Consider the following 288358-nt stretch of genomic DNA (forward strand, 5'->3'; position numbering starts at 1 on the left):
GGGTAATCTTCTGTGCTAAAGAATATTGTTTAATTGTCCTTGCTTTTTTGTCTTAGAGGTTATGTATCAAATACATTTCTGATGCAAAAAATATTTTGCATTCAAAAAATAAAATAAAATCATTGTCATAAAGTGACTGCAAACAGTTGAGGCGTGTCAGTGCACACAACTGTAATTGTTTACTTCTCATGCTTTGCAGATTCAGTTGATCGATGGTGGGCCCACTGGAGTGTTTAAAAATTTTTCCATATCCTCTTCCTGGGCTGGACAAGCAGATCCAAGCAGATCCTTCTCAGGACCTTGACAGGACAAAGGGACCACGTCAGTACCTGCAAGCTCTATTGAGTCCAGGCGTGCCATTGCTTCTGCCCAATGCCGGCCAAAGAGAGTCGCATGAATGTCCCCAGCATCAGAGGGAGAAAGCCCAGTGAGTCACATGGCAGAGGGCACAGCACAAGGAGGGGTGAAGATTGGACATATTCTTGCAATCTTCCACATATTTAATCATTAAATATTCTTTGAAAACTTCCTATCTTCACAGAATAAAAGACTTCCTTTTTCTCTTAGGAATGTGCAGCCTAAGAGAAAGCTGTTTGAGCAAGTTCAAAGGCTTCTGAAACAATTATTTACAGTATGTATTAAAGAATACAGAGTGGAAATGTACAACAAGCAGCCCTGGGAACATCACAGACAGACATATGGAAGTTAGAAAATGCAGAGCAGAAAGGCTTGATTTGAATGGGAAATTGAGTACAAGAAACGGGAATAATTTGAAGTGTTGTTGAAAAAAACATTGACTCAGTATCCCTTACTAAAACATCATCTTTATCCCACTCTTTAAACAAAGAATCTTCACTTCCTCTCTTCCCTACTAGACGGATCTGATTTCAACATCCCAATTTAAACAAATGACTCAAGAAGCTGAACCTCCAGGCATAACCATTCTTCTTATAGTCAGTACCACTTGTTCCAACGTGTTTCTAAATATCTCTAACTGAATATTCTGGAAATTTTTTAAAATGATATTTCTAAATCAGTTTCTGGAGTGTTGAAGTAAGGGAAACTCATTTGAAAGCATAATGTTTAAAATAGTTTAGATCCCCTGAGCTAAAAATCTAGGACATCTCCTAACTTTATCCCTCTCCCTAACTTGGCTACATCTAACCCTCCATGAAGTCGCATCAATTCTGCCTTATAAACAGTCGCATATAAACAGTCTGCCTTATAAACAGGCGCATAAACCTGCGCCCTCCACTCCATTTCCACTTCATTGCCTCAGCTGAGACCATCACATACCTTTCCCGCAATGCTGTGGTGTTCTCCAAACTTACTCTCATCTCCACTCCTTTCATTATCAGAACAACCTGGCCAGACTGAGTTATTTGATCACGTCATCCCTCTGAGGGGAAACGTTTTTTAAGGCTTTCTTTTAATGTCAGAAGTTTCTCATGTGGTTGTTTATTCATTCCAAAAGTACATCTTATTAATTTTTTAATTTAGTTATTATGGATGCATACTAATCGTACATGGTAATGGAGTAAATGTGATATTTTCATACAAACATACAACGTCTAACGATCAAATCAGGGTAACTGGAGGACCCATCACCTCAAACATTTATCATTTCTTTATGTCAGGAACATTCCAATTCCACTCTTTCATTAGTTGTTTTAAAATGTCCAACAAATTACTGTTAATTATAGTTGCTCTGTTGTGTTATAAAACACTAAATCTTATGACCCCTGACCATATTTTTGTACCCACCAACCAGCCCATCTTTATTGCCTGCTACCCTTCCCTCATCTTTAGTAATCATCCTTCTATTCTCCATTTCCATGAGTTCATTTTCTTTTTACTCCCACACATCCATCTTGAGTTTCTACCATGTGTCTGGCCCTGTTCTTAGCGACCAGGAAACAGCCGTGAACACCACCAGCAAAGCCTCTCCTCTCATGGGGCTGATTGACATTCTACTGAGACAAAAATAATAAAACAAGTAGAGAAAAATATATGTAATGTGATATACTTAAAGAGAATGAAAAGCGCTATAAAGAATGTAGTGAAAATTAGAGGGTAAGGAGATAAAGAATAATCAATTATGAAGTGTGTGTTTTAGAATCCAGTTACAAAAACAATACCTCTAGGAGTTGATACTTAGATTTCTGCTGGTAGCATGGAAGAAGCGTGGGTGGATGGCGGCATTGTCAGCTTGTGAGAGGAAATCAGGAAATAGTGGGGGAGAATTTTAGGCGCCTCCAGAAATTACACACAGTAAAATACACATATATATATTTTTTACATATATACATGTACACACATTTTATATATAAATATTGCATATATTTTATATGTACCTCATATATATAAATCAGGACAAAGAAAAATACAAATTAGTGTATTCATTAGTTATTATTACTTTACTATATAAAATATATGTGTTATATAAATATATATATATATGTATAACCGGGACAAAGAAAAATAAAATAGAAAAACAAAACAAAATTATTTTACGTAAACTTTTTATATATATATATCATAAGGATCCACATAGTTTCAAAATTAGGGCTTGAGATTTCATTCTGGATTTTCTGATCATTAAAGAAAAAAAAGAAAGTGAATATGTACGGTCTATGGTTTTCATGTTTTAAATAGAGAAAATGCTCTAATTTTCATAGAGAAACTAAAGCAACCCTGAGGAAGAATTTCTAAAAAATTTTTTTCATGATGATGCCCACACAAGGAACAGGAACCCCCACAAATGACATCACATAGTCGACAACATTCTAGAATATGGTTTTATTTTTCCAGAGATCGTCAATTAAAACTAAGTCCACAAGTGTCAAATGAACTTCAGCAAATTTCAAGTTTTAAACATTACAATCGTTCAGATTAAATATATTGAAGAATACACTCTATAAAATCCATTAGTCTGTTCTATGGAACCACCAGGATACATATCCAATTAGTAATATCCTTTCTGATGCTAAATGGATATCAATATCAATTTTTACTTCTCATCTATCAAAACAAACTTTTATCGTAAGCATTTTTCTGCCTTTTCTCTGTATACTAAATGTATCCAAACCATCAAAAGATGTAAAGCACGGCCAGGACTTGACTTCTGCCAGTCAATATAGTGATAGAATTGTCAGAACACCCCTGTCCACTCTGCCTTTCACAGCCATGCCAAAATGCAAACCTTAGTAACCGAAAGTGGATTTTTAGTTCATGCAGGTTCACTCCCATTACGCCTGTCAACTGTTTGAAAGCTGAAAAAAACACAGCAAAATTTACATACAGTTATATTATTCTTAACAGGTAACAACACATTAATAAAGTGACCAGTAATAGAACAGCCACACCTAAAACCCATTATAGCTTTATTTGAAGTATTTGCTGGAAAAGTAGACCCAAAGACAGTTAAGGAGAAAACAGTGATGGAATTAGCCAGATTGTTTTACAAACAGACTGATCTCAGATATGAGGGGGGGAAGTGTCTCTCCTCTGGAAAAATGAGCACATAATTTTGAGTCCCTCCAGGTAGGAATCTACCTGCAGAGTCAATGAAAGGAAAGACCTGGTGGGAACTGGAACCCGCCCGTCAGACCAGCCCTGATCAAAGTTCTGGATGCAAAACGTCCTCCCTCCTAATTTGATGGTGTGAATATAAGTAAAATCTCCAACAGCTATATTATTTAATGCCTGTTAACAGTACCATATTTGGGTCATAAACTCATTTGAGGAAATTTTATTGCTGTTTAAATTAATACAGCTCTCCCATCTAAGAGACACAAGCGCACATGGTCTCTCCAACTTAGACTCAAGTCTCAAGAGACGCTTCGCTGTGTATTGGGAGAGAGAAGTGCAGAACCCCACACCCACCAGTAGGTGGCACCAATAACGCCTTACCTCACTGAGCGTGGGTTGTTTTACGTTTATAGACAAAGGATATTTCCTAAATAGGTGAAGATATAAAACACAAGGAGTCATGTCATATCTGCAAATGCCTAAACTCCCACCCAATCCCTCGGGCTTATTGCATTTCAGACACAAAGTGTTATGAGATATAAAATCTATGAGAAAAGTTAACATACTGGAGCCAACATATGGGTCTATCATATCCTAAGTAGGATCTTAGTAAAGGATAAGAATAATAAAAAGAATGTGACAGATACTGGTTAAGTGATTACCTTTATTAAGTTTAGAGTTAAGTACCTTTTTATGACTTCTGACCCAGATCTAGATTAGGGGTTTTTATATATCTTAGACTAAACCTTCTTCCTAGCAAAGTATTTGATACAGAGCTTAATATACCACATATATATGTATATGTGTGTTAGGTTCTTAGAGCCACCACAACAAAATACCACAGACTAGGGGGCTTCCAAAACAGAAATTTATTTTCTGCAGTTCTGGAAGCCGGAACTCCAAGATCAAGGTGTCAGCAGGGTGGATTTCTCCTGAGGCCTCCCCTGGGTTTGCAGATGGCCATCTTACACTGTGTCCTCCCATGATCATTCCCTTGTCTACACACTTTCCTTCTGTCTCTTCCTATCCTTACAAGAACACGGGTTCTATTTGCTTAGGGCCCCACCCTTAACATTAACCATCTCTTTAAAAGTCATATTTCCAAATACAGTCACATTCTAAGGTACTAGGTGTTAAGGCTGCAACATATTGATTTGGGGGTAGGAGGCAAAATTCTCCCCATAAAAATGTGCATGCATATATTATATGACTGAAATAAAGATTCACAAAGCAACACATACCCTTACTATATACTGTGTGATGTGATATTATTTTCTTTCCATTCTAGTACATTATATTCTTAAAACACCAGTCTTGATTATGATCCAACAAATAGATTTCATGACCCACTAATAAGTTGTAAACTGCAGTTTGAAAACACTAGCCATTTATAAGTACATGTGGACATGTACGTGCTCCACCAAGTTCTTGGAGTAGGAGAAATTATAAATATGGATCAGTAATCACTACAGAGTCAGGCAATAAAAAAAAATGTTAAAAAAAGCATGATAAACATTATTTCAAAATATACTGAGATTTAAAGAAGAAAACAAACCTGGAGCTCTGAATCATTGACTGAGTGAAGGATAAGATAACATTTGTACTGGGGTAACTTTTAGCCTCCTCTCTGCCGACTTAGATGTGAGCCACCAATGTAACTCAACAAGGACATTGTGGAGACATAGACATATGTCATTCTGGGTAAAGGACGTGTCTCAGCAGGAGTTGAGATGTAGAGGAAGAGGTTTGTGGGACACAACTGTATTTCAAGAGATGTTTCACCATAATCTATGCCATAAAGTCTTATTAAATCTCCTTTCAGAGGAACTAGCCTTTCATCTGTGGAAAGGCTACATTCTTGTAGGCAGAGTGAAGACTGCAGAGGCCGTTTCCCATGGACAAGTATCCCATCTGGGCTGCCTCGTGGTCCCTGGGGAGTAGTACAACCTGCTAGCAACAGCTTCTGACATCCCCAATGTGCCCTTTCCCCCTGAGGTCGCTTAAGTTCATTGCTGTCTCTACAAACCATTGCCAAGCAAGCATCCTCATCCCTCAGCCTCTGCTCCTCCACTGTCCCCTGCTCCCTTTGTGAATAAACACTGCTTCAAATACCCTTATAGCCATCTAATTTAGGCCTTGAGCTCTTTATGAGAAAAAGTCCTTAAAGAAAAGAAAAAAAAAGTGTTCTGAACCTGGAAGAAAGAAATATAATGTGTCACACTTTAGGACGTCCATGTCTGGGTGGGAGAGTCACAGCAGAGATTTCCAAATTCCAGTTTGACTGACATTTCATTCCACCAGCTCCTGGTAGAGGTAATTTAAAAGTTGTCAAAAATCCTAGCCTCTTCTTCATATATCCCAAAAGTGGTTCTGGAAGCTGGTTTCCCTTTAGATGAACACACAAACACACGTGTGTGTGTGTGTGTGTATGCTTGTGTATTATACAGGTTTATGTGCAAACACACATGCATATTTCCCTGCAGGTATGTGTGCATTTATACACATGTTCGTGTGCATGCACACATACATACAGACTCAGTGCAAACACACATGCATATTTCCCTGCAGGTACATGCATTTATACACATGTTCGTGTGCACACACATGTACATACAGACTCAGTGCATACACATGTGTGTATACATGTTTATTCTGTAAAGACTTATATATAAATACTGAAATTCTGTTCCAACATTAGTTGGCTTAAATTCGGTCTCTAGAGAGGTAGGAGGAAACAGTTCTTTCAGTTCTGTAGGTAGACAACATAAATAATGGAATTTCAACATCTTCTAAATTATCTTAGAAAGTTAAAAATAAATAAGAAAAATACATAAAAAGAAAAAAAGAAAAATACAGTCCCCTTTATTCTCTTCACTATGTTAATAGTTCCATTACTTTGTTAATTCAGAATATCTACTAGACTTTTATTACTAAATTCCATTCCGTAATGCTACAAAAGTAATCCAAGAAAAACACTTTGGGAGAATTACTAGTTTCTTGTGATCAAAATCATTCAGTTTGTGCTCTCAAGTTTATCCCTGTGGTTTCCTAAGAAGCTAAAATGTTTATTGTAACATAAGAGCCACATTCTATAATGTCTTCCTTCACAACAGAGTTGACTAAAAGCTTTCATTTTCCACTTGGAGGTTCGAGGCAGTAACTTTGCATAGTGAAGAAAGTTGCCATAATGTCATTTTCAGAAAAGTCAAGCACACATACTGAGGAAGCTGTTGACAGAAGTATAAGTGAATTATGGCTTGGCAAAGCAAGGCGCCATTAAAGAAGAAATGTCCTCCAAGTCATCCCTGAGGATCTGCAGATTTTAAACTTGACAGCTTTTCTTTGCCTAATGGAGTTTCAATAGGAATTATAGTAGCACAGTTTGCGTGAGATGATTCGTTATTTAACAAGTTGAAATATAGCTGCCAGTCGGAGAAAGCTCTAGAGAGAGGCAGGGAATAAGGACCATGGAGGCTTGCTTAGAAATGAGGAAGAAAACTCCATTTAAAACCCCGTGGTCACACTTGGTGTAAATGATATAGTAGGGAGAAATACTCCCTTAATTGAATGACAGATTGCATGGCTCAATGGTTTTGTTCCAGCTCTACATTCCCTGAGAGTTTTACAATTCTGCAATAGACAGTGTTCAATCTCCAAGCTGAGGTCTAGAGATCCCGAAATCTAACATTGATTTGACTCAATTGACTTGACTCAATATTGGTACACATCTTCATCTGCTTCCTATCCAAGACATTTATTTGCAGAATCTAGATAATACCAGGCTAGCTTAAAAATTAACAAAGTAACAATATTTATCATGTACCTTATTCTCACCATATGCTGTATTAAATGTTTTGTCATAATTAATCTTTTCAATAGCCCTAAAAGGCAGCTGGTCCTCTTTGTATCTTAGTACCAGAAACAAACGATCTTGGAAATACTTTTCACAAAGAATGCTAAAGCTGTTATTTTGTGTTGTTTCAGAATGAATAGGATAGGTGTTTACCATATTCTTCCACTTTTATCCAGACTTATATCATTCAAACTATTCCAAACATCTTTCCTTCTATTAAAGCAGTTGGGAAAAGTTGCTGTGGTCCTGGCTGCATTTACTTAATCAAACAGAGAGGGTGTCAAAAAATATATACACATTTTAAGAAAGCAAAAAATTGTATTAACATTGTGATACTCGAATCACATTTGACATCTGCCAGTATAAGAGGCGCGAAAGCATGACTTGTATTCATCATTTGTTACTGCAGATATTGAGAAGTACATTTTTATATAGTTTTTTCCTTTCTTTAAATGTGTACACTGTTCTTTGGCACTGTGTGTGTGTGTGTGTGTGTGTTGAGTAAATTTCAGGTGTGATATGGTTTAATAAAGCACAGTTTCATTTGAGAATGTGTTAATGTACTTATTTTGTGGTATTTTCTGACCTCTTATTCAGGTCACCTGGGTGGTTGCTCTGCCACGAGCTTCAATTCTATTGAGAAGTTGTAGGTGTCCAGGATTATATGCAATCACAAGCATGTACTATCACATACAGACTTTTCGTTTTTTTAATTTCAGATTGATAGGTACAAATATTTAGGTTACATTATTTTTATTTATAAGATAAAGTTCAAGTTGTAATTGAGCCCATCACCCCAGGAGTCATGCTGAATACCCTCACGTTGGGTGAGATCCCAGCAATCGCCCTCCCTTCTTCCCCCCTTTTCTCCCCCTTCCCTCCCCTCCTCTTGCTAGACTAATGTTTTTCTTGCATGTGGACATATAGTTATTTATATACTAGTTCCATATTAGTATTGCGTATTGGTTACTTTTTTCCCCATTCTTGTGATACTTTACTAAGCATGTGTTTCCATTCCATCCATGTAAACACAAAAGATATAAAGTCTCCATCTTTTCTTATGGCTAAATAGTATTCAATGTTATACAGATCCCTCATTTTTTAATGCATTCATGGGTTGATGGGCACTTGGGCTGATTCTGCATCTTGGCCATTGCACATGTAGACTTGTTGAATCAAGCACTATTGTCTTTCCTTAGCTACAAGCTGTCAAAGAGCACCCGTAGATTCCTATGTAGAGGTCGTCAAACCAGTCTGCCTGAATAGACATGAAAGAAGCCCCTTTTTGAGATAAAGGAATATATACATATCTTGGAAATTAAAATGTAATGTTTGGAGAGATTCAATAATGGCATAGAAATTAAATGAAAATGAAAATGAGAGGTTTTGTTTGGTAGGGGAATCAGATCCCCATCACGGCTCTCTCACTGTGTGGCTTTGTGTCATGGGGCACTTACTTGGTCTGTTTTGCCTCTAAAATAAATTGTTGCATTAGAAATATTTTATCTTCGATTATCTTTTTTCCTCCAATTTTAAATCTCTTTGAAAGCTTCAAAAAAGTTGTCCTAAATTGAACACATGTCTAAGTGGACATTTCTGCAATTATTTTACTTCTCCCAGTTCTTTAACTAAAGCTGATCACGGCGTAATTGATTCCAATTGCAAAGATCACTGGGCAGGTAAAAAACACAACTGGAGTGAGTTTAACTTATTGGCATAACTTAATGCATGGGCCTCACAGGCCATTTGTAAGTTGTCTTCTTCCTTCTGTTGAGCATCTGTCACAGTTAGTATATGTACCAGTAACAGGAATTTAGAAAAAGTGAATTCTATTGTTCTGTTTTATGTCCAAAGAACCTACAATTCTCACTGCCTGGATAAACTAGATAAGCCCTTACTGTCTTGAATCCTAACTGGCTATGCCTCTTTATTTGTAAATTTGCTGACTGTAGGTCCTGAAATACAGTTTTCCTACGGTATTATGAGCAGTAGGTGCTGGGAGAAAGTTAAGTATTGCCTTGTTCTTTGCTGATGAATGTGTTTAAATATACCTATCGGTCAAGTAAACACATTTCATTGAAACTAAATATCTATAAAATAGTGAAATCCAGAGTTGGTAAGATCAGAAAAATAATTGTAACTCTTTCTACATGCCAGACATTATTTTAAGTGTTTTACAGACATAATTTCATAATTTCTGCAACAATCCTATCAGGTCCGTGTCAACCTGAACCCCATTTTTCTGAAAGATGAAGTAACTTTCCCAAATCCACACAGCTGGCAAATGGTAGAACTAAGGTTTGAACCAAACCAGTCTGAAACCAGAGTCTCCACTATGGGAAACTGAACATGAGAGGTATTTGTCTGGTCTCTAAGTTAACCAGTAAAAATTTAAAGAAATTGTAGGATAGAATGGCAGGTCTATTTTTAGATCTCTAAGTGTTCTTCAAACATCTTTCCAAAAGGAACATACTAGTTTGCATTCCCACAAGCACTGTGGAAGTGTTCCCTTTTCTCCACATCCACGCCAACATCACTGGTTTGGGGATTTTGTGATGTGGGCTAATCTTACTGGAGTTAAATGATATCTCAAAGTAGTTTTGATTTGCATTTCTCTGATGATTAAAGATGATGAGCATTTTTTCATATGTCTGTAGGCCGTGTGCCTATCTTCTTCAGAGAAGTTTCTCTTCAAGTCCCTTGCCCAGGCTGAGATGGGATCACTTATTCTTTTCTTGCTTATACGTTTGAGTTCTCTGTGGATTCTGGTTATTAAACCTTTGTCAGAGACATAACCTGCAAATATCTTCTCCCATTCTGAGGGCTGTCTGCTTGCTTTACTTACTGTGTTCTTGGCTATGCAGAAGCTTTTGATCCTACAATTCCTCTAATAGGTATATATCCAGAAGACCAAAAATCACATTATTACAAAAATATTTGTACCAGAATGTTTATTGCAGCCCAATTCATAATTGCTAAATCATGGAAGAAGCCCAAGTGTCCATCAACCCATAAATGGATTAATAAATTGTGGTATATGTACACCATGGAATATTATGCAGCCTTAAAGAAAGATGGAGACTTTACCTCTTCCATGTTTACATGGATGGAGCTGGAACATATTCTTCTTAGCAATGTATCTCAAGAATGGAAGAAAAAGTACCTAATGTACTCAGCCCTATTATGAAACTAATTTATAGCTTCCATATGAAAGCTATAACCCAATTATAGCCTAAGAATATGGGGAAAGGGGAAAGGGAGGGGACAGGAAGGGGGAGGATGGGTAGAGGGAGGATAATTGGTGAAACCACACCTACAGTGTATCTTACAAGGGTACATGTGAAACTTACTAAATGTAGAATATAAATGTCTTAACACAATAACTAAGAAAATGCCAGGAAGGCCATGTTAACTAGTGTGATGAAAATATTTCAAATTGTATATAAAACAGCGCATGGTACCCCATGATTGCATTAAAGTACACAGCTATGATTTAATTTAAAATACATATATATATATATATATATATGAGGTAACACCAATCTGAGGCAAACTATAAAACTCCCAAGTATTTGAACAAATTCAGTTATAAAAAAATAATTAAAAGAAAGTTTTTGATAACAGAAATTTCTTTAGAGCAGGTTTGGCAAACTAATTCATGCACCAATTCTAACCTTCTACTTGTTTTTAAAGTAAAATTTTATTGGAATGCAGCCATATGCATTAAAGCTGATTCCAACTACAATGGCTTAGATTAGCAATTTTTGGATTTCTAATCTGGGTAGTTGCCACAGAGACCACGTAGTTCACAAAACCTAAAATATTTTCTACGTTCCCCTTTACAGGAAAAGTTTGTAAAGGCCATGTCCAAAAGACTCCTAGTCAAGTTTCATGTCTTTGAATTACCAATTTTCTTCCATCTTTCCCCCTTACAATTCCATAATGAGAAGACATCACAAATAGCGTATATCCACATCCAGTCAATTCAATCTAGAGTTCAAAACATGCCGTTCTTCTTGCCTTTTTCCCACCAACCCCAATTTCCTTGCTTATTCCATTTTCTTTCAATCTTTTTTTTAAACTTTAGACCTTCATTATATTTTTCATATGTGTAGGTAATACAGTTTACGCTTTGCCTCTCATTAAACCATCTTTCCCATCTTATGTCTGCTGGCATACACTAACAAGTAAGTGATGTTCCTTTTCCTCTTGTGCCGATTGTGGATCAGTCTGCTCTCAGATCCATTCCTTCTCCTTTCATTGCTTTGCTCTCCATCACTGGGAACACAATCCCTGCAGCCTGCCTTTCACAGACTCCTTGGACAACTGGCAGCCGGATGGGTTCAAAACTGGGAGACTTGTGAAAGATGGGGAGGTAGGGAGAAGACAAGGCGTTTCCCTGCACCCTTCAGAGGTCGTTGCAGTTCGGTTTGCTAGTTGCCCTTCTGTCTCTTGTATAATGTTTAATTCTTCTGCATTTAATTCATTGGATGCTTGAAGTTTTTCTATATTTGGTTTGACGTTGACCGATACACATTCAGTTCTATTTTTTTATTTTCTTTAAAGACAGACTATCACTATACTCTTTTATTAGTAGTATTCTTTGGGATTCATTGAGGTTCCAAAGACTTAGGTTACACTGATTGTATTTGTTAGGTAGAGTGCCTCTTGTAATTGTGTCCTGCCCCCAAGAGGTGTGCCAGACACTGTGACCCTCATCCCCTTCCCTCCTCTCCTCTCCCTACTCCCCCATTCCCCTAACCCCCACCTGTCTTAGATCACCTACAGCCTTCATATTAGTATTGAGCACATTGGAGTCTTGCTTCTCCATTCTTGTGATGCTTTACTAAGAGAAGAATGAGTTCCAACTCAATCCAGGTTAATACAAAAGATGTAAAGTCTCCATCTTTTAATGGCTGAATAGTATTCCATAGTATACATATACCACAACTTGTGAATCCATTCCTGGGTTGGTGGGCATTTAGGTTGTTTCCACATTTTGGTGATTGTAAGTTGAGCTTCAATAAATAGTCTACTGCAAATGCCCTTATAATAAAAGGATCCTCCCCACCCCGCCCCCCAGGTAGATGCTAGGAATGGGATTGCAGGATCAAATGGGAGGCCTCATTTGAGTTCTTTGAGGATTCTCCAAAAAGGTTGCATTAGTTTGTAGTGTTCCCTTCTCTCCCCATCCACGCCAGCATCTGCAGCTTTGCGATTTTGTGATGTGGGCCATTCTCGCTGGGGTTAGGAGATATCTCAGAGTGATTTTGATTTGCATTTTTCTGATGATTAGGGACAATGAGCATTTCTCCAAATGTTTGTTAGCCATTCATCTGTCTTCCTCAAGAAGTTTTTGCTCATATCTCTTGCCCAGAGGTAGATGGGATTGTTTGCTCTTTTTGATGATTTATTTGAGTTCTCTGTAGATTCTAGTCATCAACCCTTTGTCAGATTGATGCCTGCAAATATCTTTTCCAATTCTGAAGGTTGTCTATTTGCTTTCACTGTTGTGTCCTTAGCTGTGCAGAAACTTTTCAGCTTAATTAAGTCTCATTTGTTAATTTTTGTTGTTGTTGCAATGGCCACTGAAGTCTTTGTCATAAAATCTTTCCCCAGTCCAACATCATCAGGAGTTTTCCCCCTACTTTCTTCTAAGATTTTTATTGTTTCGTGTTTCAGATTTAAGTTTCTTATCCATCTCGAGTCAATTTTTGTAAGGGATGAAAGGTGTGGGTCGAGTTTCAGTCTTTTACATGCGGTTATCCGGTTCTCCCAGCACCATTTGTTGAACAGGGATTCTTTTCCCCCGTGTGCTTTTGTTTGGTTTATGAAAGATCAAATGGCAATTAGAGACTGGTTTCATTAGATACCTACTAGAAAAGGTATCACTATCCTTTTAACATGTTGTCAATTGTCAAACATGACTTTACCAAAAAAAAGCCTGCAAAAGTTAATTATCTAAGTCCTTTACATGTGACATATGTTTCCAAAGTGAAGTAATCCTGTAAATTGATTTGTGAGGTACACACACACACAAAGACTTTTATGTTGAACTCTGCTCAAACACAACAGGTTGCCAGATTTCATAGAAATTTTAGGCATGATACATTTTAATGTAAAATAAAATATTTTGAAGTTTTAGTGTTGAGATACAAAGAATTACTGAAAATTTCAAAATAAAATGTGATCTATGGAAAATTAAAACAATAGCCACTCTCTGGCATTTCCTCATGCTTAAGCTAAATACTCAGTAAGAACAAGACAATGTGAAGACCTCCCTGAGGATTTCTCCCTTTCCCTAGATAGAGACCAAACACAGCCTATAATGGGATGCCAAAGTGAAAAAGAATCAAGGTCAATTGTCACTTTCAGGGGTAGAATCTAGAATGTCTTGTTCTATAAAAAAAATTTTTTTTTCATATTTATATCACATTTTACCCATGGCACAGTTTTGTACATTCTGTATAAAATGTGATGTTCTTCATTTAAAAACCCTCCAAAAATTTGAAATAATATACATTATAAGAAATGAAAATTTTCTTAAAGTATAATTATATGAATACATAGCACTTTTTATTATTAGAAACAGCAAGCAGTGTTAAAAAATACTTTTTAATTTCTCTTCATCCTGAAAGTAGGATGACCTTCAGGATGTTTTTAGTTGGATGAAGATTCGCTGAATTTTTTCTTCTTTCCTTCCAACTCATTTTTCTAACTTTTTAAAATCCTCATTCCAAGTATACTTTGTAATGATATGGCAAGAGTATGAATTTTAGAGCCAGAGATATCCTGATATAAATTCCAGATTCCCCACTTCTGATCTAGGTTAATTACTTCTATGAGGGTCTATTTCCTCCTTGCAAAAATGTGTGTCATATTATCCCTTCCATAGGGTTTTGTTAGGAACAAATATGTCAAGTTCCTTCAAATTATGAGCGCTCAGTATATCTTTCTTTGCTTTTACCCTTTCCTTCCTGGTAATTTTAATACTTAACACAAGAGCCAAGAAATACCATATACATCATTATTTGTATTAATTTTCCCTCTTTTAATCTCACCTTGTCTCTTTATAAATACATCCATTTGAAGAATTAGAGGAAAATACAAAGCAAAATTCAAATTTGCATTTCTATTTGACTTGCATTTATTCTACAAACTATGTCTATGTCAAGCTAATTTTAAGTTAAACAACTGTTCAGAAGGGCTACAAAATTCTCCTTTTGCTTTTCATTTCTCTACTTCAATGCATGCTTGGTAAGCCTCTTTTATCCTGTCCACCATCCGCACAGCCAGTCATGGGGAGAGAAAGAAAGAGATACAGAGAAGGGAATTTCTAAGCATGATTCAAGTCATGACTTTTGCTCCAAAAAGTCATGTATTATTTGATTGATTGATCTCTGGTGAGGAAGACTATATCCCTACGGCAACTGACCAAGTTGTCATAGGTGACACCCTGTGGTTCTATTAGAATAAGATGCATGTTGTCAAATTTACAAAGCTAACATCCTGGAGATACTGAACCTTAAAAATAAAAGGCAAATTGTACATTTTAGGTTACAACTATTCCTCAAAAGATGAAAGCTAGTATTTGAAAGACATATTCTCATTTTATTGACTTTTTTTCAATTGTGGGAGAAAAATTCTACTCTAGACTGAATACTCATGAAAGTTCCCTAAGTCAGTGAAGCACGGCTGGGATCCTTGGACTCCCCAGATGCTGTGAGGGCATAAGTCAGCTCACAGAGGATGGTTTAGCCTGTCCCTCCTGGTATGGTTGTCACCTATGGCTTATCTTTGTTGTACAGGTGTGATTTAGAATCTCACGTTCACATCATTTAGATGCAGTAGGGTGCCTAATAAAGTAAAAATAAATAATATAAAATTAAAATAGACATTATAACTCTTCTATTGCAGTATTTAATTTATTATCAAGCTAGGCACTTTTAAATTTATGTATTTTTACTAAATAGGAAAGAAAAGGCAGGGAGAGAGAGAGAGAATGGGCAAGAAGTCAAAGAGTTGGGGAAGATACTTTGTGCTATTTCTACCAGGAAGGGTAGCGGCCTTGGTATTTTCACATAAAGGCTGTCCCTGTGAGCCATTCTAATTTGTTGTTTGAAAAGAAAAAAGGTGCTGGCAGGAGAAAGGATAGAATAAACTCTTCTTGTTTCAAGAAATCAAAAACAAATTATTTAAACCCTTGGTATAAAACTGACCCCTTTCTTAACCACGGGATTGGGAAGGTCTCGGTCACTGCGGGTTTCACCAGGTGAACCATTTAAACAACTCCCAGCCAGCACCTTTGAGGGGCAAGGATTGGAAGAGAAAAGGCTGTGCTGTACCTGCCAGGAGAGACTCTAATAGCTACAGTGGTTGAGGTCATACCAAGAAAAGCCAGAGGAAATGTAGTAATTTGTGGCATCTCTTTGCACGGATGAAGAATCCAAGAGGAGACTTTACTCCCTTTTGGAGCATCAGAGCTGGACAGACTAGCGAGAATTGATCTGCTGGCTTGGGGCAGCCAGCATCAAAGATACCAGTGACAGTAAAGGACTGAGGAATGCCAGGGATTTTTTATACAGGAAAGGGAAATCACAAGGATCTCTCTTTTAGATTATATAGGACCCTTGAGATTTTAATCATTCTAGGAACAGGAACTATGACAATGTGATATGCTCTGCCAAACAGGTGAGGACACAGACTTGATTCTAGCTTAATATTACTCCAGGAGTTTAAGGTTGAAAGATAAAATCAAGAAAAAGAAGAAATGTCTGGAGTATTTCTAGAATTGAATAACTCAGAAATAGGGGACCCAGTGATGACTATTTTGTCATAGTTTATCTTAAGCTCTGCTTACCAAGAAGACATTGAATTTCAGGGACATTGCATTTTAGGGTCCATCTTAGTTTGTGATTGACAGTTAAAAGCTTGTTCTTTGCATATCATAGCCTACTAAAGGTTCTTGTAGGTGGATGGGAGTGAAGGAGATTAAGAAGAAACAGAGAGAAGATGAGTGAGAAAAGTCACAATGATGAAAAAATATCGATGCTTACCATATATGTGCTAATAATTTACATGTATTATCTTACTTAATTTAATCAAAAGTTGTAGTGAGGAATTATGAATTAGAAACAAGGAGACTATAAAATTACACTTTTTGTTTATAGGTGGCAATAAATGATTAATACTAAATCAACCTTATTATTTTTTACATATTTACATGGTAAATTATAAATATTTCCATAATACTCCACATCAATGATATTAGTATGAATTTTATTGCCTGTTCAGCTATTAAAGCCTGAATTTCCCTAGATTTTATTTGAATATTTAGAAATACTAAATAACGTGAAAAGACGCATTTATAGATAATTCTCAAGATCCAAAAGTATAAGACCTATTTTTTTTTTCTTTTTTATTCTGGTACAAAATATTTAAATCCAACACCCCTTTCTTTTCTGGTTAATTATTCTCAGTGACATTTTGAGATCAGAATCAAGCCTATAATTATTCTTTCTCTAAAACCCCTAAAATTAAAGTTGAGCTCACAAAAGAGTATTGAAATTTAAGAACTTTTGAATAATTACCTCGAAATGAGTCAGCTAGAACTAATTTTATTTTATTAAGATTTTAATTCTTTGAGAAAAGTTTTGATTCCTCAAGGTGAATCAGAGGTCTCTGCTATTGGGGTTGGGTGAACTATGGGATGGTGATGAAAAAGTCTGTTGCTCAATCAGTGCAAGTGAGGTTTTCTGGAATGTTTGGAATGAAAAGATACTACAAATCAGCTTCTTTCCAAATCCTTAAAAGCAAAATAATTTTTACCACCTCCTGGCCTTTCCGTAAGCCACTTCCTCTCCTTCATGCCCACCTATTTCAGAACAGTCCACCGCCTAGTTTCTAACTGCCTAACTTCTACTTACTCGTATCCAGTCTCAGCTCAAAGACATTTCCTCAAGCAAACCTTCCAGGTCTCTCTCTGGTAGATGCTCTGATAAAAACATTTACTTTCACAGTTTACAATTATATCTTTAACTATGGACATCTTTGTTTGGCTCCCTTAGCAAAATCATAAGCTCTACCTTATTTCTCAACAACTCAGAAAGAAGGGACCCAATGATGACTATTTTGTCATAGTTTATCTTGAGCGCTGCTTACCAAGGAGACATTGTATTTTACAGTCAATGCTAGTTGAGAGCTGTGTTTTTCTTGTTCTTTGCTATTAATATATTTCCAACAACCCAAATGTCTGAGATGTATCATGAGGGCCATAAATATTTGACGAACAAGGCAGGACATTGTGGGTCACGCCTGTAATCCTAGTACTTGAAGAGGCTGAGGCAGGTGGATTCCTTGAGCCCAGGAGTTGGAGACCAGGCTGAGCAAGAGCAAAACCCCTGTCTCTACTAAAAATAGAAGAAAAAAAAAAATTAACCGCTGTTGCAAGGTGGGCCTGAAGTCCCAGCTGCTTGGGAGGCTGAGGCAGGAGGATACTTTAAGCCCAGGAGTTTGAGGTTGTTGTGAGCTAGGTTGAGGTCTCCTCGATCTAGCCTGGGTAACAGTGAGAACCTGTCTCCAAAATTAATTAATTAATTAAAGAAAATAGCTTAAAAAATATTTGATGAACAGAATGAGGACGCTAACAGGAATCTTGTGAGAAAAAAAAAGAACAGTTGAATGATTGTCATTAATAAAGTAGTAATGCACAGAATGTTTTATTTTCCATATCCCTGTGTTCTTTAACAAATAATATAAAACTTATTCATTCAACAAATACGTATTGAACACCTACTCTATGCTGTGCAAAATGTTGAATCCAAGCTGCCGGGGCCTGTCCAGGGGGCCCCAGCACTCGGGGCCCTATTCCATCTGCGCAGTGCAAGTCCTGATCCGTGGAGGGGCAGGGAGCTCTGTCCCCCTGAGGGGAGCATGCTGGAAAGCGGTGACCTATAACTGCTCTCCGGTTTGCTCTAGCCTGGAGGAACGGAACTCTTTTGTGTCCCCTTGGGCCAGCTGAGAGTCACGTTCTTCCAGCCTGCAGTTTCCCTTGCTGTCTGGAGGGTGGCTTTGGCGGCCAACCCAAGCTCGGTTACAGTTCACAAAGCCTGCAGTGCGGGCTGCGCTACTGCGGCCGCAACAGACCTTAATTCTTTCCTTTTCCCGAGGGCGGAGGGGGGTGCCGCGGCTTCCAGAACCGATGGCAACCCCGCAGGAGTTTTCGGGGCGTCCCTGTACTCACACAGAGGTCCCCCCAGAGTGTGCAGCCACATCGGACCGTGTGGATCCGACTTACCAGCCTGGGATTTCTCCCCACGGCTGGGGCACTGCCCATCCTGTCAGTTAGACCAGAGGTCAGCTTAAGGGAGGGGGGTGCGCTTCGGGCTCCTGCCAAATGTGCCAATTGTGCCTCAGATTAGTGCCTTTAAAGCCTCTTCATGATTTGACCCTATATCCAGGAGTGAAACCAAGGACCAGAGAAAGAAGAGTTTACTGGGGCACGCGCCAGGCACAGAGGGGAAAGGCCGGGCAGTGCACCCGGAAAGAGCAAGCGACTGTGCGCGCGGGTGTCAAGGAAGAAACGTGAACTTGGGGGTGTGGGTGGGGAGCATCTGAGGACCGCAGGCGGTCTCCGGCGGGAAGGTCAGCGCGTTCTCGGCCAGGCCCCTGCGGCTTTCTTGGTTTTTACCCCTTTTGGCCTCCTTAGGCAGGACTCACCCCAGGGTGTCCAGATACCCCGCAGAGTCCTCAAAGATTGAGAGAACATTAGGTTTTTCAGGTGAGAAGCACCATGCCCGCGCCAGCTGCAGCTGTCAAAGACCTGCCTGTGAGGGACAGGGCGCTGCTATTGTTTCCTCACACCTGAGAAGTTGTGAAGGACGAGAGAGATTTTCTTACCAGAAACGATCATAATCCCAAAGAACACTTAGATCAAGCAAGGAGAAGCATAAAGAATTTAAATAATAAAAAAGAAAAAAAAACATTTTGAGACAGAGTCTCAAATGGGTAGAGTGCGGTGGTGTCGTAGCTCACAACCACCTCAAACTCTTGGGCTCAGAGGATGCTCCTGCCTCAGCCTCTGGAGGAGCTGAGACTACAGGTGGTGTCCAGCACAAGGCCGGGCTATTTTTTTCTTTTCTTTTTTTTTTTCAGTAAAGTCCAGGTCTCGCTCTTGCTCAGGCTGGTTTCAAATTCCTGCCTTTAATCCACCTGCCTTGAGAAAGAAAACATTCTCAGCACTGAAATCTTTTTCAAATCTTCCCGATTTTCTCGGGAGAAATTACTGAAGGGGAAATGAGTTTGTGTTGTTTGGAAATAGGTAAGTTGTGGTACTTTCTGGTAGCATACAATTTATTGTTCAGCCATAGCTATTAGTGAAGAAGACTTAAATAAGAAGAAGAGTTTAAAATAAGAGGTGAAGCAGGTCAGTGTACATGGAAAGTCATGCTAATAAAAAGCAAATTACTAAATAGTCCCTTGCGATTTGTTTTTTGGCTTTGGGGAAATTTTTCACAGGTGTTTGGCTTCAGTGACTTAATCTCTAACATTATGAGCGTTTCCACCTCCTACTTTGCAAAGACATCATAATTGCTTCAATTTACACTCATTGATGGGAAAAAATATTTATTGAACTCTTGGTAGGCACAAGGCCTGTAGCTTAATTCTAAGAATTTGATGTTGAAAAAGAAGGACCTACACTCAATGAGTTATGTAATTAAGCAATTAATTACAAGCAAATAAATCATTCCCGTATAGTGCAGTTAGAACTACAATGTGAGGCATGCAGATTACAGCTTATGACATTTTACTGATTTTGGAGGTTATATAAACTGTATTTTAAAAAGAGCATTCACGTTACTATACTTCAAAGTTGTAAATGGCCGATTTACTTTGGCCCCAGCTAGCAGGCTTTGTGAGAGATTTGTAAATAATTCTTCAAACATGGGTCGTATCTTTAGTTTGCCATGCTCTCATCCTCCTTCAGCTGTCTTGTAATCTCTATTTCAGAATGTAAGGCTTAAGCAATTAATGCTAAAATGTTCCTCTTCTTTTTAACTAACTAGCAGAACCCAATATTATGGATCCTAAAAAGTCCCAGTATATGAAGTTTTGGGTTGTTAATAGCAAGTTGAAAGGACTCATGGTATTTTGACAATGAAGTCAAACATAATAGGAGCTGAGTGCTACTGGCTGCTAGAGACAATATATTCACTCTTTAGTAATCCAGGTCATGATGTAAGTGAGAAAATCAATTAAATGATAAAAATACGTGTTGTAATGTACTCTGTCTCAGTGTAACTTAATTACCTGTTGTTTATATGACAGAAAAGTATGATACTTCTGAGAAGGTATCAGGAAATTCTAGACCTATGAGTCTGCATTTTACAAATTAGGTAAAAGAAATTTTGGCTAAGATTCAGACAGTCCAAACATTGGTGGCCAGACCCGTGGTAGATTCCTAATTCCTTAAAGACCCATAAAGACCCATTGTATGTCTGAGATCTAAAAATCAATCAATGTCTGATCCTTATACAGTCATGGGGCATTGCCAGAAGGGAGATAGCCTGAGAATTATATTCCTGGATGATTTTGTCATTGTCCAAATATTATAAACGTTTCCTACTCAAACCTAAATGGTAACATCTACTACACCTGGGCTACATGATGTGGTCAATGACTTGTCTGCAAACCTGTATAGCAAGCTACTGTACTGAATCTTGGAGAAAATTGTAACACAATGGTATTTATGTATCTAAACATATGTAAATATAGAAAAAGTACCGTAAAATATATGATATAAAAGACCAAAAAAAAAATGGTAGCCCTATATGGTATTGCAATGGAAGTTGCCCGGGGTGAATTAGTGAGTGAGTGTGGACTGAACATGAAAGTCTAGGACATTACCATTCACTACTGTAGAGTTATTAACACTGTACCCTTAGGCTACACTAAATTTATAAAATAACATTTTTAATTCTTTAATAACAAATTAACTTTAGTTTCCTATAACTTGCTTACTTTATAAATTTTTTACTTTTTTTAACTTTTTGGCTCTTATAATAGCATTTTTAGCTTATAAACAAATATACCATATAATGATACAAAAGTATGTTCTCTCTTTATATCCTTATTCTGTAATATTTTTCTATTTTTAAAATGTATTATTTTTTTTTAAGTTTTTAAACTTTCACATTGAAAACTCAGGCATGCTTATTAGCCTGGGCTTACACATGAGTCACCATGAGTAATACTCTGTGCTACTACTCCAGTTATCACTGGGTGACGGGAATTTTTAAGCTTCCTTATAGCCTTCCTTTTTGTATGTGTGGCTCATCATTGATCAAAAAGGCATTTTGCAGCATGTGACTATATCTGGTATAATTTAATAAGTAAATTTCTTTTTTTTTTTTAATTTTTTTTTTATTAAATCATAACTGTATACAATGATATGATTATGGGGCATCATACGCTCACTTCATAAACCATTTGACACATTTTTATCACAGTGGTTAACATAGCCTTTCCGGCGTTATCTCAGTTACTGTGCCAAAATATTTACATTCTACATTTACCAAGTTTCGCAAATACCCCTATAATATGCACCACAGGTGTGATCCCACCGATTCCCCTCCCTCTACCCACCCCCCCCCTTTCCCACTTCCCCCTATTGTTAAGTTGTAGCTGGGTTATAGCTTTCATGTGAGAGTCCCAAATTAGTTTCATAGTAGGGCTGTGTACATTGGGTATTTTTTCTTCCATTCTTGGGATACTTTACTAAGAAGAATATGTTCCAGCTCCATCCATGTAAACATGAAAGAGGTAAAGTCTCCATCTTTCTTTAAGGCTGCATAGTATTCCATGGTATACATATACCACAATTTATTAATCCATTCGTGGATCGATGGACACTTGGGCTTTTTCCATGACTTAGCTATTATGAATTGGGCTGCAATAAACATTCTGGTACAAATATCTTTGTTATGTTGTGATTTTTGGTCTTCTGGGTATATGCCCAGCAGAGGAATTACAGGATTGAATGGCAGATCTATTTTTAGATCTCTGAGTGTTCTCCATATATCTTTCCAAAAGGAATGTATTAATTTGCATTCCCACCAGCAGTGCAGAAGTGTTCCCTTTTCTCCGCATCCACGCCAGCATCTCTGGTCTTGAGATTTTGTGATATAGGCTAGTCTCATTGGAGTTAGATGATATCTCAAAGTAGTTTTGATTTGCATTTCTCTGATGATTAAAGATGATGAGCATTTTTTCATATGTCTGAAGGCCTTGCGCCTGTCTTCTTCAGAGAAGTTTCTCTTCAAATCCCTTGCCCAACCTGCGATGGGATCCCTTGTTTTTTTCTTGCTGATGCGTTTGAGTTCTCTGTGGATTCTGGTTATTAAACCTTTGTCAGAGTTATACCCTGCAAATATCTTCTCCCATTCTGAGGGCTGTCTGCTTGCTCTGCTTACTGTGTTCTTAGCTGTGCAGAAGCTTTTTAGTTTGATCAAGTCCCAGTAGTGTATTTTTGAAGCTGCTTCAATTGCCCAGGGGGTTCTCCTCATGAAATGCTCACCCAGACCAATTTCTTCAAGGGTTTTCCCTGCATTCTCCTCTAGTATTTTTATAGTTTCATGTCTTAAGTTTAAATCTTTAATCCAATGAGAGTCTATCTTAGTTAATGGTGAAAGGTGTGGGTCCAATTTCAGTCTTCTGCAGGTTGCCAGCCAGTTCACCCAGCACCATTTGTTAAATAGGGTATCTTTTCCCCACTGAATGTTTTTAATTGGCTTGTCAAAAATCAAATAGCGGTAAGTAGCTGGATTCATCTCTTGGTTCTCTATTCTGTTCCAGATATCTACTTCTCTGTTTTTGTGCCAATACCATGCTGTTTTGATCACTATCGATTTGTAGTAAAGTCTGAGGTCTGGTAGTGTGATTCCTCCTGTTTTGTTTTTATTTCTGAGTAATGTCTTGGCTATTCGAGGTTTTTTCTGATTCCATATAAAACAAAGTAATGTTTTTTCAAGATCTTTAAAATATGACAGTGGAGCTTTAATAGGGAGTGCGTTGAAATTATATATTGCTTTGGGTAGTATGGACATTTTGATAATGTTGATTCTTCCTAGCCATGAGCATGGTATGTTTTTCCATTTGTTAACATTTTCAGCTATTTCTTTTCTTAGAGTTTCATAGTTCTCTTTATAGAGATCTTTCACGTCTTTTGTTAGGTAAATTCCCAAATATTTCATCTTCTTTGGCACTACTGTGAATGGGATAGAGTCCTTAACTGCTTTTTCAATTTGACTGTTGTTGGTGTATATAAAGGCTACCGATTTATGAATGTTGATTTTGTAACCTGAGACGCTGCTGTATTCCTTGATCACTTCTAGGAGTTTTGTAGTAGAGTCCCTAGTGTTTTCCAGATACACAATCATATCATCTGCGAAGAGCGAGAGTTTGATCTCTTCTGACCCTATATGGATACCCTTGATCGCCTTTTCTTCCCTAATTGCGGTGGCTAAAACTTCCATTACAATGTTGAAAAGCAATGGAGACAATGGGCAGCCTTGTCTGGTTCCTGATCTGAGTGGAAATGATTCCAATTTAACTCCATTCAATATGATATTGGCTGTGGGTTTGCTGTAGATAGCCTCTATCAGTTTAAGAAAAGTCCCTTCTAGACCAATTTTCTTGAGTGTTCTGATCATGAAGGGATGCTGGATATTATCAAAAGCTTTTTCTGCATCAATTGAGAGAATCATATGGTCTTTGTTTTTTAATTTGTTTATGTGCTGAATTACATTTATAGATTTACGTATATTGAACCAGCCTTGAGACCCTGGGATAAAACCAACTTGGTCATGATGTATAATTTGTTTGATGTGTTGCTGGATTCTGTTTGTTAGGATCTTGTTGAATATTTTTGCATCTATATTCATTAGTGATATTGGTCTATAATTTTCTTTTCTTGTTGGGTCGTTTCCTGGTTTGGGGATCAGGGTGATGTTTGCTTCATAGAACGTGTTGGGTAGTCTTCCTTCTTTTTCTACATTTTGGAACAGGTTGAGTAATATAGGTACTAATTCCTCTTTAAAGGTTTGGTAGAATTCTGACGTGAAAACATCTGGTCCCGGGCTTTTCTTTTTAGGGAGGTTTTGTATAGTTGATGCTATTACTGAACTTGATATGGGTCTGTTCAACATTTCCACTTGATTCTGGTTAAGTCTTGGAAGGTGGCGTGCTTCCAAGTATTGGTCAATTTCCTTCAGATTTTCATATTTCTGAGAATAAAGTTTCTTGTAATATTCATTAAGGATTTTTTGGATTTCTGATGAGTCTGTGGTTATTTCGTCTTTGTTGTTTCTGATTGATGATATTAGAGATTTTACTCTTTTTTTCCTGATTAGGTTGGCCAGAGTTTTATCTATTTTATTGACCTTTTCAAAAAAACAGCTTTTTGATTTATTGATCTGTTGTATTATTCTTTTGTTTTCAATTTCATTTAATTCTGCTCTAATTTTGGTTATTTCTTTTCTTCTACTGGGTTTGGGGTTGGAATGTTCTTCCTTTTCCAGTTGCGTGAGATGTCCCATTAAGTTGTTAACTTCCTCTCTTTCCGTTCTCTTGAGGAAGGTTTGCAGTGCTATAAATTTCCCTCTTAGAACTGCCTTTGCAGTGTCCCAGAGGTTCTGATAGTTTGTGTCTTCATTGTCATTTTGTTCCAAAAAATTGGTGATTTCTTTCTTAATCTCATCTCTGACCCAGCTATCATTCAGCATAAGGTTATTTAACTTCCATGTTTTTGTATGGGTATGCAGATTCCTGTTGTTACTCAATTCAAGTTTTATTCCATGATGGTCCGAGAAGATGCATGGAATAATTTCTATTCCTTTAAATTTACTGAGGTTAGACTTGTGACCTAAAATGTGATCAATTTTGGAGTAAGTTCCGTGGGCTGATGAGAAGAATGTGTATTCAGTTTTGTTGGGATGAAATGTTCTGTAGATGTCTGCTAAATCTAAATATTGGATGGTTAGGTTTAAATCTAAGATTTCTTTGCTCAGCTTCTTTCTGGAGGATCGATCCAACACTGCCAAGGGAGTGTTGAAATCTCCAACGATTATGGAGCTGGAGGAAATCAAGTTACTCATGTCTGTTAGAGTTTCTCTTATAAATTGAGGTGCATTCTGGTTGGGTGCATAGATATTAATAATTGAGATCTCGTCATATTGAGTATTACCCTTAACAAATATGAAGTGACCATTCTTGTCCTTCCTTACTTTTGATGGTTTAAAGCCTATTGTATCTGCAAATAAAATTGCAACACCTGCTTTTTTCTGATTACCATTTGCCTGAAATATGGATGACCATCCTTTCACCCTGAGTCTGTATTTGTCTTTTAAGTTGAGATGTGACTCTTGTATGCAACAAATATCTGGCTTGAGTTTTTGTATCCAGTCAGCTAACCTATGCCTCTTTAGAGGACAGTTTAAGCCATTCACATTGATGGAGAGTATTGACAAGTCTGGTGGAATTTCGGGTATCGAGTTTTTCAAAGGTCCAGTGGACATTTTTAATCCTTTCGCCAGTGTGGAAGTTGGAGTTTGATCCGAAGTTTCTGAGTGAGTTTACTTTTGTGGTATAGGATTGGGTTGGTCATTGTGGAGGATAGGTCTGAGAACATCCTGAAGAGCTGGTTTACTTATGGCAAATTTTTTCAACATATGAATGTCATTGAAGTATTTAATTTCTCCATCATAGATGAAACTCAGTTTAGCTGGATACAAGATCCTGGGTTGAAAGTTTTTTTGCTTTTGGAGATTAAAAGTTGATGACCAGCCTCTTCTTGCTCGAAAAGTTTCAGCAGAGAGATCTGCAGTTATTCTAATATTCTTACCTTTGTACGTTATAGTTTTCTTTCGCCGGGCTGCTTTGAGAATCTTCTCTTTCATGTTAACTTTAGTGAAGCTAATTATGATATGTCTGGGAGATGGCTTATTGGGGTTGAATCGTGCTGGGGTTCTGAAGCTGTCTGCTATCTGAATTTCAGATTCTCTAGGCATGTCTGGAAAATTTTCTTTCATAATTTCATGTAGAAGGGCCTCTGTGTCCTTGGCAGCTACTTCATCAGTCTCCGAAATTCCTATAACCCTTATGTTGTTTTTTTTCGAATTATCTGAGAGCTCTCTGAGTGAGTGATCCGTTTTTGCTCTCCATTTCTCTTCCTCTTTGAGAGATTGGGAGCGTTCGAAGACTTTATCTTCAATGTCAGAAATCCTTTCTTCTGCTTGCTCCATTCTGTTACTGAGGGATTCTACTGTATTTTTCATATCTTTGAGGGCTGTAAGTTCTTGTTTCAGTGTGTCTAAGTCTTTGGTGGTTTTGTCTTTAAATTCGTTAAATTCTTGAGACAATTTTTGAATTTCTCCTCGAATTCCTAATTCCATTTTATTAATCTTGTCTGCAAACCAAATTCTGAATTCGACTTCTGACATCTCAGCCAGTTGTTTATGAATGGGATCTTCAATCACATCTGCCGTATCTTTTCTTGGGGGGGTTGATCTATTCTGGTTATTCATGTTACCAGAGTTTTTCCGCTGATTCCGTCCCATGGTTTACTCCCTTTGGTTTTTCCCCTGGGGTTTTATCGAGGGCCCGTACAGTGTTGTGGTCTGAGAAACTGGGGCCCTGTCTGGTGTGGTGGAGCAAAGTGGTTCTGTCTTGTTTTCAGCTGGTTTCTGTTCGATCCTATTGCAACTTCTACTCTGGCTTGAAGTCTCAGCTGTGTGGAAAAATCAGCAATTAAGACACCCCACCTGCCCACCTCTGGCCCCAGTTGGAAAAGGAGAATCAAACCTTCCTACAATCGCACACCCAGGGCACCGCCTGAAGATTCCTCAGTCTATTAGCCCAGTTCAAAAGGTCCGAATCAACTGTCTCAATCGGCACTTGTCTCGGGTGGAAGGGTTCAAGAGGTCTTGGGAACTGGAACACAGGGGCGTGGTGACTCCTCTGACACGGCTCACCCCAGTGCAGCGTGGAGTCAGGAGGAGCCACCCAGCAAACAGAGCAGTCTGGGAAGGTTGACGTCTCCTTCCCCACTTTGCCCCTCCGTCGGACCCAGTCACTGGTATCTCTGCAGATGGCTAACCCAGTTGCCTGCAGTGAACAGACACTCCAGGGGTTTGCACCTGCCTGAATCGCGAGGAAGTCTGCCAGGCCCCCGCAGACTGCCGCTATCTAGCAGGAGGAGATGGGGCCTGACATCTTTGAGTATTTGATGCAGGTGATGGGAAGGAGGTGTTCACTCAGGCTTAGCCCCATCCCTGATGCATGCTGCTAACAGAACAGAACAGAACAGACAACTTTGTGAGGTTCTGTCTCTGTTCTTGTCGTCGCCTACAGGAGACAGGCTGTTTTGAGTTCAAACGTCTTTGCTGCTGGAGAATTGCGTCTGAACACCTCTCTGGGTCGGCCCCGCCCTGGAGGCTTCCGGGTTTGTGAGCCGTGTCACCGGTGGCCTCCTCTGGTTGCCCAGGGAGACAGGGGGTGTGGCCTCAGAATATCCAGAAGTGAGCGTTCTGCCGTTAAAGAAAAAACGGCTGTTGATCTACCTCCAGGGAACTGCTGCTCTGGTGTGGGCACTCAGGCGACCCTTTTCTCCTCTGTCCCACGCCCCAGAGTCAGCACTGAGCGGCCGCAGTTTGTGCTGGGTCCACACCCCTTAAGAGATCCCCCAAGAATCAGAACTCTTGGGGGATGGGCCCCCAGACCCCGATTGGGAGTGGGGCGGGGGGAAGCTAGAGTTTCATTCAGTTTCACGCAATACTACGGTCCGGGGAGGGCTCCTGCACTGCACCGCAGGGAAGTGCCGCCAAGGCTTGATTTCCCCTCAGCAGAGTGCCCTCTCCTCGCTCACGTATCCCAGAGTCAGCGCTGACCTGACGCAGCTCAGGCACTGTGCTCTCCCCTCGAGAAATCACCCAAGGAGCCGAACTCCTGGGGGACAGGCCCTCAGACCCCGAGTGAGAGTAGGGGTTCTCAGCTCTCAGCGGGGAGGCCAGAGTCTGATTCAGTCTTGGGCCCCGTATGCCTGGGGAGGGTTGCTGCACTGCACCGCAGGGAAGTGCCGCGAGGCGTGACTCAGCCCGGTGCCCTCTCCTCACTCGCGCGCCTCAGAGTCAATGCTGACCAGTCGCAACTCGGGGACTGTCCACTCCCCTTGAGAAATCACCCAAGGATCCGAACTCCTGGGGGATAGGCCCTCAGACCCCGAGTGAGAGTAGGGGCTCTCAGCTCTCAGCGGGGAGGCCAGAGTCTGATTCAGTCTTGGGCCCCGTATGCCCGGGGAGGGTTGCTGCACTGCACCGCAGGGAAGTGCCGCGAGGCGTGACTCCCCCTCAGCCCGGTGCCCTCTCCTCACTCGGCGCGCCTCAGAGTCAATGCTGACCAGTCGCACTCAAGGGGACTGTCCACTCCCCTTGAGAAATCACCCAAGGATCCGAAGTCCTGGGGGACAGGCCTCCAGACCTCAGTGGGCGGGAGGGGAGCGCCGGAGATTCAGGGTTGCCGGCAGAGGATTCCCAAAGTTTTATTCAGCCCTATGTCCGGCAGGAGAACGCCACGGCACCCCAGTAGGGGAGGTAGGTCCAGTTTTTAGAAGGTCTCTCCCGTGGAGAGACCGTGGAAATTAAAGGGCTCTAATTTCTGCCCGCTTGTTCAATTATGGGGCTTTAGAGCCGGTCTCATGGGGGAGGGGGACTCCCGTCCGCTTGATGGTGGATTTTGTACCTTTTGTTTGCGTCCTTGTGATCACAACTTGCCTCAGCGGTGTTGATGTGCGTTCTTCAGCCTTCTCTCTTGGTGAGGCTCAAGTCCACCAGGATACTTACTAAATTCCTGTCCCTTAACTCTCCTTCTGGACGGGAGCCTTTGTTGAAAGCTGGCTTCAGTCCGCCATCTTGTCTCCCCCCAGTAAATTTCAATAATTAGAGATATAATAATTGAAGAAAAAATGTTTTGATCAAAGGAAAGAAGTCCTAACATGGAATTAGACCCAGGTAAGAAGTTATTTAATCAATAACAACATGTTGTAACACTGCCTCCAATATCTGTCAGGAGGTGAATTTATGGACAAATAATACCACTTACTCTTCTTTAATTTATCCTTGATATAATTCTTTTCCTTGACATTAAAATTTTAAAAACAACTAATTTTTTTTATTTTTTTTATTGTTGGGGATTCATTGAGGGTATAATAAGCCAGGTTACAGTGATTGCATTTTTTAGGTAAAGTCCCTTTTGCAATGGTGTCTTGCCCCAGAAGGTGTGGCACACGCCAAGGCCCCACCCTCCTCCCTCCATCCCTCTCTCTTCTCTTCTTTTCCCCACCTCTCCCTCCTTCTTTATTTCTCTGCTCTCCCCTTCCCCCACCCCCACCATGACCTTAATTGTCATTAATTGTCCTCATATCAAAATTGAGTACATAGGATTCATGCTTCTCCATTCTTGTGATGCTTTACTAAGAATAATGTCTTCCACTTCCATCCAGGTTAATACGAAGGATGTAAAGTCTCCTTTTTTTTTTAACAGCTTAATAGTATTCCATGGTATACATATACCACAGCTTGTTAATCAATTCCTGTGTTGGTGGTGGGCATTTAGGCTGTTTCCACATTTTGGTGATTGTAAATTCAGCTGCAGTAAACAGTCTAGTACAAGTGTCCTTATGATAAAAGGATTTTTTCCCTTCTGGGTAGATGCCCAGTAATGGGATTGCAGGATCAAATGGGAGGTCCAGCTTGAGTGCTTTGAGGTTTCTCCATACTTCCTTCCAGAAAGATTGTACTAGTTTGCAGTCCCACCAGCAGTGTAAAAGTGTTCTCTTCTCTCCACATCCATGCCAGCATCTGCAGTTTTGAGATTTTGTGATGTGGGCCATTCTCACTGGCGTTAGATGGTATCTCAGGGTGGTTTTGATTTGCATTTCTCTAATAAATTGGGATTATGAACATTTTTTCATGTGTTTATTAGCCATTCATCTGTCTTCTTTACAGAAGGTTCTATTCATGTCTCTTGCCCATTGATATATGGGATTGTTGGCTTTTTCATGTGGATTAATTTGAGTTCTCTATAGATCCTAGTTATCAAGCTTTTGTCTGATACAAAATATGCAAATATCCTTTCCCATTTTGTAGGTATTCTATTTGCTTTGGTCGTTGTCTCCTTAGCTGTACAGAAAAGCTTTTCAGTTTAACGAAGTCCCATTTGTTTATTTTTGTTGTTGTTGCAATTGCCATGGCAGTCTTCTTCATGAAGTCTTTCCCCAGGTCAATATCTTCCAGTGTTTTTCCTATGCTTTCTTTGAGGATTTTTATTGTTTCATTCCTTAAATTTAAATCATTTATCCATCTTGAATCAATTTTTGTGAGTGGGGAAAGAGGTGGGTCCAGTTTCAGTCTTTTACATGTGGATATCCAGTTCTCCCTACACCACTTATTGAATAGGGAGTCTTTCCCCCAAGGTATATTCTTGTTTGGTTTATCAAAGATTAGGTGGTTGTAAGATGTTAGTTTCATTTCCTGGTTTTCTATTGTATTCCAAGTGTCTATGTCTCTATTTTTGTGCCAGTACCATGCTGTCTTGACCACTATGGCTTTGTAGTACAGCCTAAAATCTGGTATGGTGATGCCCCCAGCTTTATTTTTATTACTAAGAACTGCCTTAGTTGGTTCCATACAAAATGCAGAATCATTTTTTCCAAATCTTGAAAGTACAATGTTGGTATTTTAATTGGAATGGCATTGAATAGGTAGATTGCTTTGGGAAGTATAGACATTTTAAAAATGTTGATTCTTCCCATCCATGAGCATGGTATGTTCTTCCATTTGTTAATATCCTCTGCTATTTCCTTTCTGAGGATTTCATAATTTTCTTTATAGAGGTCCTTCACTTCCTTCATTAGGTATATTCCTAGGTATTTCATTTTCTTTGAAACTATGGTGAAGGGAGTTGTGTCCTTAATTACCTTCTCATCTTGACTGTTATTGGCATATACAAAGGCTACTGACTTGTGGACATTGATTTTATATCCTGAAACATTACTGTATTTTTTGATGACTCCCAGGAGTCTTGTGGTTGAATTTTTGGGATTCTGTAAGTATAAGATCATGTCATCAGCAAAGAGGGAGAGTTTGACCTCCCCTGCTCCCATTTGGATTCCCTTTATTTCCTTGTCTTGCCTAATTGTATTGACTAGAACTTCCAGCACTACGTTGAATAGTAAAGGTGACAGAGGACAAACTTGTCTGGTTCCAGTTCTAAGAGGAAAAGTTTTCAGTTTTACTCCATTCAGTAAAATATTAGCTGTGGGTTTATCATAGATAGCTTCAATCAGTTTTAGAAATGTGCCACCTATGCCTATACTCTTCAGTGTTCTAATTAGAAAAGGACACTAGGGGTGGAGACAAAATGGCTGACTAAAGCCAGCTTTCCACAAAGGCTCCCGTCCAGAAGGAGAGTTAAAGGACAGAAATTTAGCAAGTAACCTGGTGGATTAGAGCTTCACCAAGAGAGAAGGTTGAAGAATGTACATCAACCCCGCTGAGGTAAACTACGACCCCAAGGATACAAACAAAAGGTACAAAATCACCAAGCGGACTGGAGTCCCCTCCCCGATAAGAACGGCTCGAAGTGCCCCACAAACAAATGAGCAGGGTTCAAAGGTCCTCCCACTATACTCCACAGGAGAGACCCTCTAAAAACTGGACCTACCTCCCCTACTAGGGTGCCACAGCATTCTCCTGCCAGGAATAAAACCATATAAAACTGTATATATTCTCTACCTGAAACTCTGAGCTCCCAGCACTCCCCTCCACTCTCACTCTGAGGTCTGGAGGCCTGTCCCCAAGGAGTCCAGATTCTTGGGTGATATCTTGAGGGGTGTGGACAGGGCCTGAACTGCAGCTGGTCAGTGCTGACTCTGTGGCATGGGAGTGAGGAGAGGATGGTCGACTGAGAGGGAACCACACCAGAGTGGTTGTGCCCCAAGGCACAGAGCAGCAGCCATCCTTCAACAACAATAGGGCTCACTCCTGGATATTTGGAAGCCACACCCACCGTCTCCCTGGGCAACCAGAGGAGGCCAGGCATCTACTCAGGTGGCAAGCACCACGGAACAGATCTGGGATGGAAACGCAGGCCCTGTGACTAAAGGATTTGGCTGAGGCGGTAGAGGTCTGGGTGCAGCGCAGGGACTAGAAACGCATGTGCAGAGCCGGGAAGTTCCTAGGGCAGGGCTGACCAAGAGGATCACTTTACTGAGCCTAAGACACACCTGGCCCTCAGGAGATCATCAGCCTATAGACAAAGGAAGACAGGAAGCTAGAACTGACAGGTAACCGAATACAAACCTGCAGGAGCAAAGACAGGGCCTGAGGCACAGGCTCTGGGAACTCAAAACAGCTTCTCTTCTGCAGGGGAATTTAGCAGGGACAGAAACAAATTCCTGCAAAGTTGTTCTGTACTATTCAGTCAGTAACATCACTCAGGGGCGGGGCTGAAACTGAGTGAACTCCCCCCAGCTTCCATCAAGCGCCCAAAGTTGTCAGGCCTCACCTCCCCCTGCTAGATAGAGGCAGATTGCAGTGGCCTGGCTGAGCATAAATAGATTTCCTTGTGATTCAGGCAGGTGCAAACCCCTGGAATATCTGTTCACTACAGGCAACTGGGTCACAAACCTGCAGGGCTATCAGTGACTGTGTGTGAGAGAGGCGCAAGGTTGGGAAGGAGGCAACAACCTTCCCAGACTGACCTATTTGCTGGGTGGGTCCTCCTGACTCCACGGAGCACAACAGCAAGCCATATCTGAGTAGTCACCAGACCCCTGCAATCCAGTTGCCAGAGACCTTTTAAACTCTCCCACCAGAGACTGAGACAATTAATTTGGACGTTTTGAACTGAACCAATCACCCAAGGACTATTCAGGTGGTGCTCTGGGTGTGTGGTTATAGGAAGGTTTGATTTCCGTTTTCCAATTGTTGCCTGTGGGGGGCAGGATGACATAATTGCTCATATTTTTCCACAAAAGAGACTTAAACCCAGAGTAACTGTTTCACTATGATCGAACACAGACCAGCTGAAAACAAGACAGAACCACTTAGCCCCACCACACCAAACAAGTCCCCAGTTTCTCAGGCCATAGCACTGTACGGGTTTTCAACAAAGCTCCAGAAGAAAAATCAAACCCTGTAAAACAATCATGGGGCGGAATCAGCGGAAAAACTCTGGTAACATGAATAACCAGAATAGATCAACCCCCCCCCCCAAAGAAAGATATGGCAGATGTAACTGAAGATCCCATTCATAAACAGCTGGCCGAGATGTCAGAAATCGAATTCAGAATTTAGATTGCAAACTAGATTAATAAAATGGAGGAAAATTTGGAATTAGAAGTTCAAGGACCAATTCAAAAGTTGGAATTAGAAATTTGAGGAGAAATTCAAAATTTGTCTCAAGAATTTAACAAATTTAAAGACAAAACCACAAAAGATTTTGATGCACTGAAGCAAGAATTTGCAGCCCTCAAAGATCAGAAAAATACAGTAGAATCCCTCAGTAACAGAGTGCAGCAAGTAGAAGAAAGGATATCTGACATTGAAGACAAAGCTTTTGAACGCTCCCAAACTCTCAAAGAGGAAGAGAAATGGAGAGCAAAAATAGATCATTCTCTAAGAGAGTTCTAGGATAATTTGGAAAAAGGCTAATATCCACCTCATTGGAATCCCTGAAAGTGATGAAGAGGCCTCGCAAGGTACTAAGGCCCATCTCCATGAAATTACAAAAGAGAATTTTCAAGACATGGCAAGAGATTCTGAAATTCAGATAGCAGACAGTTTTAGAACCCCAGAACGAATCAATCCTAATAAGAAATTCCCCAGGTATATCTTAATTAACGTCACTAAAGTTAATGTGAAGGAGAAAATTCTCAAAGTAGCCAGACATAAGAAATCCACTACCTACAAAGGGAAGAATATAAGAATAACTGCAGATCTTTCTGCTGAAAATTTTCAACCCAGAAGAGGATGGTCATTGACTTTTAATCTCCTAAAACAAAATAACTTTGAACCAGGGATAATGTATCCAGCTAAATTGAGTTTCATTTATGATGGAGAAATTAAATACTTTAATGACATTCATATGTTGAAGAAATTTGCCATGACCAAATAAGCTCTTCAGGATATTCTCAGAACTATACTCCATAACGACTAGCCCAATCCTCTATCACAAAATTAAACTCACTTAGAAACTTTTGATCAAATTCCAGCTTCCACATTGGTGAAAGAACTAAAAATGTCCACTGGACTTTCAAAAAACTCAATAACCAAAATTTTACCAGACTTATCAATATTCTCCATTAATGTGAATGGCTTAAAATGTCCTTTAAAGAGGCACGGGTTAGCTGACTGGATACAAAAACTCAGCCCAGATATATGCTGCATACATTAGTCACAACTTACCTTAAAAGATAAATATAAACTCAGGGTGAAAGGATGGTCCTCCATATTTCAGGCAAATGGTAATCAGAAAAAAGCAGGTGTTGCAATTCAATTTGCAGACACAATAGGTTTTAAACCAACAAAAGGAAGGAAGGATAAGAATGGTCACTTCATATTTGTTAAGGGTAATACTCAATATGATGAGATTTCAATTATTAATATCTATGCACCCAACCAGAATGGACCTCAATTTATAAGAGAAACTCTAACAGACATGAGCAACTTGATTTCCTCCAGCTCCATAATAGTTGGAGAAATCAACACTCCTTTAGCAGTGTTGGATCAATTCTCCAATAAGAAGCTGAGCAAAGAAATTCTAGATTTAAACCTAACCATCCAACATTTGGATCTAGCAGACATCTACAGAACATTTCATCCCAACAACACTGAATACACATACTTCTCATCAGCCCACAGAAGATACACCAACATCAATCACATCTTAGGGCACAAGTCTAACCTCAGTAAATTTAAAGGAATAGAAATTATTCCCTGCATGCTCTCAGACCACCATGAAATAAAAGTTGAACTCCGTAACAACAGGAATCTGCATACTCATACAAAACCATGAAAGTTAAATAACCATATGCTGAATGATAGCTGGGTCAGAGATGAGATCAACAAGGAAATTGCTAAATTTTTGGAACAAATCAGAACCTCTGGGATACTGCCAAGGCAGTCCTGAGAGGGAAATCTATAACACTGCAAGCCTTCTTCAAGAGAACAGAAAGAGAAGAAGTTAACAACTTAATGGGACATCTCAAGCAACTGGAAAAGGAAGAACATTCCAACCACAAACACAATAGAAAATAAAGAAATAACCAAAATTAGAACAGAATTAAATGAAATTGAAAACAAAAGAATAATACAACAGATCAATAAATCATAAAGCTGGTTTTTCGAAAAGGTCAACAAAATAGATAAACCTTTGGCCAACCTAATCAGGAAAAAAAGAGTAAAATCTCTAATCTCATCAATCAGAAATGACAAAGACAAAATTACAACAGACTCCTCAGAAACCCAAAAAATCCTTAATGAATATTACAAGAAACTTTATTCTCAGAAATATGAAAATCTGAAAGAAATGGACAGATACTTGGAAGCTCGTCACCTTCCAATACTTAACCAGAATCAAGTGGAAATGTTGAACAGACCCATATCAAGTTCAGAAATAACATCAACCGTACAAAACATCCCAAAAAAGAAAAGCCCGGGACCAGATGGTTTCACATCAGAATTCTACCAAAACTTTAAAGAGGAATTAGTACCTATACTACTCAACCTGCTCCAAAAGGTAGAAAACGAAGGAAGACTACCCAACACGTTCTATGAAGCAAACATGACCCTGATCCCCAAACCAGGAAAAGACCCTACAAGAAAAGAAAATTATAGACCAATATCACTAATGAATATAGATGCAAAAATATTTGACAAGATCCTAACAAACAGAATCCAGCAACACATTTAACAAATTATACATAATGACCAAGTCGATTTTTACACCAGGGTCTCAAGGGTGGTTTAACATATGTAAATCCATAAGTATATTTAAGCACATAAACAAATTAAAAAACAAAGACCATATGATTCTCTCAATTGACACAGAAAAAGCTTTTAATAATATCCAGCATCGCTTCATGATCAGAACACTTAAGAAAACTGATATAGGAGGGAGATTTCTTAAACTGATAGAGGCCATCTACAACAAACCCAGAGCCAATATCATATTGAATGGAGTTAAATTGGAATCATTTCTACTCAGATCAGGAACCAGACGAGGCTGCCCATTGTCTCCACTGCTCTTTAACATTGTAATGGAAGTTTTAGCCACTGCAATTAGGGAAGAAAAGGTGATCAAGAGTATCCATATAGGGTCAGAAGAGATCAAACTTTCGTTCTTTGCAGATGATATGATTGTATGTTTGGAAAACACCAGAGATTCTACTACAAAACTCTTAGAAGTGATCAAGGAATACAGTAGCATGTCAAGTTACAAAATCAACATTCATAAATCGGTTGCCTTTATATGTACCAACAATAGTCAAGCTGAAAAAACAGTTAAGGACTCAATTCCATTCACAGTAGTGCCAAAGAAAATGAAATACTTGGGAGTTTATCTAACAAAGGACATGAAAGATCTCTATAAAGTGAACTATGAAACTCTAAGGAAAGAAAGAGCTGAAAATGTTAACAAATGGAAAAACATACCATGCTCAAAGCTGAGAAGAATCAACATTGTTAAAATGTCCATACTACTCAAAGCAATATACAATTTTAATGCAATCCCTATTAAAGCTCCACTGTCATACTTTGAAGATCTTGAAAAAACAATGCTTCGTTTTATATGAAATCAGAAAAAAACTCAAATAGCCAAGACATTACTCAGAAGCAAAAACAAAGCAGGAGGAATCATGCTACCAGACTTCAGACTATACTATAAATTGATGGTGATCAAAACAGCATGGTACTGGCACAAAAACAGAGAGGTAGATGTATGGAACAGAATAGAGAACCAAGTGATGAATCCAGCTAATTACTGTTATTTAATTTTTGACAAGCCAATTAAAAACATTCAATGGGGAAAAGATTCTCTATTTAACAAATGGTGCTGGGTGAACTGGCTGGCAACCTGTAGAAGACTGAAACTGGACCCACAACTTTCACCATTAACTAAGATAGTCTCTCACTGGATTAAAGATTTAAACTTAAAACATGAAACTATAAAAATACTAGAAGAGAGTGCAGGGAAAACCCTTGAAGAAATTGGGTTGGGCGAGTTTTTTATGAGAAGGACCCCCCGGGCAACTGAAGCAGCTTCAAAAATACACTATTGGGACTTGATCAAACTAAAAAGCTTCTGCACAGCCAAGAACACAGTAAGTAAAGCAAGCAAACAGCCCACAGAATGGGATAAGATATCTGCAGGTTATGTCTCTGACAAAGGTTTAATAACCAGAATCCACAGAGAACACAAACACATTAGCAAGAAAAAAACAAGTGATACCATCGCAGGCTGGGCAAGGGACTTGAAGAGAAACTTCTCTGAAGAAGACAGGCGCGCGGCCTTCAGACATATGAAAAAATGCTCATCATCTTTAATCATCAGAGAAATGCAAATCAAAACTACTTTGAGATATCATCTAACTCCAGTGAGACTAGCCTATGTCACAAAATCCCAACCAGAGATGTTGGTGTGGATGTAGAAAAAAGGGAACACTTTTGCACTGCTGGTGGGAATGCAAATTAATACATTCCTTTTGGAAAGATATATGGAGAACACTTAGAGATCTAAAAATAGATCTGCCATTCAATCCTGTAATTCCTCTGCTGGGCATATACCCAGAAGACCAAAAATCACATCATAACAAAGATATTTGTACCAGAATGTTTATTGCAGCCCTATTCATAATTGCTAAGTTATGGAAAAAACCCAAATGCCCATCGATCCATGAATGGATTAATAAATTGTGGTATATGTACACCATGGAATACTATGCAGCCTTGAAGAAAGATGGAGACTTTACCTCTTTCATTTTTACATGGATGGAGCTGTAACATATTCTTCTCAGTAAAGTATCTCAAGAATGGAAGAAAAAGTATCCAATGTACTAACCCCTACTATGAAACTAATTTAGGACCTTCACATGAAAGCTATAACCCAGTTACAACCTAAGAATAGGGGAAAGGGTGGGGAAGGAGGGGGGAGGTGGGTAAAGGGAGGGGCATTTAAAGGATCACACCTGTGGTGCATCTTACAAGGGTATAGTGAGGCTTGGTAAATGTGAATGTAAATGTCTTAGCAAAGTAACTAAGAAAATGCCAGGAGGGCTATGTCAACTAATGTGATGAAAATGTGTCAAATGGTCTATGAACCAAGTGTATGGTGCCCCATTATCATATTGATGTACACAGCTATGATTTAATAAAAAAAAATCAACTTACAAGCAACATTTTCAATCATAACCCATTGTAAATTGAAGACTACACAAATAAAAACTAGTTCTCTCAAAAAAAAAATACTAGAAGAGAGTGCAGGGAAAACCCTTGAAGAAATTGGTCTGAGTGAGTATTTTATGAGGAGGACCCCCTGGGCAATTGAAGCAGCTACAAAAATACACTGCTGGAACCTGATCAAACTAAAAAGCTTCTGCACAGCCAAGAGCACAGTAAGTAAATCAAACAGACAGCCCTCAGAATGGGAGAAGATATTTGCAGTTTATGTCTCTGACAAAGGTTTAATAACTGGAATCCACAGAGAACTCAAATGTATAAGCAAGAAAAGAACAAGTGATCCCATCGCAGGCTGGGCAAGGGACTTGAAGTGAAACTTCTCTAAAGAAGACAGGTGCATGGCCTACAGACATATGAAAAAATGCTCATCATCTTTAATCATCAGAGAAATGCAAATCAAAACTAATTTGAGATTATCATCTAACTCCAGTAAGATTAACCCATATCACAAACTCCCAAGACAAGAGATGTTGGCGCAGATGTGGAGAAAAGGGAGCACTTCTACACTGCTGGTGGGAATGCAAATTAATACATTCCTTTTGGAAAGATATATGGAGAACACTTAGAGATCTAAAAATAGATCTGCCATTCAATCCTATAACTCCTCTTCTAGGTATATACCCAGAAGACCAAAAATCACATTATAACAAAAATATTTGTACCAGAATGTTTATTGCAGCCCAATTCACAATTTTCTAAGGCAAAAGCCCAAGTGCCCATTGATCCACGAATGGATTAGTAAACTGTGGTATATGTACACTATGGAATATTATGCAGCCTTAAAGAAAAATGGAGACTTTACCTCTTTCATGTTTACATGGATGGAACTTGAACATATTCTTCTTAGTAAAGTATCTCAAGAATGGAAGAAAAAGTATCCAATGTACTCAGCCCTACTATGAAACTAATTTATGGCTTTCATATGAAAGTTATAACCCAGTTATAACCTAAGAATAGGGGAAAGGGGAGATGGAGGGGAGGGAGGGGTGAAGATCAGTAGAGGGAGGATGATTGGTGGGATTACACCTGTGGTGCATCTTACAAGGGTACATGTGAAACTTAGTAAATGTAGAATGTAATTGTCTCAACACAATAACTAAGAAAATGCCAGGAAGGCTATGTTAACCAGTGTGATGAAAATGTGTCAAACTGTTTATAAAACCAGTGTATGGTGCCCCATGATTGCATTAAGGTACACAGCTATGATTTAGTATTAATAAAAAAATAATAATAGGGGTAGAAACACTAGCAAAAATGAAGTTGCAATTATTGAAAAAGGCAGCAATGGGAAATTATATTTAAACTAGAAAAATAGAGAAAGAAAAGAAAAAGATCTGTACAGAAAAGGTTGGAATTAAAAAACAACAACAACAAAATAAACAAAAAACAAACAAACAACAACAAAAAAACAATTAAAAACAAAGCAGTATATATATCTTGTTGAATATTCTGGGCAACAGGTGGTCTTCTGGGGTATGAGATGCTAATCACAATGCTGAAATGACTAGAGGCCTCCACTGATTTCTCAAACCCCACAGGGTTGACACCCTAAATCTCTCTTCAGCCCTCTTAAAAGGCACTTTAAACTTCTAAACTTGGCTAAGCAGAAGCTTTCCCAGGAAAGTGCTTGTTGCTGGGATCATTGCTGAAGTGGCTATCCACTTACCCAGTATGCCAAACCCTCACTCTGCCCCTGAGGGTTAAGGCTGTAAAGCGGCTCAGTCCCCACCTTTAGGCCAGGTTACTAGGTTACTGGGTTACCAGCTCCTGCTGGATCCTTGCTTTGCAACCCTGAGGGCGGAGCTTGCTGGGGACGTTCTCTCACAATGGCTCCCTGTGGCCCACAGCCAAACACTGTTAGCTTCATCCATCTCAGCGGCTCTGTCTGGGGCCCTAGACAATGCCCAAAGTTCTCTGCACTCCTACTCAAGCTCTCCCCAACGCAGTGCAACTGAGTGTCAAGTCCAAAAACACCAAAACAGTTCATAGGTGAGGCCTTTCGGTTTGCAATCTCACTGCTGCTGTATTTACAGCTGCCAGCAGGATTAGACTGCTCGAACACACGTGACCACTTGCCAGTTTTCCACTGTTTTTGTCCTCCTCTTGGGGTTCAGAAGTCTCTCACTGACTCCCTACATCCTCAAAGGGATGATTATAGGCAGATCCCACCAGCCAGAGATGCCTAGAGTCTTATCTCCCCAGACTCATGGTGCCCAGTTGCAGGGAAGCTGTTACTCGGCCGCCATCTTTCTCTCACCTGAACAACAAATTTTATACTTAAGTATTTTCTGTCTTTTGTGCTCTTGATTAGGACATATTCACCTACCTTAAGAACTATTCAAGGGTTCACAGAACAAAGAACCTGTCTTTAGAGAATGTGTCAGATTTAAATTTGTCAAAACCAGCTGTTATAGAATGCATCAACTTCAGGATCCCCATGTTCTAGCTATGACATAACCATAAAGCCTTAGACACAATTAAGACAATACTGAGTGAAGTATATTAAACTTTCATTGTTGATGAACGTTAACTATCATAAAATCAGAAGCTCTTCTTGATAAAAATTCTTCACGATGAGATGTAGTAAATATCTGTTGTTTTGCTACCTCACATTTCTTCAATGTTATAAATTAGTACTACTCCTAAACTCCAGGGAGAGCTACTTTGTACCTACTTTACTGCTCAGCTGTAGCACCAGGGGGGATTCAGTTCCAGCAGAGTTACTTGACTGCATTAATTAGTGGAGGGACAGACACAAGACTTACTCAGAGCCATTGAATCTCTGGGGCTTGTGCTAGCAATACTAGAAGAAAAGACTCCATCTCTTTTTCCTGGCCTTAAGTGTGGTTGAATGTAGACTACATCTCCTACAACTGACTTGCCCCTCATAGAGCTTGAGATTGAAGACAATATTCTCAGAGCAGAGCTGAGCTGTGTAATAAAAAAATGTAACATGGAACAAGGCATTGAGGTCGTGGCTTCATTAAGCTGCAGCTGAAACTAGACTCATCAAATCTGCATATATGAACCCAAATTCTCAGTTTTATTAAGCTAATTTGATTAATACTAACTGATGCATGGACCTCTACCCAGAATATAAAAAGCCTTTCTAGCATAACAGAGGGTATTTAGAATCTTTGTATTTGAGCCCTGAAGATATGACTCTGGTTAAGTGACTTAACCTCTATGCAATTAGTTTTCTTATTGTAATATAAAAAGCAATAAAATGTTAATGATCAATAACAAATCTATAAGAAGATTTTAATACAGTATATGCCACATAGTAAGTTGTTTTTATTGTCCATACAACAGAAATAAGGAACCATTCTTAAAGGTACCGACTGGTATTTATAAAAAACTAAATACAAATTGCAAAAAAAAAAAAAAAAAAAACAAAGACATGGAAACAATTTTTCTGCTTTTATTAATTAAACCCAAATATTCTAATGCCTACCAAATTGTTAATTTTGCAAAAGTCATGGCACCTCTTATTACCTCAATTCTACAATAACTCCTTTGGATAATGAATATCAATATCTCTTCTAGTTCTAAAGTTCTAAACTTCTGATTCTTTAATACATATAATTCAAATAATTGAATTTGTATCAAAGCTCATTTTATAAAAAATGAAAAAGCCATGATTTATTCCTTCTACCTAGACAGCTATTGTGAATTTTAGAAAACAGATTTTACAGAAAGCATCCTCTTCAAGATGATAAATTTTTTAATTACGGTACCTGCTGCTTGCCTTCCTCCTTTCCTTTCTTTTTTTCTCTCTGAACAATTTGCCCATTGGGGGAACCAAGCAAGATAGGTTTCAATAAGGGTTGGGGGCAATGGCAGCCATTTGAAATGAGGTGTTGGTGCCAGAACAAATAAGGGGTTGGGGGCAATGGCAGCCATTTGAAATGAGGTGTTGGTGCCAGAACAAAATAAGGACCATGTCTGTGCACTGATGGGACATATTGGGGCTGTTAACAGCTTAGCCTGATGAGGTTAACACTCTCATCAGGTTCAATGGTGTGGTGACCATAGCAAAGGATATTGGTAAAATACTAGAAGAATAAATTCACTAGGAAACATATTTACTAAAAATTATGTGATGTATGTTTCTCCAGAGAAAGAAGCACAAATATAGAACAGGCAAATATTAGAATAAATATTTTGTTTCTGAACTGAAATTAAAAGTACCAGATAAACTAATGATAATATGTATATTACATATAAAATATATATTGTATATAAGATACATGTATTTTGTGTTATATATATTTATAAATATATATTTATATATATGGATTTTCTTAAATGTATCTATTAGAGTCATTTTATATAAATATATATATTTAAATGTGATGCATATATACATGTTTATTCTCCCTAATTCTGTCCACTGAAAAATAGTCTGAGGCAGCGACACTCCAAGAACAATAAACATACTCAGTGTCCAGATCTTAGTTTCTAAATACCTCTATCCACTAAAAGAAATCATAAATTATTGGTAAAATGTCTTATTTATGATTTTAGAGCTGGGCAGGGAAAATTAAAAATGAACCTGGCAAATCTTTTATTAAAAAGAGGAACGCACTCAAAAAATGATGTAGATGTGTTAAAAGAACAAAAAAGCTGGCTTAATAGGTACATTTAAGATAATCCATAGATTAAAACTCATTTAAAAATAACAATCCATGAATCCCTACTGATAAGTAGGTTTAGAAAAGAGAAACATTTTCTTTTGGCATAATGTCAACTAATAAATGTAGAATGAATGATAGAATTAGAAAATCCCATTTCAGCACAGTATTACCACATATTAATTTAGCTGAGATATACCAAGAGGCGCTAAAATGAGTAAAGTTTTATGAACAATGGGAACTTACACAAAGTCTCAAAATATCTACAAAATATGTAGTAGTCACAAAAGGGTATGTGAGCAATTTCACAGTGGAAAAGCATGGCACATAACCAAAATAACGTTGCCAGTAATGAGACGAATTCAAATTGTACATTATCTAATGAGATACAATGAAAAGAACACAGAGTCATTTCTCCGATAGTCTTGCCAAAAATGAGTAACATTAATCTAATCCCAGGGAACTATCAAGTAAATCCCAAGTGAGGAATACTGTACAAGGTAAGATTGTGAAAGGTCAGGCGTGACTGAAGAAATATTTCTGATTGAAGGACATTAAAAAGATTGCAACACACAATCATGGTTTGAAACCTTGGGGCAACTGGTGAAATCTAAATGGACTCTGTAGATGTGATGGTGGTAATGTGTGATTGTTAATTTTGATGGCTGTTGTGGTTTTTAGAGAAATTTCCCTCTTCATAGAAGTCATAGACCAAAGTATTTAGAGTCGTTAAATGTTATATTGTCAACTAATACTTTAATGATTCAGGGAAAACTAGATTTTTGGTATTATTCTTTTAACTTTTATCTAAGTTTGAAATTATTTCAGAATTAAAATTATCTTCAAATAAAATAATGTATCACTAAAGTCTAAAGCTTGAAACAACTAAAATGTCCATCAAATGTTAATGAACAAGCAAATTATACTGTATTCATATAATTTAATACTACTTGGTAAGTAAATGCGACAAACTTGATGTATGCAATGGTATTAATGAATCTCATGGGCATTATGCATAATGAAATAAAGCAGATACAAAAAATAATTACTGTGCCACTTCATGTATAATTAATTCAGGAACAAACAAAACTAACCCATAATTTTAAAAAGTCAAATGTATAGTTGCCTGGCTGTGGAGGGTGAAGACAAGGATCACAGGAGACAGCAGGTAAGGAGAAAAACAGGTAAGGGAACTTTCTGGAGTAATGAAATGTGCTCTGTCTTCATAGTGATGGTCATTAAGCAGGTGTCTACTGTTATCAAAATCATCAATCTATACTTTTAAAGCATGTCAACTTTATTTTATGTAAGCTAAAACTCATTAAAACTGATTTTAACATGAAATATTGCTTGCAGCAATTTAAAAAAGCAACAAAGGGAGTGAAATGACAAGTAAAATGTCAATAAACACAATAAATTTTAAAAACCAGTTGTAACTGTTCTCTGTGAAAGAATTTTTGATACACAGTCATGAAATGGTAAATTACCTGTTTATTTACTGAAACTTAGGCAGTAAATGTAATAGGCTTATAAGTATTTAATTCTCTTATCTCTCTTAACTTTAATGTTCTGTGTTTAACAAAATTGTATTATAAAAATAAAATTTCTAAACCAAACCACTTCATGATGTAAATTTGTTTATTTAATGTGCTCCTTATTCTCAAAGCTTAAATTTATTTTAATTATGCTTCATTAAAACAGTGCTGTGTGTTTTGAAGCCAAACAATTATTAGCACAAATATGTAAGCAAAAGCCTTTATTGGCTTGGTCAAGAAGAGTATCTGAGGTTGTTATAGGTTACTATAACAGAATGCCACAGAATATGTAAATTATAATGAAGAGAAATGTATTTGGCTCATGATTCTGGAGCCCGGGAAGTCCAAGTAAAGGTACTGCGTCTAGTATGGGCCATCTTGTTGCGTCAGAACACAGCAGAGGGCCTTGCATGGCAAGAGAGAAAAGAAGAGGGCAGAACTCACTTTTATGATAAACCCTCCCACAATAATGGCATTCATCCATTTATTAGGGAAGATCTCTCATCTCTTAAAGGTCCTAGTTCTCAACACTTTTGTACAGGGAATTTAATTTCCAACACACAAACCTTGGGGGACACGTTCAGTCCATAAGTATTTCATCCCTGGTGCCCACATTCCATGGTCTTCTTGCATGCAAAAGGCATTCATTCCATCTCAATTTTTTTGCCAAAAGTCTTAACTCATCTGGCATCCTGAATATGAGATTCAAGGCATTATTTATCCTGAGACATATTTTCTTCTAGTTGTGAGCCTATGAAATTAAACAAATTATCTACCTCCAAAATACAATGGTGGGATAGGTACAGGAGAGACATTTCCATTCCAAAAAAAAATACAAATATGCAAGAAAAAAAGGTGTAACTGATCCCAGGGAAGCTCAGAACAAAAGAGGGAAAATAATATCAAATCTTAAGATGCCAGAATAATCTCTTTTGACTCAATATCCGACTCTCTGGGGACATTGGGACAAGGTTGGGTCCTTAAGTCCTCAGGCAAACTCACCTTATGGCTTTGCTGAGCCCATCCAGCAGCTCTCCTGAATTGGTGTCTCACACATACAGCTCTTCCAGATTTAAGCTGCACATTGATATCCCTACATTCCTGTGGTCTCAGGGGCTCCCTCACTCCCGAGAAGGTTTTTTGCTAGTGGGGACTCTCTGCAGTGGCTCTGTTCTGTAGCAAGTCTCTTCCTGGACCCACATCCTATTTGCAACATTCATTTTTTATTTTTTAGAGACAGAGTCTCACTTTATTGCTCTCAGTAGAGTGCTGTGGCATCACAGCTCACTGCAACCTCCAGCTCCTGGGCTTAGGTGATTCTCTTGCTTCAGCCTCCCGAGAAGCTGGGGGGCCCACCACAACACCAGGCTATTTTGTTATTGTTGCAGTTTGGCCAGGGCTGGGTTTGAACCCACCAGCTTCAGTATATGAAGCCAGCACCCTACTCGACTGAGCCACAGGCACCAATCTGCAGCCACGAGGAATGCAAGAACTTTGGGACCTTGATAGCATCCACTTGGGTGCAACATCTGCAGCCATGGGGAATTGCAAGAACTTTGGGACCGTGATAGCATCCACTTGGGTGCAACATCTTTTTAAACCTAAGTGGATGCTATCATGGTCCCAAAGTTCTTGCATTCCCCATGGCCGCAGATATAGCACCATTTGGATGCCACCAAGAGTTAGGACTTGTACCTGCCAGAGTGGCTGGTCAAGCTGCACCTGACCCCACTTGATCCATGGCTGGCGCAGCCAAGGGGTGTTGTGCCAGAACTCTAGGAACAGAGTCCTAAATCAGCACAAAGCAAAGAATGCTGAGATCCTACTGGCACCTCCCTGGAAACCTTGACCTCAAGGTCCCAGCTTGCCTCAAAGATCTCTGAAATGCCTTTGGTGTCTTTCTATCATTGTATAATGAATTAGAACCTGGCTCCCTTTTCTCTATTTTAATCTCTCTGGGAAATATTCTCTTGGCCACCTCCTTAGTTTATTCTCTTAAACAAGCTTCTTTATTTTTCACATACCAGACTAAAATTTTTCAAAACTTTTAACATTTTGTTTCCTTTTAATTAAATTTCCATCTTTAAATGGTTTATCTTTTCATATTTTCCTGTAAGAGGACAAACAAAGCCAGATAGCCTTTTTAACACTTTGTTGCATCGATATTTCTTCTTCCAGATAACCTAGTTTTTTGTTCCTAAATTCTGCCTTGCACAAAGTCCTAGTATACAAACACAATTTCATTAAGTTATTTGCAACTCTCTACAATGATGCCTTTACTTTAGCTTCTGATACCCCTATCTCAGTTCCCTCTGAGACCTGATAGAATGACCTTTACTGTCCATACAGCAACTTAAGTTATCTCTAGGAAGTTTTAGAATTTTTCTCTAGTTCTGTTCTTCTTCTGAGCCTGTAACTGGCCCCATGAACAAATTTCAATGACCATATTTTTTTTTATGAAGTTGTTTCCCAAAAACAGTGGATTTTCTGCAAGCAAAGGAAGCTGAAATTCTGATGGCCTCTGGGCAGACTTCTGACACCAGATTCATCATCCTTCACCATCCACCAGTGCAGCCCCTCCTGGTTCACACCACAACCTACCTTCAGGCATGTGGCCACTCCTTTGAAAGCCAGTGATGTCTGTTAGCCCAGAGACAAATTTGAGGCAGCTCCCCCCATTCTCTGAACAAGATGCCTGTCATATTAAAAAATTCCTTGCTTGGCAGTCTTCCTTGTCTCAATAACTGGATCTTTGTTCGATGTGTAATTGTACCTGGGCCAAAACCCCTTTGTGGTTTGAGCAATATTTTTGAATGAATAAATTCACCAGAGTTGCCCTTAATGCTCCATAGATAGCAATATGTGCTTTTGCTAGCCTGACCCCCAAACTCTTTCAGGCTCTACTCATTACCCAATCCCAAAGCTGCTTCCACATTTTCAGATGCTTTTCAGCTTAGGATGGGTTAGGTCTCAATGACCCCATCATAAATTTAGAAGGTCATAAATTAAAAAATACACGTAATCCAGGCATTGGGTCTCACGCTGGTAATTCAGTGACTCTGGAGGTTGAGGCAGGAGTTTGAGATCAGCCCGGGCAACAGAGTAAGACCCTGTCTCTAAAAGAAATTATTTTTTACATTGGCCAGGTTTGATGGTGCACTCTTGTAGTCCCAGCTACTTGGGAGGCTGAGTAGGGGGATCACTTGAGCCCAGGATCCCCATGTTCCTGCACCAATTTCCAATCTTAGTTGGTTTTGTGCTGCTATAAAAGTCTACTGCAGACTAGGCAAGTTATAATGAACAAAAAGGTATGTAGATCATGGTTCTTGAGGCTGGGAAGTTGAGGACTGAGGGGCGGCATCTGGTGAGGACCTTCTTGCTGTATCATAACATAGAGGAAGGCATCATGTGGCAAGAGAGAGCAAGAAAGAGGCTGAGCTGATTTCCCTTTTATTAAAAAAAACTAGCGTTAATGAAACCATTCCCAAGATAATGACATTAATCCATTCCTGAGGACTCTGTATTCATGACCAAAGCACCTCTTAAAGGGACCACCTTTCAACATTGTTGCATTTGGAATCAAGTTTTCCACATATCAGTGTTGGGGAACATATCAAACCACGGCAGAGATAAACCACATATCTGAAAAAAGTACTTGAAACAGTTACTATCAAAAGCTTTATTATGACTCTAGTTCACCTGAACACAAGTTTTTCTATTCTCCTAACGGAAAATATTTTTAATTGCTATATAACTAATGTCTTTTAATAGTAACACACCACACATTGTAGAGAAGACTGATAATTCTTTACAAACTAAACATATAGTATCTAAAAAAGGAAAATGATTTATGCGATCTGAGCCCTGCAGGAAAAGCACAAAAAGGCTTCACCCCAGCTGGGCCTTATATTGATCAATAATCATTTAGTTCTTTGCAGAACACGTATTCTAAGGAGCACTGATAAGCTGCTAGCTGATATTTTAAGATTCTACTCATAATCTATTCCTTTCAAAACAAATATTTTTCAGATTCATTGTTCTGAAATAAAATGATTTCTAAGATTTAAATATCAAAAATCACACACCATAATTTTGTTCCCCAATTCATGCATGGATTATTCAGTGCCCTTAAATGCCACTCCTAAATTATTTAAAGCAATCTAAATTCTTCTACTGCTTGAATTATTTAGGTCATAAATGTTTCCTATGGAATACTTTTGTGGTCACGTTTTGTGTGTTGGCCTCAGTGAATAAAATTAGCTTTAATGAATAAAACAAAAGCAATAGCTAGAAATAATATATGAAGTGACAGTCATTGTTTTTGATCTTATGGAATCAATGAGGCAAACATCAATGGTAACATGCATTTTGAAATTTTTAGTAAAGCCTTGCAACAAGAAATCCTTCCTCTGTGTGTGTGTGTGCATGCGTGCATGTGGGTGTTTTTTCTTTATATGAAAGCCAATTGTAATAAATATTCTCTCCCAGATTTTTAACTTACTTGCTAAATCTGCTGTGCTACCTCAGGTTTCCATACCTCTTATAATCTTTTATGTTGGCAACAATACACTTGCCGGTATGACCAATTACCTTGCTGAAGAAAAGTTGGTGATCTGCCAACTGTGAATTCCAGCATGTTCTCTCTGGAGTATTGCTTTGATTTATTGCTAAAGGATAATATTGTGCCTCGTTTGGCCCCAAGATTTAGGAGCAGACTACCCTGAAGACTTAGTAGAACCTCATTTTTGTCATTAAATTTAATTGCCTCTCATTTTCTGGCATTTTTAGCAAGTTCTAACCACATGATTTGAATTTCAGATTTCATTTCTCTTCTCATCTTCTTGTCAGTTAAGGAGGTAGAAATTAGGAGAAAGAAGGTCAGTTAAAAGTTCTAAACTCACAAATAGTAAGAAAAACAAGATTGAAACAAGATGAAAATGATTAAATGAATCAGAAAGAGAATAAGCAACAAAATTATTTTGTTCAAGAGATAGTCTCTTAAACTAAATTGAGATATTCTCTGAATTGAATAATATTATAAATGTAATGAAATCCTTTGTTAGAAGTTTATGGTTGTAAGTAACAGATGTCAACTCAAGATATTTTAAAGAAAAAGAAAAAATTCATTAGATGGGCCAGGACAATAGAATTTACTATATGAACAAAGGGATGTTGCATAGAATCCAAGGGTAACAATCCCAGGTCTTCAAAATTGAAACTGTAAGTGCAACAGGAAGTAGGAAAGTTGTAGAGTTCTCCCTACATCCCCTACGTCTGATCCTCTCTGTACTTGCTCTCTATTCTCTTCTCAGTAGATTGGATTTACAGTTAACAGAGCATGAGAACTTGGTTAGCCCAGAGTTTCCACTGTTAGGTCTGTAAGGCACAAGAGATCCTCAGCCTCACCTAAAACCTCCTGGAGGAAGAACTTTATCAACCTGGCTTTCATCAAATGCTTTTCCATGGTCATATCAAATGAAAACAAGAGTTTCATAAAGACTATGTGGCTTGGAGGGCTGGGGTTGTCATAAGTTTTTAGAGGAAAGGAGAGTTTATTGGATTTACAAGGTTGGTAGATACTCAAAATATGCCTACCACAGAAACCTGTCACTAATCCATTTTAAAGTAAATTGTCCTTTTAGCTCAATTTCTTTAGTGTTTCACCTTCTTTAAGTAATTTGCCAAATACCAAAAAGTTAGTCTTCCAGAATTGTGCATTTTTGTCTACATAAGGGTAAACAAAATTTTCATTTTATAAAGTATCACGAGTAAATTATAAATTGAGTCCCCCTCCCCTCCCAGTATCTATTTTGCTAATAGTTTCCATGTTTTTATATCTGAAACACAATTTCCCAGGCTTCCATGAAGTTGCCTTCAAAAACTGAGCTGGAGAATTGACTATCAGTTGTCGTGACCTACACTCCCCACTAAGGTCTAAACCGGGAGTACAAACAAGGCCAGTAAAGGTAAGGACTACACTTCCCACAACCCTCTTCCTTGTAAGGTTCTGGGTGAGAGTTTGCCAAAAGACAGATTCAGATGAGATTTGTAAGACAATAGAGAAGTTCTTATGTTACCTAGGCAGTTGCAGTTAGTAATGTGAACAGACCTGAGACCCAGTAATTTCCTAGTCAGCCCTAGAACCAGCAACTTCACATGTAAACTTGCTGGAGATGGCTAAGAACTGCATCAACCTCCTGGTGAAGTCTTGGGAGCCATCAGACATTTGGTATTTCAGGTTAAGATCTTCCACATCCGCTCCATTGATCGCAGCATTACCAACAATCGTGTACCTTCTAAATTCATGTAAAATTAAACCCTCTGTTCCTAGACTACATGGATAGCCACTGTGTTCTTGACTGGACCATGTTAGACAAAGACATTATTGAAATCTGTCATCGGACTTGATTGTTGTTCAGATGCTATAAAATGTACCTGACCTCTGGAGTCCACTCTTCATCACCCTAAAATTAAATTCAAGGCACTCTATTATTTTATTTTCAGCTCAAATAGTACCTCTACTTATATGATGTGGAGTCTGACCACTTCACCTAGGGTGACCAAACTTTGTAAAAGTATTCAAACTCAGAATTCCCACAATCCATTTCTTGTATTTCCTTACAGAAGGGTATGACATCATTAGTTTTTCATATATTTCCATTAAAATATCCAGAATCCTTTGTCAGTGAAACTTGGCCATTGTTATAAGTTAGTCCTAAAGATTGGTAGTCTAGTTATCATCAAACAACTGCCTTCAAAACTGCTACCTTTCTGTCTTAGTACAAGCGTGGATGTGACTGCCAACCTGATTATGTTCTCTAGAAGTTTCAGAGGCAAAAGTATTTTTACTTCTGGGACACCTTTGGGACTTCTTGGAAATCCTCATTGCCCCTTGCTGATAAGGTCTTGAGAGTACACAATATGACTCATCTTTTCATTCTTTCCTTGTAAATATTTGCTTTCATTAAAGCCAGTTTTGGCTGCTGGATTTGCCTTAGATATTGAATATGTACTAAGTTCACATTGGAGCACTGGGAGAAATAAGCACAGTATAAATAAATCAAATCAGATGAATAAAGCATTAGGTGGGCTGTGCAGTGGGGCAGAAGTGTCTCTACATTTGCAGGAAATTCAATAAGAGATGAATGGCTTTGGAGAGCACAGCTAGGAAAGGCTCCAAAGGAGCAAGCCACAGGCAGTAAGTCTTTCATTCACATTTCAAGGGCCCCTCAGCTTGAATTTGCACAGTCTTTGAAACGCAGCTGTTGAAACTTACTTTTTCACTTTAAAACCAAAGGCAGGATTCTATCATAAATTTTACATATTAAAATAAACATGCCCATTGACAGTTTATTTTATTCTCTTGGCCAGAATTTGTGAAAGTGATGAGATAAAGTTCATTGTTAATTGGAAGATATTGATGAAGGCAGATTCATAATTATCATAAAAATCTTCCTCTACGAACCTCTTTCAGCAGAATTGCACACACAGCTCTGTTGTGTTATTTTGTTACAGTTTCAAGTAAAAAATTGGTTTTCAAATGGCAGTAATTTTCCAAACTTGTCTTCTTATTATAGAAAAATGTCTACATTAAAACAAAACACACTTCCCAAATGTTGTATGTCAAGCAGTAAAAAAGAATAGCACATATTTCACCAACATCCACAGTCCTCTTTTAGATCATGAAAAATGTCAGTACGGGGCGGCGCCTGTGGCTCAAGGAATAGGGCACCAGTCCCATATGCCGGAGGTGGCGGGTTCAAACCCAGCCCCGGCCAAAAATCACAAAAAAAAATAAAATAAAATAAAAAAGAAATATTAGAAAAATGTCAGTACGTTTCACCCAGATGTGTGATGTTGGCAAGATCTTATTGAAAAGTGTCAATAAGACAAAAAAACAAAAACTGACTGCATTATTTCAGTTAAATTTAATTTGGAATGTGCTGTTTAATCTTAGTCTTCATTACTTGGAAAAAAATCATGAACCCAATTACATGTTTTGATTTTAATAACTTTTTTCCAGTAACTCCATGTAAATATGATCCAAAAAATTATAAGGCATTCTCACTTGTTAAAAGTACGGATTACGTCCACCAATCCAGGAACGTATTAACAAGTTGTGGTATATGAATACCATGGAAAACTGTTCAGCCAATATAAAAGATAGAGACTTTACATCTTTTGTATTAACCTGGATCGAGTTGAAACACATTCTTCATGATGAAGTATGAAAAGAATGGAGAAGCAAGAACCCAGCGTATTCAGTTCTCACATGAAGCTAGTAGATGATCTAATACATACCCTCATAAGAGAAAAACTCAAAGCAAGTCAAAGTGGGGGACAGGGAAATGAGAGAACCGGAAGAAGGAAAGAGGGAGAAGGATGGGAATCACGGTGGATGGCACACATCTTGGGGGCGGGACACAATTATATAAAGAGACTTTCCCTGACAAGTGCAAACAGTGTAAACTAATTCTTTGTACCCTCAAATGAGCCTGAAACAATAGAAAATAAAAAATAAAAGTTTTAGGAACATTTACGAGGAAACTGTCTAGTACATTTTCTAAATATTATTAAACAGCACATTTTTAGCAGTCACTCTAATTCAGCACCTGGCTTTCCCTAAGACAACACGCTGAGGAGGGAGAAAACATAAAGGGAAATACAACGTTTCTGTTCCCATGCTCTGAACTAAGCTTCAAAGGAAAAGAAACAACAAAAAAACAAGACAATTGAAGGTTAATCGCAGAAGGTTGTGATCTGCTCAGAAAAAGTAAAATAAAACTGAGAGCTCTTTAAAGACGAGTTAGAGCATCATCCCCCTTGAGCTGTGGAGAAGAAGCAACAAGAATTTTAAAAGAAAGTCTATGTCTACATTAGATATTAGAGAAAGACATCTTATATTAAAAGCTTACCATCAGGAGCAAGATGGCAGGCGAGTAACAGCTTCCTTGCATCTGGGCACCGTGAGTCTGGGGATATAGGACTCCAGGCGTCTCTGGCTGCTGGGATCTGCCTATCATCACCCCTGAGAGGATACAGGGAGTCAGCAAGAGACTTCTGGACCCGAAGAGGGGGACTAAAACAGTGGAAAACCGGCAAGTGGTCGCGTGTGTTCAATCCGTCTAAACCCGCCCGCAACTGTAAGTTCAGTAGCAGTGAGACTGCAAACCAGAAAGGCCTTACCTGTGAACTGTTTTGGTGTCTTTGGACTTGGCACTCAGCTGAACTGCCTTGGGGAGAGCCTGAGGGGGAGTGCGGAGAACTTTGGCCTTTGTCTAGGGCCCCAGTCTGAGCCGCTGAGCCAGACAGAGCTAATAGTGTTGGGCTCTGGGTCACAGGCAGACATTGTGAGGCATCTGCCCCGGCAAGCTCCGGCCTCAGGGTCGCAGAGCTGGAATTGGGTGGGAGCTGGTAACTTGGTAACCCAGCAACCAAGTAGCCTAAGGGCGGGGTCTGAGCAGCCTTGCAGCCCTAACCCTCAGGGGCAGAGGGAGACCAGTTTTGACACACAGGGTAAGTGGATAGCCACTTCAGCAGTGATTCCAGCGACAAGCACTTCCCAGAGAAAGCTTCTGCTCTGTAACTGAACAAGTTCAAAGTGCCTTTTAAGTGGGCTGAAGAGAGATTTAGGGTGTCTACCTGCTGGAGTTTGAGAAACTAGCAGCCTCCAGTCGTATCAGAACTGTGATTAACATCTCATACCCTAGAAGACCACGTGTTGCCCAGACAATATTCAATAACACATACATACTGCTTTGTTTTTGGTTGTTTGGTTTTTTTTTGGGGGGGGGGGGGTTTGGTTGTTTTTTTGGTTTATTTTGATGTTGTGGATTGTTGTTTTGTTTTTTAAGTTCAACCTTTTCCATACAGATCCTTTTTCTTTCTCAATTTTTCTAGTTTAATTATAATTTCCCATTGCTGCCTATTTCAATAATTAGAACTTCATTTTTATTAGTGTTTCTACTGCTATTATTTTTTTTTCCAGCCAATTTTATCCCGTAAAGTTTTCTGTTTGCTTCTTTTGGTTTGATTTACAGCATTTTTGTCTTTCCTCTCTACTTGGTGGAGGTAGAGTACTGTGTCTGATCAGGTTAGCAAAGAGCTGCTGACCTCAAGGGAACCACCCGACTGGGCACCCCCAGAAGGTGTTTCTTTTTTTTAAGGTTGTATCAAAGTACCCTACTGTACACCTATATTGCTCTGTCTCCCTCTTTCTGTGCCTCTCTTCTTTTTGTCAATATTCCTTTTACCTACCCCCCCCTTTCTCTTTTTTTCTTTTTTTTTGTCTTATCACTCAGGCCTCCTTTCTTTCATCCCTTTTTTGCTCTTAAACCTTCTCACCCTTCTGGTCCTGTAATCCTTAGTCCACAGGCACGAGAACTTAAAGAGCAAGAGGAAGAGAAAGGAAAATTAGGGCAAGGAAACAGATAAAAGAAATAACCCATGAGGAAGAATCAGCAGAAAACTCCAGGCAACATGAAGAACCAGTCCAGAACAACCCCGCCAAGGGACCATGAGGTAGCTACTGCAGAGGATTCCACCTATACAGAAATGTTAGGAATGACAGAAAGGGAATTTAGAATACACATGTTGAAAACAATGAAAGAAATGATGGAAACAATGAAGGAAACTGCTAATAAAGTGGAAAATAACCAAAAGGAAATCCAAAAAAACAATCAAATCAGAGATGAACGATATGAAGAATATAAAAAGGATATAGCAGAGCTGAAGGAAATGAAACAGTCAATCAGGGAACTTAAAGATGCAATGGAAAGTATCAGCAACAGGTTAGACCATGCAGAAGAAAGAATTTCAGAGGTAGAAGACAAAGTTTTTGAGATAACTCAGATAGTAAAAGAGGCAGAAAAGAAGAGAGAGAAAGCAGAACGTTCACTGTCAGAATTATGGGACTTTATGAAGCATTCCAACATACAAGTTATAGGAATTCCAGAAGGGGAAGAAGAATGCCCCAGAGGAATGGAAGCCATACTAGAGAATATTATAAAAGAAAATTTCCCAAATATCACCAAAGATTCTGACACACTGCTTTCAGAGGGCTATCGGACCCCAGGTCACCTCAACTCTAACCGAGCTTCTCCAAGACACATTGTGATGAACCTGTCCAAAGTCAAGACAAAAGAAAAGATTCTGCAAGCTGCCAGGAGTAAGCCCCAGTTGACCTACAGGGGCACATCCATCAGAGTGACCGCAGACTTCTCTAATGAAACTTTCCAAGCAAGAGGACAATGGTCATCTACCTTTAATCTACTTAAACAGAACAATTTTCAGCCCAGAATTCTGTACCCTGCTAAGCTAAGCTTAAAAATTGATGGAGAAATCAAATCATTTACGGATATACAAACATTGAGGAAATTCGCCACAACAAGACCAGCTCTCCAGGAAATACTTCAACCTGTTCTGCACACTGACCATAACAATGGATCAGCAGCAAAGTAAGAACTCAGAAATTAAAGGACAGAACCAAACCTCCACACTGATGCAAAAGATAAAACTAAGCAATGGACTCTCACAAAATAAGACGAATAGAATACTACCACACTTATCAATTATAAGGGTTCGAAGACAATTTTTCAGGCAAATGGAATTCAGAAGAAAAGAGGAGTTGCAATCTTATTTTCAGATACATGTGGATTTAAAGCAACTAAAGTCAAAAAAGACAAAGATGGTCACTTTATATTGGTCAAGGGAAAAATACAGCAAGAAGACATTTCAATTCTAAATATCTATGCACCCAATTTAAATGCTCCCAGATTCTTGAAACAGACCTTACTCAGTCTGAGCAATATGATACCTGATAATACCATAATAACAGGGGACCTTAACACTCCTCTTACAGAGCTGGACAGATCCTCTAAACAGAAATTAAACAAGGATATAAGAGACTTAAATGAGACCCTAGAACAACTGTGCTTCATAGACGCATGTAGAACACTCCATCCCAAAGATAAAGAATATACATTCTTCTCATCACCCCATGGAACATTCTCCAAAATTGATCATATCCTGGGACACAAAACAAATATCAACAGAATCAAAAGAATTGAAATTTTACCTTGTGTCTTCTCAGACCATAAGGCACTAAAGGTGGAACTCAATTCTAACAAAAATGCTCGACCCCACGCAAAGGCATGGAAACTAAACAATCTTCTGTTGAATAACAGATGGGTACAGGAAGAAATAAAACAGGAAATCATTAACTTCCTTGAGCATAACAACAATGAAGACACAAGCCACCAAATCCTGTGGGATACTGCAAAAGCAGTTTTGAGAGGAAAATTAGATGGCTTTAGATGCCTACATTCGAAAAACAGAAAGGGAGCACATCAACAATCTCACAAGAGATCTTATGGAATTAGAAAAAGAAGAACAATCTAAGCCTAAACTCAGTAGAAGAAAAGAAATATCCAAAATCAAATCAGAGATCAACGAAATTGAAAACAAAAGAATCATTCAGAAAATTAATGAAACAAGGAGTTGGTTTTTTGAAAAAATAAATAAAATAGGTAAACCATTGGCCAGACTAACGAGGAATAGAAAAGTAAAATCTCTAGTAACCTCAATCAGAAATGATAAAGGGGAAATAACAATTGATCCCACAGAGATACAAGAGATCATCTCTGAATACTACCAGAAACTCTATGCCCAGAAATTTAACAATGTGAAAGAAATGGATCAATATTTGGAATCACACCCTCTACCTAGACTCAGCCAGGAAGAAATAGAGCTCCTGAACAGACCAATTTCAAGCACTGAGATCAAAGAAACAATAAAAAATCTTCCAACGAAAAAATGCCCTGGTCCAGATGGCTTCACTTCAGAATTCTATCAAACTTTCAAGGAAGAGCTTATTCCTGTACTGCAGAAATTATTCCAAAAAATTGAGGAAGAAGGAATCTTCCCCAACACATTCTATAAAGCAAACATCACCCTGATCCCAAAACCAGGAAAAGACCCAAACAAAAAGGAGAATTTCAGACCAATCTCACTCATGAACATAGACGCAAAAATTCTCAACAAAATCCTAGCCAATAGATTACAGCTTATCATCAAAAAAGTCATTCATCATGATCAAGTAGGCTTCATCCCAGGGATGCAAGGCTGGTTTAACATACGCAACTCTATAAACGTTATCCACCATATTAACAGAGGCAAAAATAAAGATCACATGATTCTCTCAATAGATGTAGAAAAAGCATTTGATAAAATCCAGCATCCTTTTCTAATTAGAACACTGAAGACTATAGGCAAAGGTGGCACATTTCTAAAACTGATTGACGCTATCTATGACAAACCCACAGCCAATATTTTACTGAATGGAGTAAAACTGAAAGCTTTTCCTCTTAGAACTTGAAACAGACAAGGTTGTCCTCTGTCACCTTTACTATTCAACATAGTGCTGGAAGTTCTGGCCAATACAATTAGGCAAGACAAGGAAATAAAGGGAATTCAAATGGGAGCAGAGGAGGTTAAACTCTCCCTCTTTGCTGATGACATGATCTTATACTTAGAGAACCCCAAAGACTCAACCACAAGACTCCTAGAAGTCATCAAAAAATACAGTAATGTTTCAGGATATAAAATCAATGTCCACAAGTCAGTAGCCTTTGTATACACCAATAACAGTCAAGATGAGAAGCTAATTAAGGACACAACTCCCTTCACTATAGTCTCAAAGAAAATGAAATACCTAGGAATATACCAAACGAAGGAGGTGAAGGACCTCTATAAAGAAAACTATGAAATCCTCAGAAAGGAAATAGCAGAGGATATTAACAAATGGAAGAACATATCATGCTCATGGATGGGAAGAATCAACATTGTTAAAATGTCTATACTTCCCAAAGCAATCTACCTATTCAATGCCATTCCTATCAAAATACCAACATCGTACTTTCAAGATTTGCAAAAAATGATTCTGCGTTTCGTATGGAACCGGAAAAAACCCCTTATAGCTAAGGCAGTTCTCTGTAACAAAAATAAAGCTGGGGGCATCAGCATACCAGATTTTAGTCTTTACTACAAAGCCATAGTGCTCAAGACAGCATGGTACTGGCACAAAAACAGAGACATAGACACTTGGAATCGAATTGAAAACCAAGAACTGAAACTGACATTTTACAACCACCTAATCTTTGATAAACCAAACAAGAACATACCTTGGGGGAAAGACTCCCTATTCAATAAATGGTGTTGGGAGAACTGGATGTCTACATGTAAAAGACTGAAACTGGACCCACACCTTTCCCCACTCACAAAAATTGATTCAAGATGCAAAGGACTTAAACTTAAGGCATGAAACACTAAAAATCCTCCAAGAAAGCATAGGAAAAACACTGGAAGATATTGGCCTGGGGAAAGACTTCATGAAGAAGACTGCCATGGCAATTGCAACAACAAAAATAAACAAATGGGACTTCATTAAACTGAAAAGCTTCTGTACAACTAAGGAGACAATAACCAAAGCAAAGAGACAACCTACACAATGGGAAAGGATATTTGCATATTTTCAATCAGACAAAAGCTTGATAACTAGGATCTATAGAGTACTCAAATTAATCCACATGAAAAAAGCCAACAATCCCTTATATCAATGGGCAAGAGACATGAATAGAACTTTCTCTAAAGACGACAGACGAATGGCTAACAAACACATGAAAAAATGTTCATCATCTCTATATATTAGAGAAATGCAAATCAAAACAACCCTGAGATATCATCTAACCCCAGTGAGAATGGCCCACATCACAAAATCTCAAAACTGCAGATGCTGGCGTGGCTGTGGAGAGAAGGGAACACTTTTACACTGCTGGTGGGACTGCAAACTAGGACAACCTTTCTGGAAGGAAGTATGGAGAAACCTCAAAGCACTCAACCTAGACCTCCCATTTGATCCTGCAATCCCATTACTGGGCATCTACCCAGAAGGAAAGAAATCCTTTTATCATAAGGACACTTGTACTAGACTGTTTATTGCAGCTCAATTTACAATCGCCAAAATGTGGAAACAGCCTAAATGCCCACCAACCCAGGAATGGATTAACAAGCTGTGGTATATGTATACCATGGAATACTATTCAGCCATTAAAAAAATGAAGACTTTACATCCTTCGTATTAACCTGGATGGACGTGGAAGACATTATTCTTAGTAAAGCATCACAAGAATGGAGAAGCATGAATCCTATGTACTCAATTTTGATATGAGGACAATTAATGACAATTATGGTTATGGGGCGGGGACAGAAAGATGGAAGGAGGGAGGTGGGTGGGGCCTTGGTGTGTGTCACACTTTATGGGGGCAAGACATGATTGCAAGAGGGACTTTACCTAACAATTGCAATCAGTGTCACCTGGCTTATCGTACCCTCAATGAATCCCCAACAATAAAAAAATAAAAAAATAAAAAATAAATAAAAAAAAAAGCTTACCGTCAATTTCCCTGGCAAAATCACCTAGTCCTGTGAGTGTTGTTCAGACCTCAGACTGTCAGGTCTATCATTCCATGTTTGAGCTCATCATCTATATGGGAGCCCTTCACTCACACACACACACACACACACACACACACACACACACACACACACCTAGAAATACTGGCAACCCCTGCAAATTGGGATAATTATAGCGGCAATATTATACAAATGCAATTAGGAAAATTATATGGTGGGGAGTATGATTTATGGGTGTGATTTCTCGCCTCCATATTTGTTTATTGGATCTTTATACGTACAATACTTTAGTTCATAAAAAAGTCCCAGAATAATTTAAAATCTCTTATAAAGTTCTCTAGTTTTCCCAGACCAGACATTAGCACTATATAACCTTCCAAGTAATAGCTAAGTCTTATGTCACTTTTCTCTGCATCAATAGCCCAGCATCATGGGGATGTGCAAAAGAAATAATCTGAGCCAAAATGTTACAAACAGTATTTAAAGGACACATTTTTATTTCTACCTTTTGGTTCCCAGACCCCTGTATTCTAACTATGCCATGCATTATCATTGGTCAAGAGCATATATTGTTCCCCAAATCTCAAGTTATTATTTCCCAGTTCCTTCACTACTTTTAATATATAATTACTTTCTTTTTCCAAACCAGTATTTTGTGGAATAAATAAATAACTGAAAATTTCTTCATTGCCTGTAGGATGAATAAAAATTCCTGAGCCTTCAAAGCTTTTCACCATCTGGACTCCAACTTTCCTTAACTCTACATGGCAAGTACTAAAATAAATACATTATGTCTATTAATTTAATCATTCAAGCAACCCTGTTAATTAGGTGTTAATATTATTTCCATGTAACAAATAAGAAGATTGAAAGTATAAATAACTCACCTGAAGTCACACATCTAGAAAATGACAGAAATGAGATTCAAAACCAGACAGTCACAATCCATCACCTAACCATAGTAATAAACCATCTGTCACCATCATCTCTGGGATCATTTGTAGTGTACAATGATCCTTGCCATCTACCAATCTAAGTACTTTACGCTCCATCTTCCAGATTCCATAGCTGGGCTATGACTTTTTTCCTGAATCTTTGCTATAGAAATTGTAGCTATTGTTAAATATATTGCTTCAAGATAGTTCTACCAAGAAAAGAAACCCACTTATGTTCATCTATTCTGTTTCTTTGAGCATCCTTTAAAATTGAGGGTCCCTAGCAGACAACTCATCAGTAATCTTCATGACGTAGTTTGTGTTCTAGTTACCTGTAACATGTCCTATCTCCCCAGAGCAAATAGGGAAAAACCATGTGATGTATTTGTGTCCCTTGCAAAGCAAGGCTGACTTTCACATGGCTAGTCTTGATTCCAGATACTCAAGAAGTTCTCTATAATTATTTATCACCATAACATTACTAATAAATTCAAAGTGAGAAAAAAGACTACAGCCACTGGTAGCTGTTTCCATATTTATAACAGCACTACAATTTGTAGTAAGTCCTGAAAAAATACAAAGAGCACAGACACTTTTACCTTAGGGAAGAATGTTTTGAAAAACAGTTGCATTTCTCTTTCCCAGAGAAAGAGAAGCACGCTATGAAATTTCCTAGTTGGAAAACAAAACAGGAAAAGAAACTATATTGACAATTCTATCTCCAGGTAAAAATCTGCAGCAGTCAGGTCACTCATAACAGACCTCTAAAGGTCAAAGCATTTATATAAAGTTCAGGGCAGTGAAGCAGCACCTCATCATCCAGGAAACAACACCTTAGACTTTATACTAATGGTCTTTCCAGGGTCTTCAGCCTTCACAACGTTCATTCATCAAACACAAAGAAATATACAAAACAGAGATCAAAGGAACCAGTAATTCATAAGGAAAAAGGAGGTAAAAGGGAACTAGTACATATCAATATCATTAATAACTTTCATTTATTACACTAAAACAGCACTACCCTATAACATCATTTTCTAGATTACACAGGCATTTGCTTTCTAACTCCTCTATGTTGTGTACTCAGATAACATTTACATTGATATTTATGTAGCAAGGAGAAAAGGATAAAGACCACAGAAAAATGTAAAGAGGAAATAGAACTTCATAGAACTTCAGAGCACAGGTGCACTGCAGAGAATCAATATGGATTTTCCAGATATTGATTAATATTAAGATTAAGCTCCAGTTTTATTACATAGAAGTGACATCTTACATTCTTCCTCCAAAGCTATATTCCATTTCAAAGTCACCTTGCCACCAAATCACACATTTTAAATTTTCCAATATGTTCTGTGTCAGGTTTAATGAAAGAATTCAAAAAGTGCAGAAGAGGGCCAAGCAAAGTTTTTATCAGAATGAGTGCTCATTCTCCTCTCAGAGAAGTTGTGCTTTGAAACATAGATATTTCCATATAGTTGAAAAAAAAAAAAATGTCTCTTGATTAACTAGAATCACCATAACCTGCGAAAGGTTTCCTAAAGAGGCTGGTGATCTGCAAGAGACTGTATCTTAGTCAGAATCCACCACAATCCCTCCCAGTAAGGCAGAGGTCTGGGTAACAGCAAGCTCGGTGAGGCTGTCACTTTCTCAGTGAAGAAGCTGGAACAAAACGTCTTCCAAAGTAATGGAGTCTCTGGTCAAGTACAGTTTGCATTACAGATACTGATTGATACCTTAGTGATGCCAGCAGTTCAGGAGTATGAAGGGAGGTCACAAAGCAAAGGTAGATAACCCTTAGCACATCATCACCACTGCCCCTGGGTACTGCCATGGCCATATAAGTTAGCTAACACTTGCTTAACTAGCTTCCTCTTTACATGCTTTCAGGGTTGGCAGACTCCCCATTCCCTCTGGGATACGTTCTTCAGGCTGCCACCTGCTCCCTGAAGGCACACAGCCAGGAGAACCACTCTTGTCTGCCTGCACACTTCTGCTGTCAGCAGACAAATATATATTCCAAGAGTCAGTTTTATTTCTTTCCAAATCTGGTAGCTTTATAATTGTGTTTATAATTATACATATAGTTGTTTAACTAAATAGTACATTAACTTTAATTAAATACAATCTATTATTATAAAAGTTATAATTGAATGTACATTTTGCATAGACTGGCTAAAGATGAGACCAGAAAAAAGAGAGCTATTTATTCCGTGTAAGATGAGTTTAATGCCTTGAAAATATCTTCCCAAAGTCAAGTGCTAAGAATAAAAGTACTGTTAAATTAATTGTGGATAAGGAAACTATAAAAGTTCAAGAGAAACAGTTACAAAAATGTAAAATGGTTTTACAGTCAGATGGTTTTCTAAAAGAATCTAAATTTTCACTCCAGCAAAAGGATTAGTAAATAAACAAACATGCATTTATGTAAATTAGGTATATGTCATTTTCTAAAATCCAACCTTTAATGCTTTTTTTTTTAATTAATGAACTTATTCCAGTCCTGGTCACATTACTGTATATCCTTTGCCAACAGCCGGCATTATTTGGTTTTTGAAACCAGTGAATACAAGATGCCTGACTAAAGCCAGCTTTCCACAGAGGCTCCCATCCAGAAGGAGCGTTAAAGGACAGAAATTTAGCAAGCAACCTGGTGCATTACAGCTGCATCAAGAGAGAAGGTTGAAGAAAGCACATCAACCCCACTCAGGCAAGCTGCGACCCCAAGGATACAAACAAAAGGTACAAAATCCATCACCAAGCAGACGGGAGTCCCCTCCCCCATAAGAATGGCTCAGAGTGCCCCACAAACAAATGAGCAGAGTTCAAAGGTCCTCCCACTACACTCCATGGAAAAGACCCTCTAAAAACAGGACCTACCTCCCCTGCTAGGGTGCCATAGCGTTCTCCTGCCAGGCATAAAACTGTATAGAACTGTACATATTCTCTACCTGCAATTCTGAATCCCAACACTCCCCTCCACTCCCTAAGGTCTGGAGGCCTGTCCCCCAGGAGTCCAGATCCTTGGGTGATTTCTCGAGGGATGTGGACAGGGCCTAGACTACAGCTGGTCAGTGCTGATTCTGTGGCATGGGACTGAGGAGAGGATGGTCTGCAGAGAGGGAACCACACCAGAGCAATGGTGCACCGATGCACAGAGCAGCAGCCGCTTTTGGCAACAATAGGGCTCACTCCCGGATATTCCGAAGCCACAACCCCTGTCTCCCTGGGCAACCAGAGGAGGCCAAGTACCTTCTCAGGTGGCAACCACCGCGGAACAGATCTGGGATGAAAATGTGTGTGTCACACTTTATGGGGGCAAGACATGATTGCAAGAGGGACTTTACCTAACAATTGCAATCAGTGTAACCTGGCTTATTGTACCCTCAATGAATCCCCAACAATAAAAAAAAAAAAAGAAAAAGAAAATGCAGACCTCGTGAGTAAAGGGTTTGCCTGAGGCAGTATCGGCCTGGGTGGAGCGTGGGGACTAGAAATGCATGCTCAGAGCCAGGAAGTTCCCAGGGTAGGGCTGACCCAGAGAACTGCTTTACTGAGCCTAAGATGCACCCAGCCTTCAGGGGATCGTCAGCCTATAGACAAAGGAAGGCAGGAGGCTAGAATTGACAGCTAACCGAATACAAACCTGCAGGACCAAAGACAGGGCCTGAGGCACAGGCTCTGGAAACTCAAAACACCTTCTCTTCTGCAGGGGAATTAGCAGAGTCAGAAACAAATTCCCGCAAAGTTGTTCTGTTCTATTCTGTCAGTAACATCAATCAGGGGTGGGGCTAGAACTGAGTGAACACCCCCCCAGCCTCCATCAAGCACCCAAGGTTGTCAGGCCTCACCTCCCCCTGCTAGATAGAGGCAGAGCACAGCGGCCTGGCTCAGCAGAAATAAATTTCCTTGTGATTCAGACAGGTGCAAACCCCTGAAGTATCTGTTCACTAGAGGCAACTGGGTCACAGCCCTGCAGGGCTATCAGTGACTGGGTGTGACAAAGGTGCAAGGTGGAGAAGGAGGCATCAATCTTCCCAGACTAATCTATTTGCTGGGTGGGTCCTCCTGACTCCACGGAGCACCGAAGCAAGCCATATCTGAGTTGTCACCAGACCCCTGTGATCCAGTTGCCAGGGACCTTTTAAACTCTCCCATCTGAGACATGTGCTGACTGAGACAATTGATTTGGACCTTATGAACTGAGCCAATTGCCCGAGGACTATTCAAGTGGTGCCCTGGGTGCATGGTTGTAGGAAGATTTGATTTTCCTTTTCCAATTGTTGCCTGTGGGGGGTGGGGTGACTTAATTGCTGGTATTACTACACAGCTGAGACTTCAATCCAGCGTAACTACTTCACTAGAGTTGAAAAGAGACCAGCTGAAAACAAGACAGAACCACTTAGCCCCACCACACCAAACAGGTCTCCAGTTTCTCAGGCCATAGCACTGTACAGGTCCCCAACAAAGCTCCAGGGGAAAAATCAAATGGTGTAAAACAATCAAGGGGCAGAATCAGCGGAAAAACTCTGATAACATGAATAACCAGAAAAGATCAACCCCCCCCCCGCCCCAAGGAAAGATATGGCAGATGTAACTGAAGTTCCCATTCATAAACAGCTGGCCAAGATGTCAGAAATCAAATTCAGAATTTGGATTGCAAACAAGATTAATAGGATGGAGAAAAATTTGGAATTAGAAATTCAAGGATAAATTCAAAAATTGTTTCAAGAATTTAACGAATTTAAAGATAAAAGCACCAAAGATTTTGATGCACTGAAGCAAGAATTTGCAGCCCTCAAAGATCTGAAAAATACAGTATAATCCCTCAGTAACAGAGTGGAGCAAGCAGAAGAAAGGATTTCTAACATTGAAGACAAAGCTTTTGAACGCTCCCAAACTGTCAAAGAGGAAGAGAAATGGAGAGCAAAAATGGATCATTCTCTCAGAGAGCTCTGGGATAATTTGAAGAAAGCTAATATCCACCTCATGGGAATCCCTGAAAGTGATGAAGTGGCCTCGTAAGGCACAGAGGCCCTTCTCCATGAAATTATGAAAGAGAATTTTCCAGACATGCCAAGAGATTCTGAAATTCAGGTAGCAGACAGTTTCAGAACCCCAGCATGATTCAATCCAAATAAGACCTCCCCCAGGCATATCATAATTAACTTCACTAAAGTTGATATGAAGGAGATAATTCTGAAAGCAGCCAGACATAAGAAATTCATTACCTACAAAGGGAAGAATATTAGAATGACTGCAGACCTCTCTGCTGAAACTTTTCAAGCCATAAAATGGTGGTCATCGACTTTTAATCTCCTAAAGCAAAACAACTTTCAACCCTAGATCCTGTATCCAGCTAAACTGAGTTTCATTTATGATGGAGAAATTAAATACTTTAATGACATTCATATGTTGAAGAAATTTGCCATAACCAAACCAGCTCTTCAGGATATTCTCAGACCTATATCCTCCATAATGACGAGCCCAATCCTCTATAACGAAAGTAAACGCCCTCAGAAACTTTTGATCAAACTCCAATTTTCACACTGGTGAAAAATTTAAAAATGTCCACTGGACTTTCAAAAAACTCAATAACCAAATTTTACCAGACTTATCAATATTCTCCATTAATGTGAACAGCTTAAACTGTCCTCTAAAGAGGCACAGGTTAGCTGACTGGATACAAAAAACTCAGGCCACATATTTGCTGCATATAAGAGTCCTATCTTACCTTAAAAGATAAATATAGACTCAGGGTGAAAGGATGGTCATCCTTATTTCAGGCAAATGATAATCAGAAAAACACAGGTGTTGCAATTTTATTTGCAGACACGATAGGCTTTAAACCAACAAAAGTAAGGAAGGACAAGAATGGTCACTTCATATTTGTTAAGGGTAATACTCAATATGATAAGATTTCAATTATTAATACCTATGCACCCAACCAGAATGCACCTCAATTTATAAGACAAACTCTAACAGACATGAGCAACTTGATTTCCTCCAGCTCCATTATAGTAGGACATTTCAACACTCCTTTGGCAGTGTTGCGTAGATCCTCCAATAAGAAGCTGAGAAAAGAAATTTTAGATTTAAACCTAACAATCCAACATTTGGATTTAGCAGGCATCTGCAGAATATTTCATCCCAACAAAACTGAATACACATACCTCTCATCACCCCACGGAACATACTCCAAAATCGATCGCATCTTAGGTCACAAGTCTAACCTCAGTAAATTTAAAGGAATAGAAATTATTCCTTGCATCTTCTCAGACCACCATGGAATAAAAGTTGAACTCAGTAACAATAGGAATCTGCATAGTCATACAAAAACATGTAAGTTAAATGACCTTATGCTGAATGATAGCTGGGTCAGAGATGAGATCAAGAAGGAAATTGCCAAATTTTTGGAACGAAACGACAATGAAGACACAAATTATCAGAGCCTCTGGGATACCACAAAGGCAGTCCTAAGAGGGAAATTTATAGCACTGCAAGCCTTCCTCAAGGGAACGGAAAGAAAGGAAGTTAACAACTTAATGGGACATCTCAAGCAACTGGAAAAGGAAGAACATTCCAACACCAAACCTAGTAGAAGAAAAGAAATAACCAAAATTAGAGCAGAATTAAATGAAATTGAAATCAAAAAAAATTATACAACAGATCAATAAATCAAAACATTGGTTTTATGAAAAGGTCAATAAAATAGATGAACGAGGAAAAAAAGAGTAAAATCTCTAATCTCATCACTCAGAAACAACAAAGACGAAATAACAACAGACTCCTCAGAAATTCAAAAAATCCTTAATGAATATTACAAGAAACTTTATTCTCAGAAATATGAAAATCTGAAAGAAATTGACCAATACTTGGAAGCACATCACCTTCCAAGACTTAGCCAGAATCAAGTGGAAATGTTGAACAGGCCAATATCAAGTACTGAAATAGCATCAACCATACAAAATCTCCCTAAAAAGAAAAGCCCCAGACCAGATGGTTTCACATCAGAATTCTACCAAACCTTTAAAGAGGAACTTGTACCTATATTACTCAACCTGTTCCAAAATGTAGAAAAAGAAGGAAGACTATACAACACGTTCTATGAAGCAAACATGACCCTGATCCCCAAACCAGGAAAAGACCCAACAAGAAAAGAAAATTATAGACCAATATCACTAATGAATATAAATACAAAAATATTCAACAAGATCCTAACAAACAGAATCCAGCAACACATCAAACAAACTATACATCATGACCAAGTCGGTTTTATCCCAGGGTCTCAAGGCTGGTTCACTATACGTAAATCTAAGTATAATTCAGAACATAAACAAATTAAAAACCAAAGACCATATGATTCTCTCAATTGATGCAGAAAAGCTTTTGATAATATCCAGCATCCCTTCATGATCAGAACACTTAACAAAATTGGTATAGAGGGACATTTCTGAAACTGATAGAGACCATCTACAGCAAACCCACAGCCAATATCATATTGAATGGAGTTAAATTGAAATCATTTCCTCTCAGATCAGGAACCAGACAAGGCTGCCCATTGTCTCCACTGCTCTTTAACATTGTAATGGAAGTTTTATCCACTTCAAATAGGGAAGAAAAAGCTATCAAGGGTATCCATATAGGGTCAGAAGAGATCAAACTTTCGCTCTTCGCAGGAATTCTACTACAAAACTCTTAGAAGTGATCAAGGAATACAACAGTTTCTCAGGTTACAAAATCAACATTCATAAATTGGTAGCCTTTGTATATACCAACAATAGTCAAGCTGAAAAAACAGTTAAGGACTCTATTCCATTCACAGTAGTGCCAAAGAAGATGAAATATTTGGGAGTTTATCTAACGAAGGATGTGAAAGACCTCTATAAAGAGAACTATGAAACTCTAAGAAAAGAAATAGCTGAAAATGTTAACAAATGGAAAAACATACCATGCTCATGGCTGGGAAGAATCAACATTGTTAAAATATCCATACTACCCAAAGCAATATACAATTTTAATGCAATCCCTATTAAAGCTCCACAGTCATACTTTAAAGATCTTGAAAAAATAATACTTAGTTTTATATGGAATCAGAAAAAACCTTGAATAGCCAATACATTACTTAGAAATAAAAACAAAGCAGGAGGAATCATGCTACCAGACCTCAGACTACACTGTAAATCGATAGTGATCATAACAGCATGGTAATGGCACAAAAACAGAGAAATAGATGTCTGGAACAGAATAGAGAACCAAGAGATGAATCCAGCTACTTACTGTTAATTGATCTTTGACAAGCCAATTAAAAATATTCAGTGGGGAAAAGATTCCCTATTTAACAAATGGTACTGGGTGAACTGGCTGGCAACCTGTAGAAGACTGAAAGTGGAACCACACCTTTCACCATTAACTTCCAGACTCTCACTGGATTAACGATTTAAACTTAAGACATGAAACTATAAAAATACTAGAAGAGAGTGCAGGGAAAACCCTTGAAGAAATTGGTTTGGGCGACTTTTTTATGAGGAGCATCCCCTGGCCAATTGAAGCAGCTTCAAAAATACACTACTGTGACCTGATCAAACTAAAAAGCTTCTGCACAGCCAAGAACACTGTAAGTAAAGCAAGCAGACAGCCCTCAGAATGAAGAAGATATTTGCATGTTATGTCTCTGACAAAGGTTTAATAACCAGAATCCACAGAGAACTCAAATGTATAAGCAAGAAAAGAATAAGTGATCCCATCGCAGGCTGGGCAAGGGACTTGAAGAGAAACTTCTCTGAAGAAGACAGGCACACAGCCTACAGACATATGAAAAAATTCTCATCATCTTTAATCATCAGAGAAATGCAAATCAAAACTACTTTGAGATATCATCTAACTCCAGTAAGATTAGCCCATATTACAAAATCTCAAGACCAGAGATGTTGGCATAGATGTGGAGAAAAAGGAACACTTCTACACTGCTGGTGGGAATGCAAATTAATACATTCTTTTTGGAAAGATGTTTGGAGAACACTTAGAGATCTAAAAATAGATCTGCCATTCAATCCTATAATTCCTCTACTAGGTATATACTCAGAAGACCAAAAATCACATTATCACAAAGATTTTTGTACCAGAATGTTTTGCAGCCCAATTCATAATTGCTAAGTCATGGAAAAAGCCCAAGCGCCCATCGATCCACAAATGGATTAATAAACAGTGGTATATGTATACCATGGAATATTATGCAGCCTTAAAGAAAGGTGGAGACTTTACCTCTTTCATGTTTACATGGATGGAGCTGGAACATATTCTTCTTAGTAAAGTATCTCAAGAAGGGAAGAAAATGTATCCAATGTACTCAGCCCTACTATGAAACTAATTTATGGCTTTTACATGAAAGCTGTAAACCAGTTATAACCTAAGAATAGGAAGGAGGGGATGAGGGAGGGGAAGGATGGCGGAGGATGGGCAGAGGGAGGGTGATTGGTGGGACTACACCTGCGGTGTATCTTACAAGGGTACATGTGAAACTCAGTAAATGTAGAATATAAATGTCTTAACACAATAACTAAGAAAATGCCAGGAAGGCTATGTTAACCAGTGTGATGGAAATGTGTCAAATGGTCTGTAAAACCAGTGTATGGTGCCCCCATGATCGCATTAATGTACACAGCTATGATTTAACAATAAAAAAAAGAAAAAATTGTCAATTAAAATAAATGATAAAAAGACAACTAAAAAAAAAAAAAGGAGAAGAAAGAAAAAGAAACCAGTGAAGATTTACAGGGAGGAAGGCATGAGGTTGCAAAGGCAGAGGAGCATGGGACAACCGTTTCATCCCAATTCCATCATTTAAACAAGGTTAATCTTTGAGCAAGTTTATTGCCTGCTTGCCTCATTTCCCAGTTTATATCAGAAATAAAGGTGGCTCACGTGGCCAGTGGGAGATACGATAAATTAACATAAATCTCAAGACTTTCAGAAAATTAATTAACACTCTTGAGTTTCAGCTTCTTCATCTGATATCAGTTAGATGATATCTCAGGGTATCATGAAGGATATATGAGATACTTTCTAAAAAAGCAAGCACGCGGAAGATGTTCAACAAATGTGAGATCATTTTCTTATCTGGTCGATAAAAAGATTTATTGCTAATGCATAATTTTAGAGTTTATTATAAAATTATTCCATGCCTCTGTATTGAGTTTTATTTTTCTTTCCATTACTCCCCTATATATTCTAATTAATCCCACACAATGACAACGTGAGGAAAATATAGAAGCTAATATTATCTCCCATTTACATATTATAAAACTGAAATGGAGATGTGAAGTGTCTACAGCAAATTCTTTCTGAAAGTTAACATAAATTTATGATTATATAAGCTTATTCTAAGTGTATTCTGAGCCTATTACTCTCATTAACTTTTGCAATTTTACAAGGTGTCTGAGTTTATTTTTTTAAGTTTTATTACTCTTTCACAATATTCTTCCTTAGAGACCTACAAATAATTGGCAGAAAACACAACACTTTATTTCCATACCAACACAGAAAGAAGAATAAAAGACAGAAAGAGAAATAAATCCCTTAGAAATGTAATTGAGAGTCAAGGAGTTTTTGTCTTCAGAGCCCATAATTGAAGACAGGGCCTGAAAATTAGATTCCCTTGTACTGTTCTAATTCCCCATCCTGATTATTATTACCTCAAACCAAGAAGACAGTTAATATTATGGCTGGATTTGCAGAAACAGGGCCAGGGCCCGAGTAGTGAGGAAATTTCTGGATAAGCCCTAGTACTCAACAGAATCTCAATAGAATGTTGGGACAAAGATTTCTGCTTCCACTCTACTAGTTGTAAGAAAGTCTTCCCTTCTTTCTTAATAGAGTAGAAATCAGCTCTCAACTAGCTATATCTTGTACATATCTCAGTTCTGATCATACTTAATTTCTTCTCTCTGTCCCTCTCCCCAAACTATTCTATAAATAAGTTAATTTTTCCTATTCTATAGCTTCATATAAATAGAATCACATAACACACAGTCTTTATGCCTGGTTTAGTGTATTCAGCATAATGTTTTTGATATTATTCCATGTTACTGCTAGAATTAACAGCGTATTTCTTTTTATTTCTAGTTAGTGTGTCCCTGTACAAGGTTGGAAACATAATCCTGAAAGACACAATCCCAACCATTATAATCTCAAATTCTGAAATCCTGAAAGATCAAAATCCTGAAAATGTATTTCTGGATTTGTTTTTTAATTTTTTAAATATATTTATTTACATTTTTAAAGGGAGGTTTTTTTTATTTGAGAAACATAAAAACATGCCAGAACATTTCATAGGCTACTTTTCACAAAAATATAGACAACAGCAGCATCCATATTTTTGCAAATGTAAATCTTCTGGTACACTAATGACAGCTGCATAGATATAGCAGTGATGAGCAGACAATCTGCATTCATAAAGAAATAACGGATACAACCACAATCACCCAAAGTACCCAGATGGACAAGTTAAGTCTCTTGATGAGATCAAACATATGCTGTCACCCAGAGAGCAGCAAGAAATTTTACCTTTCACAAGAACAGGGTAAAAGATGGACATCTATTGAAGAAGTTTCAACATTTCTATGTATGCACACAATGCACCACAAGGTCAATGTGGTGATTGAACCTTTGTGGAGTCAAATTTGCAAAAAACATACATAACACAAATTAAAATTCACTCAAAATGTTTACGCTGCTTATACCTCCAATATTGGAAATGAGGCGAAGCTATAATACATGTGTGCTGAATTGTAAAACTTAATTCTGATCATTTAAAATAGTGGAGAAAAATTTATAAAAAGAAAGAAAGAAAAGAAAAAAGAAAATTTGAATACTCCAAAAAATGTATTACAAGGACAGATTATGAGTAATTTCATGGAGGTAATCGACATAGTTGGCCAACTTTTGCAACCATTTACTATAGTTTGAAGTCATACGCGATAATGAATCACTGCTCTTTTCCCCCTTTATATCATGGCTATCCTCAGAGAATGTGTTCACACTAGTTTTATATGTGGCACTATTTTTGTTTTGTTTTGAAATTTTTTGATTTGTCATACACAGACATGAGTATTCCCTACTAAATTTCCTTTACTTGATGTCATGTTTCTGCACTGTTCTGGGTACATGGAAACCCATTTCACACACACTCATGTACAGACCACAAGTTGAAACAGATAATACCAGTGATTGAAGAGCAACAACGTTGTATGTCTTCTTATCTCATTGTACGCATCATTATTTTTGAACCATCCAGTAACTTCACTGGCTTCATTAGGTAGATTTACTTTTATTTATTAAAAGCTCCTATTAGCTTTATTTTATTAAAAGCTCTTATGATTTGGCAGCACTTGTGGCTCAGTGAGTAGGGCGCTAGCCCCACATACCTAGGGTGGCGGGTTCAAAACTGGCCCAGCCAAACTGCAACAAAAAATAGCCCGGCATTGTGGTGGGCGCCTATAGTCCCAGCTACTTGGGAGGCTGAGGCAAGAGAATTGCCTAAGCCCAAGAGCTGGAGGTTGCTGTGAGCTGCAATGCCACAGCACTCTACTGAGGGCAACAAAGTGAGACTCTGTCTCTAAAAAAAAAGCTTTCATGATTTCATCAGCTGGGAGGAATGTCAATGCAGATGAATGACACATTTTTAAATTGAAGTTTTTTTCACTGCCATGTAAATGCTTTGGGCTGAATGGAAAAAAAAAATTCTTATGGGTAACAACTTGAAATGCACTTTTGTAACCAATTCCTTGATTGCACCTAACTCGGCAATTGTTATAATTTGGGGATTCAATTAGATGTTGGTGATTAGAGACTTTAGGGATATAGACTTTAGGAATTTTGGCTTTTCAAAAGTTTAACATTCAGGATTATTGCATTCAGAATTGTGTCTTTCAAGATTATGCTTGTTACCTCTCTTTATTAATATACTAATCTTGCTTATCAAATCTCCTGTCAAAGGACACTGGAAGCAGTTCTACTTTCTGGCTAACATGAATATAGTTTACATGAAACTACTGTACAATTTGGACATGTGTTCTTATTTCTGTTGAGGAGAAGAGAGTAAAATTGCATGTTTGGTTTGTGTTTACCTTTATTAGACACTGTCAATTGTTTTCATAAGTGTTTGACCATTTAAAATTTCCATTAGCAAGCTACAGAAGTTTCAGTTACTCCACATCTACACCAACACTTGACATTTTCAGTCTTTTTTAATTTTAGCCATTCTAAATATAAAGTAGTGACAAGCCTATCAAAAATAAGTACATGTAGTTTTTAAAGAGATGGAATCAACAAAACATCAAAAAATGGGGAGAGGGATGGAGTTAAAGTATAAAGTTTCCTTTAGGTTTCTCTTTGCATTTTTTTGTATGTAAAGTTGTCACCTTTACTTTGATAAGCTATTATAAGAGTTTAAAATGATAAGCTATTATAAGAGTTTTTCCAAGCCTCATGATAACCTCAAATCAAAAAATGTATGACAGATTCACAAAAAAATTAAAATCAAGAAATTAAAAAACCCTAGTAGAGAAAATTACTGTTACATGAAGGAAGGGAGGGAGAGAGGGAAGGAGGGAGGGAGGGAGGACCACAAATAATTGGAAATCGAATAATAATATGGTGGTAGTTAAGTCCTTACCTGTCAACAATAACATTGAATGTAAATGGACTCTACTCTTCAATCAAAAGACATAGAGTAGCTGAATGGATTTGAAAAATAAACAAACAAACAGAAAAATAAAATAAAATAAACCAAGACCCAAGTACATATTATTGACAAGAAGCACATTTTGCCCATAAAGACACAATAGACCCAAAATAAAGGGATAGAAAAATATATTCCATGTGAATGGAAACCAGAAAAGAACAGGAATAGCTATACTTCTCATAGATAAAATAGATTCCAGGACAAAATCTGTAAAAAGAGATAAAGGTTATTATATAATGACAAAGGAGACAACTCAGCAAGAGGGTATAATAATTATAAATGGTAAATGTATCCAATACTGCAGAACCCAGATATATAAAGAATATATAATAAGAGCTAGAGAGAAAGATAGACCCCATACAATAATATCTGGAGCCATCAATGCCCCACTTTCAACACTGGACAGAACATCCAGACAGAAAATGGATCAATAAATATTAGACTTGACCTGTATAATAAAGCAAATAAACCTAACATATTTATAGAATATTTTTTGCAATAGCTTCAGAATATACATTCTTCCCTTCAGCACATGGATCATTCTCAAGGACAGACCATATGTTAGGCCACAAAACAAGTTTAAATTTTCAAAAAAATTAATATCATATAAAAGATTTTCTGACCCCAATGGAATAAAACTAGAAATCAATAACAAGAGGAACATTGGAAACTTTATGAACATCTGGCAATTAAATAGTATGCTGTCAAGGAAGGCATTAAAATAAAATGTAAAATTCTCTTGACATCAATGAAAATAAAAATAAAACTTACCAAAACCTATAAAAGCAATGCTATGAAGAAAGTTTACACCAAGTACCTACATCAAAAAAAGAAGGAAAATGTCAAATAAACAACCTAAGTAGGCATATTGAAGAACTAGATAAATAAGAGCAAACCAAATCCAAAATTACAAGAAGAAAAGAAAGAAGAATAAAAAAAAATGAACTTGGAACCAAAAGAACAATATAAAGACCAACAAAATGAAAATCTGGACTTTTAAAACAATAAACAAAACTTACAGATCTTTAGTTAGACTAAGAAAAATAGAGAAAGATGCAAATAAAACCAGACATGAAAAAGGAAACATTACAACTGATACTGCAGAAAAGCAAAGGATTGTTAAAGATCCAAGCAACAACATAACAAAAATACCAGAAAACTGGGCATGTACAACCTACCTGGATTTAACCTGAAAGAAATGCAAACCCGAATAAACCAATAAGAAGTAATGAAAGAAAAGCCACAAGAAAGCTCTCCCATCAAAGAAAAGCGCAATACACAGTGGCTTACCTACTGAATTCTACTAAACATATAAAGTACTAATGAAAATTTTAGTCAAAACTTTCCCAAAAAATCAGGGCAAACTCTCAAATTCATTCTACAAGGCCAGAAAAATCCTGATACCCAAGCCAAAGATACAACAAAAACAGAATATGATAGATTAATACCTCTGATGAACATAGATGCAAAAATCCTAAACAAACAACCTGAATTCAACAACACATTCAATAGATTATTCCCCAGGACTAAGTAGGATTCATCCCAATGATTATAAGGCTGGTTCTACATAGACAAACAATAATATGACATATATCAAGAGAACAAAAGACAAAAACTTTATGACCATTTCAATAAATGTTGAAGAAGCATTCAACACCCTTCATGATAAAAATGGGTATAGAAAAAACATACCTCACAAAAAAAAGTCATATATGAAGACCCATAGCTAGTAACATACTCGATAAGGAGAAAACAAAAGCTTTTCACCTAAGATCTGTAACAAGACAAGCCTGCCCACTTTCACCACTGTTATTTAACATAGTACTGTAAGTTCAAACTAGAGCAATCAGACAAGAGGAAGAAATAAAAGGCACCAGAATTGGAAGGGAAGAAGTCAAATCATTCTGTTTGCAGGCAATATGATCTTGTATCCAGTGAAACATAAATCCTTCACTAAAAAACTATTAGAATTGATGAACAAATTTTTAAAGTTGCAGGATACAAAAATCAATATACAAATATCAGTAGCATTTCTATATGCCAACAGTGAATGATCTGAAAAATAAACCAAGAAAGTAATCTCATTTATAATAGCCACAATTAAAATAAAGTAACTAGGAATAAACTTAAGCAAAGGAGTGAAAACTATAAAACATTGGTGAAAGAATAAAGAGGGCACAGAAAAAATGGAAAGATATTCCATACTCATTGATTGGAAGAATTAATATTGTTAAAATGTCCCTACTAGTCAAAGCAACCTATTCAATGCAATCCCCAACAAAATACCAATGACATTCTTCAAAGAAATATAAATCATAATACCAAAATTTATATGAGACCTCAAAATACTCAGTATAGCCAAAATCGCCTTGAGCATACAGAAAGGACTGTCTTTTCAATAAAGGGTCCTGGGAAAACTGGATATCTGTGTTCAGAAGAATACAACTAGACCATAAAATTACTGATATTATAAAATTACTAAAAGAAAATTTTGAGTATATTCCCCAAGACATTGATCTGGGCAGTAATTTCCAAAGCACAGGCAACTGAAGCACATTTGAACAAATGGGATCACATCAAGCTAAAAAGCTTCTGTACAGCAAAGGAAGCAATCCACAAAGGGAAGACGCAACCCACAGAATGGGGACAAATGCATGCAAACTATCCACCTAACAAGGCATTAAGGACTAGAGTATATAAAGAGCTCAAACAACTCAATAAGAAGAAATCAAATAATCCAATTGTAAAATGGGCAAAAGATCTGAATAGACAATTCTCAAAAGAAGACTACAAATGGCCTACAAGTAAATGAAAAATTTTTCAACATGATTAAACATCAGAGAAATACAAATCAAAACTAAAGCAAAATATCATCTTATGGCTTTTATCCAAAAACAGATAATGATGAATTCTAGCAAGGATGTGGAGAAAGGGGTACCCATATACATTGTTGGTGGGAATGTAATTTAGTGCAAGCACTATGGATAACAGTACAGAGACTCCTAAAATTCTAAAAGAGAACTACTGTATGACCAGCAATCCCACTGCTAGGTATATATCCAAAAGAAAAGAAATCAGAGTATTGAAAAGATATCTGCATCCCCATGTTTAGTGTATCAGTATTCAAAATAGCCAAGATTTGGAATCAACATAAATGTCCATCAATGAATGAAAGGATAAAGAAAATGTGGCTGCATATAGACAATGGAATATTATTCAACAATGAAAAAGGATGAAGTCCTATCATTTGTAACAATGTGGATATAAATTAGAGAACATTATGTTAAGTGAAATAAACCAGGCACAAAAGACAAATATTGTACGTTCTTGCTCATATGTGGAAGCTAAAAAAATTGATTTTGTGGATACAGAGTATGTAGTAGAAGGTTGGTTGCTAAAGGCTGGGAAGGTCAGCAGAGAAGGAAGATAAAGTTGGGATGGTCAATTGGTGCAAAAAATACTGTTACATAGTTAGATAGGATGAGCAATATTTAATAGCACAAGCAAAGTGACTGTAGTCAACAAAAAGTTGGGTATACTTTAAAATAAGAGTGTAGAATACGAATGTTCTGAAACACAAAAAAAAAATGATAAACACTTGAAGTGCTGTATACCTCAAACCCAGATTTTACCATTAACACATTGTCTGCCTGTATCAAAATATGTAGAACTATTGTGTATCCAGGATATTTTTTTTTAAAGTAAAAAAAGTAAAGTATGTGAAGTCTTTCAATCCATAAACATGGATATTTCTTCATGTATTTGACTATTCTATAATTTTTCAGCAAAATCTCCATTTCAAGGTTCAATGCTGAAGCCTTACACATCATTTTTATGATGTATTTTATGGCTTTGGTAGTTTGTATATTTGAATTGTGTTATTTTAATCTTATTTTCTAACATTGGTTGCTTGCTTATTGCATTTTAAATTTTATGATGACCTTGAATCCAACAATTTCACTAACTGCACTTCTTAGTTCAGCGGCTTGTAGATTCCATGGATTTTCTACATCCCAACCATGTTGCTTACAAATAATGAGCTTTATTTTTTTCCTATCTTTATAAAAAATTTTTTTGCCTTATTTGCCTAGCTAGGACATCTATCACAGTACTGAATGGAAGTGAGGAAAATGCACATTCTTGGGTGGTGCCTGTGGCTCAAGGAGTAGGGCATCGGCCCCATATACCTGCGGGTTCAAGCCTGGCCCCGGGCAAAACTGCAAAAAAGAAAGAAAGAAAGAGAGAGAAGGAAGGAAGGAAGGAAGGAAGGTGGGGGGAGGGAGGAAGGAGGAGGGGAGGGGAGGGAAGGAAGAGCATATTCTTTCACTGTTCCTGATCATGGGAGGAAAGCATCCAATATTTTACCATTAAGTATGATGTCAGCTTTAGATTTTCATAGTCAAGGAATTTCTTTCTATTCCTAATCTGAATGTTGAGTTTTGTTCTAGCAGGCAAACGTTAAAAGATACTGTGAAACCATGGTGATTTGGTTTTAAGTTTTCTAAGGGTAAATCAGGTTTGCTTTTTCTCTTAGCTCTGCAACATAGCCCTTACTTTCAGCCTTACTCTGAAGATGGAATCCTCCTGAGATTTCAAGGAAATATTTATTAAATTGACCACTTTAGCCCCAAACTCTGCCTTTGCAACACAGGTAGCAGCTGAAATCCCTGTTCAACATCTCGGCCTCTTCGTTATATCTGTCCTGTGAATAAATAGATTGGGAATCAGAATTGGAGTGACAGTAATGTAGATTTTATGGCTCCCTTTTCTTTGATCCCTTCATTTCTTAGAACTTCCCCTCCATTCCTCCCTCTCTGGCCACTCCACACTCATGTCCCTGCCTCTTCCACCCACCGAGACCACACCTTCCCTGTGAGCCATACTCTGTGCAAAGTGGGAGGCACTCCCACAGGGAAAGCTGGATACATGTGAGGTTCATTGTATTTTTCTTTCTTCAGTGATTGAATCCCTTCCTGCTTCTTACTATTTTTAGTTGTTTTCCTATGCTTTCAATAGTTGTGTTTAATTTTCATTACTTTGTTGAGAGTGGATATGTGTCACTAGCACGAGGCTTAATCTACTATAAACTGCTCCACTATTATGAGACTGTCGTTCCCCTGTTAGATTTCTCATACTTCTTCAAACACACACCTTTTCATTGGCCTTGGGCCTCCACGTATGGTAATCCTTTACCTAAAGCATTTATCCCTCTGCAGTTTGATTACCTGATTCCTAATTACCCTTCATGCCTCAGTTTAAATCTTAGTTGCTCTACAGAGTCTTTTCGGACCATTGGCTAACCCCAAGGTAGGGGGTTGACCTTCCTTGGGGCTGCAGGTTGGTTTTCCTGCTGCACTTCTTCAGAGCACACTATACTGCTGTTGTAGTATTCTAAAACTTATGCATTCATATTTATTTGATTAATACTCCTTTCTTAAAATGTAAGCTGCACAAAATAAAAAACCATGTCTCACATCATCCCTGGCTAATTTGAAAGTACTCTGTAAATATTCATTGCTTTTTAGAAAACCAAAGAGCAACATACTTTAATGAGCTTATCACAGGTAATTCAAAGGTGACTTCTTAAAATCACTGACAAGGGAATCCATCAGACTGCAGACAGGTGGTCATCAGCAAATTTTCTTTTTGTCCATTTTGCTAATCTTATCTACTTTGTGTTCAAACTATGTGTAGTTCTTGTGTCCAGCTCAAAAGGACAGTAGAGAGCCACTTTCTTGAAGGGCTTTCAAGTAACAAAGCAGACATTTAAAAAATAAACTCAGGTCAGTCTTCCGAAAGCTTTTGTATAATCACTAAGAAGTCCTTCTGATAACATTAATGATTGATCATTAAGGTCATCAACTCCAAGACTATCCTAAAGCTTTAAAAAATTCTACTGCCCAAGTATCTTCATATATGATCCCATTCTTTCCACTATCAGAGCTTTCTTCCTCCCTGCAGCAGAGGCATGGTTAGAAATATTTTGCATTAACTTATCTTAGGCGTTAGGGTGACATTGCAATAGGTACTTTCTTTTATTTAGAAAATCCAAAAACATTTAGGAATCAGAATTTGAATATCTTAAAATGGTATTGAGTACTCTATTAATTCCAGCTAGAAACCAGGGTCTAGCACGAGGCTTGGCAGACAGTACATGGATTTAATAGTTCAGTGAAAATGGTCACAGAAGAAAATTCAAAACAAAGGCAATTATAATAAACAAAATTTATTGATTAATCCATAAACATGGCAATTTTTAAAAAAAAGTATAAAGCAAATTATTGCCTTTGGTTAACAGAATAAGGTTTTCCCTGGGTGGAAGTTCCATCTAACCAGTACAGTTCTTACAACGCTGAAGACCGTTCTCGTTGCAAGCTGTGCACTTCAGGGCTTTGAAAGAGTCTGTAAAGCAGTTTCGAAACACTGACATCTTACTCCCGTGGCACACGGAGCAGGGGAGAAAGCCAAAGCCCCCACAGGACGGGCACTCGTGCGGATGCTGCACTCTCTGTGGGGCGGCAGGGGGACAAAAGAGGGTAGAGGGTGTGTTAGTGTGAACAGTTCCATCAACCTCATCATGCTGTACTGTCAGTGGTTATAAAACAACAATGGCGTAATATGGCTATGCACTTAAAAATCACCGACCATTAACACACATTAGGCACAGGGAAAAAAATTAGCTGAAGTTCTCCTTCATTGCCCTGTTGGTAGCCGTCCACAGCACGGGCTTCATTTGTAAAGGATGATAAATTTTAGGTTAAAGGGCACAAAACGTCAGGAAATCCAACATATGTAAACATCTATTTACAGACCAAATGATTAAGGAGATGATGATTGGAATTCAAGTTATGACTTCCTTTTTAGGATCTCTTAATAGTTTTAGGTCTTTGTTATAGACTAGTAACAAGAATAATGAGTCTGGAAATTCAGAAAACAAAAAGCTGAAGTGTAAAGGACCCATTGTCAACTGAAGGTCCACTGTTATACTTCACTTTTGTTATTTTATTAATTTTTATCTAAACTTATAACTGTATACATTTATGGGGTACAACCTTTGAATACTGGTTCACTTTTTCAAAGCACTTTCAAATACATTATTATGAAGACTCTTTCCCCATCTTAACCTCGACACATACAGACAACTTCTTAAAGATATAATTCAAGCATCATTATGTTCATTTTATATTTAAAGGAATAGCATAGAAATCTTAAGATATTTATGCAAGTCCCACCATTTACCCTCCCTCTATCAAACCTTCCTCCTCCCACCCCTCCCATCCCTCTGCATTTCTCTCCTTCATCTTGGGCTATAGTTGTGATCTATCGTTCATAAGAAAGTGTGAGTAGTTATAAATTGGTTTTATAAAAGTACTGAGTACATTGGATACTTTAGATATCCAATGTGGTACAAGTCAAATCTATCAAGTATAGAACATAAATGTCTTAACACAATAATTAAGTAAATGAGGTGAAAGCTTTATTAATTAGTTTGATGAAAGCATTCCAAATTGTATAAAAAATCAACACATTGTACCCCACAAATGCATAAATGTGTTCATGATTTATGTGTATATCACTTAATAAAAGGAAAATAAAAGATATTTATGCAAGTTCATAAAACTTCCCACAAAAGCTATCAGCCGTTGTACCTCAAGCAAAGATGTCATATCTCTAACAGTAGAATAAAATAACTAGGGTAGTGTGTTGAGAATAATATTTTGAAAATAATTCTGATGCATTTCTCTTTGCTTTTCTGAGCATGTAACCTATGCAGGAGCCCACTAGTGGCACCCATCAGACTGAGGGAGATGAGGTGCTATTACAGAGTGAATATAAAGAGAAAAGAAGCAAATTGAGACTAAGCTTCTGTCTTGCAAAAGAGGGTTTTTCAGCAGTTTTTGAAAGCCTGACTTTGTGAAAAGAAGAATTGCTAAAATATGTTTGGAGAAGGTGAATCCATATACAGACACACACACACACTGAATCACATACTTAATATACTTCACATACACATTCATAGTGCTTTTCCCCAAATCTCTAAAACATCCAACTGAAAAGGAACCTAATTAAGTCAGTTTAATCCACCCTTTCCCCAACACATATGAACACCTTTTCTTCAGCAAATTAATTCTCTCAAAATTGATAACATGTGGAATATACTTTGGGAACAAACATGAAAACCATGATTGCCTTGAAATATACAGATAGATAGATACACAGATATATATATATATATATAGTATATGTATATATGTATATATTCCTGGATTATTTTCCTAGATATCCATATATATTGCATAGGTATATATTCCTGATATATCTGTGTACATATTTTATATATGTACAGATATCTATATATATTATATATGTATATATGTATATATTCCTGAATTACTTTTTCAAATAAATGTTTTCTATATACAGCAAGATTTACTTGCCATTGCAGTTTTGCTCAGCTATTATATCAAAGTGTATACATTCATCTCATATGTAGTGGCCTCCAATCTGAATGATACAAACAAGGAAACTAAACAAGCCTATAGAGCTTTAACAATCTTTGTAAAAAGATACACTGAATGTGTGTAAGAATTTGGTTACTTAGTAGGTAGATTTTTGTCATTTCTTTGTGCAAGAATTGACCTAAAAGAAAGTGTTCACTGGACTTAATTTTTGCTGATATTAAAAGGTCTTTAGAAGAGAAATAAAGACTTGGGAAAACAAACCCAGTGATTAAAAAAAGAATGGACTTTAAAAGTTAAATATAAAAAAATTAGTAAGTAATGGTGATTTTATCAAAGTTTAGAAAGAACGTGGCAATGTAGCTTGATCTTTGACATTCACCATAGTCATGACAGGACATTCTGTTAAGATATTTAATCATTTGTCTAAGTGACTGGCCCAAGTCCTGGAGCAGGAGCCTGCAGTGGCCCCGAGTCCAGAACTTTGCTCATTACTGCCGGGTTTTGAACAGGTCTGGGTTCTTAGGAGAGCAAAATTGTCAAATGTTGCAAATGAAAATACAGGATACTCAGTTTAATCTGAATTTCAGACTGACTACAAATAGTTTTTGTATAAGCATGTACCCAATATTGCATGGGAAAAACTAAACAATCATGCCTAATTTATCTAAGGTTAGAATGTTAGGTAGGCATCCTGTGTCTTATCTGGCATTCCTTATAAAGTAGAAATTGATAGAGAAGAAGAGAAACACTTTTTCCTCTTCTCTTACTGAAAAAAGAGCATTTGGGGTAATAGCTATTTACCAACCAGTACACATTATTTTGATATCTTAATGCATACAAACATGTCTCAATATTTTCAATAATCACTACAGCTGTACCAGCCACACTAGCTGGTATGCTATAACCCAAGACACTTGAAAATGAGCAAACTTTTGGGTAGCATATGGTTTTTCCATAAAATGCATCTGTGATTATAAAGGCTGAAATAAAATGTGAGTGCCAGGCAGCTTCCTAAGCTCATTTGCTACCTACGTAACTCACTCCAGACATTAATCCCTTAGCATATAGAATTTAAAATGGTAACTCAACAAAAGTAAAAATTATTTTATATTTTGAACTTGCAACATGACTTACAAAAATTACTTCCAAAAGGCCCAAATACCAAATGTTAAATCCACTAAGAGTTTACTGTTTCTTCATAACATATCTTCTACTCGGAACAAATGAATTTTCTAAAATAAAATTAATATATAAATACTAAAAGCTACAATTTCATTTTTAAAGGGAATAACAAATTGACCAAGACCATTCTAGAATAGTGTCCTCAGAATCCATTCAATTCTAGAATGAGATCTGTCTTTTATTCAAAGGATTATTGAGAAGATTCGATGAATCTATTCATGTAAAATGAATAGAACACTGCCTGGCACACAGTAGGCAGTCAATAAGGTTAGTCACGATTAGCCATCATTTTATTTAATAAATCTTACCTGAAGGGATTTTCATTAAAAGCTATCTCAAGCAAAATTGATTGTTACATGACACAATGATTTTCTATAATTCTGAGTCTTTTTTTTTTTTTTTTTTCAAAAATCTTAAGCTTTCAGGCATAAGGTTCTGCCACTGTGAAAGGGAGAGTAAATGCATTTCACATCACAAGCTCATTCTGACATTCTGGAGCACAGTGCTACAAAGATTCTGAGACCATTTCCATTCTCAAGAAAAATTAGCTATTTTGGCCATAAACATAAAAAAAGGAAAGGGGTGGCTTACACAGCATATAAAGTCTATGCCCATTCTCATCCCAACACTGTGTGATAGACATTGCCGGGGCATCAATGAAGAAACAAAGCCTCTTAATGGTTAAAAAACTCAGGTCAGGATGAGAACTTGTCAATAACAGAGCTCACTTCACGAGCAAAATCCATGGTCTTTCTTCTGCAGTCACAGTTTTCAATTTGTATTTGCATCAATTTTTCCCAAATGGTATAACTTGGGCTCTCTAAATGTAAAATTTTGAAAGAATACATCTTGTGACTGAAACAAATGTAAAATAGTGAAAGGATCAAGTGCTGTGATGACACAGGAGTGGGCAGGGTCGGGAAGCCACCCTCTCACCTGCCCCAGAGCTCGTCAACTCCCAGGAACCCCGTTCCTGCTGCATCAGCCAACACATTCTAGCCATTTGTTCTACTAATAAAAATAAATAATTTAGCCATTTCTAGGCGTCTCTTTCCAAGAGCTCTTTTATTATATTGTAACTCTGGTCCCAACAATGAGCCCTAAGGAGCCCAACACTTCAGTAGACAATTTTGTCTTTAGGTTGGGATGGAAAAATTGCTAGGAAATTTCCCAAAGAACTTAGGTTCCAAGTCAGAGAAAGTACTTGGATCATCATTACTATTAGTGACCAAACATAATTCTACTTTCAATAAAGAGGTGATTACTGAAACTTTGACCTGTAAGCAACTAAGAAACTGTGCAGACCCAGTTAAAAACTACATGTAGTTACAGCACTAATTCTACAGACTGTTCCTCATCTGAATCAGTGGCTGGGGTTGAGGCAAATCATTTTGAGCTGAAATTGAAGAAAAAAGGAATGAGAAATCATCTCATCCCTTCTACCCCTTCCTGTTCATATACTCTTGGTGAGAAACTTCGAAAAACTAGATAGTGAATAGGTGAGACATTCATTCCATAAATATATAAGGTGTCCCAAAAGTCTCCATAGATATGGAAAAAGGGGAAATTGTAGCTAAATACACCTTTCTTTATAAAATAGTCATTACAAAATTTCACAAAACATTTACAGAATACACTCTACATGTTGGCCACCTCTTCAAACACATGAAGTCTTCTCTCCCATTCATGCCAAATACATTCCAAGGTATCTGTTGTTATGATTTTTTCCATGTATGGGGACTTTGGAAATCCCTGTACATGGAGGGTCTGTCCACTAGTCTACACTGTGCAGGGCATTGGGATATAGTATTGAACCAAATGCTTCCTTGTTCTCCTTGAGTCTGGAATAGATCCACTCCTGCAGTCATCTCAACTAAAGCACAGAAATCCCATGTTTCTAACAAAGGACCAAACAGACAAGAATATAAAGAAAGAGTTTGTGAACGATTGTCCGATATACTTCCTCTGTAGCACAAACTCCAATGGCAGGAATATAAAGAGTTTATCCCCAGTTATCTTTTATAGGCAAAAAAGATGCTGAGATCAAGAATTTTCATGTCTTCTTTAAGATCAGGGAAGAAGAATGTTATTTTTAAACCTCAGATCATCTAACCCCACTCTCATAGAGCTGAAAAGTCCCTTACATATGCTACCAAAGAGGAAGAACTTACTTGAGTCTCTGTGACCATATACCTCATCATCCATATTGTCTATGAAGCAGTCTTACCCATAAAACAAATTGTCAAGGAGTATACACTTGGCATGTTATCATCTCTGTCTGTGTATTTTGTTTTAAACTAGATTCAACAATTTAATCCAGCAAATGCTTGCTAAGTGCCTACTAAACACCCTTTTGCCCAGCCAAGCTGTTAAGAAAATAAATAGAATCATCCCTAATCATCAGTGTTTCTGGTGTCCTCAGTTTGCAGGGTTGGGAAAGAAGCCACTAAGACAAATGTAGACGCTGAGAAAACTTGTTCATAATCCCAAATGTATAAGCCTGATTGGAGGCACCAGATACTTGACCCATTAGGGATAGAGTGCCATAAACCAACTTAAATGCATGTTTAAGATTCAGAGAGAAGGAGCGGACATCGCCTGATTCCCCGGGTGAGTAGGTGATGCTCTGCTGCCATAGTCTCCAGCATCCCACGTCTGCCCCCAGGCCCCCAGGGAGGGGCCATCATGCTTAGCTGTACTTCACAGAGGGGTAGGGCAGTGCCTGACAGCTCCAATGCCTCATGCAGACAGCCTGTGCCATTTCTGACATCCTCAGTGTGTAGCTGGAAATCTTTCCTCTGTTCTTCACAAACAACAAATAAGCAGTTATCAGCCCTCAGGGGAGAATCAGAATGAATAATTGTTATGAGCTTTACAAGAACAAAGGAAAGAAAATGGACACTATGTTGGCAATCTCAATAGAAATGACAACAAAACTGTTTGCTCATATCTTCAAAAAAATAAATTAGCAAAGTGAAAGCTTACTTAGAGCTTCTTTGCCAGCTAAGATCTTTAATCCAGTGACTGCCAGAACCAGTGGTATGCTAATAAATCTCAGAGCTCCCCCACCTCTCTCTGTGTGGGTGCCAAAAGAATCAGCCATCCATCTTACTGTCTGGTGCGGGGGGCTCTTCATGCACCTTTCTGCTTATAATATCTACCCTGTTTATTAATATACATGAATACATGCATATAAATTTAGTGTTTTCATTCATTCTCCTACATAAAATAATGATTTTTCTCTTTCTTTTTAGCTCTTAAGTGCTTTGTCTCTTGCAAAACACTTTGGATAAATGAGTCATTCCTCTATTTCCTCAACAAGTATTTATTGTGCCGGTTATGTGCCGATCTCTGGTCTTGGAATTTGAAGTAAAAAATAAAAAAAATACAGGATTCTGTCTCCACACAGAGCACATATCTTATTGGGAATCAGTCTTGTAAATCATCATTTAAGGAACAGAGTCCAAGCTGGTGCAGCCAGCCCTGCTCAGGCAGGTCTCCTCACCAACTGCCACACATCTCACTGGCTTCTGCCATCTTAACCGCTTCTCAAGTGTACGGTCACTGATAATCAACATCAACAAGTCAGATCTACCAAGCTCAAAACAACTTTCACTTGGGTACAATACATGCTAATATTCTTGGGCCAGAAAAATTGAAATTATTTGCTGATCCATTTCTGATGTCTCAACTGCAACTGCAAAGCCTTTTTCTGGACCATCCCCTGAGATGACTGCTGAAAACTGAGACCCAAATTAGGAAGACCAGAGGTGGTCACAGACTACTGTGAAGCAACCCAAGTAACAGCAAACTAGAACTTGGTAGGAGTTGTCAGCTTCTCTTCAAAGCCAGCACCAGTTCCTCATATTCCAGGATGCACCACTGAGCATCAGAGGCCCACAGCAAAACCCAGGCTGTTCCCTGGGCTTAATCCTCTGTTTATTTCCCATTGCATCCTGGCACAATGGTCAGATTTCCCAGACACTCACATACCACTTAATTTGAGAGTCAGGGCAACATAAGTTCATGATTCAGATCACGGACTTGCAGTCACACTGATTAGAATCATCAATCAAACATTGACTATCTATAAGGTCTGAGCAAGACCGAGAAGACCTGATAGCAGCATGTAACTATTGGGTGACCATATGACCTTTTAGTTCACCTGAGAAAGTCTTGCTCTATGTTTACATTTGTGGCTGCAGAATAATTACTAATGCGTACTTTTTACTCTCAAAGTTTTTCGGTCTAGACCATGACATATATGAGCTTCCTACTTTTAGGGAGAAATGGACTGATAAAATAATTCAGCAAAGAAGTAACAAGAGCTTCCTGGTTGCATATTAATTTAAGGCATGATATATTTGAATAACTATTTCTCTGACGCTATAATTATAAATATAGGGAACAAAATTAAATTGTGATTTTTTTGAAGAAATAACTTTTTCTTTAATCTTTAGAAATGATGTTGGAAGATCTTCCCATATTTAAGAAGATAGATGGGGAAAATACATTTATTTAAATGAAAAATTTTAAATGTGCTTCGAAACAATCGCCTGACTTGAAACACCTTATCAATGTTTGTGTTGTAGAGAGTTAGGCCCAAATAACACTGATAATCACACTCACGTAATAGTAAGAGGTAAGAAGTTAACATTAACGTCATTCTAACTGTGAGGAACCTAACAGCAGATGATATTGAATTAAAACTGCCACATGTATCCCATTACCTATTTGTTAGAACACGGAAAGGGGGATTCAATAAAACCCAGTTACGATCAGAATGTGTTTTACATTTTGCTTACTACAAATAAGTTTCTGAAAGCATAATTACCTCAATTTTGGTTAAGAGGTCCTGCAGTTCTCCTGATTCATTCATTGACAAAATTTTCTCAGCACCCTATTAACAAGAGAGAGCAGGGAGAAAATCCATTTTGTTAGTATTTGAGAAAAATAAGTTCTAGCCAGGAAAGCTTACCCCACAAAATACTGCACATGATTCTTCCCCTCAGGGCTGGGTAAACTTACAATCAGGAGGCCAAAGAGGAGAAGAAATTTCTCCAGAAATTCTCCCACATGGTAAAGCTTGCTATAGTTAAGGGGAAGACCAGCTCCAGGAGGCCCACAGCTGTCAGGGTTATGTCCAGATATGGAAGTGGCCAGCACATCCTTCAGTGTGATTAAGGAGACCTGGAGCCAGTCTACTACAGGAGCCTTAGAGCAAACTCCCCAGCCCAGACTGTCTCTGCCCTACTCCAGGAAGTCTTGGACACGGCCTTCCTTAAAGTCACACACACAAGATAACAGCAGCCAACAAAAACAATAGCAGCAATTAACACTCATTAAGGGCATATGTGAGCTAGGCACCAAATACCATGTCATTTAATACAGTAAACTGTTATTATTAGAAATTGGGCCTCAGTGAGATTGAACAATAATTCCGAGGCCACCCAGAGAGGATACAGGGACTTTGCACACAGACAAGGGCCTGAGTCCAGAGTGGATGTTTTTAACTTGTAAAACATTTCTGTGAAAGCAGAGGGAGGAGAGAAAGTGTGCACCTTCCAACACACACGTCGGGTTTCTTCCAACTACCCCATTCTTCTCTCCTTTAACCTCTTCTTACATTCTCCCACTCCGCTTCCTGATATATAGATATATATAAGAGAGAAGAAGGGGAAATTGGAGTATTATTTCTAATCAAAGGCAGAGACCACATCTGTACTGTTCTCATCATGTCCCCGGCGCTTAGCACAACTGCCTGGCTCAAAGTGGGCGTTGAATCAATATTTGATTAACGAATCAGACAGGGAGAAATAGCGTCATGCAATAAGTATTTTTGGATTTCTATTAGTGCTAGACAGAGGGCCAAGCAGGAATCATTTTAAAAATAAAAAGTTTCTAGTTCTTATGGAGTTTACAATTTTTTTTTTTTCAGTTTTTGGTCGGGGCTGGGTTTGAACCTGCCACCTCCAGCATATGGGGCTGGCGTCCTACTCCTTTGAGCCACAGGCACTGCCCTAGTTTACAATATATTTTTATGTAAAAAAATTTTTTTCTGTAAACTCACAAAAAAGTAATCCACAGTGTAGAAAGGAAAATAAGTGTCAAATAAATGATGCCAAAAATAAATATATTGTGAGTTAGACATCACAAGGGGAGGTGGAATGGAGGTTTCCTAATGAGGAAAGTTGGTGGCATTTAATTAGGATCTCAAAGACTGGGTGAGATTTCTGGCATGGGTTGGACAATCCTGTAGTCTTTAGTTATTGGTTTCATTTTCTTTTAGTCTGTCTTGCATAACTCATGTCATCTTACTCAACATCAGAAGTGTCAAGTTGATGCATTAAAAAGCACTGTGAATAAATATACAGGGATACAGAGAATACATATTAGCTCTATGAGGCAAGCTGTATTCCCTTATTTCTTGGTAGTTTTGCTCGGAATACAGACGTGGTATACCTGAAGTAAGAACAAGGGTAATGAAACACCCTGGCCAAACATTAAAGTCTAAAACTTAGTAAGAACTGGTAATATTTTAGTTTTGCTACATCCTATTTCCTATTTCTTTTAAGAGTTAGCTAAGCTAAAAATGGGAAAAGCCTCTGGGGAATTGGGTACATGAACCAACGCAGTAAGAATATTTGCCTCATTTTTCTTGAATGAAAGAAAATGTACAGGCCATAAGTCCAAACAAAGTGAATGGGCCAGAACAGCTGCCATGTCATCCCAGCTCTTAACTGTGGCATTGTGCCTTCATCAGGTGTTCAGAATACAAAGCATTTGCCAAGAAAGGACCTGTCCTATTACCTCAAATGCCGAAAACTGGCTCTGCCTCAGCTGAATAATTCCAGCAGCATTCCTACTGTGTAAGCAGACTCCACATTACAGGAGAAATATAAGATTTGCTTACATAAAGGAAAGTACCTAAAGGCATAAGGGTCACAGATCTTCCCAACACCTGGGTGTCTGGTGGTGTAATAAGGCTTAAGTTGGGGAAAAGTTAGCTTAGTAACTGAGAACAATTGTCTGATGCCCATTTGCTTTGTTCTACTGCTCTTAGTCGCCATGGTCTCCACAATCTCACTTGGGTTATCTTCAGATCTTTTCTTTGGAACCAGCCTCTGGGTCCCTGTGCAGCCATGCTGAGTAATAACAGCAGCGAAACCTCCTGTTCCCTACTGGGTCTCATGTCTCTGCCTCTGCCTGACCCTATCATTCCCAAGCCTAAGTGCAAGATGCAGGGAACATGGAAAGCAAATGATCCTCCTCCCTGATCCTAAGCATAGCAACAGCAACAGTGGAGTAGAGATATCACCCTAGGTTGGCAAAATTCATGGAAAAGTTACCAATCCTTGCCAATACTGATCCATCCCTGAGGTTGGAGCATTTATTAGGGTAAATCTTGATCTGACCTGCTTTCCTCCTCATTTCCCTATTCCAAAGGTCTCATTCTCTTTGCCTATTTCAAAGGTCTCGTTCCCTCACTTTTCTCCATCACAGACATTCCAATTATTATTTGACCTGTAAAGAAAATGTTGTGTTCACAGAAGAGGGTGTTACTTTCTTAAGCATTGACATTCTTAGGAAATCATCTTTTCCTGACTGGTATTTGCTAAGAAAACCAAACACAAGTTTTGTTACTTTTTTTGTGTAACTCCACTGTTCAGCTCCAGTGTTAGTGGAAATTAATGAATCATTCTATTATCTGGCATAGTTTACCAAGAGTTCTGGGATACTTAAGGAAGTATTTCTGGTATATTTTTTAATTGATCCAGAATTGTTTTTTCTTAAAATTAATATAATGTTAAAAAAATAAGGATAATAGGAATATGTTATATGCTTCACTATTAACTCTTAAAGGAACTAAAATTTGAATTGTACAAGGAACATACTCACGCCTTTCACTTCATCAATACAAGGCTTGCTAAGTCTTGAATTCAGGTTATGCTGACTCTGAAACCTTCACTCTATTTTGCCATGCATGCTCCCTGTTTCCTGATACAGAACAATTATAGTAGTGAAAAATAATAACTCCTAGCTTGGGGAATATGAAGGTCTATATGTTAAAACTTAATGTTGACTAGGTGGCTTCACACAAGAAGTTCAAGTGAATGAAAGCTTTCACTGTGATTACTCTACATCCAGAAAGAAAGAGCCAGATCAGCTATGAAATGTCCCAGTTCTTTCTCTCAGCATTGCATTTTATTCAGTTATTTAGAACACAGTACACATGCCAAGAAAAGACCTAACTCATTACCTTTTAACCCAAGGGAAAAATCTACCTTGATTAAATACTATCTACCTTAAAATTCAGGCCAGCATATACATATACCATAAGTTATTTATTCATTCATGTATTGACTGGCACTTGAGTTTTTTCCACATCTTAGCAACTATGAATTTTGCTGCTATAAACATTTGAATTCAAACATCTTTTTTATAAAATACTACTCACCCATAAAAAATATGGTGATCTCGTATCTTTTATAACAACCCAGATGGAATTGGAGACCATTCTCCTAAGTATCACAAGAATAGAAAAACAAACATCACATATACCAAAGCAAAAAATATTTTAAAAACATTCGTGCTATTATAAATAAGTTTACATTTATTTATTTGCATGATCTTTTGCTTAATATCTGTCTCCCCTGAAAGACTTTACAATTCCCTTAGTAACAGGAAGCCTCTTTTTATTCCTATTGTTGTATCTCTAAAAGCACAGCATCTAACCCATAATCCATAATGGAGGCTCAAAATAGTGTTAAATGTGGAAATAGATGAATAGATGCATGTATGAATGAGTATGGTGGCATATTTTTGCACTTCCATGGATCAAATGCTAAATATTCTGGCAATCTTAATTGGTAGAAGACTTATTTCTTTTCTTAAAGGTACAAGGTTCCTTCTTAATGACCCATATATAAAGAAAAATGTATATGGACTATCTTAAAATAAGTCCCTTGTTCACATGTTAGAGTTCCTGGCATGAATTTTTTTTAAATATTTTTAGTTTCAGAATATTATGAGGGAACACATGTTTTGGCTACATAGTTTTCTCTTGTATATTTTAAGTCAAAGTTATAAATATGCCCTTCACATAGAAAGTGTGTGCTGTACCCATTAGCTATGAATTTACCCAACCTCACCACCACCACCTACTTGAAATTCAGTTGAGTTTTGCTTTCCAACATAAGTGTTGACCAACCAAGTCTAACTTTCCATTAGTATATGTGATGGTTGTTTTTTATTCTTGTGATAGAATCTACAATGGTGAAAGAATTAAAAATATCCACTGGACATTTGAAAAACATGACAACCAAAACACTACCATGTTTATAAATTCTCTCAATTAATGTGAATGGTTTAAATTGTCCTCTAAAGAGGCACAGGTTGTCTGGATACAGAAACTCAGGCCAGATATATGTTGCACGCAAGATTCTCATCTTACCTGAAAGAACAAAAAAAGACTCAGGATGAAGGGATGGACATCTATACTATAGGCAAATGGAAACCAGAAAAAAGCAGGGATTGCAATTTTATTTACAGATAAAATTTGTTTCAAACCAACAAAGATAAGAAAAGATATCAATAGACACTACATATTTGTCAAAGGAAACACTCAACCTGAAGAGATTTCGATAATTAACATTTATGTGCCCTACCAGAATACTCCTCAATTTATGAAGCAAACACTAACAAAGAAAAAAAAAAACCCTAACAGATACGAACAATTTGATATCTTCCTGCACTATAATAATGGGAGATGTTAACACCCCTCTGGCAATTTTGAATTCATCCTCCAAGAAGAAACTAAATAAAGAAATAATAGACTTAAACTCGACCCTAGAACAAATGGACTTAACAGACATCTACAGAACATTTCATCCTAATAAAACTGAATACAGATTCTTCTCATCAGCCCATGGAACATCCTCCAAAATTGAACATATCTTAGGACACAAGTCTAACCTCAGCAAATTTTTAAAAATAGAAATTATTCCTTATATTTTCTTGGACCATCATGGAATAAAAGTTAAACTCACCAGCAACAGGAATCTTTATATTCAAACAAAGTCAAGGAAACTAAATAATCTTATGCTGAATGATAGCTGGGTCAAAGATGAGATTAAGAAAGAAATCACCAAATTTTTGGAACAAAATGATAATGAAGACACAAATTATCGAAACCTATGGTATACTGCAAAGGCAGTTCTAAGAGGGAAATTTATAGTGTTGTAAGCCTTCATCAAGAGAACAGAAAGAGAGGAAGCCAACAATGTAATGGGTAATCTCAAGCAACTGGAAAAGGAAGAACACTCCAACCCCAACCCAGAAGAAGAAAAGAAATAACTAAAATGAGAGCAGAATTAAATGAAATTGAAAACAAAAGAATCATGCAGAAGATCAATGGATCAAAATGCTGGTTTTTTAAAAGATTCATAAAATTGATAAGCCTTTGGCTAACCTAACCAGAAACAGAAAAGTAAAATACCAAATATCATCAATCAGAGATGATAAAGGAGGAATAACAAGAGACACCTCAGAAATTTAAAAAAAAACCTTAATGATTACTACAAACAACTCTATTCTCAGAATTATGAAAATCTGGAGGAAATGGACCAATACCTGAAAGCATGCCACCTTCCCAGACTTAGCCAGAAAGCATTAGAAACTCAGAATAGACCTACATCAAGCACTGAAATGGCATCAATTATACGAAATCTCCCAAAATGAAAAGTCCAGGACCAGATGGCTTCACATCAGAATTCTACCAAACCTTTAAAGACAAACTATTACCTATATTCCATAATCTTTTCCAATGTATAAAAAAAGAAGGAATACTTCCCAACACATTCTGTGAAGCAAATATCACCCTGATCCCCAAACTAGGAAAGGACCCAGCCAAGAAAGAAAATATCATTAATATCATTAATGAATGTTGATGCAAAAATATTCAATAAGATACTAGCAAACAGAATTCAACAACACATCAAAAAAAAACTATACACCATGACCAAGTTGGCTTTACCTCAGGGTTACAAGGTTGGTTCAACATATGTAAATCTATAAATATAATGCATCACATAAATAAAATAAACACCAAAGACCATATGATCTCTCAATTTATGCAGAAAAAGCTTTTGATAATATCCATCATCTTTGCATGATCAGAACACTTAAGAAAATAGGCTTAGATGGGTCATTTTTAAAACTGATAGAGGTCATCTACATCAAATCCACGGCCAATATCATATTGACTGGAATAAAATTGAAAACATTTTCACTCAGTTCTGGAATTAGACAAGGATGCCCAATGTCTCCACTGCTATTCAACATAGTAATGGAAGTCTTAGCCCTCATAATCAGTCAAGAGAAGGTGATCAAGCATATCCAAATGGGGGCAGAAGAGATCAATCTCTCACTCTTCATGGACAATATGATCTTTTACCTGGGAAATCCCAGGGACTCAACTACAAAACTGTTAGAAATGATCAAGGAATACAGCAGCATCTCAGGATACAAAATCAATACTTACAAGTCAGTAGCTTTTATATATACCAAAAGTAGTAAAGCTGAAAAAATAATCAAGGACTCTTTTCCTTTACAGTAATGCCAAAAAAGATGAAATAGCTGGGAATTTACCTAACAAAGGACGGAAAAGATCTCTATAAAGAGAACTATGAAATTCTGAGAAAAGAAATAGCTGAAGATGTTAACAAATGGAAAAACATACCATGCTCATGGCTGGGAAGAATCAACATTGTTAAAATGTCCATACTACCCAATGCAATATACAAATTTAATGTAATCCCTATTAAAGCACCACAGTTGTACTTTAAAGATCTGGAAAAAATAGTACTTAATTTTATACGGAATCAGAAAAAAACTCAAATAGCCAAGATGTTACTCAGAAATAAAAACAAATCAGGAGGAATGACACTACCAGACTTCAGGCTATACTATAAATCTATAGTGATCAAAACAGCATGGTACTGGTACCATGTAACAAATGGTACTGGGTTAATTGGCGAGCAACCTGTAGAAGAATGAAACTGGATCCTCACCTTTCATCACTAGCAAAAATTGATTCTCACTGGATAAAAGATTTAAACTTAAGAGATGAAACTATAAAGATACTTGGAGAGAGTGAAGAAGGCCCACTTGAAGAAATGGGCCTGGGAGAATATTTTATGAAGAGGACCACCCACCCACCCCCACCAGGCAATTAAAGCAACACCAAAAATATATTACTGGGATCTGATCACACCTAAAAGCTTCTACACAACCAAGAGCACAGTGAGTAAAGCAAGCAGACATTCCTCAGAATGGAAAAGGTTATTCACAGATTATGTTTCTGGATAACTAGAATCCACAGAGAACTCGAGGAACTAAAAGTAGACCTACCATTCAATCCGGCAATTCCTCTACTAGGTATATATCCAGATGACCCAAAATCATTTGACAACAAAGATTTTTGCACCAGAATGTTTATTGCAGCCCAATTCATAATTGCCAAGTCATGAAAGCAGCCTAAGTACCCATCAACCCCTGAATGGATTGACAAATTGTGGTATATGTATACCATGGAATATTATGCAGCCATAAAAAATATGAAGACTTCACATCATTAATGTTTACATATATGGAGCTGTAACCTATTCTTTTTAGTAAAGTATCTCAAGAACAGAAGAAAAAGTATCCAATGTACTCAGTACTAGTATGAAACCAATATATAATCACCCACACTTTCATACGAATGATAAAACACAACTATAGTCCAGAATGAAGGAGGGAGGGGGAGAAAACGAGGGTGGCCAGGAGGAGGGAGGATAACTGGTGGGACCTTACTTACAGTACACAATGCAAGGTACATGTCAAAACTATTAAGAGTAGAGTATAAATGTCTTAACACAACAAATAAGCGAGTGAGGTGAAAGCTATGTTAACTAGTTTGATGAAAGCATTTCAAATTGTACATAATCAGCACACTGTACCCCATAAATGCATTAATGTACACAGTTATGATTTAATAAAAAAAAAAATAAACAGATTGAGGTCCTAAAGCAAATATAGGTAAACTACCAGGACTCAGCATAAGCAATCTATTTCATACAATAAACTAAAGAAAATAAACTGATACAAACCAGTCTTTGAGACAAGTTGTTAAGTCAAGCATTTCTAAACACCATTATCAAAAACAAAATAAACAGGGCAGCGCCTGTGGCTCAAAGGAATAGGGCACTGGCCCCATATACGGGAGTTGGTAGGTTCAAACCCAGCCCCAGCCAAAAATAAATAAATAATAAACAAATACAAACACTTAAGTACTTTTTTCTCATTTTTTTAATCATGTAAATTTTAGCTTTCTCTGTGCTGATATCCAGGCTTTAGAACTTAGTACATCAATATTTGAAACTAATAAACTAGGCATTTCTGAAAGGCTCAGAAGGGCTAAAAGTAAAGTTCACATTAACAAAAAACGAACAGAAATTTAAATGTATATAAAGATATATATACACATGTGTATATACACATGTGTACATATATTGATATAACTTGATTCTACTTTATAATTATTCACACAACACCTCATCTTATAAGCTAGCAGCCTGCAATAAAAGATCCATTACATGGTATAATAACGTAAAAATTGAAGCTAGTCATTGTGGCTCATACCTGTATTCCCAGCACTTTGGGAGGCTGATATACTAAGCTCGTTTGAGGCCAGGAGTTTGAGACCAGTATAGACAACATGTGAGATGAGATCTCCATCTCCACAAAATAATTTGTTAAAAATTAGCTGAGTGTAGTGCCACACGCCTGTAAGTCCCAGGTACTCAGGAGGCTGAGCCAGGAAGATCAGTTGAGCCTGGGAGTTTGAGGTTGCTGTGACCTGTGATTATACCACTGTACACCAGGGTGAGTGACAGAGCAAGACCCTCTCTCTAAATAAAGAAATAAGTAGGAATTCAAAACATAGGATATATTCTAAATAATTCTGAAAATGATAGCTATGATTAAGCTGTAAATTTGATTCTGAGCCAGCTCCTCTGATGAAAGCAAGCTTTTTTCAACACAGTAGACTAAACAATGCTTTACATAAGATTTTGAATGGACTGGTTGATATAATAAATAATAATAGCCTTGCTTAAACATGAAAATATCATTTCCAAACAAATGCTCTTACAGAAATGGCTTTTGAATTTAACCACAACACGTGTTTACCCTTCCTGCTAACTTAAAACAGGTGGCCTTTCCCTCTCATTTACCAGCCTGCTGTTTGCTGTTAATCTCTATTTTACTTTATAACCTACCCTGCTTGTTAAAGTATCTTCCAGCTCAGTGATTTTTCCACTGCTGTGCCTTGGCACACTGGTGTGCTATGAGAAGATCTTAGGTGTGCCACAAAAATTTTTAAAGATAATTATTTAAATTATTTTCAAAAGAAGTTTAAAGCACAGTAAGTGTGCCATTGAGAGAGGATGCCCAGGAAAAGTATGTTCTGCTCTGGAAGGAGAAAAGGCTTCTTGCAGAAACTCAAGGACCTCCCCATGGTGGCCCAGCTCTTAAGAATTTATAAAAACTTAGCTTTCTGAAACCTTGAAAGTAATGTTTGCTTCTGCATCTGTAAATCTTGACCACACTTTGAAACCTCCAGTGAGGGACAATCTGATAATTCCTTTGTCTGCCTTTCTGTAAACCCTATAAAAGGGCAGGGCTGAAGCAGGCCGGGGAGCTCAGCCATTTTAGTTTTGTTTTTTGTTTGTTTGTTTGTTTTTTCTTTTTTAGACAGTCTTACTTTTTCGCCCTTAGTAGAGTGCTGTGACATCGTAGCTCACAGTAACCTCAAACTCTTGGGCCCAAGTGATCCCCTTGCCTCAGCCTCCCGAGTAGTAAGGATTACAGGTGCCCACAACAATGCCTGGCTACTTTTAGAGATGGGGTCTCACTCTAGCTCAGGCAGGTCTTGAACTCCTGAACTCAGGCAATCCACCTGCCTCGGCCTCCCGGAGTGCTGGGATTACAGGTGTGAGCCACTGTGCCTGGCCTAGCTCAGCCATTTTGGACTCCAGTCTGCTGCATTTGCTTAGGCTGAAATAAAGTCCTTCCTCTTTCAAACACAAATGTTCAGGTGAGTCCTTCTCTCCATCAGGGCTCATTTTCCTGTAACACTGAGATAAAAGAGGTTGAAAAACACTGTCCTAGCTATTAAGGTAAAACCCAAACTCTTCAACTTGCCTTCACCGTATCGTTGCACCAGTCTTTCCAACTCTCCAACTCTGCCTGCGGATACCATCATTTCCTGATAGCCTGAATTTCTCTCCTTGTCCTGGACATCATAGGTCCTGACATGAGATTTTATGCCATTGAACAAGCTCCATCCTTTGCCTGAAATTTCTTCTATCCTTCTCCCCACCAACTCTTAGAAAACTCCTATACATCCTTCCAAACCCCGTTGAAATGTTACCTTCATAATAAAGCTTTCTGAATTTTCCCAAAGTAAGTTGTTCCCTCCTTTGTGATCTTAGACCACATTTTGATCCATTGCACAGCAAGCGCAGTGGTGAACACAGGGCCATGACCTCTTCAAGTACATAACACTTTGTGTGATGTACCAGAGACTATTAATAAGTATTTGCTATACTGATTTCATCAGAATTTTTGTAATTAATGAGTTGTTTAAATTCCAAACAGGTCTTCCTTATAAATGATTGATGATTTACAAAAGACAAACAAGCCAGGGCATATATCCAAATGCACCTTTGCAAGAGACCAAGGTGCAAGAGACCAAGGTGATGTGATTTGACAGTAAAATGCCTGATGCCTAGAGGGTAAGAGAGATGAACTATATCAATGATTTCCTTTGTCACTTCTGTTGGCTGGCAGCTTGATGGGCACTGAAGAACAAACCACTGGAGGCTGCACTCTCTTATGAGGACCAGGAGGCTGGGACCTGGCAGTACTGGCTGATAAAGGATCCTTCTGCTGGGTAATCGGGAGAGCAGATGGCAGGCTTGGCACTGAGGGAAGTCCACCCACACCTAGCATGATGTCTGCCAAAGCATGTGCTCAATAAAGGTTTATTGCTGTGACTACCCTGCCCCCTGAAAATGGGAAGTTACATCAACTCTGCCTGGAGATGGGCCACTTGAGCCCTGCTGACAAAGTCAGAATTTACTTTGGAAATCAGCTCTGGATCTTTTCCAGTGCAGGAACAAACTCTATTGAGTCCCTGGAGTTCTACAACAAACACTTAGGCCTGGAAAATGTTCAAAGCAGGTGTGACAATATCCCACCACTGTCTTTGAAAATGTAGTAAAGTCTCCCATGGATAATTTAATCCCAAAGAGGGTGATTTTCCTGTGTCCCTGGCAGGAAGAATCAAATGCAAAATTAACTAAACCAGTTGACTTGTTTTTTCCAATTATGTAATACAGACCTTTGGGCGTCAGGAAACGCCTACAAAAGATGATGATTTTACTTTTATATAATTAGGGCCGAGCCACTCTTTTAGTGTTATTATAAAGAACAATTTCCCATAGAGGCCAATCTTGACTTTTCATAATAAAGCCGTATCATCAAAGTAGATATCAGGAGGATATATTAGTTGCTTCTCTTTGGCAGAAGGCCATCTCTTCCATTCCTTTAAAATTAATATCAAATTATACAAAAGTCATATCAAGTCCTTAGTTTCGGAAAAAGGTATTGGTAGTTGGGCTAGAAGAAGCCAGAAGAGTGTTCTGTTTAACAGATTCAAGGTTGTAGAGTCATGATTTCTCGGGTTTTAGACAATGCACCTGTTACCCAATGTACATTGCAACCACTATTTATCTTTTCTTCCCTCACTGCCCTCCCAGCCTCCTCTTTTAATGTCTGTTATACCACTTGTACGCCCCTGTGGACCCATGGCTTAGCTCCCACCTGTGGGTGAGAACATGTGATATTCAGTTTTCCACTCCTGCATCACTTCACTTAGAGCAATGACCTTCAGAAAAGCATCGATTTGAAATCTTGTCATAAATGTTTTGCCTTACAGAATCTTTCAGCTTTTGTTTATTCCACCAATGAAGGCAAACTTATGCTTTAAGAAAGTTCCTAATTATGTATCCTTTAATTTCCTTCCTGTGAAGCAAAGAGGCAAATTGATGGGAATGCAAGTTGTTTGTTAAGGGAAGTAGCCAGGGCCATGAAGAAAGTGAACAGTCCTTTTGTTTAGAAGATGGGCTAACAAAAAAGGTGCTTATGTAACGACATTTATGTTACCAGCCATTTAATGAGGCAAAACACAGTCATAGCTTAAAGATAATATATTAAATACTAAAAATGCTAATGTTAAAAGAAACAAAAACATACTTGAACCAGTAAAACGCAAATTTTATAAAGTAGATTCAAAGAATAAAAAGGAATTTAACATAACCAATGAAAACCATGTAAGCAAATATCCAGGAAAAAATATTAGTGAAACAAAGCATTATAAACAAAGCCATAGCAGATTAAGAAAATTAAGAGAAAGAGAGCCCCAGAAACTTTTAAAAAATACTATAAAACAAAATAGGCAAAGTATTTGAAAATATAAAATTAGCCAGTTAAGATAATATGAGATGTGAGAGTAAAAGTCAAAGAAATTTATTAGAATGAGGCTGCCTCTAGGACCCCAGGCAAAAACCCGCATATGGAAATGATTTCAGCTCTTAAACCTAAAGCATTTAGCTACTGAACTATAAATGCCACCACCACATATCCACTTAATCAAGTCAAAAGTCTAGCAGTTGACCTTGACTCTTCATTTTTCATCCCCCCACCCTCATCAATTCATCAGTAAGTGCTATTGATTCATCTGCAACCTTTTTTCTAAATGCATTGATTTCTTGTGACCCTTACTGCTAACGTCCTGCTTCAAGGGCCTGTCTCCCGAGTTGTATTCTTGCTTGCCACCAATCTTTTCTCCATGCAGAGGCCAGAATGATCTTTTAGATCATAAAATCACTTACTTGCCATTCTTATGACTAAAAGCATTTCACACCTTTGCTTTCCACTTATATCAGAAGTCACACTACCACGCCCTACAAAATCCCCTGCAGCCTCTTCTGCCCACCAAGCTGTTCCTATCTCCTCTTGGTCTCGTGCTTATGAACTATTTTCTTTTGGCTAAAATATGCCCAGCTCCTTCCTTAGAGCATTAGCACATGCTTTCTAATGAGAACACCCAATTCGCAGGATCTTATGGGGGCCTCATCATAATGCTGCAAGTCTCAGACCCTCAAATAAATCTTCTCTGATCACCGGATTAACTTCTCTTCCTAAATCCTGTCAACTCCTGATCCCGTTAGTTGACTTCGTTGCAGTTTGGGCAGGTAACTGAGTACATGTTTATTTACCTGTTCCTGCCCTCTTCCTCCATCCCCCCACACACATGCACAGTAGCACGTAAGCTCCACAACAGCAGAAACAACAGCCCCTTAATTCAACACTATATACCTGGTGCCTAGTAGGGGACCAGACTCCTGTTCATTTCTCATAAATATTTGTTGAATGAGAGACCACGTTGCAGGTCTCTTTCCAAATTCAGCCCCAAGAACAGATGCTGGACGCTTGGTCTCCCTCACCTTCACCCCTGAAGTGTCATTTCCCCAGGCTCACTGACTACCTTAGATGTCAGTGCTAGGAGAACTCAGCCAGCAAGGTGGAATTCTGTGGCATGGCTACTTGATGCATTTATTTTTTTCTTTTTTTTGGAGAAAGTGTCTTACTCTGTCACCTAGCTGAGAGAAGCGGCATGATCGTAGCTCAATGCAGGCTCAAACTCCTGAGTTCAAGTGATCTTTCCACCTCATCTTCCTAAGTAGCTGGGACTACACACATATGCCTCCACACCTGGCTATTTTGTTGTTGTTGTTTGTTTGTTTGTTTGTTTGTATAGACATGTCTCACTATGCTTCCCAGGCTGGTCTTGAACTCTTGGCCTCAGGCCATCAAAGTGCTGGGGTTACAGGATAGCCCTGGCTCCTTGGTACTCACAGTTTGCCACCTGGCCACAGCTTCCCATCCTGCTTTGAAAATTTGTTCTTCAGCAGCATAAGTTTAAAAACAGGGCATTCCCATCATTGCCAAGAATAATCAAACAATGGAAAATGTATTACCATTTAACCTAATAAATACGCATTAGTCCACAAAAAAGGGATTATAGATTTAAAGCTACAAATAATAAAATGCATCCAACCAGTCTCTCAAAGATGGCTGCAACAAAACAGCAGGTAAACTCTTGTCCAATGCAAGTCTTATCTACATCATATATAAGTTTAATACCTCCTTTTTCTAGCAGACCAAAATAAATGATCATCTTTTTGCCCCCTGAAAGTTAGAAGCTGAATGAAAGGGGGCAGGAAGTAAGAAAAAACATAGTATTGGTACATCTAACCCAATATTCCGGGATAAATCAACTAAAATACAAGGAGGTATCACACACGCACACACACAAATACAACCAATTACAAGCAAGCCATTTGGAGTACATACACCATGAGGACATTAAGGTTTTAAGAGCCCAAACAAAAATATTTCTCCTCCAGGAAAATACAGCATAAATTTAGATACCTTTCCTCATAGTGCAGAATCAATAACTGTCACTGCTTCCTGAATTCAGCATTTTAAATCGGACACTTTCCAATAGTCAAAAAAACTTAATTTAGAGGGTAATCTTGACCCTTTGCAAAGTGTAGTACTAAGCTCTATGCCAAGTTATCGTCTATGTGGCATAATAAACTTTAGCTACTGTTCAAGGGAAGTTACAAAAAATAATAAGACAATCATATTGAATACAAGCAGAAGAAACAAAGTAGAGATTCACTAAAGTGTGTTTTACTGAAAGATCAGATAATTGAACACCAAGGAAGGCAAAACCACCTGTAGTACAAAGCCATCCAATCATCTCTAAGATATAGTAATTCAGTTGAGGAAAATATCTATAGCTATACAAAAAATCCAGGCATATATGGCTAAAAAACTGAGGAATTGGTAATATAGTACTCACCACTTTTCCCCATATGTTCTGGTAATAACACAATTAGGGTAGGGTTATACAATCACCCTCCTTTATCGGCTAGGCATGCATCCAAAATTTCCAGCCATGCCTGAAACTGATTAGTACTGACAGCACCAAAGTTTGTATACACTGTTTTCTATACATAAATTAGGCATAATAACAGTAAAACAGAACAATTAGCAACAATAACAGTAAAACAGAACAATTATAACAACACTCCATTATCACTACTTTTGCACTTTCAGACCATGAAGAAGTGAAATAAGGGTTACTTAAGTATAAGCACTGCAATACCCTGACAGCCGGCCTGATGACTGCTAAGTGACTAAGGGGCCCGGAGCCCATACAGTGTGGAGATGCTGGTGAAAGGAATGATTCACCCCAGGGACAGCACACGATTTCTTTGTACTACTCAGAATGCTGTACAATTAAGAACTTATGAATTGTTTATTTCTGGAATTTGCCACTTAATATTTCTGAACTGCAGTTAACCACAGATGACCAAAAACATAAAAATCAAAGCAGCAGATAAGGGGGTAACTACTGTATATCCCAAGAGGTGAACAAAGGAACACTGAGCAGAAGCTAAACCCCAGCAACCATCTGACTGCAAACCATCTCAGGAAGTTAGCAGATTTTTTGTCTGCTTACTGATCCTACCAAAAATTGAGCCAGTCATATACTTTGGGCCAATTTCATTTGTCTGCTTTTTAAGCAGTTAGTGAATTAGAGCTGTCTTCTTAATTCAGGGCATGATAAACTTTAAATGTTCTTTTTTTTTTTTAATGCCTAATAGTTGCCTCAAGCAAGATGTCTTTAAAGAAAAGGAATGTCTAGGGAAATGCCCTGATCTTAAGATATCTTAAGGGGAAAAAGTGAGGTTGATGATGGAAGAGGGGTGGAGCCCAAAGGAGCAAAGTAGGATGATCTCACTGTTCTGTAGGAAATAAATAGATTCCTTGTTTTTTCTTCCAAAGAAAGAGGAGAGGCTAGGGAGAGGGGATCGAGAGTTTGGGCAGTGATTAGATAAAATTAACTAAGGCTATGTGGTGAAGAAGCCTGAGGGGCCATGCAGACACAAGGAGCGTGCAGGAGTTTCACGGACACTGTCTCCGATTGTGCCACCCACGTCCCCCTCTGTCACGCCTCACACCAGCTATGAGTGATGTGTGGTGGGTAAAGCAAAATCTATTCACACATGCTTTGTAGGTATCCAGGTATCACATACAGTGAAATCAGAAATGGGATGGATTTCTCATCGTGGTTGACTGTAGTGCAGACGGAGACTGTACAAGGAAGGAATACACCTGAGGTAGATGTGGTCATAAAAATTCTCACTCTCAAGAATTCTGAAAAACCTTGGTGAGGATTTTGCACATGAACCAGGAATGCAGTTTCACAGCTCAGTTGAATGCTGCCTATATCCTCCGTGTCAGAGCCTTCTAGTAGCTACTGAGTTGGGTTTCTATTAAATCATTGGTTCCTAAGTTCTGTTGACAGTCAAGAAACACCTAATATAGGGACGAGATATCACGTTACCAACAGTAGCTATATTTCATGGCTGGAAAAGCCAAATGTACTAAATTGTAAATCACCTCTTTCAAGTCAGCTTCCAAAATGTATCAGGTATGCACAAAATTCTAACAAATGACTATAAACAAGAAGAATGATCAAAAAGGGTAAAAACACATTTCTTTTGCTAAAACTTCATATCCTGGGGCTTTACCTCTTTCATGTTTACATGGATGGAGCTGGAACATATTCTTCTTAGTAAAGTATCTCAAGAATGGAAGAAAAAGTATCTAATGTACTCAGCCCTACTATGAAACTAATTTATGGCTTTCACATGAAAGCCATACCCAGTTACAAACTAAGAATAGGGGAAAGGGGGAAAGTGAGGGGAGGGAGGGGGGAGGATGGGCAGAGGGAGGGTGATTGGTGGGATTACACCTGCAGTGGATCTTACAAAAGTACATGTGAAACTTACTAAATGTACAATATAAATGTCTTAACACAATAACTAAGAAAATGCCCGGAAAGCTATGTTAACCAGTGTGATGAAAATGTGTCAAACGGTCTATAAAACCAGTGTATGGGCTGCCCATTGTCTCCATTGCTTTTTAACATTGTAATGGAAGTTTTAGCCACCGCAATTAGGGAAGAAAAGGCGATCAAGGGTATCCACATGGGGTCAGAAGAGATCAAACTTTCACTCTTCGCAGATGATATGATTGTATATCTGGAAAACACTAGGGACACTACTAAAAAACTCTTAGAAGTGATCAAGGAATACAGCAGCATCTCAGGTTACAAAATCAACATTCATAAATTGGTAGACTTTATATATACCAACAATAGTCAAGCTGAAAAAACAATTAAGGACTCTATCCCATTTACAGTAATGCCAAAGAAGATGAAATATTTGGGAGTTTATCTAACAAAGGACGTGAAAGATCTATATAAAGAAAACTATGAAACTCTAAGAAAAGAGATAGCCAAGAATGTTAATAAATGGAAAAACATACCATGCTCATGGCTGGGAAGAATCAACATTGTTAAAATGTCCATACTACCCAAAGCAATATATAACTTCAACACAATCCCTATTAAAGTTCCACTGTCATACTTTAAAGATATTGAAAAAACAATACTTTGTTTTATATGGAATCAGAAAAAACCTCGAATAGCCAAGACATTACTCAAAAATAAAAACAAAGCAGGAGGAATCACACTACCAGACCTCAGACTATACTACAAATCGATAGTGATCAAAACAGCATGGTATTGGCACAAAAACAGAGAAGTAGATGTCTGGAACAGAATAGAGAAACAAGAGATTAATCCAGCTACTTACCGTTATTTAATCTTTGACAAGCCAATTAAAAACATTCAGTGGGGAAAACATTCCCTATTTAACAAATGGTGCTGGGTGAACTGGCTGGCAACCTGTAGAAGACTGAAACTGGACCCACAACTTTCACCATTAACCAAGATAGACTCTTACTGGATTAAAGATTTAATCTTAAGACATGAAACTATAAAAATATTAGAAGAGAGTGCAGGGAAAACCCTTGAAGAACTTGGGTTGGGCGAGTTTTTTATGAGAAGGACCCCCTGGGCAATTGAAGCAGCTTCAAAAATACACTATTGGGACTTGATCAAACTAAAAAGCTTCTGCACAGCCAAGAACACAGTAAGTAAAGCAAGCAAACAGCCCACAGAATGGGATAAGATATTTGCAGGTTATGTCTCTGACAAAGGTTTAATAACCAGAATCCACAGAGAACTCAAACGCATTAGCAAGAAAAGAACAAGGGATCCCATTGCAGGCTAGGCAAGGGACTTGAAGAGAAACTTCTCTGAAGAAGACAGGCGTGTGGCCTTCAGACATATGAAAAAATGCTCATCATCTTTAATCATCAGAGAAATGCAAATCAAAACTACTTTAAGATATCATCTAACTCCAGTGAGACTAGCCTCACGGTTCCTGAGAGGAGAGGTGGCCACACGCAGGTGCCACAGAGGAGTGTCACTCAGGAGGCAGAGGGAGGGAGGGGACAGAGTGGCCAGAGCCTTTATTATGGTCTTCAAGGGAAAAACAAAGCACGGCGGGGTGAGTGGGTTTAGGATTGGCTAGTTTGAATAACACAAAGGCTGTTTTTAGGCGTCTGATTCTCGGCAATGGGGCGAGTAGGGCAGGGGATAGTGACAGCAGGAGGCCCCCTCCAGGGAGGTGATGGTGGGCACTGATGGGCTTGTTTGCATCTCCAACTCTCATTCCAGGCAAGAGGTTCCTTATCTCTAAGAATTAGATTTCCCTGGGAGGAGCAGTCCCTCCAGGGTCAGCAAGGTTCCAGATGTCAAAGCATCAGAAAACACAGAAAATAAAAAACAAGATTAATACAATTTCAACTACACATTTTTATTATTCCCGTCTGCCATGTATTTTACATGGGGGTGGAACACTAGCCAGGACAATTACCTAAGGCAAATAAATTCACAATATTTCTGCTCATTAAAATCACAATTTGTCAATCAACTCCATAATAATAATATCTTCACCAAATATTTGAAATTTCCCATGCATAGCAAAAAAAAACAAAAACAGGAAAAATAGCATACAGGTAAACCAAATTTCAACTTTCAGTGATCTATTTTGAGACATCATTTATCCAAAATGTACCTTACCTACAGGTAATAATGTCCTATGAATGTAGAATATTTGTACATATATATCAATTAAAATATCTGTAAATGATATACAAAAAATTAAATTCATTTGCTCAGCGAATTGTGAAAATGGCTATTGACTAAACATAATAAAAAACTGAACTGCTATAGTGGGAATCAAGGAAAAGGAACAGAAGTAAACGATATTCTGCAAAGTAGGATGTAGAATAGTTGGTGGCCAAGAGTTTGTTACCACAGGTGCCCATCCTGTTGTGAGGAGTTAGAGAGGGGGAGTACAGCTACATGTTGTTAGATTTTCATATTTTTACTAGATGTCATTTATTAATATAAATTATAAACATAACATTTGTGGTACCAATTAGAGTTTATGTTTTTATAAAATCAGTATATTATTTTACCATCTTTTATAGCTGCAATTTTGAGGGTACATTACAAAGTCATCTTCAAAATATGATAATTAAGGTTGATAGCTGTCTACAGTAAATCTAAATTTGTAGGAGCTATGGTTTTGCTGTTAGAAATTCACAACATATCGAATACTTGACAATTTTTAAAGCAAAAATAAAACTTTATCCCAGGCAAATCTGTTGTTTTACTCTTCAAAGTGCACAGATGATTAGTCAGGATTTCTTTACTGTGTAAATGAAAAGACCCACATATCAAAATCCACGAGTTGGAAAAACTAGGATGATTTATTCTCCAAGTAACTTTAGGTCAAAGTTAAAGATGACTTATTAGGGTCATAAAGTAGCAGAGGATATAGTAAATTTATGTCTTTGCTTTGTTGTCTGTCATTTTGTAACCAAAGCTATTTCTACCCTGCCATAATGTATATTTTTAACCAGACAGTGTTAGCCACAGCAGAGCAAACTACAAGTCACAAGGACAGATGATTGTAACTTTATTTATGATAGAGATAAATTTCTGTGGCACTATATATAAAGCAGGATTTAAAACCAAAATTAAATTTCCACCTATCCTCCATAATAATTTTGTTTCCATAATAATAAAATAATTTTGACCCTAAATTTCATCTTTTTTTTTTAAGACAGAGCCTCACTCCGTCGCCTTCAGTAGAGTGCTGTGGTGTCACAGCTCACAGCAACCTCCAGCTCTTGGGCTTAAGCAATTCTCTTGCCTCAGCCTCCTAAGTAGCTGGGACTACAGGCGCCCGCCACAGTGCCTGGCTATTTTTGGTTGCAATTTGGCTGGGGCCGGGTTTGAACCTGAACCTCGGTATATAGGGCAGGTGCCCTACTCACTGAGCCACAGGCACCGTCCCTAGATTACATCTTTAAAAACATACTTTAGGCGGCGCCTGTGGCTCAGCGGGTAGGGCGCCGGCCCCACATGCCGAGGGTGGTGGGTTCAAACCCGGCCCCGGCCAAACTGCAACAAAAAAATAGCCGGGCGTTGTGGCGGGCGCCTGTAATCCCAGCTACTTGGGAGGCTGAGGCAAGAGAATCACCTAAGCCTAGGAGTTGGAGGTTGCTGTGAGCTGTGTGACGCCACGGCACTCTACCAAGGGTGATAAAGTGAGACTCTGTCTCTACAAAAAAAAAAAAAAAAAACATACTTTAAAAAATACATAATTTTTTCCACATGCTTGCTAAGTAACAATAGTCTGAAAAAAAAATTCAGTAAGTATTATATAATAAATATCAGTAATTTATTGATCGATGCTACTTATTATAAAGTAGCATAATGAAGAAATCTGAAAACTTGGGATGCTTGCATTTGAAGTCTTCTCCAGTAAGACTCACTGTAGCAGATAAAACCCTTTGTCTAACATCAGCCCTGAGCAAGTACACCAGAGTGTGGCCTTAAATATCTTCTAAGCCCTCAGACTCAATGAACTTGTGTCTAACCGGTGGGGTCCCTTAATTCTTCAAAGTTATTACTCAGTTTAATTTGTCATGGACAATTTAATCCACACTGATGTGACATGCTGTTGCTTGCCTTAGAAGGGAAACGCCATTAAAATTGTAAATGTCATTGCCTAATTTCAAAATTCAGTTAATGACCAAAAATGTGGTATATACTTCATGTCCTTTTTGAGGCAGCAAATATATTGGCATTTTAATAAGACTTTAATAAGCATTTTAATAAGCAACCATGTGTTGCTTTCCCCAAAAGGCTACTGATTCAGCCATGCACGTGGGATTGTAGGTATAAGCTCCTTGCGGTGAGGATGTGGTAAACTAGTGACTCCTAGTGGCTGGTACATAATTGTACAAATATCTATTTTCAGGAAAATCTAAAAGAATGGGGAAAAAATATATACTGCTGTTTTTCCTTTGGAGGGAAAAAAGTTATTTCCACCAGAAACATTTTTAAATAGGTCATGCAAAGAAAATATGTATAAAGACATGTTTAAAATACTTTATAATATAAAATACATAGCAAATTGTCCAAAGCCAAAACATGAGTATGTACTAATGAATATTGCTAATATTTCACAGCTATATAGCTCAGTATTCCCATCTCTGAGATTTTATCCTAGGAACATAATTTAATAAGAACAAAAATCTATATCCAGAATTATCTATAAAGCAAAGTCCAACATAGAAAACATTAATTTCTAACCATAGGAAATTTTTTAACAAATTCAAATGTGTTACCATGGTGGTATATAATAAAATCACTCCCAAGATAATTATATGCTCAAGGGAAAAATGAAAAATGTTTTTAATAAAATGGTAGGTTTAACAAGAAGAGTAAAATGATTCATTTATTGGCAATGCCACTATAAAAAATACGCATGCAAGTATAACAAAATGGAAGGCAACAGGGAAAAATGGACATAATTGTGTTAAGGCAGTAATATTAGATATTTTTGATGTTTAAAAAATCCTTTATCTTCCCAACAAAAATTTAAGGAAGAGAAAAGAAAATGCCTAGATTGAAATTTTATTTTAAAGTAACATATAAGGATAAACTCACAGTGAACTTCTCAAAACTGAAATCCAATCATCTTTTCTCTAACTTCAATACACCTTCAAAGCTCACCTTCTGTCACTTCCTCAGGAAAGTCTTCCTTAACATTTGAGTAAAGGTACAATATTGGGTGTTCTGAAATATCCTATTCCTATCCTTCAGAATGTATCTCTCACTTTGTGATTATACTATGTATGTTTATTATTAGTGCAATTATTAAAAGTTTATTTATTTCACTAGATAATGGGATAAAACTGTATATAAAGAAAAACATCTATAAAATTCATGGAGAAAGTGGAATAACAGTAAATGTTCCATGAGATAACTAACTTGCACAACTTCCTGTCTCCACCGTTATAAGAATTAAAGCAGAAAAAGGCTTGGGTGTGGTCCTTCATTCATTTTGGCAATTTTCACCAATCTACATAAGAATTTTTATATTCTTCACATTCGCTGATGTTACATTAAACAACAGGCCTACAAACCAAGACAGGATGGTACTGGTATAAAAGTAGAAACATAGAAAAATGGGAGAGAATATACAATCCAGAAATAAAACCATTTACCTACAACCAACTGACCTTCAACAAAGCATCCAATTGTATACAATGGGGAAAGAAAGCCCTATTCAATAAATGGTGCTAGGAAAAACAGATAGCAACATGCAGGAAAATGAAAAAAGACTCCTATCCCTCACCATATTAAAAAAGATTGTTCAATATGGAGAAACGACTTAAATGTAAGACATGAAACTATTAAAATGCTAGAAGATCCAGTTTCAGTCTTCTACAGGTCGCCAGCCAGTTCACCCAGCACCATTTGTTAAATAGGGACTCTTTCCGCTCAAAGAGTGTTTTTGATAGGCTTATGAAAGATCACATGATGATAAGCGGCTGCGTTCATCTCTTGGTTCTCTATTCTGTTCCATAAATCTACCTCTCTATTTTTATGCCAATACCAATCTGCTTTGATCACTATAGATTTATAGCAGCCTGAGGTCTGGTAATGTAATACCTCCTGGTTTGTTTTTATTTCTGAGTAATGTATTAGTTAATTGAGGTTTTTTTTCTGATTCCAAATAAATCAAAGTACTGTTTTATCAAGTTCTTTGAAGTATGACAGTGGTGCTTTAATAGGGATTGCATTAAATCTATAGATTGCTTTGGGTAATCTGGACATTTTAACAATGTTGACTCCTCCCTGACATGAGCATGGTATGTTTTTCCATTTGTTAACATCTTCAGCTATTTTTTTTCCTCAGGGTTTCATAGTTCTCTTTATAAAGATCTTTCTCATCTTTTGTTAGATAAATTCCCAGATAGTTCATCTTCTTTGGTACTACCATAAAAGAAATAGAGTCCTTGACTATATTTTTAGCTTGGCTATTGTTGGTATATATATAAAAGCTACTGGTTTGTAAGTATTGATTTTGTATCCTGAGACATTGCTGTATTTCTTGATCACTTCTAAGAGTTTTGTAGTTGAGTACCTCGGATTTTCCAGGCATAGGATCATGTCATCCATGAAGAATGAGAGTTTGACCTCCCCTGACCCCATTTGGATACCCTCAATAGCCTTCTCTTGCCTGATTGTGATGGCTAAGACTTCCATTACTATTTTGAATAGCAGTGGAGACAATAAGCATCCTTGCCTGGTTCCAGATATGAGTGGAAATGTTTTCAATTTTAGTTATTCAGTATGATATTGATTGTATATGGCCTCTATCAGTTTAAGAAATAACCCTACTAAGCCTATTTTCTTAAGTGTTCTGATCATGAAAGGATGATGGATATTATCAAAAGCCATCTGCTGTTGGACTTTTCTTTTTGGACTTTTCTTTTGGACTTTTCTTCATATAGTTGATGCTATTTCAGTGCTGGATATAGGTCTATTCAGAGTTTCTAATTCTTTCTGGCTGAGTCTAAGAAGGTGGTGTTCTTCTAAGTATTGGTCCATTTCCTCTAGATTTTCATATTTCTGAGAAAAGAGTTTTTTATAGTAATCATTGAGGATTTTTTTGGATTTCTGAAGTGTCTGTTGTTATTTCTCCTTTATCCTTTCTGACTGACAATAGTAGAGATTTTACTTTTCTGTTTCTGGTTAGGTTAGCCAAAGGTATATCAATTTTATTGATCTTTCCAAAAACCAATATTTTATTTCATTGATCTTCTGAGATTCTCACTGAACAAAAGATTTAAACTTAAGACATGAAACTATAAAAATAATAGAAGAGTAAGCAGAAAAAAATGCTTGAAGAAATCAGCTTGGGAGAATATTTTATGAGGAGGACCCCCCAGGCAATTGAAGCAACAGCAGAAATATATTAGTAAGATCCAATCAAACTAAAAAACTTCTGCACTGCCAAGAGCACAGTATGTAAAGCAAATGGACAGCCTTCAGAATGGGAGAAGATTTTTGCAGGTTATGCTTCCGACAAAGGTCTGATAACTAGAATCCACGAAGAACTCAAACTAATCAATAAGAAAAGAACAAATGATCCATTTCATTGTGGGCAAGAGACTTGAACAGAAGCATCTCTAAAGAAGACAGGCACGTGGCCTACAGATAGATAAAAAAAAAAAATGCTCATCTTCTTTAATCATCAGAGAAATGCAAATCAAATCCACTTTGAGATATCGTCTAACTTCAGTAAGATTAGCCCACATCATAAAATCCCAAAACTACAGATGTTAACATGGTTTGAGGAAAGAAGAGAACACTTCTGCACTGCTGGTGGGAATGCAAGCTAATATGATCTTTTTGTAAAGAAGTCTGAGGCATACTCACGGATCTAAAAGTAGACCCACCATTCAATCCTGCAATTCCTCTACTAGGTATATATCCAGATGATCAAAAGTCATTTTACAACAAGGACGTTTGCACCAGAATGTTTATTGCAGCCCAATTTATAATTGCCAAAAAATGGAAACAGCCCCAGAGCCCATTGACCCATGCATGAGTTAACAAATTGTGGTATATGTATACCATGGAATATTATGCAGCCAAAAAAAAGATGGAGACTTCACATCTTTTATGTTTACCTGGATGGAGGTGGAACATATTTTTCTTAGTAAAGTATCTCAAGAATGGACCAAAAGTATCCAAAGAGCTCAATACTACTATGAAATCAATATATAATCACCTACACATTCATACAAATGGTAAAACATAACTATAGTCCAGAAAGTAAAACGGAAGAAGAGGGAAAGGGGAGGGTATTTGGTGGGACCTCACCTAATGTGCATAATGCAATGGTATATTTCAAAACTATTAAGAGTAGAATATAAGTCTCTTACCACAACAAATAAGCAAGCAAGGTGATGGATGTGTTAATCAGTGTGACATAAGCATTTCACACTGTATATCAAATGAGTATACTGTACCCCATAAATGCATCAATGTACACAGTTATGATTTAATAAATAGAAAATAAAAGCAAAAAAAATAAAATTCTAGAAGAAATTGTGGGAAAAACTCTTCTAGACATCAGCCTAGGCAAAGAATCAATGACTAAGACCCCAAACACAAATACAGCAATAACAAAAATAAGTAAGTAGGACTTAATTAAGTTAAAAGACTTCTGCACAGCAAATAAAATAAGCAGAAGATTATGTAGATAACCTACAGAATGAGATAAAATATAGTTCTCAGCTCCAACTAAGACCTGAGAAAAGGCTAATATCCAGAATCTATAAAGAATTCAAATAAATTAGGAATGAAGAAACAAACAACCCCATTAAAAAGTGGGCAAAAGACATAGACAGAAAATTTTTAAAAGAAAACAGACAAACGGCCAACAAACTTAAGGAAAAAAATGTTCAATATCACTAAGCATCAGGGAAAAGCAAATTAAAACCACAATGAAATATCATCTTACTCCTGTCAGAATGGCAATTATTATTATAAAAACTTTTTTAAAAATAAGATGCTGGCATAGACGCAGAGAGAAAGGAATACTTATACACTGTTGGTAGGACTGTAAATTAGTACAGGCTCTGTAGAAAACAGTATGGAGATTCCTCAAAGAAATGAAGGTAGATGTACCATTCAGTCCAGCAATCCTCCTACTAGGCATCTACCCAAAGGAAAAGAAGTAACTTTATCAAAAAGACACAGGCACTTGAATGTTCATTGCAGCATAGTTCACAATTGAAAAGATGTGGATCAACCTAAGTGCACATCAATTCTTGAGTGGATAAAGAAAATTCTGTATGTGTATAGATACACACACACACATATATACACACATACACCATAGTTCCACTTAGACATAAAAAGGAATGAAATAATGTCTTTTTCAGATACTTAGATGGAACTGGAGACCATTAGCCTAAATGAAGTATCTCAGGAATGGAAAAGCAAGCACCACATGTACTCTCTAATAATTGGGAGCTAAACAATGGGCACACAGGGATACAAAGACCTTGGAAACCAAGAAAGGAGAGGGGTAGGAGAGAGTGAGGGGTTAAAACTCACCTATGGATACAATGAACACTATTCTGGTGGTGGGCATACTAAAAAACCCTTTAACTTAAGCATTATGAAAAGTATCCATATAACAAAACATTTGTAGCCTTCTAATATTTTGAAATTAAAAAGAAAAAGAATTCTGATGTTCTTAGAATTACCTAGCAGTGTACAGTAAAGTCACATGGAATCTGTCTCTTGATTTCTTCCTATTTATCAGCTCTTCATAATTATCTTGAATGAAAGACATTTAAAGGCTGATGGCTTTTCACGTAGGCTCTCCTTTGTTCTTCCCCCGCACCTGTTTCTCTCCATAGATATTAATCTGCAAGAACAATATTCTCTCAAGAACTCTTCCAAGAATTATCTTTGACCAACTATTCTTTAAACCTTGTGAATGTCTGTTGACCTATTCTTGTTACAATCCTATAAAACATTTTGTCCTTCTCTCCCAAATAAGAAAGCTCCTCCATAGCCTCCTCATTTTGGCATTATTATATAAAGACTTATGATTACAGGGTGCTGCTCAATTTTCTTCCACATTTGTTTATTTATGAAAGACATAGAGAAGGGACAATACATCTGTTCCACTCTTCATGAAATAACCAGCATCCAGCATGGACACTAACACCTACTTGGGTCCTAATAAGTAATTTCTTACTTGAAAATAACTACACACTGTTCCCAAACTGGGATGGATCAACTTATTTTTCAAATTTACTAAGGTATGAAAGAGATACACATACAGTAGAAACCATATTTCAATTACTATTCTATTTTTCACATTTAGTACGGCATTGAACAAATTATATGAGATAATCAACACTTTGTTATAAAATAGCTTTGTATTTAGAGGATTTTGCCAAATATATGAGATAATCAACACTTTGTTATAAAATAGCTTTGTATTTAGATGATTTTGCCAAACTATAGTCTCATGTCAGTACTTGAGCATGTTTACGGCAGACTAAGCTAAGCTATGGTGTTCAGTAGTTAGTAGTACTAAACGTATTTATGAAACATACTTATGATATTCTCAACTTATGGTGAGTTTATGTTAAGCCATTGTTAAGTCAAAGAGCATCTGTGATTAAATACTAAAACTTATGGTTTAAAGTTAATACAAGAAGCTAAAGCTAAAAGTTTAGTTCCTCATTATGTTTTCCCATTTTTTTTTTTTTCAGCTCAAGGCAGAGATGAATCAAGGAATTACAGGGGTCCAGGAAAAGCAAGAAGACAGATAAAGAAGAAGATGAAAGGAGTATTTCTGAGATGTTACAGAAGTAACTAACTCCCAGTTGGCAAGGAACATATTTTCAATGGTTCCCTTTTTTACATTTAAATTTTACCTGTGAAAGATGAAATATGTTTTACATGTGTGGAAGGAAGGAAAGAGGAAGAAAGGAGAGACTAGAGAAGGGGGATACGCCCTACCATTCATTTAAGCAGCACTTGCCATTGCAAAGCTAAAGTGAAATGTAACATGGGTGATGTTTACTAAGAAAGGATAGGAGGAAAAAAGATCTTCAGGAAAAACCATATTTTGTTATTTTTTTCTCTAAATTGTGAATGCAACAAAGAAATGTAGGAAATAGAGAAAAAGAGGTAAATCAAAGGAAGTATACAAATTTTTACATCTTTATACACATATTTAAATCATTTTAAGACATCCATTTTAATTAACATTTATATTTAAGTAATTACGCCAAAATATACTAATTTTATTCTTACCCATAATCACTTCACTCTGAGTGCAGAATATTAAGGAATGAAAAAACAAACACCACATGTACTCTCTTTTCATATGTACTCATTTTCCAAATCTTATGTCTGAGTGTGTTGGGAGCTATGAGCAACAGAAAGTCCTTTTCCCACCATGTCATATGCTTGAATCAAGCTATTAAGCATTAATGTTCTAGTACAGAAGAAAAGACAAGGGCTTTGAGGTTACTGAAGCAATTACCATTGTCTGTTCCAAGTGTATAATATGTAAACAAATCTGATTTTCAATCTTTTCTCCCACTGGTATAAGAATTCTAAGCAAAGATGTTGTGACAAGATACAAAAGTTAAGAACTACTTGAATAAAAAGTGTTGGCAATCTTCAAGGTAAAAAAAAATAGCTGTTAATATTATGCATCTTATATTATAACCCATAAAGCATAAAGTCATGTTAAATTATAATCTGTGCTCTAAGTAATCTAAAGTATGACATTTAGTGTGCAGAGAAATTGGCATTTATACAAAATGATTTTCTGAGGCTTGATTTGCAGTGCTATTTCTATTTCTCCTATTAATTCAGTAGTATTAAGTTATCCATCTCTCTAAGGAAAAGCATTGGCTGAGTTTTATTTTAATGCTATGTGCATGAATGTATTCTAAAATCTTCTTAAGAAAGAGCCATATGGATTTCTAGGTAAGGTAGTAATATATCCGTCAAGGAGTCTAACTCCTCTATCTACTACTACCATATTTTCCATGAAAAGAAAAATGAATACAAGAGTGGAGAAAAATTTGATTTAGTGATATAAACTAGCAAAAGATGATATCCACATGTGAGGTGATTAATAGAAATGCTACAAAAGGAAGGACAGACGTAACTGAACATCCCATGAAGTTTGCCATATTGAGAAGTCACATGCCTGGGGGAAAATAAATTCAAAACATTTGCTCATGTAGAAGTGAGCAGCAGTAATGAAACTATCTGTACAGCATTCTCCATGAGGAAAATATTATCTCCAAGGGAGTGAAAATTGATTCTTGAGGGTGAGAAGAACTGACAAAAATCTTACTATTTTTATGCATAAGTCATAGATATAATTTATAACAGATAGGGGATGATAAAGGAAAAAAGACTGATAAATATGTTGTATGGCACCAACTATACAGAGAAAGCCTCCTGACACAGGAAGTGTTATTATTATTATTATTATTATTTAGAAAGTCTATTCTAAATAATAAATTGAAATCTAAATTAATAAAAAAAGAAAATTAAAGAGTGAGCAAAGAAATAAAAGGAAAAGTAAAATAAAATACATAAAAAATACAATATACATAAGGAAGAATTAAAGCCAAATACATTAATTGAACAATGTGATTCATTTACAGTAATAATTGCAATGACAATGGCAATGCTCTAAGCAATCCCCAGCTGCCTCGCTGAAAGAGATAGTTTATTATTATAATTACAACACATGCTCTCTCCCCCACTTATTCCTTTAGACCACAAAAAAGTACAGTACATTTAATTAGTGACAGATAAAATACATATATAATAAAAAATTAAATTAAAAATATACAAAGCATAAAGCAGAATGAGAATAATAAAAACAAAAACAATTTTATTTAACACAATAAATGTAAATAGGTTAAATTCCCTTGTTGAAACAGAAAGTTGCCCAGATTGTACCAAAAATATAAAATCCAATTATGTTTTTTGTTTACAAAAGAGGTCTAGAAATCTAAATAAGAAAAGAAAAAATTTAAGAATGAGCAAAGAAATAAAAGGAAAAGTAAAATAAGGTACATAAAAAGTACAATATACATAAGGAAGAATTAAAGCCAAATACATTAGTTGAACAATATGATTCTATTACAATAATAAAAGGTTCAATCATACTATAGGCTAACCACAAACATATCTCTATACATTTAAACATGAAGACAAATGAGTAAAAACTAAAATATACTACATGACTAATAGCTCACCATAAGTATTTGCTGATGAAATTAGGTTAAAATAAGAATACAAAATATTTGAATGAAATAATATAATTATAATAAGGCATTTATCATCTAGATCATAACGTTATATTAGAAAGAAATACCTAAATAGTTTAATTTTTCTTGTTTTACCTAAATATTTTTAAAATATCATTTAATTACTTGGCAATTAATAAATATTCTTTAAAGAACTATTAAGTCCTAAGGAGGCGGAGCAAGATGGCAGCCGAGTAACAGCTTCCTTGCATCTGGGCACCGGGAGTCTGGGGAGATAGGACTCCAGGCATCTCTGGCTGGTGGGATCTGCCTATCATCACCCCTATGAGGATACAGGGAGTCAGCGAGAGACTTCTGGACCCCAAGAGGAGGACTAAAACAGTGGAAAAACGGCAAGTGGTCGCATGTGTTCAATCCGCCTAACCCGCCCGCAACCGTAAGTTCAGTAGCAGCGAGACTGCAAACCAGAAAGGCCTTACCTGTGAACTGTTTTGGTGTCTTTGGACTGGGCACTCAGTTGAACTGCCTTGGGGAGAACCTGAGCAGCAGTGCGGAGAATTTTGGCCATTGTCTAGGGCCCCAGTCGGACCCGCTGAGCCAGACAGAGCTAATAGTGTTCGGCTGTGGGTCACAGGGAGCCATTGTGAGCGATCTGCCCCGGCAAGCTCCGCCCTCAGGGTCGCAGAGCTGGAATCAGGTGGGAGCTGGTAACCCAGCGACCAAGTAGCCTAAGGGTGAGATCTGAGCCGCCTTGCAGCCCTAACCCTCAGGGGCAGAGTGAGACCGGTTTTGGCACACTAGGTAAGTGGATAGCCACTTCAGCAGTGATCCAGTGACAAGCACTTTCCTGGGAAAGCTTCTGCTCAGCAAGTTTACAAGTTCGAAGTGCCTTTTAAGTGGGCTGAAGAGAGATTTAGGGTGTCTACCTGCTGGTGTTTGAGAAATCAGCAGCCTCCAATCGTATCAGAACTGTGATTACCATCTCATACCCCAGAAGACCACGTGTTGCCCAGACAATATTCAATAACATATACATACTGCTTTGTTTTTGGTTGTGTTTTTTTTTTTTTTTTTTTTGGTTTGGTTGGTTTTTTTGTTTATTTTGATGTTGTTGATGTTGCTTCGTTTTTTAATTTCAACCTTTTCCATACAGATCCTTTTTCTTTCTCAATTTTTCTAGTTTAATTATAATTTCATATTGCTGCCTTTTTCAATAACTAGAACTTCATTTTTGCTAGTGTTTCTAGCGCTATTATTTGGTTTTTCACTCAATTTTATCCCATAAAGTTTTCTGTTTGCTTGTTTTGGTTTGATTTGTAGCATTTTTGTCTTTCCTCTCTACTTGGTGGAGGTGGGGTACTGTGTCTGATCAGGTTAGCAAAGAGCTGCTGACCACAAGGGAACCACCCAACTGGGCACCCCCAGAGGTGGGGTTTTTTTAAGGTTGTGTCAAAGTACCCTACTGTACACCTATATTGCTCTGTCTTCCTCTTTCTATGCCTCTCGTCTTTTTGTCAATATTCCTTTTACCCACCCCCTATCTTTTCTCTATTTTTCTTTTTTTTTTCTTATCACTCGGTCCTCCTTTCATTCATCCCTTTTTTGCTCTTCAACCTTCTCACCCTTCTGGTCCTGAAACCCTTAGTCCACAGGCACGAGAACTTAAAGAGCAAGAGGAAGTGAAAGGAAAATTAGGGCAAGGAAACAGATAAAAGAAATCACTCATGAGGGAGAATCAGCAGAAAACTCCAGGCAACATGAAGAACCAGTCCAGAACAACCCCGCCAAGGGACCATGAGGTAGCTACTGCAGAGGATTCCACCTATAAAGAAATGTTAGGAATGACAGAAAGGGAATTTAGAATACACATGTTGAAAACAATGAAAGAAATGATGGAAACAATGAAGGAAACTGCTAATAAAGTGGAAAATAAGCAAAAGGAAATCCAAAAACAGAATCAAATAAGAGATGAACGATATGAAGAATATAAAAAGGATATAGCAGAGTGAAGGAACTGAAACAGTCAATTAGGGAACTTAAAGATGCAATGGAAAGCATCAGCAACAGGTGAGACCATGCAGAAGAAAGAATTTCAGAGGTAGAAGACAAAGTTCTTGAGATAATTCAGATAGTAAAATAGGAAGAAAAGAAGAGAGAGAAAGCAGAACATTCACTGTCAGAATTATGGGACTTTGTGAAGCATTCCAACATACAAGTTATAGGAATACCAGAAGGGGAAGAAGAATGCCCCAGAGGAATGGAAGCCATACTAGAGAATATTATAAAAGAAAATTTCCCAAACATCACCAAAGATTCTGACACACTGCTTTCAGAGGGATATCGGACCCCAGGTCACCTCAACTCTAACCGAGCTTCTCCAAGACACATTGTGATGAACCTGTCCAAAGTCAAGACAAAAGAAAAGATTCTGCAAGCTGCCAGGAGTAAGCGCCAGTTGACCTACAGGGACAAATCCATCAGAGTGACCGCAGACTTCTCTAATGAAACTTTCCAAGCAAGAAGACAATGGTCATCTACCTTTAATCTACTTAAACAGAACAATTTCCAGCCCAGAATTCTGTACCCCGCTAGCTAAGCTTCAAAATTGATGGAGAAATCAAATCATTTACGGATATACAAACATTGAGGAAATTTGCCACAACAAGACCAGCTCTACAGGAAATACTTCAACCTGTTCTACACACTGATGACCACAATGGATCAGCAGCAAAGTAAGAACTCAGAAATCAAAGGACAGAACCTAACCTCCACACTGATGCAAAAGATAAAACTAAGCAATGGACTCTCACAAAATAAGATGAATAGAATACTACCATACTTATCAATTATCTCAATAAATGTTAATGGCTTGAATTCCCCACTGAAGAGACATAGATTGGCTGACTGGATTAAAAAACACAAGCCATCCATTTGCTGTCTGCAAGAAACACACCTGGCTTCAAAAGACAAATTAAAGCTCCGAGTCAAGGGTTGGAAGACAATTTTTCAGGCAAATGGAATTCAGAAGAAAAGAGGAGTTGCAATCTTATTTTCAGACACATGTAGATTTAAAGCAACTAAAGTCAAAAAAGACAAAGATGGTCACTTTATCTTGGTCAAGGGAAAAATACAACAAGAAGACGTTTCAATTCTAAATATTTATGCACCCAATTTAAATGCTCCCAGATTCTTGAAACAGACCTTACTCAGTCTGAGCAATATGATATCTGATAATACCATAATAACAGAGGACTTTAACACTCCTCTTAAAGAGCTGGACAGATCCTCTAAACAGAAATTACACAAAGATATAAGAGATTTAAATGAGACCCTAGAACAACTGTGCTTGATAGACGTATATAGAACACTCCATCCCAAAGATAAAGAATATACATTCTTCTCATCACCCCATGGAACAGTCTCCAAAATTGATCATATCCTGGGACACAAAACAATTATCAACAGAATCAAAAGAATTGAAATTTTACCTTGTATTTTCTCAATAAGCCACTAAAGGTGGAACTGAATTCTAACAGAAATGCTCAACCCCACCCAAAGGCATGGAAATTAAACAATCTTCTATTGAATAACAGATGGGTGCTGGAAGAAATAAAAGGGGAAATCATTAACTTCCTTGAGCATAACAGCAATGAAGACACAAGCTACCAAAACCTGTGGGATACTGCAAAAGCAGTTTTGAGAGGAAAATTCATCGCTTTAGATGCCTATATTCAAAAAACAGAAAGAGAGCACATCAACAATCTCACAAGAGATCTTATGGAATTGGAAAAAGAAGAACAATCTAAGCCTAAACTCAGTACAAGAAAAGAAATATCCAAAATCAAATCAGAGATCAATGAAATTGAAAACAAAAGAATCATTCAGAAAATTAATGAAACAAGGAGTTGGTTTTTTGAAAAAATAAATAAAATAGATAAACCATTGGCCAGACTAATGAGGAATACAAAAGTAAAATCTCTAGTAACCTCAATCAGAAATGAAAAAGGGAAATAACAACTGATCCCACAGAGATACAAGAGATCATCTCTGAATACTACCAGAAACCCTATGCCCAGAAAGTTGACAATGTGAAGGAAATGGATAAATATTTGGAATCACACCCTCTACCTAGACTCAGCCAGGAAGAAATAGAGCTCCTGAACAGACCAATTTCAAGCACTGAGATCAAAGAAACAATAAAAAATCTTCCAACCAAAAAATGCCCTGGTCCAGATGGCTTCACTCCAGAATTCTATCAAACCTTCAAAGAAGAGCTAATTCCCGTACTGCAAAAATTATTCCAAAAAATTGAGGAAGAAGGAATCTTCCCAAACACATTCTATGAAGCAAATATCACCCTGATACCAAAACCAGGAAAAGACCCAAACAGAAAGGAGAATTTCAGACCAATCTCACTCATGAATATAGATGGAAAAATTCTCAACAAAATCCTAGCCAATAGATTACAGCTTGTCATCAAAAAGTCATTCATCATAATCAAGTAGGCTTCATCCCAGGGATGCAAGGCTGGCTTAACATATGCAAGTCCATAAACGTTATCCACCATATTAACAGAGGCAAAAATAAAGATCACATGATCCTCTCAATAGATGCAGAAAAAGCATTTGATAAAATCCAGCATCCTTTTCTAATTAGAACACTGAAGAGTATAGGCATAGGTGGCACATTTCTAAAACTGATTGAAGCTATCTATGACAAACCCACAGCCAATATTTTACTGAATGGAGTAAAACTGAAAGCTTTTCTGTAGTCGGCAGGATCAGGGGATCGTGAAGGAACAGTAAGACTTTCTGGACACCCGGCTGGAGGACGGCCGCCTCCACCAGGACGCCTCGGAGAGATCTTCGCTGAAGCCGTTTGAGGTAAGCTTCAGAACCCTGTAACTGGGATGGTGCAATTGCCACGCAGAGTACGTGGGACGTCTCCATCATAACAAGAAACATGGGAGGGAATAATATGAGTCTTCAGCTCTCTTCTTCTTTGGAGGACCAATATATTGCCATTTTAAAAACTCTGATTTCTGCCACTAAAATTCCGGTAAAAACCAGTAACCTGAGGGAACTTTTCCGTGTGGTTGTTAAGCATTGCCGCTGGTTTACACCTGACCGGAAAGTCCAGCTTAATTTAAAAGTCTGGAAGAAAGTGGGTCAGGCTCTGCATCGTGCCCACCAAAAAGGCAATTTTATAAGCAGGGAAATTTGGGCAACTTTTAAACTGGTTCAAATTGCGTTGGAACCGTTTCAAGCATGTTCAGAACAAGATTCTGAGACTGAGGACATTGGCGCTGACGAGTTGCCACTCCCGCCTTCTTTGCCCGAGCTGGATAAGTTACACCAGCCAGAGCAGATTGCGGAAATTCTCAGAAATTCTGAACATGAGTATGATTTTCCAGGTTCCCATTCTGAATCCCAATCTGATCGGCCTCAAAAGAAATATGTGGGTGACCTAATTAGTCTTAAAAGTGACACAGAGACCTGTCCAGAATTAGTGGAAATGGCTGATGAATCAGCTCAAAAAGAGTCTGAGTTTGAACACCTTAAAAAGGTTATGGCTGAAAATTTTCATACAATGAATCAAAGAATTGCCTTCTTAGAAAAGAAGGGAGCTGCAATACTCTCCTCTAGAGCAAGCTCTAAAGCAAGTTCTTGTAAAGATGTGCTTCCACCTTACAAGCCTCTAACTCCTTCTGCACCAGCAGGTCCTATAGGCTGGAGGGAAGGCCCCTTCTATCCTGTGTGGCCTAATCCTCCAGATACACGCTTCACAGCACGGCATCACTTTCCTTTAGATATTTCTGAATTGGCTATATCTAATGAAAACTCAGTTCAAATTTCAGAATCAGGTAATAATAAAGAGCCTGTTATACAAGCATATCCTGTTTTCAGGGAAATTCAAGAGAATGTTCAATCAGGAGTTGCTCAGCATGCTCCTATACAAATAAAATTTTTAAGAACAATGAAAGATGCTGTTTTCGCCTATGGACCCCCTCACCCTTCGTAATTGGCATTTTAAATTCATATTGCACAAATCATATTTTTATTCCTGCTGACTGGGAAACTTTAGCTCGTACTACCTTGAGCCCTGGTCAGTTTTTACAATTCAAGGCTTGGTGGCTGAAACAGGCAACTTTGCAAAACCGAGCTCAGGGAACTCCAGTTAACTCTTTAATGGGTACTGGCCCTGCGGCTGACATTCACCAACAGCTGCAATTAACACAAGATTTATTAATGCAGATTAAAGATGTTTGTATTAGAGCTTGGCAAAGACTAGAGGAAAAAGATGGGGTTAAACAATTTTTTACAAAAATCATGTAAGCAAACAATGAACCATACTCTGAATTTGTAGCTAGACTTCAGACAGCAATTGAAAGGTCTCTTCCTGGAGAACAGGCCAGACAGATGCTTCTATTACAATTAGCATTTGAGAATGCCAATTCAGATTGTAAGTTAGCCCTGACCCCCGTCAAGAATTAGGACAATGTTTCCATTGAACAATATTTCCGCACTTGTAGGGATATTGGTTCTGGAGCATTTCAGGCAAAGCTTAATGCTGCCGCCTTGACGGAGGCACTTAATGGGACTAAAAGGAAGGCAAAATGTTTTAATTGTGGGAAAATAGGGCATCTGCATTCTGAATGTCGCAAGGCTAAAATTGAGAGTACTTCAGCTGTGGTAGCTCAGGATATTAACCTGCAAGCACCTGGCCTATGCCGCCGCTGTGGAAAAGGTAAACATTGGACTAATGAATGTAGATCTGTTAAAGATAAAGACGGCAAACTCCTGCCGCCCAAAGTAGAATTTATTCCAAAGTAGAATTTATTCAGGAATCAAAAAACGGGATATCAGGCCCAGCTCGGGGCCTGAAAACAAATTCGAGCAATTAAGGTCCATTTCCAGTGGACAATGGGGTAACACATGCACAGGCGAATCAGAATAATTAATTGAAATAGAGCCTGTAAAATTACATGTCCAAGACCTCTTTCATGCAACTCAAGGAAGTGCAGCATTAGACATACCAATACTATATGAGGAAGAAACCTTAGCTGGACAAAAACCTAGAAAACTTCAGACTGGAATATATGGCCCTATTCCACCAGCCTCTGTGGGACTTATTTTAGGTAGAAGCAGTTTAACAATGGAAGGTTTGAACATACATCCTGGAGTTATTGATTCTGATTTTCAAGGGGAAATTATGCTTATGGATTCTTCTACTCAAAATATAAAATTAAAACCTGGTCAAAGAATTGCACAAATTTTAATACTGCCCTATCATAAAGGACAGGCCGCTCCCATAAAGCGGGAAGGTGGCTTTGGCAGCACAGGAAAACAGGTTTTTTGGCATACTTTCCTTAATGACTCTAGACCTCAGTGTACAGTAACTTTTGCTGACAAAATAACAATTACTGGACAGCAATAAGAGACCTATTAACATTGAGTTGCCAAGAGATGAGTTTACCTATCTTATAAATAAAAATAAAATCAGTATTAATATGACAACACCTATGAGTTGGACAGATGTTGGGTTTGCACCCCCCGCACCTGGAATTTATGGCTTTCCTAAACAAAATCATTTGTGGAAAGTAGCAGCAGCTCTAAAACCTATGAAGGGTTGGACTGGTGGATTGTTTTACCATCAGACCACCACATCTCATACTTATGGTATGGAATTTACTGTCCATGATGAAAGATACATTCAAGCTTGTGTTCAATTACCCTTTGTGTGGCTTAAAGGCAACATAAAGTGGAATGAAAAAACAGGAGAATTATTTTGTCCTGTGTGTCAACTGTTTACTTGTATTAATAGTTCTCTAAGTTTTAATCCTCAAAAGGAACAGCTGTATTTGTTGAGAGCCAGGACAGGTGTGTGGATGCCAGTGAATTTGACCAGACCGTGGCAAGAATCTCCTGCCCTGACAGTTCTTCAACTTCTGGCTGATCGAGTGTTGAGAAGAACGAAGAGATTTATTGGATTTTTATTTGCTATTATTCTAGGAATTATTGCTGTGACAGCTTCTGCTGCTGTCTCTGGCGTGGCTTTAACTCAAGGGATTAAAACACATAATTTTGTGGCTAATTGGCATAAAGACTCTGAACAATTATGGACTGCTCAAAAACAAATTGACACTGAGTTATATAATGAAATTGCTGACTTAGAACAAGCTGTTGTTATGTTAGGGGATGAATTAGTTAGCTTAAAGAAACAAATAAAGTTGAAATGTGATTGGAATATAACTACTTTTTGTATAACCCCTGTTAAATATAATGAGAGTAAATTTCCTTGGGAGAATGTTAAAAAGCATTTGTTAAACCATGATAATTTGACTAAGGAAATTGTAAATTTACAACATGAGATATATTCCACTTTTGAAAATAAGTTACAAAGAATAGATGGAGATCAGATTTTACAAGGCATAGCTGATGGAATTGAACGAATGAATCCTATCCCCAAAATACAAGGACTTATAGGAAGTTCTGTAGGATCATTAGCATTATTTTTAATTATTGGATTCATTTTATATTTGATTTGTAAAAGAGTGAAGCACGCACAAAGCGAAAATGAACGTTACGCGCAAGTGTTTGCTTTAATGATGACAGATATGAATAATATTCATCAAAAACAAAAGGGGGAAATGTAGGATAATATTTAGAAATAAACTTATCCTACATCAAGCACACAAAGTAAATTCAGTGTGAGTTTAAAATGACATGCTTTTCTTCCAGAGGCTTAAGACACTTGGACCCCCCTGGGTTACTCACAGAGTTAGGCTCTTTGGAAATTTCCTTAGGCCTTTTCTCTGAAGCAGTACACCCCGTGAAACCTGAAATCCAAGGGCATGCCGCCCTTCCTCAGAGATATGGGCCAGAGGGTTGACCTATGTTAACAACATATTGTCAGAGGTCTATGGGTGGTCTGCCCTGAAGGAAGGTCATAGTCATTACTTCATACTGAGTAAACTGAGTGAATGCTTGAAGATATTCTTCTATTAATTCTGTTCCCCTATAGCTGTTTTTGTCGTTGTGCCCTGCTCGGAAAACTAGTCACTGTTTAGAGGAAGAGATTTACTACACAAGTGGTTACATTGATATGATAAATTTCCTTTCAAGTTCAAATTCAGCTAATAGATAATGGATTAGGTGTGTACGTGACTGGAAGAGTATAAAACTTAAACGTGGAATAAAGAACTTTGCTATATGCCATCCCACGGTGTACAGTCTGTTTCTTGACTTAATAATTACAGGAGCGAGTTTACACCTACAGCAAAGCTGCTGCTCGTTCGCGTCTCGGTTCACGCAACATTTTCCTCTTAGAACTGGAACCAAACAAGGTTGTTCTCTGTCACCTTTACTATTCAACATAGTGCTGGAAGTTCTAGCCAATACAATTAGGCAAGACAAGGAAATAAAGGGAATCCAAATGGGAGCAGAGGAGGTCAAACTCTCCCTCTTTGCTGATGACATGATCTTATACTTAGAGAACCCCAAAGACTCAACCACAAGACTCCTAGAAGTCATCAAAAAATACAGTAATGTTTCAGGATGTAAAATCAATGTCCACAAGTCAGTAGCCTTTGTATACACCAATAACAGTCAAGATGAGAAGCTAATTAAGGACACAACTCCCTTCACAATACTTTCAAAGAAAATGAAATATCTAGGAATATACCTAACGAAGGAGGTGAAGGACCTCTATAAAGAAAACTATGAAATCCTCAGAAAGGAAATAGTAGAGGATATTAACAAATGGAAGAACATACCATGCTCATGGACGGGAAGAATCAACATTGTTAAAATGTCTATACTTCCCAAAGCAATTTACCTATTCAATGCCATTCCTATCAAAATATCAACATCGTACTTTCAAGATTTGGAAAAAATGATTCTGCATTTTGTATGGAACCGGAAAAAACTCCGTATAGCTAAGGCAGTTCTTAGTAATAAAAATAAAGCTGGAGGCATCAGCATACCAGATTTTAGTCTGTACTACAAAGCCATAGTGGTCAAGACAGCATGGTACTGGCACAAAAACAGAGACATAGACACTTGGAATCGAATTGAAAACCAAGAAATGAAACTAACATCTTACAACCACCTAATCTTTGATAAACCAAACAAGAACTTACCTTGGGGGAAAGACTCCCTATTCAATAAATGGTGTTGGGAGAACTGGATGTCTACATGTAAAAGACTGAATCTGGACCCACACCTTTCCCCACTCACAAAAATTGATTCAAGATGGATAAAGGACTTAAATTTAAGGCATGAAACAATAAAATCCTCAAAGAAAACATAGGAAAACACTGGAAGATATGGCCTGAGGAAAGACTTCAGGAAGAAGACTGCCATGGCAACTGCAACAACAACAAAAATAAACAAATGGGACTTCAGTAAACTGAAAAGCTTCTGTACAGCTAAGGAGACAATAACCAAAGCAAAGAGACAACCTACACAATGGGAAAGGATATTTGCATATTTTCAATCAGACAAAAGCTTGATAACTAGGGTCTATAGATTACTCAAATTAATCCACATGAAAAAAGCCAACAATCCCATATATCAATGGGCAAGAGACATGAATAGAACTTTCTCTAAAGATGACAGATGAATGGCTGACAAACACATGAAAAAATGTTCATCATCTCTATATATTAGAGAAATGCAAATCAAAACAACCCTGAGATATCATCTAACCCCAGTGAGAATGGCCCACATCACAAAATCTCAAAACTGCAGATGCTGGCATGGATGTGGAGAGAAGGGAACACTTTTACACTGCTGGTAGGACTGCAAACTAGTACAACCTTTCTGGAAGGAAGTATGGAGAAACCTCAAAGCACTCAAGCTAGACCTCCCATTTGATCCTGCAATCCCATTACTGGGCATCTACCCAGAAGGAAAATAATCCTTTTATCATAAGGACACTTGTACTAGACTGTTTATTGCAGCTCAATTTACAATCGCCAAAATGTGGAAACAGCCTAAATGCCCACCAACCCAGGAATGGATTAACAAGCTGTGGTATATGTATACCATGGAATACTATTCAGCCATTAAAAAAAAATGGAGACTTTACATCCTTCGTATTAACCTGGATGGACGTGGAAGACATTATTCTTAGTAAAGCATCACAAGAATGGAGAAGCATGAATCCTATGTACTCAATTTTGATATGAGGACAATTAATGACAATTAAGGTTATGAGGGGGGGAAACAGAAAGAGGGAAGGAGGGAGGTGGGTGGGGCCTTGGTGTGTGTCACACTTTATGGGGGCAAGACATGATTACAAGAGGGACTTTACCTAACAATTGCAATCAGTGTAACCTGGCTTATTGTACCCTCAATGAATCCCCAACAATAAAAAAAAAAAGAACTATTAAGTCCAAAAAAATTAAAATTCTTACCTACTCTAACTCTAAAAAAATTAAAATGTTACAAATCAAATTATACAAACTATGAAAATAATTTTAAGAAGTAAATATACAGGGTGGACATAAAGTTCGTGTGCAGTTTACTATGTTAGACTGTTTTAAATTGCACATGAACATTATGTCCACCCTGTATACCCATGAGTTTTTATTCCTTAGGAAAAAATAAATTAATTAATTAATAATTCAGTTCAAGATGCTGCACAATGAATATCAAAAGTACTTACGAGCAATAAAAGGAAAATAATAAAGAGTGAAACAAAATTGATGAATTAAAAGGAAGAAAAATTTTAGAAATGGTATACACTATACTTAACTGGAAGCTATTAAAATTTTTAAGTGATCCTTTTCTCCAGTTGTTAAATAGAAACATTGTACAACCTTGAAAACATTTAGAAATCACTAGTAGAAATATGTCAAATAATCTTGCTAATACCTTTCATCAGAGTTTCTTTTATGAAGGATCCTACATTTAGCAGAAAAAGAAAAAAAAAATGACCATGACAGATAGAAGATAATACCCTATGAGGCTAGGCACTTGTGAAACTTTTCTAAAAGATAGAACTCTTATTGTTCTAGGGAGAGAAAATAGGAAGATAAGAAAGGAAGGGAGATTGTGTCTTCAAGAAGAAATAAGGCTACATGGTACATAATATGACACTTCTGTCTATAATAAAACCCTGATATGCTTGTTATAAGTGGATTGATAGGGAGAGACAACAAAGATCCACATTCAGGTTATTACAGAATAAAACAGAGATAGCCTACAGCAGCTCAACTACACAGAAGTAGAAGTAAATTTCCAGAAATCCCATGGAGGACTTTGAATTGTTCTAAACTATTGTGCACTGAATAATGTCCCTCCTCAAAGTTTACAAGTTGAAACCCTAACATTCCATGTGAACTTATTGGAAGATAGGGCTTCCTAGGAGGAAATTAATGTTAGATGAGATTATAGGGGTGTAGACTTGATCCAGTAGGACTTGTGTCCTTGAAGAGGCAGGGACACCAGGAAGAGAGAAAAGACCATGTAAGGACATGAAAAAGGCAGTCATCTGCAAACCAGGAGAGAGGCTCAGGAAAAGCCAAACTCACTGATACCCTGGTAACTAATAACCAGCCTCCAGAACTATTGCATAAGCCACTAAGTCTATGGTATTTTTTATGGCTTCCCCAGCTGACTAATATATAAGCCATAAAAGGTAGTAAATTTAGAGTCAAGTTTAACCAGAGAGCCAAGATGTTAGATTGGAAATTCACAGGAACAGCTCAAGTCCTGATTATACTAAAATGCCCTCTGCTCCCAATATGAATTACATTAAAATGTTGATGCTCTTGGCCTCAATTATCTCACTTTTGGAAAGTCCTTCCAAAAAAAAAAGTCTAACAATACCAGAATCATATTTACAAAGATGTTTATTATAGTACCTCCTAAAATAAAAAACCTAAATTCTGGCCAGGTGTGGTGGTTCACGCCTGTGGTCCCAGCGCTGTGGGAGGCCAAGGCAGGTGGATTGCCTGAGCCCAGATTGCCTGAGCCCAGAGGTTCCAGACTAGTATGAGCAGCAGTGAGCCAGAGTAAGACCCCATCTCTACTAACACCAAAAGTAGCCCGACGTTGTGGTGGGCGTCTGTAATCCCAGCTACTGGGGAGGCAATGGGAAAGAGAATTTCCAAAGGAAGAACATTAAAAAAAAGAAGAAAATGAACAACAACAAAAAAAAGTACTTCAAACGAAGAAGAATGAACAAGCAAGCTGAAATTAATTAAGGTTATGGGGGGGAGGAAAAGCAGAAAGAGGGACGGAGGGAGGGGGATGGGGCCTTGGTGTGTGTCACACTTTATGGGGGCAAGACATGATTGCAAGAGGGACTTTGCTTAACAATTGCAATCAGTGTAACCTGGCTTATTGTACCCTCAGTGAATCCCCAACAATAAAAAAAAAAAAATTTTTTAAAACCTAACTTCTCAATTGTAGGAGAATGATGATAAAATGATGGTGCACTCCCCCAATACAAAACCATTAACAAAAGATGTTATCATTAAAGAGGCTTTCAAATATTTCTAGGCCAATTCACAGTGTTGGTGGGAAATAGAGGATATCTTTTACCACCCCAGTTTGGTTCTAGAACAAAAGCAACTAACTGGCTCTATGTAACGGAACACAATATATGATTGTCCCCTTTTACAGATGTGAAGACTGAGGTGCAGACTACTTAACTAACTTGCTAACATAGGTCACTCAGTCAGAATCTACTGAGCATGATCTACTGAGACATGTATTCCAAAGAAGTGAAATTTTACTACTTCCAAGAAGGCATTCCTAGTAACTCCACCCCTTATCAATCTTTTTCTCCTCTGATAATGTACAACCTATAGTCTGGAAAAAAACTATATTGCACACTGAGGTTCTGAATATACACTTGCCTCATATTCTCAGTTTTAGTGCAAGTGTGTGACAGGAAAGTATCACAACTTATATGGCTAGCCAATCATCCAAAATCTCAACCAGCTTAGCATATTACAGGTACTCATTTATTTATTAATTAGTCACTTCAAAAACATTAAGGTATTTAATGATGAAGAGTAATTCAGGAAAATGCACCAAGTTTTTTTTTTTTTCTACAAAGGGAAAGCATACCTTTAACTAATCATTTAATTCTACTTTTGATCCTAATTTTCTAATATAGTATGAATTGTAGAATATTTTGAAATATGTGTTTTTGAACCTCCAGAAAGGTGACCCTGAAATACTGTTTATTGGGAATAGCTTCCCTTTAGCCAGAATTGTGCTCTGCCAAAGAGAAAGAGTATGCTAAATTTGGCAGAACAGATCATATGCTGATTTTTAGGCTGAATTTGGCAGAACAGATCATATGCTGATTTTTAGGCTGAATTTGGCAGAACAGATTATATGCTGATTTTTATTGTACCTTTTCCCTGAGAAATGACTGGGATTTGGTGTCATTCTGCATGAGCTCTCTCACTTAGCAACAGAAGGGAATTGATTTATTTCTCATTTTGACTTGTAAGAACCTGCAAATGCAGGTCTTGGCCTATTTTCCTCAGGGACAAAACACAACAGTCTGAGTGGAGCCAGAATTTTCAGCAAGAGTCCCTGTTGCCAAGAGAGCACTCTGCACCATCCAGTCTCCTCAGATCATCTTCCTTCACCCTCTCTTGAATCTATCCAGGGAATATCAAAAGAATGAAATTGGGCGGCGCCTGTGGCTCAAGGAGTAGGGCACCTGTGGCTCAAGGAGTAGGGCACCGGCCCCATATGCTGGAGGTGGTGGGTTCAAACCCAGCCCGGGCCAAAAACCGCAAAAAAAAAAAAAAAAAAAAAGAATGAAGTTAAGAATAAGGTTATTTAAAGCTTCATAGCACAGCACATTGCAGAAAAAGTGTGACATCCGAGAACCCCAATGAGAAAAACAGGAGGGAGTGTCCTGCCTTTGGTGGACTCTAATACATTTTGATCTTTGATTTGACAACCACAATGGAAAGTAGATAGCAAGGAAATTGGTTACAATTAGCTTTGAGCTAAGCTACTTCGTGGTATAGAAGCTTAATAAGAAACTTTTCCCCCATCTCTGACATTTTGTAAAGATCTAAATTGATTTGGAATTCCTTTAGGAAAATTTATTGAGTCCCTAGAATTGTTTTACCTTACATTTCATTACCTAAATCTTTCCCAGAACTGAATTGAACCACACACCTCATTAGAAAAAAATCAAACACTTTCCTACATTGGGGTATAGCAAGGACTTGTTCTCTCTAGAAATCACTCATTCTAGGAACACATGTGCCATGGAATTAGGGACACATTCCACCACTTCTTATTGAAATCATATTCAGTTTTCAAAGCACAAGTCAAATGCTACCTCCTCTTTAGAAGCTTCCTTCATTTGCTAGTTGAAATATGTCTCTCTTTCTTCTTCTTTTTTTTTTTGTAGAGACAGAGTCTCACTTTACTGCCCTTGGTAGAGTGCCGTGGCGTCACACAGCTCACAGCAACCTCCAGCTCTTGGGCTTATGTGATTCTCTTGCCTCAGCCTCCCGAGCAGCTGGGACTACAGGCGCCCGTCACAACGCCCGGCTATTTTTTTTGTTGCAGTTTGGCCGGGGCTGGGTTTGAACCCGCCACCTTCGGTATATGGGGCCGGCGCCCTACTCACTGAGCCACAGGGGCCGCCCTCTTCTCTTTCTTCTAAATAAACCCTTTCTCCACCATTAACTTGGCACTTCACACAACTAGCATACTTTATAATGAGGTACAACATGTTTGCACTCTCTGCCCCTCACACACACTCACCTATCACATTTGTGCCTTGATGTCAGGGACTATGTTTAAGACTTCTGAGTCTTTAGAATACCACACAGTACTCCATACACCAAGGGTGCTCAGTGTTTGTCAGTGACTATTTAGCCAGGTTTTTCTACCCTTTTCAGGGTAACTAAATTTAAGATAGGCTGGAGGTTGTACAGAGACATATCTACACCTGCTCCACCTGGTTATAGATCATCACCCCACCCACATACACACTCTGTTTTAGCAATATGGACAAAGTTCTGAAGAAACCCAAAGAACATAGAATTGCTCAAAATAACTTTAGACATTTGCTTTAGAGTTTATCAAAGTCATTCCACTCAACGTCTTTGGTTTATTTATATCTTTGGAACCATATGTGGAATACAATAACATGGTGATCAGAGGAAAGCTTGAAATACCTCTCACTCACAACACCCATCAAGGAAACTCTGAGGGTACCTCTCACTCACAACACCTCATCAGGGCCTCAGGTGAACAGCATGAGTCAGAGAGAGGTGCTAAAATCAAAACAAATGGATGAGCATCAGCTGGCCCCTGGAGCCTACTAAACCTTGTTGATTTTCTGAAAACCAGAGCTAGACTACACCAAAAGAGAAAGCCCCCAGTGAGCCCCTCACTTCAGCATTTCAAGGCTTGTTGCTGGACAGATGGTTTGGTTCATTTTATTCATTATATTCATTCTTTGACTCTAACCCAAAGAATAAACACCATCAGAACAAAACATATGGTCAGGTCTTTAGCTTAATTTTTGTTTTTGGAGAGAAAGGCATCTTGGGCTAAGCTCAACCAAAGTGGGAGTCCAAGGAGTGATTAAAAACAAAACAAAAGCACAACATAATGGATGCTAAACCTACCTGAGCATAATGAAGCCTGCGACTTGGCTCAGGAGCTATTTGCTTTCTCAAATCCTTATGTGACATGTTTGCTCACTTGTAATCATATATAATATCATGGTAACAAACTTGATGTTTATAGAAAATAGCTCCTAAGGGCTAGAAACTGTCAGAGGAAAATATATGTACTTTCCTTTTATTTCTTTCAAATTGAAATATAAATGAATGGTATTAGGCCACAAAAGATAAAATAGTTATTATATTTATTTTAAATATTTGATTAGTCAACTTAAGAGTGCTTCTAATTCTTTTCTTTTCTTAAAAGGAAATGCACATGTGAAACTTTGTTTATAATCCATATATTTAAATATTTATTTACATCAAATTGCAATCTAAAGACATGTATATTACAAATGATTTATTTACATTTATTTTGTAATATATGTAATATATTTTCTTATGTTTTGAGAGCCCTCTGGTGGTTGAAAGGACACTAAATCTCTATGCTTATAAGAACAGTGCCCTAGGTTTCTGGCCTGTCCCAGTACCATGCCATCCTTAGTGACCTTGGGCTTCAGGATTCTGCCAGACAGCCTTCCAAGAATCTCTGGATGGGCTTTCTCATACAAAGCCAGTTTGTATTATTTGAATACACAAACATCAGATCCTGGTTATGAAGATCAAGAACAGTTCTAAAAATATGACATCATCAAATAGACACAATAGAGTGCCAGTGATTGACCCTAAAGAAATGGAGAAGTGTGAACTGCCTGACAAAGAACTCAAAATAGCAATTTTATAGAATCTCATGGAACTTCAAGAATATACTGAGAAATAATTTAATGAAATGAGGAAAACAATAAGGTTATCAGAAAGATAAATTAAGCAGAGAATGAAATGCTAAAAAAGAAAAGAAAAAACATAAATCAGAGAGCTGAAAAATATAATGAATGAAATTTTTGAAAATGCAATAGACACATCAATAGCAGAAATGATCAAGCAAAGAGGAGAAAAAAAGAAAAAACAATAAAAAGAAATGAAGAAAGTCAATATGTTATACAGGAAAACATTAAAATCATAAATGTTTGTGCTAAAGGAGTTAAAGAAGGAGAAGACAATAATAAAGAGTAGAAAGTTTATTTAAAGAAATGACAGTGGAAAACTTTCCAAACCTGGAAAAACAGATAAACATCCAAGTACAGGAATGACAAAGGTCTCAAATCAGATTTAATTCAAACGCGTCTACCCCAAGGCATAATATAATCAAACTGTCAAATATTAAAAATACAGAGATGATCCTGAAAGCAGCAAAAGAAAATAAACAAATAATATATAAAGAGAGTTCTGATGGGAGTAGCAGATTTCCCATTAGAAATTTACAGACTAGGATTTGATGAAGGCTGAGAAGTTTGCATCTGGTGAGAGGCTTTTTGCTGATGAGGACTCTGTAGAGTCCCGAGGCAGAGCAGGGTATCACACCATGAGAGACTTGAGTGTTCTAGCTCTAGTCTCTCTTCCTCTTCTTACAAAGCCACAAGTTCCATTCTCAAGATAACCCCTTAATCTACTAACTCATTGATCCATTAATACACGGTGTCTATAAAGTTCGTGTACAATTTAACATGGCATACTATTTTAAATTGCACACAAACTTAATGGCCACTCTGTACATAAATACATTAATCTATTCACGAGGACAGAGCTCACCTAGCCCAATCACTTATTAAAAGGCTCCACATCTCAATACTGTCACTTTGGAGATTAAATTCCAACCTGAGTTTTGAAAGGGACAAATAATCAAACCATACCTTATGCTTTGAAAGATTGTTGTGGGAATGGCCACCAGTTAGCTCATGCTTCATTTTATGCACACCCCTACAACATGTCCTAGCGATAATAATATTGACAAAGGTTCACTGAGTGTGCACCATGTTCTAGCCACCCTGAGTTTTTGTTTCCTTTCATTCCATCCTCAAAATACCCCATGTTGTAGGTACTCTATTTTTCTTATCTAATAGAGATTAAATAACTTCTCCATCGTTGATAACCAGTAAGAGAAAGAGCTTACCCTTGCATCCAAATATGTCTGCCTCCAGTTTACTTTGCTAAACTACTTACTAGGAGGAGTGCTTAAAATGTGAAAAATTGAGATCTTATAGAATACTACATAAATTTCGGAAAGTAGCTAGATATGGGAAAGAAGGTGGAATCAAAGAAATTGAGTAAGTGAAAGAATTGTAAGGCCACTGATCAAAGTCAGGGTAAGGAATAAGAAACTAATACCAGAGAATAGTTCTAAGTTTTGTTTTGTTTTATTTTATTTTGTTTTGTTTTGTTCTGTTTTGTTTTGTTTTGCTTTGTTTTTAGTGTTAAGAAAAACATACTTGCAAGGCCAAAAAAAAGAAAAAAGTGCTAAAATACTTTGTAAGATTGGAGCTGTGAAAACAAAAGATGTCAATGGAAATTTTGTTTGAAGAAATTAGAAAAGATTTAGAACAATTTGTTAAGTGGGTCACAATAGAAAACTAACAAGCTGTTCAATATTAAGAGAAATAGTAGATAATGGATTTAGATAATCCAGACAACACAACTTTGTTGCAGACCTCTTTAATGGTTTGCTGATTTTCTGTAATAAGGCCCTTGGCGTGCTGGAATAAGAAAGGAAAAATGGATGGAGGAGTTTGCACCGGGCTGGGAAGCAGCAAACGTGGAAAGTCTACAGAACTTCTCCACAGTCTGGTTATTATTATAATCCTGAATATAGTAAGATACAAGAGACACCTGAAAACAAAATTGTGACTGTAAAAGAAGAGAAATGCAAAGGTAGAAAGAATAAACAATACCAATGATGACAGAGCGAGATCAACAGGGGGACAAATGGGAGAGACTGAAGGAGAGAAAATTGTGGTCAAAGCAGGGCACTCCTAAACTATAGTCTCCAACGCGGAATGATTTCAAGTGATGAAGTAATTTAGGATGTAAATACGCTAAGGTGTAGAAGTGAGGCCATTGTCAATTTGCAGAAACTCTGAGCCCTCAATTTTAAAGAGGTCAAGCTCCCGTCACATAACACCTACATTTGATTCCTAGCTATACCAGTTGTGATCTGAAGATATTGAAATAGTTTCTTCACATCTCTAAGTTTCAATTTTCTTCAGGTACAAAATTTGGGATTTGAGAGGTAATAATAACGCCATTCATAGTATTATTTTAAAGAACAAAAGAGATAATACATGTAAAATGCTTTGCTGAGTATAACATTAAAATTACCTTTTATTATCATTGTCATTGTTGTTGTTGCTCTAAAAAAAAATTATCCTCAGTTATTCAGGAAAAAAGGACAAAGGAGCAATCACACACACACACAAAGAAATTGCTTAATTTAAATTCTAAAGGACTGACTTCAGGCCTAAATTTCAAACTTCTCTATCTCATACTACTAGTATGATAGTATCTTCATACTATCTGAAGCAGAGTGAACATGGCTTAAAATAATAAAAGCTTAAAGATTAAAAAGTTAGTTTGCCTGTTACCAAAAGATATTCAAGAAAATAGGAACAGATTTGAACGATTAGGGGACTTTCCTCCCACTAGCTCTCCGATGAAACTGCTAGTGATCAAATCAATGACAAAACAAGTGAGTAGTCCTCAGCCTCACCAACAGTGTATGAGTGTTCCTTTTTCTCCACATCCACACCGCTATCTGTTATTTGGGGACTTTTTGATAAAAGCCATTGTTACTAATGTTAGGTAATATCTCATTGAGGTTTGAGTTTGCATCCTATTTTTTTTTCTTTTCTTATTTATTCCTTTTCTTCCAACAATACATACATGAGGGCAGGAGTTTCAACAGCTATGTTGAACCTTAGAAGACTTTGAGGATGATGGAAGACATATGCTATAAAATAGAAAGTGGTCCTAGATGATATTTGGAACTTTTATACACTCTCTGGGGTACTTTTCTGTACATTTTTCAAGTGAGAACAAAATTGAGATTCCTGTTTTTAAGGTAGGTTTTGTTGTGGTAGTTTTTTTTGGTTTTGGGGAAAGCAACCATTGCTATTCAGAAACAAATGTGATTCATTACTGCCATAGTCATCCAGCCCAAAAATTTCACCTTACTTTGTTATACTGCCTGTACATAGACCAATCAATGATCTATTCTGATAAACAATAACAATTTTTTTTTTTCTACAGAGTCTTATGTGGTCACCCTCAGCAGAGTGCTATGACATCTTAGCTCACAGCAACCTCAAACTCTTGCGTTCAAGTGATCCTCTTGCCTCAGCTTCCCAAGTAGCTGGGACTACAGGCACCCACCACAACACCCAGCTGGTCTCGAACCTGTGAGCTCAGTAATCCACCCACCTTGGCCTCCGAAGTGTTTACCAATTTTGTTTGTTTGTTTTAGACAGAGTCTCACTTTGTTGCCCTGGGTAGAGTGACGTCATAGCTCACAGCAACCTTAAACTCCTGGGCTCAAGCAATCCTCTTGCCTCAGATTCCAAAGAGGCTGGGACTATAGGAGCCCGCCACAATGCCTGGGTATTTTTAGAGATGAGATCTCGCTCTTGCTCAGGCTGGTGTCAAAGTCCTGAGCTCAGGCAATCCACCCACCTCGGCCTCCCAGAGTTCCAGGATTACAGGTGTAAACCACTGCTCCCAGTCTCTAACAATAATAATTTTTAACCTTGTTTTTATAATGTTGGATATTAACCAACAGTGAAGTATAATCTCTGATCTGAGAGTCAAGAAATAGAGGAGGTGAGCAGTATGTTGCTTAAGTTTACTGCCATGACAGATTTCCAAGCTGTGCACAGGAAGGGGGATCTCAACTAGAGACTGATGGATTCTGTGAGTTGAGGAAACAAACTTGACAGTCCAGGAGATCAATATGACTAGAATTCACAGGATGGAGTTCTTGAGAGCAAAGAACTTTACGAGGAGCTCTGAAGATGAGCCAAGCACCCAGCCTTGGTGTTCAGCAGAGTACTGATTAGTACCTCCAGGAGAGAAAACCACTCAAGGCAGCAAAATAACTACCTGAAAGAATTAAAGGGGGCGCATTCAGGGTAAGGGCCTGGAATAGTACCTGTTCCAACCAGCAAGACTAGAAAACCTCATGATTCATGGGGCATTGGGGAAAGTGGTCACAAGGTCTTAACTCAGTACTGAGAAATAATTAGGTTTAGACTAAACAGCACCCTGACATTGCCTAAAAGAATTGAAACAAAATCCCAAAGAATGAGCTGTTTCCAAGTAACTTAATGTGCCCCTGCCAAAAGCTGAATAAGAGTTAAAACTCCACTCCAACAGGGAATATTTTTACTCAAAAAGGTAAATTAAGAGTTAAAACTCACTCCAACAAGGAATATTTTTACTCAGAAAGGTAAAATTCACAATATGTGGCATGTAGTCAAAAATGACCAAATAAGCATAAAAGTAGAAAAATACAGCTAAAATGTGGAAAATAAGCAATCAATTGAAACCAACCTAGAACAGACAAAAATTCTAGATTTGTGAGATAAAAGGATTAAAATGGTTATTATAACTGTATTTTATATGTTCAAAAAGCTAGCAGAAATATTGAGCATATCGAATAGATACATGAAAGATGCATATAAAATGTGCTCCACGTCATACATCATCACTACATACTTATTAGAATATTTTATTTTTTATTTAGACAGAGTCTCACTTTACTGCCCTTGATAGAGTGCCGTGGCAGCTCACAGCAACCTCCAATAGGCACCCACCACAACACCTAGCTATTTTTAGAGACGAGATCTCACTCTTGCTTAGGCTGGTCTCTAACCCATGAGCTCAGGGAATCCACCTGCCCTGGCCTCCCAGAGTGCTGAGATTACAGGCATGAGCCACAGTGCCCAGCCTGACTGCTTCTTGATTATAGCAAAACCTTCCTTGGGGGGTCCATTTCAGACAAGAAGTTTTATGAATCATCCTTAGAAATGTGTTTAGAGGGGGGAGCTTAATACTGAGGACATTTTAGTGGAAGAAGGTGACATGCTTGGAATGAGATCCGGTTAGGGGGAGGAGACAAGATGGCTGACTGAAGCCAGCTTTCCACAGAGGCTCCCGTCCAGAAGGAGAGTTAAAGGACAAAAATTCAGCAAGTAACCTGGTGGATTTGAGCTGCACTAAGAGAGAAGGTTGTAGAACGCACGTCAACCCCACTGAGGCGAGCTGCGACCACAAGGATACAAACAAAAGGTACAAAATCCATCACCAAGCGGACGGGAGTCCCCTCCCCCATGAGAATGGCTCAGAGTGCCCCACAAACAACCGGTCAGAGTTCAAAGGTCCTCCCACTACACTCCATGGGAGAGACCCTCTAAAAACTGGACCTACCTCCCCTACTAGGGTGCCACGGCGTCCTCCTGCCAGGCATAAAACTGTATAAATTGTATATAGTCTCTACCTGGAATTCTGAGTTCCCAGCACTCTCCTTCGCTCACACTGCGGTCTGGAGGCCAGTCCCGGTCGGTCGGCGGAGAGGGGACAGCACCAGGGTGGTGGTTCCCTGAGGCACAGTGCAACAGCCGTCTTTTGGTGACAATACTGCCAGGCATAAAACTGTGTAGAGATCTGTATGTTCTCTGCCCACAGCCCCAGGCTCCCAGTGCTCCCCGCACTCCCCTCTGCTGTCACTCCAAGGTCTGGAGGCCTGTCCCCCAGGGGTCCAGACTCTTGGGCGATTGCTCGAGGGGTATAGACAGTGCTGGGCTGCAGCCTGTCGGTGCAGACTCTGGGGTACAGAATGGAGAGAGGACGGTTGGCCGGAGAGGAGCTACACCGGAGCAGCCGTTGCCTGAGCCATAAAGCAGCAGACCTCTTTTGCTAGCAATACGGCTCACTACCGAATATTCTGAAGCCACACCCCCTGTCTCCCTGGGCAACCAGAGACTCTGAGTTTGCCAGAGGCAACTCCAACTTGCAAACCAGGGAAACTCCCAGGGTGGGGCTGACCCAGAGGTCCGCTTTACTAAACCTAAGATGCACCTGGCCCTCAGGGGATCATCAGCCTATAGACAATACAAGAGCAAAGACAAGCTTATTTGGAGCTCAATTCAGCTTCTCTACTACAGGGGAACCGCAGAGTTGTTCTGTTCTGTTCTGTCAGTAACATTAATCAGGGGCGAGACAGGACCTGAGTGAAAACCTCTCAACCTTCATCAAGTGCCCGAGGTTGTCAGGCCTCACCTCCTCCTGCTGGAGAGAGGCAGAGCGCAGCGGTCTGGCAGACTTCCTTCTGATTCAGGCAGGTATAAACACTTGAAGTACCGATTCACTACAGGCAACTGGGTCAGCCAATTGCAGGGCTATCAGTGACTGGATGTGAAGTGGTGCAAGGTGGGGGAGGAGGCAGCAACCTTCCCAGACTGATTTATTGGTTGGGTGGCTTCTCCTGATTCCACGCAGCACTGGAGCAAGCCACACCAGAGTAGTCACCAGACCCCTGTGATCCAGTTCCCAGAGACCTCTTAAACTCTCTCACCCGAGACAGGTGCAGACTGAGACAATTGATTTGGACCTTTTTGAACTGAGCCAATCACCTGAGGACAAATCAGGAGGTGCCCTAGGTGCACGGTGGTAGGAAGGTTTGATTTTTCTTTTCTAATTGTTTGCCGGTGGGGGGCGGGGTGACTTAATTGCTGCTATTTCTCCACAGCTGAGACTTCAATCCAAAGTATCTGTTTCACTAGGGTGGAAAAGAAACCAGCTGAAAACAAGACAGAACCACTTAGCCCCACCACACCAGACAGGTCCCCAGTTTCTCAGGCCACAACACTGTACAGGCCCTCGACAAAGCCCCAGGGGAAAAAAATAAGAGGGAGTAAAACAAGCATGGGGCGGAATCAGCGGAAAAACTCTGGTAACATGAATAACCAGAATAGATCAACCCCCCCCCCAAGGAAAGATATGGCAGATGCAACTGAAGATCATATTCATAAACAACTGGCTGAGATGTCAGAAATCGAATTCAGAATTTGGATTACAGACAAGATTAACAAAATGGAATTAGGAATTCGAGGAGAAATTCAAAAGTTGTCTCAAGAATTTAACGAATTTAAAGACAAAACCACCAAAGACTTAGACACACTGAAGCAAGAATTTGCAGCCCTCAAAGATATGAAAAATACAGTAGAATCCCTCAGCAACAGAATGGAGCAAGCAGAAGAAAGGATTTCTGACATCGAAGATAAAGCCTTTGAACACTCCCAAACTCTCAAAGAGGAAGAGAAATGGAGAGCAAAAACGGATCATTCTCTCCGAGAGCTCTGGGATAATTCGAAGAAGGCGAATATCCGAATCATAGGGGTTCCAGAAACAGATGAAGTGGCCTCGCTGGGCACAGAGGCCCTTCTGCATGAAATTATGAAAGAGAATTTTCCAGACATGCCTAGAGATTCTGAAATTCAGATAGCAGACAGCTTCAGAACCCCAGCACGACTCAACCCCAATAAGACATCCCCAAGGCATATCATAGTTAACTTCACTAAAGTTAATATGAAGGAGAAAATCCTCAAAGCTGCCAGGAGAAAGAAAACCATTACCTTCAAAGGGAAGAATATTAGAATGACTGCAGATCTCTCTGCTAAAACTTTTCAAGCCAGAAGAGGGTAGTCACCGACTTTTAATCTTCTAAAGCAAAATAACTTTCAACCCCAGATCCTGTATCCAGCTAAATTAAGTTTCATTTATGATGGAGAAATTAAATACTTTAATGACATTCATATGTTGAAGAAATTTGCCATAACCAAACCAGCTCTTCAGGATATTCTCAGACCTATCCTCCATAATGACCAACCCAATCCTATACCACAAAAGTAAACTCACTCAGAAACTTCAGATCAAACTCCAATTTCCACACTGGCAAAAGGATTAAAAATGCCCACTGGACTTTTGAAAAACTTGATACCCAAAACTTCACCAGACTTATCAATATTCTCCATTAATGTGAATCCACCTCAATTTATAAGAGAAACTCATGTCTAACAGACATGAGCAACTTGATTTCCTCCAGCTCCATAATCGTCGGATATTTCAACACTCCTTTGGCAGTGTTGGATCGATCCTCCAACAAGAAGCTGAGCAAAGAAATCTTATATTTAAACCTAACCATCCAACATTTGGATTTAGCAGACATCTATAGAACATTTCATCCCAATAAAACAGAATACACATACTTCTCATCAGCCCATGGAACTTACTCCAAAATCGATCACATCTTAGGTCACAAGTCTAACCTCAGTAAATTTAAAGGAATAGAAATTATTCCATGCATCTTCTCAGACCACCATGGAATAAAACTTGAGCTGAGTAACAACAGGAATCTGCATACTCATACAAAAACATGGAAGTTAAATAACCTTATGCTGAATGATAGCTGGGTCAGAGATGAGATTAAGAAAGAAATCACCGATTTTTTGGAACAAAACAACAATGAAGACACGAACTATCAGAACCTCTGGGACACCGCAAAGGCAGTTCTAAGAGGGAAATTTATAGCACTGCAAGCCTTCCTCAAGAGAACGGAAAGAGAGGAAGTTAACAACTTAATGGGACATCTCAAGCAACTGGAAAAGGAAGAACATTCCAACCCCAAACACAGTAGAAGAAAAGAAATAACCAAAATTAGAGCAGAATTAAATGAAATTGAAAAAAAACATTAATACAACAGATCAATAAATCAAAAAGCTGGTTTTTTGAAAAGGTCAATAAAATAGATAAACCTTTGGCCAACCTAATCAGGAAAAAAAGTGTAAAATCTCTAATCTCATCAATCAGAAACAACAAAGACGAAATAACAACAGACTCGTCAGAAATCCAAAAAATCCTTAATGAATATTACAAGAAACTTTATTCTCAGAAATATGAGAATCTGAGGGAAATTGACCAATACTTGGAAGCACATCATCTTCCAAACTTAGCCAGAATCAAGTGGAAATGTTGAACAGGCCCATATCAAGTTCAGAAATAGCATCAACCATACAAAACCTCCCTAAAAAGAAAAGCCCGGGACCAGATGGTTTCACTTCTGAATTCTACCAAACCTTTAAAGAGGAATTAGTACCTATATTACTCAGCCTGTTCCAAAAGGTAGAAAAAGAAGGAAGACTACCCAACACGTTCTATGAAGCAAACATGACCCTGATCCCCAAACCAGGAAAAGACCCAACAAGAAAAGAAAATTATAGACCGATATCACTAATGAATATAGATGCAAAAATATTCAACAAGATCCTAACAAACAGAATCCAGCAACACATCAAACAAATTATACATCATGACCAAGTCGGTTTTATCCCAGATCTCAAGGCTGGTTCAATATACGTAAATCTATAAATGTAATCCAGCACATAAACAAATTAAAAAACAAAGACCATATGATTCTCTCAATCGATGCAGAAAAAGCTTTTGATAATATCCAGCATCCCTTCATGATCAGAACACTTAAGAAAATTGGTATAGAAGGGACATTTCTTAAACTGATAGAGGCCATCTACAGCAAACCCACAGCCAATATCATATTGAATGGAGTTAAATTGGAATCATTTCCACTGAGATCAGGAACCAGACAAGGCTGCCCATTGTCTCCATTGCTTTTTAACATTGTAATGGAAGTTTTAGCCACTGCAATTAGGGAAGAAAAGGCGATCAAGGGTATCCATATAGGGTCAGAAGAGATCAAACTTTCGCTCTTCGCAGATGATATGATAGTATATCTGGAAAACCCTAGGGACTCTACTACAAAACTTATAGAAGTGATCAAGGAATACGGCATCGTCTCAGGTTATGAAATCAACATTCATAAATCGGTAGCCTTTATATATACCAACAACAGTCAAGTTGAAAAAACAGTTAAGGACTCTATCCCATTCACAGTAGTGACAAAGAAGATGAAATATTTCGGAATTTATCTAACAAAGGATGTGAAAGAGCTCTATAAAGAGAACTATGAAACTCTAAGAAAAGAAATAGCTGAAAATATTAACAAATGGAAAAACATACCATGTTCATGGCTGGGAAGAATCAATATTGTTAAAATGTCTATACTACCCAAAGCAATATATAATTTCAATGTAATCCCTATTAAAGCTCCACTGTCATACTTTAAAGATCTTGAAAAAACAATACTTCATTTTATATGGAATCAGAGAAAACCTCGAATAGCCAAGACATTACTCAGAAATAAAAATAAAGCAGGAGGGGGCGGTGCCTGTGGCTCAGTCGGTGAGGTGCCGGTCCCATGTGCCGAGGGTGGCGGGTTCAAACTTGGCCCCGGCCAAACTGCAACCAAAAGGATAGCTGGGCGTTGTGGCGGACGCCTGTAGTCCCAGCTACTCGGGAGGCTGAGGCAAGAGAATCGCTTGAGCCCAGGAGTTGGAGGTTGCTGTGAGCTGTGTGAGGCCACGGCACTCTACCGAGGGCCATAAAGTGAGACTCTGTCTCTACAAAAAAAAATTAAAAAAAAAAAAATAAAGCAGGAGGAATTACGCTACCAGACCTCAGACTATACTACAAATCAATAGTGATCAAAACAGCATGGTATTGGCACAAAAACAGAGAAGTAGATGTCTGGAACAGAATAGAGAACCAAGAGATTAGTCCAGCTACTTACCGTTATTTAATCTTTGACAAGCCAATTAAAAACATTCGGTGGGGAAAAGATTCCCTATTTAACAAACGGTGTTGGGTGAACTGGCTGGCATCTGTAGAAGACTGAAAGTGGACCGACACCTTTCACCATTAACTAAGATAGACTCTCACTGGATCAAAGATTTAAACTTAAGACATGAAACTATAAAAATACTAGAGGAAAGTGCAGGGAAAACCCTTGAAGAAATCGGGCTGGGTGAGTATTTAATGAGGAGGACCCCCCCCCCCGAGCAATTGAAGCAGATTCAAAAATACACTACTGGGACTTGATCAAATAAAAAGCTTCTGCACAGCCAAGAACACAGTAAGTAAAGCAAGCAAACAGCCCTCAGAATGGGAGAAGATATTTGCAGGTTATGTCTCTGACAAAGGTTTAATAACCAGAATCCACAGAGAACTCAAACACATTAGCAAGAATAGAACAAGGGATCCCATCGCAGGCTGGACAAGAGATTTGAAAAGAAACTTCTCTGAAGAAGACAGGCGTGCAGCCTTCAGACATATGAAAAAATGCTCATCATCTTTAATCATCAGAGAAATGCAAATCAAAACTACTTTGAGATACCATCTAACTCCAGTGAGACTAGCCTATATCACAAAATCCCAAGACCAGAGATGTTGGCGTGGATGTGGAGAAAAGGGAACACTTTTGCACTCCTGGTGGGAATAATAATTAATACATTCCTTTTGGATAGAGATATGGAGAACACTTAGAGACCTAAAAATAGATCTGCCATTCAATCCTGTAATCCCTCTACTGGGCATATACCCAGAAGACCAAAAAGCACATCATAACAAAGATATTTGTACCAGAATGTTTATTGCAGCTCAATTCATAATTGCTAAGTCATGGAAGAAGCCCAAGTGCCCATCAATCCATGAATGGATTAATAAATTGTGGTACATGTACACCATGGAATATTATGCAGCCTTAAAGAAAGATGGAGACTTTACCTCTTTCATGTTTACCTGGATGGAGCTGGAACATATTCTTCTTAGTAAAGTATCTCAAGAATGGAAGAAAATGTACCCAATGTACTCAGCCCTACTATGAAACCAATTGAGGGTTTTCACATGAAAGCTATAACCCAGTTACAACCTAAGAATAGGGGGAAGGGGGAAAGGGAGGGGAGGGAGGGGGGAGGTGGGTAGAGGGAAGGGGTTTGGTGGGATTACACCAGCGGTGCATCTTACAAGGGTATATGTGAAACTTGGTAAATGATCTGTAAAGCTAGTGAATGATGCCCCATGAGCATATCAATGTACACAGCTATGATTTAATAAAAAAAAAAAAAAGAAAAGAAATGTGTTTAGAGTCTATATTTCTAGTCTGTAAACCAGCTTTTCTCAATGATAGTTACCCTTATTATTATAATATAGTACTTTAAATACACTTCAGTACCCATGAGTTTGAGAGATCTATCTTGATCAATGACCTTTTTTATTCCTCTCTCTGGCACCAGAGCCGTGACTTAGGTTCATTCTATCTTTTATAGCTCCAATCCAATGTGGGTTTGGGGGATTTCCACTGTAGAGGTTTATGATTGTTCCAAACAAGTCACTAATTCTAACATATTTTCTACTGGGATTTCTAAGATAATCTACATTCAAACTATTTGAACACAATGGTTTTGTGCGACAAAAAGATTTTCAGTTGCAAAATAATGACGCAGTTCTGGGTAAGTTCCAAGTTGAATTTGTTTCCCTGTCCCACCAATGAAGTATCCAAAGGTGATGTAGATTTAACTTCTAATTTCTTTTCCTTGCCTTTTTTATTGCTTGCATCTTTATTTTTTATTTTGGCTGGAGAAGAGAGTCATCAGGTGAAAAAGTGTAGTATCCTTGTGATTCTTCCGTTCTCACCCACTGAACTCTATCATCTTCACTTCAGTGAGGACAACTGAATTCCTCGGGTACCACCCCCCCGGGTCAGGCGGCACCGATGGTAATATGGTAAGAGAGCTACATAATGTTGTCTCGTTCTGTATCCCATCTCATTGTTTTCTTCCTTGTGGCTTGCATATGCCTCTTTTTCTGTCACTGTTTAACTCTCTCTTGCTGTGTCTGTCCGCTTGTCTATTTTTCTCTCTTCTCCTTAAAAAAAAAGTGCAGATGATTCACACATCTTGACTTTTATCACTCATCTAAATTTAAACCAAATCAAATGGTTTCATGTCACTGTTTAAAAACCCAGATGTTATGGAAATTGCCAACATCAGCTACTTTTCCTCCTAAACATTATGTTTCACCACGTGTCAAAACCCAGCAGAGGGCATCCTTCCATTTCAGATGTATGAATAGTGCAGGAAGAGGCTCTACAATTCAAGCAATGGATTCTATTTACAGTTGTGCATTGGAATTTAAGTGAAAGGGCTTTTGTAGTAAGGGGGGAATTTTCCTGCTATATTTGCCATTTTTAATTGTAGGGAATTTTCCTGCTTTATTTGCCTATTTGAATTTTCCTTTTATAAGAAAAAAATGGGAGAAAATCTGTTTCTGGACTCTTCCCAGGTTTGAAGCATTTAGCTTCCATTTATAGAAGCAACAAGGTAGCAACCGTGTAATACTTTCTCACCTAGGCTCCCATGTGTGCGAATAAAGTGATCACAGGGAAAGAAAGCACTTCAGACAGAAATATGCTCCCTACCTCATTTTCTGTTTCACTCTCCCTCTGAGATCCCTCACACTGAAAGACAAACAGCAGAACGAGTGTGACAGCCTGTTACACATCTCAGAAGGAGGAAGATGAGTGGTTTGGCTTATGGATAGGAACGTAAGTGGTCAAGAGCAGAATATCAAATGGGGCCAGCCTTGTACTTGGATAAGCAGGCAGTCACCCACAAATTTTAATTATGTACTTTCACAGAAATTAAAATTCCAGAATGAGAAATGTCTTACAATGTCAGAATTATTCCCAAGTTAAAAATGGCAAATGTCCACAACTCTTACAAGCTACGTTCCCCCTGGTGGGGTGAGTCTATCTGGTTCTCTCCTGATGGGAGTGGCTCTTAGGGAGAGAAGGTAAGAACATGAGGAGGCAATCTTGCACACTTCTCACATCCATCCCACGTGTTTCTCTGAGCACCTATTCTGTGCCAAGTCCTATTCTAGGTGCAAACACCATCACAGAAAACAGTCAAAGATCCCTTTCCTTGAGGCAGTGTGCTGAGGAGCCTGGATTTGGACAGCTGTACTAAATCTTACTTTGAGTTCTGACCCTGCCTCATAGCCAGCTTCATCACTTGGAGCAAAGGAATCGATGTTTGCTTTGGCAAAATAAGGATAACCATTAGTATTTATTGAAAACTTGCTTTGTTCCAAGTGCAGAAACTAAGCACTTACGTTTATTATCTCATAAAATCCTCAAAGTCAGCCAATATGTTATCTTATCATTCCCATTTTACAAATGAGAACACCAAGGCACCTGTAAGTATCAGCGCAGGAATTTGAAACAAGGCTGTCTGACTCCAGTGCTTGCCTCTTAACCCATATGCCATACAAGAGTAATTTCTAAGGCCACCCCAAGGATTAGATGACATGACAGATGTAAGGCTGAGAGTCAGTAATGTTACTATTATCACTACCATTATTTTTATCATTATTATTACTGCCATTGTCAAAACTTTTTCTGTGTGGGCGGCGCCTGTGGCTCAGTGAGTAGGGCGCCAGCCCCATATGCCGAGGGTGGCGGGTTCAAACCCAGCCCTGGCCAAACTGCAACAAAAAAATAGCCGGGCGTTGTGGCGGGCGCCTGTAGTCCCAGCTGCTCGGGAGGCTGAGGCAAGAGAATCGCGTAAGCCCAAGAGTTAGAGGTTGCTGTGAGCTGTGTGATGCCACAGCACCCTACCCAAGGGCGGTACAGTGAGACTCTGTCTCTACAAAAAAAAAAAAACTTTTTCTGTGACCTAAAGGTATATGTTGAAATACAACAAAAAGAAGATCAACACTTCGAATCAAAATCCCTCTGCTTTGAAATGTAGTCTTTGCCCAGCTCTGATTGAAAGAAAAATCGGATAACATCATGGCTATTGAATGATTGAATGATGGCTTCTCTGCATTTATCTTTTTGTAAGGTGACAGGATATTAAAATGTAGATTGAAAAAAAAAAAATGAAAGTATCTCATGCCCTGGATTTTTCTAACTTCTTCTGAAAGCTGACGTTAAGACAAATACTAAACAAAACCAAGATCCGTGTCCACCTGCTTTGACAAGCTCTTTGTTCCGTGATAAGTGATCATGTAGTTGGTGCCCCCTGGGTCTTTACTCTCACCCTTTGCAACGTGCACTCTCTAGAGCTCACTCCTCGGCTTTGTACCCAAGCATGTTCACAGATCAAAGGGGGTTAATGACACTACAGTATTAGTCAAAGAGAAATGACGCAGCCATATCTGTTGCTGCCCTGGGAGTTCTTTTCTGCTTACTGTAAGTCGAAATGTATGTCTCACACTGCCTCATTACCCAAATCAAAAATAATTTGAAAAAACAAGAAGATAAAATTCTGGCTCCAGGTCCCATTCCTTATGATTTCATTTCAAAACTGTCATTTTAGGTTCATTAGGTAGGAAACAAAGTGTTTGATAATGGGATTTAAGAGAATTCGCGAATGTATATCTTATATTCTATTTTTTTCTCACCGTACTAAAAAAAGTAGTTTTTATCCCACATGTCAATGCAAAACTCATGTCAACTGACTATTTTAAAACTGCCTATTCACAAAGGCAGCTCCATGCTGATTTCATCCCACCATACTTTTGTAGGGATGAGCACTATAGTTGTGCATTACCTGGGAGAGCAGTAAGTCCCAAAAAACAGCAGATGTATTGGTAGGCCTAGGGCAAGTTCTGTGTCATACGTCAGGCTTATGGATTTCCTGTCAACATGGAAAGGTCGTTCCCTAGCACAGGACTTACCCCAAGGTAATGGCCATCGATGAACACCACGGGGAGGGAAGGAGCTTCAGAAACTCGTCGACATCGTTCATCTAACTCTTTTCCATATTCGCCGTTCAGGGCTATATTTTTCTCTTCAAATTTTACTCGATGGTTTTGAAAGATCTTTCTAACCAGTTCACATCTTTCAAAGGTTGTCCGGACCACACGAAGGCAAGTAGTATAAATCACGACGCGCTCAAACTCCAGGTCAGTTGATGGTTGCTGAAGGGAAACATTGCAGTTACACATGTTTGCTATACTTTCTTATGTCTTAATATCTTTAGACAATTAATAAGTCTTAGCCAGTGGCTCATCCATGAAAGGCATGCTGTAAAAGTTGAATGAGCACATTAATTGTCAATTCAAAGACTTTTTTTAAGTTAGAACATATGTAATTGGAATATATAATTGACAGAATTTGAATTTGCCATTCAATATAATTTGAATGGCATTCCTTAATTATTTTTTCTTTCTTAATAGCAATCAAGTAATGGCATTTCGTAAAATCTATGATGTCTAACATGGAATGCCACAGGGTAAAATAATGAATGCCTGCATTATTTTTCTTATTTTTTGTAGACATTGTTCAATTACCGTATCTGTCTCTTAAACCCAAAGTAAAATATGTCAGTGAATAGTCAAGGTCAGCATTTAACCAGTTGAAAATTCTTCTCCTTATCAATTTATCACACTGTACAGTCTTTGGGGGATCACAACACCTAGATCATGGTATTGTTCTGATGTGCATATTAAGTAGCACAACATATGGCTTTGTTGGGTGGCAGGGTTCCCACATACACAAAGAAGCCACTGCCACAAGGAATGAAAAATTGAATTGCCTGGAATGGAAGTGCCCAGGAGCCAACACCAAATAGGGCCATGGGACAAAGCCAGGCGTAAGAAAGAAATAAGTAATCAGACACACTGGAGCAGAGGCAAACATCACCAGAAAATAAGACAAAGATTGCCCTGTGTGCAAATCTTTGTCTGCATCTTTCGCTAAATCATAAACCAATGTCTGCTTTCTTGGGAAACCCTGGGGAGCACTGCTAGTGTGCACCAAAAAGCTGTGGCTGGTAGGTCCTGACATCAACAGAAAAACTCCACGTCTTTCTTATCATAGTCTCACTTGAAGGAATACAACTATACCAGGATACCATGGGACAAAGTTGTTGGGGGGGGAAGGTGTGTGCTTTTTAGATTTCACTTGTAAATGAGGTCATGAATAATTTTTTTTCTGAGTCTGGCTTATTTCACTTAGCATAATACCTTCCAGGTTCATTTATATCATTGCAAATGGCAGCATCTCCTCCTTTTTATAGGCTGAATAACATACACCACAATTTATTTATCCCATTCTCTATGAAAGGACACTCAGATTGTTTCCATAGCTTCAATAGTATGAATAATGCTGCAATGAACATGAGCATAAGCGGGAGATAACTTTATGAGGTGGTCGTTTCGCTTCTTTCTTTTTTATTTATTTATTTATTTTTATTTTATTATTTTTTTTTTTTTTTGAGACAGAGTCTCACTATGTCACTCTTGGTAGGATGCAGTGGTTGCTCGCAGCAACCTCCAACTCTTGGGCTCAAGCGATCCTCTTGCCTCAGCCTCCCTAGTAGCTGGGACTACAGGTGCCCACCACAATGCCTGGCTATTTTTTTGATTTTAGAGATGAGGTCTTGCTCTGGCTCAGGCTAGTCTCGAACCCGTGAGCTCAGGCAATCCACCTGCCTCGGCCTCCCAAGTACTAGGATTACAGGTGTTCACCACCACGCCTGGTCTCGTTTCTTTTAGGTACACACCCAGATGGCAGGTTGCTGGGTCATATGGCAGTTCTGTTTTTCATTTCTTTATAAAACCCTATTTTTGTTTTCCATAATGGCTGCAACAATATACACTCACACCAACAGCATACAAAGTTTCTCTTTTCTCTACACACTTACACACTTGTGATCTCTTGTCTTTTTAAAAATAGCCACCCTAACGGGTATGTAGTAATATCTCATTGTGGTTTCGATCTGTGTTTTCCTGATGATTACTGATGCTGAGCAATTTTCATAAACCTGATAGCCATTTGTATGCCTTCTTTGAAGGGACATCTATTCAAGTCCTTTGCTCCTTTTTTAATTGTGTTGCTTGGGGTTTTTTTTTTCTATTGAGTCATGTAAACTCTTTACATATTTTGGATATCGACTCTTTATCTAATACATGGTTCACAAATATTTTCTCCCAGACTTTTAGCTGCCTTTTAATTTTGTTGACTGTTCTCTTTGCTGTGTAGAAACATTTTAGTGTGGTATAGTTCCACTTATTTTTGATTTTGCTGCCTGTGCTTTTGTGATATCCAAAACATCACTGCCAAGGGCTGCGTCAAGGACATTTTCCCTGTTTTCATTTAGCAACTTTACAGTTTTTTGTCTTATGTTTAAGGCTTTTTAAGGCTTTAATCCATTTATTGAATAGATTTTTGTGTGTGGCAGTTTTATTCTTTTGCATGTATATACCTGGCTTTTCCAAAACCATTTATTGGAGATACTGTCCTTTACCCATTGTGTCTTCTGAGTGGCCTTGTCCAAATATATTTGATCATATATGCTTGGGTTTATTTCTCAGGTCACTTCTATTTCATTGATCAATGTGTCTGTTTTGATGCCCTTACCATTCTGTTTTGATTACTATTGCTTTGTAATATACCTTGAAATCAGGAAATGCGATGTTTCCAAATTTGTTTGTTTTTCTAAAGATTGTTTTGGCTACTAAGGGTCATTTGTGGTTTCATACAAATTTTAGAATTTTTTTTTCTATTTCTGTGAGAAAAACCATTAGAATTTTGATAGGGAGTGCATTGAATCTGTATATCATTTTGGGTAGTATGAACATTTTAACAATAATATTTCTTTCTATTCACAAACTTGGAATAGCTTTTCATTTATTTGTGTCTTCTTCAATTCATTTTATCAGTGTTTCATAGTTTTCAATGTATAGATCTTTTGCATCCTTAGTAAATTTATTTCTATTTTACTCTTTTTGAAGCTATGATTGTTTTCTTGATTTTTTTTAGATAGATTATTATTGGTGTAAAGAAATGCAGCTGATTTTTTGTATGTTTATTTTGTATTCTGCCACTTTACTGAATTCATTTTTTTAGTTTTAACAGTTTTTTAGAGTTTTCTATATATAGGATCTTATCTTCCAAAAACAGAGATAATGTTACTTCTTCCTTTCCAATTTGAATGTCTTTTTTTGTTTTTATCCTTAACTAATTTACTCTGGCTTGGACTTCCAGTACTGTGTCAAATAGAAATGGTGAGAGCAGACGACCTTGCCCTCTACCACATATTAGAGGAAAAGCTTTGAGATTTTCCCCATTGATTATGATATTAGCTGGGGGTTTTTCATGAATGGCCTTTAATATGTTGAGAAAATTTCATTTTCTATCCTCTTTTGTTGAGATTTGTTATTATGAGAGGATGTTGAACTGGATGCACATTATATTTTGAATAAATCTATATTGTAATTTCCTAGTTAGCTTGACACGTGGTTTATGTCTTTTAAAATAACTGCTTTTCATTCCATCAGTCATTAAAGTACTTTATTTGCCACACACAGTGATAGCATATGCACTAGGTACATCACAGTAAGTAAACAATATAATTTCCAATCCTATGGAACCCACAGCTTAAAGTAACAAAAAGCAAAAAGTTACATAAATAAATATTAGAATTAAAAGCTGTTAGGTGCTATGAAGGAAATACATAAGTAGTTAGAAAAGTAAAATGTAGGCATCCTTTCTCTTCTTGCCTTGGCGATTATGAAAGCATTTTCTGATATTTGTGCATAGGTTGGAAGGATATGGAGTTAACAAAGAAATTGGGTAAACAATGTGGGGGAAAGTATCACAGGCAGTATACAAATATCTTGAGGTGGGAAGAAGATGGCATGTTTGAGGCTCCACAGGGGATGTTTCTTGAAACATGGAGCAGGAAAAATAGGGTAATACGTGATTCTAGACAGGTTGATCTCATGTTGTATTTTACAACCATTTTAATGACTTTGGGATTTTAACCTTAGAGTAGCAGGAAATTTCTGAAGCCTTTTAAGAAGGATGGGAGAGGATGTATTCAACTGGATTGGTCCTTTGAAAGGTTGAATGGAGAAAGGTCACAGTTGTTCAAGATGTATACTTCACAAACCTAGGCACTGCCGGTAGTAGCATAGTCAAAATAAATGGTTCCCCCAGGGGTGTGGAGTCCACATTGAGTAATTATACTCAGGCTCATTACCAATTCCTTTGGGCTAGGGACTGAGATTGAATATGAAACAAATTTAGAGTTTATATATTAGAATAACTGTTTAGTAAAATGTTCTATGAAAAAAATGGCCAGGTACAGTAGCTCACACCTATCTGAGGCAGGAAGATTGCTTAGGACTGGCAATCTGAGATCAGCCAGGGCAACATAGTAAGAACTCATCTGCACAAAAAAAAAAGCTTTAATTAATTTTTTTGAAAATATACAATACTTCTATTGTGACTTTCATATAGCCAATGGACACTTTTTATTTCAAAAAATCATGGGGTACAGCTATTTTTAGTCACATAGATTGCTTTCGTTACACTTGAGTCAGTATTATAAGTGTGCTGATCACCAGATAGTGTTGTACCCATTAGGTAGGTTTTGTCTATCCCCCTCCCACAACTTCTTGATTTCCACTGGGTTTTACTTCCTTCTGTCTTATTGCACAATGATTGGGTATATTATGGAAGCAGGTCTTTTTAGAGGGAGTGGTAAGTTGCATGATTTCTCAAACTCTCTTGGCAGTTTTATAATATGAATTTTAAATGATATTGTCTTTGGCAACAATAACAAAAAACAATCATCTACATTTGCCTCATTTTCTTTCCCTCAATAGACCTGTCATAGCATCTGGCCAGGAATCTAAAAATAGCTCTCAATGGTTTTCTGTACCTCTTCTCCCTCCCTGAGAGTAACCAGGGGAATATAACATGAAGGATGGAAGTGTTCAAGACAGCTCTGAGAAGCCATTGGAGTCTGCAGCCATTGGAGTCTGAAGCCATTGGGGTCTGCAGCCTACTGGTTCTGAGATCTGAGCTAGATGGCAATGAAGGCAGACAATTTCCTCTTTCTGTTAATTAAAAAGATGAATCTCAGGGATGCCTGCAAGCTTCACAACAACCTGCCACCCATGTGGATGTGTTGGAAAGGCATGGAGATTGCCATAAATGAGACTAAGGGCTGACCAAGTAGCCAACCTGTCCCCTTAGTCTGCACCTGCCTTGCATCCACCACTGTAAAACAAGAAGTACTTTAGTTACCTGCTGAACTTGGGACAATTATGAAGCCCCCATGCCCCCTGGATTTGCCCCCGGAATTCAGGCCAAGAAATAGTTTCCAACCATCCTCTGCACAGGATCAGTGTGGAGCAGGCTTAGTTCCTCAAATAACCCATCTAGTGGGTTATTTCCAATGGTGCTTTTGCAGGTACAGCCTGGGGCTGACTTTAAAAAGCCTCCTTAAATAGGTGTCATAGCCTTGCTCCATTGGGTCCCCAAATATTGAGAACCTAAAAGTCTCCATATAACTCCCAGAATTCAGGTGTTAAGCAACATTTTTTTTTTAATTTAAAGGTAACGTTTTTGAAGATCAGTGGCAAACATCATGCTAATAACGTTATATCAACTCACTCCTCACAATAACTTACGTGGCATAAGTGTATTTATAGTTCTAGAAATTTAGGCTCAGAAAGAATAAGTATCCTTGACAAGGTGACAGAGTTACCTTGTTCAGCAAAGTTAGAAAACTAGACCCAGGTGCACACCCTCCCAAACTCTGTATGCTTTCCACGGAGCCGAACTTAACCATCGAAACACATGGTTGTTTTGCTACTCACTCCTCAGGAAGAAGTTGCCACTAAACAACAGACTGCCATGGACCCAATTTGTTCTCCATGAAATAACCGTTTTGATTTTTAAAAAGTTTGACTTTTTGCTCAATTATGCTCCCGCATTTAATAGTAAGTTACACAACACAAGGGGCAGATTCAACAATTTTTTTTAGCCTGAAAGGATTCCTTTGAGACAAGTAGGATGTGGAGATCTTTTTACCTCTACCTAAAGGCAAAGAGCAAAGTGATTAGCTCAGAGCAATGCAGCATGTCAGAAGGCCACCTGGGACTAGACCCAGATTTTTTGATTATCGGGCTGTGGGCCAACCCGGCTCTTGAAACAGCAGTTTTAAATAGCAGGTGCTTTCTGCTGGAGACAGTGCTGTGGGCCTTATGAAGGGCAGGAAATTTTAAATACATTGTACATGCAACCTCGTTTGTGTTCGCTCTCTCTCTCTCTCTCTCCCCCCGCCCCCGTCTCTCTCTCTCCATGATATCCTGTAAACTCCTGCCGTTATATGTGTATTATGAGCTGCTTCTTAATATTAAATTTAAATAAATTAATGAGTCCCTCCCCACCTTGCTCTCAAATCACTTCTTGAATTCTCATTTTTGCCCTTAACTTGATTAAAGTGGGTAAACGCACTTTATCCACACCTGGTTTCTCTCTTATTTCCTACATCTGTTTCTTCTGAAGGTGAGTGGAGAGTTTTTATGGCATGTTTGCCTCCCCACATTTTAATCACAAAACTCACAGGGGAACCTCTTCATGTCCCTTTATAAGACACAAAGTTATTTATTGCATATTCATATGCAGTTCTGGGGATTGCAAAAGAGACTTATATGTGCGATTTTCATTTACTGTGGTGATAAGGATTATAACCTGGATTTTATAGATGAAGAAACTAAGATTTAGAAATACCGCACCCAAATAATTTAGGAACAAAAAAGGGAACAGAATTTGAGCCTGGGTCTGCCTCCTAAGTCCTTGCTCTTTCCTGAAGAAGATTTTATACAACTCTATTAAATACGAAAGACCAAAGGGTTACACTGTTCTCAAAGCGAGTGGTAAATTGTACCATGGGGGACTATCGTGCAGATGGCCTGAGAAATCCCATTGCCCAGCCCTGTGATTTCTTCTAATTTCTGGTTAAATGTTACCCCTCGGGTAGACTTTCCTTCATTGCCTATGGCAAATGGCCCCTCTGTCCTCTTGCCCAAATCTTTCCTTTCCAGTACCTAGTACCATTGTCCATGGGACTGTATATGTTGATTAGTTCACTGTCCATCCCCACAAATAAACTATAACCTCACTGAAGCAGGAACTTAGTTTGATTCACTGGAATTAAGAATTCACAACACAACCTTCTATATAGAAAACACTCAATACATACTTTCCGGCCTTTTTTCTATCTATTTAATTTGAACTGGTTTTCATCTCCCTCTTAGTAACAGGATAATCTTAAACCAGTTTCTTAACCTCTTTCCATCTCAGTTTGCTTATCTTTAAATTAGGGATATCCGTGCCTACTTGATAGGGATTTGTGAGAACTGGATGATTTAATGAATGGAAAAACCTTAGCACACTGATTTTCAAAGCGTGTGCCGTGAGAGGATCTTAGGTGTGCCACAAAAGTTTTTAAAGGTCATTAATTAAATTATTTTCAAAAGAAGTTCAAATACAGAAAGCATATTATTTTATTTACTCTTTTTTTTATCAACATGATTTAAGTGTGCCGAGGAAAATTATGGTTCAAGTGTGCGGTGAGATAAAACAGGGTGAAAGACACTGCCTTAGCATGAAGCTTGAGCCACCATAAACTCTCAGTAAATGGTATGTTTTTACTAATATCATTATTATTTAAAATGTCCTTAATACATATCAGCAATATTACCACTATTGCTATAAACAAAAATTCCAAATTCACTTCAACCATGTAAGTGTGAATAGCAAAGTTTAACCTCATAATTATACAGTGATAAAAATAAATCACTGGTTAATATAAATTTTTATTTATATTTGTTTGGGACATGCCATCAATTCTGAGAGTGAAAATAATAGAATCGAGCAAGATCAATTGACTCAAGATCTCATACAAATCTCTCCTTTCCCATGTTCAGATTCCCCCTTTGTGGATGAAAAAAATACATGAGTATAACCTTTGTATCCAAAATATTCTGCAGAGAGTGATTTCTGCTCTAATGCGCCAATATCATGTAAATAAATAAATTTCGGTTATTTCCTTAGGAATTGTCCAAATCAATTACTGAATGGACCTAGACATTAATTGAAAAGTCAACAAACCTAATAACACCTCCACACCAGAAACACACACACACACACACACACACACTTGTTTTCCTAGAATGTTAAACCAATATAATGCTGTTTTCAAAAAGTGAAGTAATGAAAGTGAAGGTGGTCCATCCATCCTGACCATGGAGGCCCTAGAGAGGGACTGTAGTTCTGACAACTCAGCATTAATTAAGCACAGGAAATTTTCACACAAAAATCAAGATTTTTGTCTTCTTTTTAAAAAGTAAAAAATCTTGCAACACTAATTTTGTTGCATTCCTGTTCAGAAGCATCATCTGGAGCCTGACAGCGGCTGTCCTCTCTAGATGGTACACATCTTTGATGGCACGTGTCATATCCTTCCCTCAAAGCCAGACAATTTCATTCACTAACAGTGTCTACATCACTGCTCTAGCTCCAATTTGTGACGCATCTAGCCGGCGTGTCCATACACACACTTTATATGGGAGGAAACGAAGACTCACACAGTTTTTTAAGAAAATCAATCTTAAACCATTGCTTTGGGGCGGTGCCTGTGGCTCAGTCGGTAAGGCGCCGGCCCCATATACCGAGGGTGGTGGGTTCAAACCCGGCCCCGGCTAAACGGCAACCAAAAAATAGCCGGGCGTTGTGGTGGGCGCCTGAGTCCCAGCTACTCGGGAGGCTGAGGCAAGAGAATCACTTAAGCCCTGGAGTTGGAGGTTGCTGTGAGTTGTGTGATGCCACGGCACTCTACTGAGGGTGATAAAGTGAGACTCTGTCTCTACAAAAAAAAAAAACCATTGCTTTGGCACTTAGTAGCTGTGATGATTAATTTTGTGTCAAGTTTCCTGGCCCCAGGGGTGTCCCCATACTTGATTAAACTATTGCTGGATGTGTCTATGAGGGTGTTTCTGGAAGAGATGAAGATTTGGATTGAAATGAGCATCTAAAAGCAGGTGGCCATCCCCATGTAGGTGGGCATCATCCCCTCTGCTGACAACCTGAACACAACGAAGAGGCAGAGGAGGATTTGCTGTCTTCCTCCCTGACTGCTTGAGACCTCAGTCTTCGCCTGTCTCCCAACGTTGGTGCTTCTTGCTCTCAGGACTTCAGACTCAGACTTAAATCTACACCATCTGGATCTCAGGTCTATGATCTATATGACAGGCTCCCTCCACTGAGTCTCCACCTTGCAGATTGCAGACTGTGGGACTGTTCAGCCTCCATACTCCCAGGAGTTATTACCGTATAATAAATCTCTCTCTGGTTATAGGTATCTCTATATAGATAGATAGATGGATGGATAGATAGATAGATAGATTATATGATTACGTACAGATAAAGATACTGGATCAGTTCTGTTTCTCCCAGGCACTAATACCATATGATAAACCTTTGGATACAGGTATCTCTTATATAGATAGAGATATGGATACAGATGTATCAGTTCCATTTCTCTGGAGAACCCTAACTAATATAGTAGCCTGACAGTCCTGCTTCCCTTCTATAAGGACCTTGTAATGACAATGGGATGGTTCAATAAGCCAGGATAACCTTCCCATCTCAAAATCCCTAACTTCATCACAACTGCAAAGTCCCTTCCACTGTAAGGTAATATATCCATGGGTTCTGGGGATTAGGAGACGGACAGATTTGGGGTAGGGATGGTATTATTCAGTAGGCTACCAGACAGACAGATTTTTAAATACCAGAGCATATATACAGAAATAAAACTTCAAGTTCTGGTTATTGAACTTGATCTTCCTCATGCTTATCACCTTACCCTTGAAACACAACCTGAGGGTAAATCTAGTAAGATAAGGATGAAACACATTGTTCCCCCACAATCCTTGATACAATCATCTATGAGTAGGACTTTTTCCCGAGTTGCTACTTTAAGAAATGGAAAGAGAATAATTGGAGGAAATTGGTTTATTTTTCTAGAACTGGCATTTCTTTTCTCTGATATGGGAGTAGGTATAATCTAGCCCCCAAGGGAGTTGTTGGATCCTCCGTAAAGTGCACGAGGAGACGCATCGGTTAGTATAAAACTCCACAAACACAACAGTTATCATTATTGCCTGAAGTCACCTGGCTGGTAAAGAAGGACTAATTGTGAAATCTCTCCTGGAAAGCACATGCCTACCAAACAAATATTCTCTATTAAGATGAATACTTTGGCTACTGTAGAAATTGTCAGAAACCTTACGTATTGCCCTTTAGGTCCTGCATATCTGTCTCATCAGACGAAAGCAACACTGGAGATGAACATCCAACCTGCCACGTGCAGAAGCATCCAGTCCCAGTGTGATGGGCTCACAAGAGAGAAAGGCCGGGCAGCAAATCGATGAAGAACATCATGCAAATGGAGATATTTTAAAAATATTTTTTCCCTCATCCTTTGAGATATTCAAGTTGCAAAAGCAGAAGAAAAGGAGCTAAAACATTGAACAAAGCATTAGAATAAAAGTAAGGTTAGATATCCCTGTGTTAAACATTTTAATGATCCCCTTCACCTTCTAACTTTACAAAAACCCTATGAGTCTCTCAATAGATGCAGAAAAAGCATTTGATAAAATCCAGCATCCTTTTCTGATTAGAACCCTGAAGACTATAGGCATAGGTGGCACATCTCTTAAACTGACCCAAGATATCTATGACAAACCCGCAGCTAATCTTATACTGAATAGAGTAAAACTGAAAGCTTTCCCACTTAGACCTGGAACCAGATAAGTTTGTCCTCTGTCACCACTACTATTCAACATGGTGCTGAAAGTTCTAGTCAGTACAATCAGGCAAGACAAGGAAATAAAGGGCATCCACATGGGAGCATTTGCTGACGATATGATCAGCAAATCATATGGTCAACTCTCACTCTTTGCTGACAATATGATCTTATACTCAGAGAACCCCAAAGACTCAACCGCAAGACTCCTGGTAGTGATCAAAAAATACAGCAACGTCTCAGGGTACAAAATCATTGTCCACAAATCAGTAGCCTTTGTATATGCCAATAACAGCCACGTTGAGAAAAACTCTGCTTTCTTTCTTAATGGGAAAGGTGTCCTTTCTCTCCTGCACTCCCAAATATATACGTATCACAATTAATATTAAATAATAAAAGACTAATATATTCCTCAATTTCCTATATCAAGAAAAAATGCCCAAATAATCAGCTAAACATTGCAATTCCCTTTAGTGGATTTGAAATTGATTAAAATCTATTTTAGGGGTTGAAATGCCTGTACTTCACCTAAGCCTGATGCTTTCATAAGTTTCAGTGTGATGAAGAGAAGTGATCTCAGTCTCCGTGGAATTCCCAGAATAGACTGACACCTGAGAGCAATGAAGCCAGTGAAGAATCAGAAGTAGAGAAAATTGGACCTGGCCTCAGGCAAAGCCTTTATTCTAGTCTCCTCCTCTGGGCTTCCAGGTTTAAGGCTTACATCCTTTGGACTGTACGGATGAGCATGGTTTCAATGTCACCTAAGCATGCTCCCCCCAGATTCTAAACACTGCACTCAGTGTTTAGAGTGGAGACCCAATATGGGATCTTGGAGGTTGGTGCAAGAAGCTAATATTTGTGTTTCATGAGTATTGAGGGGTTTTGTTTGTTTGTTTGAGGAGAGTTTCACTCTGTTGCCCTGGGAAGAGTGCTGTGGCATCATCATAGCTGAAAGCAACCTCAAATTCTTAGGCTTGAGCAACTCTTTTGCCTCAGGCACCCACCACTACACCCAGGTAGTTTTTCTACTTTTAGTAGAGATGGGATCTCATTCTTCCTCAGGCTGATCTCGAACTCCTGAGCTCAAGCATCCATCTACCTCGGCCTCCCAGAGTGCTAGGATTACAAATGTGAGCCACCATGCCCAGCCAGAGTATTAAGTATTTAAACCATAAGATACTATTATTACCTTAACTTTATGAATTAAAAAGCTGAGGCACAGAGAAGTGTGGGACAAGTCTAAAGTCAGCCAACTGGCAAACAAGGGAACTAGTATCTGATCTGAGTAAATCAGAGAACTAAAATCTTTATCTGACCTTTTAGCCATGGACTGATTCTGACTCTGTCTATAGCCCTTCTCATTTGGTAACTCACAAGAAGTTAGAGGTACTGACACAGAATTTAGGAATTCTAAAGTTTCATAAATATATAGACATTTTTTAAAAATAGCACATTATAGTTTCATATTGCTGCTATAACAAATTGCCACAAATTTAGTGGGTTAAAACAATAAAAGTTGATTATTCAATTTGGGGTATCAGAAGTCTTGGATGGACTTTAATGGGTGGAAATTAAGAGGATTAACAGAGCTGTCCTTCCTTCTCGGGCTTGGGGGAGAATCTATTGCTTTGCCTTTCCTGGCTTCTAGAGGCTAACTGCACTCCTTGTATCAAGGTCTCTTCCTCCCACAAAGCAGGCTCTTACCATCTCTGCTTTCATTGACACCTCCACTCTGACATTGACCGTCCTACTTCTCTTTTATAAGGACCTTGCAATGACAATGGAATGGTTCAATAAGCCAGGATAATCTTCCCAACTCAAGATCCCTAACTTCATCACAACTGCAAAGTCCCTTCCACTGTAAGGTAATATATCCATGGGTTCTGGGGATTAGGAGACGGACAGCTTTGGGGTAGGGGGTGGCATTATTGAGTAGGCTACCAGACAGACAGATTTTTAAATACCTGGTACATGGTATTTAATGGTACATATACCATAAAGAGCATATGTACAGAAATAAAACTTCAAGTTCTGGTTATTGAACTTGATCTTCCTCATGCTTATCAGCTTACCCTCGAAACACAACCTGAGGGTAAATCTAGTAAGATAAGGATGAAACACATTGTTCCCCCACAATCCTTGATACAATCATCTATGAGTAGGACTTTTTCCCAACTTGCTACTTTAAGAAACAGAAAGAGGGCTCGGCACCTGTGGCTCAAGCAACTGAGGCACCAGCCACATACACCTAAGCTGGTGGGTTCAAATCCAGCCTGGGCCCGCCAAACAACAATGATGGCTGCAAGTAAAAAAAAAAAAAAAATAGCCGGGCATTGTGGCAGACACCTGTAGTCCCAGCTGCTTGGGAGGCAGAGGCAAAAGAATCACTTGAGCCCAGGAGTTGGAGGTTGCTGTGACCTGTAGTGCCACAGCACTCTACCCAGGGCGACAGCTTGAGGCTCTGTCTCAAAAAAAAAAAGAAAAGAAAAGAAAGAAAGAAAAAAAGAAATGGAAAGGGAATAAAAAATAAGCATGTGCATTAAAGAAAGGGAGATGATCTTTTGTTCTTATCAATCTTTTCTCCTGTTTTGTACCTCTAACCTACAAGGCACTTTGCCTCCAGTTGTCAAAAAAGACCTTAGAAATTGCTGTAAAAACCAGATGCTGAGCATGACCAAGTGAGGAAGTAAATCTTCATTTCATGGAAAAGAAAACACAAACGAAAATGTTTGCAATTTCTGCATAAAGCCAGAGGTCGAATGCGTCTGTGTGCTCAGCAAAGGAATCTAGATAATTTTTCAGTTCAATTTCAAAGACAACAACAAAGATATCAAAAGCAAGAAAATGTTGAATTCCCATCTCTTCTGAAATTTCCTCAAATTAGATTGCTTTAATTAAAGCAACTAAATTGTGAGGGGCGCAAAGCCATACAAGCAGATGTGTTTCAGTAATGTTCAAAACTGTAAAAGCCATATTTTTCAAATACATACTGTACCATTTGGGATGACTGATATAATTTTGTAGAGGAAGTTCAATACTTATTATTGACTGTATATTCAAATTTTTAAAAATTGAATGCAGGTGTTTTTAAATTAGATTGATCACAGTGTCACAATCAAAAGGAAGAAAACAAAATTATTTCTAGAAATGTTCTTTGTCAGACTCTGCTTGGTTTGTTACTGGAGCTCCTTATTGGAGCTGATTATTAGATTCTGAACATTCAGCCATTTGGAAAGGGAGCTAACTACATTATCGAACAAAATGGTAAGTCTCATTAAACAGCAGATTTTATCGTGGACAATTTTATCAGTAACCCAATTAACATTGGAAAAGAAAAAACTACTCATTGAATGAATTTTATATTCCAGGCATTATGTCAATGGAGTGCATTTACTGTTGCTATAATCATCACAACAGACTGTGCTATAGAAATTAGTATTTCTTTCTTGTTGACAAAGAAAAGGTTCCTAGGGAGATTGCTAATGTGCTCAAGGTCACAAATATTTCGGAACATTTTTCCCATAGCACATATAACGTCTCCCTTCCCTAGGCTGATTCTTACACATGTAGCTGATCTAGGGCTGATACTGCCCCTAGATCAGCTAGGGTCAGTATTTCCTGTAAGCACTCTGGCTCCTGTGAGTTCTCAGACTGGTCCACAGGCTACCTCCTTCTCTCTGGTGACTTCATCCAAAATTTCATTAGCTAATTAAAGGTTGTTGAAACCTCCAAATACACATCTTCAGCAGATAGTCCTTTCCCGCAATACAGACCTGAAGCCCAGCTCACTATGTAACATCTCCAGGTGGATATACTCTCTGTGCAATGACTTCAGAATGGCTGAAGCTAGTGCCATCATTGTCACTTAACCAGTGTCCCGAAATCTGGGCCCATCATCCTGATTCCTCCAGAACTTTCCCTCACCAACCCCCACATTCCATAAATCATAGCCCTGTTGATTCTTGCTTTGTGTTTCAACCTGCTGTCCTTCCCTCCCCCACTCTGACAGCCCTAAGGCAGGACCCCACAGTTTCTGGCCTGGATTCCAAGAGCCTCTTAGGTGGCCTCCAAACAGGCCCATTCTAATCCATTCACAGAATGCTTATAAATGTTTTATTTTGAGAAGAAAATTTGGGGCCAAGCACAGTCACTCACACCCGCAATTTTAGAACTCTTGGAGCTCAGATTGGAGGATTCCATGAGCTCAGGAGTTTAAGACCAGTCTGAGTAAGAGCAAGACCCTATCTGTACTAAATATAGAAAAACTAGCCAGGTACTGTGATGGGAGTCTATAATCTCAGCTCCTTGGGAGGCTAAGGCAAGGGGATCACCTGAACCTAAGAGTTTGGGGTTGCTGTACAAGGCTGTCTCATAAAAGAAAAAAAATGAAAAATTTGATTGTGAATACAGAATAACAATCAAACAACTGTTTCCCAAAGCTTTAAGGATGAATGAATGTCAAAATACCCAGAAATCTGTCTTTGAAATCGCCCCTGACTTGTTTCCTAGCCAAGGTTCTCATTGCACAAATATTTATTAAGTTCCAACTATGCGCAAAATTCTCCAGATATACCAAGCTGCCTGCACTTCTCCAAAACATGTTTTGTCCCCTAGCACCTCCAACTTTCTTTTATATGTTTCAATACTTGGGACACACTTTTCTCCAGCGTTTACCTAACCTCTTCCTTCTCGGTAGACAAAATTAGGGTCAAGCATCCCACTTCTAGAGAGCAAGCTGTCTCCAAACATCAAATTTGCTGCCATCTTAATCTGAGACTTTCTAAGCTCCAGCACTATGAAAAATAAATTTCTGTTGCTTATAAATTGCCCAGTCTGAGATATTTTGTTATAGAAACCTGAATGACCAAGACCAACACTAAGCACAGGCTTGTTGAATAAAATACAAACAAAAATTTGAATTTAAGACTGAGTCCAGAGTTTCTGCTCTTTCCCCACTGTAATATAACAACACATTTTCCCCCATGTTCCCCATAACATGGGGGAAAATCAAGAGAAAAAGAAATTCCAAAAATATTTGAATCCAACAGAAGCAAACCAACAATCCCTCACTAGTATAACACGCAAATGATTGTCACTTTCAGAAACACTTCCCATGGCCTTTCCTCTATTTGTTAACAAATTTTTATAAAATGATGGTGACTCATTTGCTCTTAGAAAAATACTGACATAGAAATGTAGGTTGTTACTGTGGCTTGGCTATCCCAGTGTGTTTATATCATTCCAAACAGGATAATTTTCTAGTGCTGGCCTCTGATTAAATTGAAACCACATTTCCAGGGCGAAAGCTGCAGGCTGAGGAGGGCACAGCAGCCAGCTGCCTACCCTCAGCAACATGGTGCATTCAAAAATCACCAAAAGGACATTTTCACTTGTTCTCATTCTATCATTTTTAATAACATAGAGGGAAGAAAAAAGGCCAAAAGACCTGTGTTTACAATGAAAAGAAAATAATGTTGTTGTTATATTGAATTGGTCTAGAAACACTGAAAAATAAGACAGCGACGTGACACTCAAAAAGGGATAAAAACAGGCTAAACACCTCTCAAGCAGAATGGCAGCCATCTCTCTTCCATTAATTTAATTAATGGTTAATTGTGTGTGCAGGTGTGAGCCATGCCCGGGGAGGACCTAGCTTGTGCCCATTACGTGGCCAACCACCCACCTGGTGCCACTTACTGAAATAGTACTTAAGTGTGCATAAGCAGGCATCTACCCTCTACAGAGGTCAATTTACAATCCAGGCCTGTATGCCACAGCCTCTTTATCTGCAGAACTGGGGGAGTGGAAGCATCTTTCTCTCTGGTTCCAAAGCTGTGAGAACAGACGTGGAGAAGATGGCGGACATGATGCTCTCACCACCTCAGCAGTGGAGAAGAAACAATGAAAGAAGAAGAGGTGAAAGTGAAAAAGGGTCTTAACAGCATGTCCACTTTCATTGTTTATCTCCACCCCTGCCATGGCCCTGGCTTATATAGGAGTCAATAAATAAATTCCTCTTCTTGTGCTTTTGTGAGTTTTTGATGATTCTCTCATGAGCGACTGTCTTAGTCTAGTTGGTCTTCTATAATGAAATACCCTAGACTGGGTAGCTTATAAACAAAATAAGGTTATTTCTCAAAGTTCTAGAGGCTGGGAGTCCAAGATCAAGGCACCAGCAGATTCTGGGACTAGTGAAAGCCTGTTCTGTGGACGGCAGCATCCTGCTGTGTCCTCACATGGTAAGGACAGAGTCAGTGAATTTTATTGATTAAATTTTTTCTCTTCAGAAATAAAAAAAATTTCCAGGCACAGCCTTTTGAGGTTAAAAAAAAAAAGTATTTTTCGCATTGTTAGAGACAGAAGTCCACGTCTGCACCCATGTGTCACCTGGGCCTGCATAGAATGAGGGCAAACCTCAGGGAGGCTGGCTCATTTCCTTTCTCTTGACTTCTAGGACACATGGTATTAAGAATTCTAAATTTGGAGGTATAAAACCTAAGTTCTGAACCCCATCTCTGGTACTGTGTATTAAAATGACCTATAACCAATTGATTCTCATATTCATAAAATAAATAAAATTACCTACATACCTATGTCACCCAACTTTTATGAGGATCAAATAAAAATAGATGGAATGACTATCCTTTACCCAAATACATGCATATATGGATGCTATTAATTACTGGCATTCCCCAAACTTAGTCTTTGAAGCTTGGATATACTTCCTATAATTTCTCGGCCTTGAAGGACTCATCTATTTGAGTGACAAAAACTACTTCCTTCCTGCTCCTGGCTACCTTCTTATCACTTGTGCTACAGTCTAACAACATTTCCTTTCAAAAATCCTGATGTAACTTCAAATTCAGCAAGTTTAAAAGGAAAAGAAGACATTTCCCCAATTCCTTATCCCCATCTTCTGGAGCTCTAGAGTCACCTGCCGTCCCTCTTCTCTATTGGAGTGAAGAATAGACTCCATCACAAGCCAGTTTCTATTGAAATGGTGTCCTTATCAATTTTCTCTTATCTGTATTCCTCTGTTACTATTCCTTCATGCAACTCTCAACTCTCATCACCTGATACCTAGATTTCTATATCTAACTGACCTGCCTACCTCTAGTTTCTCCACTGAACTATCTCCTCTCTGCCAGGATCTGAATAATTATCTTCAACCCTTCCTCCTATAAGCCTCCTGCAACATTGAATCAAAACGTCTCAGTTGGATTTGTATACTTCTTTATGACCTATCCCAAACACTCAAATTTCCCTGACCGGGCATGGTGGCTCATGCCTATAATCCCAGCACTCTCGGAATCTGAGGCAAGTGGATTGCTTGAGCTAAGGAATTCAAGACAAGCCTGAGCAAGAGCGAGACCCTGTCTCTAAAAATACCCAGGCATTGTGGTGGGCAGCTGTAGTCCCAGCTACTTGAGAGGCAGAGGTAAGAGGAACATTTGAGCCCCAGAGTTTGAGCTATGATGCCACAGCACTCTATCAGGCAAGAAAGAGAGACTCTGTCTCAAATAAATAAATAAATAAATAAATAAATAAATAAATAAATAAATAAATAAATAAGTTTGCCCTTATGCTTTTTAACTGCCAAATATGTTCCCATTAGAGGAATATACATTTCACTAGAGCAGGAAACTTAATTATCTTCTTTGCCACTAATACCTAGAGTAGGTTTTCTCAACTTTAGCAACATTGCTATGTTGAACGATGTCATTCTTTTCTTTTTTCTTTCCAGAGGAAGAGGAGCTGTCCTGTACATTGCAGGGTATTTACTGGCATCTGTGATCTCTCTCCATCAGATGCCAGTGGCAACCCCACGGGAGACAAATTTAGCCCAGATGATAGCAACTGCCCTACAGCAGTGATTTTCCAGGCATGTGCCAGGCACACCAGTGTGCTGTGAAAGGATCTGAGGTGTGCTGTGAATGTTTTTAAAAATAGTTAATTAAATTATTTTCAAAAGAAGTTCAAAGGACTAACCTTAGCTCACATTAAGGGATTATTAAAAAAACTAAATGTCCAGGACCCTTCCCTGAATATTCTGTTTAAGAAGCTCTAGAATTTTGGCCAGGCCTCTTCTTCTTTAGCAAATATTTCCAATGATTTGTCTGATTTAATAATTTGGGGAATGAACACTGCTCTCCAAGTCAAGCCATCAGAGCTCCTTTCCCAGGACTGCCGTATTAACTGAGTGATCACAGAGGACTTCACTTCAAGTTTTCACTTTCTCTGTAACTCCTTCTTATTTCCGCACCTAACTTTTCTTTCAAAGACAACAAAAGAGCTATTTACTGAGCAACGAATGTGTGTCAGACACAGAGCTTTGCGATCTCCAGTGCTATTACAACTCTGTAGCATGTTTTTAATTTTTCAGAAAACCACACCCCACTATGGAAGATGAGACTCAGAGATACAAAACAATTGGCCTTCCATCACATAGCTATGATGCAGAAAAACTGAATTTAACCCTGGAACCTCCATCTCACACACTGATAAAGTGATGTTTCATGAACTTGTCAGATTCCATCTCACAAAGTGATAATGTGATGTTTCCCTGGCTCATCAGATTCCAGCGCTTCCGTCAAGGGCCTTGTGGCTCCCTCCTGCTCCCCAACATCCTCCTATCCCCCCACCCCGACTCTCCAGTACAGGCTCATCATTTACAAGGTCATTTACAATGGCCTGATGTCTGCAAAGCAGGTCGTGGGCACCCAGAAGTCAAAGGGCAGTCTTCAAAGTTTTTTTGAGTTCTTGCTGTTGTTGTTATTATTATCTATTTTTATATTATTTTCTTCTCTGAAACCGAAGGAAAGGAGAAAAAGAAAGAGAGATGCCAAGTGAGAGAGAGTAAAATAAGAGACAAGATGCACACTCATGGTTTCTCCAAGTGTGGTCCACAGATCACCAGCATTGGGCATCAGCTCTCCCGGGAGGCACATCCTCAGCCCTGGCCCCACTGATTCTGGTGTATAACTCTGCTATTACAAAAAGAAGCCCAAGTGCTTCTTGGGCACCCTACGATTGCAAATCATAGACACCTAAAGTCTCTTGATGTTGCTGCCAGCCATGTAAGACTGAATTTTGAAACAGCGCATTCTGTGTGTGTCCCACTGAGAGTAAACAAACATTCCACAGGAAGTTTGACAATTCCTACCACTGTCAAGGGAGGAAACTGGTTTTTTTTTTCCTATTTTATAAAATAAGAAAAGATTTATAAAAATCTTTTTTTTTTCTTATTTTCTCATTTTCACTGAAAGAAGAGTCCCTCATTAAAACCTCCCCCTGAGCTGATAGTGAGTCAGGTTCTGTTACCCCCACTGTCTTATTTCCTTTCCTGACTTTGGGAAAGAAATATGAAGAAAGAGTGAAATCTCACATAAAAATCCATTTCATCTTCAAAAAACTCCTTTTATTTTAAGTAAAAGTCAACTTCCCTATATTGCCTATTTATATATGCTTCACATTGTAACCAGTTTACCAGACTTACAGTATTCAAAATTAATTATATTTTTCTTCCTCTTGTATTTTAGTAGCAATAATTTAATTGTTGTTACCATGACTACCAGAATCGTCTCCTATTATGATGCTCTAGTCTCACAAATAATTTCAGCTTTACTGCCTTTAAAAAAAAAAATAGCATGAGAACAAACTGTGAATTGAAACTCTCATAAACAGATTTTGAAATGATGTGTTCAAGTTGCTGTCTTAGTTTGGGGCATATGCTAAATTAATAAGGGGAATAGCTTCTTAAAAGTATCCTACTTGATCTATATTTTTTAAAATGAGGAAAGCGGATATTGCCACATACCTTATGTATATGTGTTTTGGTTTGGCCTTCCTTGGTTCTGATTTTCAGTAGTGGGGATAATTTCATCTTCTAGCATTTATGCACTCTCCCCACTGATGTGTACATAAGATGACTGATGGATTTTAGGACTTTCAGTCTATTGCCATTAAAAAGAAACTTAATTTAAACAATTCCCATTAAATCAGACACTGGGGTGTTATGGAGATAACATTGATCTAGGAATAAGAAGTCCTGGATCTTATGTCCTCACTACTTTGAGGACTTTATACATGGATAACCCCTCTGGAACTCATCTTTCCTAAACAAGAGGAGTGCATCAGATCAGAGACCACAAATTCGAAAGTTGTTCAGGACCTAAGAAAAAGCAAATGTGAAAAGTAAAATGATCATGTAATTCAATAGTGAATGGGAGGGACTATGAGCAACTAGGGTTTTATGCCCACTCAAATTAAGAATATTTTAAAATACTGTTATAACCAAACCTCTGAAATCCAAATTCAGCCTTCAGTCTATTTATGATTCCTGAGCTAGATAGTTTTCAAGTACTTTCTAGCTTTAACCATATATTATTCTAAAATAGCAAATAATGGTAATTGAAACCATCAAAGATAATAATAACAATAGTTAACATATATTTTAGTGCCAGGCTTTCATCTAAAGATTTGACTTACTGTTACTCATTTTAATCCTCACAACCATCTCAATAATGTAGAATTATTGTCTTTTTCAGAGAAAGAAACTGAGGCAGAAGTTTGAATACTTGTTCTTGCCAATCCACTTATACTTCTGTATGTAGAAGAATGATAATAACACCACACAATTGAGCAAATTCAGCTTAATAAATTTCAAAATTGATTAAACTTTAATGTTATAAACTTTAATAAAGAGAAATAATGAAGAATAAAAGGAATATTTGAAAACTTCAAAATATTTTATATGGCAACATCATTTACTATTCTACTCCAATAAAGGTAATAAATAATCACAGTTATTTTAAGGTCTCTATATTACTGAAACAGCACTCTGTGTTTAGAGGACTATTTATACTTAAAAGTTAGAGAGTAAGAACAGGTACAACATTTCATAAAAAATGAATTGTCTAAAATATGGATAATTTCTGATGTTAAAAGAAAAAGGATTTTATCAGTGTCATTTGAAAGTTAACACAGTCATAGAATCAGAATAATAAAGCCAGGGAGGCACCTGTGGCTCAATGGGTAGGACACTGGCCAAATATACTGAGGGTGGTGGGTTCAAACCTGATCCTGGCCAAACTGCAAAAAAAAAATAGCCAGGCATTGTGGCAGGCACCTGTATTCCCAGCTACTCAGGAGGCTGAGGCAAGAAAATCACCTAAGGGGGCAAAGACAAGATGGCTGACTGAAGCCAGCTTTCCACAGAGGCTTCCGTCCAGAAGGAGAGATAAAGGACAGAAATTTAGCAAGTAACCTGGTGAATTACAGCTGCACCAAGAAGGAAAGCTGAAGAACACACATCAACCCTGCTGAGATGACCTACAACCCCAAGGATACAAATAAAAGGTATAAACTCCATCACCAAAGTGGACGGGAGTCCCCTCCCCCATGAGAACAGCTCAGAGTACCTCACAAACAAACAAGCAGAGTTCAAAGTTCCTCCCAATACACTCCATGGGAGAGACCCTCTAAAAACTGGAACTAGCTCCCCTACTAGGGTGCCACGGCATTCTCCTGCAAGGCATAAAACTGTATAGAACTGTATATATTCTCTACCTGCAATTCTGAGCTCCCACCACTCCCCTCCACTCTCACTCTGAGGTCTGGAGGCCTGTACCCCAGGAACCAGATTCTTGGGTGATTTCGTGAGGGGTGTGGACAGGGCCTAGACTGAAGCCGGTCAGTGCTGATTCTGAGACACAGAAGTGAGGAGAGGATGGTCAGCTGAGAGGGAACCACACCAGATCAGCGGTGCCCCAAGGTGCAGAGCAGCAGCCGTTTTTGGCAACAATAGGGCTCACTCCCAGATTTTCTGAAGCCACACCCCTTGTCTCCCTGGGCAACCAGAGGAGGCCGGGCATCTTCTCAGGTGGCAACCACTGCAGAACAGATCTGGGACAGAAACGCAGGCCCCGTGAGTAAAGGGTTTGCCTGAGGTGGTACCGGCCTGGGTGGAGCGTGGGGACTAGAAAACCCATGAGCAGAGCCTGGAAATTCCCAGGATGGGGATGACACAGAGGACCGTTTTACTGAGCCTAAGATACACCCGGCCCTCAGGGGATCATCAGCCTATAGACAAAAGAAGGCAGGAGGCTAGAACTGACAGCTAAATGAATACAAACCTGCAGGAGCAAAAACGGAGCCTGAGGCGCAGGCTCTGGGAACTCAAAATAGCTTCTCTTCTGCAGGGGAATTTAGCAGGGACAGAAACAAATTCCCACAAAGTTGTTCTGTTCTGTCAGTAACATCAATCAGGGGCGGGACTGAAACTGAGTGAACAACCCCCAGCCTCCATCAAGCACCCGAGGTTGTCAGGCCTCACCACCCTCTGCTGGATAGAGGCAGAGAGCAGTGGCCTGGTTGAGCAGATATAGATTTCCTTGTGATTCAAGCAGGTGCAAACCCCTGGCATATCTGCTCATTGAAGACAACTGGGTCACGGCCCTGTGGGGTTATCAGTGACTGGGTGTGACAAAGGTGCAAGGTGGGGAAGGAGGCATCAACCTTCCCAGACTAATCTATTTGCTGGAGGGGAGGGTGTCCTCCTCACTTCATGGAGCACCAGAGCAAGTCATATTTGAGATGTCAGCAGACCCCTGCAATCTAGTTCCCAGAGACCTTTTAAACACTCACCTGAGACAGATGCTGACTGAGACAATTGATTTGGACCTTTTGAACTGAGCCAATCACCCAAGGAATATCCAAGTGGTGCCCTGGGTGTGTGGTTGTAAGAAGGTTTGATTTTCCTTTTCCAATTATTACCTGTGGGGGGCGGGGTGACTTAATTGCTGGCATTTCTCCAAAGCTGAGACTTCAACCCAGAGTAACTATTTCACTAGGGTCAGACAGAGACCAGCTGAAAACAAGACAGAACCACATACCCCACCACACCAAACAGGTTCCCAGTGTCTCAGGCTGTAGGACTGTATGGGTCCTTGACAAAGCTCCAGGGGAAAAGTCAAATGGTGTAAAATAATCATAAGGCAGAATCAGCGGAAAAATTCTGGTAACATGGTAACATGAATACCCAGAATAGATCAACACCCCCCCCCAAAGGAAAGATATGGCAGATGTAACTGAAGATCCCATTCATAAACAGCTGGCCAAGATGTCAGAAATCGAATTCAGAATTTGGATTGCAAACAAGATTAATAGAATGAAGCAAAATTTGGAAATAGAAATTCGAGGAGCAATTCAAAACTCGGAATTAGAAATTCGAGGAGAAATTCAAAAGTTGTCTCAAGAATTTAACGAATTCAAAGACAAAACCACCAAAGATTTTGACAAACTGAAGCAAGAATTTGCAGCCCTCAAAGATCTGAAAAATACAGTAGAATCCCTCAGTAACAGAGTGCAGCAAGCAGAAGAAAGGATTTCTGAAACTGAAGACAAAGCTTTTGAACGCTCCCAAACTCTGGAAGAGGAAGAGAAATGGAGAGCAAAAATGGATCATTCTCTCAGAGAGCTCTGGGATAATTCGATGAAGGCTAATATCCGCCTCATTGGAATCCCTGAAAGTGATGAAGTGGCCTCATAAGGCACAGAGGCCCTTCTCCATGAAATTATGGGAGAGAATTTTCCTGACATACCAAGAGATTCTGAAATTCAGTTAGCAGACAGTTTCAGAACCCCAGCACGACTCAATACGAATAACATATACCGCAGTCATATCATAATTAACTACACTAAAGTTAATATGAAGGAGAAAATTCTGAAAGCAGCCAGACGTAAGAAATCCATTAAGTACAAAGGGAAGAATATTAGAATGACTGCAGTTCTCTCTGCTGAAACTTTTCAAGACAGAAGAGGGTGGTCATCGACTTTTAATCTCCTAAAGCAAAATAACTTTCAACCCATGATCCTGTATCCAGCTAAACTGAGTTTCATTTATGATGGAAAAAATAAATACTTTAATGACATTCATATGTTGAAGAAATTTGCCATAACCAAACCAGCTCTTCAGGATATTCTCAGACCTATCCTACATAATGACCAGCTCAATCCTCTACCACAAAAGTAAACTCACTCAGAAACTTTTGATCAAATTCCAAACTCCACACTGGAAAAAGGATTAAAAATGTTCACTGGACTTTCGAAAAACTCGATACCCAAAATTTAACCAGACTTATCAATATTCTCCATTAAGGTGAACAGCTTAAATGTCCTCTAAAGAGGCACAGGTTGGCTGACTAGATACAAAACCTCAGGCCAGATATTTGCTGCATACAAGAGTCACATCTTACCTTAAAAGATAAATATAGACTCAGGGTGAAAGGATGGTCATCCATATTTCAGGCAAATGGTAATCAGAAAAAAGCAGGTGTTGCAATTCTATTTGCAGACACAATAGGCTGTAAACCAACAAAAGGAAGGAAGGATAAGAATGGTCACTTCATATTTGTTAAGGGTAATACTCAATATGATGAGATTTCAATTATGAATATTATGCACCCAACTAGAATGCACCTCAATTTATAAGAGAAACTCTAACAGACATGAGCAACTTGATTTCCTCCAGCTCCATTATAGTAGGACATTTCAACACTCCTTTGGCAGTGTGGATAGATCCTCCAATAAGAAGCTGAGCAAAGAAATTTTAGATTTAAACCTAACCATCCAACATTTGGATTTAGCAGACATCTACAGAACATTTCATTCCCAAAAAACTGAATACACATACTTTTTATCAGCCCACGGAACATACTCCAAAATCGATCACATCTTAGGTCACAAGTCTAACCACAGTAAATTTAAAGGAATAGAAATTATCCTTTGCATCTTCTCGGACCACCATGGAATAAAAGTTGAACTCAGTAACAATAAGATTCTGCATACTCATACAAAAACATGGAAGTTAAATAACCTTATGCTGAATGATAGCTGGGTCAGAGATGAGATTAAGAAGGAAATTGCCAAATTTTTGGAACAAAAGGGCAATGAAGACATGAATTATCAGAACTTCTGGGATATCACAAGGCATTCCTAAGAGGGAAATTTATAGCACTGCAAGCCTTCCTCAAGAGAATGGAAAGAGAGCAAGTTAAAAACTTAATGGGACATCTCAAGCAACTGGAAAAGGAACAACATTCCAACCCCAAACTCAGTAGAAAAAAAAAATAACCAAAATTAGAGCAGAATTAAAAGAAATTGATGAGAAAAGAATTATACAACAGATCAATAAATCAAAAAGTTGGTTTTTTTGAAAAGGTCAATAAAATAGATAAACCTTTGGATAACCTAACCAGGTAAAAAAGAGTAAAATCTCTAATCTCATCAATCAGAAACAACAAAGATGTAATAACAATAGACTCCTCAGAAATTCAAAAAATCCTTAAAGAATATTACAAGACACTTGATTCTCAGAAATATAAAAATCTGAAGGAAATCGGCCAATACTTAGAAGCACATCACCTTCCAAGACTTAGCCAGAATCAAGTGGAAATGTTGAACAGGCCCATATCAAGTTCTGAAATAGCATCAACCATATGAAATCTCCCTAAAAAGAAAAGCCCGGGACCAGATGTCTTCACGTCAGAATTCCACCAAACCTTTAAAGAGGAACTAGTACCTATATTACTCAACCTGTTCCAAATATACTACCCGACACATTCTATGAAGCAAACATCACCATGATCCCCAAACCAGGAAAAGACCCTACAAGAAAAGAAAATTATAGACCAATATCACTAATGAATATAGATGCAAAAATATTCAACAAGATCCTAACAAACAGAATCCAGGAACACATGAAACAAATTATACATCATGACCAAGTCGGTTTTATCCCAGGGTCTCAAGGCTGGTTCAATATATGTAAATCTAAAAATATAATTCAGCACATAAACAAATTAAAAAACAAAGACCATATGATTCTCTCAATTGATGCAGAAAAAGCTTTTGATAACATCCAGCATCCCTTTATGATCAGGACACTTAGGAAAATTGGTATAGAATGGACATTCCTTAAACTGATAGAGGCCATCGACAGCAAACGCACAGCCAATATCGTATTGAATGAAGTTAAACTGAAATAATTTCCACTCAGATCAGGAACCAGACAAGGCTGCCCATTGTCTCCACTGCTCTTTAACATTGTAATGGAAGTTTTAGCCATCACAATTAGGGAAGAAAGGTGATCAAGGGTATCCATATAGAGTGAGAAGAGACAAACTTTCACTCTTCGCAGATGATATGATTGTATATCTGGAAAACACCAGGGATTCTACTACAAAACTCTTAGAAGTGATCAAGGAATACAGCAGCATCTCAGGTTACAAAATCAACATTCATAAATTGGTATCCTTTGTGTATACCAACAATAGTCAAGCTGAAAAAACAGTTAAGGACTCTATTCCATTCACAATAGTGCGAAAGAAGATGAAATATTTGGGAGTTTACCTAAAAAGGACATGAAAGATCTCTATAAAGAGGACTATGAAACTCTAAGAAAAGAAATAGCTGAAAATGTTAACAAATGGAAAAACATACCATGCTCATGGCTGGGAAGAATCAACATTGTTAAAATGTCCATACTACCCAAAGCAATATATAATTTTAACACAATCCCTATTAAAGCTCCACTGTCATACTTTAAAGATCTTGAAAAAACAATACTTCCTTTTATATGGAATCAGAAAAAACCTCGAATAGCCAAGACATTACTCAGAAATAAAAACAAAGCAGGAGGAATCACACTACCAGACCTCAGACTATACTATAAATTGATACTGATCAAAATAGCATGGTACTGGCACAAAAACAGAGAAGTAGATGTCTGGAACAGAATTGAGAACCAAGAGATGAATCCAGCTACTTACCATTATTTAATCTTTGACAAGCCAATTAAAAACATTCAGTGGGGAAAAGATTCCCTATTTAACAAATGGTGCTGGGTGAACTGGCTGGAAACCTGCAGAAGACTGAAACTGGACCCACACCTTTCACCATTAACTAAGATAGACTCTCACTGGATTAAAGAGTTAAACTTAAGACATGAAACTATAAAAATACTAGAAGAGAGTGCAGAGAAAACCCTTGAAGAAATCGGTCTGGGTAAGTATTTTATGAGAAGGACCCCCCAGGCAATTGAAGCAGCTTCAAAAATACACTACTGGGACTTGATCAAACTAAAAAGCTTCTGCACAGACAAGAACACAGTAAGTAAAGCAAGCAAACAGCCCTTAGAATGGGAGAAGATATTTGCAGGTTATGTCTCTGACAAAGGTTTAATAACCAGAATCCACAGAGAACTCACACATATAAGCAATAAAAGAACAAGTGATCCCATCCCAGGCTGGGCAAGGGACTTGAAGAGAAACTTCTCTGAAGAAGACAGGTGCGCGGCCTACATACATATGAAAAAATGATCATCATCTTTAATCATCAGAGAAATGCAAATCAAAACTACTTTGAGATATCATCTAACTCCAGTAAGATTAGCCCATATCACAAAATCCCAAGACCAGAGATGTTGGTGTGGATGTGGAGAAAAGGGAACACTTCTACACTGCTGGTGGGAATGCAAATTAATACATTCCTTTTGGAAAGATGTTTGGAGAACACTTAGAGATCTAAAAATAGATTTGCCATTCAATCCTATAATTCCTCTACTAGGTATATACCCAGAAGCCCAAAAATCACATTATAACAAAGATTTTTGTACCAGAATGTTTATTTCAGCCCTATTCATAATTGCTAAGTCATGGAAAAAGCCCAAGTGCCCATCGATCCATGAATGGATTAATAAATTGTGGTATATGTACACCCTGGAATATTATGCAGCCTTAAAGAAAGATGGAGACTTTACCTCTTTCATGTTTATATGGATGGAGCTGGAACATACTCTTCTTAGTAAAGTATCTCAAGAAAGGAAGAAAAAGTATCCAATGTACTCAGCCCTTCTATGAAACTAATTTATGGCTTTCACATGAAAGCTATAACCCAGTTATAACCTAAGAATAGGGGGAAGGGCGAGGTGGAGGGGGAAGGACGAGCGGAGGTAGGGTGATTGGTGGGATTAGACCTGTGGTGCATCTTACAAGGGTACATGTGAAACTTAGTAAATGTAAAATACAAATGTCTTAACAGAATAACTGAGAAAATGCCAGGAAGGCTATATTAACCAGTGTCATGAAAATGTGTCAAACGGTCTATAAAACCAGTATATGGTGCCCCATGATCACATTAATGTACAGAGCTATGATTTAATAAAAAAAAAAAAAGAAAGAAAATCGCCTAAGCCCAGGAGTTGGAGGTTGCTGTGAGCTGTGATGCTACTTCACTCTAAAGTGATAAAGTAATGGTGATAAAGTGAAACTCTATCTCTAAAAGAAAAAATAATAATAATAATAATAAATAAAACCAGAGGAGGTTGCTAGAAGCAAATATGTACCATTCTTTAATCTATTTGTGGGATATATTATATTCACAATCTGATCATAGGCACAAATGATTTATTTTCATCTCAAATGCTAAATGAGGACATCATCATTATCACATGAAGAGCTGGATGTTGTTGCTACCAACATTACAACAAGCAAAAGCTGCACAGAACTAAAAGTTAATGACTTTTCTTATGTCCATGAAAGAATTGAGGTTGTAGGGAAAATTGCTACTCTGAAATCTGAAGAGATAAATGCATTCAGAAAGATGTAGCTGAGATCTCTTTATCTGGGACAGAAGTCAATGAACCTTAAAATGATCGGAGTTCTTACATGGGAATTTTGATAGACTGCTGGAGACCAAGAGTGGTCTAGCATGAGAGGAAGAAAGCCCAAGGGGCCACTGTCATAGAGGGACCCCCACACTCTCATGGGTTTTATCTCCAACAACTTTAGCAGGTTTTTATGGTGAAGAACCTAGAAAGATTCTCCTCTGGCTCTGGTAGAAAAAGAAGCAGAGTAACCCCTGCAGTGTGCTCAGAGCCCTCACCACACTACAGGCTCGCTCTCTGTGGGAAAGAATTACCAGAGCCTTATCTTTGTTAAGGAAGGGATGTTGCTCCCACGCTAGCTTGTCTGTCTATCTCATCTAATGAGGAAAAACAGGCAATAGGACCACAAGGAACTAGGTCAGGAACACTGCAAGGGGTGAGTGTAGTAGGTTGCAGGGGAGGGGAAACCAGAGAGACACGGAGAAGGTCACAGTGTGGAGACAGAGACCCTTCAAAGTCTGAGATTTAATCCCGAGAGTAGGGAATGTCTCCCTCTCCCACATCTCACCACCACACCATCTGGACTCCAATATAACAACAAAGGACTGTAACTGAAAGAGACAAAATGCCCAGATTCTCCCTGAGTATGGTGCTTAGGGAATTTCAAAGTCAGAGGAGAGACAAAAACAAAAACACTAGAGCAATTGGATGCCTCTGGCAACTGGAGCTACAGCAAACATTAAATATAGCCTAATTTCTAGCCCAACTGACATAAGTACTCTCACTGAAGGCTATTTACCACAGCCCCTGTTACCTAATACAATATATTGGCTAACAAAAATTAGAAACCTGTGAACAAGCAAAAAAAAAAAAATGTAGTGTGAAAAGACAAATCAGTAATCATAACCAGACTCGGGGATGACCACATGTTGAAATTATCACTCAGGGAATTTAAAATCAATATCGTTACTGTGTTTAGGGCCCTAGTGGAAAAGATAGACAATACGTAAGAACAGAGGAATAATGTAAGTAGAGATAGGAACTTTAATAAGAAATCAAAAACACATAGTGAAACATTGTGTATCAAAACTGGACAATGTCTTTGACAGTGTCATGTGTAGACTCAAAACGGTCAAGGAAAAAAACAGTGAGGTTGAAGATACATCAACAAAAACTTCCCAAACTAGACTATAAAAAACAGCAACAGAAATAACAGACCATCAAGGAACGGTGGAACAAATTTTTAAAGTGTAATATGCCACTTTAAATTGGTATTCCAGAAGTGGAAGAAGAAATGCTTGAAATTTCTGAAATATCTGAGAACTTTCCAAAATTAATTAATGGCAGGCATAGATCAGGTCCTAAGAGCTCAAAAACACCAAGAAGCATAAAACAAAAACAAAACCCCACACCTGGGAACATCATATTCAAACTATCTGAAATGGTTGCATGTAGGAATATTGGCAGTAACCTAAATACAAAGATAAAATCTGAAACAAGGCAGAGTGCATGATTTGGGGTGGGGAGAAGTTAGGCAAGTGACAGTTTACCTGTAGAGGACAGAGATAAGAATTATGGTGGACTTTTCATCAAACATCAGCAACACAAGAAGAAAGTGGAATTAATAACTTAAAATGTTGAAATAAGTAAAATCCACCAACTTAGAATTCTACATGCAGTAAAATTAACCTTCAAACGTGAAGAAGGATATTAAAGTCATCTCAGATGAACAAAACCATTGCCAGCACACCTTCCCTGCAAGAAATCATAAAAGATGATCTTCAGACAGAAGTAAAGGAATACATGTTAGAAGCATGGGTCTACATAAATAGAGGAAGAATACTGGAGAAGAGATAACTGAAAGTAAAAGAAAATCCTTCATTTTCCACATACTATATTGTTATAAAAGGTAACTTTAAAGCAACAACAGTAACAATATATTGTGTGATTATAGTATGTGGATAAGTAAGATAAATGACAAAAATATCATAAAGGACAGGAAAGAGGAATTGAGAATATTAAATGCTCATTAAAGGACTTTCACTGTACATGAAATTGTCTAATGCTATTTGAAAATGATGTATATCATTAACAATGTATATTGTAACTATTATACACATATATTGAAATTGAACAATTAAGTAAATAGATGATGGATGGTGAGGCAGGGTTCTTACTGAGGAGAGTGCAAGTTTAGATAGAAGCAAAGGGAAAAGATTAGAATAACCCATGTAATGAGAGAGTAGACGTACAGGCATCAGTCTGAACTCACATTTAGATTAATTCAGATACAAATGATTGCACATAGGAAGATTTACAGATATGTGTATATATACACACACGTGTATTTCCTCACTCAGTCAGCTGAGGGGACCTGGAAACAATGACATCCCTGGAACAATGACAATGCTCATCACTCTTAGGACTCAGACATTGCTTTCTAATACTGTTCTCCAATGAATGAACCAGGGCTCCTCAGAGAAATGGCCAGCTCTACAGAAAAGGTGGGAAATATGCAAGATGAACCTGGATCTGTCTATAATTCCAGAAAGTAAGAAAGTGCTCAAAAGAAAAAAACAACCCTCAGTGATAGAGGTATATGACTTAATTAAACTACAAAGCTTCTGCCCAGAAAAAAGAGGTAATCAATGGAGTGAGCAGACAACCTGCAGAATGGGAGAAAGTATTTGCAAATTATACATCTAATGGGAAACTAATACCCAGAATCTACAAAAAATTCAACCACAACAAAAAAAAAAAAACAAATAACTCCATTAAAAAGTGGGCTAAGGACATTAATAGACATTTTTAAAGGAAGAAAAACAACTAACAAACACATGAAAAAAAATTCAAGATGACTTGAATTCAAGATATCAGAAAAATGCAAGTTAAAAATCACAATGAGATATCATCTTATTCTCATCAGAATGGCCATTATTTAAAAAGACAAAAAAATAACAGATGTTGGCCAGAATGAAAAGAAAAGTAAACATTTATACACTGGTGGTGGGAAGGTAAATTAGAGCAACCTCTACTGAAAACATGGAGATTTCTCAAAGAACTAAAAATAGAACGACCATATAATCCAGCAATCTTGCTTCTGAGTATCTACCCAAAGGAAAAAAAATCAGTATGTTAAAAAGATGCTCATACTCATATGCTTATCACAGTAGCAAAGATACAGAATCAACTTGTCTATCAACAGAAGATTAAAGAAAATGTAGTATACACCCAACGGGTAAAAAAGTGAAATTGTGCCTTTTCCAGCAATGTGAATGGAAGTGAAAGCCATTCAGACACAGAAAGTTAAATGCTGTATATTCCCACTTCTAAACGGAGATAAATAATGTGCACACATGGAAGCAGAGTGTGGAATGTTGGACAATAGAGGTGGGGGTTGGGAGGTACAATTATATGTTGCCTCCATGTTGGAGGGTGCCCCAAAGCCCTGGCTTCGCAACACAATGTATCAATATAGCAAAATTGTACTTGTTCTCTATGAATATATACAAGTAAAAAAAATTGAATTCTCAATGACCTGGAACAATTTAAGCAACAAAATAAAGCAGTAGTGGATTCTAACTCAAAGTATAAAAGGAATACCTATGAGTCTACAGATAATATAAATAAATGGCTGAATAAACAGAGGAGAAAGAAAACTCTTCCAACCAGATGAATTTCAAATAAGGTAGGTAGATATTTCACACTCCAGAAAGTGGAGCATTACTCTTCACTCCATAAGGGGGTGTTGAATAGACTTCCTTCCAAAGAGTACCGTATGAAAATTCATGGAAAAAAGTAACTATACAATGGAGAAAACTAACAAGCACTACCTTAACCAGGTGATCAAGTTTAACTTCAATGTAAGTTGTACTGATAACATGCACTTTTTATATAATGTGACAAAAATGGAGATTTACCTCTGTGATCTTCCTCCTAAAAACATATAACCCCAAACAAATTGCGACTGAGGGACGTTCTTCAAAATTCCTGGCCAGTATTCCTCAAAACTATCAAGATCTTCGAAATTATGAAAAGTCTGAGAAACTAAATGTAATGTCTGTCCTAGATGAGATCCTGGAACAGAAAGAACATTCAGGGAACACTAAGGAAATCTAAACAAAATGTGGACTTTAATTAATAATGATGTTGTCAACATTCATTTAATGACTGTGACGAATGTATCATACTAATTTTAACAGTAGGAAAAATTGGGTGCAAGGCATATGGGAATTTCTTGTGCTATCTCTACAATTTTTCTGTAAATCAAAAACTAATTCTAAAATAAAATTTCTATTTTCTTTTTTTCAGTTTTTGGCCATGGCTGGGTTTGAACCCGCCACCTCTGGCATATGGGGCCAGCACCCTGCCCCTTTGAGCCACAGGCACTGCCCAAAATTTCTATTTTTTTAAAACACAAAAGGACAATACACATGAAAATATCTCACACTAATAATAAAAATTCTGCAAATCACTGTAAAATGTGAATAGGTTTCAACAACTCAGGTAATTATTAATTAAAATTAGATATTTGGATGTTGTTTCCTCATGAAAGACCAGTTTTCAATGTGGTCTCAAAAATCACAATATTTTGGTCTGCTGTCATTTTTGTTGATTGTTTGCTAATATTTGTGTCATTTCACAAAGAAACAAAGTCATTCCTACTTATTCTGTCCTGCTGTCCAATTCACGTAGGGCAGGACTACAAATTCCAAGAGAAGAGCAAGTAAATACCTTGTAGAGAATTTCTCCAACTAAACTTCATAAAGTGACAAATGCTAATATTAACAGGTATTTCACAGGAACACGAAAGCAGGATGGGAGTTTTTTCATGAATATCACCTTTCCCTCTTGAAGAAAGACAATATACTTTAGCGTAAAAGACTGGGCGATCCCAGAGTGAAGAAACACAACCTTACCTGGTATGGCCATTGTGCAATGTTCACAGCTCCCCCTGATTGCTTGCAGGGAATTGAAGCAGTGATTTCTTGCAGGGAATAAAAACAATGCCATGAAGGCTATGCTAACCAGTTCGATGAAAATATTTCAAATTGTATATAAAACCAGCGCATTGTACCCCATGATTGCATTAACGTACACAGATATGATTTAATTAAAAAAAAATTTCACAATGTACTTTCTTCAACAGCTCAAAGAAGACTCAAGGAAAGGAATGAAGGAAAATTAGACTTCCAGCTGAGACAGAGCCTTCAGATCACTCAAGAACTTTAAGACATTTAAAATCTCTTCTTAATCATGCCAGATGCTTCCATCGGCATTCACATCCCTCTGCTCAAAGCCTATCTGTCCTTCCTTTTATGCCCAGCCCATCACGAACCTCTACCAGTGCAGAGCTCCTTTCTGTATATGGATCTGTGTTTCACTTCTAAAATTTGTGTAAGGGTCTATGCTTACTTAACTGAAATGCCTCCTTCTTTCCCTCCTCTCCAAATTCTACTCATCTGTCAAAGCCTAGCTTAGGTCCTGCCTTTTGCACAAAGCCTTCCCTGATTGCACCAGGCTCTGCCTTTTCTTCCCTCTCTTCCTCCCTGTTTCTGTCTATGACACTTACTTTACCACTTGTGGCACAGTGTCCATTACCTCAATCAGTATTTCTCAAAATGTGTTCTGTGAGCCACCCAACCATCTCTTAGCACTAGAATTCTATATACCTCAGTAAGGAAAATGCAAACCCTGCTATTGATTGGGTCTCTGAGGGCATGCAATATGTGCATTTCTTTTCTGTGAGAATCTATAATTCAACAAAACCAGAAATGTCTTTCACTTATTGGTAACCTACCAAAGGCAATGTTTAACATATGGAATATAAAAATACTTATTGTCTTGAAATGGGCCTGGGCAATCAGGGTTTCAGGCTTTCCAAAATAATCTGGCTATTCAAGGAACTTGTTTAAGACTCTTTCTCCTTTAACCAGAAGCCCACAGTTTTGGAGGCCCCACTGTAATCTCCAACAAAAATCCCAATCTAGACTCAAATATTTGGCAAGAAATGTTCTTAACTAAGTTTAGTATATCTCTGGGACAAGTGTCATTGAGCATAAGAGTAACTTATCAGCTCTCTCCAAGTCCCTTTTGGAGCCTAGATTTCTGGGAGGCACTAGTGTGAGCTGTTGCATATGAGTCTCTTATAATATTACTGTAGTCTATTCACCCAGTGGGCTTAATACAAACATGGAGAACAAGTGAAAATATTTTATAAGAAACAAAACAGAATTCAAGTTTAAAAAATTACTCTGTTGCATGATAGAGCAAGTGCAGAACTGGGAAAGAATGTATTATTCTTCTAGGTAAGATGCAGAAAGAATCTGTTCTTTTATGGGCAACCTAAAGTTCTTTCTGTAGGATACTAGTAGCCTCATGAAATTGTATTAATTCTGTGAAAAAAGTGTTAATCCACATGTTCGGGCATAAACGAAGAGAGAGAGTTGGCGTGAGTGTGTACAGAGGCAACATGTTAAATTGAATTACCATTTTCTTATTACAAAATTGTTCAACTCATGTCTTTGGCACTTTTTTACTCCTTATTATCTGTTATTGAAAAAGTACTTTGGATGTGATAAACTGTGTGGATAATTTTATATATATGTGCTATCTTGTCATACAAACGTAATAGATACATTATGACATGTGAACACAACATAAAATGTATGTTTTCAAAAAAAGAACTTATGTTTTCAGATAAAGGCCCTTAATGGTGTTTATGAAATCTTGCTACGAAGAGGCCTCCCTAAAGAGTCTACCACCTCATTGTGTGTCTGCACACTGATTTAGAACTGCTTCTGGAGTTTAACTTGGATGTTTGACTATTAATTTTCAAGCTCAGATCTCAAAGCCAGTTCCCTCACTCCCCCTCCTCTGTGGGATCTCTCCTGTTTCATCTTACTTGGGGCATAGAGGTGGATCAACGTGCTTTGCGCTTCACTTCCCCCTTCTTATCCCACTTTGGAGCACCAGCTCCTTCTCCTTGGAGGTGAGTGTTTTAGCCCATTGGGGCTGCTACAACAGAAGATCATAAACAGGGTGCTTTACACATATAAATAATAATAGAAATTTTTTCGTGTCTGTATAACAAATACATTGAATGAGCTGTATTCTTTGTTACACATGGTAATGTAAGTCAAAACAAAATCTATACTCCTCTTCTCTGTGCGCTTTCAAAATTGGCCAGGTGCAGTGACTCATACCTGTAATCCCAGAACTCCTGGAGGCTGAGACCAGTGGATTGCTTGACCTCAGGAGTTCAAGAAGAACCTGAGCAAGAGTGAGATCCTGTCTCTACTAAAAATTAAAAAACTAGTTTGGGCATTGTGGCTGGCACTTGTAATCCCAGCTACTCAGGAGGCTGAGGAAAGAGGATTGCTTCAGCCCAAGAGTGAGCTATAATGCCATGGCACTCTGCTTAGGATGACAATGAGACTCTGTCTCAAAAAAAAAAAAAAAATTATGGATTATTTCATCTCAAAATGTTGGAAAATTTCTAGGCAAGTTACATAGAAACTAAAAGGTCTTCCGCCAACAGACTAATCTCCATAATTAAAATGTACAATCTAGTATAGTAATCAAAACTTTGAACTTCACTAAGTTAATATCTTTCGTCCTTTAATTGGAATCTCCTTGAGTCTTGTGGGCCTACAGTGGGGAGTGGGCATTTTCCCATCTTGTTCTCCCTCAATGGACTTTCTCTGGTTTCATTATGGTTTTTAGTTGGTAGGGAAAAGGCAAGTTTTATGTGGCTGATAAAATTTAACCTTGTGATTGTATCTTCTGAGAGTTTTGCCTTTCCAAGATTGATACTTCCTCACATGGGATATTATTGTTTTGGAGTATGGGAAGTCCAAGTCTAAAGTATCCCAGGTCATTGTGGATGCAATAATCTAAACAAAGAGCTCCATGTCCAAGCTCCCTAAAAGATCACTGGCTCATTGATGATAGTGTCAATTGCAATCTCCAAAAGGGATAATGTAAAATCCATATTAATACCCTTTTGTCATTTCTGTTCCAAAGTCTATTTGATTCTAAAACATCCTCGAGAGTTGGGGATGCTGGCAAAAAACCAGGTCATGAATTTTACAAACCTAGAAAACCAATCTCATACTATCTCTGTTGAGAATTCATTGCATTTTTCAAAGAAGTGTTAGGTAAATTGAGATTCAAATTCCACTTGTGAAAAAAAGAGTTAGGTAAATTGGGATTCAAATTCCACTTGTAAAAAAAAAAGTTTTCATTTGTCTTTCTGTAGGGTTCTTCTAAACGTGCAGTATTATCCTTACTTACAGCCCATGTCATCACTCAGACTTAACCCCTGTCACTGCTCTCAGAGAAACTTGCTCTAGTGTTTACCCCAACATAAATTACTTCTTACACCCCTCAGAAAATTTATGAGTCTGATCATTCTTTAATGATTGTTGTAGCAATAAAAAATGAATAAATAAATAAGAAGAAAGAAAAGGAAAAATGGAAGGAAGTAATTAACACCACTAGTGTTTTTCTATGTACCACAGACTGTGAGAGGCCTTTATGTATACTTCACCTGATGGCTGTGTTCATGGGTCAGCTAAAGAATCTAATCCACGAAAGGCTAATAAATCACTTTCCTATGAGTGGCTAATAAATGGAGGAATTAAAATTTTAACCCAGACCTCACTGAATCCACTATGTCCCAATTTGAGGAAATCAATATTTTAAAAACATGAATCTCTCTTTTATACTTTAGTCCCAATATTTAATCAATGAGTCAATGTTATCACTATAATCCAGGGGCTCCAGAATGGTACAAATGGAGGAGGAAAGATGGAAAACACACCAAATTTGCATATAACCAAATGAATATCTTAAAATTAACATGTCTAAGGAAACTTCCAGATATGCAAAGACTGGCCCCTTGCTTGGGTTAGAACAGGAGTTAGAAACTTGTAAGAAAGAATCTAAAGAAAGAAGAGAAAAGGCCTGACTCAGATAAGGAAATGGTCTAGAGAAATTCCCCATGATAAAGAACAGTGATGGTTCACAGCGGTGTCAAATAATACATTTTAGACCTTTCTCTAGATCTCTGAACCTTTGCAACAATCCCCCCCACTCAAGAGCCTTATGCTGCTCATGGTAGTTTGAGGGAACAAAGAAATGTGGAAAGCTGATGGTCGGTGGGAGACCAAGCACAGCTGATGGACAGAAATGAGGTACAGAGGGGACAGAGAGAATCCACTGAAACCCAAAAGGTGGAGCATAGAGATCAAGGCTCTTGAAACTATTCAGGTTCATAGCTCAGTCTTGCCCTCTACTAACAATATGATCTTAGATGAGAACGTGACCTCTTTATACTCCAGTTTCCTAAAATGGAAATAGTAATAGAACTAGTTCAAAGAGTTACTGTGAGAATTTGTGAGATAATATATGAACAGAGGATATAAAAATCCTTGGAATCATCTTATTGGTGGCGGTGTTTTAACTATTAATACTACTGATACATGGAGGATTATTTTGAGGAAGGCTGGGTCCCTCCCATCCATCAGATAGGGGCCTTGAGTCAGTCTATTTGATACCGTATGAAAATGGGACCACAAAATGGAGAAAGAGTCTGAGCTGCCCAGGCAGCCTACCCTTGTGTTACTATAAGAAACAGCATTTCTCTGTCGTTCACCTCCTCACTGCTACTCACCTCCTCTCCAAATCCAGATTCAAACTCCAAATCTTCCCCAGTTTGTAAGGGAATGCACATGTGCTAATGAGTTGGGCTCTCCCAGCAGACCAGCATATGCTTTGAGCCTGAGCATTTCTCCCCTCCTGCTCCGTTCTTCTCTCTCCTGTCTGATGATGAGGTTTCTGCTGAGAAGTCTCCACGGCATCACCGTTGCCAAGGGTCCAGATGCTAAGGCTCACTGTGGCCTATGGAAAGTGCTCTCCTCTTTACAGTCTTCTCAGTGCCCCACGAAGGCTCTTGCAGGACCCTATGCAAATCTCCTATGGGGACCTTTGCCCACTGGGGGTGGGTCCTCGTAAAGCCTCACCATCCAACACACGAATGGTGGCTTTGCTCACACAGGTCATCATTCAACAGTTGCAAAGTGAATGCGTTTGTGTGATACACATGGCTGGTCATAATGATACAACCTATGCCCAGCAGAATGAAAGAGGGTGCTGGAGGCAGAGTAAGAAATTATATTCAGAACCCAGATGTTAAGTCCAGGTAATTTTTGCAGACAAATAAGGTAATATCTATACTTTCAGAGGATATCATATATTTTTTCTTTGTCAGGATATTCTGTCGTTTTCATGTCTTTTCAAGAAAACAAAATATTTCCGGCTGGGGAGAGGCAGTCCTCCTGAGGGTAAACAATTTTTTAGAGATTGCATAGGACTAAGCCAGCATGCCTTGGAGGTGCATGCAAACTAACAACCCAGAGACACACCTCCTCTCTCTGGCTTCCACCCCCTGGAAGGCAATAGTTCTCATCATTCCAGGGCCAGGGACTAGGAAACAAGGGACACCCCTATAGCTTAGAGCTCTCAAACTAGGCACTCCTGAACTGTTTGCCTTGCCCTGGCTTGCCTTTCCTGTGGAAACACTGGTAAGGGCTGTAGCCCAATCTCTCCTGTTGTTCCTATCTTCTTCCTGAAGATAGGAAGGGTTGCTGGGTTTCCACGTGGACCTGCATAGCTGCAGTGCCTCCTTTCTCTAGGACCTTTTGGTGTAACAAGCTCTTCTCCTAAGCCTCTCCTCTGACTCCTTCTACAAAAGGACTGAAAATTCCATTAAAAACACAGAACACAGAGTAACGCAGTTACTGGTATATACGTTATGTTTAGCGCCTGCCAACCGGACCTCACTCTGGGGAGGCAGAAGATCATTGTCACTGACACCTTTCTCAGAAGGAAATGGAGAAGCAAGGAATGAAGCTTCTCGAATATCTGTGGACCTGATGTCCTCTGATGTCATCTACTGAGTATGGAGCCTTTACCTTTTCATAGTGAAATGCCTCTTCTCATACATTTTAGTATGAGAATGTGTTTAATGACAAGCTAGGAAGCCTTTGCAGGACAATTTCTCCATACATTCTCTAAAAGTACGGGCTCCACCCACACCTGATCATGCACACAGGGCCAGGGCACACCACAAGTCCTACGGCAAGTGCCTGTAAACGCTCCACCTCTGGGCTCTGAGCCAGAGCTCTGAAGAGTTAACACCCCCATGGAGCAGCTCTCAGCCAGATGAGAGTTGGAAGGTGAATACCTCTGCTTCTTCGCTCCTTGGAAGTGTGTTCTATGTTGTAGGATTGAGTTCCAGTTGTCTACAGTAGTAACTTGCTCAATAACACCCTCTATTGGTTCCTTCCTTTCTCTGCTCAATTCCCACTCTCTTACTTAGGGTTTCCTGAGATGACTTCTCAAATGCATTACCTGTACTCAAATCCTCATCCAGCTCGACCTAATACAAGCATTTACCCTTTAAGGAAAAACTCCTCTCTCACCTCCTTATTCCCCACAGTTCTACTCTATTTCCTGTCTCTTGAATTTCAAAGCAGATTTATCTTAGGTCTCCGAAGCTTTCCAAAGACCCTAGTAGAGTGACTCCTTTCCTGTTTGCTTGTAATCCTCCCTTCCTTGGATCCAGACAAGGATCCAAATTTTCTTAGGCTATTGCTACTGTTTGTGTATATGAAGAAAAAAATATGAAGAAAAAAATTTACCTGCCTGTCCCAGAGAAGAGGTAAAGAACTTGGAAGAAGAAATCAAAGGAATTTTCCTGAGCTCACTAGAAGGGGATGTAGAGTGACTCCTCGTTGAATTTGGCCTCCTGAACTAAGTTTTGGTATCTTCGTCTCTAGAATTTGTCTCCCATATTTCATTTTCCCTGGATATTTTAGTGACAGTAGTCAGATCCTAGCAAGATAACCCCATATCTAGTATACTGAAACAGTATGTACAACATATGCTCATGTGAAACCCTAAAGCCTGGGAAATTCAGCAGAGGCCTGGTATGAACACACCAGCTGGTCTACCTTTCTCTCAGAAATTAAACTAAGAGAATGCCTGGATCCTATTGTATGGGTGAGAACTAACAAATGCTCTTGAAAGGTCCCATTCGCTTCTGAGTAATGTCAATGGTGGCATATGCCAGAGACAAAAGATCTCAGGATAATAATAATAATTATCTGGATGATGGTTTGTCCTACTTCCTGTCTCCCATAAATCTCAGTGCCTACAGTCTATAATAATCAGTTACCAGCCTCCTGGTAATCCTGAGGGCTGTGCTGCAAAACATAACAGAGGCCCTATATGCGTCAATGGAATGAATGAATGGATGGAGAATCCGCAAGTCCAGGAGAAATGGAAAGAGGAAAACTATTGAAAGCCAACATTCTATTTGGAGATGGAACTTTCTGATGAATGATTAAAAACATCTTCAATCTCAATTAAAAAGTTGATGCTGTTTCATTTGTAACTGTGAAAAAGGAAATAGACAGTGAAGTTCCTATAGGCACGGATTCAACATGTTTTTGTTGACAACAGTTATATCTGAGGAAATCATTTTGAGAAGGTCATCAAGGAAGGTCATCAGGGAAATTTCTGAAATTAATGACAATGATAATCAAGTTGCCAGGGGAAAAAAAGCAGGCTATCAAAATTAGCAGAATTTTGTTAATTGGTCTGCTGCGATTTATTCCTAAAATGAACCTCTGATCCAGGGTCCTCAAATACCTTTAATTTTATTCTGTAATTGAATGATTTCAAGGTTATTCTATTTCTTGAGTAAAATAAAGATGAGGTTTCTGCAGAGTTTGGATCTGTAGCTTCGCATTTTGCATCCAAGGGCAGGAGCATTGAGTTGTCCCTGCACAGAGACAGACATAACAGGTGCGCCGTGCATTTTCATTAAATAAAGGAAATAAGTAAAGAAGGAAGAAAGGGGGAGAAGGAAGTGATGTTTGGGAAAATTGTCTTTGGGTCTAGAAGGGCCTGAGTTGCTTCACAGTTTTATGGCTCTTTAAATTTGCAACCAAAAATAAATAAATAAATAAATAAATAATAAATAAAAAAAATAAAATAAAAAATAAATTTGCAACCTTAGGCAGATTATTACATGCTGAGCTTCTGCCTCCTCATCTTAACATGAGATTAGTTTTACCTCTTCCTCAGAGTTGCTTTGAGGATTACATGTGAAGAGATAGGTAAAAATCATCAATCATCATTCTCAGTATGTGACACACACACTCCATGCACACAAAGTTTATAATACAATTTGTACTTTGTTTCACATAAATATTTATAAACATACCATGACTATGTAAAAATACCCCAGTAGTTAATGAGCACTTGGTGAATTTGAAAGTGAATTATAAGACCTGATTCTTGTATCGAGGGCCCACCATAAATTAGGATTCCTCTCAGGAATAAGATCCTCTCTCTTCATTAGAGCATCTTGCTATGTGTTGCTTTTTCTACTTTAGATCAGCCAGGGAATTGACTGTCAGCTTTCATATCACAATCAGTTGTGCAATTTGTGGCAGGAAATTCATTACCAATGAGACCAATGATGTTAGTGAGTGCTTTGCCTTTTAACACATTGACTGCCACACTAGAAAAGAAGAAATTTTGCTTGGGTCTCTGGTGTCTTAGTAGGTCAGAATAGGTCAAGGGATGAGTTATATGTGTTTCAAGAGGCCTAGGGCTCCAAACTAGCTTAAGTTTAAACACAACTCACGTGGCAGTTAAAGTGTTAACACAAAGTAGAGGAAATTCAAGGTTGTCTCATAATCACTTTGTGCTCACTCACCAGCATTCTGAAACATTCCCCAAGTGAGAGAGCATGGTGTGAAGGTGCCCCCAGAATCTGCATCACCTCTGGAGCGACCCAAAGCAGTCAGTCATGTTTATTATGCATGTCTCTGAAGAAAAGAGAAAAAGACACGTTGAAACATCTTTGAAGATTTGAGAACTTGATTTTTGTAGGAATTCTGTGTGTTGCTTCTCCTCTCCTGGTGACAGATGGAGATATGGAAGCATGGGGTGAAGCCAGCAAGAAAAAGAATTAAATTGGTAACTTGCACGAAGCCCAGAGCACATTTTGAAGCTGAATAACTATGCTATTTGTATAACTGTAAGATGCAGGAACATTTTTGTACAAAAAAATGTGAAGATCAGAGTAAACAAACATTTGACTAAATAGTCCATTTTGTGTGTGTGTGTGTGAATTGGCAAAGTTTCTAACAGAAGATATATTTTGTTTGCATGCGTATTAGAACATTGAGAGATGTTATTAGCCCTGGAATGGACTGCTGAGATATTAAATTGAGAGCACAAGAGCGTATGTTACCTAATAATTGTGGGCCAACAGCCCCTCCTGGGTTTAGTAAGAAACAAATAAATGAGGTCAGCTACCTTCCAGCCCCCACCTTACATCAGCAGAAGACCAGTAGAGTGGGCAGTTGTTAGCTTAGGAATAGAAAACTGTCACTTATCCACTTCTCCCTGTCCCATGGAGAGGTGAGCAGGGCAACTCCTCTCCTGAGTCAAGTCAGGAGACGTACAAGAGAATCATTCCTCAAGATTGAGGGATGTCTGCAACAAAGCAGAGTAGCAGCTGGTTTGGAGTCAGGCGTTCATTATGCAACCAGGCGCCTCCGTGAGTCCTGCAGACAGGGACACGGGGAGCTGGCCGGGAGAGGGGGCAGAGCAGAGCAGCCTGCAGTCCTGCTGTTCTGCACCGCGAAGCTGCAGAGTGTCTGGCAGAAGCAAGCACCGGCCAGCATCTTCCTGGTGCTGCATCCAAGCAGACTGGGCTCCAGGAGAGACAACCCCCACAGCAAGAGGCCAGGAAAAGTATATCTGGCATAGAAGCTGGGAATGATGTTAAGAGGTGGCACGGTGGACTGGACTGCCCACATTTGGAAGCCAGTTAGTGGGACACTAAAACTCACTCATGCCACTGGCCCGGCCCCATAGAACTAGGTGAGAAGGGCGCTGCCCTTACCTGTGCTCTAGGCTGCAGGATCTAACCCCCTTGCCATGGCATGTTCGGAGCAGGGCCTCAGAGCTCTGCTCCCTCAACACCTGCACCACCACCACCATCCGTGGGAAAATTGTCTCTTATGAAACTTAGGAACTGGCCACACAGCAGGAGTGAGCAGCATGCCAGGGAGCAAGGCAGCTCATCTGGATTTACAGCCAGCTGCTCCCAACTCCTGGTCCCTGGTGCTAAAAAGGTTAGGGACCCCTGCGCCCCCTCCCAGAACTCAGGCTCTGTCCTCCTGCAAGGTGAGAGGCAAAGGCATGTGCCCGTCTGAAGCCTGCACTCTCTTCTATGTCATATTTCAGTGCTTGGCACTACGAGGTCCCTCTCCAAACGGTCTCAAGCATGGACTTCTTCCCCGGGTCCATTCTCCTGAGAAGCAAACACACCTCCAGGCCCAGGAAGTGGCTGAGGGTTGTCAGTAGGTAAGACAGCGCTTGACCATGTTGGCTGGAGTAACCACACATAGGTGTAGGAGGCTTCTGTCAGTGTGAGACCTACCGGGAGTGGAGAAACAAAGATGGGAGGCACCTTTCTTGGGCCACAGATGGGGAAGAAAGCAGGGGCAGGGACAGTCTATAATGAGCCACCACAGAACATACAAAATTCTGAGGAGTTCACGGACTCTAAACTCCAACCGACATTGCAGGTCATTATGAACACTCATCTACACACTTAAAAGCCCTGAATTTAGAATTATACAATTCACATATGTAACTAAAATGCTTATACCCCTTTAATATTTTGAAATAAAAATCACTAAAAGAGATAAAAGTGCAAAATATAGCTTACTGAATACTTTGTTAGCTTGATATGTGACTTCTTAATATTTAGACAGAAGGAATCTAGGTCTTCATGTGTCCTCATGCCCCAGGCCGCACAGATGTTAAGAGCAGCCAGCAGAGAGGCATCTGTGGCAACCAGTGTCAGCCGAGAGATAAAGGAGAAACGTTGTCAGTGTCTAGCACTTTTCTCCTTTCTGCAAACAGGCATAGGTACCAAGGAAGGGGTGAAGGAGGAGGGAGGGAATCCAAAGACAGACGGGGTGTTCTGGGAGAAGATGAGACCTCAGACCCTCCTCTCTCCATGTCCTTTCAGCCTTAAGTCAAATCAGCAATAGAGGAAGGACTATCATTAGGGAATGAATGTTTCAGAAATAGGAAAGTCTCATATCATCCTAGGATTTGTCTGAGATATAGAGGAGCTTTTAAAAAGAAATTGGCTAAAACATGTTTAAAGATAGTGACATTAAAAAAAAAAAAACTCACTTACTACTGGAAGTTTACCTAATTCACACTACTCAATACGCCTTTTTAGAGATGGATTGAATATATATGTGCATGTGTGAAACATGCATCTAGATACAAGGTGCCCGCCACCTCCTCTCCATCAATTGCAGCCAGAAATTTACCCACTGTTCTCAATCCTGGTGTTTCCTAATGTTGGATCTTTAGTAACCAAAAGCATGTATGATACAGTTCTGGATTCCCAAATTTAGAAGACACTTAGAGAAAAAAGAAAAATGTAGAAGTGGATATGCCTTAGTCTATTTGGGCTATTATAACAAAATGCCATGAATTGGGTGGCTTATAAACAAAAAAAATCTTATATCTGACAGTTCTGGAGGCTGGGAAGTCCAAATACCAGCAGATTGGTAGGTGGGGCAAACACATTCCCTGGGGCCTCTTACAAAGGCACCAATGCTATTCAAGGGGGCTCCACCCTCAGGATCTAATCGCCTCCCAAGTCCCTACTTTTTCATACCATCATTTTGGAGGTTAAGATTTGAAACATGACTTTTGTAGGGACCCAAACATTCAGACCATAGCAGAGTAAAGTGAGGAAGTAGGTACAAATGAAGCCTATGTGGAGAGCTCACTGACATGTGTTTTCTGGGATAGCAATTCAAAAGGAAGTTATTGCCAACTTGGAGGATAACCCCATAGCAAAGACAATAATTTTTGGCCTCTACTTGCTAAAGAAGATCAAAGGAAAAAAACAGTCAGAAAAACTATTAAGGGCATTATAATAAGAATTTAATCAGGATTAGTGTAAAGAATGGAAGAAGTGTAGGAAATGGAAGAAGAGTGAAACACATTTGATTTCCAAAATAAATAACTTACTAGGTGGGAAAATAGCATTTCCCTGTAGGATTTATCCAGTGTGTCAGGAGAGAATGATTCGCTGGCCTGCAGTGCACAGAGCATAGATGTGAGGTAGAATCTCTGCACCCCCAACGAGTGCTCTGTGCGCTGCATGTTGACACATTCTCTAAGCTCCCAAATCCTCTAGGCATGTCTACCACACACTACAAATGCACCATGCATTTGCTATATCTATATGACACATTGTTCCCACATAAACAGAGGGTGCCAAAAACCTATATACACATTTTTTTAGACAGAGTCTCACTCTGTCACCCTCAGTAGAGAGTGCCATAGCGTCATAGCTCACAGCAGCCTCAAATTCTTGGGCTCAAGTGATCCTCTTACCTCAAACTCCCAAGTAGCTGGGACTACACGTGCCAGCTACAATGTTCAGCTAATTTTTCTATTTTTCATAGAGATGGGGTCTTGGTCTTGCTCTTGCTCGGGGTGGTCTCAAACTCCTGAGCTTGAGCAATCCACCCACCTCAGTTTCCCAGAGTGCTAGGACTACACGCATTAGCCACCACACCCACCCATGTATACATATTTTAAGAAAGGAAAACAATGTATTAAAATTGTAATACTCAGGATATACCAATAATATTTGTTACCTTGCATATTGTATCTTATGTTTCCAGTAATTGCAAAGTCAAATGTAACTTGAGTATTACGATATGCAAGATAACAAACGTTATTGGCATATATTGAGTACTACAATTTTAGCATGATTTTTTCTTCCTTAAAAGGTGTGTACATTTTTCTGGCATCTTCTGTATATCATAATTTCCATATGTGGCTTCAAACACTATTCTTCCTGTGTGTATACAAATGTGGTGGCAGGGATAGCAAATTAATTCTCACATCAGTTCACCATAAGTTGTAAAATGAAGTCTTCTTGGGTGAATGAGCATGCCCGTCACTAGAACTATTAGAAAGCTCTCATGTGGAGGAAATCTCTTGCTGGAACATACTCCCTGTCTATACTCAGGCCTCCTGCCTCTCCTCGCCTCCCTCACCTTGACTCCAAGTAGGGTAGCCAGTTCTAGAAGTCATTCATCTGTATGCCTCTTGTCCTTCAATAAACTCTGTCTTCCAGTAATGCCAAAAAGGCTCTGCTGATGGATAACAGCATGGACGGTCAGCAGTGCGTGTGCCCTGCCTGTTCCTCAGATAACAGCATGGACGGTCAGCAGTGCCTGTGCCCTGCCTGTTCCTCAGATAACAGCATGGACGGTCAGCAGTGCCTGTGCCCTGCCTGTTCCTCAGATAACAGCGTGGATGGTCAGCAGTGCCTGTGCCCTGCCTGTTCCTCAGATGACAGCATGACTTGCTGTTCCCCTCTAGGAGGTCTCAGGCCCATTCCCTTGTGCCACAAAGACCATGATGCTTTGCCCAGAGCAGAAACTCTGCAGGTATGCAGAAAACATATATATAACTCTCCATATGACACGTAGCTCTACATTCCCCATTTCCCAGCCAAACACATAGCAGGGATATAGAGGTCAACTGATAGATTTCTAAATCCATAATATCAATGGAGAAGAACCATTATGGAAATTTACATCTCTAGAAATTAAAATTTTAATCTCTAGATATAAAATAAAGGATGACTTCTGAGAGTTGCTTATTTTTCCCCCTCAACATGTGGCAAATTCTTGGAAAGGCCTTGTACCCACTGACACAGTGGAGAACGCTATGTGTTCTAAGGTGTCAAATGAAAACAACCAAGGAAACTCGGTCCTGGTGGGTTTCTGTATCAGCCAAACATATCTCTTCCTCATTCCATTGAGGCCACAGCCCTAAAGGCACTGATCTGAAAGGTTTCAAAATTTCTATGTTTGGAATCACAACACCCCCAATTTACCCGGAAAAAGAATGACATTTTATAGCACACATTATAAAATGGAAAGAAAATCAAATGGCACACTTTAAAAAGACAGAACTCCATGTAAGAAGATAGACAAAGATGCTGGCCCAAGACCTCAAATTCAAATACCCACAGGAAATAAGCAAGCGTCGTCAACATGAGAGGCAGGAGCCAGATATAAGACACCCACAGAGTAAATGTGAGGACCTACCAAGACTCTTGGTCTAAGAGTTAGAGAAATAATAAAGAGGAGAAGGGACCACACAGTCCTGGAAGGCATGACCCTGTCTGACAGGCCAGCCAGGGCACAGCTCCAGCTGATGCAAAATGAGAAAATGCGGGCTCAGTTTTGCCATGTTGTCTGATTTTGTCAATAGATTCTGCTAAGCCAGAGTCTATGTAAAATCTGCTGGCTTTAAAACCTTAGCAACTAATACAGGTTATCTTTTACCCCAGCGTGCTACACTAGCTATTATTAATATTCCAGCAAGAGAAGCTCCCAGCTTGAGTCTAAGATAGATTCACTTTAGGATGGAGCATGTATGGAAGAGCAAAAAGAAAGACTAGTCTAGAGCTCTATTCATGTGAGTAAACCGGGATGTCTGTGGAGAAAGAACTCGCACACACGGAGAATGAGAAATGGTCAAAACACAGCATTTGTTACAAAGATAATGGGAGACAGCAGAGGTGGGAACAACTGTTCTTGGTGTTGCCGTCCACTCCCTCAAGGCAGAACACAAAAAGCCTCCTCACAGACCACACGAGCACTGGCAGGGGCAGGGTCCAGGTTCAGCAGAAGCAGTGGGTGTTCACAAAGATAGGCCTCGGCCACAGCAGGAAAGAGAAAATGGAGCTGGAACAGATAGAGGGAAAAAAAAAAAAAAGATCAGGGCATACCAGGGAGCCAGATGCTACCGTGTGAATGTCTGCCCTTCCCAGACTCGTGTGATGGAAAGTAAATCACCAGAACAACAGTGTAGGGAGGTGGGCTTCGTGGGAAACGTTGGGTCATAGCACCCCGTCCTCAGGAATGAATGAATGCTGTGATATAAAGGGCTTTGGGGAGTGGGTTGTTCTCCCCCCACTCTTCTGCCCTGTGAGGAACAGCACTCCTTCCTTATGGGGGAGGCGCCATCTCAGAAGCAGAGGCCAAACCCCAGCAGCCACCAAACCTGCCAGTGCCTGGATCTTGGACTTCCCAGCCCCCAAACCATGACAAATAAATTTCTGTTCTTTACAGACTTCCCAGTCTTATGTGTTCTGATCAGCACAAAATGGACTAAAATAACAGAGGGGAGGTCTAGTCCTCTCAAGCAGTGCTCTGTACACTTTAATTTGCAAAGGGATCACCCAGGTTAACATGCTAAAATGCAGGTTCTGATTCTGTAGGTGCGCATGAAGCCAAGAATTCTGTTGCTAACAAACTCCCAGGCAGCGCTGATGCTACTTGTGCTCAGCTGGCTTGTTGAGAATCAAAACAAGGCCCTGCTTCGTTCTAGAAACTTTAGTGCTCCAAGGAAAAAAGTAAAACTTTGTTAGAACTAGAATGGCTGTGTGGTTACCAGCAACAAAGCTCAGAGCAAACACGAATGCAATCCTAGTTCTGACCCTTCCTGGTGATGAGACAGGTGTGGCAAGGACAACCACCACCAGGGCAAGTTTTGGAGAAATGTTATGGGCATAGAAAAGTGTTCCCAAGATCTAAGTAAGCATTGCTTGTGCTATAATCTTAAAATGCCTATTCACGAGTTAGGTTTTATATGAGATCTTGTAGTACTGAAAAACTAAATGTTAAAGGAACAGTTCATGGACCTTCTTTCCCTCTTAGCACTTTAATTGTCTATTTCCCATCTATTTTCCTAATTGCAGGATAATGGTTTGTGTTTCATAACCCCGGCTGATCATATTGATCGTATTTTCCCCAGAAATACCATGGTAAGAAGCCAGAACAGCTTCTTTTACAGTGAAATCCCTGACCCTAAAAAACTCATATTTTAGAAACTCTAAGGAGCCCTCTGTACCTCCATCCTGCCTGGCCACCTGTTTCAGAGACTATTTAATTAAAACAAGTGTCAGTAGCTCTATTTGTCACTCTCCCTATGCAAGAGAGAGGCATCATAAAAAGCCAGGAGCAGCTGCCAGCGAGGCCCTTGCTGGTGAGTCTCAGCAGAGCCGCAGGTAAACGGCACTTTCATTGGCCATTTTTCCAGCCCCCCATTTGGTATTAATTACCCTGTAGGAGCAGTCTAGCTAGCAAGACAAAAACAATTTCCATTCATCAGCTGTGAGGGTGAGATTAATGAAAGCCACTGTCTCACTGGAATGAAACACAAAGATCTCATTTGCGCCGTCAATACCAGAGGAAACAGGATTCAGCATTCCTTTCTCTTCCATGTATTTCTACTTTCATCAATAAAATCAGATTAGACTTTCACAAATGCCAAGGATTTCATATGAGCCATCTAATGCATGGGGAAACCATCAGTAACCTCTGACAGCAAGGAACACAAGCAAATGACAGAGGCCACACTCCTGTCAGTCTTCTTTTTAAGAAGGCAGTTCTGGTTTTTTTCCTCTCAAATCCCCTTCTGTAACCTGAAAGTACCCACACTCTATTAAGGCAAAATATTGCTGGAAGGGAGAGTATGCATTTTTTATTATCAAACCTTTCATCAGCATGTACATTAACTCATCGAACATCTCCATTTAAATTTTATATATCTATCTGTGTGTGTGTGTGTGTGCGTGTCTGTGTGTATATATATATATATATTTTTTTTTTTTTGAGACAGAGTCTCACTTTGTCACCCTTGGTAGAGTGCTGTGGCATCTTAGCTCACAGCAACCTCAAACTCTTGAGCTTAAGTGTTCCTCTTGCCTCAACCTCCCAAGTAGCTGGGACTGCAGGCACTTGCCACACCACCAGGCTACTTTTAGAGAAGAAGTCTTGCTCTTGCTCAGGCTGGACTCAAACTCCTGAGCTCAGAAAATCCACCTGCCTTGGTCTTCCAGAGTGCGGGATTATAGCATGAGCCACCATACCCAGCCTCCACTTAAATTTTAATTATCCTAGACATGAGAGAGGCCTGGATAAGGAAGACACTAAAAGTCCCGGGATCTCAGAGATTCTGATCAGCATAAGGATAATGGCTTTATGAATCTGAATCACTCTATATATCCCCCCAGTTAAACACAAGATCAACAAGGAGAAAAAAATAAAACCATACATGTCCCACTTCTTCTGCATTACTACGAAAGAGAAAATAGAATGAGTTTCACATTAACTAAATGAGAGAAATAAATGCTAAATTATAACTAAGATCTCTCCATTGTTATAATTAGCTTTGTTCACTGAAAGGACCTCCAAGTAAGGACACACCAATAGCAATGAGAAAACCTGTCATCCAAATTTTGGCTTCCTAATACTATTCTGCACCAAAAAGTGCCAAAGGGAAGTGGCTGATTACAGAGCTGAGCAGCCAGGGAACCAGGTCAGCCTATAACACCTTGCGATCAAAGGTAAGGAAGAGCTCAAAAAATTGATGAGGAAGGTCAGAAAGACACTAGAGCCACTTTTAAGAGGCTCCCACCTGGAGCATTGGGTCCATTAAAATAAATAAGGATGGTGATAGTTTATGACCTGGTAAATAAGAATCCACCAGTCTACATAATAAGAATCAACAAATAGACAAATAGACTCATAAACAAAGTAGAACTGAAGCACCTTCAGTTCAGAAAGTTGCTGATAAATAACTACAGGAAAAAATCACTGTTTTGAGAACATCATTCTAAAAATTGATTCAGACAAAAATACTAAATACTTAATCTTGGCCTTAGGCATATGAGGAGGAACAGGAATATTTACACAGCCACAAAGCATCTCCCAACAAATTATTTATTAAGTAAAATGTGAAAAATGACTGCACAGTAGAGAAATTAGACAACACCATAATAAAATGATCGAAATTAATATTACTAAATGGACACCACGTACCTTTAGACATGATAACCCAGATTGGGGAGAGGAACCTACAGCCTTGAGGCCACATACGGCCTTCTGGATCCTTGAGTGTGAGGATCAAGTTTTTGACTGAACCCAAGTTTTACAGAACAAATCTTTTTAATAAAGGGATTTGTCTGGTAAAGTTTGCATTTAGTTGAGGGGCCACATTTGGGGATCCCAAGGGCCACATGTGGCCTTGAGGCAATAGGTTCCCAGCCACAAATGTGTAACCCGAGTGTAATCATGAGGACACATCAGAGAAATCCAAATTAAAATGTATTCTATAAACTAATTGACCTCTAATTTTCACATTGCCAATGGTATGGAAAATGATAAAAGGCACTATTATCTCAAAAAGTGACAAATCTCAAGAATAGAACAAGGGATCCCATTGCAGGCTGGGCAAGGGATTTGAAGAGAAACTTCTCTGAAGAAGACAGGCGCATGGCCTTCAGACATATGAAAAAATGCTCTTCATCTTTAATCATCAGAGAAATGCAAATCAAAACTACTTTGAGATACCATCTAACTCCAGTGAGACTAGCCTATATCACAAAATCCCAAGACCAGAGATGTTGGCACGGATGTGGAGAAAAGGGAACACTTTTGCACTGCTGGTGGGAATGCAAATTAATACGTTCCTTTTGGAAAGAGATATGGAGAACACTCAGAGATCTAAAAATAGATCTGCCATTCAATCCTGTAATCCCTCTACTGGGCATATACCCAGAAGACCAAAAAGCACATCATAACAAAGATATTTGTACCAGAATGTTTATTGCAGCTCAATTCATAATAGCTAAGTCATGGAAGAAGCCCAAGTGCCCATCGATCCACGAATGGATTAATAAATTGTGGTATATGTACACCATGGAATATTATGCAGCCTTAAAGAAAGATGGAGACTTTACCTCTTTCATGTTTACATGGATGGAGCTGGAACATATTCTTCTTAGTAAAGTATCTCAAGAATGGAAGAAAAAGTACCCAATGTACTCAGCCCTACTATGAAACTAATTTAGGGCTACATGAAAGCTATAACCCAGTTACAACCTAAGAATAGGGGGAAGGGGAAAGGGAGGGGAGGGAGGGGAGAGGTGGGTAGAGGGAAGGGGATTGGTGGGATTACACCAGCGGTGCATCTTACAAGGGTATATGTGAAACTTGGTAAACGGTCTGTGAAGCTAGTGAATGATACCCCATGATCATATCAATGTACACAGCTATGATTTAATAAAAAAAACTGTAAGGAAACTGGAAAAAAAAAGTGACAAATCTTAATTTTCTTTATATTTGAATCATGACTTTATTTTCCAGCTTTTGCAGTCCTCGCTGGTGTTTGTGATTTTTCTCCACTTGATTCATGTGCCTAAGTGTTTCAGGTGGTTGTCTCTGTGCCTGAGAACTTCCTACATGCTACAGATTGATTAGCAGGCTAAGTGGGAATAAAAGGAACATCCTCCAGCATGATATCCTCCTTCCTGCTCCCCTGCGTTGGATCTAGTATTTCTTGAGTTCCAAATCTTATCTCCTAGATTATAACTTTCCATTTTGCAAAAGGATATACTTAATGGTTTTTTTTTCTGAAATGACATGAGAAAGGCAAACTTTCCTGACATTTCATAAATAGAAAATTATTTTTTTGTTTTATACTTATTTGTTTGGCTAAGAGTAGGATTATCTCTTTGAAGTCATTTTTCTAAGAGAGTCTAGTCAAGATGGCATTGTAACCCTAAGTTTGGATATGACCAACCCCATGTTCCAATTACCTAGAAATGACAGACAAAACACAAAAGAGTAAACTCTTTAAAAATCAAAAGATATTTATGTCAAGGTCCAGAATGGAACAGAAACAAGACAGAAATGAAGCCACATAGCTGCCATTGCCGAAGTCAGACTCACTGCCTGAAAAGGAATTAAGCTAAGCCTCAATCTCACGGCAAGTACAAAGAAAATAAACTCATTGGCTCTCTAGAAGTACAGCTTGCAGGAGCTGTGTCAAGATAGTAAGCAGAATTTTGCAAATAAGCCAAGAACCCAAGCTGCTCCCTCATTTTGTAACTGGAGCTATGAGATACCTGGTATCACCGCAGAACAAATCTTAAGTGACTATTTAAGATGTGGCTCCAAATTGCACAGAGACACTAAAAACTACCAAACAGGATGGTGAAAAAAGAAAGAAAGAGATAAATATTCTTTCATTCAAGACAAATCTGCCCACTATAATTCCCAATGTGTGGAGAAAATGAACCATAACGAAAACAGTCAGTACACGTGATATAAAAACAATAGTGCAGTCCAGAGAAGACTGTGCATCAACACCGCTCATGTGCCACTTCAGATTTCCATGGCCACACACACCTATTGCCTCCCCTTCCCTGCTGTGGTGACCAGCTCTAAGCCAGCACAAAAGAGCACACAGTTGACAAGGATTCCCATGAGAATACCCCACACCTGCTACTACTGCCCAGGAGGTGAATTTAGGTCCCCTCAACCCTAGATTGAGATTTGCAGGTTTGCTTATCTGAGCACAACTAATGATTTCAAATTTTCCCTCATTAAAGTATGTCATCTCACAAGTGTCAACCCTTTCATTGCTTAATGTCCCAAGAAGGTTTATAAGGTAATAAGGGCAAAGTGTAGAAAATGTTGCAGTCACTGCACAACACGGCTCTTTGAACTCAACCATTGACATAATGAACAGAACTTCAGAGCTGCCATGTGAGAGAGTCTGAGGCTGGCATCTGAACATGGAGTCTATGACTTCCCGTACACACAAGCTGTGTCAACTTCTTTATAATGACCTTTGACTTCCTTCTGTTTGTTTTATTTCCACAAAGGATTCATGTTCACATACTTCTTTGAACATTTCAAAATATATTAAAAAGGAAATCACACGGTACCAATAGGTAAAATGAGGCATGGATTCTACCAGATTATCTCCTGATCTTGTTCACTACTAAGTCTTTATGAGTCTATGGAAACAAATACAATTTTGAATAAACATGCAGGGGTTTTCTCCAGCCTCTAAACTGCTTTTCTTCAATGCATCTTTCACATCTACGCCAGAAAATCCCCCAAATCCATCTGACTCTTATTTAAAGACCCTTTTTCTTAAAGACATTTAAATAAGACATCGTTGAGAGTGAAAAAAGCTCTAATAATCATACCTGGACAATCACTACCCCACAATTATCCAGGGAAAATCAAAACATACATTCACTCTACCTGTTTGCTCCTATTACTGGCTGACTTTTTGGATCCTCACTAAGAATCTAAAATAGCTTTCCAATTTTATCTCCTATCATTTTCCCACATAAACCCTCTGCCAATGCCTTCACTGGTTTTCAAATATACCTAACATTTCTTCTACAAAGACTAACTTCCCATTTTTTAAATGTAAGTTATGTCATATGTAATAGAGTATTATATGTCAAGCATAGTTCTAATCTATATCTATCTATCTATCTATCTCCTATTGATCTTCAAAATAGCCACATGAATTAGGTATAATTACTAATATAAACTTATATATGAAATAACTACCCATATGCTGGAGGTGGTGGGTTCAAACCCAGCCCTGGCCAAAAACCAAAAAAAAAAAAAAAAAAAGAGAGGGCAGCGCCTGTGGCTCAAAGAAGCAGGGCGCTGGCCCCATATGCCGGATGTGGTGGGGTTCAAACCCAGCCCCAGCCAAAAACTGCAAAAAAATAAAAAGAAAAAAAAAAAAGAGAACTATTTGGGGCGGCGCCTGTGGCTCAGTGAGTAGGGCACCGGCCCCATATGCTGAGGGTGGCAGGTTCAAACCCAGCCCCGGCCAAACTGCAACAAAAAAATAGCCGGGTGCTGTGGCGGGCACCTGTAGTCCCAGCTACTCGGGAGGCTGAGGCAAGAGAATCGCTTAAGCCCAGGAGCTGGAGGTAGCTGTGAGCTGTGTGATGCCACGGCACTCTACTGAGGGCCATAAAGTGAGACTCTGTCTCTACAAAAAAAAAAAAAGAAATAACTAAAATGTGCCCAAGATTTCATAGCTAGTGGGTGGCATGTGACCTACAAATTTAAACTTAGGTCTTTTTTTCTCCACAGTCATCGCTGTTAATTCCTATTAAACTTTCTAATTCAAATCCTTTCTGCTGCTTAGAAACCTCCTTTCACCTTTCTGTATCTAGAAAATTGCAGAGTCCTCTGAGATCACACAAAATATATTTTCTGCTAGTTACTTCTCTCCTCTCCCATACAACCTTGTAATATGTCATTTCTCAGTATATTTTTCCTCTTTCATTATTTATTTGGCGTTTTACGTGTTAGTGTCTTAACTTTCTTATTCTTGAGAACAAGGGTCACATGCTTAGTCGAATTGATTTATGGCCTGATTTCTTACATTTTTATTGTTATTACTGCTTTGCTGATTATATGTATTAGAGACATGTTTATACCTAGTAGATTTCTCTCAAAATATATCCATGCTTCAGTTTCTTTGAAATGGCCTTAAATCAAATTGTATTTTCTTTTTTTAGTAATCTGCCCGTTTAACCAGACATTGCAGTGTCCGATTGTATTTATTCAGTTAGTCCACAAGTATTTACGGAGCGTTTGCTATGTAGCCAAGTACTACACTAGGCATTCAGAATATGGAAATAAAAATATACAGTCCCTCATAGACGTGTGGGAAGAATGTGTAGTAAAAGAGGGCTGTGTTAGAGTCACAGGATGTTGCAGCGGGGGCTTTTATAAAGCTAATAATACAGGTGTTAGAAGACCTTAGAGGCACTTAACACTATCTGGGGAGAACCTTGGAAGCTTCCAGCAAAGAGCATAGTCTTAAAGATCAAATAAACTAAGAGTTGCAAGTGAGGGCAGCATTTTAATAAAGAACAGATTGTATCCAAAACAAAATTATCAGGCACTACAAAATGGCATAGTCTGGTGGGATATCTGCAGTGGTGCGCATGACTGTCCTGGAGTGTGTGTTCAGAGACCAGACTGGAGGACTCAGAATGGAAAGTTGTAGAGAGCTTTATACACCGTGGGCTTCAGCTGCCCCTTCTTACCCACCCTGCACCCTGCAGGCCTCATGTTAGAGTCTAACCACAGCTTCAACAAGACACGTGAGCCTCACATCACTTCGCCTGATAGAAACTTACAGAGAGCTGTGCCCAGCACTATTTGCTTTCTGCCCTGAGCTTTGTCTAACTCCTCCATGGAGCCCTGGCTGGAGCCCACTCAGCTCACATGCATACGTAGCCCAGGAGCAGGGGAGGAGATAGATCTCGTGGGGCCACCCTTAAGAAGAACAAGAGGAAAGTCCTCTTTTAGTTAAGAATTCTCCATATCTCTTCTCATAAAGACTGAATTGGTGGAGTCTCACCTAATGTGCACAATGTAAGGGTGTTCAGCACGCCCCCTGAGTGAAGGGCTCAACTTCAACTTGAACTTTACCTTAGAATTGAAAACAATGTAAACTCGAAATTTGTACCTTCATATTAATTTGAAATAAAAACAGAAGAGAAGAGAAGAAAAGAAAAGAAAAACAAGGGGAAAGTCCACACACCCTTCTCCATTATTGCTGGGTGCTGTGGATTCTGAACCCCATTCCTCGGAAGGCCCGGCAGGATCCAGGATCAAACCCCGTGGTCCATGGCAGTAATCAATATACCTTTGTATTGACTTTTGCTCCTTCCCACTTCCAAATTCTTTCATCCCTCCCTCCTGCCCTGGACATAAATCCTTATTTCACACTTGGCTTTGGAGAGGGAATCAGACTACTACACCCAACCAAGTGTTTTCATATGTCAATGCCTCAGAGAACTATTGGTTTGCTTTCAGCAGGGAAGTAACATGAGCAAAATTACAATCATAGCAGGATTGGATCAGCCAAGAGCCAGACCGAAGGCTGGAAAAAGAAAATAGGAAAAGTTTCTTCTCCGCTACTGCAACACAGACATAAAGTCACTAACCAAACCCAGGAGGTAAATGGATTTTTTAATGAGAAAAATAACAATAATGACCCTAAAAACTGGCTAACCAGATGGCACTTTCTGATTGCATTTTAGAAAAAGGCAAATGTGCAGGGATTAGCTCTGGCTTTGGGATAAATTAAGTTTGGCTTTGTGGGTTTTTGTTGTTGTTGTTGTGTTAAGGGTTGGTTGTTTGTTTTGTTCCTCACCTTTTCTTATTTTGACTTTCTCTTCAGAAAGTTTTTAGTTGCCTCACTTCCCGAGGTAACTTTCCTGTCAAGCTAATTTCAGGGGTAAGGAGTTCCTAATTTGTAGCATTTGCTGATTTCTGGGGCATCAAGCTGCCACCATGGCCAGTTTCCAACTGCCAAAGGTTTACCAACTGACTTTCAAATTTTTTACATATTTAATAATCCTCTCTCCAGGATTCTACTGCCACTGCCCACAGGAAAGGTCCCTGGATGGCTACTCAGAACTCCTGGCAAGTAGCGTTCTCTTCAATGCAATGTGTATCCTGGTATCCTGAACTGTGATCCCGGCCCCACTCAGCACCATTCCTCCTTGTCTCCAGGTTGTATGATTTTATGATCACACCATGTAGTCAGTGCTGTGGAGGGCATCCCCTGTGCACCCCTTCCCCAGGCTGCAACATCTCCAGCTGATGTGAGCATGGCTCCCAACTGTTCTCAGCTGCCCCTTCCTCCAGGCAGAGAATTGCTCCCTCAGATGAACAGGAGACACTTCATCCAGCAGACTGGACGGAAGGAAATACTCAATAGCTGACATTCCACAGAACCTCACACGGGTCCTGTAGAATCAATAACATCATACTGATAAGACCTGATGAGCAAGAGATGCCAAGTATCTGGATGCTTTGATAAGTAATAACTATGTGCTTCAGAGTATGGGAGATAAACACCAAATATCTCAACAAAGATGCAAGAACTTGACAACTCCTGGTGAATTATTTAGGAATATGGTAACGTGTGGATATTGGGACCACTCTTCAAAAGGAAAGGACAAGTTAATGTATTTTGCACTTTCTACTTCTAAGACAGAAGGCCAGTGCTTAGTGGCCTCTCGGGTTTTAGAATATATTTATCAACAGGCACAGTAGGTGGATGGTTTCAAGCAGGGTCCACAAAAAGGAGGGCTTTGCAACAAGCTGAGATATGAGTAGCCCCGGAGTTTGATTCATCAAGCCCAGTAGACCCCTTGTTACTAAGTTACCTGTAGTGGAGAAGGTTTCCAGGGAGACTCTCTGGACAACTTCAACAGGAAAGCAACAGTACTAATTCCCAAGGTTCTGGATCAAGACCATGCATATGCAGGAGATAGCTACACAGTATTTGAAGAGAAGCTTCTGGCATGTCCTGGGACCTGGTGGAAGCTGAACATCTACCCTACCAGGCCATCAGAACTACCACCAGTACCAATAACATGTACACTGTCCCACTCACAGGGTCACAAGCTCAGGGGGATAGCAGCCATAACGGTGGTTTATCTAAGATCAGACTCATGCAGTTTCATAGGGCTCGTGTAAGCTACACAAAACAAGAAGGAGCACTGGCCCTACCATGTCTCATTGTCCAGACCTGACACTTGACAGAGCTTTAGAGCAGGATCCCGAAGGTGCAGCTGAGTCATCAACTTGGAAACAACACTCTGTGGGAAGTGGCATCAGACTTCAAGATGCCACTTCCAGGAGCATCCAACCGCAGCAGGCTGAAAAGTTTTATCTGAGAGTATCTTGGACCACACATTAAACACACAAATGCTAATGAAAGCTGATAAGCAAAAAACTCCAAAAATATCTATGCATAATTTCCATGATGTCCAATACCACAGATAAGCATTCATACCCAGCTGTGGGCTGCAGGCGTACACCCCCACACTGTGCTGCTGTATTGCCAATAGCTGGAATTCATGGATCCCATAACCAGTGAGATGTGGGAATGTTCCTATTCACCATCACTACTAGTCACACACCTGGAGAATCGTGCTTTACACAATCTCTCCACAATGTTAGGCATTATTAGTCGAAGCCCTTAATCCCGGAAAAGACCTCTTCTTCCAAGTATCACAGTAAGAATCCCATTACAATTAATGCTATCTTTGACATCCACTAACTCTGGGCTCATCATGACAGTAACTTAGATTAAGCCTAAAAATGAGTGACCAGACCCTCGAGGGCAACTGATCCCAATTGTCATGAGAAAGTGGAAGCTCTGCTGTGTCTTAGGGATGGGGGAAATAAGTCTGGACTCACATGGGTTTAAATGCAAATGACCAAGTACAGCAACCATTGCCTCCTAAGGGCATAGCAACCAGAGCTCAGACCACACAGAGACTGAGAATACGGGTCACACAACCATGTAAGCACCCCATTCAGCAGAAGTGCTTGCTAAGAGGAGAGGTGTCTAAAATGAACAATAAAACAGGGATAAAACAAATATCAACCATCACTTCAAGCCCAATCGCAGTGTGAGAGCTGTATTTTATCTCACTAACGGTGACCAGGATGTTCCTGGGTGCAATAAACTTAAGGGAAGGGCACAGATAAATCTGAGCAGAGCAGGAGGCAGGCTGTAGTGGACACTCCCAGACCCCTTTGAAAGGCTGGTTGACTGTTGACCCCACCTCCACTATTGTGGCTAAAAACTCACAACTAGTGGCCAGTGACAGGTGGGGCCATATCCACGCTGCAATCTGTATTCCAGGGCACGCGGAGTGTCTGGGCTGGACCTGGCCTCTAGCCAAGATCACCGCCTTGGTTCACTTTCCACCCCAACCTGCTCCCTTTACCCCTCTCTTCTGTCAGTGCTCCTGGAATAAGTTGCCCTTCACAAGAGTCCGATCTCAGGTTCTGTTTCAAAGGAACCCAAGACAAAGGAGATCTCTGGAGTAAGGAAGCAGGATAACATAACAGAAAGAATTTCAGGTACCAGATCAAAATGAAGGCTAAAATATTGTGGGCAAAATGCAAATGATTTTGGCACGTCATCAACTGATACCATGTAAGTTACTATCAAGGTTGTAAATTTACTGTGAGGATGAATGAAACAGTTTTGTAAAAGAGGTACCTGAGATACTTTCCATAAAAGATCTTTCATGTTACTAATAGCAATAGTGTTCTTTTTTTTCTTTTTTCTTTTTTTTTTTTTTTTTGCAGTTTTTGCAGTTTTTGGCTGGGGCCAGGTTTGAACCCACCACCTCCAGTATACGGGGCCAGCACCCTACTCCTTTGAGCCACAGGCGCCACCCCCGCAATAGTATTCTTTTAAATAATTCAGAAATACAAACAAGCTTTTTCATGACTAGCGGCATCGGGAAAGCTGGAGCGGCACTGCTCCCAGGCTTCCTGAGAGCGGGTCTGCCCTGCTCTGCACACAGAGCTCTGCTGTCCCTGCTCTCTTCAAATGTGACAACAGTTCTAGCTCACTGACTCCAGAGCCCCTAAGGTGACTGGCTTCCTAGGTGAGGAGTAAGGGAAGGAGCTGAGGGGATGATTGCTGTGACTCTGCAGGCATTAACTTCTGTATTTTGTTTGTGATCAAACGTAGGTTGTGATCTAATGCAGGCAAGCAGAAGGGAAAAAATCAACCCACATGTACTGTTTGGGGGAAGCTCTTTTCTGCTTTCAATGGCTCAACTTAGGTAGAATAGGGTGTGCACCCTTTAAAAATTGGACAATTAGCATCACACTATTTAGACAGGATAGATGACCAATATAGATAACTAACATACTAACACTTTTACTACCATAAATTAATAAAAAATTGTCTGCCAGCCCTTGAGGTTTCTGAAGTTGTAATGTTAGAATAATTAAACCCATCAGGTAAAAAGCTCTGGGTCTGAGAAAATACAAGTGACAGTAAGATGTCCAATGGGATGAACACTGAAAAAAATATTAAAAAGAAATGAAACCCAAAAATTAAGGGTAGGCAAAAGAAACGTGCATAGTTCATGAAATAAGATCACTATTAAAATGGTTTCATAATTCAAGTTGCAGGATCCAATGTGAGCCAATTATATAAAATAAAAATTAGACCAAACCAACATTCTTGGGTCCTGATGTGGCAGACACTGTTGCTTGCTTGCCCGACAGCTGTTTCCAACCCCATCTTCTCGTGCCATCTCCCACCACAGAGGCAACACCAGACGCTCAAATTCCAGGCCTCTTTTTGTAACAAGGAGTGGCCATATGAGATATAAAATGTAAGAGAAAGCATCTGGGAAGTTTCTAGAATTGTCTCTTGCTTTCCGATAAAAAGATCTGCCTATAAGGAATGCTCTCTCCTACCACCCCCCCCCACCTTTCCCACTCTGATTCTGGTCTAGCTGGAAGCTGTAGTCTGGGTCCTTTATCACGGTTCCTGGGTCATTACAAAAGTTTAGAGATACACAAAAAGCAGGAAATATAGAATTCATACAGATGGGGGAAAAAATGAAGCCCTCCTGGCAATACCTAGAAGCCAAGCAGATAGAAACTTCTATGGATGAGTCAGAGAGGATGTGGTCTCATTCACGGTCTATGGTGAACGTATCTTGCTCTGTAAGCCTATGTCTTGCTCTTACTCTGTAACCTACCTTTCTCTTCCTCAATAAGCTTTGTTTCACACTTGCCTTAAGGAGAAAAAAAAGATGCTGTCGGCTGTGTTTCTTGGAAGTGAAATAACAGACCATAACACAGTCTATCTCAAAACTTTCATATTGACCTGCTGCTCAAGCCACAAAACAACCTCTGCAACTCCTACTTCTTAACCTCTTCTTAAATGGCATAATAAATGTCTGTGTATTGTGAGCCATGTCTAGCAGTCCACCTTGTAGCTTAGAGCAGAAGACATCCCATAGAGATACAAATACTTCCCTGGATTGGCATGGAAAAGCATTAAAAATCAATCTGGGCCATCACTAAAGATGGAACTGACTCTGCCTCTACCCAGAAGGAGCAGGCATAGCTTTCAGGATGACAGGTGTTATGGAGGAATACTCAGCTACGAGGCGTGTGGGTGGCTGGCGAAGCTCACAGGTGTGGAGCCAAGAGCAGCAGCGTCAGGCTGGCAAACAGTTGGCTGAGTAGACATGGGTGGTTAAAATCAGGGAATCCAAGACAAAGGCCCAGGCAGGGGCCAAACCCAAGACAGGATCTCCAACAGAGGAACTGGCCTCAGGAAAATAGGTCTGTGAGGCACTTGGCCAACTTCAGAGGCAGCAGCAGAGATGTTTTCAAAGGGAAGTGAGCTCTGCCAAGAAAGAGCAGAATGGCCCAGGATTTCCCAGGCAGTCTTAGAGTGAAAAGATTTCTATAAGATTTACAAAGTTGGGTCAGATGTCCTACCTCTGTCCCCCAGTGCACTCCTGAGTATTTATATTAATATTTTACACTAGCTGTGTGTTTGGATAAGAACAAATTAGATCCTCTAAGTACAAAAATCATGCTTTATTCATCTCTGCACCCTCACTGCCTAGCAGAGTGCTTAGGAGTACTTGTTCACAATTTGTTTAGTGATGGATAATTAAGATAATAACATTTATGAAACTCTTATAATGTGCCAAGTCTTGTACAAAATGCTTTATGAATAATCGATCATTTATTTAATCAGAAGAGGCAATGTATATTACCAATGAAGAAACTAGGGTTTACAGAGTTAAATAGATTTCCTTCGAATACACGATCAGGAAATGGTAGACTTCATCTAAACCAGGCAGAGAATGATGCTCTTAGATATTCATGGAAGGAAAGTGAGGGCAATCATCACTTAAGTCACTACTAAATAAAAATAGTTTTCTTTATCTCACAGAGAAGAGTGGAGCTTTGATTCCTACAACACGGGTCTTTCATTACTTCTGGGACTAATTGATGGAAGCATTTTTTTTTTTTTTTTGTGGTTTTTTGGCCGGGGCTGGGTTTGAACCCGCCACCTCCAGCATATGGGACCGGCGCCCTACTCCTTGAGCCACAGGCGCCGCCCAGATGGAAGCATATTTTTAAGAGTCTAGACCATGCGTCCTCAAACTTTTTAAACAGGGGGCCAATTCACTGTCCCTCAGACCGTTGGAGGGCCGGACTATAGTTAAAAAAAAAAAAAAAACTACAAACAAATTCCTATGCACACTGCACATATCTTATTTTGAAGTAAAAAACAAAACGGGAACAAATACAATTCACCCTGCTTCATGTGGCCCGCGGGCCGCAGTTTGAGGACGCCTGGTCTAGACATAACAGCAATGGAATTGGGTAGTCCCAAGAGTTGGGAGAAGTGAACATTAAGCACCCTGAGACCAGACACCTGTACGGACCCTCAGGAGCTGCCTGCAGCATCAGTGTGGCATCGTGGGCTGAAGCAGCATTGATAAAGATGGGTCCCCCAAGATCCTGGGCAAGGATCCTCTCCAGGCCTTCTGACCGCCCTGCAAATGTGCACATCTTGCTAATCACAAAGAATGGGGAAAGGATCCTGAGCAATAAAGAGCTTGCTTTCCTCTTCTACAAATGGGATCCAATAGCTACTTTTAAACTGATTTACATAAATAAAGTCAAATGCTGTTCTTCCCTGCAGTAGTTGGTCATCTATCACATTGACACCTCCATCAAAGCAAGGTAAGAAAAGAAAAAACTCTTATCGAGGGAGGGGAATCGGTGGGAAAAAAAAAAAAAAAAAAGAAAAAACTCTTATCTGAGAACTGTGAGCCCTTTCAAGTGATCAGGCCCTTGGAGGCTTTAAATGAGCAGTAGTAACAGAATGATGCCCTCCCTCCTCTGAGCTAAGCATCCATCTGTTGAAACTGCTTGCTATTGCCACAAGCGGCTATTGATTAACCTAATAAAGCCACACTGCACACCATATCCCACACCTGATAGCTTAGCAACGTTGAGCCCGTCACTAATCAATAATAATCCCATAAATCACTGAAAACTTCTGACAAACTGCTGTGTGTCAGCCCACTCCTTGCCCCTCTCCTTTCCCTTTGATTCTTTTTGCCTTTAAAAACTTGTAACAAAGGCCAACGGAAGCTCATAACTAAGATTTCTTGAGTCTGAGTCTTCCAAGCAGCTGTCTTCATTTTGGCTCAAGTAAACTCTTTAAATTATACTTTGCGCCTTAGCCTCTTTCTTTTAGACTGACAGAGGAAAGGATCTAATTTCCAACACAAGCTTTAGATCTGTTTCACTTCTCACAAACTCTCACCACCAAGTCATTTCTTTAGGGGTACAATTTCATGTCCAGAAATCCTTCCTAGGAATATAAAAAACACTCCCTGAGCAAGACTACTTGTAATTGAATAACTAGGGCAGGAACTGGCCTTGGAACATGCCAAAGTGAGAAAAACATTAGGGAAAAAGAGAAATCTATAAAAGCTGTGTCTCAAGTGTCCATTACTTGGTGCTCTGTGAATTAGAAAGAGAGGCGGTATTCTCAGGAAAGGATGATTGATTTGTGTTATTCTTGTAATAGATTGTTTTCTTTTTTGAAACACAGTCTTGCTCTATTGCCCAGATTTGAGAACAGTGGTGTCAGCCTAGCTCACAGCAACCTCAAATTCTTGAACTCAAACAATCCTCCTGCCCCAGCTTCCCAAGTAGCTGGGACTATTGGTGACTGCCACCATGCCCAGGTAATTTTTCCATTTTTAGTAGCGTTGACATCTCACTCTTTTGTTTGTTTGTTTGTTTTTGGAGCTAGAGTCTCAAGCTGTCACCCTGAGTAGTACCAGGGTGCTACCCTGAGTGCCACCCTGCTGTGGCATCATCGCTCACAGCAACCTCCAACTGGGGTTCAAACGATCCTCTTGCCTCAGATTTTCTATTTTTAATACAGACAGGGCCTCGCTTTTGCTCAGGCTGGTCTCCAACTCCTGAGTTTAAGGAATTCTCCCACCTCAGCCTCTAAGAGAACTAGGATTACAGGTGTGAGCCACCACATCCAGCCTATCCTTGTAACAGATTTTCTAATATCTCTTTTAAATAAACGATGTGCGTGACTATATTTCCCAAACCTGCATTAGAAGCACAAGACATTCAGAGAGGCAAATCTTCAGCCTTCAGACTCCTGTTGTTGCCTTTGCATTGCAAATAAAACTCCTTGAGTTCTAGAAGCCCAGTGCTGTGGATTATGACTCAATTAACTCAACACTCCGCCATGACAACAAGCTATGCGTTTCCCAGAGAGAATAGGGATTATCCTCAGATTATGAAAATTAGGATTCATAAATCACTGGGGACAAGTGACTCCCTTCCTGAACAAAGTTTCTGGCACAGTAAGAGTAATGTATATGGGTCACTCTGGGGCTGATGTGGTCTTTTTACAACCACATTTGCATCATTTCTTTCCTTTTTCCATGTCTTTCTCCTCTTTCATTAAAACCACTGGTTTAATTTTATTGATTTCTAATATTTACTTAAAATTTGTCAGTTCATTAAGGATGCTTAATTTTTTTTAATTTATTTCTTTTCAGTCACTTGGTACTATTGCATTCTGATAATTTGCCATGATCAGAACTGTACTCCATTGACTCAGTAAGGTACTAAGGTATAGCTAGATACAGGACCAGAGTGCATGAAGATTTTAAGTGCATAATAAAATTAAACTTTGTTGAACAAAGGGTCTGATATACAAAGACAAAAAGAAAACCATCAAAAGAGTATTATATTAAATGAAAAATAGATATTTATACGACTAAAAATATTAACTTCATGAATCTTATCACCAAGAAAAGATATTTAAATAAATCTCAAACCATCATCATACACTGTTGATGTTGGTCACAGAAGGTAACTCTGTCAGCTGTTCTAGCCTTGTCAGTTTCAGTAGGCTCAATACCCACAGGGTAGCAGGGTAGCGAGAGGACTTAGAACTCTGCCCCATCGAAGACCCACTGAGTCCCTTGCCCTGAGAAGTACCCACCACAGGTTAGATTAGACTTTGGCAGAGATAGCACAGAGAAGATTCAAGCATCTGATAAATGATTGAACAGTGTTTCATGGATAAGAGGCCAAGCTTTGGAGGAAAATATGAAGATAGTTACTTGCAAAATATTCAGTGTCTGGGAACTTGTACCTATTTTCATCTGCTGCCTTAGAAACCACCCAAACTGAGTGGAATACAGCATTAAGCATTTACTGCTTAATCAAGAGGAGTCTGGGGATCAGCAGGCATCTGGCTGATCCAGGCAGGGCTGAGAGGGTCTGTTCCAGGACCAGCTTCTAGGACTGTTGGGCCTCCAGTGGCATGTCTGTCTTGTCCTGATAGGTGTGAAAGAGGACAAACGTGACAGTGCGCCCACGTTTCAAGCCTCTCTCTGTGCATGTCTACATTGGCAAACGGAAATCATGTTGCCAAAACTAAAGTCAACACTGTGGAAGTGCACTCTGCCCTCAGGCAGCTGTGGCAAAGGTGTATCAATGTCTGATGCTACCACAGGGGAAAAAGAAAAAAGGGGAGCCTATGATTTTATCTTCCGCACAGCCCTCGTCTTCTTATGGACAATGTAAGTTTAATGCCAAGTGCAGGAGGCAGAATAATGGCTGCCTCCAAATGCTCGGATCCCAATCCCCACATCCCCGTACCTTACACGTACCTTCACAGATCCAATTGTACTAAGGATGTTGGATAGGAAGATTATCCTGGATTGTTTGGGTGGACTCAGTGTTTGTAAATAGAAGGAGGCCAGAGAGCTAGAGAAGATGTCATAATGGATGCAGGGATTCCTGAGAGGACATGAGCCAAGGAACGTGAAAGCCTCTAGAAGCTGGAGGAATTAATTCTCCCTTGAAGACTTAGGAAAAATAGCATCCATCCCAACACCTCAGTTTTAGTCCCATAATACTCATTTTAAGTTTCTGGACTCCATAACTGTAAAGTAACACATTTGTGTTGTTTTCAGCCTCTAAGTTGGTGGCGATTTGTTTCAACAGCAATAGGGAAAGGATTTACTCCGTGAAGGGTGATCATTGTCCAGTCCCTCCTAAATGCAAATCCTGTAGGCTTTATCTGCACGTAACCAGCATGGTACATTTGCATGCCAAAGACCTTGTCATTTATTTCTGGAGGAAATCATGAGTCTTGGGTGACTGAAAATAGGGCTGTTCACTTGGGATAATTGGAAGGAGTTCAGCCAAATCTCAGGACATGGGAGGGTACCACTGCTGCCAGATGTCCCACAAGCATTGTGCTGACAGCGGTGTAAGGCCGTAGGAACCTGCTCCACGCCAAAGGTAACATGCAGGTAAGCCGCCTGGGCTGGTTCTCAAGAGTTCGTGACCTGTGTTGCCCAGCCGCCCCTCCCTGCTGATCTTGCTCTAATCCATGAAGCCCCTCCCCAGTCTCTAGATCCTCCAGCCTCAGGTCACAACCCATCCAACTCCCCTCTCCTTCCTAACTAGGATGCCCTCCACTGGTTTGGTTCCCTGACTCTCTCCCGATTCTCTTTCCACTGACCTGTGATAGCACCATTCCCTAGAGCCCTCTCTTCTAACAACTATCTCATGCAAATCAACACCTTGGCTTTCACTATTCCACCCTGTTTGTGGACTAGTCAAGATAATACAGAGTTTTCAGTGAAGATCTTTAATTCCACACCATTAATTACACAAAAGGTCTAACAGAGGAGCAACTTAATTCTTTCACAGTCAACTTTGCTGCTTAAGAATTAATAGAATAAGGAATACAATTATTTACTTTATTAACTATAGGGGTGGGTTGCACAAAATATATATGTATTTTTTTCTCTCTTGGTGAAGTATTCTAACACATACATTTCCAACAATTAGATGAGAATGAATTATAAGAAAAATAAAATTGAGCAAACATTTTAAATCATAGTTTTACAGATTTATGCAATAAATAAAATGCCCTTCATTGAAAAATTTCTGAATGATATTTTATTTATAATTTTGTTTGTAAAATTGTAAATCTCTTCCAGGCAATAATGATTGAGGGATTGATATATTTATATCAGCACGCCAGTTTATAGCCCACTAAATGTTTACATTACTTTATAAATGTTTATATTCATACAAAATGTAAAATACTGGCTCCCAGAGAAAATACCAGAAACTCTGCCAGCATGAGTAAGCCACCAAAAGAATGTTTGTCGTGTCCTGCTGTTATATCGCTTTTTTAAAGTTTGGAAACATCAGGTGCTAATTCCCCAATTATATGGTAACCATGGACCACCCATAAGAGTTCGTTAAGCAATTTCAAGTCATCTTGTGGAATCTGTGGGTTTGCTCAGCATGTTGTTCTAAAGTTAAAGTCCAGACAGAGTCATAGAATTAAACTCAAGCAATTAAAATGAAGTTTCCACAAATTAAAATGTCACAGTGATACCAGGGTTTTGATGAATAGAGAAGAAGGAGAGATATTCCAACTTAGTCAATGAACTAAAGACAGAAAGTTTTAATAAGATTCATAGAATTTGGAGAAGGCAATGCTTATGGTCAGAGTCACTGTTGTTGACTCCTGGAGACTTGTTGGATCAAGACAGGAGACATCAATTATACAGATTAGTCTTCTTGGTCCCAAATTAGAAAGCAAGCAAGAGACAACTAAAAAATATATATCCAATAATATGATGGTCTAATAAGAGAAAGAGTAAAAAGAGAAAAAATATCACCCCTGAAGAAAGGAAGAATGGGTAGCAGAGGTGACCAGGCCAACAAGACAACAGAGACAAACTCCTCTGGAGATGGGAAACAAGGTCAAATTCATGTCAGGATATCAGGATTCTTTCAGAAATTTCTCTACACAGCCATTTACAACACACTTAGTGACAACTTTCCACGAAGGCAGGAATTGGATTTTATTCTTTACATAATCAAACATATATTTTACCTAATGAATTATCAAAGGAATATTGAAGATTACCCACAAGAGAAAGACTAGAATGGAACAAGCTAGCAACACTTCACCAGGATAACTCCAGTCCCATCCAACACAGAACATCTCCAAATCCAAAGGAGATGGAAAAGAGGTAAATAACCTCTGGTTAAGAGACTACCACTTAATTCATTAACTCAAACAAAGAACTTTTTTTGTTTACATGTATGCTTATCACAGCTTTATTTGTAATTGTCAAAAGCAGGAAACAACCCAAATATCAAAAAAAAAAAAAAAGAGTTCACAAAGAAACAAATTGTATATATTCATACAATGATATGCTACTCAGCAATAAAAAGAAGTATGCTACATGAATACATAATGCCTATAAAAATAAGCATGCTGAGTGAAAAAAGCCATATTAAAGAAGAGCACATATTGCTATCTTCTTGATATAAAATCCTAGCAATGTAAACTAGCCTAGAGTGATAGAAAATAGACAGGTGGTCACCTGTGGATGAGGAGGGCAAAGAGGAATGAGTAGAAGGAAATAAAAAGGGAAAACATAATTCTGAGAAGGGATGGATTTGTCCATTATCAGAGTTTTACAGATACATACATATGACACAACTTGCCAAATTGTGCACTTTAAATGTATTCTACCGATTGTATGTCAGTTACGAGCCCCGTAAAGGAGTGGTTTGCACATAGGAGGCATATCTGGGGATCGGCGGACAAATGTGCCTTGGAGTGTGAGCAGCCACTAATCATGACTTTCTTTGTGTTAATTTTTTTTTAAGTTTTAATTACTTTGGGTACATAAGAGTTGTATATATCTATGGGGTAAATGTGATGTTTTGCTACAGACATAGAATGTGTAATAATCAAATCAAAGTAATTGTAATATCCATTACCTCAAGCATGTATCATTTCTTTATGTTAGGAGCATTCCAATTCTACTTTTTTAGTTGTTTTAAAGTATACTATAAACCCTCAGTTGATTACATGGGTAAAATCACTTTGTTGTGCTATCAAATATTCTTCATACTGTCTAACTATATTTTTGTACCCGTTAGTCTTCCCCTGCATAACCACCTAACTCCCCACTACCCGTCCCAGACTCTGGGTAACCATCATCCTGCTCTCTGTCTCCATAAGATCAATTGTTTCCATTTTTAGTTCCCATTCATGCGTGAGTACGTGCCAAATTTGTCTTTTTGTGCTTGGCTTATTTCACTTAATACAATGTTCTCCAGTTCCATCCAGGCATATGGCAGGATCTCATTCCCTTTTATAGACTAACAATATTCCATTGTGTATATGTACCACAATTTGTTTAGCCATTCATCCAGTGATAGAAACGTAGGTTGATTCCAAATCTTGGCTATTATGAATACCGTGGCAATTAAATGGGAGTGTAGATAACTTTTTCATGTATTTATTCTTTTCCTTTGGATATAAACCTAACAGTGGGATTGCTGGGTCATATGATAGTTTTACTTTTAGTGTTTTGAGGAAATGCCATATTATACTGCACAGTGGTTGCACTAATTTACAATCCCCCAAACAGTGTGAGGGTTCCCTTTTCTCTGCATCTTTGCCAGCACCTGTCTTTTGGAAAAAGGCATTTTAACTGGGATGAGATAAAGTCTCACTGTAGTTTTAAATTTCATTACCCCATGACTAATAATACTGAGCCATTTTTCATATACCTGTTGGCTATGTATATCTTCTTTTGAGAAATGTTTGCTCAGATCTTTTGTCCATTTTTAATTGAATCATTTGATATTTTCCTATTGAGTTGTTTGAGCTACTTACATATTCTAGCTATTATAATCTGTTGTCAAATGGCTTGCTTGCAAATATTTTCTCCCAGTCTGTCTCTTCACTTTGTTGGCTGGTTCCTTTGCTGCACAGAAGAATTTTAGCTTAGTGTAATCCCACTTGGCCATTTTTGCTTTTGTTGTCTGTGCTTTTGAGGTATTACTCAAGAAATCCTTGCCCAGACCAATGTCCTGGAGCATTTCCCCAAAGTATTCTTACAGTAGTTTCATAGTTTCAGATCTGAAAATTAAGGTTTTAATTCATTTTGATTTGATTTAGGGAGATGGGGAGAAATAGGTATCTAGGTTCATTTTTCTGCATAAGAATATCCAGTTTTCCCAGCACCATTTATTTCCCAGCACCTTTTCTCAATTTATGTCCTTGGCAGCTTTGTCAAAAATGAGTTCACTATAGATGTACGAATTTGTTTCTGGATTCTATTTTATTCCATTGGTCTACATGTCTATTTTGATTTCAATACCATGCTGTTTTGTTGACTATGGCTCTGTAGTATAATTTGAAGTCAGGAAATGTGATTCTTCTAGCTTGGTTTTTTAGCTCCGAATGGCTTTTACTATTCTCAGTCATTTGTAGTGCCACATAAATTTTAGGATTATGTTTTTCTATTTCTGTGAGGAATTCCATTGGTATTGTGGTGGGGATTTCATTAAATCTGTGGATTGTTTGGGGTAGTATGAACATTTTAACAATATTGATGATTGCAGTCCTTGATCATGAACTGTCTTTCCACTTTGGGGTGTCTTTCAATTTCTTTCATTGGTGTTTTATAGTTTTCATCGCACAGATCTTTCATTTATTTGGTTAAATTTATTCCTAGGTGTTTTACTTGCAGCTATTGTAAATGAAATTACTTGCTTGGTTTCTTTTGAGATTGTTCACTTCTGGCATATAGAAATACTACTGAATTTTTTACATTGATTTTGTGTCTTGCAGCTTTCCTGTATTTATTTATCAGTACTAAGAGGTTTTTTGGTAGAGGCTGTAGGTTACTCTGGATATAAAATATGTCAACTGAAAATAAGGATGATAAAACTTCTCCCTTTCCAATGTAGATGCCCTTTATTTCTTTCTCTTGTCTGATTGCTCTTGCTAGAACTTCCAGTAATGTGTGGAATAACAGTGGTAAAAGTGGACATCCTTCTCCTGTTCCAGGTCTTAGAGGAAAGGCTTTCCATTTTTCCCAATTCAGTATGGTACTAGATGTGGCTTTCTCGCAGATATGGTTTTTGTCATGTTGAGGTGAGTTCCATCTATACCTAGTTTTATTGAGACTTTTTATTATTAAAGGATGTTGAATTTTATTAAATGCTTTTTCAGCATCAGTTGAAAGGATCGTATGGGTTTTGTTCCTTGTTCTGTTGATATATCTATCACATTGGTTGATTTGCATATATTGAACCATTCTTGCATCCCTGGGATGAATCCCACTTGATTATGGTCAGTTCGCTTTCTGATGCATTGTTGAATTCAGTTGGCTAGTATTTTATTGAGATTTTTGCATCTATTTTCATCAGAGATATTAGCCTATCATTCTCTTTTTTGTTGTGTCTTTTTCTGGGTTTTGTTATCAGGGTGATACTAGCCTTATAAAAGGAATTTGGATGTATTCCTTCTTCCTCAATTGTTTCAAATAGTTTGAGTAGGATGGGTATCAGTTCTTCTTTGAATATGTGGTAGAATTTGGCAGTAAAGCGACTGGGCCCCGAGCTTTTCTTTAATGGGAGATGTGTCATTACTGCTTCAGTCTTGTTACTTATTATTGATCTATTCAGGTTTTGAAGTTCTCCTGGTTCAATCTTGGTAGCGTGTATGTGTATAGGAATTTACATGTTTCTTCTGCGTTTTCCAATTTACTGGTATATAGCTACTCATAGTAGTCTCCATGATCTTTTGAATGTCTTTAGTATCACTTGTACTTTCTCCTTTTTCTATCAGATTTTATTTTCATCTCTTTTTTTTTAGTCTGACTAAATGTCAATTTTCTTTTTTAAAGAATTTCATCTTGTTGATCTTTTTTTCATTTTTTGTTTCAATTTCATTTATTTCTGCTCTAATTTTTATTAGTTCTTTTCTTCTATTAACTTGGGGATTTGTTGGCTCTTACTTTACTGTTTTAAAAGGCGTGATTAGGTTGTTCATTTGAAACTTTTCTACTTTTTGGATGTAGGATCCCATTGCTCTAAACTTTTTATATCCCATGTGTTTGGGTATATTGTGTCTTCATTTTTATTTGTTTGAAGAAATCTTTTGATTTTCTTCTTAATCTCCTCATTGGCCCACTGGTCATTCAGGAGCATATTAATTTCCATATATAGGTATATTTTCCACAGTTCTTCTTCTTGGTGATTTCTGATTTTATTCTCTTATGTTCAGAGAAAATACTTGATATAATTTCAATTTTTTATGACTTGTTTTGTGGCCTAATATATGGTCTTTTTTTTTTTTTTTTTTTTTAGAGCAATACATGAGGTGAGGAGAAGAATGAGTATTTTGCAACTGTTGAAGGAAACATTCTGTAAATAAATATTAAGACCATTTGGTCTATAGTGAAGATTAAATTCAGTGTTTCTTTGTTGATTTTCTGTCTGGATGATCTGTCCAATGCTGAAGTGCAGTGTTGCAGCATGTACTAGTATTGTACTGGGGTTTCTCTCTTTAGCTCTGATACTGTTTACTTTATATATTTGAGTGCTCCAATGTTGGGTGCATAAATAGTTAGAATGGTTATATCCTCTTGCTGTATTGACCATTTTGTTATTGTAAAGTAATCTCCTTTGTCTCCTTTTCCAGTTTTTGTCTTGAGATCTGTTTTATCTGAAGTAAGCATAGTTACTCCTCTTTTCTTTTTTCTGTTTGAATGGAGTATCTTTTTCAATCCCTTTATTTTCACTCTATGTGAATCTTTATAGGTGAAATGAGTTTCTTAATGTTTGGTCTTTTTTAAAATCCATTCAGTCATTCTATGTCTTTTAATTTAGCCCATTTACATTCAATGATATTACCAATAGGTAATGATTTACTGCTGCTATGTTACTTGATTTCTGGTTACTTTGTTGTTCTCTCTTTCTTCTTTCCTTTTTATCTTAGTTGGTGTAAAAGTGATTTCTCTAGTAATATGTTTTAATTTCTTGATTTTCATTTTATTGTGCATCTGCTGAAGGTTTTTTGAGTTAAGGTTATATGAGGCTTGCAAAAACCATCTTATTACCACCTTCACTTTTTAATGTTTTGTTGTTTCTATTTATATCTTGTCATACTATCTATCTCTTAAAAAGTTGTTCTGATTTTTTTTTTTTTTTGAGACAGAGTATCAAGCTGTCATACTGGGTAGAGTGCCGTGGTGTCACAGCTCACAGCACCCTCAAACTCTTGGGCTTAAGTGATTCTCTTGCCTCAGCCTCCCCAAGTAGCTGGGACTATAGGTGCCCTCCACAACACCTGGCTTTTTTTTTTTTTTATTGCAGTAGTCATTGTTTTAGCTGTCCCAGGCTGGATTCGAACACACCAGCCAGGGTGTATGTGGCCATTGCCCTACCTACTGAGCTACGGGTACTGCCCCTGATTATTAGTTTTGATATGTTTATTTTTCAGTCTTTCTTCTCAAGATATAAATGGTTTACACACCCTAATTACAGTGATAGAGTATTCTGTATTTATCTGTGTAGTTACAGTTACAAGTGAGTCTTTACTTTTGGATAACTTTTTATTGTTCATTGACATCTTTTCTTTCAGATTAAAAAACTTATATTAGCATTTCTTTTAGGACAGGTCTGTTGTTGAGGAAATCCCTCACCTTTGTTTGTCTGGGATCATCTTTCTATATCTCCTTTGTGTCTAAAGAATATTTTTGTAGCATATTATATTCTACAGTTAAGAATTTTTTTCCTTTTGAATTTGTCATGTAACTTTGCTGGACTTTGAGATTTACACTGAGAAGTCTGCTGCCAGACATATTGGGGCTTCTTTATATGTTCTGTTTTTCCTTCCTTCTCTTGCTGCAGTAAGGATCCTTTCTTTATCTGCGATCTTTGGGAGTGTGATTGTTAAATGCTTTGACTTACTCTTATTTGGATTAAATCTGCTGCTATTCTATGATCTTCTTGTACCTTTCTCTGAGTTTGGAAAGTTCTCTGTTATTATTTTTTTGAATAAACTTTCCACCCCATTCTCTCTTTTTACCTACTCTTTAAGAACAATAACTCTTAGATCTGACATTCTGAGGTTATTTTCTAGATCTTGTAGGCGTGCTTCATTCTTTTTTATTCTTTTTTCCTTTTTCTCTTCTGACTGAGTATTTTCATATAGCCTTTCTTCAAGCTCACTTATTTTTTCTTCCACTTTATCAATTCTGCATTTGAGAGACTCTGTTGCATTTTTCAGCTTGTCAATTGAACTTTTCACCTTTAGAATATCTGCTTGGTTTTCTTTTATTATTTCAAGGTCTTGGTTAAATTTCTCTGATAGGCTTCTGAATTCTTTCACTGTGTTGTATTGAAGTTCATTGAGCTTCTTCAGAACAGCTATTTTGAATTTTCTGTCTGAAAGTTCACATATCTTCATCCCTCCAGGACTGGTCACCCGTGCTTTGTTTAGTTCTTTTGGTGAGGTCATGTTTTCCTGGATGTTGAAAGAACATTTATTGAGATCCTACTCAGTATTTCTGCCTAATGCTGTGACCTAGAATGTCAAAGGGTCGGTTTGACTCTAAATTCTAACAGCCTATAATTCTCTAATTGGACATAAATAGCATATCAGTAATACTAAGTCATCTTTGGTGCTTTTTCTTTCCTGCTTTTTGGATGAAAAGTCACTTACTCTGAGTGTGATTTGTAATTGTATCAAAAATCCTAGAGCTTCTTTACCACTTTTTGGTAGCTAAAAACTCAGTATTTCCATTAACAAATGCTTATCTTCCTAGAACATTACCTACTAATATCTCTGGATAAAAAGCATTTTAAATCCTACAACTTAATGTTTCTTATATAGGGAAGAAATTCAATTATAATTATTAATAAGTGATCAATAATGATGCTACCTCATGGGGCTGCTGTGAGGAACAAAATGTCAATGCACATAAACAATGTGAGCAGTGCCTGACATTCAGGACATACTGAATGTTAGCTACTATGGTTGTTGCTTTCCAGAGTGGTCCAGCTACACCACTGGCAGTTATCAAGAGTTGGTTTATTGAAGTATTATTCTCATATCAGAGTTAGAGACATTGAGCTAGAGATGGATAATAAATTGCTGCCAGAAACTTCCATTAATACCATCCATCTTAAGTTAACGAACAATGTGAAGCACTAACCTTTCTAGAGGTAACTAAGTTACCTTCTTCTAGTGTAAACTTCTGCAATCTCATGACAATTTAATCAAAGGTGTTATAGAAATGATATATTTTTTTAAATACAATGTAAAGCTAAATAGAGGTGATTTAACCCTGCAGAAAAACCTTCCCTAGATGAAGTTCAGTCAATAAATCATATTTTTTAAACCTGCTAACCAAATGCTAAAATTTCAAAAGACCAGATTGCATTATATCATGATGTATTTAGTCTTATCAATGTTCATATTTGTCATTCTGACATTCAAAAGGTAAAATTGAGAATTTTTGCAGATAGTATTATACTTTTAAAAATGATAAAAGCCAAAACAGCAAAAGCCAGAGTTATATTACATACTTTGGGCCAGACACTTGATTTCTCTGACAGTTATCTAAAAACAGGCCTTATAATAATATTCCTGCATATTTTACAAAATTTGGGGTACAATTAAATAAAATAATATATGTGAAAGCCTGGTGCAAAATGTAAATTGTTCTACATATTATTGTTTTTATTTGTCTTGAAATATTAGAATGTTTATAAATAACAAATACAGAAGTCAGGAATATGTATGCACATCCATGGGCAAAGTTTATATGTTTAATTTGAGTTCTTAGAAAGGAGACGCCCAATTATACAGGTAGTATGTGTTGTAATTACCTTTCGTCTTTACACGTATTTTCTCTAATATACTAACTTTAAGTTAGGGGAAGAAGAGGGAATTAAAATTGTGGAAATTACAGTAGCATATTCTAACAGTATACTCACACAGTTTGAGGATAAGGTAAGGAAAGATTACTGACTGAAATTTAATCCCATAAGAATGAATTAGCAAAAATAAATGGCCTTAATTACTCTGCATCACTGACCCACCCTGAGAGACTTTAGGAGTAGATTGCTGCTGAGAGCAAGGTATATCTCAAATCCCATCATACAAACTGGGTAATGAGCAGTATGAGCTACAGCAGTTTTATAATTTGCCTAGTATGCAGCAACAGTGGCTAATTTTATAAAGAAAGTGAATTTTTCAGTAATAAGGAATAAAATCATTTATCTGTGTAAAGATATCCTGAGAGAAGAATTTCTTAAAGAGTATTAAAACAGAATACCTACAGCAGAGTGTACTAGTAAGACTGATGGGCCTGCTCTCAAATCAACAAATACATGAGGATATCAATAGGAGCCAGGGCTGTCAGGACAGCCTTTGTTCATCTTTGGCTCAGGAAAGATCAGGTGAACTGACCTAATCAAAACACAGATCAATGTATATTTTCTTCACATTCCTCATTACATATTGAAGAGATAAGAAATATTAAGGAATACTTGTATGTATGCTAGGGGACTGAATGGATTCCCCTTTTACACACTAGGTCAATGATTCTCCAACTTCAGGACGTGTAAGAATAGCCTAAATAATTTCTAATAAATTCCAGGCCACAGTCACAGCGAGATTCTAGGTTTTCAGATTTCCAAATTGACCTCCCTTGAGCATTGTATTGTTACCTCTGGGAGAGATACAAACTTCAACCACCTGGACCTGAAGAGCCATAGTCTAGACCAGCTGGAGCTCTTTGAGCAATTCACCAATTTATAAGACCCAGGTGACCTTTTGCTCTATGCTTCTTGGATCAGCATTACCTTTAATAACCTGGAGTAATATTTCACACCCTCAGTTACTCAGGATTCTGTAGGGTAAATTAATTGACAAGTGAAATGAAAATTGATTATGATTTCCTTTTCATAGACAACTTTGTAAATGTGCTAAGAAGTAAAAATGTTTTAAAGCCAATAATTTCAATGACTAGTCTTTGTGCAGGTGAAATTTTTGCAAGGCCCATGCCAATGTTGTATGTTATAGGAATAACAGAATGAGAAACCAACAAGAGAGGAAGCAAGTGATTTCCAGGACCTTTTAAAGATTTTATTTTTTAATATTCTGGGTTTCCTCTCAGTTTTCAGGTTCAGTGCTTTAAGATTTTAAAATGTAAAACGAGAAGAAAAACCTCACTGTTTCTTCAATCACAGTTCCTTGCTTCAATAAGATTGGCCATGCCTTGGAACCTTAATTGAATATCCAAGTTATGACTCCTTGCTATTCCTTCCCCGAGGGAAATTACTAAGTTACAGGTACACCCAGTCAAATGTACTGCTTACTTTGAGAGGGATGTGGAAAATATATCTCCAAAGAAGGAGTTATATCTGGTCCTGAGTATGCGAGTAATTGAATGGTAACTTCTGCTTTTAGCTGCGGGGGCTTCCTTGCTACTGCTCTGTGGGATGCCTATGGGAACCTACTTAGTCATCCTAAGACATATGCCTAAGACACATTACCCCATATGACAGATATACATCCCTTAAAAAATGGTGAGCACTAAATCATAATGTTTGGTAGACTTTATTGCATGATTCTAAGGAGTGCCATTCATACAATTATGGGAATGTACCTCCTGGGAAGAGTGAACATGGCGGCCCTGATCCAAATATAATAATAATCACATTACTATTTTATTATATTAAAGGAGCTTGTTTTGCCCTAAAGGGATCAGAGACCATTCATATGATCATGATGCTGCTAATGATGAAATTAAACCAGAGATGATGGCTAAAATGTGTGAATATAAGCAATATGCTGAGTATTCCACCCATATTATAATTGGTAATTTTCTTGCCAAATGTTAAAAAAAACAAATATCTAAGACCTTGAGGAACTTCTGCTAATAACTACAATGGGAGGAAATGAAATGGGGTTAAATTATTAGAAAGAGACCGTTTCATTAGTGTCATTGGATTTTTTATCAGAAAGTGGACTATGGCATTATGCACAGAAAAAAATATGCTGTTGGCATTTTGACTTTGGAATTTCCTCTATTTGTGGATTTATAGTAGTATCAGGGTAAACATGTGGGGGAAGAATAGTTTTTCTCTTGTAAGTTTTGAAGATATAAGATATTTACCCATAAACAATAGTTTTTTGGAAGATAGGAATAAACAAATGCAAATCAAAGTACTAGATCTGGCACAGCAATGTTGTAAGCCACCCTTCAAAGCTTACAGCAATTTGAAAGATGGCAAATTAAGTTAATAATGAATGTAAGTATTTTAAACGTCAGTGGTTACAAAAAAATCCTTGACAATAATAATTTCTGCATTTGGCGAAACCCAGTGACCTCTAAGATTATCTTCAACTAATAATCATATCCCTAGAAATTTATACAAGATTTTATCCAACCTAGTAAAACAATCCTCAGTTTCCAATTTTTGGTTCCCCATCTCCACCCCTAATCTGTAAAATTTGTAATAGGTAAGTTCTACCTATAAAAAGAACCTTTGTTCTCTATTCCTTTTATCCTTCAACTGAAACTAATTGGTTAATTTGTTTTTTTTTAATTCCTCATGATGTGACATTTTATACTACTTCCTTTGAAATAAAAGTTAGCCAAAGTACCTGTATTTAAATCCTTTCTCTTCATCACTCTCACATTCTTATATAATGCAGAGGCCTTAAATAATTCATACAAGAGATCATTATATTTAAATATTGAGAATAATATAAAATGTGGTTACAATGAAAAATATTGGTGTGCTACCTTAATGATAGTGATTATGAATTCTATTCCTGAAATAATGGTGTCTGTTTTTAACTAAAAAATAAAAAACCATTTTACCAATGCTTCCAGGCAAAAACTTGTGCTAACATTACATCATTATCAAAGGCCCCAGGACCTGAATAATGTATTCCTGTATTACTCTGCAGAACCAATCGCATTTTAAGGGCTAACTTATCACTATAAAATCTGATGTCAGCCCAGAGTTCTAATGGGCTAACTAACAAAGAAATGGAGTTCAGATCAAACCCCAGCAGCCCTCTTGGGAATGGGAGGAAGTCAGAGTCGGATTTTATTTCTTTGTAACATTCCAGTTGAATCAACCTCCCTGAATCCAAGTCCTCAAACTTTGACTGGCGTGAAGACCCACATACTCAAGTGACGGTAAATGTTATCCTAGTGTTTTGAGAGTGTAAACCAGAAATGAGCTTCTAAGTTTCGCTCAAATGCTTTGAACACTATAGCCTGTCTTTTTTTTTTTTTTTCTTGGCAAAGAAGAAGATAAATTGTTTTAGTCGCCACACACTGAAAGACGAGATCTTTGTTAGAAATTTAGCTTTGAGATGTCCGTCTAGTTTTCCAGGCATACGGCCCTATTTTTAATGCGTGGCTGTTGAGCCGGTATCTGAGACAGGGGGGTGTCTCATGAAGTATACAGGAGCCATGAATAAAGGAGGCTTGCTTAAACTGGACAACTAAAAACCATTCCAGAGGTGAGTGAGTAACAAAGCTCAGGAGAAGGAAAGTGCAAAGCCTTACCTGGAGCACTTTGGTCAAATTGTTAAACAGCGCCTGGCCGGCGCTCACTTTGTACTTCACGCCTCTGACTGTGCCATTTTTGCTTAAAATGTTGACTCTTCTTGTGCCAAAAGCTTTCTCGCTGGCGGCCCTTGCTAACACTAGTAGGCTGTCCTGGTCGTTCTCGGCCTCATCCCCTTCCGACGCTAGGTGGCCGTTCTGCTGCCCATCAGAGTCGCTCAGCCCGTCGACCCCACAGACGCTGGCACCCTCCGAGTCCAGGGAGCCCGGGGGTCGCCCGTCCTCGTACACTTCCTTCAGAACCCGCCCGCTGTGGGACGACGCGATCCGGAACCGGACTCTGCGCGGCCTGTCACTTTGTGGCTTCATCTCCCTTTTGAGCATGACCAGTTCCACCCACATGAACGGCTCCCCATGTCCCGGCTCTGTTGTCACTGCACTTTCCACCCTGCAGTGTCAGCAGCAGCTCTCCTGTGAAACTCACATTGAAAGGAAAGAAGGTACCCCAGGACGCACAGCGCGTCTCTGCTGTTAATAATGGATGTGTGTGTGCGTGCTATGGTTACCTTTAAACTAAAACCTGCAACACAATCCCAGCCTTTAAATATTAACACGGTCACAGTGGAGTCTTCAACAGGACAAGTGCAAGAAAGTAGCGTGCAAGGAGAAAAAAATAAAAGATAGACTTTGCAGCCAGGGGTGAGTGTTGAAAAGGGTCTGGACAGCAGACACATCCCGGGAGTGCTGCTCCAGGGGAGAGGGCAGAGATCACAGGTGTATCAGGGTTGTAGGTTAGGAGGAGCCACAGAGCCTGCCCCAGGGCTATTTCTTCTTTTACTCTCACCCAGTGATCTTTCCAAAGGGTAGTGGGCTTGCTGCACGCCTGCAGAGAGCCATCCGTATCAGCTCTCATCACATCACGGGTGAGACTTTATCTGCATGGCATTAAGATGAATTGACAGCTCAACATTTCGTGTTCAGGTCATTTTGCTAAAGAATAGCTTTTAGCAGACTTTGGAAAGAGAAAGGTTTTGCTTTGCTGCTTTTTTTCTCCTTTCTGCTTCTAGAAAAACAATTGTTCTCTTTGACAGAGGGAAGGTTTTGGAAACAAAACATATGGAACAGTGAGCAAGGAATGGAAAATCCTCCAGTCCAGCCAGATCAGCCAAAGTAACCCAGCCGATCAGCACCGATAAATATTATATCCAAATCACCAACGCGTAGAGAAGGGCCCTCAGTGTACCATCACTTTGGCAAGCGCCTGAGGGACCTGGAGACAGAAGGTCATCTTGAGACGTGCGCAGTGAGCGCCCCAAGCCAGCTGCACTTCCAGAGGGAGGACGAGCATCTGAATCACACATTGCGCTTCAAGTTGTTAATGTTTGTCATTTTTATCTGGTTACAAACCTAATTTATATTTATTTTAGAACATTTGGAAAATATCCAATGACACAAAGTTGTAAATCAAAGTCATTAATAGTCGCACCGGAGACATTAATAACTTTGTGTGTTTGTGTGTTTGTTTCCTCTGTGTAGGGCAGAGATGCTTCCATGCTCACAAGACCACATCAACTAGCTTTTGCATGGAAGCGGAACGAGACCAAGGGCCTGGCTTTTGCCAATGGGATCTGAGCAAAAGTAATGAGTCATTTACGGACAAACGCAGCTAAGGCGGTGTTCTGTGGGTGCTGTTTCTCTTCCTTCCCCATCTGCTAGCTGGAGGACCCCAGAGCACTCTTTTTATTATTATTATTATTATTATTTATTGTTGGGGATTCATTGAGGGTACAATAAGCCAGGTTACAGTGATTGCATTTGTTAGGTAAAGGCCCTCTTGCAATCATGTCTTGCCCCCATAGAGTGTGACACACACCAAGGCCCCACCCCCTCCCTCCTTCCCTCTCTCTGCTCTTCCTTTCCCACCCCTCCCTCCTTCCCTCTCTCTGCTCTCCCCTTCCCCCACCCCCACTGAGACCTTAATTGTCATTAATTGTCCTCATATCAAGATTGAGTACATAGGATTCATGCTTCTCCATTCTTGTGATGCTTTACTAAGAATAATGTCTTCCACGTCCATCCAGGTTAATACGAAGGATGTAAAGTCTCCATTTTTTTTAATGGCTGAATAGTATTCCATGGTATACATATACCACAGCTTGTTAATCCATTCCTGGGTTGGTGGGCATTTAGGCTGTTTCCACATTTTGGTGATTGTAAATTGAGCTGCAATAAACAGTCTAGTACAAGTGTCCTTATGATAAAAGGATTTTTTTTTCCTTCTGTGTACATGTCCAGTAATGGGATTGCAGGATCAAATGGGAGGTCTAGCTTGAGTTCTTTAAGGTTTCTCCATAAGCAAAGAGACAATCTACACAATGGGAAAGGATATTTGCATATTTTGAATCAGACAAAAGCTTGATAACTAGGATCTATAGAGAACTCAAATTAATTCACATGGAAAAAGCCAACAATCCCATATATCAATGGTCAAGAGACATGAATAGAACCTTCTCTAAAGAAGATAGACGAATGGCTAACAAACATGAAAAAATGTTCATCATCCCTATCTATTAGAGAAATGCAAATCAAAACCTCCCTGAGATACCATCTAACCCCAGCGAGAATGGCCCACATCACAAAATCTCAAAACTGCAGATGCGTGGATGTGGAGAGAAGGGAACACTTTAATACTGCTGGTGGGACTGCAAACTACTACAACCCCAGAGCACTCTTGAAGCAACATACCATGCCAGGCAGAGTCATAGCAGAATTCCCAACCATCACCACGCTGCACTGAATTGCGTTGCGAGCAAAATATAAGCTTTTATTGTATTGAGCAATGGAGATTGAAATTTGAGAGTTATTTGTTAGCACAGTTATCATTACCAATCTGACCAGTAGGCTCTCATATAAAAGTATATTCCATTTCTTTAATATCTTGCTTTTTTCATTCAACATTATAATGAGTCATTTTCTATACCATTATTTCTGAAAAACATAAATTTAAAGTGTGCATTTGAAAACCTAGTAGTCATATCATGTTTCATTTTATTCTTTCTGAACTGCTAGACTTCTTAGTTTTAAAAAAGTATTTAATAAAATAATTCTATGCTTAATATTCTTGCTCAAAAAATCAGTGTACATGTATCTGATCAGTTCTTTAGCATAAATTCCTTTGGGTAAAATTGATAAGGTTAAAAAATTAAAAAAATTTAAAGCTCATGATACAAACAGACATTTGCTTTTAAGACAAGTTGCATAATTGACACTTCTGCTAGTCAGGTATGAGCGCCTGTTTTACGAACTCTTGCCAAAGCCAATATTGAATGCAGGCATACCTCATAGATATTGTATATTCAGTTCCAGACCACCTCACTAAAGTGAACATTGCGATAAGTGAAACGTGTGAATGCTTTGGTTTTCCAGTGCATATAAAATTTATGTTTATAGTGTATCAAAGTCTAGTAAGTTCAAAAGAGTAATATCTAAAAAAACAATGTACATACTGTAAGTAAAAAAATACTTGATCACTAAAAAGTGTTAACGATCTTCTGAGTCTCTGGTGAATCATAATAATCTTTTGCTGGGAGTGGGCCTTGCCTTGATGTTGGTGGCTGCTGACTGATCAGGGTTGCTGAAGGTTGAGGTGGCTGCGGCAATTTGTTAAAACAAGACAATGATGGCATTTGCCATATTGATTGATTCTTCCTTTCCTGAAAGATTTCTCTGTAGCTTGTAGTACTATTTCATAGCATTTTACCTACAGCTGAACATTCAGTTTTCTCAAACCCTGCTACTAGCTTTATGTAATCATCTACGTTTATGTAATATTCTCCATTTTTTATTGTCGTTTCAACAATGTTCACAATATCTTCATGGGGTTTAGAATCCACCTCAGGAAACCACCTGCTCACCTGTAATAAGTGACTCCTTACTGAGCATATGCCATTGGAAAAATGGCACCAATAGACTTGCTAAACATAGGGTTGCCACAAACCTTCAGTTTATAAAAAATGCAATATCTGTGAATCATAGGAAAGCAAAATGCAATAAAAGCAAATATGCTTATATTACCCATTTTCAATGCTTATTTTTCCAAGTGGAAAAGCAGTATTTCATTATTGTTATAGTTTGCCAAAATTGAATGCAATTGATAACTTTCATTAGAAATATTTTCTTCATATAGAACTTACAATGAAGAGAAAGATGGAGAAAAGAGAAAAGGAAAAATCTCTCCCTCATGAAAAAATAGAGTATACTATGTAAGGCTGATGAAGGGAGAGATAGAGAGACAGAAAATGAAAGAGAGAGACAGAGATTGACAGACAGACAGAGAGAGAGGAGATAGGTTGATTTATCATCAAAGGTAAATATACCACACATATCTAAATGACAATATAAGTGACTGTAACTCAGTGTAAAAGAGTATATACCCAAAGTATCTAACAAGAGAACTAAATGAGGAAACTAGTATAGGGGCAAAAGAAAAATAATGACATGATTTTATGTCCAGATGTCCAGATCTTTCAGAATGAACAGTAGTGACTGGGGAAGGCGTGCATATTCGCCTAATCAAGAAAAAAGTAAAAATTCTCTGTCTGTTCCAAAGAGTTTTTTTCTTCCGAGTTCCCCCATTTAATCTTCCCAGCTCTATTTTTCTAGTCCTTTGGGCCAGACACAGTATGTCGTAGCATGAGCAAGATTTTGGAGTCAAAACAACCTAGGTTTCAATCACAGTAGGTTCCAATTTCAATAAGAGTATTATTTTCACCACCTAAATCTTCTATTTTCCCAGCAGGGTAATGAAGACAACAATCTCTACTTCAGAGAGTTGGACCTACAAGGTATCAGGAACATACAATTGCGGAATTATAATTGCACAAAGGCTGGTGATGGTATATCCTGTGAATTTTGTCCAGTGGATAAAAATAACTAATTTTTGCTTGATTGTGACAAAACACAGGCTAGGTAAGATCATAATAAATAAATATATATATTTGAAGCCTAGAGAGAATACATTAGAAATATGACAAATTTAAGAATATTTTTAAAATTTAAGAATGTATGTTAAATATATTGTGTGAATAGATACACACATGCAATTGCACATAAACACATGCGTAATGTTTTATATGATACTTTCAGATGATGATACCACTTAAAAGTCATCTCTCTCTTTCATGGGCAAACTAAAGGTCCAATAATCTAAAAACTAGACTTCCCCACCTGCTAATGAGAAATTATATGCCACGAGAAATATATGCCTATATAATATGAGGTCAGACAATTAAGTTCATGAACTCATCTTAGAAAAATTATTACATGCCCCATTGCTGAATATCACTAATGTCACCTCTGAAGTACTCCCCTTGGGAATGCATATGGAATGGCTTATTCCTTGCATTGGTGACATGATGATTAGAAAAAGTAGCTCTAGTTTCATGCAGTGTACTTTAAGCATGTATAGTATCTCCTTTTCTTGAAATAACCAAATTTCTAGTCATCTCCAATATATGACATCATTGCTATTATGAATATTCTTCATCCTCGTTCTGTTTAAAATTCGTTCCCATCTGTTCAACATCAATTAAAACAGTGTGGAGTTACAAACATCTGACTTACATACAACCCATACTTACAAACAGAATCTATTATAAGTCCCTGAGTTACAAACATCCTACTGATTTACAACTTGAACTTACAAACAGAGGCTATTGCAGATAATAGATAAATGCACCTGTTCCAGCTTACATATAAATTCAACTTAAGAACAAAACCTCTCATTCATAACCCAGGGAGTACAAGTATAATAAGTTCTCGCTGTGCCATTTTTTTACTTTTTCCAAGTATTAACTTATCATTCTTTACATTTTAATCACTTGGCCAACTTCTCCCTTTACCAATAATTTTATTCTCTTCCTTCAGATATACTCATATAATCACTTCTTCATTTTAACAATGTTTATTGAGCACCTACTAAGGAGAAAGTTGCTGGATCTATGAGGTGCACACAATAGACATGATCCTGCCTTTAGAAGTGGACAGAAAATGTATAATAGTGAAATTAAAATAAAAATCATAACAAAAATTATCAAGGAAAAACTGGATGAGAAATGATTTAAAAAGGGAGCTTACTGCAGACCAAATACAATAGTAAGTCTCCCTCAATAGGACACATCAAACTGGATCCACCAAAATTAGAAGAGGTTGAACAAGGAAAGCCTTCAGAGGTGGACAGAAGTATTTGGAGATAATTTCTTAGCAGCAGTGGCATATGCAAAGGTCCCAAAACAGAAGGCAGGGGATTGCTCAGAGAATTAACAAAAGGCACAAAGGCTGAAAACAAGCATGACTCCCATTCTATAAAGTCCTTCTCATAAGAGGACAAGACCAGCAAGACTTTTCCTTCCTAACCTAATCCTTAATTTATATATTCCCTCATAACATGTAACAGAAAACCTACAGGTCCTGTTACCAATACCAAAATATTTCAAGTATTCATAGAATTGACACCAAGGGGGCATTTATTATTTAAAACAAAAAATTATAAATTCCAGAAGCTTACATAAAAAGTAGAATATTATATTAATCAAACTAGAACCACATTACAAAATACTATTAATGATGAATTTAAAGATTAAAAATACCCCTTCTTCAATTCCAGTAGAAACAGTAACTTAGCAGATAGATCTAAGCTTGGATATTTCCTGTTGGTGTCAGTTTTTAATTGACATATCTAATTATTTCTTTATTTGTAGAGAAATTATGGCATCAAAATATAATTATTGATTGATTCATCCTATCTCCAAAATATTCTCCCCCAATACTGTTCTTTGTGTGACCACCATTTCACACACATGGTGAAAAGTAATTTTAATCATTTTCCTGGCTTTGTAGCATAAATTTTAAAAAGACTTTGAATCATAGTAAATGTATGCAGTATGCCTCCATGTGCTGCTATTTTGTAGCTAACACATTTGCTATTTTATTTTGTGCTCTTGGAAGCACTAAAAATTGATCATTGAAAGTGAAACAGAACTTTGCCAGTCAGCAAAGCATTTGTCTTTTCTCCAGTAACACTTGTCACTGTAAAGTCAATAAACAATGACTCACTCCCCAAGTGCTGTTCTCAGAACTTGAGTTTGGAAGGAGAAAATGTATCAATTTTTATTTTCTAACTATATTGGTAATCAGAGAAGGAATACTACTTACTAATCATCAGTGAAACAAGGAGAGTAAGCTCTCCGTGAGACTTTCCAGCCTAAAGATATTGAATCTTTCTTAACACGAATTCATAGATCAAAATTCACAGCTCAAGTGATAAAGTGCAGATAATCAGATCTATCCATCAATCTGAACAGTCTGAATGCCCCACTCGACAGACAGAGGCTGGCTAAATAGATGAAAAAAATATAACCCAAGTGTCCACTGCTCCAGGAAAAACATCTAACTCAGAAAGACCTCATACAGACTCCAGATGAAGGGATTGAAAAAAATATTCCATGCAAGTGAAAAGCAAGAGAAATCAGGCATAAGCATTCTCATATCAGATAAAATTGACTTTAAGTCAATCAACAAAGATGGTCATTATATAATAGTAAAGGGAGAAATTCGACAAGAAGATATAACAATCCTAAATATTTATATACCTAACGCAAGAGTGCCCAGATTCATAAAGTAAACCCTACTAGATCTAAGCAAAGAGAAAATTGCAGCATTGTGATTGTCAGGGACTTTAACACCCCAGCGACAGATCGACAGATTATCCCAGCAAAAAATAAACACTGCACTTTAAGAAGATTCTAGAAAAAATAGGCCTAACAGGCATTTACTGAACATTTTACTGTAAAACTACTGAATAGACCTTCTTTTCACTAGCATATAGTATGTTCTCCAAGACTGATCATATCTTAGGCCACAAACAGGTCTCAACAAATTCCAAAAAATAGAAATAACACCATAGATCTTCTCAGACCCCAGTGGAATAAAATTAGAAATCAACTGCAACAGAAACATTCAATTCTCTCCTGGAAGTTATCCATAAACAAATTTTGTTTCTGGAAACACAAACAAAATTGATAGACCTCTAGCTAGATTAATAAAAGAGAAAGAAATAGAAAAGAAAAGACCCAAATGAGCTAACTCATAAATGGAAAAGGAGATATTACAGCTTATACCACAGAAATACAAAAAATCACCTATGAATACAATGGAAAGATCTATACTCATACACTTGAAAAGGTACAGAAAATGGACAAATTCCTAGAATCACACAACCTCTCAAGATTCAGTTAGGAAGAAATAGAATTTCTGAACAGACAATAACAAGTAACCAGATTGAAGCAGTAATTTAAAAAAAAAAAAACTTCTAACAAAAAAAGCCCCAGATCAGATGGATTCACAGCTAAATTTTACCATATGTGGAAAGAAAAGCTGGTACCCACATTGCAGAAATTACTCCATAACATTGAGAAGGAGACAATTTTCCCCAACTCATTCTATGAAACCAGTATCACCCTGATGCCAAAGCCAGGCAGGGGACACACATGTACACAGAGAAAAAACTACAGCCCAGTGTCCCTTATGAATAGAGATGCAAACATCTTCAAGATGATACTAGCAAATCAAATTCAACAGCACATTAAAAAAAAAAAAAAAAACACCATGACCAAGTGAGCTTTATCCTAGGGATGCAAGGATGTCTCAACATATGTAAATCAATCAGTGTGATTCACCCACACAAACAGAAGCAAAAACAAAGGCCATAGGATCAACTCAATAGATGCAAAAAAAAAAAAAATCATTCAACAAAATTTAGCACCCTTGCATGATAAAAATCCTCAAATTATGTACACGAGGAACATACCACCAAACTATAAAGTCATATATATGACAAACCCACAGCATCATAGTGAATGAGGAAACAGTGAAAACTTTCTCACTAAGGACTAGAACAAGATGAGAGTGCCTGTCACCATTTCTATTCAGCCTCCTACTGGAAGTGCTAGCCAGAGCAATCAGGCAAGAGAAAGGAACAAAGGGTAACCAAATCAGGAAAGAGGAGGCCAAACTATTGCCTTTTGCTGATGACATAATCTTATATCTAGAAAATACCACCAATGACCTCACCAAAAGACTCTTGGAAAAGATAAATAAATTCAGCAAAGTCTCAGGTTACGAAGTCAATATAGACATGTCAGTAGCATTCCTATAAACCAACAGCAATCAAGCTGGGAGTCAAATCAAAGACTCGTTGCTGTTCACAATAACCACAAGGAAAACAAAATGCCTAGGAATATGCCTAACAAAGAAGGCGAAAGAGCTATACAAGGAGAACTGTGAAACGCTGAGGAAAGAAATTGCAGATGGCACAAACAAATGGAAAAACCTATCATGCTCGTGGAGCAGTAGAATCAACATGTTAAAATGTGCACCTAAAAAATGATGTACACAGTCAACATAATCCCCATCAAAATACCAATGTCATATTTCACAGACCTAGAAAAAAATAATTCCACACTTTGTTTGGAACCAGAAATGAGCCTGAATAGCCACAGCAATCTTAAGCAAAAAGAACAACTCTGGAGGCATCACATTTCCAGACTTCAAAGCATGCTCTTAGTACAAGGCTATAGTAATCAAAACAGCAATAGGTGAAAACCAGAGACACAGACCAATGGAATAGAACAGAAAATCCAGTTAGAAAACCATCCACATACAGCCAACTGATTTTTGACAAAGCAGACAAGAAGTCCTATTCAGTACATGGTGCTGGGAGAACTGGACAGCCACATGCAGAGGAATAAACAGGGTCCATATGTCTCACTACTCACAAAACTAATTCAAAAGGGATAAAAAAAATTCAACGTGAGACATAAAAACGTAAGCATTCTAGAAGAAAATGTTGGAAAAACTCTTTTAGGTATTAGCCTAGGCAAAGAATTTATGAAGAAGATTTCAATGGCAATCACAGCAACAACAAAAACAAATAAATGGGACTTGATTAAATTAACAAGCTTCTGTACAGTGGAAATAATCAATAGAACTTACAGAATGGGAGAAAATATTTACAAGTTATACATTCAATAAAGGGCTAATCACCAGAATCTACAGATAAAAAAACTCAAGAATTCTGCCCAAAAAAGCAACAAACAACCCCATTAAAAATGGAGGGCAAAAGACATGAACAGAAGCTTTTCAAAAGAAGATAGACAAGTGCCAATAAACATATTAAAAAATGCTCAAAGTCACTAATCATTGGAGGAATGCAAATTAAAACCATAAAGACCTATTGCCTTACCCCAGTTAGAAAGGCTCTTATTTAAAAGCCACAAAATAATAGACGTTGGCCTAGATGAACTTACGCTATTGATGGAAATGCAAGTTAGTACAACCTCCATGGAAAACAGGATGGTGATTCTTCAAAAAACTAAAATAGTTATAATTCTAGACCTATCACATGATCCAGAAATCCCACTACTGGGTATTTACCTAAACAGAAACAAGTCATTTTATCAAAAAGACACCTACACGTGATTGACTATCACAGTCACAAAGATGTGAAATCAACCCAAGTGTCTGTTAATTCATAAATGTATTAACAAAATGTGGTATATGTATACTATGAATACTTCCCAGCCATGAAGAAGGATGAATTAGGCCTTTTGCAACAATTTGGATGTTGCTGGAGACCATTATGCTAAGCGAAATATTTAAAGAATGGAAAAAGAAACACCACATGTACTCAATATTAAACTGGAACTAAATGATAAGCACACTTCAGTTGGGGGAAATCAAGCAGGAGGAGGGGCAGGAAGGCGTAGGTGAAAACCTATCTAATGGGTACAATGAACACTATTTAGGGGACGGTCAGACTCATTACCCTCACCCAGGTTTTTTGTTTTTGTTTTTGTTTTGTCACCCTAGATGACATTGTGATGATGCCGTAACATCACAGCTCACTGCAACTTCAAAATCTTGGGCTCAAGCAATTCTCTTGCCTTAACCTCCCATGTAGCTGGGACTACAGTTCCCCACTACAAAGCCCAGCTATTTTTAGAGACAGGGTCTCACTCTTGCCTAGGCTGGTCTCAAACTCCTGAGCTCAAGCAATCCAGTCGCTTCTGCCTGCCAAAGTACTAGGATTATAGGCATGAGCCACCAACCCTGAGTCAATTATTACGAAAGCAACCCATATAACCAAAAACATTTGTACCCCCATAATATTTTGAAATAATGATAAAATATTAATAAAATAAAAAATAAAGTGCAGATAATTTCTAATCAGAAAAGAAGCAGAGTGCATTCAGAAGAGTTTCTTTGGAAACAGAAACTTTGTCACAATTATATAACAAAAAGGATGGATGAATTCTTAGTTTATAAATTAATGGTTAAGAATGAGGACTGTATTGCACACCATACTGAATTTGAACCTTGGGTCTGCCACTGAGAGACCTTGAGCAAATCGCTTTATCTCCATGAGCCTCAGTTTTCTCAACCATTTTGTTTTAGGTCCTATTGCTTACAGCGTTTGACAGGATCAAATAGAACAAAGTGTATGAAGTGCTTAGCACAGTACATGGGGGTGATAGTTATAATTCTTACCAGGTACTTATATGAAGTGCTTAGCACAGTACCTAGGGGTTATAGTTATAATTATAGTTATAGTTATAATTCTTACCACTTATATGAAGTGTTTAGCATGGTACACAGAGGTAATAGCTATAACTCTTCCCAGTTACTTTAGCTAATTACACACACCATTTGGAGGGCAGAGAGAAGAATGGATCTGTGTGAGTATAAAGGTACTTCCTGTTTCTGGTCTGAGTCTCAGATTTCAAGGCTGAACTAGTCTGTCATCACTTAGAACCTAGAGGAAGGCCTGGTTTGCAGCAGCCTCCGTAACCACGCACATCTCTGTGCTGACTGCTTATACATGGGAGGCACTAGAACAGAACTGGAGGCACAGATCTTAGCATGGCGCACAGGCCGTCCCTGGGGATGTGAGTGGGCAGGGGCTGTCTGGGTGTCCTGCGGCTGCTCAGCTGCGGATTCAACACCTACCCAGCATTTCCATTACATAATTATCTAAATTGTCTCAAAATTAACAAAACCACAGATGAAGGAGAATCAATAGAGTTCCCTGAGCAACAGCTTCCCAAAATAGACTTTTACAGCTCAACTTTCCTCTTTGAATCCCACACTTTGCCTTGTAGTATTTTACATATAACCAGCGCTCAGAGAAATGTTTGCTAAATTAAAATAAGCTAAGTCAGATTTTATTAGCATGGCTCACAGGCTGTCAGGCTGTCTGGGTGTCCTGGGGCTGCTCAGCTGTGGATTCAACACCTATCCAGCCTTTCCATTACACAGTTATCTAAATTGTCTCAAAATTAACAAAACAACAGATGAAGGAGGAACAATAGAGTTCCCTGAACAACAGCCTCCCAAAATAGACTTTTTGAGCTCAATATGGGGGTCAACTTTCATCTTTGAATCCCACACTTTATCTTGTGGTGTTTTGCATGTAAGCAGCGCTCAGAGAAATGTTTGCGACATTAAAATAAGCTGAGTCAGATTATAATATCATACCCAAACTAACTCCACGCTTAGGAGGAAGAGAAATAATTATATCCATCTCTTTCCACAGGCAAGGTAAAAAATAACATTTATCGAACAGGTAAGGTGAAAGATCTGAGGCATATAATGCTATTGGTCACCTTGAGGACACCGCCTAGGCTGCAGGAGAAGCTGTTGAATGCTGGAAGCAAACAGTGCCTTCTGCCTGTGGAAAGCAAGTCCCAGAGGAAATCACAGCGTGAGGAGTGTATTTACATAGATGTTGGAAACCTGACGTGGCTACCTTCAACTTATAAAAAGCCAAGTGGCTCAAATATCCAGTCCTTTTAGCACCAGGTTGCTATAAGCCCAAGCATAATTCTTAAGCATGAAACCAGATTTTACCATCCCCCAGGAAGAGGGAGTTTCTAAAGCATTGTATGGCTAAGAGTCTTAAAATTGGAAGGAAAAGAAAGATCTCTTCATAGTCTTCTTAATAGGATACAGCACTACGTAGAAGACTTATAAATATGTCTTGCAGTAAAAATCCTTTTAAACAACTGCACTATCACTCCAGGACATTAGTGTAAGGATTTGACATCCTTTGGCAGGGGAGATTAAGATACAATAAGGCTGCATTGTGTTTGTAAGATAGTCCCAGTTGTAGTTGAGTCCTCCCCCCAGGAGATGTGCCCCTTACCCCTATATTGTACCCTAGAGGTGGAAGTACCATACCCTCCTCTCTCCAGCCCCCTCCCCTCTTCCCAAATGTAATTGTGTTTTCTCTCCTGTGGGCCTGTAGTTGTTCATCTGCTAATTTCAAATTAGTATTGAATACGTAGGATGCCTGCTTTTCCATTCTTGAGATACTTTACTAAAGAGAATGTTCTTCAACTCCATCCAGGCAAACATAAAAGACATAAAGCCTCCATCTTTCTTTACAACTGAATACTATTCATGCTATGCATATACCACAGTTTATTAATTCATTCATGAGTTGATGGGCACTTGGGTTATTTCCACACCCTTTCAATTGTGAATTGAGCTGCTATATACATTTGAGTGCAAATGTTCTTTTTTTCTTCCTTTTTCCGAGACAGAGTCTCACTATGTCACCCTTGGTGGAGTGCTGTGGTGTCACAGCTCACAGCAACCTCAAACTCTTAGGCTTAAGCAATTCTCTTGCCTCAGCCTCCCAAGTAGCTGGGACTATAGACGCCTGCCACAAGACCCAGCTATTTTTTGTTGTTGTTGTTGTTGTTATTGTTGCAGTTGTCACTGTTGTTTAGCAGGCCCTGGCTGGGTTCAAACCCGCCAGTCTCGGTGTACATGCCTGGCACCCTACCCACTGAGCTCCAGGCACTGCCAAATGTTCTTGTGATAAAAAAATTTTTTTTCTGGATAGATAATTAGTAATGAGATTATAGGATCAAATGGGAGATGTCCTGTAACCCCAGTGAGAATAGCCCACATCACAAAATCCCAAAGCCGCAGATGCTGGCATGGGTGCAAAGGGAAGGGAACACTTATATACTGTTGGTAGGATTGCAAACTGATACAGCCCTTTTAGATTTGGCATCTTTTTAGTAAAGAAGTATCGATGAATAAAATGATACATATTTTTATCCTATATATGAGGAGTTTACTTCTCAAAATTCTTGCTGGAGCCATACCAAAAGCAAATCCAACTGCATGGGCTGGGGAAAAGGTCAGAAAAAAAATGAATTAGCAAAGCATTCAAGAATTAAGACTAATGGCCAGTCACAGTGGCTCACACCTGTAATCCTAGTACTCTGGGAGACTAAGGCGGATGGATTGCCTGAGATCAGGAATTACAGACCAGCCTGAGCAGGAGCAAGATCTTGTCTCTACTAAAAATAGAAAAATGAGCTGGGCCTTGTGGCAGGCATCTATAGTCCCAGCTACTCGGGAGGCTGAGGCAGGAGGATCCCTTGAGTCCAGGAGTTCAAGGTTGCTGTGAACTAGGATATTCCACTGCACTCTAGCCCAGGCAACACAGCGAGACTTTGTTGAGAAAAGAAAGAAAAAGGAAGAAGGAAGGAAGGAAGGAAGGAAGGAAGGAAGGAAGGAAGGAAGGAAGGAAGGAAGGAAGGAAGGAAGGAAGGAAAGTAAGTTAGTTGAAATAAATGAATAAAGCACCAGCAATACTGAGTCAGAACCAGAAAAGCCCAAGGTATCCTACATATATCATCAAGATCAGCATTTGAGGATTTGTTCTTTAGAATACTCCAAATCAGTATAGAAACTAAAGAACAGGAGATGAGTCACAGTATTAGCAACGTTAGCAGCCTAGAAAACTAAAAGCATTTTTTCAATTCAGCAACAGATTTCAAAAGTATGTCAGTGCTGAATGTGGTACCTTGAGAGTATTAAATCTCCAGAGTGTCAATTTCTTTTCCCATAATGAGAATGTGCTTATAGAAAGTGTAAAGAACCTTAAGAATTCTCAAATATACTGAGATGCAATGACAACACTTTCAAAGACTGCCCTGCTGATAAATTTTTCTTGGTCATTATTTTTAAATCAATGATAAAGTAGAATGTTATGAGAAACATGCAAGGTTGACCGAAAAGTATGTATTAGAGAAATCCTTACCCTAAGACACGCTTATTTTTTTATAGTTGTGGCTGAATTTTTAAGAAGTGTCTCAAAGTTTACGATTTATTATCTTTCACCAATAAATGCCATAGATTTAAAATGAACAGACACTATGTCTTGAAAGCATCCCAAATTATATTTCATAATTGTGTTGCTGTTCTTTTCTTCCAAGAGCACGATGCTAAAATGGAATCCTGGGACGTTCTAATTCTATTATCCTGTAGCCGTTGCCAAGGTAACAGGGGACCTGTTGATTCTGCTGTCTGAGATGAAGGTTAATCCCGGAGAGGAGAGGGAAAACAAGGAGCCAGAGAGCCAGAGGAAAACAACTTGCATTCATTTCGAGATCTAGAGATGCTTTTCTGCACGAATAAACTAGCAAGGTTTTTAGGTACCAAGAAGAGGCCGGTGAGAGGGAAGTTCTCGGGAAGAGCAAATGATGGAATGCTGATTATGAATTCCATAACCGGAAAAGCACATCACTCCAGAAACCGTGGAGTTCCATCAGCTATCTGAAGTTCCACTTACATATCAAAGAGGGGAATTTGAAGAACATTCAGATGGACCTTTCTGCCCTGCAGCTTCTCTTACAAGTTAGAGTTAATAGTTTCCCAAGCTTTTGCACACGTAAACTCAGAAATCTAAAATAATCTGACTGATTTGGTTTTGATCTTCTCGATTTCCAAGTAGAACCTTTTTCCAATATGAATATATCGGTCATATTAGAAACAAAGTAAAATTCATTGATCATTTATGTTAACTGTCCACCATTAGAAAATATTCACAGAGGATGTTTGAGGCAATGCCTGCTTTCAAGGAGTTTATAATCTGAAATGAAATTCATTACAAAGCAAGGTTTTTTAAAAGCACATGGAATTTTCACACATGTGAAATGTGTGAAAATTGAGTAAAAATCTTTCTGGTTGGCCACTGAGTCTTCACTTGGCACGGATTGCAAAGTATTTGTGTTTGTTTGTAAGGTGTAGTCCCAGTGGCAGTTGAGTCCTCCACCCAGGAGATGTGCCTGATGCCTCTATATTGTACCTATACGTGGGAAGTGCCATACCCTCCTCCCTCCTACCCCCTCCTTCTTCTCAAATTAAATTGTTTTTCTCTCCTGCAGGTCTGTAGTTGTTCATCTGCTAGTTTCAAATTAGCATTGAGTACATAGGATGCCTGCTTTTCCATTCTTGAGATACTACTTTACTAAAGAGAATGTTCTTCGACTCCATCAGGCAAATACAAAAGATGTAAAGCCTCCATCTTTTTATGACTGAATAGTATGCCATGGTATGCAAATACCACAGTTTATCAATCCATTCCTGAGTTGATGGGCACTTGGGTTGTTTCCACAGCCTTGCCATTGTGAATTAAGCTGATATATGCACTTAAGTGCAAATGTTTTTGTGATAAAATGATGCAGAGGTAGGACTCCTGACTTGTGGCTAAAGAACCATTGCTGGTAGAAAGGCAGAGACAGTAGTATTTGTTGTAATTTGTCAAGGCCATGGGAGCCCAGAGAGTTGAGATGGGGAATCCGAGGCAATGATGGAGATAATATATTAGTGTCTGACTCCATCCTGGAACCGGGGGATGGTCTGAAGTCCTGAGATTGTAGGGGTGACAGTGAAAGTTGGGGGTGTCTTGGAAGACTCCATGGACTCTAAGAATAATCCTTGCTGCTTTGCAACCCAGACTGTAGGATGAGACAAGTAGTTGAGGAGAAAACCACTGTCTTCACTTTTGTTTTTTGGGGTTTTTTTATTAAGTCTTTTGTACACAGATCATAAATACATTTATGCCCATTTCAGTGTGTTGATTATTTGTGTAAATTGGAGTGCTTTACACATCATACTCATCAACATAGCTTTCACCTCATGTATCCGGTCACGCAACAACCCAATTTAGCATTAGGACATTTGTGTTCTACACATGATAGATCCAACTTGTACTTGCAATGTGCTCCATAGGTGTGGTCCCTCTACTATCCCCTACTATCCTTCTCGCCCCCTCCCCATCCCTCGCCCTTCCCTTCCCTCCTTCATCCTAGGCTAAAGTTGTGTTTCATTTTTCATATGCAAGTGTGAGTGATTATAAATTGGTTTCACAGTAGCACTGAGTACATTGGATACCTTTTTTTCCCATTCCTGAGATACTTAACTAAGAAGAATACTCTGGTTTCTCTTCAGACCGTATAAATCTGTCTTCACTTTTGGATGAAAACTCCTACATCTCTTATGCCATAAGGATTAACAATCCCCAGGAGAATTAGAAGACAGCACCCTTGGCATGGACAGTGTAGCTTCCAGGGGGCGGGAGCAGCAGCTGACACCCACAACATGTGAGGCAGCTGCAGGTGTGGGTGCATTAATAAGCACAAGTCAAAGGTAGAAAAGTGACACAACGGCTGGGCTCACAGAATGTTCTGTGGTTTTCCACATCAAACTCACTGCATTCCCCCCCCGCCCCCACCTTCCTGAAATAAATATGAAGACTTTGGACTTGGGGAACCTGAAGTCCTGCTATTCACCAGCTGAAGGTTCAGAGCCATTATAATTTAGGAATAATTTGTTCCTCCTTTGTTGCAGGCTGTGGAATCCTGAAACTTATGTTCCTCGGTGCAGGAATGTGGAAGGTTCAACCCAGAATGCTGTTCGGGTAGTTACAAGAGGACCCTGAGGATCTCAGCACTCTTGAGTATTTACCACCATAGTTTGTCAAGGTTAAGGCACATGTTTTGTCTTCACATGTTATCATCTCTGAAATTGGTAGGCACCTGACCCTCAGACCATCGGTGATAGTCGTGACATGATTGTCCTTGCCTGCACATGCACATCGATACTTGCATTCCTGGTGTCATTGACTTGGAAGAAAATTCCAGAGATAATAGCAAAGTGTGCTTTTAAGAAACAATGTATTATCAATTCCCTTGACTACAGGAAGAGCCAACAGCATGTGTGAAAAGTGCATCAATGACTCTGAGCAGAAAAGCAATTCAGAAAACTCAGACTAAGTATGAACACATTTAGGAATATTGAATCTATTTATATTTATTTGCCATTTTATGTACGCTCAAGAGTGATCTACGAGAGAAATCTATGTATAAGAGATTTTCTCATATATTAGAAATAAAAATTTCTAGTGACACTAAAACATTATTTCCTGTTAAATTAGCTGGGCTTTTGTTTCTTTCTTTCTTAGTAGTTCATAATACAACTGCGTTTTCCAAATGATGGCAGCTTAGAGTCAATGAAATATGGGACTACATCACAATACCCAGACACATGTAATCTTTATCTAACGCTATGCAGTATCCAGGCAAGGCAAAAAGGTATTTTGTTACCAACAAAGATGCATTCTTACGGCTGTCTGTCAGGAATGCTCTGGAATGCAAAGGGCAGGCCATTCATTTCTTTGCAATCTCTTCCTTTCTATCCTATAAAGCCAGCCTTGGAGAGGTAGCCAGTTTTCTTCTCTCCACTCCCCTCTCTGCCCTGTACTTTTCCTTTTTTCTCTCCCTAGCTTCATTTCCATGTCACTGCACACGATCAAAGCTACTGAGTCCGTCTCCTCTCATCCTTCCACGAGAACAACTCAGGTCTTTCAGATGTCTCAGAATGGAAACCTCTGAAGCCATCTCGAAGTTCTCTTGCCAACATTGGTCATGTCACAGAATAAATGCCAGGTGTTAGCTGAGAGGGAGGGTTGAGGTTGGAAAGGAATGAATGGGTAGAATGGACAAAGAGCACTGCCTGGTAACTTTATTTAATCTCAGATCATTCCTGAGAATAGGGAATTTTTTTTTTACTGAAATTAAGTATTTTTTGATTGAAAATTAAAATGTTTATTTTTGAAATAAAAATCCAATAGACAGTTTGAATAACAGAATGGAAAGAGTTGAAGAGCAAAGGAGTAAGCTCAAAGATCAAGCTGAGAAATTCTCCCAAAAAGCACAGTATAAAAGAAAAATTAAGATGCAGGGCGTATCTGATAGGAATTGGGAGACAGGTCACTAGAAAGACTAGTTACCTCACAACAAAGCAAAAACAAACAAAAACAAAGGTCGGTGAATAAATCTGTAATCACAACGAGAAGCCTTAACTTTCTGCACTCACAATCATCAGAGGCAGCAGAAAAAAAAATGAAATGAATGAAAGGATTTAGAGACGTCAACTGACATAATCAACAAACTTGTCTTACTTTCACAGAGAATAGGGAAGTTTGAAACACACATTTTAGAGATGAGGCTAAATATTTTGAGTCATGCACTAACTCTAATATGAGCTGATTGAATGAGGATCTGTGGGATCATGTTAGCTGTGACTTACACTGGGGAAAATAACATTGTATTTTACTTAAAATAGTAATAAGCAGAGTGAATATTAATGACTCCATGTTTGCAAATGTTTGTTTACAAAGCGTTTGTGAAAGCTTACTTATAGAGAATCTAATTGAAAGGCAACATAGCTATCATGACTTATATTTATATTTGCTCTACCCAGTTCTGATAGGAATTAAAAGAAAACTGCAAAAAGCATACAAGATAATCTATAAAGCAACATAAAATAAATCACATGTTATAAAACAACTATGGGAAAGTAGGGATAGGAACAATAATGATAAGAGATAAATTATATTAATATATTCCCTTTCCAAATTGAAGAAAGTGAGGCATGATGAGATAAAATTATTTCCAGTTTTTTAATCCCACCAGTCTATGTCCTATACAGTAAATAGAACATTTGCTTTGAAGTTGAATGTCAGTAACCTTCTAGAAAATCAGAAAATCATATACCACAATTTATTAATCCAGTCGATGGGCACTTGGGCCAAGTTCATATGAAAGTTATAACCCAATTATAGCCCAGGAATATGGGGAAAGGAGTGAGGGTGGGAGGGGAGGGGGGAGGATGGGTGGACAGAGGGTAATTGGTGGGACCACACCCATGGTGCATCTTACAAGAGTACATGTGAAATTTACTAAATGTAGAATATAAATGTCTTAACACAATAAAAAAAGAAAAAGAAAATCAGAAAATCAGTCCACATCTTTCCTCTTTCACTTGTCCCCTTACAAACACAATTGCTTAATTTCACAACCCATTCATTCATTCAGCAGATACTTTTTAAGCACATTTCATTGACCCAGCATTGCTCTTGGCCCTACCCATCCAAAGGCCAATCCTTTTCATACAAGTCCAACCAGAAAGTGGCCTCCTCTGCCTCTTACTCTTCACCATCCAGTTCAAATGCCAACACAGAACCATTTCAACACAAATACTTTAACCTCCAAAAGTTCTCAAGCTGCCTACCATCATTGGTGTTTAAAATGGTAGCACTCAAAAAAAGTAGTATTTCTCCATGGGAAATAATTCTGTTTGTTCCAAGTAAGAAAACAGGACAAGAGTGAGACATTTCCTCCTGGCTTAGAGTCTGCTTCAAGTTCTCATATTAAGAATATAATTGTCCTTAATAAATAAATTATATTATCCTGATGCAAATAACAACCTATCATCAAAAAAAGAGTATTTTCATGAAAGGTTATTTCATTTTTTTCAGAAGTTCACCACCTTCTGTAAAAGTCTAAATTTCAGACAAATACACAAAATTACATCTTAGAAAAGAATCATAATCAATACCTTTATTTTTAGTTTTCTTAAGCTTGGGTCTCTGGCATTTGTTTTATGTCTATCACTTTGCATTCTGCACACATAGAAAATCTTGAATTTGGGTGGCACCTGTGGTTCAAAGGAGCACGGTGCTGGCCCCATATGCTGGAAGTGGCAGGTTCAAACCCAGCCTGGGCCAAAAAAAAAAAAAAATTAACTGTAAAAAAAACAAGAAAATCTTGAATTTAAAGGTTATACTATTTTATTATTGTATGCCAAAATAAATCTTTCTGTATAGAGATATTTTGCTCAAACATGCCAATTTGGAATTCTCCAAAGCCAATTTATAAAAGATCATGGATAAGCTGAAAGTATCATCCTTGCACTTGAAAATTTGTATCAAAGATGGTGTGAGAGAAGAGGAGAATAAGCGATATATATATTAAACATCTGGGGCAGGGCCTGTAACTCAGTGGGTAGGGCACCAGCCCCATATACCAGGGCACCATGTTCAAACCCAGCCCTGGCCAAGACGCAACAAAAAAATAGCCGGGCGTTGTGGTGGGCACCTGTAGTCCCAGCTACTCGGGAGGCTGAGGCAGGAGAATCACCCAAACCCAGGAGTTGGAGGTTGCTGTGAGCTGTGTGATGCCACGGCACTCTACCGAGGGCAATAAAGTGAAGCTCTGTCTTTACAAAAAAAAAAAAAAGTAAACATCTGAAAATATTGAATCACTAGAGAATGTAACAATAATACTGGATTAATTTCCCTAAACTTTGTAGGAAGATCTGTAAGGAAGTTTAGCATATGAAAAGTAAACATATTGCTAAAACTGAGGAATTTTATTCTTTTAATTATGTTCTATTCCAAGGTAGTTCTAGCCAGGGAGTGTAGGCATTTGTCTTTGCTTTTTGCACATAACAACCCTGATATACCTCATAGTCCTGTCTCACTTCCTTTGACTAAAAGCAGGCACAGAACATGTCACAGGATACAATGTAAAGAATTGCTCTGCAAGTGTGTGTGAGCAAAAGAGAGTAAAACTCAGTGGAAATCAAGAGGGGAGAAGAGGAAGACAGGAGGGGTGAAAACCTACCAAATGGGTACAGTGAACACTATTTGGGTGATGAGCACACTTACGGCCAGGACTCAACCATTATGAAAAGGATCCATGTAACCAAAGACATTCGTGCTCCCTTAATATTTTTAAATAAAAATAAATTTTAAAAATTTGGAAAAAAAAAGTTTTGTTTTTTTTTTATTGTTGGGATAACATTTTTCCTGTGAAGACAAGATACAAAGAACTTTTAATTTGTAACAATGGAAGCCAAGTTTTCATTTCTTTTCAGTTTATCCTTTTTACCTATTAATTTCTCTTAATGCATTTAAAATTTCATTAGTTTCCCCTAACCAAAGAGTTATGCTTTCAAAAATTGCAACATTAGTGAAAAGTAGATCCCTACCCATTAAATCCAAACATCAGTGAGTGATTTAATTTATTAAAATAATGTGATAATTATGCTGCTTTAACTGTAGGCTTTTTGATGTTCTATTTTAGAAGCAAATTTTACCTGAATATCACAAAAAAGGATATCAGTTTGACAACTGATGACAGTGAGTAAGGAATGCCTAGGCTTAAATATAACTATTAGAATGCTATTTTAAAGCGTGGAGAAATGGTGATGGTAAAACACTTTTAAAGTATGTTGTACAAGAAGAGAGAATTTCTATTTTTTCAATAGAGACAGAAAGCTAGCTAAATACATAAATGTTAGAGGATACATGGAATTGGAGAGTCTCCTAAAAGTACCACTGGGTGTGCGCACCGATGCAGGAATTCTGGATCCCATGACCCAATAATCCCACTTCCAGAACCATGACAGAACATGTCTGAGGACACATTTTGATCTTGTGTGGGGTTGTGAGAAGCTGGAAATAATAGCTCTGCCAAATGCTATGTCAAAAATCATAATCAAAAAGCTAAATTTATATAAAATCCATATCTTTAATACATAGTATTAGCATTGAATAAAATAATTTAGATACAGAATGAGTCCTACAAGAAAATTACGTAGAATAAAAAAACACATGCATGAAGTAATACCACGTATTTCACAAAGGTAATATAAATATATATGCGGTAAGTGCATAGAAAATAAAGGAGCAAAATGGGAGCAGGGTAGAGGGACTGTGCAGACAGTGATGTTAGCTCTCCATAAACAGCAGCATATAATTAATTTACTCCTCTGTACCCAGGAAATAAATATATTATTATCTCATTTTCAAGATGTTATAGCTAGTTTTGACTTGTTTGCATTTTCCATATTTTCAGATGAGCATGTATTATTTCCATATTTAATTAACAAAGCATGCCTTGGATTTTAAACCACATTTATAGAGGTATCATTTACATATGGAATATTAAAATTCACAGTTGGAACTCCACAAACTGATGACTTTTAACAAACATGGGCAAGATTCCTTAGATTTTTAAGCAACTTGCTTGAAGCAAGCCTTTTGTACCAAAATCTGGTGCCCTTTCCATTACATCAAAATACTTTTAAAGATTGCTCAAAAACCTTCACTCATTTCTGCTTGTATTTTATAAATCATACCAATTTTTGCCTGGAAAAATTAATTACTATAATAAATGCCTCCGTAGAATTGCAGGTGGGAAGCAATCGTTAGACACGCCCTTTGTTATCTGAGATACAATTGAGGGGGAAGAAGAGCTCCAGGCAGGGAAAGGGCAGAGGACCAGACCAGAAATGAGGCCGCCGTGAACATGATGTTCTTTTCTTCGGTGAATTTTAATAACTAGCCTTTGTTTCCGGAGAGCATTTTTGACCTATCTTAAAAGAATAGGAAGGCAAGACTTCACGATGTAAAGTCGTGCTATTCTAGCAGGACAGACAACTTCCAACTATTCTTTCTTTTTTTTCAAGTTTGGTATTAACTTTATTCTATTTTCTGTATATACTTTAAGTACATAAAGGTTTATTTCCACAGGCCTCAGGAAATGGGTATAAATCACAGGACTATCTCTCTTCCCACCAAAAAAAGTTGCATATTTTGGTAATTGTTTGTCCGGGGTGGGGTGGGGCTGAAATTTATATTAGCAATGCTGTGTAAGATTCTTACATCAACGGAGACCTAAAACCAGTCTGCAGGGGAGGTTCTAGTCCTCTGGCTCAGGTGCCTGGACAGAAGCTGTTAAGTTGTTGAGCATGACAGAGAAAAGGAGGCAGTGAAGATGGATGACGGGCACCTAGCAGGTAAAGAGGAAGGAATGCCAGACATCTGGGAGTGATGTGTTGTTTTTCCTTTAAAGACATCTTTAGGGAAAGGTAGGAAGGTGCTAGGCAGGGAGCCCAGAGAAAGAAAGAGTCCAAGACACCTTTAATGGCCCTGGAAGAAGGGCACTGCTACAGTAGCTGGTACCAAAGAACCTTCTATCTCATGGTTGAAACAGATCAAGATGGAATGCAGAATAAAAGGAATGCTTGTAGGGAACGATTCGCTTGGAACGCCAGATGGCCAAGCCTCGGCTTTTCATCCAGTTCTACCCTTGCCTTCACTTGTCAACAGGGAAAAGTTAGTTTGGTTAGAAGAACTGTCTGGAATCAATGCCAGCTTCTACTACCCTCATGCTCATTGTCAGAAAAAAGATTAACTAGTGTGAACATTCTGATCTGTTAATTCCTAGGACTGTTTTATTCTTCTCAAAGGACTGTCTGTTGGTAGAATAACACCCCCAAAGCCAAAAGCTGAAAGGCACCAGTCCTGCTCCGCAGTTCATTAAGAATGGACTGGTGGTGTGATTGAACTGATATGGAAAGGTCGCACCTTCCTGCGCAAGATCAACTGACTTACTATCCCACCTCAAATCTCAGCCTGAGGTATATTTCAGTGAAGGCAGGTAGCTGTGCTTCTCAGAGTAGAGAAGCAATTTAAGAGCAGAAAGGTAGAGGAAATCTAGAAAAGAACTGTCCTGATACAGATTTATCCCATGGTGTGAAGGGAAAGGGCAAAGAACCCAGTGGCACTTCGCTTAACCAGCAATTTCTGTCACTGTGGTGACCAGCTTCTGCCCATTCCATAGGGTCTTGAACTGCTCAGGGACTGGAAACTCATTAACGTCACCACTTTCCGTAGGAATGAGGACGTTCATCTCAGACAATTTGGCACTGACTATCTCACAATCCAGGGAATTCTTGCTCAAGTAAGCATGGCAGCCATCTGTTTTGTTGATGGAAATGGTTGGCACTTTACCCATTACCTGAACTTTGACATCCCTACTATTGATTATCTCCACGATGCCCACCACATCATCAAATACCAGACCAAGTTTCTTACAGTTATCTACTGTAATGGAGTTAATTTTGCCCTTGATTTGCAATGTGGTGTTGACACATTTGTATATGTAAACCACCTGTTTCAGCTCTGTGTCATCAATCACCAGGTTGGAAACATTCTCCTGATTTTCCACTCTCCACTTCTTGCCTTCCAGTTCAAGTAGAGCTAGCTCCGTCTTTGTGGTTGGTTTGGGGTATGGGCTGGTTTGGGGTTTGGTTGCAGAGAATGGCTTGGGGCCACTGCGTACCGGACCACTCTGAGCCTTCAAGGCAGGGTTCTTGTGAGTCTTCATGTCATCAGATACATGTTTTAGGGCATGTGTGATGGTCTCTCCCTGATTAATCTGCGCAAACAGTGCTGAATGGGATGTAGATTCATCAGAGCCTGAACTGGTGGGGACTGGGGGAGGAGGTGGTCCTGGTGGTGGGGGAGGAGGGCCTGATCCAACAGAGGGGCCAGATGGTAATCCACTCAGTTCTTTTGCCACAGGCCCCGTCTTGCTCCAGGACAGTCCAGTGGTATGGAACTCCTTAATGTAACCCTGCAGCTCTGTCCATATACTCAAGTAAGCTTTGACCCAGTCTACATGCTTCTTATTCACATCTTTGTACTCCTTGAGGACTCGGTTTGTATAAAACATGGCAGCATCATTCATTTCTTTCACATAGGGGCCAGGCTTGGGAGCCATAGCCACCCAGCCCAGGGCCTGGATACTTTCACTGATAGCTGACAAGTGATTGAATATCTTGCTGCCTCGGTTCTTCTCCCGAAAAGTTATCGCTTCTTGGATCTGCTCGGAGATGGGTGCCAACAAATCAGAAAGCTTATTACCTGCTGGCTGCTGACACTGAGAGGCTGTAACCAAGAGTGCTCGCTCCAACTTCAGACCTGTGTGGACCATCTCCGCATGTTTCTGCACGTCTCCCCCAATTTCTTTACTGATCTTCAAGTACTCTCCCACAGGACCAGCAAGCAGTGAGTCAAATGCTTGCACATATGGAATTGCACCTTTTGATGAACTGTCTCCATGTGAACATGACCCACAGTGCATGTCAGAGGTATGGGATACTGACTGCCTCCAGGTGGCCCACTGCCCTTTCCAATCTTTCTACCAGATTTTGCATGTCAGCCATAATGTACCACCTCGGGACTGCCATCAGCCGCTCTCCACTTCCGGCAAGAACTGCCCAGCAATCTCCAACTTCCAACTATTCTTATCCTTTTCTTCATCTGCCTTGGATAATGTCGGGGCCCCAGGGTACTTAGGGAGAAGCCAAGAGCAGAGACAAGCAACTTCACAGGCTCATACACTAAGAGTAACATTGAAAGGTAAGAAAAATGAACCGCACCTTTGAGTCCAGACACAGAAGATGGGTAAGAGATGAGGTTGCATCCCAGATGATGTATGATATTCCGGCAGCTGTTAGGACATTGTCCCCAACAACACTGGCAGCAGCTGGTAGTCTAGCTTAGAAATCAGATCTCCCTCACCCAAAATAAATTAATTAACACCCACCCCTTTGAATTAAATAGCACCATCTGCCTGCCCAGCTTCTGTCAACGTTCTTTCTCCTTTAACGCCTGTGCCTTCTTCCAGTCGCCCTCAGAGCTGCCAAGAAGCCGGTTCCTGCTCTTCAATGCAGTTCTATCATGCCAGGAGATTGCAATCAAGCCTTCATATTCTGCAGCCGGTGGAGACATTAGTGGTCCTGAAAGCCCAGCTAACTTTCTGTTACCGGCATCTGTTAAAAAGAGATCAAAACCTGCCCCTGATGTATATTCCAACATAGTATCAGAAGTAACAGCAAATGGACTGTCACTTTTAAGTTTATTCCTTCATCAGATTTCTTATTTGTATTAAAAATCTATAAATATCACCTGTAATCTAGAAGATGACCAAACATAGTTAAGACCAAAAATAAGATTTTTTTTGAGCCAGAGTCTCACTCTGTTGCCCAGGCTAGAGTGCTATGGTGTCAGCCTAGCTCACAGCAACCTCAAACTCCTGGGCTCAAGTGATTCTCCTACCTCAGCCTTCCAAGTAGCTAGAACTATAAATGCCCATCATGACACCTAGCTAATTTTTCTATTTTTAGTAAAAAGGAGGGTTTCACTCTTGCTCAGGCTGGTCTCAAACTCCTTGAGCTCAACGGATCCTCTAGCCTGGGCCTAGGATTACAGCACGAGGCATTGTGCCCAGCCTGAGACAAAAATCTTGGGAAGCATATTTTACTAAGCTATCTAGGTATCACTCAACTCATTCTAAAGTTACAATAGTAAGATTTTGCACTGTTTTCCCCATTAGTTTTCAAACAGCTCTTACATGCTATGTCTTACACATCAAAAATAAAAATGCAATTTGAAAAGACTGATTTTACAAAATGATCACCAAAAAATCTCCTTAATGAGAGAAAAAAATTAATTTTCAATCAGGTGATAATGTTGACAGCCAAGTAGATCAGATATTCCATCAGTAATTATATGCAACCTCAGCCATCTATTACTTGAAGCACAGCTAGTTCTAAATGTATAGCAGAGCAAATTGGAGCTTTAAAAATGCAAACAATTGTTTGTGAGCAAATTTAAAATTTGACCCCCAAAAGATGTGTATGTGGGTTCCTGCACAATTTATAAAGACCTCTACTTCTCTTTTGTACCCACTCGTTCATTTTCCTATCACCAAATGGGTTGTCATAATTCTTATAGGAGCCTGAAGAGGCTCACACCTAAGTCATGCTCCAACTGAAATTTTCGCCACAAGGTGTGGAGGTTCTAAGCAACACAACTGATGATTTAACATCTTTCTAGTCAGAGTGTGGCACTCAGCCCATCAGCATCACGTGGCTTGAGAATTTGTTAGAAATGCAGGGGATCCAATTCCACCCACACTGCTGAATCCAGGTCCACCCACACCAGCTGATTCCAGCTCCACCCATAACCCCTGAATCCAGCTCCACCGACACCACTGAATCCAGCTACACCCACACCCGCTGATTCCAGTTCCACCCACACCGCTGAGTCCAGCTCCACCCACACCCACTGAATCCAGCTCCACCCACTGAATCCAGGTCCACCCACAACCCCTGAGTCCAGCTCCACCCACTGGATCCAGGTCCACCCACAACCCCTGAGTCCAGCTCCACCCACACCCGCTGAATCCAGCTCCACCCACACCCGCTGAGTCCAGCTACACCTATATCCGCTGATTCCAGCTCCACCCACACCCCCTGAGTCCAGCTCCACCCACACCCGCTGAATCCGACTTCACCCACACCCGCTGAATCCAGCTCTACCCACACCCGCTGAATCCAGCTCCATCCACACCCGCGAATCCAGCTCTGCCCACACCCACTGAATCCAGCTCCACCCACCACTGAGTCCAGCTCCACCCACACGCGCTGAGTCCAGCTACACCCACACCTGCTGAATTCGAAGCTTCCTTTTTACAACATCCCCAGGGGATTCCTTTGCACGGGCATGTTTGAGAAGCGATGGTTTTGAGCAAGTAAAGCAGTGAAATATTCCCGACACGCATGCATTCTCTAGTAAATTCACACCTGCCCCGCTTGAGTTTTATAGAACCTCAGTTCAAGGACAAATACATTTTTTAGCTGCTGTATGAGCATATTTGCACTATAAATAGTTTAGATTAACCAAATCGCTTTTGCCAGGAGAAGGAAAATATTCTCCTTTACCCTCAAATAATTCCTCTAGAGAGCGGAACAAGACATTCACTGGACATTAGGGTGCCCCAAAGGGAGGGGTTTCCTAGGACCAGCGCCTTTCTGTGTTAAAATGGAGACGGTCATAGACAGACAGGGATGACTGGCTCTATCCTGGTTCCCTAAACATTTATTTTCTTACAAATCTTAAGGCATTTTTAAAAAATTATACACTTGTAACCTTTTAAAACATATTAAAGATTATACCACTGTTTCTCACATTACCCAAGATAAGAAAAGTCTTACTCCAGAATGAACAGTCCCAGGGGAGCATGGAAACATCACGATAGCCTCCTGGGGCAAAAAACGGTGGTGGGGGAAAGAGGGCAGAGCTGGTATTGGGGCAGGTCGTGACGATTCCTGAAGAGCAAAAAGGCATGAAAACAAACATCTCGGACGGCGCCTGTGACTCAAAGGGGTAGGGCGCCGGCCCCATGTACTGGAGGTGGCAGGTTCAAACCTGGCCCCGGCCAAAAAAATGCAAAAAAAAAAATCTCTAGCTTCCCGATTTGGCTTGAAGCCAAGTATAGCAAACTGTTGATCAGCTGTGGCAGCATGTCCGCTCCTGAGAAGGTGAGCATATGTCACCGGACAGTAGCCCCAGGTCACAGAAGCCCCAATGCTGACGATTGGCTTGTCTTTCCAGGGAATTTCTAACTGGAACACAGTGACTTTCATCAGCCTTTGTGGGCGCTGGAACTTAGATCATTCCCAACATGTAGAAAGTGAGAAGGTTGTTTGTAAAGAGAAGGGAAAGGTTTATACGTATCCAGAGGAACACAGAACCGGTTTGGGGGCAGCAGCTGCACAGTGAGACATTCCTGGGTCCTGATCTCAGTCATAGTCCTGGTTCCAGTTCCTTTATGGTGGAATAGTTTTCCCAGCCTCTGTAGCTCCAGATATCTAAGGGGCTTGGATTTAAGGACCCCCCCCCTCACCTGCATGTTCCTGTTTCACATCCCAGCCACAGCAGTGCCCTTGCAGTTCCTCTGATCCAGATAGTCACAGTTGACTAGTCCGTTAAGTTCCAGCCCCAGAGTGCCCCCTCAGTGTTTACAAGCTGGGCTGTTACAGTCTCACCCTCTCCTCCAGACAGCCCTGCACTAACTCAGCATTTTGCAAGATTATGGGATTTCGAGGCTTTACAATCTTTCTGCATCTGTGGGTTACAGCCTGAAATCTCTCCACAGAAAGAACCAACTAGTCAACTTTAGGCAGCACCCGGGAAGGTGAGGCCCAGTAGATGGAACATGAACTCAGGCGTTAAGAGCCTTACTTTAAAATACTGGCTCTACCCACGTAGTCCTGGAATCAAAGCCAGTTCTCGGCCTCGTCCTAACCTACAGTTGTGTGCCTCCTCTTTCCTTTCAACATGACAGACGCCACTGTGTCCTTCATCAAGGACTTCCTGGCAGGTGGAGTGGCTGCAGCCACGTCCAAGACCGTGGTAGTGCTCATCAAGCTGCTGCAGGTGCAGCATTCCAGCAGGTAAATCACCGCAGATAAGCAGTACAAGGGCATCACAGACGGCTGGTCCATATCCCTGGGGAGCAGGGAAGCCTGTCCTCCTGGCGTGGTAACCTGGCCAATGTCATCTGATACTTCCCCACCCAGGCTCTCAATGTTGCCTTCAAAGATAAATACAAGCAGATCTTCCTGGGTGGTGTGGACAAGAGGACCCAGTTTTGGCCCGACTTTGCAGGGAATCTGGCATCATGTGGTGCCACTGGGGCCACATCCTTGTGTTTTGTGTACCCTCCTGATTTTGCTCATACCTGTCTAGCAGCTAATGTGTGTAGAGCAGGAGTAGAAAGGGAATTCAGAGGCCTTGGGGACTGCCTGGTTAAGATCCACAAATCTGATGGGCTTGGGGGCCTGTACCAAGGCTTTAACAGGTCTGTCCAGGGTATTATCTACTGAGCTGCCTACTTCGGTATCTGTGACACTGCAAAGGGACGCTTCCAGATCCCAGGGATACTCACCTCATTAGCAGGTGGATGGTTGCCATTGCTGGGTTGACTCCCTGTCCGTTTGACACTGTTCACCATCAGATGCTGCTGCGGTCAGGGCACAAAGGAACTGACATGCGCACCTCCCCGATTGAGTAAGATCCTTCGTGATGAAGGAGGCAAAGCTTTTTCAAGGCTGCATGGTCCAGTGTTCTCAGAGGCATGAGTGGTGCTCTCGTGCTTGTTTTATATGATGGAATCAACTACGCAGAGGTTATTTCCTAGTTTCCCCTGTGAACAGGCATGGTGTATTATATAACATATCTGAACATTCTTTTTTTTTTTTTTTTGGCCAGGGCTGAGTTTGAACCCACCACCTCTGGTATATGGGGCTAGCGCCCTACTCCTTTGAGCCACAGGCACCGCCCCCATATCTGAACATTCTTGACAGGCTCATGGCTATCTATTTATCAGTGGGAACTACTGGTTGAAAATGATATTCATCTGACCAGTTTTCTCTTAAAGCCATTTCCATGAGGATGATGGGACTCAATTCTATTTTCTATTTCAGTCACTCCTGATGAGCAACAAATTTGGAAAAATAAAGTATCTAAAATAAAATAAAATATTGGCTCTGAGTCAGTACATGTGACTATTGCAAGTTTCTCCCTGAACTTCCCTTCCTTTGCTTCTAAAATATTAGATCTAATTATATAAAATTGCCATTTCTGTAGGTCAAAATGATGGAACTTAAGTAACTCCACACAGACCTACTGAATAGTAATACACCTGTCTCAGGCGAGTGAGGAGAAGATTTAATGTCTTTCAGTATCTGTGGAAAGTATACCCCAATAAATAATGGCTATAGATCTTACTGTGATGTTGTACCAGCACGGTATCTTATACTCGTAAATACTTCATAATGAGGAGGAGGAGTTAATAAGGTATAAATGGTCCAACCACCCAAAACTGCTAGACCCCCCAGCCTCCTCACCCCAGAGCGGGTTTCTTGGCAGAATACAACCCTCCCCAGCTGAGCAGGACACCTGAAGAGCAGGAGGCAACAGGAAAACAGCTCCAGGGAGCTCGACAGCCGCGGAGTGCACGCCTCAAGCTCTGGGAGGGCACCTGGGAGTGGAGGCTCCATGTGCAGGAAAGGGCACTCCCAGGAAAGGGAGGCAGCAGTTATCCTGCAGCAGCCATCAGACTTTGACTAAGCCAAATCTCTACATGGAAAGTGAATCGCCAAACAGAGCCACAACTGAGTCCAGCCTTGTACGAAACAGCCATGATAGCATCTCTCTGAGCCTGGTTTGGAAAAGGCTGCCCTCTGGGCAGCCGCATTTCACTCCTACCCAGTCACCTGCGTCAATGGTCAGAGGGCTGGGGACAATTGTTAAGACTAGGCCTTAAGGTGGCATTCCTAGGACAGGCAATGTCCTCTCCTTGTTTTAAAAAATCATAAAATTACAAATGCCCAGTGCCCAGTTTTTGCAGACAAGTTCAAACATTCTCTCTTCCTGGACCGCTTTGCCTCAGCCAAGCACAGTTCCCAGATTTTCCTGGTCTCTGTTCAAAGGCCACTCTCTGGACGGTGAGCGTTCACTCCAGCTTGCCTGAATGAAGGCATATCCCTAGGGGAGCATGGACACAGTGCAACAATCCTACCTGATGCCTATTATCTTAGAAAAATTACTAACTAGTGCTTGCTTTCCTACTCAAAATATGAAAGAATCCCCATTAGATAATAAATTATATGGCCACCTTACATATCATCACAGCCTTACCTGACAATTTAAATAAAACCACATTCCTCTGTCACTGTTTCCCCTAACCAACCCCATTGTTCGTGTTTTACATTTATTTGTCCCTGTGGTCTGTCTTTCCCCTCTAAAGCAAAGACTTAACCAATTTTGATAAATGCAACAAGGTAGCATCCAAAGCAGTGATTGGCACCTGGAAGATGTTCCAAATGTTGTTGAATGAATTAAAAATGAAGGATTGAGATGAATTTTACTCCTAAATATTAATATTTATTGTAATGTATCTAATGAAATAACAATAAGTTTAATCAACTAGGTCCACGCTCAGCCTTCTTTTAAACTCTTCCACATTCTGCCTGAGCCACTGCTCTGGGCCCATGGCCCTCCGCACGCGCAGCACTGCGCATGCTTCATCTGTAGCATTTAGCAACGTATTTGCAAGTTGATTCACTGTGCCTCTTCCCAGAGTCTGTTCCAGCAGCTCTTCAAAGCGGGCTTTGGGTCCTGCCATCCTGTCCCTCGGGCGGCCCGTTCAGATTGCTTGGAATCGGAGCACAGCAATTCCAGGCCTTCAAAGAGAATTAGGCAACTGCTTTGGTTCCTGGGGGTTTCGCTGCTCTTGGCTCTTTCTGAGGCCTGGCATTACGTCCTGCCTGTGAACCTTCAGCTAATCCCCCTTTGTACTTAACCTAGTTTGAACAGCTTTCCAACAACCCACAGCCCCTGGGGAAAATTCACCAGAAGAGGTGTTCCTCCTCTGCGTTTACAAAGCTCCACTCAGGCATGCGTCCCTGGTCCTCGCTCCTACACACACCTCACGGGTGTCCTTTCTGCTCATTCTCAGAACCTCCATTTCAGCCCCATCCTCTGAGTGAAAAGAAACCTACACTCACCATTGGTTGGCTTTTGGTTTATTCCAAACTTCACCACAAAATGACTTTGGGTCCTATGTTTTTAAATGTAAAAATAGGAAGCAGGGACATTGAATGGATGAATTAAGAGCAGTAAATCCTGCTGAAACAATTAGCTGGGCAGGCTGCCACCCTGTAGCCAAAACATTCACTTGTTTAATACAATTCTGTGTGCACTTTACCTCTCCAAGTGTCTCCTTGTGGCTGGTTTTTCTTTCCCTCTACCTCTTCACTCACTTTCCCATTTCCTTTCTCTGTTTGTGAAGCATCTTGCACCAACTTTCTCCGTGTGATGTTTATGCCCTGGCACCTGCTCAGCTTCTGAAGACATTCCAGCTTCCGAAGGTGGTACAGCTGGGCTTTGCACCTGCTCAGCTTCTGAAGACATTCCAGCTTCCGAAGGTGGCACAGCTGGGCTTTGATGGGAAACAGAAAAGGACAAAACCTCTTTTCGACCATCTGCAGAGCTCATCTGACTTTTTTGCCTGTTGTTTTACGTTTCTTTCTTTCTTCCTTTTATTTTCTAGAGGACTAGGTAACATTCTAATGTCAACAAAACATCAAGGGCCCTGAGAGCAATCCTTTATTGTAAAAACAAGCGAAGAAAAATAACCTGGCTTGTACATTTTAATATTTTATGAATGAGCTCCAGCCTCAGAGAACCATTTCAGATCCTACCTTTAGATCCTAATTCAGCCAGTGATTCACTGCATGTGGTTGTTTAAGACTGAGTTTCTTCAACTGTATCAATAGTGAGTTTGGTGCCAAACCTCAGATGACTGTATCTTCTGACCTGAACTGGAGGAAATTAACTCCATTTATCCCACCTACTTGTATATATTTTCTACAGCAAAATCGGTGTGTTTGGTTATAGGGCACTCCTATATTTCACTGAGAATGTTACATTATATCACATGTGTGACTTCATTAACTTTCTAAAATTTGAAAATGATTGAAAATACTTCTAAGAGACTCTGAAAAGGAATTTTGGAATGATGTGAGCTACCATCACACAAAACCACAATATCACACCCTAATTCTAGCATGAAGAAGAAATACGTGGATACTAATTTGTAAGGAACTATATGTGATAGGCCGGATTGTGCTCCCTCCACTAAATTCACATGTTGAAGATTTAACTCCAAATACCTCAGAGTAGAATCATATGTGAAGACAGAGCCACGGAACAGGGAGTTGAGTTAAAAAGGACAGACCCTAATCTGACGGTTGGTGTCCTAATAGGAAGAAGCGATTAGGGCCGAAACAGAGAGATACAAAATATGTTCACGCACAGACAACCGTGTGAACTCACAACAAGAGAGTGGCCCTCTGCAAGCCCAGGAGAGGCATCCAGAAGAAACCAACCCCGCCAGAACCTTAATATTGAATTTCCAGCCTCCAGAACTGTGAGAAAATAAAATTCTATTGCTTAAGCTATCCAGTTTGTAGTATTTTGTTATGGGAGCCTGAGCAAACTAATACACCATGCATATTGTATTATGGAAGCACTTGGACCTCACTTACCTTTGAAGCTGTATTGAAGTATCCTGACTCCTGTGCATTACGGGGTGTGACCGGCTAACCGTCATGGTTTACGAAAATGTTACCCACACAAATGGGCACTGGTGTGTTATGTCAACTACTTAATTTCGTGACCCGTATTGAAGTCAGTGACATTATTTTATGAAGTGAAGGATAACTTTTGATAAGTTTCCGAACCAAAAGAAAAATACATATATTATATTCTCCCCTCAATTTGCGTGTCATAAACATCTTGTATTTGTATGTCAGATGGAGTTTGTTTCTAGGCTACAATAACATAAGAATTGTGTGGGATATAAGGCATCTATTTGCTCTGCAGGCCTCTCACACACATGGCGGGACAAAGGAAATTCCTGGATCCTGTTTTGCTAAATAACAGCAATGACTCCCCCAGCACAATCACCTACCCCCTCATTTAACAACCAAAATATTCTTCACAATTTCCAGAATGCCCCTCAGGGGGCAGTGTTTCCCTACAGGGAACCCCTAAAGTAATTTATCTTTAATTTCTCCTATATCAGCGGTTCTCAACCTGTGTGGGTTGCGACTTCTTTGTGGGTTGAACCACCCTTTCACAGGGGTCGCCTAAATACATCCTGCATATCAGATATTTACATTACAATTCATAACAGTAGCAAAATTATAGTTATGAAGTAGCAAGGAAAATAAATTTTTGGTTGGTGGGTCACCACAACTTGAGGAACTGTATTAAAGGGTCACAGCATTAGGAAGGTTGAGAACCACTATCCCAGATTATGCCAGTCTTACCAAGATTTGGAAAATAGGTTACATTGGCCCTAAACTCTAACTCTGGCCATTTTTAGTACTTTAGTAAATACCTCAAATGCCTCCCTTCTCAGTAAGTACCACCTCAATGGGATTCTGATCTCATATCTGTTAATATTATCCTTCTGGGGCATATACATAGGTCCTGCCTCTCCTACAAGACACAGGTTCTGTTTTTTCAAATATTCATTCAACTCATTACATGGAGCATGCATCCTGTTAAATGGTGTGGATTCAAAATACTTTAAGCTCCTGCTCTCAAGCAACTTTTAGTATAATTTGACAGATAGTTTAAGAAAGATGAAGGTAGGTAGATGGGATGCCTCACTCAGACACAGAAGGTCAAGGAGCACTTCTGCCAAAAAATTAATAATTACTGCTGCTATATTTCCCAAGAATGTTGAAGAAAAGCCTTTATCCAGTAAAAATAAAACTAGATAGAAACATGACTTGCACATTTAAAGAAAAGTAACATAGTCCTTAGTTTTGTCATTGGTGAAAAGAAAACCTGATAGCTCTCGATTCATTCACAAACATGCAGATACATTGAAGACCCACAAATATCTGTAAAATATCACATAATTCTAAGTCATTATTTTCATTGTTCTTTCCCCCAGCTGGGCTATCGATTAGAATCTAGCCAAGGAATTTCCAGTTCAAGAGTTCTTCTCATTCCACCTTTGCTGCTGCTTACTCCACCCTTTCTCTGTGGGAAGGATGTATTAGATAGTGTAGAAAAATGGCCAGGGGACAATGTCTGCATTGGAACCTATGGCTTCCATGGCTACCAGTTTAAAGCAGGGGTCCTCAAACTTCAGCCTGCGGGCCACATGCGGCCCACCAAGGACATTCATCTGGCCCGCTGGGTGTTTTTGCCACAGCTGCCTGTCCTGCTTAGTAGCCGACTTGTCCCGGGCTGCAGCGCGCATGCGTGGAATGTGCGCCAACTCTCCAACTCCGTTCCTTCCCTCTGTCTCTCCCCACGGGTGTTACTGCCGTCCTGCTTAGCAACCCACTGTCCGGCTGCAGTGCACAGTGTGGAATGTGCCCCACACTCTCCAATTCCCCTCCTACTCTCTGACTCGGCTCCTTCTCTCTGTCTCTCCCTGCCCCTCCTTCTCTCTGTCTCTTGACTCATCTCAGTCTGGTGTAATCAGAGGAGTCATCAGGTTGCCTGTGCAGAGCCTGCTGCTGCCTAAGGACTGAGGTAAGAACAAGTTAGGATTTGTTTTTTTTTCTTTTTGAAGTTAGGAGATCTTTTTTTTTGCAGTTAGTAGGGCCTTTTTTGCAGTTAAGGGGGGCCTTTTTTTTCTGAAGTTAGGAGGTCTTTTTTTTTTCATTTTGCAGTTAGTAGGGCCTTTTTTTGCAGTTAAGGGGGGCCTTTTTTCTGAAGTTAGGAAGTCTTTTTTTTGCAGATAGGGGGCACCTTTTTTGAAGTTAGAAGAGCCTTTTTTTGAAGTTAGGGAAGCCTTTTTTTTTAAGTTGGTTAGTTAGTTGGGGGTAGTTTCTGGGGGGGTTGCATCACAGTGATAATGCAAATAGTCAGCGCTCAGTGCTAATGCAAATTGTCAGTGCTCAGAGGTAATGCAAATAGTGTTCAGTGGTTAGGATAATTGTAAGTGCTCAGTGTTAATGCAAACTGTTAGTACTCAGTATTAATGCAAATTGTCCGCAGTCAGTGTTATCGCAAATGGTCAGTGGTCAGTGTTAATGCAAATGGTCAGTGTTCAGTGTTATCACATGGGGGCCCCAAACTGGTAATCTGCCTAGGGCCCCATGGGAACTTAATCTGGCTCTGCAGACAGCCAAGGAATAGGAAACCCAATTTAATTGACAGTAAGTGCATTTATATTCTGATTGCTATTCAGTTGTGTATGATGTTGTATGTTGTGTGCTGTGTAAGCCCGGTTCACACTGTTGCCATCTCTGAGCAGTGCAAGTTCAGCCATATGCTTGTATGGCTGAACTCGCATTAGATTCAGAAGAAAAACATGCCTTCTTTTTTCCTGCAGTGGAATCTGATCGCATGGGTCTTCTCACCCATGCGATCAGATTCCTGTGCGAGTTCACAGATTGCAGTGTGGTTCACACAGGGTAGTGTGAACTGGAAAGGTGGTAGAGGAACTGGCTCTGTAATCATGCCTGTTCCCATGCCACACTAGTGTGAGCCTTGGGTAAAAGCGGAGTTCCACCATATGGGCACTGGCGAGGCTGAAATGATGTGGACTGGCAAGGCTGCATTGATGGGCACTGATCAGACTGCATTGATGGGCAGTGATCAGACTGCATTGATGTGCAGTGCAGTCTATATGTCTCTGTGAGGGCAAAGTTATTGCTGGAATATTGTTTTTGGAGTGCTGTATATATATATTGGTATTTTACTAATAGCAATTTGGAATCCCTAGGAAACGATGATATCAAGAAAGAGGAAAAATTGACTCGGCGTGTATGATATTCAAAGAACAGTGGAATTTTGATTACTTTTTCATGCAGTACAAGGAAAGAGCTGTGTGTTTGATATGCCAGAATATAGCATCTGTGTTCAAAGAATACAATTTGAGTCGACATTATCAAACTCAACATGAAGACAAATATGATAGTTTGGTCAGAGAAATGAGAAAAGATAAAATATTAAAACTGAAATATACATTGATAACTCAGCAAAATACTTTTGTGAAGCAGAAACAGCTAAATACTTCATCACTGTGAGCAAGTTTTTAAGTTGCCAAGATAATAGTGTGCACTGGCAGACCATTTGTGGAGGGAGAATTTGTTAAAGAATGCCTTCTTTCTGTTGCCAAAGAGATGTGTCCAGAGAAGGCCAATTTATTTAGTACAATGAGTCTTTCAGGACCCTCAATTACATGAAGGATTGAAGAAATAGGAGACAATTTGCATCAGCATTTGCAAAACTCCACAAAAAACCTTTCCTATTTTTCCTTGGCACTTGACAAAAGTAATGATGTTCATTATTCTGCACAACTTCTAATTTTTATTTGTGGTACAAATGACTATTTCAAAGTCACAGAAGAGCTTGCTGTGCTGCAAAGCATCAAAGGAACAACTACAGAAGAGGATATTTATGAAAAGGTTTGCCAAACCATGTATAGTTTGGAGCTGGACTGGGCAAAACTAGCCAGTGTGACAACTGATGGTGCTCCAAGCATGGTGGGGTCTCAGAAAGGAGTAATTACTCACATTACTCAAGAGATGGACAAACATAACCATTCTTATCCAATAGCCATACACTGCCTCATCCACCAACAAGCTCTGTGTAGCAAATCACTGAAGTGGGACTCTGTTATGAAAACTGTGGTATCTTGTGTTAACTTCATTAGAGGTAATGCACTAAACCACAGACAATTTCAGGAATTTCTGTCTGAGCTAAATGTTGCCTGTGAAGATGTTCCGTACCACACAGAAGTCCACTGGTTGAGTCGAGGGAGAATTTTGAAACATTTCTATGACCTACTTCCACAGATTACAGCTTTTCTGCTTTCAAAAAACAAGTACCAGAGCTCAATGATGCAGAATGGAAATGGCACCTTGCCTTTTCGATAGATGTAACAGAGCTACTCAACAATTTCAATGTGCAACTTCAAGGAAAGGGGAAGCTCATCTATGATATGCAATCACATGTGAAAGCATTTGAAGTAAAATTAGGCCTCCTCATCAAACAAGTGAAGGAGGAAAATTTCTGCCATCTCCCCACAACTCAAAATCTGTTAGCAGAAAATCCATTGGTTGCATTCCCAAATAAAACATGTGTGTATTCACTGGAAAAGTTGCAAAAGGAGTTCCAATTTAGATTTAAGGAGCTTCATCTCCATGAACAGGACATACAGCTTTTCCGTAACCCATTTTCTATTGCCATTGAAAATGTGGATACGATTTACCAAATGGAATTGGCTGAACTGCGGAACTGTGACTCTCTGAGAAATGCATTCAAGTCAAGAAGCCTTCCTAATTTCTATGCATCTCTCCCCTCTGAGACATATTCTAATCTCAGGAACCATGCACTCAAAATGGCAACCATCTTTGGTAGCACTTATGTCTGTGAACAGACATTTTCCAGAATGAAACATCTGAAATCTCCAACCAGATCTAGACTAACAGATGCACACTTGCATCACTTGTTACAACTAGCAGTGACAAATATGGAATTTGTCCAACACTGACCATCTCATTAGCCAGAAGCAGGCCCATAGTTCCCATTGAAATACTGGTAAGTTTGTTGATTTAACTTTACTTGCTCTTCATTTTAAATATTGTATTTGTTCCCATTTTGTTTCTTTACTTCAAAATAAGATATGTGCAGTGTGCATAGGAATTTGTTCATAGTTTGTTTTTTACACTATAGTCCAGCCCTCCAACAGTCTGAGGGACAGTGAACTGGCCCCCAGTTTAAAAAGTTTGAGGACCCCTGCTTTAAAGCCTACGTAGACCAAAGCACTATTCATCCAAAGACATGTTTTTACCACTTCCATTGGTTGTCTATTCTGCTCACAAATAAAACAAGATGAGATGGCAAATAAAAAGCTCCATAGGGGTGACTGATAGTTCAATAAGTAGGATTAGTTTTTTATTTTTTTTATTATTTTTTTTTTGTTGGGGATTCATTGAGGGTACAATAAGCCAGGTTACACTGATTGCAATTGTTAGGTTAAGTCCCCCTTGCATTCATGTCTTGCCCCCATAAAGTGTGACACACACCAAGGCCCCACCACCCTCCCTCCATCTCTCTTTCTGCTTCCCCCCCCATAACCTTAATTGTCATTAATTGTCCTCATATCAAAATCGAGTACATAGGATTCATGCTTCTCCATTCTTGTGATGCTTTACTAAGAATAATGTCTTCCACTTCCATCCAGGTTAATACGAAGGATGTAAAGTCTCCATTTTTTTTAATGGCTGAATAGTATTCCATGGTATACATATACCAAACCTTGTTAATCCGTTCCTGGGTTGATGGACATTTAGGCTGTTTCCACAATTTGGTGATTGTAAACTGAGCTGCAATAAACAGTCTAGTACAAGTGTCCTTATGATAAAAAGGATTTTTTTCCTTCTGGGTAGATGCCCAGTAAAGGGATTGCAAGAAATGGGAGGTCTAGCTTGAGTGCTTTGAGGTTTCTCCATAATTCCTTCCAGAAAGGTTGTACTAGTTTGCAGTCCCACCAGCAGTGTAAAAGTGTTCCCTTCTCTCCACATCCACGCCAGCATCTGCAGTTTTGAGATTTTGTGATGTGGGCCATTCTCACTGGGGTTAGATGATATATCAGGGTTGTTCTGATTTGCATTTCTCTAATATATAGAGATGATGAACATTTTTTCATGTGTTTGTTAGCCATTCGTCTGTCATCTTTAGAGAAATTTCTATTCATGTCTCTTCCCCATTGATATATGGGATTGTTGGATTTTTTCATGTGGATTAATTTGAGTTCTCTATAGATCCTAGTTATCAAGCTTTTGTCTGATTGAAAATATGCAAATATCCTTTCCCATTGTGTAGGTTGTCTCTTTGTTTTGGTTATTGTCTCCTTAGTTGTACAGAAGCTTTTCAGTTTAATGAAGTCCCATTTGTTTATTTTTGTTGTTGTTGCAATTGCCATGGCAGTCTTCTTCATGAAGTCTTTCCCTAGGCCAATATCTTCCAGTGTTTTTCCTATGCTTTCTTTGAGGATTTTTATTGTTTCATGCCTTAAATTTAAGTCCTTTCCTTTATGCATCTTAAATCAATTTTTGTGAGTGGGGAAAGGTGTGGGTCCAGTATCAGTCTTTTACATATAGACATCCAGTTCTCCCAACACCATTTATTGAATAGGGAGTCTTTCCCCCAAGGTATGTTCTTGTTTGGTTTATCGAAGATTAGGTGGTTGTAAGATTTTAGTTTCATTTCCTGGTTTTCAATTCGATTCCAAGTGTCTATGACTCTGTTTTTGTGCCAGTACCATGCTGTCTTTACCACAATGGCTTTGTAGTACAGACTAAAATCTGGCAGGCTGATGCCCCCAGCTTTATTTCTATTACTAAGAACTGCCTTAGCTATACGGGGTTTTTTCCGGTTCCATACAAAACGCAGAATCATTTTTTCCAAATCTTGAAAGTACGATGTTGGTATTTTGATAGGAATGGCATTGAATAGGTAGATTGCTTTGTGAAGTATAGACATTTTAACAATGTTTGATTCTTACTGTCCCTGAGCATGGTATGTTCTTCCATTTGTTAATATCCTCTGCTATTTCCTTTCTGAGGATTTCATAGTTTTCTTTATAGAGGTCCTTCACCTCCTTCATTAGGTATATTCCTAGGTATTTCATTTTCTTTGAAACTATGGTGAAGGGAGTTGTGTCCTTAATTAGCTTCTCATCTTGACTGTTATTGGTGTATAGAAAGGCTACTGACTTGTGGACATTGATTTTATATCCTGAAATATTACTGTATTTTTTGATCACTTCTAGGAGTCTTGTGGTTGAGTCTTTGGGGTTCTCTAAGTAGAAGATCATGTCGTCAGCAAAGAGGGAGAGTTTGACCTCCTCTGCTCCCATTTGGATTCCCTTTATTTCCTTGTCTTGCCTAATTGTATTGGCTAGAACTTCCAGCACTATGTTGAATAATAAAGGTGACAGAGGACAACCTTGTCTGGTTCCAGTTCTAAGAGGAAAAGCTTTCAGTTTTACTCCATTCAGTAAAATATTGGCTGTGGGTTTGTCATAGATAGCTTCAATCAGTTTTAGAAATGTGCCACCTATGCCTATACTCTTCAGTGTTCTAATTAGAAAAGGATGCTGGATTTTATCAAATGCTTTTTCTGCATCTATTGAGAGGATCATGTGATCTTTATTTTTGCCTCTGTTAATATGGTGGATAACGTTTATGGACTTGCATATGTTAAACCAGCCTTGCATCCCTGGGATGAAGCCTACTTGATCATGATGAATGACTTTTTTGATGATAGGCTGTAATCTATTGGCTGGGATTTTGTTGAGAATTTTTGCATCTATATTCATGAGTGAGATTGGCCTGAAATTCTCCTTTCTGTTTGGGTTTTTTCCTGGTTTTGGTATCAGGTTGATGTTTGCTTCATAGAATGTGTTGGGGAAGATTCCTTCTTCCTCAATTTTTTGGAATAATTTCTGCAGTAAAGGAATAAGCTCTTCCTTGAAGGTTTGATAGAATTCTGGTGTGAAGCCATCTGAACCAGGGCAATTTTTGGTTGGAAGATTTTTTATTGTTTCCTTGATCTCAGTGCTTGAAATTGGTCTGTTCAGGAGGTCTATTTCTTCCTGGCTGAGTCTAGGGAGAGGGTGTGATTCCAAATATTGATCCATTTCCTACACATTGTCAAATTTTCGGGCATAGAGTTTCTGGTAGTATTCAGAGATGATCTCTTGTATCTCTGTGGGATCGGTTGTTATTTCCCTTTTATCATTTCTGATTGAGGTTACTAGAGATTTTACTTTTCTGTTCCTCATTAATCTGGCCAATGGTTTATCTATATTATTTATTTTTTCAAAAAACCAACTCCTTGTTTCATTAATTTTCTGAATGATTCTTTTGTTTTCAATTTCATTGATCTCTGATTTGATTTTGGATATTTCTTTTCTTTTCTGAGTTTAGGCTTAGATTGTTCTTCTTTTTCCTATTCCATAAGATCACTTGTGAGATTGTTGATGCGCTCTCTTTCTGTTTTTCGAATGTAGGCATCTAAAGCGATGAATTTTCCTCTCAAAACTGCTTTTGCAGTATCCCACAGGTTTTGGTAGCTTGTGTCTTCATTGTTGTTATGCTCAAGGAAGTTAATGATTTCCTGTTTTATTTCTTCCTGCACCCATCTGTTATTCAAAAGAAGACTGTTTACTTTCCATGCCTTTGGGTGGGGTCGAGCGTTTTTGTTAGAGTTCAGTTCCACCTTTAGCGCCTTATGGTCTGAGAAGATACAGGGTAAAATTTCAATTCTTTTGATTCTGTTGATATTTGTTTTGTGTCCCAGGATATGATCAATTTTGGAGAATGTTCCATTGAGTGATGAGAAGAATGTATATTCTTTATCTTTGGGATGGAGTGTTCTATATGCGTCTATCAAGCATAGTTGTTCTAGGATCTCATTTAAATCTCTTATATCTTTGTTTAATTTCTGTTTAGAGGATCTGTCCAGCTCTGTAAGAGGAGTGTTAAGGTCCCCTGTTATTATGGTATTATCAGATATCATATTGCTCAGACTTCGTAAGGTCTGTTTCAAGAATCTGGGAGCATTTAAATTGGGTGCATAAATATTTAGAATTGAAACGTCTTCTTGTCGTATTTTTCCCTTGACCAATATAAAGTGACCATCTTTGTCTTTTTTGACTTTAGTTGCTTTAAATCCACATGTATCTGAAAATAAGATTGCAACTCCTCTTTTCTTCTGAATTCCATTTGCCTGAAAAATTGTCTTCCAACCCTTGACTCGGAGCTTTAATTTGTCTTTTGAAGCCAGGTGTGTTTCTTGCAGACAGCAAAAGGATGGCTTGTGTTTTTTAATCCAGTCAGCCAATCTATGTCTCTTCAGTGGGTAGTTCAAGCCATTAATATTTATTGAGATAATTGATAAGTGTGGTAGTATTTTATTCGTCTTATTTGGTGAGAGTCCATTGCTTAGTTTTATCTTTTGCATCAGTGTGGAGGTTAGGTTCTGTCCTTTAATTTCTGAGTTCTTACTTTGCTGCTGATCCATTGTGGTGTTCAGTGTGCAGAACAGGTTGAAGTATTTCCTGTAGAGCTGGTCTTGTTGTGGTGAATTTCCTCAATGTTTGTATATCCATAAATGATTTGATTTCTCCATCAATTTTGAAGCTTAGCTTAGCAGGGTACAGAATTCTGGGCTGGAAATTGTTCTGTTTAAGTAGATTAAAGGTAGATGACCATTGTCTTCTTGCTTGGAAAGTTTCATTAGAGAAGTCTGAGGTCACTCTGATGGATTTGCCCCTGTAGGTCAACTGGCGCTTACTCCTGGCAGCTTGCAGAATCTTTTCTTTTGTCTTGACTTTGGACAGGTTCATCACAATGTGTCTTGGAGAAGCTCGGTTAGAGTTGAGGCGACCTGGGGTCCGATAGCCCTCTGAAAGCAGTGTGTCAGAATCTTTGGTGATACTTGGGAAATTTTCTTTTATAATATTCTCTAGTATGGCTTCCATTCCTCTGGGGCATTCTTCTTCCCCTTCTGGTATTCCTATAACTTGTATGTTGGAATGCTTCATAAAGTCCCATAATTCTGACCGTGAACGTTTTGCTTTCTGTCTCTTCTTTTCTGCCTCCTTTACTATCTGAGTTATCTCAAGAACTTTGTCTTCTACCTCTGAAATTCTTTCTTCTGCATGGTCTAACCTGTTGCTGATACTTTCCATTGCATCTTTAAGTTCCCTAATTGACTGTTTCTGTTCCTTCAGCTCTGCTATATCCTTTTTATATTCTTCATATCGTTCATCTCTTATTTGATTCTGTTTTTGTATTTCCTTTTGGTTATTTTCCACTTTATTAGCAGTTTCCTTCATTGTTTCCATCATTTCTTTCATTGTTTTCAACATGTGTATTCTAAATTCCCTTTCTGTCATTCCTAACATTTCTTTACAGGTGGAATCATCTGCAGTAGCTACCTCATGGTCCCTTGGCGGGGTTGTTCTGGACTGGTTCTTCATGTTGCCTGGAGTTTTCTGCTGATTCTTCCTCATTAGTGATTTCTTTTATCTGTTTCCTTGCCCTAATTTTCCTTTCACTTCCTCTTGCTCTTTAAGTTCTCGTGCCTGTGGACTAAGGGTTACAGGACCAGAAGGGTGAGAAGCTTGAAGAACAAAAAAGAGATAAAAGAAAGGAGGACCAAGTGATAAGAGAAAATAAAATAGAGAAAGGAGAGGGGGTGGGCAGAAGGAATATTGACATAAAGAAGAGAGGCACAGAAAGAGGGAGACAGAGCAATATAGTTGCACAGTAGGGTACTTTGACACAACCTTAATAAAACCCCACCTTCTGGGGATGCCCAGTTGAGTGGTTCCCTTTAGGTCAGCAGCTCTTTGCTAACCTGATCTGACACAGTACCCCACCTCCACCAAGTAGAGAGGAAAGACAAAAATGCTATAAATCAAACCAAAACAAGCAAACAGAAAACTTTACGGGATAAAATTGGGTGAAAAACCAAATAATAGTGGTGGAAACACTAGCAAAAATGAAGTTCTAGTTATTGAAAAAGGCAGCAATGGGAAATTATATTAAATTAGAAAAATTGAAAAAGAAAAAAGATCTGTATGGAAAAGGTTGAAATTAAAAAACAGAACAACATCAACAACATCAAAATAAACAAAAAAAAAAAAACAACCAAACCAAAAAAAAAAAAAAAAAACACACAACCAAAAACAAAGCAGTATGTATATGTTATTGAATATTGTCTGGGCAACATGTGGTCTTCTGGGGTATGAGATGTTTATCACAGTTCAATCTGGAGGCTGCCGATTTCTCAAACCCCAGCAGGTAGGCACCCTAAATCTCTCTTCAGCCCACTTAAAAGGCACTTTGAACTTGTTCACTTGCTGAGCAGAAGCTTTCCCAGGAAAGTGCTTGTAGCTGCAATCACTTCTGAAGTGGCTATCCACTTACCCAGTGTGCCAAAACTGGTCTCACTCTGCCCCTGAGGGTTAGGGCTGCAAGGCAGCTCAGACCCCACCCTTAGGCTACTTGTTCGCTGGGTTACCAGCTCCCACCCGATTCTAGCTCTGCGACCCTGAGGGCAGAGCTTGCCGGGGAAGATCACTCACAATGGCTCCCTATGACCCACAGCCAAACACTATTAGCTCCGTCTGGCTCAGCGGCTCAGACTGGGGCCCTAGACAACAGCCAAAGTTCTCCGCACTCCCGCTCAGGCTCTCCCCAAGGCAGTTCAACTGAGTGCCAAGTCCAAAGACACCAAAACAGTTCACAGGTAAGGTCTTTCTGGTTTGCAGTCTCGCTGCTACTGAACTTACAGTTGCGGGCGGGTTTAGATGGATTGAGCACACGCGACCACTTGCCGTTTTTCCACTGTTTTAGTCCTCCTCTTGGGGTCCAGAAGTCTCTCTCTGACTCCCTGTATCCTCACAGGGGTGATGATAGGCAGATCCCACCAGCCAGAGATGCCTGGAGTCCTATCTCCCCAGAACCACGGTGCCCAGATGCAAGGAAGCTGTTACTCAGCCGCCATCTTGCTCCACCTCCTCAGGATTAGTTTTTTAAATAGAAATATCCATGTAATTTTGCTGTTGCTGTTGTTGTTGTTGTTACCTTACAAATACAATACAATACTAATATTTTGTTTCAATACCACTGGTGGAACGTGCAGCCAAAAGGTTGTTTCTCTTTCTGGGAAGATGCAAAAGTGTATTCCAGGTTCAAGAACTAGTTGGGTAGTTTAAGCTGTTAGCTGCTTTGAATGCCAAAATATTTTTTGTTCTTTCTTTGTATTTGTGAACTACGTTTTTCTTAATTTTTCAGAAGTCAAATTTTATAATTTTACATTGTGAAGTCTAATTGCAGACAAGAACTTGGACACATAGGAGGTGTAATCTAGCTGGAACTTCCCTTGTGGCCAGGCATCCTTATAGCCAAGGATAATAATTCTAAACAATTTGGAATCCTCCTCATTTTTTCTTTAAAGGCCATTGTCTTCCTTTACCTTCCTGAATATGCACATAGTTTCTTGTGGCACATGTTTTCCCCCTGTGCTACTCTACCCCCAAATAAACATCTTTCTTTAAAAAAAAAAAAAGTGTCACCTAATGTGCACAATGCAAGGGTATATTTAAAAATAACTAAGAGTAAATTTTAAATGTCTTACCACAAAAAAATGAGTAAATGAGGAGATGGCTACATTAATCAGTTTGTTTTAAGCATTCCATGCTGTATATCAAATCATCACATTATGCCCCATAAATGTATACAGTTATGATTTTAATTAAAAATTAATTTAAAAAGTGTAAGGTGAGTAAGAAACTCACTCCAACCTGTATAGATGTACTTCTTATGAAAAATTTTTCCTTTTTGATACTGTATAAATAATAAGTAACTATGATAAAAGTAACATTTACTAAAAATTTCCAATATACCAAAAATACTTCATATGTTATCTTGTGTATTCCTAAAATAAGCCCATGTGATATAGCACATTGTATCCACTTCACATATAAGAAAACTAAGGTTCACAGACTTTAACAACTCTCAGGTTAAGTTTTCAGCTTACTTTCTTTATTGCAGTGCTCTGTCCATTGTTGAATATTATAACCTCCTGAGGCCATATGCCTTGTGGTGGACCCTCTGTCCTATTAGTGCCTCCTGACAAATGCTGCTTACCTACTGCTCCATTATTTTCCTCTCTATTCCACACCTGGTAGGTTCCACAGCATCTGCCTTTACAAATCTACCTAGGCATTTATCTTTCTCCCTTCTCCAATTACAATGCAAAGCTTTTATGTGCTTTTGTCTGGAAAAACAAAAATGAAAGTGAAGCCCGATAAAAGCCAAGGAAAAGGTCAACACCAAAGAAGAGTGGCGTTGTTCAGGCTGACTCAGTCAAGGGACTAATTGGAGAGAGGGATAAAAAGAGAAAGAAATAAGAATGAAAAATAAAATGAGGAATATACAGCATCAGGGTTTCAGAAAACAGACCAAGAGATAATCACCCTCCAGAAGAGTGTGACAAAGTCATCTGGTATGCATATGAGTGATATGCAGATGAGTGCCTGCAGCCAATGAGGAGCTGGGGGTGGGTACAGCAGGCAAGAGTTCAGGCAGGGTCCACTCAGAAAGCAAGACCAGGGTGAAGTGGGGGGAGAGGACAGGGTCAGGGTTCTGAATCATCCTGTAGAAACAGACTTCGCCATGTGCCCAGGTAAATGGAAAACAGTTTTTTTAATTTAATTTAATTTTTTTATATTGTTTGGGATTCATTGATGGTACAAAGAATAGGGTTACATTGATTGCAATTGTTAGGTAAAGTCCCTCTTGTAATAGTGTCCTGCCCCCCAAGAGGTGTGCCATGCACCTTAATCCCTATCCGCCTTCCTCCTCCCCCACCCCACTCTCTCATTCCCCTACCTGTCCCTTGTATTAGCTAACCTACTGCCTTTATATTAGAATTGAGGACATTGGATTCTTGCTTCTCCATTCTTGTGATGTTTTACTAAGTAGAATGTGTTCCACCTCCATTCAGGTTAATACCAAAGATGTAAAGTGTCCATCTTTTTTAATGGCTGAATAGTATTCCATGGAAGACAATTTTAATACAGAGGGAGCTAGCAAAAGCTAGGTCAGCACTAGGCAGGTTCTGGGGCCCAAAAGAGCATGTGAACGTTCAGGACTAACATCCAGTGCTAACGGTGACTGAGATGGAGTGAACTTGAGACAGGTGGAAGCCCAACTGCATAGAAAGGGCCAATAGCACAAAAATTAGGGAAAGGCTGCAGTTACGTTCCCATTGGGAGCTTGCATTTGTGTTTGTGCATGCCTGTGTGTGTGTGTGCGTATGTGTGCATGTGTGGCTTTGAGAAGCAAAGTCATCTTGTCCTCTACTGCTTCATAGAGTCTTCTACTTCAGTCTCTTCTCCCTCTTGTTGGCTCAGGAAATGAATGGGACCCCAGTGGGAAGGCTGAGGCCGACCTAGGTCATTTACAGCACGCCTACTAAAATATAAGAAACAAATAAATTGATGACAAAGAAAACATGAGAATTGGGCGGCACCTGTGGCTCAAAGGGATAGGGCGCCAGTCCCATATGCTGGAGGTGGTGGGTTCAAACCCAGCCTCGGCCAAAAACCACAGGGAAAAAAAAGAAAGAAAGAAAACATGAGAATTGAATGAATATCACAGGATTAACATGGAAGCAGACTCGCTGCCCCACAAAAGAACAGGACTTTGAGGCAAAGCCTGCATTGAGAACTTTCTATGCTCTTCTCTGCAGAACAGCCACCGAAGGGTAGCTCCCTGGAATCTGACAAACCCAGGAATCTGACAAACCCAGGGTCCAGGTTCTCCAAGGTTGTAGACTGTCCCCCCTCTGGTGTCCAGCAGAGCCTGACATCCTGGAGGAAGATTCCAGTGCAGTCCACTTTAGAATGACTGCCTCCAAAAACATAAATTCGGCTCCCAATCTTAAGGATCCTGCAATGCAGGTGACTTCTGAGAGCAGCAGGGGTCTTCCTGCATATGCTGCTGGTCAGGAGCCGAGCCAACTTCTAAGCAGTGTGAACCACTGTGTGCTAGGATCACCACCACTGTATTTTCTCATATCGTTCTTGCTCTCTCTCTTACATAAACACACACACACACATATTATAACTTTCCTAAGGCAGAGACAGTAAGGTAGAAATTAAATTAAAGGTGTATTTCTAAAGCTTTCTTCCTTTAATAATATAGGCACAGGAACAAAAGGCAGCTTGCCACAGTAAAAAAAAAAAAAATGATATCTCACTAAGGATTGTGTTTATTTTATAAGAAAATTAATAATAAATTCTGGAACATATTCTTCTTAGCAAAGTATCTCAAGAATGGAAGAAAAAGTATCCAATGTTCTCAGCCCTACTATGAAACTGATTTGTGGCTTTCATATGAAAGCTATAACCCAGTTATAACCTAAGAATATGGGGAAGGGGAAGAGGCAGAGAGGGAGGGGGAGGATGGGCGGAGGGAGAGTTATTGGTGGGATTACACCTGTGGTGCATCTTACAAGGTTACATGTGAAACTTAGTAAATGTAGAATATAAATGTCTTAACACAATAACTAAGAAAATGTCAGGAAAGCTATGATAACCAGTGTGATGAAAATATGTCAAATGGTCTATAAAACCAGAGTATGGTGCCCCATGATCACATTAATGTACACAGCTATGATTTAATAATAAAAAAATAAAAATTAAAAAAAAAAATAAGAAAATGCCAGGAAGGCTATGTTAACCAATATGATGAAAGTATGTCAAATAGTATATAAAACCAGTATATGGTGCCCCATGATCGCAGCTATGATTTAATAAAAAATAATAATAATAATAAATGCTGAAAATCTTGTGTCTTGTACTTATCCAAAGGTAGCAGCTTTCTATACATTCTGAGATGGTGATATACATACCAGCTTCTAAAGAAAATAGAAAGATTTGATGATGATGATTCTTCAAATCCAGTTGATAATAAACTTCACAAGTCATGTAAATAAAAATGATTAACATGTGATATCAAGTTTGGAGTTTGATTTGGTTTTGTCTATCTTTCCAGCAATTTTGCATAGTTGTGTTTGGAAAAGGTAGCGGTAAAGTTCCAGTCAAGAATATAGAGATGATCCTAAGACTTTCAGAGAAAATTTAGTAGAGGAAGTTGATGTTACAGGTGTTAGGTGAGCTAAAAGGAAAACCTAGGGGTGATGAGATAACCCAGAAATTAGTAACTGAGTATTTTACTTTTTCATTTGTGCATAACACATTACTTCAAAATGTAGTAGCTCAAAAATGTCATTTTTTTATGATTTACCCCTCTCGCAGTTCTGGGAATCAAGTGGGCTAGTTAACTGGCTCTCACTTGGTGGTGAATGCTCACTTATTTGCATGTCTGGTAATTGATGCTGGTTGGGGTCTTAGCTGGGGATGTTGACCAAAACACCACACATAGCTTCTGCACGTGGCCTGACTTTCATTACATTCATCACAACATGGCAGCCTTAGCTTCTCACATGATAACTCCAGCCCCCAGAGGCGGCGATCCCAGGGAACAAGTTAGAACTTCCTTCACCTTTTATGACCTAACCTCAAACATTACATAGTGTCATGTCTGCCATATTCTCTGGGTTGATTAGTCACTGAGGTTGACCTAGATTCAAAAGGAGAGGACATAGGTCCCATCTCTGGTGGCAGGAATGTCAAAGAGCATGTGGATATGTTTGACAGCCACCAGGCAGAGGGACCAACTACCACCCCACTCCTGCATCTGGAAGAACAAAAAGTTGATGTCACAAAAACTAAGAACAGTGAAGTTGGAGCCACACAGGCCAGTGCTAAAGGAATGGAGGGGATCGTGCTGAGTCACCAAGGGCGTAGCACTGGGCAAGTTCTGAGAGAGCTGGCAAGTGAATTCAACGCTTCCATTCCAAGGCCAGTGGTCTCACAGACGTGGCTCCAGTTATTCCATTGGTCATGTTGCTCTAGTTCTCTGCATTTTATGCAAAAACACTGACTTCACAAAGTTTTGACTGGCACTCTGATAAACTGATTAGCACATTATCATTTATTTCCATTGTAGACATATATATATGTTTTAATTAATTTATTTTTTTATTAAATCATAGCTGTGTACGTTAATGCAATCATGGGGTACCATGCACTGGTTTTATATACAATTTGAAATATTTTCTTTTTTTTTTTTTTTTTGTACAGACAGAGTCTCACTTTATGGCCCTCGGTAGAGTGCCATGGCATCACACAGCTCACAGCAACCTCCAACTCCTGGGCTTAAGCGATTCTCTTGCCTCAGCCTCCCAAGTAGCCCGCCACAACGCCCAGCTATTTTTTGGTTGCAGTTCAGCCGGGGCAGGGCTGAACCCGCCACCCTCGGTATATGGGGCTGGCGCCTTACCGACTGAGCCACAGGCGCCGCTCAATTTGAAATATTTTCATCACACTGGTTAACATAGCCTTTCTTGCTTTTTCTTAGTTATTGTGTTAAAACATTTATATTCTACATTTAGTAACTTTCACATGTACCCTTGTAAGATGCACTGTAGGTGTGATCCCACCAATTACCCTCCCTCTCTACCCATCCTCCCCCTTCCCCTCCCCTCTCCTCCCTCTCCCTCTTTCCCCATACTCTTAGGCTATGACTGGGTTATAGCTTTCATATGAAAGCTATAAATTAATTTCATAGTAGGGCTGAGTACGTTGGATACTTTTTCTTCCATTCTTGAGATACTTTGCTAAAAAGAATATGTTCCAGCTCCATCCATGTAAACATGAAAGAGGTAAAGGCTCCATCTTTCTTTAAAGCTGCATAATATTCCATGGTGTACATATACCACAATTTATTAATCCATTTGTGGGTCGATGGACACTTGGGCTTCTTCTATG

At 38.8% G+C, this 288358-nt stretch overlaps 1 protein-coding gene and 2 pseudogenes across 2 annotated transcripts; 1 reads left to right on the forward strand and 2 right to left on the reverse strand.

Moving 5' to 3' along the window:
- Positions 1-81481: 81481 nt before the first annotated feature.
- Positions 81482-235838, reverse strand: GRXCR1 (glutaredoxin and cysteine rich domain containing 1). Its single transcript, XM_053577780.1, has 4 exons — positions 235437-235838; positions 153482-153724; positions 89750-89815; positions 81482-81779 (listed from the first exon to the last, which is right to left on the reverse strand). The coding sequence occupies exons 1-4, from the start codon at positions 235836-235838 to the stop codon at positions 81600-81602; spliced, it is 891 nt and encodes a 296-aa protein (XP_053433755.1). The 3' UTR covers positions 81482-81599.
- A 24406-nt stretch (positions 235839-260244) lies between these two features.
- On the reverse strand, positions 260245-261752 carry LOC128575917 (adenylyl cyclase-associated protein 1-like; annotated as a pseudogene). Its single transcript, XR_008377195.1, has one exon. The product of XR_008377195.1 is annotated as an adenylyl cyclase-associated protein 1-like (transcript).
- A 3854-nt stretch (positions 261753-265606) lies between these two features.
- Positions 265607-266536, forward strand: LOC128575795 (ADP/ATP translocase 2-like; annotated as a pseudogene).
- Positions 266537-288358: the final 21822 nt, after the last annotated feature.

Source organism: Nycticebus coucang, chromosome 23 (genome assembly GCF_027406575.1).
Source record: "Nycticebus coucang isolate mNycCou1 chromosome 23, mNycCou1.pri, whole genome shotgun sequence".
NCBI classification, from domain to species: domain Eukaryota; kingdom Metazoa; phylum Chordata; class Mammalia; order Primates; family Lorisidae; genus Nycticebus; species Nycticebus coucang.

What these genes read in the sequence shown, in the direction of transcription:
- GRXCR1 (XM_053577780.1), bottom strand. Translation starts at nt 235,838, where the DNA reads ATGTGGGTGGAACTGGTCATGCTCAAAAGGGAGATGAAGCCACAAAGT. An exon ending in ATTTGACCAAAGTGCTCCAG is followed by an intron (nt 153,725 to 235,436) that starts GTAAGGCTTTGC and finishes GTTTCCCTTCAG; the next exon opens with CAACCATCAACTGACCTGGA. An exon ending in ACCTCTTAACCAAAATTGAG is followed by an intron (nt 81,780 to 89,749) that starts GTAATTATGCTT and finishes GCCGCCCCACAG; the next exon opens with AGAGTGCAGCATCCGCACGA.